The following is a 288358-nucleotide window of genomic DNA, read 5'->3' as shown; positions in this document are numbered from 1 at the left end:
AATTCACCACCACCATGACCTCAGGCTTTGAGTCTTCAGGTTCCACAATTCACCACCACCATGACCTCAGGCTTTGAGTCTTCAGGTTCCACAATTCACCACCACCATGACCTTAGGCTTTGAGTCTTCAGGTTCCACAATTCCCCACCACCATGACCTCAGGCTTTGAGTCTTCAGGTTCCACAATTCACCACCACCATGACCTCAGGCTTTGAGTCTTCAGGTTCCACAATTCACCACCACCATGACCTCAGGCTTTGAGTCTTCAGGTTCCACAATTCACCACCACCATGACCTTAGGCTTTGAGTCTTCAGGTTTCACAATTCACCACCACGATGACCTTAGGCTTTGAGTCTTCAGGTTCCACAATTCACCATGGCCATGACATTAGGCTTTGAGTCTTAAGGTACCACAATTTAACCTCAATTAGGGCATTTCTATGTTTGCCTGTGGTTTCTTATTGATGACATATATGCTTGGTTTGGCAGATGGTATGGAACATTTTGTATGACACTTGTTGACTAGGTGAGCCCAGACATGATGAAATGTAATGACGTGGACATGAAACAAAGGACTTGTCAATTAAGGCCATAAAAGTGAATGTCCTTACATGTAGCACTTATCTATTACTTCATGTAATGAATGGAGTCCCAGGTTCTCACCACAAAATGTGTTATTACCTTAAGAACAGGTCTAACAAAATCAACACCCCAAAGTTTATTTCCTTGGCTCTTGATGTGTTGTACGGCCATTCTGTATCCAAATGATTTGGAAACTTATCCAGAACTAACCTTCAGACATCATATATTATATCCGATAGTGAAAAGGGGCAGGTCTGTTGCCAAGAGTTTAGCTATGGGGGTCACAGTGCTTACAGTTGTGAACAGCCCCCCTCAACCAGAGGGAAACACCGGCACCATTTGCTACATTAATGCTCCCTTCATGCGAGTCCAATATGCAGACACACCCCAGCCATGGCCTCCACATTCATGGTGGAGATGAAAGCAAAAGACCATTGATGATGCACCCAGTCTGAGTGGACACTTTAACATTCAATGCATAATTGGGGGCACTATTGCCCAAAGGTTTACAAATAAGGGCACTTTTAATTTTAGAGGCACAAGGGGGAGTCATTATTACTAAAATGGGAGGCATTTTACCTATAGTGGTGGAAAAAACTGGCTATTTTCCCTATGTTTGTAAAAAATGGCCCACTATTTCTTACAGGGCCACAATATTGGTACAAAATCTCATGATGCCTCAGCACTTCACATGGTAAGCTAGAGACTGTACCACCTCTATCAGCTCAGCTGGATGGATAGTCCGATTATCCGTCTCTTTATCTCCTGCTATAAATATCATACTAAACTTTGCTTTTGTTTTTATAGCTCCCTTAAGGGATATTAGAAGTAATTACCCAAATGTCTTGTGGGAACAGTACAACCCAAGTATCAAACAGAACTTGTCGGACAAGTTTTACTTATAGTGGTGGAAAAAAAGTCTATATTACCTATGTATGTAAAAAAAAATGGCCCGCTATCTTTTGCAGGGCCACAAAGTGGGGCATATGACCTATCTTGGCACAAAATCTCATGATGCCTCAGCACTTCACATGATAAGCTAGAGATTGTACCATCTCTGTCTGCAGGATGGATAGTCCGATCATCCATCTCTTTATTTCCATCTATAAATCTAAGAGACCATACTAAATTTCTCTTTTGTTTTTGTAGCTCCTTCAAGGGTTTGTAGAAGCAATTACCCAAATGTCTTGTGGGAACGGTACAACCCAAGTATCAAACAGAACCTGTCGGACAAGTTGTATCTGATGTGAAACATTTCTCTTGATGAGAAAGTGCGGCTCGCTCTCCTTCTTCAGACTGAACTGGTTTGGTTTGGTTGTGTTGCTTGCAAATTAGTGTTAAACTGTGTTCTAGTTCACTCTGGTGAGCGATTATATCAGTGCTGGAGGGGAGTGACATGTGAGAAATAGTAGCAGCCATAAACAGGGTAAAAATAAGGTGCCTCGTAGCAGTAAACATCCCCTTGTACCGTCACTTCTATGAATTTTCCAGAATACGAGCACCTGACCTTTTACGAGACTGGTGAATGGATGAACAGCGCCTATAAACCACAACTAAAATTCTCTTGCCTGTTTACATCCAGATTCCAGGTCATTGAGGTAGGATGACTACGTAGTATTCCAGGGAATGGCATGCATATCTGATAGGGAGCAAATATATCGGACGAACATGGGTTCGGAGAAACTGCCGTGTCAAGAAGGACGGAACGCCAAAGATACAGTAGATGGTGAAATCTCTTGGGTGGAGTTGTTGATTTGTCAACCCTTTTGGCACAAATGGTCACCCCATTCAACTGTTTTATATCAGTCTCCTGTGATGCCCCAGGTATCTTGAAAACCAAGAATTATCCTTGGAGAATAGGTTATAAGCAACACAAAAGGTGTTTTAGGAAGGATTAAGATGGGCAGACGTGTTATATATTAACATGATCCTTTGTGGAGTTTCCACGTGGACTTTCGAGAAGATCCCTACAGGTGCACATGTCCAATAAGTTTGATGGAAATGCATGGGGTGGGGAAGCTGCTCTGGCTAATGGAGTCACCACCCCCGGGAAGAGAAAAGATGTCCTACCCAACTACAGTAACTACTATCTTAGAGAAAATCCACCATCAAAATCCATCATGATAAACCATACTCATACTCAAAGATCCCGTCACCGTGACTGTGGTATCTTCTGCCATGTTATCCATGGCCTCCTTTTATGCTAAATTATGCTAATTAGCCAGAAGGGCTAGGGGCGTGCTATGTGGGAAAATAGCGTTCACCGGATGCTGCAGATCTCTAGCCATGAATAGTATAGAAAATAGTATAGAATAGTAGAAAATAGAATAGTATCGAAAACATTCGCGTAATGCTGGGTATGGCCATTGAGTGCTGTCAGGCAGTTGCCTCTCACTAGGCTCTGTAACCACCGAGCCAGTTGCCTATAGAAAGTATGTAGTTTTCCACTTTGTTCAGGTGGCCATTATGATGACCATTCAGCAGTGACAACCCTTAGGCCACTATCTTGATGATGGAAGTCGGTATCGACTGTTTTTGGTTCTCCCATAGAACTGAATGGAGAGGCGGATTCAGTGGCTCCTGCATCTATCATGTATTCATGGAATATCCGGTGGATATTGCCCTTTAAGGCTGCACTTTCCTTAGTTTTTAGAATAAAATATGCCTGACGAAAACAAAATGTAATAAAATATATAATAAAGGGCAAAGTAGTAGTAACATGGGTGACAACTTGTGAGAAATGCTGGTAAAAAACTGATGTAACCTCTAAAGATGTGATAACGTCTCTTCATCTACCCCAAGGCATCAACTGAAACTTCTACAAAAACCACCACAAACTTTTTTTTTCTCCTGTTATTCTTCCTATCACTAAGAATTTCTTTTTCAAATCCAAGAGCAATGTGACCACTTGACCTGAATCCCCCCCCCCCCCCCATGACCTCTGCATACCTGAGAGCCGTCGATCCTTAACCTGACACCCATGGATGGTTGACCATGCTCTAAAACATCAACGTGTTCCTACACGGTCTTGCAGCCCAAATAATATTCCACAATTACAATACTCTAGTTCAAGTGAGAACATAGAAGTTCAATCAGAAGACACCAAAAACATTGGGGCAGATTTACTTACCCGGTCCATTCGCGATCCAGCGGCGCGTTCTCTGCGGTGGATTCGGGTCCGGCCGGGATTCATTAAGGCAGTTCCTCCGACGTCCACCAGGTGGCGCTGCTGCGCTAAAGAGCATCGGAATGCACTCAAGTTCTCCGGCCTATTCCTAGTGAAGGTAAGTGCAAGCTCCGCGACACTTTTTTTTAAAAAATGCGGCGGTTTTTCTGAATCCGTCGGGTTTTCGTACGGCCACGCCCCCGATTTCCGTCGCGTGCATGCCGGCGCTGATGCGCCACAATCCGATTGCGTGCTCCAAAATCCCGGGGCAATTCAGGGGAAATCGGCGCAAATCGGAAATATTCGGGTAACACGCCGGGAAAACGCGAATCGGGCCCTTAGTAAATGACCCCCATTGAGTTAACTTCAAGGGTCATAAAGTTTTGCCGTCTCTCTGGCATTGGTGCCTCAGAATTTACATTGGGACACGTAGGTTAGTGAGAAGAAGTGACCAAAAACTATGTTACTACGCACGATCACAGGCTTTCAATCATTTTTTTTAGAAAATGAAAAAATTCCACTCCAGTCGTTGAGTTATGAGTTCCTGACTAAGACATCTGAAACGTTCCCTTACCCCAGGGAACACGAGGTGGGTCTACCATGTGTCATCAACGATGCCTCTGGGTAGGCGGTTAAGCACACAAACGTTTCATAACGATGGCACAAAACGGAACAAGAGAACAAAATAAACATTTTATAGAAATAGATTTTTTATTCCCATCTCAACAATCAAAGTGTCTTTTTTGACCCCTTAGATGCCACGGGTGTTATTGACCGTGGCATCCAAGGAGTTGTATATCTGTGATCCAAGCTGTCGGTGCCGTAATTAGGCTAAAAAAGGTTAAAAAGAAGCACAATTTTTTACAAAACTTTATAAACATTTCAAAAGACAAAAAGCATTCTTTAGAATAGAAAGTAACAAAACAAAAGTTAAACAAATATATAAATTAGTACCGCTGCGTTTGTAATGGCCCATACTATAAAAAGAAGTTATTATATGTGACTACCAAAAATTGTATTTTTTCGGTCACCAAAATGGGATAAAAATGACCAAATATTGGGGCAGATTTACTTACCCGGTCCATTCGTGATCCAGCGGCGCGTTCTCTGCGGTGGATTCGGGTCCGGCCGGGATTCACTAAGGCAGTTCCTCCGACATCCACCAGGTGGCGCTGCTGCGCTGAAGTCCGCTGAAATGCACTCAAGTTCACCGGCCTATTCCTTGTGAAGGTAAGTGCAAGCTCTGCGACACTTTTTGTTTTTTAAATGCAGCAGTTTTTCCGAATCCGTGGGGTTTTTGTTTGGCCACGCCCCCCCGATTTCCGTCGCATGCATGCCAGCGCCGATGCACCAAAATCCCGGGGCAATACAGGGAAAATCGGCGCAAATCGGAAATATTCGGGTAACACGCCGGGAAAACGCGAATCGGGCCCTTAGTAAATGACCCCCAATGACTTCAATTCCAAGAGCGTCTCATCCTACAAAAAACAAGTCAGAGCCCAAGTACTTCCAGTTATGACTCACAAACCTTTGAGGGATAAATGAGGGGATTCATAATTTTTTGTTGTTGTTTATACATTTTATGTCATTCTAAAAATACAATAAATATTCAAACCAAATTTTTTTTTTAAAAAAAAAGGTCATTAGGGTCAAAGCCTTAAGTCAAGAAATCTAAAGATAAATGGAGAGAGGTGACAGGAAGACAAACCGAGTCTTGTCCCAATATTGACTCATCCATCACAGGTGGACAGGTCGCTGGCCAGGTAATCCCACCTCTAATGAAGGAAAAAAAAACAAGGAAAATGCTTTCTGGAATCTTCCTAAAATAATATCAGGAAAACTTTTATGCGTTAATTTTTAGAGTTTTTGGTTTTTGTTATTTTTGTTTTCTTTATTTACTTCTGGTTATTTATTTTTTTTAAATAACATAATAATAACACAAATACCTTATATACTCGAGTATAAGCCTAGTTTTTCAGCACAAAAGATGTGCTGAAAAACCCAAACTCGGCTTATACTCGAGTCAAAAAAATAAATATATCTAAACTCACCTTTCCGGTGACCCCTGTATATCTTCTGTGCAATCTGTCCGGCAGCGGCGGCAGGCTATATACACTGGGGCAGGGTCTGGCAGGCTATATACACTGGGGCAGGGTCTGGCAGGCTATATACACTGGGGCAGGGTCTGGCAGGCTACATACACTGGGGCAGGGTCTGGCAGGCTATATACACTGGGGCAGGGGCTGGCAGGCTATATACACTGGGGCAGGGTCTGGCAGGCTATATACACTGGGGCAGGGGCTGGCAGGTTACATACACTGGGGCAGGGTCTGGCAGGCTATATACACTGGGGCAGGGTCTGGCAGGCTATATACACTGGGGCAGGGGCTGGCTGGCTATATACACTGGGGCAGGGGCTGGCAGGCTATATACACTGGGGCAGGGTCTGGCAGGCTATATACACTGGGGCAGGGTCTGGCAGGCTATATACACTGGGGCAGGGGCTGGCTGGCTATATACACTGGGGCAGGGGCTGGCAGGCAATATACACTGGGGCAGGGCCTGGCAGGCTATATACACTGGGGCAGGGGCTGGCAGGCTATATACACTGGGGCAGGGTCCGGCAGGCTATATACACTGGGGTAGGGTCTGGCAGGCTATATACACTGGGGTAGGGTCTGGCAGGCTATATACACTGGGGCAGGGGCTGGCAGGCTATATACACTGGGGCAGGGTCTGGCAGGCAATATACACTGGGGCAGGGTCTGGCAGGCTATATACACTGGGGCAGGGGCTGGCAGGCTATATACACTGGGGCAGGGGCTGGCAGGCAATATACACTGGGGCAGGGTCTGGCAGGCTATATACACTGGGGCAGGGTCCGGCAGGCTATATACACTGGGGCAGGGTCTGGCAGGCAATATACACTGGGGCAGGGTCTGGCAGGCTATATACACTGGGGCAGTGTCTGGCAGGCTATATACACTGGGTCAGGGTCTGGCAGGCTATATACACTGGGTCAGAGCCTGGCTGGCTATATACTGGGGAGGCTGTGACCAGTGCATTTCCCACCCTCGGCTTATACTCGAGTCAATAGGTTTTCCCAGTATTTTGTGGTAAAATTAGTGGCCTCGGCTTATACTCGGGTCGGCTTATACTCGAGTATATACGGTAAGTAAAAAAATAAAAAAATAAAAAAATTCTAACAATTTTAAACAACAAAATCAATATAAACGTCAAATTCTTTAAGAGTCTTTGGAAAGTTACTTAACTAGAATAGAAAAAAAAAAACCACGTCACGACGTAAGTGAAATTTACGAGGGAATTTTTCCATCTAGTTACAATTATCCTACAGTCGATAAAAATAGTAAAACCTCAATGAACAAATAATATATAAAACATAAGAAGACTAGACGGAGCGCGTATTCTTTTCCTTTAGTCAATTTTTTTTCAACTTCTATATAAAATTAAAAAATGTACCAAAAAATGACATATTTGCTGGGGTTTATGGGTTACCTTGGCATTGGGGTAAATTTTATGCATAAGGTCAATCATCATCCCATCCATCTTCCTCCTTAAAGAAGAAGAAGACTATGAAGGAAAACTACATTATGGGGGTCATTTACTAAGTGCCCGAATCGCGTTTTTACCCCGTTTTTCCCTGAATTGCCCTGGGATTTTGGCGCACGCGATCAGATTGTGGCGCATCGGCGCCGGCATGCATACGGCGGAAATCGGGGGGCGTGGCCGTCGGAAAACCCGTCGGATTCGGAGAAACCGCCGTATTTTTTAAAAAAATTGTGTCACTTGACACGCACTTACCTGCACCCGGCACGGCTTGGTGAACTCCAGTGCACTCCGACGGAATTCAGTGCAGCAGCGACACCTAGTGGACATCGGGGGAACTACCTTAGTGAATCGCCGGAAGCCCCGAATCCTCCACACAGAACGCGCCGCTGGATCGCGAATGGACCAGGTAAGTAAATCTGCCCCTATATGTCCGAACAATCAGGAAGTCTGACTGTGGGAACCTCCAGCGATCACTTATAATCTGATCATGGCAGCAGGTGTTTCATTATCCTACACTGCCTCTAGTGGGGACATGGAGCATTACATGCTGCTCACTGAAAGACACACCATCCTCTAAGACACTCACAGTTCTTCACTCTTGTTAATTTCTGCACATAGAAGAAACCTCCCACAATGTCGCAAAAAGACCTTACCCGATATACCAAAATGAATTTACAAAACCAAAGATCCCTCTTAATTTGTACAACTAGGATGAATCTGAAATCTACAGGACCAATGGGGTACATTTATCAAACGCTGGCACTTTGTGTGTTTCAGTATGATTAGCGCCACCATGCTGTAGCTTCACCAGCTGTTACACTGCCTCCCCCCTGCTCTCTCAGAAACTCGATCCTCCCTCTGCCTGCTCTAATCTCACACAGGGGGGAAGTGCTCGTGCACAGTGTAACAGCCAGTGAACCTGCAGCACAGAGGGGCTTTGGAAATGCCCCACAGAGCCCTTCTAGAAGGGAGGAGGACATGGATAATAAATATAAGGTAGATACCACAGTCCCGGTGCCTGGATCTATGAGCAATGTCCCTGGTTTATCAGGATGGATTTTCATGGTAGATTTCCTTTAAGTTGATGTCTGAAAGTCTGGTTGCTTCATATGTGATTACTGTGATTATGTTTGAATCTGTGATTTTTTTATGGATATCTACTATGCATTATGATTCATTGCGCTGCACATGTGCGGTTTATATATATTTACTTATTTATATATATTTTTTGTTTAATAATAATAATTCTTTATTTATATAGTGCACACAGATTACGCAGCGCGGCACAGAACTTGCCAAATCAGTCCTTGTCCCTAATGGGGCTCACAATCTAATCATCCTACCGGTATGTTTTGGAGTGTGGGAGGAAACCGGAGGACCCAGAGGAAACTCACACAAACATTTAGAGAACATACAAACTTTTTGCAGACGTTGACCTGGGTGGGACTTGAACCCATGGCCCCAGCGTAGTTTATTGCACACCCTTCACTCTCTCACTTAGCACATCCTTCCCTTAATTTGCATACGTGCATAATAATGATGATTTTTTTTTTGTGGTGTATTACTATCATTTATATATATATATATACCTGTGTTTGGTGAAATATATTTTTAGCATTTTATTTCTGGTACCTGTTTGCATTGCACATAATTCTATGTTATGTTATATATTTCAGCAGATTCATGACATATTCAGTTTACTATGATACTTTATAGCGTTTGATATCAGGTTATGATTGTAGGGACAGACTATTATATATGGGATTATTATACTAGGATTATATTATATTGTACGGTATAACATATGGTTCCCCGACCATCTCTATCTTGTACGTCTAATTGGTTTACACAGCGATCCTCCGCCGCCATCTGGGAGAAACTTATGTTTCATTGTCTTTAGTTTGTATCTTTTTAACTGGTTTTTATAATAATAAAGACTATTTTTAAGTAAAGAATATCTGTTGATGTTATTATTTAGTTTGGCACTCCATGTTTATGGAATATAGGCTATATATCCTGGGTGACATCACATGACCAGGGATATAATGAGCTGTGCACCTGTGTGATATCACATGACCAGGGATATAATGAGCTGTGCACCTGTGTGATATCACATGACCTGGGACACAACGACCTGTGCCCCTGTGTGACATCACATGACCAGGGATATATAACGAGCCGTGCACCTGTGTGATACCACACGACCGGAGATATATCGAGCTGTGCACCTGTGTGATATCACATGACCAGGGATATAATGAGCAGTGCACCTATGTGATATCACATGACCAGGGATATAATGAGCCGTGCAACTGTGTGACATCATATGTGCAGGGATATAACAAGCTGTGCACCTGTGTGACATCACATGACTAGGGACCAGTGTTTATCCACAGGATGTAAACAAAGGAGCAGAGATCTAGAAAACCGTAAGGAATTCATACAAATAGAATGTTGGAGAACTGTATAACTTCACAGACAATATCAATTATTTTCTTAAAGTGGACTGCCCCTTTAAATTACCTGTTGCTAACGATTTACTCTTTCACTTGCGTTTCCAAGCTATACTTTCTGTATTAGTTTTCTAGATCTCTGCTTGCTGTCCTGCCGTAGAAAGCTTCTATGTTTACTTCAAGTGGATAGAAGTGGATGACCATGGTCACACAGGTGCACGGCTCGTTAGTATCACACAGGTGCACGGCTCGTTAGTATCACCTATGTGTCCATCACAGGACCATGGACAGATTTCTGTCCAGTTAACATAGAAGTTTTCTATGGCAGGACAGCAAGCAGAGATCTAGAAAACTGTGAGGAATTGATACAGAAAGTATATTGGAAAATTGTATAACATTTCCTTAAACAAACCATGTAAAATATTGGCTTAAAGTGGACCACCCCTTTAAGAATCGCTTCTTTGCTACTCATTGCAGGTCCTTATTAGTTATAACTCCTATATCTTACAGACACCATGTCAGAGGTTCTCACCTGGGCAATGTCCTTGTCGTCGCCTCATTGTTATTGTAGTGAGTGTTACTTCTACGCTGTTTATGTGCACTTTCCGTTGGCTTGCGTTCAGGACCTGTGTGTAGGACAGAAGCTGCTGTTGACTTTGCGCACCCTCGCCCTTCTCCGGGAATTACACATTGTCAATAAAGCTGGATCAGAAGGAAACCTTAGACATTGTTAAGACGTGAGCTCGACACTTTGTCTGGAGAACAGACAGATCCCCTGTAACCTTGTCTGGATGCAGCCAATTACACAAACAAGTAGGACGGGGACCGGTCACCTTCTGGCCATCAATGTTCTCAGGCGCCTCCTAAGGGTGGTGGCACACATGGCGTTTTTGGTCCGTTTTTAAACATCCGTTTTCAGTCCGCTTTTGGCCATTTACCATGCATTTGGCTGCTTACAACCTGTTTATCTATTAAGATAATTGGGAAAAAAGGACTAAAAACTGACCCAAAATGGACCAAAAACGCCATGTGTGGCATCACCCTAAGGGTGGTGGTCAGGTGGTGTTTTGAACGTGTTTTTGGCCCGTTTTTAAGCAGTCCGTTAAAAAACGTTTGTGCTTTCTGAAAACGCATCCGTTTTTGATCAGTTTTAATTAAGATAATTGGGAAAACCTGTCAAAAACGCATGCTTTTTTTAATGGACTGCTTAAAAACAGGCCAAAAACGGGTTCGAAACGCCAAGTGTGGCATCACCCTAAGGGTGGTGGCCCACGTGGCGTTTTGAACCTGTTTTTAGTCCGTTTTTTAGTCATGCGTTGTCAGTCCGTTTAAAAACGCATGCGTTTTTGTCAAGGTTTTCCGATTACCTTAATTAAAAACGGACAAAAAAAGGATGCGTTTTTTAACGGACTGAAAACGCATGACTAAAAATGGACTAAAAACGGAACGCGTTTTTGGGACGTTTTTAAGCAGTCCGTCAAAAAACGCATGCGTTTTTGACAGGTTTGACCAATTATCTTAACTCAAACCTGTCAAAAACACATGCGTTTCTTGACCGACTGCTTATAAACGGCCCAAAAAACGTGTTCAAAACGCCACGTGTGCCCTCACCCTTATGTGGGCTTTGAGATGATTTCTTGATCTCATGTGACAGAACTTCCAAATTTGTTAAGATAGGACCAGGACAACCTGGGGTTGGGGGTAGAGCGACCCAATATTTACACCTAGAGGAGAGTACTAGGAGAGTTGGGGTATGGGATAGAAGTCAAAATTCCAAAATTTTGTACTATTGTACATTTTTAGGGAAGCCCAGAGCTCCGTCTCACAATCTCGTAAGAAGTTTTATTCCTTTGGAGGAATTATCCCACCCAAACACTTATCCCTTAATCACAGGACGTGGGGGGTCTTCCTGCTTGGACCTCCAAAATCCGGGGAGAATGAAGTGCTAGCGCTGGTATGTCTGGCCTCCTATACACTTCTGAGGGGCTACCGGACCGGTAATCTTGTGTAGCCCCATAAAACCGAATGATTCTCCCTGCGCCCCTGATCAATTTGGTGTTTGTTTTTTTAAAAATCCGTCCATCCGTTCAAAACATATAGACGCCAAAAGATTGTATGTGAATTAGAGCAAAATAGTCAAGGGGGCGGTAACATCACAGAGACACACCCCTTACAAAATAAAAGGTTACGGCCTCATATATAAACCTCCGGTAGCCATATCTTTGGATCTGGTGGACAGATTTTTAAAAAACAAACACCAGATTGTTTAGGGGTGCAGGGAGAATCACATGGGGGTGCAGTCAGGATTCTTCCATGATATATTTGGATGGAAGTGATATACCAGTAGATGTGTCCAGTTTTCTGTGGCATTGAAGTCGGCGGTCACTGTGAAGGTCAGTAATCGGGCCGCCGGTGCTGGTTTATTAGCGGCCGGTATCAGGCACTACATGATTTATATGTGTACTCGCATGCCCTGATTAGATTAGTTCTGTGATATCCAGCAGCACTTTCCAGGAAAACAGAGGGTAGAGCATTAATTCTGGAAAATCACATCACGCGATGACATTGTGCCACATTTTATTTATATACCTGATCTAAAGTCTAAACTAAACTTCTTAAAGGGGCATTCTGGTCATTTCAGGTCATCTCCTATACACTGCTCTGTACCCACCTGATACAAGTATTGGAGTCCTTTGTATCCAGTATGAATGGAGTGGCTGAGCATGCATGTGCTTCTGCGTCATTCACTTCAGAGGGGCCGCCACAGATAGCCCTCGACTCCGCCATGTCCACCAGCCCCATAAGACACATCCGACCAGCTGCTACTTTCCTTTTCAGAGGTGCGAGGGACCCCCATCTTCATAATGAGGGTGACTGCGGTCTAACCTTTGCTGATCCGCTCATTACTGAAGTTTTCCCCTAACTTGCAGTAATTGGAATAACCCTTTAAATGGAGCTTTTAAAAAAAAAAAAACATTACAATCTATACATTTTAAAATTTTAGAGCTTTAAATTTTTTTTAGCGACCCAACTGTATGGGGTCTTGTTTTTTGTTGGATGTGTAGTATTTTGGGAGCACATATAATCTATTGTTTTTGTGTTGGGTGCAAAACAAACCTGAAATTCCACAATTTTTTTGTGTTTTGTTTCACTTTGCTGTGCACATGATGATCACTTTTTTTGTCAGCCTTTTAACAGTTACTGCAATATCAAATTTATATAAATTCTGTTTTCTTTATTCCTTTTACAAAATAACATTTCTATAACAAGACAAATTGTACCAAATTCTGAAGTATTGAGACAATTTTTTACTCTTTGTTTCATTGCAGCCAATCGGCAAGACCAAAAAAGTTATTTTTTTGCTTATTAATGTGCACTCCGCCCCCATCTTGTCAGAGAAATACAGAAATGTCGATATTTTTTCTAATTTAGTAAATGAGAAAAACTGAAATATCACTCATATTTAACTGCTGTCCATTTCCTTCCGATTCTCCTTGATCCTCTTTGAGATGTTTTTACCCCTTCATTGGAGTTCTGCTGTGTTTATTAAACTTATTGGACTTGATAAGGAAAGGTGCACACCTGTCTAAATAAGACCTCACAGCTCAGTGCATGTCATAGCACATGAGAATCATGAGGTCTAAGGAACTGCCCAAGGAGCTCAGAGACAGAATTGTGGCAAGGCACAAATCTGGCAAAGGATACAAAAAAATTTCTGCAGCACAGTGGCCTCCATAATCCTTAAATGGAAGAAGTTTGGACAACCACATTTCTTCCTCGACCTGGCTGCCCAGCCAAACTAAGCAATGGTGCTAGAAGAGCCTTGGTGCTAGCGGTAAAGAAGACACCAAGATCAGTGTGGCTGAGCTCCAGAGATGCAGAAGGGAAATGGGAGAAAGTTCCATAAAGTCAGTCACCTTGTGGCTTTTTGGCATCTGCCGACAGAAGTCTCTCCTCAGTGCAAGACCTATGAAATAACAGAATAACAGACGTGGAGACAATAAAGAGCTTAAGAATAATAGGAAGATCTATACCTGTTCTGTGTGAACTGACCCAAACATATCATATATGCAGGCGTCATCCTGATAGAATGTTCTGAGTAGTGCATCCGGAATGTTCTAAAATAAACTGCTATAAACAAAGGTGCCACTAGGGGGCGGCTCCGCACCAGTAATATCATACACACATTGCATGGTGGCTTCTGTCTCTGAGCTGAGGTCTGGCTTATCAAGCTGTTGTATGTAATGTTGATATGACAGATGAGTGGGCAGCAGCGCTTACAGTAAATGGGAAGATAACTACAGTAAGCAGCGAGGAGATGAAGGGGAGTTATATGCTAATGAGCGGGAAAGTGCCGGAATGTTCTTGCCTTATCAGAGGGGTCCATACAGCTATTTTTACACTCCGCAGAACACTATGGGGGGATTCATTAATTGTGTGGTATATTTGGTGCACAAATTCATGTAACCCCCTGTAAGGGCACACAAATATCAGTAAACTTTAACCGTATAAGGTAACTTCCAAAATAGGACAGACACTTCTACCTGTGTGGGAAATAAGGTCACAGCTTTTATATACATATATATATATATATATATATATATATATATATATATATATATATATATATATACACATATTAACCTGTAATATTCAAAGGTTCAGGGATAGAATTACACATTTGAGTCCTGGAAGCTGTATGCCCAGCAAGACTCCCAGCTGGCAAGTCGGCCAACCGAGTAACCACCGTCTCACATCTTCCACCATCCCGCCTGCTGTGACTTGAAATTAACTATAAGATACAAAGAAAAAAACATTACTAAAAAACATAACATCTCAATAACATAGGGATGGAGGGACAGCTTGAGTGTCCCCTCAAAGAGGGAGATAACATTGAGTCATCAGCCATATAAAACCCCACGTCGTGTAGGAGGGGAGGACGTCAAGAGGTAACAGGGGAGGGGGGAGAAATTGGGTATAAACTAGTGGTATAAAGTGGTGGAGACGGAGAATTTAGCATTGAAGTCTTGTTCTTCTGGCCTAAGAATGCCCACCTTGTTAAACTGAAGTTCCTGTGTCAAGGGAAATCACTAACTGACTCTCCAGAAGACTAGTGAATAATATAGATAATGGCACCACACTGGATCATGAAAAAAAAACATGATCTAAAAGGTGTTAATCCACTTCCCGAAATACTGGTCATGGTTTATTGAGTTAGTTTCTGCTGACAGGTTCCCTTTAAAATAGCACCCTCGGTGGTTTAGGGTACTGGACGGGGTTACAGATATCATCTTTGGTGGGCTAAGGCAGTGAAAGTGTTCATGATAACCTCTATCTGTTTGAGGACAATGATCTGGTGTAGATGGGGCAACAGCCACTACCTCAATTCCAAGTAAAATTAATAAAGGGGGAAGTACAGGGATTTGGGATTGAAAAAAGAGGCTGCACTCTCCAATTTGATCCTTTACTGATCCCATATTTATGTAGGCGAGCACTGTCGCAGTCTCATCAGTGACTAAGGCAAGTCACTACCAAGTCAGCGACTGGCTGAGAGGTCAGCTCCTCCCACTTCCTGCGTGGACAGATAGAACAGGAAGTAGAGCCCAGCTGGAACACAGTATTGACAACAGGAGTATTGGGGGATCTGTGGGGCACAGTAAGTATTGTTTTTATGGGTTTTTTTTGTTGGCTTTACTATCCTGAAGCTTTAACCAAAAATATCGGCTACAAAAAAGAATCCTTTAAAAAAGACCTTCCACGCTCTCCAACCACTCAAACTCTTTAATGTGTGTCTCTCCAAATATACTGGCATAGGTTAAATTTTCTCTGTGCCCCCAACATTCTAATTTCAATGTCTATACTGTCATATATGTCATATATGGGAGGAGCCCGGATGTCCAGTGCAGCCAAAGACCGCCCATCTGACATTAGAGATAGTATATAATACATTATGGTCTGAAACTAACTGGAAACTATGTGGATTAGACTCTCTACTGTCAGATGGGTGGTATTAGGATGGATGAGACAGCCTGGCTCCACCCATCTGACAATGAAGATCCAAAAACATTGATTACTCTGGAATGGTGGGTCTCGTAAGGTTTGGAAGTGGTGAAGGTAGTGAAATGTCCTCTGTAATCTGGTAAAATATTATTGGCAACGGTAGAAAAACCTTTTTTTGTGTGGCCAACCCAAGACAGAAGAGAGGAACTGCCTTATGAAGAACACAACGTCTATTCTTAGGTCATCCAGTCCCTGACAAATATCTGGAGGAATTGTCACCGACAACCACCACACAACCTCTTCCAGGAACCAGGAAGCCTCCACCGGGGGCGGCTAATGTCATTAGTGGTTACACGTTCCTCTAGGTTTTTTAAAACCTCATTTGTTTGGCTTTTGTTGACTCTATAATAACACAAATTTACTAGATTAGGAAGAAAATGTAGTTCCTGGAGGACAGTAATATGGAATAACCGGTGGCCAGGACTATTCCGGAGGGATGGGCCGCCGCTTCTGTGTCAGGGAAATATTCATCCTGAGGAATTGTGTTTTCTGTGACTGACGGGTTTTCATCACGATTACTGTCATTACAAGGGCCGTGGGAGTGAGAGCAGCGAGCAGGTGATATTATATGTGGTATTATACGGTATTATATGTCATGGTATATGCGTCTTATATGTGATGTTATGGGGGAATTTATCAGTTATAGCGCAGCGTGCACCGGCGCTGGATGTCCCGTCAGCCCTCAGGTTGCGCCGGATATACTAAGCTCTGGACAGATCACGTTTGTGTAATGCACTATTGTCTATACTGACTTTTCGTGGAACTCCCTTTTAACAACTGCATCAACTCGTGAAGAATTCGCTTGAAAAAGGGGTAGAGTCCCGAAACGTAGGCATAAGAACTACCCAATGCACCTCTGCGGGGCTCTCCCACCCCATGCCGACCCTCTATACAGCCTGGCAAAGCCCACATTCAACCCGCCCACTTGTCGTAGAGGTGATGTAAGGCGGGAAAAGTAACAATTCGATGAATCTCCCCTAAATGTTTTATATGACATTGCCCACACTCCATCCTGGGGACAACCACCCGCAGCAAAGCCAACATCAAGAGGAGCCGCAATGAGGTTATTTTTCAATAACAAAATAGAAAAAAAACAATAACTACTTTTCCGAGGGTGGTCTCTTCCTGTCCCCACAATGTACAACATGATCACATCCAGGAAACAGACGTCAAAACTTAGGTTTAGTTCCCCTGCAGCACCTCCACAGGGGGAAGGAAGGATTACACTTTTTGGTCCTCCAGAATTGGAAAATGTCTTTGTAACCCATCTACACTTTGCGGAATTGACTGTAAGCTCTTGTGTCGCCCCCTCATCCTCATAGACTGTAAGCTCTTGTGTCACCCCCTCTTCCTCATAGACTGTAAGCTCTTGTGTCACCCTCATCCTCATAGACTGTAAGCTCTTGTGTCACCCCCTCATCCTCATAGACTGTAAGCTCTTGTGTCACCCCCTCATCCTCATAGACTGTAAGCTCTTGTGCCACCCCCCTCATCCTCATAGACTGTAAGCTCTTGTGTCACCCCTCATTCTTATAGACTGTAAGCTCTTGTGCCACCCCTTCATCCTCATAGACTGTAAGCTCTTGTGTCCTCCCTCATCCTCATAGACTGTAAGCTCTTGTGTCCCCCCTCATCCTCATAGACTGTAAGCTCTTGTGTCACCCCATCATCTTCATAGACTGTAAGCTCTTGTGCCACCCCCTCATCTTCATAGACTGTAAGCTCTTGTGCCACCCCCTCATCCTCATAGACTGTAAGCTCTTGTGTCACCCCCTCATCCTCATAGACTGTAAGCTCTTGTGTCACCCCCTCATCCTCATAGACTGTAAGCTCTTGTGTCACCCCCTCATCCTCATAGACTGTAAGCTCTTGTGTCACCCCCTCATCCTCATAGACTGTAAGCTCTTGTGTCTCCCCTCATCCTCATAGACTGTAAGCTCTTGTGTCACCCCTCATCCTCATCGACTGTAAGCTCTTGTGTCACCCCCTCATCCTCATAGACTGTAAGCTCTTGTGTAACCCCCCTCATCCTCATAGACTGTAATCTCTTGTGTCACCCCCTCATCCTCATAGACTGTAAGCTCTTGTGTCACCTCCTCATAGACTGTAAGCTCTTGTGTCACCTCCTCATAGACTGTAATCTCTTTTGTCACCCCCTCATCCTCATAGACTGTAATCTCTTGTGTCACCCCCTCATCCTCATAGACTGTAATCTCTTGTGTCACCCCCTCATCCTCATAGACTATAAGCTCTTGTGTCACCCCCTCATCCTCATAGACTGTAAGCTCTTGTGTCACCCCCTCATCCTCATAGACTGTAAGCTCTTGTGTCACCTCCTCATCCTCATAGACTGTAATCTCTTGTGTCACCCCTCATAGACTGTAAGCTCTTGTGTCTCCCCTCATCCTCATAGACTGTAAGCTCTTGTGTCACCCCCTCATCCTCATAGACTGTAAGCTCTTGTGTCTCCCCTCATCCTCATAGACTGTAAGCTCTTGTGTCACCCCCTCATCCCCATAGACTGTAAGCTCTTGTGTCACCCCCTCATCCTCATAGACTGTAAGCTCTTGTGTCACCCCCTCACCCCCATAGACTGTAATTTCTTGTGTCACCCCCTCATCCTCATAGACTGTAAGCTCTTGTGTTCCATATGACTGTTTGTGTTCTGTAATGTGATATTATATTTGTATCTGTCCCCTATGATTTGTAAAGTTACGGAATATGATGCTGCTATATAAATAAATATGATTATTATTATTTACACAGAATTTCCCAGCCCTGTAATCACTTGTAATTCCATGGGAAAAAATAATGCAGAATCTTTTACTTACTGAATACAATTGTGTATTCTGTAAATGGGTGTCAGGTCCTTATAATATCGGAGTGTAATATAATCTCTGATAATCTCTCTTTATGGCAGCGGCAGATACAATGTCATGGCGGTATTTGTAAGCAGTTTCTGTATGTCTGTGTAGCCCCGGGCGCTTTATACACCCCACATTCCCCTCCATGTCTCTGTGGGGTCACTGCCAGCGCTGATAACAGCAGACAATGGGGCAGATACAGATTTATCTGAGTTGGATGCCTGTTTTTTGGTTGTATTTTAGTGACTTTTTGGGTATTTGCACAATTTTTTGGATATCACCATGAAGCTGTAAACCTGGTTTACCCCTAATTTGTCTTTGTATTTCTCTCTCTTACCAATGTTTACCCCTCATTTAACATGGATTTGCTCAATAATAATTGCACAAAAATTCTCCAGTCCCAACAAGAGATAGGAAAGACAATGCTATGAGTTACGCAAAAAATCGTGCCTAAAAATGTCACTAAAACCTGCATTTCACAAAGAACTGCAAAGACAAATGAGGTGCAAGAAAAAGAACATCAAACACAGAAGCTTCCATTGTGTCACCCCCGATCCCCCGATCCAGGCCGCAATCGTTTAGACGGAGAATATGAGTTATTGTGATATGTAGGCTGGACCCTGTTAACCATAGATTGATATGCAACATCCCCCACCGGGGCCTAGCCTTTCTTCGGTGGGTGTGGACAGCCGGGGCCCAGAATACCGGAGTGGCTGGCGGTTACGCTTATGTCACGGTGCTTGGTATGGGGACCGGAGGGCTGTCCTACAGCCTGGCAGGTCTCCAGCGGGTGGTGTGTGCAAGAAATATGGAGGGAGAGGCTGATGTACTGGTTCTCCCTGGGGCAACCCCTGAGGTGTGTATATAGAGATCATTGGGTAATGGAGGATGGGGAGCCCATGATGGAGAAGCAGCCTGGATCAGACAGAGGCAACGTTGTGCAAATCAACTTACAATTCTTTATTCAACTTCAAAGGCAGGCAACAGCCTAACATCAACAGCAGGTTCAGCAGGCTGGAAAGCTGGTAGGAGATAGCTGGTCTGGAGGAAGAGTGGCTCGCAGCCTGGTAGTAACTTCAGCCGTGTCCAGATGGTGGATCTCTGCTCTGGGCCTTAGTCTCCTGACTTGCCCAAGGTGTCAGGCAGCTGGCCTTAGGCACCTCTGCTTCCTGGTATTATGACACAGCCAGGTGCTGCACACTCCACTGCTGACTTTGCTGACATGTGCTCCAAGATGGAATCTCTCTGACTGATCTGGAGTCTCTTACTCTGACCATGTGCTCCCGCCCACCAGCTTCAAGCTGCAGTTACTAAGTTTCCCATGTTACAGACGACCTAGTGAGGTGACCAGTCTCACCAGGTAACTACTGGCATTTTCGCAAAACACTGTCCTATCCTATACATTGGCATAACAAAAAGTAGTGCACTCTGTCAGAGCAGTGTAGGGGAAGCCATATTCATGCATAAAGTGCGCCACAAATCCTGAATCTGGCGCCCCCTGCACACTACACAGGACACTGCACATAGTACGGACTGCACTACTCTTAGTTAATGTGACCCAATGGGGGTCATTTACTAAGGGGCCGATTTGCGTTTTCCCGACGTGTTACCCGAATATTTCCGATTTGCGCTGATTTTCCCTGTATTGCCCCGGGATTTTGGCGCACGCAATCGAAAACCCGACGGATTCGGAAAAACCGCCGCGTTAAAAAAAAAAAAGGGTCGCGGGACTCGCGCTTACCTTCACCAGGAATAGGCCGGTGAATTTCAGTGCATTCCGGCGGGCCTTGGGGAACTTCAGCGCAGCAGCGCCACCTGGTGGACATCGGGGGAACTACCTTAGTGAATCCCGGCCGGACCCGAATCCACCACAGAGAACGCGCCGCTGGATCGCGAATGGCCCGGGTAAGTAAATCTGCCCCAATGTGTGTTGGGAAATCTGTGAAACCTGGGAACATTGTGGGGTGAGCGCGCTCAGTAATGTGCAGGTCCCATGATATAAAGGCTGGAATGCCGGGGCGTAGGACAGTGGCAGGAGATTTGTTACGGGGCTTAGAATGTGTCACTCGCGTTTCGATACTGTTGCCGAGAGACGTCACTAGGTGAAAAATGTTAATGGACCAAATGTGCTCAGAACCTCTTGTGTCTGAGCCGCAGCCTTATAAATAATTGACTTTTTGCTTGGATTGTGCTCGGCAGTGAAGGACATCACCACTTAAAGGGAACTTGTCACCAGATTTTACCCCATTAAACTACAAAGAATGAAATGTCCTTTGTACATTTCCCTCTTTTATGTGAAATCTCGTTTAGCTTTACAAAAAATTCACCGACGTCACATGCAAATAAGCAGAGAAGAGTCATATTTACCTGAGATGAGTCAACTTTAGAGGCTGCATAGGGAGGGTCACTCCCTTATCTTCAGTACTATAGCTGCTGCTGGCGTCATATTAAATATAAAACTCTCATCTTTGAGATCAAATCAGGCTTGTGTTTCTGTGAGCTGCAGAACTGGACATACAGGCTGTTAAATACATTGTTGGAAAAGTGAGCTGCAGATAATGATCCAATTCCCACCTATTTATTTAATTGTATCTCCAGTTTAGTAAGTCACAGAACCACACGACACTGGGGTAGATTTACTTACCCGGCCCATTCGCAATCCAGCGGCGCGTTCTCTGTGGAGGATTCGGGTACTGCCGGGATTCACTAAGGCAGTTCCCCCGATGTCCACCAGGTGGCGCTGCTGCGCTGAAGTTCATCAGAGTGCACTGAAGTTCACCATCCTACACTGGGTGCAGGTAAGTGCATGTCAAGCGACACTATTTTTTTTAAAAATACAGCGGTTTTTCCGAATCCGTCGGGTTTTCTTACGGCCACGCCCCCCGATTTCCGTCACGTGCATGCCAGTGCCGATGCGACACAATCTGATCGCGTGCACCAAAATCCCGGGGCAATTCCGGGAAAATCGGCGCAAATCGGAAATTTTCGAGTAACCCGTCGGAAAAACGCGATTCGAGCCCTTAGTAAATGACCCCCATTATGTTAACGATGAGATTCCTCTCTTTAATATGACACCAGCAACATGTTTCTGGGTGCTACAACTGCAGCATAAGACTTCAGCAGACTGGCAGGCTGCAGCATAAATTCTGTATTGCATCACATTTATGAAGCAGGAGGATCAGGATGAGCATTGTTTTACACTAACTATTATCATAAGTACAACTACAATGAATAATAATTATGGACAAGGTATAGTTGGAAAAAATATTATTTCTGTACAAAACCTTTCAGCGATTTAAAGGCTTTGTCCATCTCTGCTACTATTTCTACTGTTTTAATAAATTGCCTAGAAATTTATTACCATTTTCTGTATGAAACTTCTTAGCAGAACAATGGTTCATGGTGACAGACTCCAACCCTTGTGTAGCCTGAATCTGCAGAGATAAGCCCCTCCCATCTTCTCAAGATGAAAAAGTAAATCGTTGTGGGATGGTCAGACTACGAACAAGTAATTTGTAGTCTGTAACCATGACAGTACAGAGCATATACATTAAATGGCAAACAGAATTTTCATCAAAACTAATTCCAAAGCTGCTTGATTTATCATTTAAAAAAAAAGCAATATTGTTTAAAGTAGACATCCCCTTTAAGGCTTTAATAATATAAGGTGTTATCAGCTTCATAGATCCTGCTGGATCAATTTGTATTACATTTTTCGTTATGAATATGTTATCCTCTGTGTAAGTCCCACAGAACCCCCATGATGCCGCCGCACTCCTAATACCGCCATACTGCTGTCAGGATTATTAGTTTGGCTCCAAGGAGACAGGGAGCGCAGGGAATTAGCTGTCATATGTACGAATACTCACCTGATGTATAATAATCTTCCTCCGGTACATAAGCCTGGAGCATTTACAGGCTGCACTGACATGCAATGGGGTATGTGTACAGCCAGCACTCGTATTCTGTATAATAATAATTCCTGTATTTATATAGTGCACACAGATTCCGCAGCGCTGCACAGGGTTTTCCAAATCAGTCCCTGTCCCCAATGGGGCTCACAATCTAATCAACCTACCAGTATGTTTTGGAGTGTGGGAGAAAACCGGAGGACCCAGAGGAAACCCACACAAACACCGAGAGAACATACAAACTTTTTACAGATGTTGTCCTGGATAGGACTTGAACCCAGGACCCAGCGCTGCAAGGCTGTAGTGCTAACTGCTGAGACATGGAATAACAAGCATATAGAATATAACTATAGTATTTCTCCATCTGGGTTTTGCTGAGACTAGATACTGTGAGAGGGGAGAGGGCGCAGAAAGTCAGAGATTTGGTCACTCACTACTGTTTTTTTTAGTGTTCATTTATTTTAATGGATATGTTCTTCTAGGTCTGACATCAGAACATGTGCTTAACATGTCTCCACTTTCTGAAGCTCTTTCTCCCCTCTCACAGCAGGCAATGTCATTACGCACAGAGGGAGATTTACAGCAACTTTCCCTCCTCTTTGTCTCCTGAGTCGTGTTTTATGCTAGATAAATACAATGACTGATGAGTTTTCATGCCTCTTGGTGACCTATGACCTATGCAAAAACCAGTCCACTTGAAGCCTTAAAGAAGGGAATGGAAATAAAACATCATTTTCAGGATGTGAAATGCTCTGCACAGGGCATTTTGAGTCGAGTTGCTGTTCAATGTATATGGTTCAAACCCGACCCCCCTGGTACCTACCCATTCTATCAGGAGGCTCCCGAGCAGCAAAGAGCACAGAATACTTGTAATTCCCAGGTCTTGTATATCATATGCCGGTATTCAAGCAATTATTGGAAACTTGTAATGTAAAAAACTTTTTATTCTCCGGTGCTTCACTCCCCCCCCCCTTCCTCCAACACTGACTATAAGATCTCTACTTATGCTGTCGTCCTAGAGGAAGACCGACTAGACTCACATAGGGCATGGCAAACCGGCAGGTGTAGCAATTATTTTCCCCTTTAAGCAACCACAAGACAAGGGGGCGTGAAGGGGGAAGCAGGCATTGGTGGAGTGGGGCGGTGTCAGTCAGGAATGCCCTGCGCAGAACCACTCCGTCCGGCAGAGACCTTCAAGCCCTAAAGAAAACCTGTCATCAGAAATTGACCTAATGAACCATTACCAGTATGTTGTGAAGCAGATTAACACCTTCAAGATGATGTTTTCTTTCATGACCCAGGCTGGTGGCATCATCCAGAAAATCAACTTTGAAGTGAGATGTAAATTGATTGTATAAAGTCATGGAGGCGGAGAGCTCAGCATTGAAGTCAAGCTCTCCTCACCTCAGGATGAAGGAGATCTGGTTGATGATGTGTCTGGATTAGAGATGAGCGAGCACTAAAATGCTCGGGTACTCGTTATTCGAGACGAACTTTTCCCGATGCTCGAGTGCTCGTCTCGAATAACGAGCCCCATTGAAGTCAATGGGAGACTCGAGCATTTTTCAAGGGGACCAAGGCTCTGCACAGGGAAGCTTGGCCAAACACCTGGGAACCTCAGAAAAGGATGGAAACACCACGGAAATGGACAGGAAACAGCAGGGGCAGCATGCATGGATGCCTCTGAGGCTGCCTAATCGCACCATTATGCCAAAATTATGGGCAACAGCATGGCCATGACAGAGTGACAGAATGAAGCTAGATAGCATCTAAAACATCCAATAATTGACCCTGACACTATAGGGGACGGCATGCAGAGGCAGCGGCAGCAGGCTAGAGAGTGGCATGGCAACATACCCTAAATGGACTCAGGCTTCAAACCAATGGGTGGCAGAGAGGAACCAAAGGAGGTGAGCAAGAAGCGCTCAAATAATATCGGTACATGATAAAAGTTTGCCAGTATATTTTGTGGATTACACAGCAGGGTGGCGACAAAGTTAACATGGAAGCCATGAAAACAACCCAAAATTCTGCCTGACACAGCTCGTTTGATAAGGGGACCATGTATGGAGGCAGTGAACTAGTAGTAGATTAAAGGTGCTGCAGTTAAAACTATGTTAGTTGGATCTTGGCATGGAGCTGGCGCTCCGCTGCCAGGCGAGCTTTCGCCAATCCAAGCCCCTGTCTATAGGCTACTCCCCAAACAGCACTTCTAAGAACCTTTTGTTTAAGATCAAGTGTAGTAGCGTTCTTATAAGTTTAGGATATGGCGGGTGAGGGGAATGTAAACAGATGCGCAAGAAGCGCTGAAATAATATCTGTAAATGATAAAAGTTTTCCAGTATATTTTGTGGCTTACACAGCACGGTGGCGACAAAGTTAACAAGTTTGATGTGGAATGCCCTGCAATAGCTCTTGGGCGGTGTGCCTTTTATCGCCTAGGCTCAGCAGTTTGAGCACCGCCTGCTGTCGCTTAGCGACGGCACTGCTGCTGTGCCTAGAGCTACCGACTGATGGCGCCATGGCCACGGATGGTAATTCGGAGGAGGAGGAGATGGAGGAGGGGTGGGAGGAGGAGGAGGTATACTAGACCTTTGAGACCTGGACCGAGGTAGGCCCCGCAATTCTCTGCGTCGGCAGTATATGACCAGCCCCAGGGTCAGACTCGGTCCCAGCCTGCACCAAGTTAAGTGTAGTAGCGTTCTTATAAGTTTGGGATATGGCGGGTGAGGGGAATGTAAACAGATGCGCAAGAAGCGCATGATGCGCATGGAGCTGGCGCTCCGCTGCCAGGCGAGCTTTCGCCAATCCAAGCCCCTGTCTCTAGGCTACTCCCCAAACAGCACTTCTAAGAACCTTTTGTATGAGATCAAGTGTAGTAGCGTTCTTATAAGTTTGGGATATGGCGGGTGAGGGGAATGTAAACAGATGCGCAAGAAGCGCTGAAATAATATTGGTAAATGATAAAAGTTTGCAAGTATATTTTGTGGATAACACAGCAGGGTGGCGACAAAGTTAACAACTTTGATGTGGAATCCATGAAAACAACCCAAAATTCTGCCTGACACACCTCGTTTGATAAGGGGACGATGTATGGAGGCAGCTATATGGACGACTTTTGGAGGTAGCAATGGAGACAACGTGTGGAGGCTGCTATGGAGACAATTTAATTTGGATAGTGCCTGTATGTGGCAGTCCAAAAAAGTTTTCAAACCAGAGGAGCAGGTAGGTGGCCCTCCAGAAAAATGAAATAGATTGAGTGCCTGTATGTGGCAGTCCAAAAAAGTTTTCAAACCAGAGGAGCAGGTAGGTGGCCCTCCAGAAAAATGAAATAGATTGAGTGCCTGTATGTGGCAGACGGCAGTCCAAAAAAGTTTTCAAACCAGAGGAGCAGGTAGGTGGCCCTCCAGAAAAATTGAATAGATTGAGTGCCTGTATGTGGCAGACGGCAGTCCAAAAAAGTTTTCAAACCAGAGGAGCAGGTAGGTGGCCCTCCAGAAAAATGGAATAGATTGAGTGCCTGTATGTGGCAGTCCAAAAAACTTTTCAAACCAGAGGAGCAGGTAGGTGGCCCTCCAGTAAAATGGAATAGATTGAGTGCCTGTATGTGGCAGTCCAAAAAAGTTTTCAAACCAGAGGAGCAGGTAGGTGGCCCTCCAGAAAAATTGAATAGATTGAGTGCCTGTATGTGGCACTCCCAAAAATTGTTTAAAACAGAGGACCGGGTAGGTGGCCCTCCAGAAAAATTAAATGCATAAAGTACTATAGCTAGAGCCAGTGGGCCCTGTCAAAAAATAGCCAGTTTCCTCTGCTTTACTGTACAAAGAGGAGGAGAAGGAGGAAAATGAGGAGGAGGAGGAGTGGATCAATTATTCAGGTTGAGCTTCCTTCACCTGGTGGAGATTGGAAATTATGAGAAATCCAGACTTTATTCATCTTAATAAGCGTCAGCCTGTCAGCGCTGTCAGTCAACAGGCGTGTACGCTTATCGGTGATGATGCCACCAGCTGCACTGAAAACCCGCTCGGACAAGACGCTAGCGGCAGGGCAGGCAAGAACCTCCAAGGCGTACAGCGCCAGTTCGTGCCACATGTCCAGCTTTGAAACCCAGTAGTTGTAGGGAGCTATGTGATCATTTAGGACGATGGTATGGTCAGCTACGTACTCCCTCACCATCTTTCTGTAAAGATCAGCCCTACTCTGCCGAGACTGGGGACAGGTGACAGTGTCTTGCTGGGGTGACATAAAGCTGGCAAAAGCCTTGTAAAGCGTACCCTTGCCAGTGCTGGACAAGCTGCCTGCTCGCCTACTCTCCCTCGCTACTTGTCCCGCAGAACTACGCACTCTGCCGCTAGCGCTGTCAGAAGGGAAATACTGTTTCAGCTTGTGCACCAGGGCCTGCTGGTATTCATGCATTCTCACACTCCTTTCCTCTCCAGGGATGAGAGTGGAAAGATTTTGCTTGTACTGTGGGTCCAGGAGAGTGAACACCCAGTAATCGGTGCTGGAATAAATTCTTTGAACGCGAGGGTCACGGGATAGGCAGCCTAGCATGAAATCTGCCATATGCGCCAGAGTCCCAACGCGTAAGAATTCACTCCCCTCACTGGCCTGACTGTCCATTTCCTCCTCCTCCAACTCCTCCAACTCCTCTTCTTCTGCCCATACACGCTGAACAGTGAAGGACTCAACAATGGTCCCCTCTTGTGTCTCGCCAACATTCTCCTCCTCTTCCTCCTCATCCTCCTCCACCTCCACCTCCTCCGATATGCGCTGAGAAACAGACCTAAGGGTGCTTTGGCTATCAACAAGGGAATCTTCTTCCCCCGTCTCTTGTGACGAGCGCAAAGCTTCCGACTTCATGCTGATCAGAGAGTTTTTCAACAGGCCAAGCAGCGGGATGGTGAGGCTGATGATGGCGGCATCGCCACTGACCATCTGTGTTGACTCCTCAAAGTTACTCAGCACCTGACAGATATCAGACATCCACGTCCACTCCTCATTGTAGACTTGAGGAAGCTGACTGACCTGACTACCAGTTCTGGTGGAAGTTGACATCTGACAGTCTACAATCGCTCTGCGCTGCTGGTAAACTCTGGATAACATGGTTAATGTTGAATTCCACCTCGTTGGCACGTCGCACAACAGTCGGTGAGCGGGCAGTTGGAGGCGGCGCTGCGCTGCCCTGAGAGTGGCAGCATCTGTGCTGGACTTCCTGAAATGCGCACAGATGCGGCGCACCTTCGTGAGCAAATCAGACAGATTGGGGTATGTCTTGAGGAAACGCTGAACTATCAGATTTAACACATGGGCCAGGCATGGCACATGTGTCAGTCTGCCGAGTTGCAGAGCCGCCACCAGGTTACGGCCGTTGTCACACACAACCATGCCTGGCTTCAGGTTCAGCGGTGCCAGCCACAGATCAGTCTGCGCCGTGATGCCCTGTAATAGTTCTTGGGCGGTGTGCCTTTTATCGCCTAGGCTCAGCAGTTTGAGCACTGCCTGCTGTCGCTTAGCGACGGCACTGCTGCTGTGCCTAGAGCTACCGACTGATGGCGCCATGCCCACGGATGGTAGTTCGGAGGAGGAGGTGGAGGAGGGGTGGGAGGAGGAGGAGGCATAGTAGGCCTGAAACACCTGGACCGAGGTAGGCCCCACAATCCTCGGCGTCGGCAGTATATGACCAGCCGCAGGGTCAGACTCGGTCCCAGCCTCCACCAAGTTAACCCAATGTGCCGTCAGCGATATATAGTGGCCCTGCCCGGCAGCACTCGTCCACGTGTCCGTGGTCAGGTGGACCTTGTCAGAAACGGCGTTGGTCAGGGCACGGATGATGTTGTCTGACACGTGCTGGTGCAGGGCTGGGACGGCACATCGGGAAAAGTAGTGGCGGCTGGGGACCGAATACCGAGGGGCGGCCGCCGCCATGAGGTTGCGAAAGGCCTCGGTCTCTACTAGCCTATAGGGCAGCATCTCCAGGCTAAGCAATCTGGAGATGTGAACATTAAGGGCTTGGGCGTGCGGGTGGGTTGCACTATATTTGCGTTTCCGCTCCAGCGTCTGGGGTATGGAGAGCTGAACGCTGGTGGATGCTGTGGAGGATCGTGGAGGTGACGATGGGGTTTTTGTGGCAGGGTCCTGGGCAGGGGGCTGACTATCAGCTGACACAGGGGAAGGAGCAGTGGTGTGCACGGCCGGAGGTGAACGCGCTTGTTGCCACTGAGTGGGGTGTTTAGCATTCATATGCCTGCGCATACTGGTGGTAGTTAAGCTAGTAGTGGTGGAACCCCTGCTGATCCTGGTTTGGCAAATGTTGCACACCACAGTCCGTCGGTCATCCGGTGTTTCCTTAAAGAACCTCCAGACTTCGGAAAATCTAGCCCTCGCCGCAGGAGCCCTCGCCACGGGAGCTTCACTAGTTGACACATTTGGCACTGATGCACCAGCTCTGGCCCTGCCTCTCCGTCTGGCCCCACCACTGCCTCTTCCAAGCTGTTCTGGTCGAGGACTCTCCTCTGTCTCAGAAGCACTGTGTTCACCCGACCTCTCAACCCAGCTTGGGTCTGTCACCTCATCATCCTCCGATCCCTCAGTCTGCTCCCCCCTCGGACTTCCTGCCCTGACAACAACTTCCCCACTGTCTGACAACCGTGTCTCCTCATCGTCGGACACCTCTTTAGACACTTCTTCCACTACGTCAAGAAGGTCATCATCACCCACAGACTGCGACTGGTGGAAAACCTGGGCATCGGAAAATTGCTCAGCAGCAACCGGACAAGTGGTTTGTGACTTTGGGAAGGGTCCAGAAAACAGTTCCTCAGAGTATGCCGGTTCAAATGGCAAATTTTCCTGGGAGGGGGCAGACTGGGGGGGAGGAGGCTGAGGTGCAGGAGCTGGAGGAGTGCCGATTTCGGTGACATGGGTGGACTGCGTGGAAGACTGACTGGTGGACAAATTGCTCGAAGCATTGTCGGCAATCCACGACATCACCTGTTCGCACTGTTCTGGCCTCAACAGTGCTCTACCACGAGTCCCAGTAACTTCAGACATGAACCTAGGGAGTGTAGCTCTGCGGCGTTCCCCTGCTCCCTCAAAAGCAGGTGGTGTCTCACCCCGGCCAGGACCACGGCCTCTGACCCCTGCAGTAGTTGGACGCCCACGTCCCCGCCCTCGTCCTCTACCCCTAGCCCTCGGGTTAAACATTTTTAAAATGAGAGTTATAACTTTAATTTTTTTTTAACTTTTTTTTGTGTTTTTTTGTTTTTTTTTGTGTTTTTTAGTTTTTAAAACCAAACGATGCTATCCTATTGCTATGGCTATTTTCTAGCCAAGTATGAAAGCACACTACTATGCCAGATGAGATGACGCTGAGTTATTAAACAAAATAAACGTAAAATAAAAAAGGAAATGGCAGACTGTGCCTAATTGAAATCCAACCCCTACTAAATTTTCCCACTTCGGTCTTTGCAATGGATATGTGCGTCACTAAGCGCAAAACACAGCGGTCGCAAGTCTCACTACAAATTGCTCACAATTTGCTAGTAGATGCACTGCAGCAAGTACAGCCACCAGCAGATCAACCAGAAATCAAATATATACAGGCAGTCCCCGGGTTACATACAAGATAGGGTCTGGAGGTTTGTTCTTAAGTTGAATTTGTATGTAAGTCGAAACTGTATATTTTATAATGGAAGTTCTAGACAATTTTTTTTCTTTTGCTCCAGTGACAATTGGAGTTTCAAAATTTTTGGTGTAATTGGACCAAGAATTATCAATAAAGCTTCATTACAGACATCTTACAGCTGATCATTGCTGTCTGGGACTATAGTAAAGCATCCAGAGAGCTTTACCAGAGGTCGCATGGGGCAGAGGGGTCCGTCTGTAACTATGGGTTGTCTGTAAGTCGGGTGTCCTTAAGTAGGGGACCGCCTGTATAACGCTACTGTATGCGTAAGTAAGCTCTTTGTATTCTCCTATGGCTATTTTCTAGCCAAGTATCAAAGCACACTACTATGCAAGATGAGATGACGCTGAGTTATTAAAAAAATAAACGTAAAATAAAAAGTAAATGGCAGACTGTGCCTAATTGAAATCAAACCCCTAATAAATTTTCCCACTTTGGTGTTTGAGGTGGATATGTGTGTCACTAAGAGCTAAACACAACGGTAGCAAGTGCCCCTGCAAATTACTCACAATATGGTACTAGCTGCAAATAAAAAAAAAAAAGTATAACGTTATTGTAGCCCTAAGAAGGGCTGTTGGGTTCTTTGAGAATCACTCCTGCCTAACAGTAAGCTAATAGAACAGCCTAACGCTTTCCCTGACCAGCAGCAGCTCTCTCCCTAGCGGCATCCAGACACAGAATGATCCGAGCAGCACGGGCAGCGGCTAGTCTATCCCAGGGTCACCTGATCTGGCCAGCCAACCACTGCTATCGACGTGTAAGGGTACCACGTCATGCTGGGTGGAGTGCAGAGTCTCCTGGCTTGTGATTGGCTCTGTTTCTGGCCGCCAAAAAGCAAAACGGCGGGAGCTGCCATTTTCTCGAGCGGGCGAAGTATTCGTCCGAGCAACGAGCAGTTTCGAGTACGCTAATGCTCGAACGAGCATCAAGCTCGGACGAGTATGTTCGCTCATCTCTAATAGCATCTAAAACATCCAATAATTGACCCTGACACTATAGGGGACGGCATGCAGAGGCAGAGGCAGCGGCAGCAGGCTAGAGAGTGTCATGGCGACATACCCTAAATGGACTCAGGTTTTACCAAAGGAGGTGAAATGATTTCCTATGTGAACAAAAGGTTGACGGTATATTTAGTCGATAACACAGCATGGTGGCGACATAGTGACCAAGTTCCATAACGTATCTGGTGAAACACCCGAAAAATGAGCCTGACACAGCTCTTTTGACAAGGGGACGACATGTGGAGGCAGCCATGGAGACGACTTCCATGATTAAGAGCGACAGTATGGGGCATTCATATTGCGCTGCTATGATTGCAACTTCAGGTCTCCAGCATGGCGGCGACAGATGGGCCGAGTTCCACTATGTATCTGGTGAAACACCTGAAAATTCTGCCTGACACAGCTCGTTTGATAAGGGGATGATGTGCTGCATATCCTCTCGTGCTCCAGCGTCTGGGGTATAGAGAGTTGAAATGAGACATTGGTGGACGCTGTGGAGGATCGTGGAGGCAAAATGGACAGGAAACAGCAGGGGCAGCATGCATGGATGCCTCTGAGGCTGCCTAATCTTGGGATGGAGCTGGCGGTCCACTGCCAGGCGAGCTTTCGCCTGTCCAAGCCCCTGTCTCTCGGCTCCTCCCCACCCAAAATGTGCTTGGGGGCCAGAAGCGTTTACTTTGAAAAAATTATAATTTTCAAATCAGGCCGGGTCGTTTGAATATTTCACCTAGGAATAATGGAATAGCATAGTGATTCTATTTTTAATTGTTTTTACGGAAATGGTTCCATGATTAAGAGCGACAGTATGGGGCATCCATATTGCGCTGCTATGATTGCAACTTCAGGTCTCCAGCATGGCGGCGACAGATGGGCCGAGTTCCACTATGTATCCGGTGAAACACCTGAAAATTCTGCCCGACACAGCTCGTTTGATAAGGGGACCATGTATGGAGGCAGTGAACTAGTAGTAGATTAAAGGTGCTGCAGTTAAAACTATGTTAGTTGGATCTTGGGATGGAGCTGGCGCTCCGCTGCCAGGCGAGCTTTCGCCAATCCAAGCCCCTGTCTCTAGGCTACTCCCCAAACAGCACTTCTAAGAACCTTTTGTATAAGATCAAGTGTAGTAGCGTTCTTATAAGTTTAGGATATGGCGGGTGAGGGGAATGTAAACAGATGCGCAAGAAGCGCTGAAATAATATTGGTAAATGATAAAAGTTTGCCAGTATATTTTGTGGATTACACAGCTGGGTGGCGACAAAGTTAACAAGTTTGATGTGGAATCCATGAAAACAACCCAAAATTCTGCCTGACACAGTTCGTTTGATAAGGAGACAATGTATGGAGGCAGCTATATGGACGACTTTTGGAGGCAGCTATGGCGATGACGTGTGGAGGTAGCAATGGAGACAACGTGTGGAGCCAGCTAAAAAGACGACATGTGGAGGCTGCTATGGAGACAATTTAATTTGGATAGTGCCTGTATGTGGCAGTCCAAAAAAGTTTTCAAACCAGAGGAGCAGGTAGGTGGTCCTCCAGAAAAATTAAATACATAGAGTACTATAGCTAGAGCCAGTTGGCCCTGGCCAAAAATAGCCAGTTTCCTCTGCTTTAGTGTACAAAGAGGAGGAGAAGGAGGACAATGAGGAGTAGGAGTGCATACATTATTCAGGTTGAGCTTCTTTCACCTGGTGGAGAATGAAAATCCGGAGAAATCCAGGCTTTATTCATCTTGATACGCGTCAGCCTGTCAGCGCTGTCAGTCGACAGGCGTGTACGCTTATCGATGATGATGCCACCAGCTGCACTGAAAACCCGCTCTCAAACAACACGCTAGCGGCAGGGCAGGCAAGAACCTCCAAGGCGTACAGCGCCAGTTCGTGCCACATGTCCAGCTTTGAAACCCAGTAGTTGTAGGGAGCTGTGTGATCATTTAGGACGATAGTATGGTCAGCTACGTACTCCCTCACCATCTTTCTGTAAAGATCAGCCCTACTCTGCCGAGACTGGGGACAGGTGACAGTGTCTTGCTGGGGTGACATAAAGCTGGCAAAAGCCTTGTAAAGCGTACCCTTGCCAGTGCTGGACAAGCTGCCTGCTCGCCTACTCTCCCTCGCTACTTGTCCCGCAGAACTACGCCCTCTGCCGCTAGCGCTGTCAGAAGGGAAATACTGTTTCAGCTTGTGCACCAGGGCCTGCTGGTATTCATGCATTCTCACACTCCTTTCCTCTGCAGGGATGAGAGTGGAAAGATTTTGCTTGTACCGTGGGTCCAGGAGAGTGAACACCCAGTAATCGGTGCTGGAATAAATTCTTTGAACGCGAGGGTCACGGGATAGGCAGCCTAGCATGAAATCTGCCATATGCGCCAGAGTACCAACGCGTAAGAATTCACTCCCCTCACTGGCCTGACTGTCCATTTCCTCCTCCTCCAACTCCTCCAACTCCTCTTCTTCTGCCCATACACGCTGAACAGTGAAGGTCTGAGCAATGCTCCCCTCTTGTGTCTCGCCAACATTCTCCTCCTCTTCCTCCTCATCCTCCTCCACCTCCTCCGATATGCGCTGAGAAACAGACCTCAGGGTGCTTTGGCTATCAACAAGGGAATCTTCTTCCCCCGTCTCTTGTGACGAGTGCAAAGCTTCCGACTTCATGCTGACCAGAGAGTTTTTCAACAGGCCAAGCAGCGGGATGGTGAGGCTGATGATGGCGGCATCGCCACTGACCATCTGTGTTGACTCCTCAAAGTTACTCAGCACCTGACAGATATCAGACATCCACGTCCACTCCTCATTGTAGACTTGAGGAAGCTTTCTGACCTGACTACCAGTTCTGGTGGAAGTTGACATCTGGCAGTCTACAATCGCTCTGCGCTGCTGGTAAACTCTGGATAACATGGTTAATGTTGAATTCCACCTCGTGGGCACGTCGCACAACAGTCGGTGAGCGGGCAGTTGGAGGCGGCGCTGCGCTGCCCTGAGAGTGGCAGCATCTGTGCTGGACTTCCTGAAATGCACACAGATGCGGCGCACCTTCGTGAGCAAATCAGACAGATTGGGGTATGTCTTGAGGAAAGGCTGAAATATGAAATTTAACACATGGGCCAGGCATGGCACATGTATCAGTCTGCCAAGTTGCAGAGCCGCCACCAGGTTACGGCCGTTGTCACACACAACCATGCCTGGCTTCAGGTTCAGCGGTGCCAGCCACAGATCAGTCTGCGCCGTGATGCCCTGTAATAGCTCTTGGGCGGTGTGCCTTTTATCGCCTAGGCTTAGCAGTTTGAGCACCGCCTGCTGTTGCTTAGCGACGGCACTGCTGCTGTGCCTAGAGCTACCGACTGATGGCGCCATGCCCACGGATGGTAATTCGGAGGAGGAGGAGGTGGAGGAGGGGTGGGAGGAGGAGGAGGCATAGTAGGCCTTTGAGACCTGAACCGAGGTAGGCCCCGCAATCCTCGGCGTCGGCAGTATATGACCAGCCCCAGGGTCAGACTCGGTCCCAGCCTGCACCAAGTTAACCCAATGTGCCGTCAGCGATATATAGTGGCCCTGCCCGGCAGCACTCGTCCACGTGTCCGTGGTCAGGTGGACCTTGTCAGAAACGGCGTTGGTCAGGGCACGGAGGATGTTCTCTGACACGTGCTTGTGCAGGGCTGGGACAGCACATCGGGAAAAGTAGTGGCGGCTGGGGACCTAATACCGAGGGGCGACCGCCGCCATGAGGTTTCGAAAGGCCTCGGTCTCTACTAGCCTATAGGGCAGCATCTCCAGGCTAAGCAACTTGGAGATGTAGACGTTGAGGGCTTGGGCGTGTGGGTGGGTTGCGCTATACTTCCTTTTGCGCTCCAGCGTCTGGGGTATGGAGAGTTGAACGCTGGTGGATACTGTGGAGGATCGTGGAGGCGAAGATGGGGTTTTCACACGGGAGGTGTTTGGGCCGTGGTCCTGGGCAGGGGGCTGACTAGCAGATGACACAGGGGAAGGAGCAGTGGTGTGCCCGGCCGGAGGTGAACGGGCTTGGTGCCATTGAGTGGGGTGTTTAGCATTCAGATGCCTGCGCATACTGGTGGTAGTTAAGCTAGTAGTGGTGGAACCCCTGCTGGTCCTGGTTTGGCACCGGTTGCACACCACAGTCCGTCGGTCATCCGGTGTTTCTTTAAAGAACCTCCAGACTTCTGAAAATCTAGCCCTCGCCACGGGAGCTTGACTACGGGCAACATTTGGCGCTGATGCACCAGCTCTGGCCCTGCCTCTCCATCTGGCCCCACCACTGCCTCTTCCAACCTGTTCTGCTATAGGACTCGCCTCCGTCTCAGAAGCACTGTGTTCACCCGGCCTATGAACCCATCTTGGGTCTGTCACCTCATCATCCTCCGATCCCTCAGTCTGCTCCCCCATCGGACTTCCTGCCCTGACAACAACTTCCCCACTGTCTGACAACCGTGTCTCCTCATCGTCTCCACCTCTTTACACACTTCTTCCACTACGTCAATAATGTCATTATCACCCACAGACTGTGACTGGTGGAAAACCTGGGCATCGGAAAATTGGAAGGGCTGTTGGGTTCTTGTAGAATCACTCCTGCCTAACACTATTCTAATAGAACAGCCTAACGCTTTCCCTGACCAGCAGCAGCTCTCTCCCTAGCGGCATCCAGACACAGAATGATCCGAGCAGCGCGGCCAGCGGCTAGTCTATCCCAGGGTCACCTGATCTGGCCAGCCAACCACTGCTATCGACGTGTAAGGGTACCACGTCATGCTGGGTGGAGTGCAGAGTCTCCTGGCTTGTGATTAGCTCTGTTTCTGGCCGCCAAAAAGCAAAACGGCGGGAGATGCCATTTTCTCGAGCGGGCGAAGTATTCGTGCGAGCAACAAGCAGTTTCGAGTACGATAATGCTCGAACGAGCATCAAGCTCGGGCGAGTATGTTCGCTCATCTCTAGTCTGGATGCAGAACCCATCATTTACAGTGAAGAGAGCATTTTGAAGTGATGAAAGCTTGCCTTCAATGCTGAGCTCTCCGCCTCCATGACTTTATACAACCCTTTTAAATCTCATCTCATTTACATCTCATCCACATTTTCTAGCCAATGCCACCATGCGTGACCATGAAATAGACATGATCTAGAAGGTGTTTATCTGCTTGATGACATATTGGCATATTAGGTCAATTTCTGCTGACAGGTTCCCTTTAAAGGTCATTGGTAATATTGCAATTGCGCAGCCACCCTACATCAGGAGGCTGATATATCCAGCAATGCCAGAGAGCGGTGCGGTTTCATCAAACACTGACAAACATAGCCCTGATGTGTGATAAATCTCCCTCACAGAGTCTATGGAAGGAAGCAGGGGAATGAGCTGGAGCTATAGGTAAGTTTCTATCTCACCCTATGTGCTTTACTCCCATCAATACAGGTCACTACCTCTTTATAATGCCCCATATGACTCTGATGAGGCTAATACAGAGTTTCCTGGAGAAGATTTCCCCCTATTTCTTTTGAGCAGTGTATCGAAGACAATGGGGCACATTTACTTACTCGGGTCCGGCACGATTCACTAAGATCGTGTGCTTGAGTTCCTGCATCCGTCGCTTCTGCCCCGAGGTCCGCCGGAATTCACCTGCTTCTTCCCGATGCATGTAAGTGCGTGTCTTGCGACACAATTTTAAATGTTAAATCCCGCGTGTTGTCCTGACCGTCGGGTTGTCCGAAGGCCCACCCTTGATTTCTGCCGCGTGCAAGCCAGCACCGATGCGCCAAAATCCGATCGCGTGCAGCAAAATACCGAGGGCAATTCGGCACAAAATCGTCGGGAAACCCAACGAAAGTGCAGCGTTCCGACCTTTAGTAAATGAGCCCCGATATCTCTGTAGTCAGATGGCGTTTCATACACGTAGCAGCCCTTGTACACTGCTAATGACTCTGGGGCGGTGCACTGGACACATACATTAACCAGGCAGCCGCAGCATATTTACTTACCCGGCCCATTTGCGAACCAGCGGCGCGTTCTCTGCAGTGGATTCGGGTCTTCCGGCGATTCACACTCCGCCGTCCACCAGATGTCGCTGCTGTGCTGAAGTTCCCCGAGGCCCGCTGGAATGCCCTGAAATTCACCGGCCTATACCTGGTGAAGGTAAGTGCAAGTTTCGCAACACATTTTTTTTTTAAATGCGGCGGTTTTTCTGAATCCGTCGGGTTTTCGTTCGGACACGCCCCCTGATTTTCGTTGCGTGCATGCCGGCGCCGATGCACCAAAATCCGATCCCGTGCGCCAAAATCCCGGGGCAATACAGGGAAAATCGGCGCAAATCGGAAATATTCGGGTAACACGTCGGGAAACCGCGAATCGGGCCCTTAGTAAATGACCCCCATAATATCCCCCAATACACAGAGCGGCTTCTGCTCTCTGCATTGTAGGTACACAAGCAATTCTATCCTATAACAAGTAGTAACTTTCCTATTCATCATTGGCAGCAATGAAATTAGCAAACATTGTGCAACCACAACATGGCGAGGTTATTGATTGGTGAAAAGAACGTCTCAATATGTATCACATTATCTGCTGGACGTCGGTGGGAGCACAGGGTTACACATATTACAGACCAGAATCTGTAATACAATGTTGCATTATAATGAAAGAGACACAAAATTAATAATTGCTTCTAAATGTCAAAGTGGCTCACAGTGGACAGTAGAGTACATGTAGTGCAGGTAGAGGGCAGTACAGTACATGTAGTACAGGTAGAGGGCAGTACAGGACATGTAGTACAGGTAGAGGGCAGTACAGGACATGTAGTGCAGGTAGAGGGCAGTACAGGACATGTAGTACATGTAGAGAGCAGTACCGGACATGTAGTACAGGTAGAGGGCAGTACAGGACATGTAGTACAGGTAGGGGGCAGTACAGGACATGTAGTACAGGTAGGGGGCAGTACAGGACATGTAGTACATGTAGAGAGCAGTACCGGACATGTAGTACAGGTAGAGGGCAGTACAGGACATGTAGTACATGTAGAGAGCAGTACCGGACATGTAGTAAAGGTAGAGGGCAGTACAGGACATGTAGTACAGGTAGAGGGCAGTACAGGACATGTAGTACAGGTAGGGGGCAGTACAGGACATGTAGTACATGTAGAGAGCAGTACCGGACATGTAGTACAGGTAGAGGGCAGTACAGGACATGTAGTACAGGTAGGGGGCAGCACAGGACATGTAGTACATGTAGAGAGCAGTACCGGACATGTAGTACAGGTAGGGGGCAGTACCGGACATGTAGTACAGTTAGAGGGCAGTACAGGACATGTAGTACAGGTAGGGGGCCGTACAGGACATGTAGTACAGGTAGGGGGCAGTACAGTACATGTAATACAGGTAGAGGGCAGTACAGGACATGTAGTACAGGTAGAGGGCAGTACAATACATGTAGTACAGGTAGAGGGCAGTACAGGACATGTAGTACAGGTAGGGGGCAGTACAGTACATGTAGTACAGGTAGGGGGCAGTACAGGACATGTAGTACAGGTAGGGGGCAGTACAGGACATGTAGTACAGGTAGAGGGCAGTACAGTACATGTAGTACAGGTAGAGGGCAGTACAATACATGTAATACAGGTAGAGGGCAGTACAGGACATGTAGTACAGGTAGAGGGTAGTACAGGACATGTAGTACAGGTAGAGGGCAGTACAGGACATGTAGTACAGGTAGAGGGTAGTACAGGACATGTAGTACAGGTAGAGGGCAGTACAGAACATGTAGTACAGGTAGAGGGTAGTACAGGACATGAAGTACAGGTAGAGGGCAGTACAGGACATGTAGTACAGGTAAAGAGCAGTACAGGACATGTAGTACAGGTAGTGGGCAGTACAGGACATGTAGTACAGGTAGGGGGCAGTACAGTACATGCAGTACAGGACATGTAGCACAGGTAGGGGGCAGTACAGAACATGTAGTAGAGGTAGGGGGCAGTACAGGACATGTAGTACAGGTAGAGGGCAGTATAGGACATGTAGTACAGGTAGGGGGCAGTACAGGACATGTAGTACAGGTAGGGGGCAGTACAGAACATGTAGTAGAGGTAGGGGGCAGTACAGTACATGTAGTACAGGTAGAGAGCAGTACAGGACATGTAGTACAGGTAGGAGGCAGTACAGTACATGTAGTATAGGTAGAGAGCAGTACAGTACATGTAGTACAGGTAGAGGGCAGTACAGGACATGTAGTACAGGTAGAGGGCAGTACAGTACATGTAGTACAGGTAGAGGGCAGTACAGTACATGTAGTACAGGTAGAGGGCAGTACAGGACATGTAATACAGGTAGAGGGCAGTACAGGACATGTAGTACAGGTAGAGGGCAGTACAGGACATGTAGTACAGGTAGGGGGCAGTACAGTACATGTAGTACAGGTAGAGGGCAGTACAGGACATGTAATACAGGTAGAGAGCAGTACAGGACATGTAGTACAGGTAGAGGGCAGTACAGTACATGTATTACAGGTAGGGGGCAGTACAGGACATGTAGAACAGGTAGAGGGCAGTACAGGACATGTATTACAGGTAGAGAGCAGTACAGGACATGTATTACAGGTAGGGGCAGTGCAGGACATGTGGTACAGGTAGAGGGCAGTACAGTACATGTAATATAGGTAGAGGGCAGTAAGTACATGTAGTACAGGTAGAGGGCAGTACAGGATATGTAGTACAGGTAGAGAGCTGTACAGTACATGTGGTACAGGTAGAGGGCAGTACAGTACATGTAGCACAGGTAGAGGGCAGTACAGTACATGTAGTACAGGTAGAGGGCAGTACAGGACATGTAGGTCAGGTAGAGGGCAGTACAGTACATGTAGTACAGGTAGAGGGCAGTACAGTACATGTAGGACAGATGGAGGGCAGTACAGTACATGTAGTACAGGTAGGGGGCAGTACAGGACATGTAGTACAGGTAGAGGACAGTACAGTACATGTAGTACAGGTAGAGGGCAGTACAGTACATGTAGCACAGGTAGAGGGCAGTACAGGACATGTAGTACAGGTAGAGGGCAGTACAGTACATGTATTACAGGTAGAGGGCAGTACAGTACATGTAGTTCAGGTAGGGGGCAGTACAGGACATGTAGTACAGGTAGAAAGCAGTACAGTACATGTAGTACAGGTAGAGGGCAGTACAGTACATGTAGTACAGGTAGGGGGCAGTACAGGACATGTAGTACAGGTAGAGAGCAGTGCAGTACATGTACTACAGGTAGAGGGCAGTACAGGACAAGTAGTACAGGTAGGAGGCAGTATAGTACATGTACTACAGGTAGAGGGCAGTACAGGACATGTAGTACAGGTAGGAGGCAGTATAGTACATATAGTACAGGTAGAGGGGAGTACATTACATGTGGTTACAGGTAGAGGGCAGTACATAGAGTAGAGAGCAGTACATGTAGTACAGAGCAGTATTCCAGTCTGATTATATTAGTAACTAGCTGTAGTTCCCGGGATAGTAAATAACTGTCTCTGACAGTCTGTTTGTCGCAAGCCGTCTGTTGCCGGCAGTCTCTTTTAGTGTCTCTCTGTCTGTCGCTGGCAGTCTCTTTAAGTGTCTGTCTGTCGACTGACTGTCTCAAAACTCAAGTTTCATTTTTGCACAGCGGTTTCTAAAATTACACCTCATCTCTGATTGGTTTCCATGGGCAACTGGAAGAGTTGTACTTCAGACATTTTTGATAATCTCCCCCTATCTCTGTCTCTTTCCATCTTATCTCACACATAAGTTGTCTTCTACTCATTGCCTGTAGTGGCCAATCAAAGCTCAGAGCTCATATTAATGACCTGTGGCAGAACAGCAACCAATCACTGTGGTTAATAAGTGGGTTTTGGAAAGTGTGGGGTAAAAATTTTGGCTCAAAATCTGGTCTAAGACGTTCCCTGAGTCACTGGCGCTGCGCTGCGTTTCGGTAGATGGCTTTATTAGGTATGAGAATGCTAGTAATGAAGACGTCTTAGGATGATGTATATACATGTCATTGTCTGTAATTAGGAAAACGCTTTAATTTGTCTGAATAGAGTTACTTATAGGTAACAGCTTGTGCGGATAAATCTCCGTTATTACTGTCTGCCGGCTGTAATTGTGGTTTGTGCTTCTGTATATATAATCAGCCTCAGACGCTATAATAACAGCTGCAGGAGGATATACAATGAAGCAGAGGGCATCGCTCCTGTGTAATATTTAACTTCCAATGATCCTTTTAGGGTAAAGAGGCCTGACCCTTGACCTCTGTACGCCTTTAAAAGCCGAGATGGATAATCATACAGTCCTTTATCAGCAGGACTGAAAAATGAATTTATGTTCCAGGATTGTAGCTACTCTTAGCGCACAGCTTGTCTATCCTCACACTGCTGTGCACTGTCCTCACACCGCTGTGCACTGTCCTCACACTGCTTTGCTATTTTCTGCTACACAGTTTCTTCTTTCTGCTTTGAGTGGAAGTTGCAGCAGGTTTATGGTAAAATATAGAAAATAACTCGAAGCAGAGGGGTGGGGCTGTAGAGCAGTTTAATGTAGAGAGCAAAGAGCGCAGCAGTGTGAGGACGCACCGCAGTGAACTTGACCCAAAATCCTGGAATAATGAAAAAAAAAACAATAAAGTAGCATTTTCTACTAGCTGGTATGATTACACATCTCTCCAGGGACAATAACTAACACTGGCTGCAGAGAGCACAGAGCACAGCAGTGGGAGGTCTGATTACACATCTCTCCAGGGACAATAACTAACACTGGCTGCAGAGAGCACAGAGCACAGCAGTGTGAGGTCTGATTACACATCTCTCCAGGGATCATACATAACACTGGCTGCAGAGAGCACAGAGCACAGCAGTGTGAGGTCTGATTACACATCTCTCCAGGGACCATACATAACACTGGCTGCAGAGAGCACAGAGCACAGCAGTGTGAGGACAACCCCAACATAGATAAATAAATAAAGAGTGAGACAGAAAAAATAGATAGGAAATACATAGATAGATAGATAGATAGATAGATAGATAGATAGATAGATAGATAGATAGACACTCAAAATTAACCCTCTAACTGAAATAAAAAGTTGAAATAGAAGTTGGATCTTCCCTGAAACCTTAAAGGGGTTTTCCCATCTGCGCATTGACATTTCATTTAATGCATTTGCCATATGTAAACATTTCTTCAATTGGATGTTAAAAATGTCCCTGTATGAAGATAATTTCTCATAAATGTAGCCATGTTGTCCCTTAGAAACAAGATGGCTTCCTTGGATACAACCACCTCACATTTTGGCAGCGCTGGCTAGACATGTCCTGTCTGACCTCCTGGATTCAGCAATCATTACCACAGGACGACTGCGGGACTTGTAGTAACTCCTGGACATTTAATATTCAAAAAGCAGAGGTGGTCGTATCCAAGGACACAGTCTTGTTTCTAAGGGACCAAATTACTACATTTATGAGAAATTATCTTAACCCAGATAAATTTTTTTTTAGTAACATCTAATTGAAGAAATGTTTATATACGGAAGATTAATTAAGTATAATGTAAATGCCCAGACGAGAATAACCCCTTTAATGGAAAACATAAAAACAACATTTCATATCTAATACTTTTTAGCCACAACTTATTTTCTGCTTTGTAAAACGTGAAGTGTTTTAGGGTAAAATCGCTGACTTCAGGGAAATTCTTCCTCTGCTCAGGATTCAGCAGATTTCTAGAGAGGAGAGTTAATAACCTGTGTTATTACTAGAGGGACGGCTGCACATGCAATGGCCTGGATCCTTGCTTACATCTTCCAGGATTGTACATATCGGAGGGCCGTGTCCTGGAGGTTACCTCCAAATACTTAGCCTCTACACCACGGACAAAGACATTTCTACAACTGCTACATTATTCTCAAAGGGGTGGAATATTTGGGGTAAGAGAGGTGAGTTGACCAGGGGCACAATACATTCCCTTAATTATAATAAAACTGTCAATCTGCAGCCACCACTAGGGGGAGCTCTTTACATAAGTTATTTTGTAGCTTCCGTTTGGTTGTTATTTGGAGATATCTGCTCCTAGGGGACAGGACTTGTTCTAAGTGGAGCAACTACCACCGTAGCAGCCGTAGCGGTTGCTACGGGGCCCGCGAGGCTCAGGGGCCCGGGGATGCATGGTCCCACTCCCTGCAGTGCTTTGCCAAGGCAGGGGGTAAGTGGTCCGGCATACCTCCCAACATTTGGGAAAAGGAAAGAGGGACAAAATGGCGGCACGCGTAGCGTGCCGCGGCGATCCCCCTAAGCCACACCCCCAATCACTCCCTGGCCACGCCCCAAATTTTAACCATATTAAAAATAATAAAAATCATAATTTAAAAAAAAAAAAAAAATTATCCTCATTGGGATTTGAACCCAGAACCTGCAGTGTCCAAGTACAATAATAACACAGCGCCTCAACCCACTGAGCTATAACCTCAGTGATTAACAAGTGGAGAATTTTGGTAACTAAGAACTATATACTGCCTTGGTATATAGGGAGGGATCTTCTCAGATTATTGTAATTATTGAGACTATTATTATTATTATTATTATTATTGAGATGATTATTATTATTTTTACCATTATTAATAATCATCTCCATAATAATAAAATTTATAATAATAATAATAATAATAATAATAATAATAGTCTGAATAATTACAATAATAACCTCTGAGAAGATCCCTCTCTATATATCAGTGCATTAGTCTGTGTCACAGTGTAAATGGCTGATAACATGTCTTACTTACCAGAAATCCTCAGCTCTGTATCACTGGGCTTATAGCTCAGTTAATTAAGCTCCTGTCTATGGTGCAGAGGGTCCCAGGTTCGAATCTCAGCCTGGCCAAAACTTTATTTAATTTAATTATATAAAGAGCTTGTGTCTGGGGAAGACCTGGAGACCAAATATGGACAGATACTGATCTGACCTGATGACGTGGTCCCTGCTCTCCGGCTGAGCCGACACTTCTCTGAAAAGGATTCCCTGCCCGATGTCTGCTCTGGGGAACCCTAGGAGATGCAGTGACCATATATGGATAGAGATCTGAAGCTGATGACGTGGTCCCTGCTCTGCGCTAAGCCCGACACTTCTCTGAAAAGGATTCCCTGCCCGATGTCTGTAGAAGCCATTCTGTACTGTGAGTTCAGACTTTCAAAGTATTTACTATGCGGACACAGCGCCGGGACAAAGCGGGACCTGGGGGGAAAATTCGTGACAATATCATAGCTGCCCGGGACGCGGGGCAGGGGTACGAAAAGCGGGAAAGTCCCGGCAAAATCGGGACGGTTGGGAGCTATGGGTCCGGGGATGCACTGCCGTATAGTGCCCCCGGGCCCCTCCCTCTGTGTCCCAGCCACCGCCCACATCTCTCCTGGTCCGCCCAACTGTTTCCTGGATCACCCACCCGCTCATCTTACTAACCCGCCCGCTACCTCTCTGACCCGCCCGCTCATCTCCCTGCAGGGAAGCACAGTTTACACTCCGCCTACCCCGCCCTCCCCCTGCTTGCGCCCCCAACCCTCACCCCCCTGGTTTGTCCCTCCACACCCCCTGCTGTCTGAATGGCACCAGAACACCCGCCTGACGCCAATACAGCCCCAAAACTTCTTGAAAGGTAAGTATATACAGATGTATTTATCTGTGTGTATATATGTATGTACTATATATATACTGTTTATATATACATATTCTGTGTGTATTTATGTATATACTGTATATATATATATATATATTTATATATATATATATATATGTATATACAGTTTATATATGCATATTCTGTGTGTAATATATATATACTGTGTATAAATACATAGAAGCAAATACTGTATTTATATAAGCATATATATGTGCACATTTAAATATAATATATATATGATGTATGTGTGTTTTTGTATATGCGGTGTATATGGTAAGTATATACTGAATGTGTGTGTATTTGCTGTATGTGTGTATATTCTGTATGTATATGCAGCATGTGTGTATATGGTGTTTTTATCCTGCATGTATGTGTATATATGGTCAGTGTATACTGTATGTGTGTGTATTGTATATGTATATAATGTGTATACTGTATGTGGGTATATACTGAATGAGTTTGTATATACTCTGTGTATTAGTGTATAGATGTATTTGAGTGCATAAATGTGTATAAGTGTATACTTGTATGTATATGGGTGTGAGTATACGAGTGTAGAACTTTATGTGTATATAAGTATATGAAGGTGTGTATATATCATTGTATAAATGTGTGTAATTGTATAAACATGTCTGTATAAGGGTACATTCACAAGAACGTATGGGGGGGTGTATATCTGACTGCAAATTTGCTGCCGGATATACTTCCCCCGTAGGCTTCTATACGCATGGGCTCGGGGCGGTGAGCACAAAGAGTACTCACTGTTTCGAGCAAAAGAGATAGAGCGTGCTCCATCTATGGCCGTAAGAAGGCCATGCTGCTCTATGGAGAGGGGAGGGGTGAGCCGCGCTCACCTCTCCTCCTCTCCAGCACACCAGATGTGTGCCTGCCATATATATGTATATTTTTAGGGGAAGGGGGGCCCCATGCAGAAATCTGCTATGGGGCCCAGCCTCTCCTAGTTACGCCCCTGCTTGTGCCCATATTTTCTAACAATAAGAAGTTGGTATGCATACGATTACCCGTGATTACCCCTGATCTCTATGCCCTCACAGTATTCCTATCTTGCCTCACTTTACCCCGTCTCCTTATGTTCCTGTTTTGCACCTGGAGCAGTTATCAGTGATAATCACACCTCCCTCTCGTGTATCTGCCATGTAATTGTATCATGACTCAGTACTGATGACTCATGGGAGGTGACCTGATTTTTGAGTCAGCAAAATAGTCTTTATTGTCATTTGAAATGTGCGATTCTTCACTGGAGCCAAGAAAATACTTCATCACATCAACCTCAAAAGAGAGGAACTGCCTAGAAAACTTCAGAGCAATGACCTATTTATTGGTAAGTAGACTGGTGTAAGACTCTTTCTGAAGTCCTGAGGAGGACACACCGTGAGACCACCATCTGAGGGCACCAGGTTACAACACTAGCAGATGCTACTGACTTTAGAGAGGTCCTTTCTCCAATTCCATCCTTTTATAGGTGTTTCTCCGCTGATTCTGACATAATTTCTCTTTTCTCCACTCTTTCAGTAATCAATGTTATTATTTTCGGATCTCTACTGTCAGATGATTGTAGCCAACCAGTCTGATCCAGCCCAGGACCACCTACCTGGTGAAGAGAGGTTAAGTAACTGGTCCTCAGCTCCATCCTCTGCCCATAAAGTATGGCAGAAGAGAGAATAGCATGAACTATGCCTTATTTTACTCCTGGCTTAATCTATTTCCACCACACCTTTCTGTCTCCTGTTAACTTTGGTCTGGGCTGCAGATGGTTAAACTAGCTTTGATGTTTCCTTCAATAATATCTCATAAGAGGATTATCTGCCCACTTCCCAGTGCTTGCTATTAGATTCCTTTGGAGCTTGCTACCATTTTCTTGACTTCTGAATGCTTTGATCTTTTGACCATTGCTGGTGCTCTATCCGTTGGTCTCTTGATCTTGTTCTGCATTTTCCTCTTGGGTTTGACCCTTATGTATACGACTGTTCTTCTGTGTTTCTTTGTCCTGCTTTTATCTCTGTGTCTTCACTGTGGTGCAGGAAGGGAACATCGACCAGTTGTCTAGGGTAGGATAGACGAGTCGGTAGGGACAGCTGCGTGTTTCTAGCTTTAGGGCTCATTGTCCGTGTCTGTTCTTTACTTTCACATCATGTTGTCTGTTCCCAAATAGCAGCATGATATTAATATATTGGGTACCTACCCTGAAAATATGCTTATTAGACTCTCTACTGTGTGGTCAGATGTTATATGGTCATAGCACCAGGTCCAGGGATGTTATATGGTCATAGCGGCAGGTCCAGGGATGTTATATGGTCATAGCGGCAGGTCCAGGGATGTTATATGGTCATAGCACCAGGTCCAAGGATGTTATATGGTCATAGCACCAGGTCCAGGGATGTTATATGGTCATAGCACCAGGTCCAGGTATGTAATATGGTCATAGCACCAGGTCCAGGGATGTAATATGTTCATAGCACCGAGTCCAAGGATGTTATATGGTCATAGCACCAGGTCCAGGGATGTAATATGGTCATAGCACCAGGTCCAGGGATGTAATATGGTCATAGCACCAGGTCCAGGGATGTAATATGGTCATAGCACTATGCCCAGGGATGGTATATGGTCGTAGCATCATGTGAATGGATGCACTATGGTTGGAGAGCCATGTACACAGATTGTCTTTGGTTTGAGCACCATCCCCTTGGATGTTCTATGGTCAGACCACCATCTCTAGGGATGTTATTTGGTCAGAGCACCATTTCAATTATGATCTAGGCTTGATACACCTTGTCCAGGGTTCAATAGCTGGGACACAATCTCTAAGGATGTTCGATTGTTAGAACACAATGGGGCACATTTACTTACCCGTCTCGTTGACACCACCGATCCGGAATGTCGGACAAGGATTCGGAGCTGCCGCAATTTACTAAGATTGTGCGTCCAATCTACTGTATGTGTCGCTTCCCCGCTCAGGTCCGCCGGAGTTCAAATTCCGCGGTTTGTCCAATTTGTGTTGCATGCAAGTCAGCTCCGATGCGCCACAATCCGATCGTGTGCGTCATAGACCCAGTGCAAAGTGGAAAAATTAGCGAAACCCAATGGAAATGCGGCCGCGGGACCCTTAGTAAATGTGCCCCAATTTCCAGAGATGTGTCCAGGGATGTCCAGGGATGGTGGCCAGAGCGTAATGTTCTGTTCTATGTTCAGAGCGTAATATCCAGGGATGTTATATGGTCATAGCACAATGTCAATGGATGTCCCATGGCATCTCTAGGCATGTTCTTTGGTCAGTGCATCATGTTCAATGATGTTGTAGGCTTGGAACTTGTCCATGAATCTTCTCTGGTTGAAGCACAACCTCCAGGGATGTTGTAAGGTCAGAGGATGATGTCTAAGAATATTCTATGCTTGGATTACCATGTCTGGGAATGTTTGATGGTCAAGGCACCGAGTCCAGTGGTAGGAGCTCCAGATCCATACATCCTTTATTACTAAATAAGAAGGTGAATTTTCTCCCGCAATGATAAAGTCATAAGTATAGAATATTTCCATCCATTACATACTTTGGGTTACATTGGTTTCCATGGTTTCTGATCATTATGTATATCTTCAGGGCTTATTTTAAATCCAATATATCTGTATATCCTCATTTCTGCGGATTTACATGCACAGATACCCGGTGGGGAGCGATACTTGGCCAGTGATGACTTGTCAGGAGAGGAGTCTAATATTCTGAGTAATGCTATAATGAGGCGCTATACCTCCGTGTATGGGTGTCAGTCAGCTGCGGGGCTCATGTACAGGCGTTTATGGGGGGAGAGATGCCAGAATAATGGGTGCTGCTCCGGAACGATCCGTTGGTTTGCTTGGTGTTCTTAGAACTTTCTTTTCTTCCTGTTTTCATACGTTGCAACTTTGGGGAACAGATATCATATATCACCCTATAAAAACTTATCTGCAGTCTACGCAGGAAGGTTTTTCGCCATTATATTATGAGGTTGATTTAGTTGCGCTTTACTTCAATTACTCATCTCCAAAAGAGCTTGAGAGCAAAGTGCTGAGCCTCATAACTGAGCTCCGGAGAGGCTGTGGAGAAGGTTAATAATGTCGGACCCCGATGTTATGGGGACTAATAAGGACAAGTGGTTAATGTGCAAATAATGACATGGAACGCAACACTTTTAGGGCTCCCCCTATACTAATGCTCCCCGCACACCCACATAAATCACCCTAACACAGCGCCCGCCAGGATGAGATACTAATATACATAAAACAGAGGAGATCATTAGGCTCATGGGAGGTTGTAAGTAACAACCAGAGGCTGTGTATTTAGCAAAGTGGTGGGGTGGGGGGTGTCAAGTGCAGGTTTATTCAAGATATATTTTGAGGGGCACCTGCTAAAGGTTTTGGAAAGCTATTGATTGTCCTGACCACAGGATGCTGCACCTGTGGGGTGATACCTCTTAAAGGAAATCTACCATCAAAATCCATCATAATAAACCAGGGACATCACTCATAGATCCAGGCACCGGGACTGTGGTATCTTCTTATATGTGTTATACATGGTCTCCTGCCTTCTGAAATCAACTTTTGAAACTATTCTAATGAACCTGAGGGGCTACCCTAGCCCCTCTGTGATGTGGCTTTTCAGGTTGTTGCAATGTCGCACCCTCCCCCCTGCTCCCTCAGCACTGGCGCAGTGAGCGCTTCCTGCTGTATTCTCAGTGCTGGAAGGAAAGAGGCCATGGATGACCAATATAACCACAGTCACAGTGCCTGGATCAATGAGTAAGGCTACAGTCACACGGCTGTTGGGGGACGTATATATACGACAATAGGCGCACAGAGCAGTGCGAGCGGAAGCCTAGTACATAGCTCCCAACCATCCCGGGTGGTATGGAGAATCTCCCGTGCTGTCCCGCAATGTCCCGCCTCCTGGTCTCTGCCCCGACACACTAGAGGTGCAGAGCCGAAACCAGGAGGCGGGCCAGCTCCTCCTGCCTCCTCTCCTCTCTTGGCATCGTTCCTCCGCTGTCCCGCCCCTCCTCCTCGGCATCTTGGAGCCCCGGGGAGAGAAGGAAGCAGCACTGAGGGGAACAATAGAAAGGTAAATAAGTTTTCTTTTTGTTTAATAACCAGGAGGATAGAGAGGCCACAATAAGTGAGGATGTAGGACAGGGGTCACAATATTCAGAGGATGGAGGACAGGGGCCTCAATATTGAAAGGAGGGAGGCCACAATATGAGGTGGATGAAGGACAGGAGGCTACAGGAGGAGGCTGGAGGACAGGAGGGCACAGGAGGAGGCTGGAGGACTGGAGGCTACAGGAGGAGGCTGGAGGACTAGAGGTGGCTGGAGGACAGGAGGCTACAGGAGGAGGCTGGAGGACAGGGGCCACAGGAGGAGGCTGGAGGACTGGAGGCTACAGGAGGAGGCTGGAGGACTAGAGGTGGCTGGAGGACTGGAGGCTACAGGAGGAGGCTGGAGGACTAGAGGTGGCTGGAGGACAGGAGGCTACAGGAGGAGGCTGGAGGACAGGGGCCACAGGAGGAGGCTGGAGGACAAGAGGCCACAGGAGTAGGCTGGAGGACAGGGGCCACAGGAGGAGGCTGGAGGACAGGAGGCTACAGGAAGAGGCTGGAGGACAGGAGGCTACAGGAGTAGGCTGGAGAACAGGGGGCCACAGGAGGAGGCTGGAGGACAGGGGCCACAGGAAGAGGCTGGAGGACAGGAGGCTACAGGAGGAGGCTGGAGGACAGGGGCCACAGGAAGAGGCTGGAGGACAGGAGGCTACAGGAGGAGGCTGGAGGACTAGAGGTGGCTGGAGGACAGGAGGCTACAGGAGAAGGCTGGAGGACAGGGGCCACATGAGGAGGCTGGAGGATGGGTGGCGACAGGAGGAGAATGGAGGCCACAATATGAGGTTACCTGTAGACATACCACTCTCTGGCAAAATGCTGGCGCATTACACACCTGTATAGATATATAGATAGATTTACAGAAAGAGAGAACAAGTCAGCACAGTGTGAACCAACTGCTGAGTAGGAAGGGTGTACTACCCTCCAGGGCCAGGCAAGGCAAGAAGAAAATCAGGCAGCACTCCGGTTTGAAATTTCATTTAAAGGAGAGGTTCACTTGTGTGTGGTAACGTTTTGATGGGTTCCTGGCGGTTGACCAAAAATTGTGCCTATTTTCCCTCTTATGCCACCTCCATGCTAAATGCCAGCGATGGAGTGGACCAGCAAAGGGCATAAATGTTCCGTGCATACGCATTGCTCATAGCCTGTACCCGTTCCTGGCGGACCTTATGTAGAGGGACCTTATGCCTGCATCGCTACCCCTCCCGGATTCATCATAGATGCAGCAATTGCCTGGGGATTGCATCATTCTCTGGTGTATGAAGCTGCAGTGTATAAATCCCTGCCATATGATATATAGATAAATGTATAGATAGAACTGAACATAGATCTGGTCTTCACCAAAATAACTGATGATGTTCTTTATGTAACTTTATACATATAATAACCAGGGCGCAGGAATCATTCATACACTACGTACACTTTCCTGCTGGAATATATGAGGTATCACAGAACGAGCTACAGCCCGGTGTCTGCCAGGTATGGGCCATGGTGTGGTGTGTTATGGCGCCATCAGAAGACAGTGGACATGGTGTATAACCCTATGGAAAAAAACTATGAAAATGTAAAAATATATATCGAATGGAACAGATCCTGAGAGGCCCAAATCTGCTTGTAATTTGGGAAGGACACAGCACAGTCACTTCCAGTAAATTCGGAGCGATCGTCCGCCGGACAGTGCATGGTGGTGGCATCTCCCATCTAACACGAGGAGACATCTTCACCAGGAAGACATGGCCGCACTGAGACACTGAAACGGATGTTCTCCTGAGTCAGCACAGCTCCTGTCTCCCTAATTCTCATCCCATTGCAATAATTTATGTCACATTTAGTGACAGGGCTGAGAGGAGCTCTTACATCTCCCCATGGCAGGCGCTGTTAGTTTACTGCTCAATATATTTCTAGTTGCATTGTGGGACATGGATGTGTCTATACCTGAGGCCTGAAGTGAACAATATTTGACATTTGGGAGGATTCGGCTCCTTCTATCACATTGGTCTCATTTGGCACTGAGGAAGGACTCTTAGATCTCAAAAAAACAATACATAAGATCCAGGTTTTATTCTGAGACGAAATTTCTGTTAAAGGTGCAGTTTTAGAGATGTGATGGTCAGGGCTTTCTTTTCTTATACACAACTCCAAATCTGCTTCAAAAAGTCCAGAAAGTGACCATCAGACCAGTAAAATGAAGACACCACTAGAGGGAGCTCAGGAGCTGACTGCAGACTGTTTACACACTGAGCTCAATCGTCATCCAGTATGCAATACGCTCCTGAGCTCCCTCTAGAGGGGGCGACGGAGAACTAGAATTGTGTTTTTCAAAATGGGGAGTTTGGTACAAAAAAATTAATCAAACCCTTCCTGTAAATAAAAGATATGTGGCATGGGGATGGATTGGGCAAAACAGCTGTTCCCATATCTCCCAACTATTTCATTTTCTTTTCATGTGAAATATTTAACTGTGACCTGTCTGAGCATGCCCACAATACAAAACCAGAATGCCCATTTTTATGGAAATTTCTCTAAGCTCTGCCCATCTTGCTTGGCAGTAGGTTATTTGTAATCCTGTATGATTAACCCTTTAGCCACAGTAATTGATTATGGTATTGAATGTCTATCTCCGCTAAGAATCTACAAGATCTTGGGATCTTCAATGTACTTTTCCTTGTATTTCCACATATACGTGGAAGCCTCATTCTTCTTGTTGCTGCTTTTTTTTCCTGCAGTGCCCGATACCCAGCCTGAGGTCTGATTGCCAGTCGCCGGTGGTGCACACAGGGGTTAATCACATTAATGCTACATCAGTCGCCTCCACTAATGCTGTGGAGTCAGCGCTTTCTTCTTCCACAAGAGTTAAACCTCATTGGGATATGCATCCATCCAGAACTGACGCGGAGACGGAGGCCTGAGCTCCTCTGTGCGGCGTCATCACTTACATGGAGAGACATTCACAGGGAAATCCACTGCTTTACCAATTTCTTCTCCAGATTGTTGTGTGGTCATTATGTTACCACCACTGCAGATTAATTTCCATGAATCTGAGAGTTCCTAAGTTCCATACATATTCCATAGAATTTTGGGATTTTTCAAATGGACTGATTTTTTTGCAATCTGCAGAGATAAAATTTGTGTGACTCTCCATACTGGGTGGGTGTCCGCTGCTTACACCCTCAATAAGAGAAGGAAACCAAATGTGAGTGTAAACTTTTTAAGTGCCACAGTCGAATTTGATTTCCCTGCTGCCAAAGTATAGACACTACCATCTCACCATCTTGCCCCTGATCATGATGTCATAAGGGAGAGACATTGGGGCTCATTTACTTACCCGGTCCTGTCGCGATCCAGCGGCACGTTCTCCAACGAGGATTCGGGTCTTCCGGCGATTCAGCAAGCTCATGCGTCCAACTTCCTTCCTGTGTCGCTGCTGCGCCGAGGTCCGGGCGGAGTTCACCTGCTTCCTAAATTCCACATTTTTTCAGAATCCGTCAGGTTGTCCGACGGCCACGCCTTCGATTTCTGTCGCGATGAAATCCGATCGTGTGCGCCAAAATCCCAGGGCAGTTTGGCGCAAAATGGAAAAAGTTGTGAAACCCCACGAAGTGTGTGGCCGCGGATCCCTTAGTAAATGAGCCCCAGTATGCACATGAACATGCACGAAGGCGGTGAAGTAGCCGCACGGACTGTGGCGAACACTTGCTCTCTTAATCTTCTATTGGGAATGTTCCCGATAGGGTGATCCCCATGCATGCACTAAGGGTTACCGTACCAGGAATGCGCTGACTGCTAGCACCGCAAAACGTACGGCAGGTCCTGTTCTTGCCCATTTTTTTCAGCCAAAATAATCACTGCCTATGAACATCACTGCCAATATCAGATGGATCGCCAACAAAACATGGTAAGTAGTATTTAGTCCTAGGTAGTCCTAGAATGGTATCAACAAAAACATCAGCTTGTGGCACAGCTACGACTGATATTCCTCAATACCAAGTTCAATAGCAAGTCCTAGATTACAATTCTATTCACTTATTGACTATTAAACGATAATAAATCGTGTTTCCGGGATGTTCTGAACACGGGACTTTGATACATGTAATGTTTGAAGCGGATCAGATGGAAGCGGCTGGTGGTCCGTGTGTGAAATCCTTCCTCCAAAAATTTCTCAAAGACAACACGAGGCGTTCTTAGATCCTGAAAGGTCAGGCCGAGTTTTGTCAGATGTTAACAAGGCTCTGTCATGTCTAGTTACACTTTCAACTTCCTAGGAAATGAGGTCCACGAGCCGGATCCGGCAACACATCTGCCGACACTTCAGATACTGGAAAAATAGAGTAATGTGATCATTAGAAGATCAATCTTTAAAGTGCGATAACTTGTGACGAGCGACACTGGCGGCATCTGAGGAGAAGGCCATGTAATATGGACAAATTGCCAAGATCCTGCTACAAATGGGATGATTGACAAAGGCTCTGGAAAATAATGATTCCCGAGCAGTCCTATGGATTTAACCAATTATTTCTGATCTTATTAAAGCCTCCTAACAGGTTATACATAGCTTTTATGGAAAAGTAAAACATTTGTGAGATAGAATATCTGCTGTGTCGGACTGTCCCACCGGAGAATCAAATGATCCTCCGGTGGGCCCAGACTCTAACTTGAAACTGTATCCCAGAGATATGGCATAAGAAAACATAATTTTTAACCCAATAAATTTTATGGATGCGCCATGTGTATCAAACTGGTAAGTTCAATTTTGCGCTCATTAAGGTTCCTCTAGACGCCAACAACATATTTGGGGCACATTCACTAAGAGCCGTGCACCACTTTTCTGTCGGACTTTCCACGTTGTTTTAGGTGCAAACTGCTTGCACAGGTATTTAAGAAGTGTATCAGACACATTTGTGTCGCACGCAACCCTTTTGTGGCGCTGCACTATTTTTCACGCAGCACAAATTTCTGCAGGGGACGTTGCGGTGCTCAGTCGCACCGTGCAACATATTTATCTTGCTAAGTCCAACAGAAGTGTGTTTCGCGCCCCATGTTAAAGGTGCACCAAAAAAGAGTGTGCACTCTGTTGGGGCAGAGCAGGGGGCGCCAGATTCATGAAGAACATGCACCTGAAATCCTGAATCTGGCGCCCCCTGCACACTACACAGGGCACTGCACATAGTACACACTGCACTGTTCTTATTAAATGTGCACCATAGAATTTTTGCATTTTTATAATTGCCCTTCTGTAAAGTTAGATTTGATATTGATTTGGTATTAGGCCCAGTTCAGACCTGTGTCTGGGTTTTCCATTACAGTCTCGGAAGAGCGTAACAGAAACTAAAAAAACAGAAGTTTAGGGGAAGTTCATCCGTCCACCTTCTGTTCTCCATAGGCTTTAATGGACCTTCCTTCTGCCCAAAGTACCACTTAGTAACCGTAGGATTATAACCCCATATACTATATACACAGTTTAGGCTCCATATGCTGTAAGGGACTGTTCTCTATCCCTGCCTGGAGACCTTATCAGTCTGGTGACACTGACGTCCAGGTGTGACTGGGGATTTCAGCTCTGCAGTAATGATATATTAGGAAAAGATTCACTCTTTAGCCATCACAGGTCATGGTGACTCTTAAGAGGAAGAAGGAGGTTGCATTGAGTCCATATGGTCCCCGTTAAAATGTGACTGAATCAATGAGGTCTTGTCCAGTGCAGAAAACCCATGTTCACATACCTTATCAGCAAATACGGAGTTAATAGATGTGGCCGGGGTCCAGTGTTCAGAATCCTTATACCTTGGCCAAAAGTATCAGGAAGACTCCGGCTCTGTCCTGCATTACACAGACATCCATTCATACTAAAGAGCTCAGTGTAATACCACAATTCTCCTGCGGGGGCACTGCAGGGACATTGAGCACTTTCTGCTACACTTCTTTACATATTATAGATAATCAATGGTCTGATACTTTTCGCTTAGTTTTTTTTGTCAAGGGACTTTTCTAAAAATTCTGGAAAAAAAATGTGAAAAAAGTAGAACCTGATATCTACAAAATATCTGCGAATTAGGTTTTCATACAAAAGACATAACCATCACAAAATGTATGTTTTGTGTGTCCATGTCTGGTCCTTATGATCTGGATATAGTTTGTGAACCCTTCTAATATAAAGGGATTATCCAGAGTTTACCGGCTCCTTAATCCACAATAATTGATTAACCCACAAGAAAAAAATCTGCATTGTGTGAAGCACTTTGTATCGTTTCCAGATACACTTTTATTTTTTCCCAGTCATCTGTCATTAGAGAAATGTTTGTACCTTTTTCGGGTGGCTGGAGGAAGCTGACTACCTGACTACCGGAGTGGCTGGCAATGCGGCCTTGTGGCTTGGCATCAGGAGCGGAGGCCTCATCCGCAGCCTAGCAGGTCTCCAGCAGGTTTAGTGTGCAAGAAAATGGAGGGAGAAGCTGACAACCCCAATGTGTAGATAGGGATCCATGGTAATGGAGGATGGGGAGCCATGATGGTGAACAGCCTACCCTTGTGACGTAGCAAGCACTTACTCCTTCCATTCAGCATGGACAGAGCATATCATTGGACAGTATAATTAACTCTTAGCCTCCCAGGCAGAGACTTACAGCTACATTTACTGAGTTTACCATACTAGAGACCTCCTAGTGAGGTGATCAGTCTCACCAGCCAGCTCCTGACATAGAGAGGGACAAGTTCGCAACACCTTTGCATCGGCAGGGGTGTTGCTTATGTTTACTGTATATTTGTATAAATAGGGTGTAAATGTGGGATCATGAGAGCAATACTATCATTGTGTGTATGTAAAGGAATCACTGCTTTAAGGGTGCATAACCATGTGATGTAAGGCCTCATGCACACTCATGTGGGTGAATGTGCTTTATGGCCAGTTTAAGGCCACCATGGACGTCTATGGCACCCGATCATGGTGTGGAGAGCACATGTTGTCTCACTGCACTGTGACTGTGCACAGAACAGGCGCTGGCCCCTCGTCTTTCAATGGAGAGGGGAGGGGTGCGGAGTGTTCACCCCGACTCCTTCGTAGATTCTAGACTTAGGGGGAAATTTATTATAAAGCAGAAATGTTCCATTTTCCCATGGCAACCAATCAGAGCTCGGCTTTCATTTTCCCAAAGCTGTTTATAAAATGAAAGCTGAGCTCTGATTGGTTGCCTCGGGCAAGTAGAACACTTCTACCTGAGACACTTCTGATAAATCTCCCAATATCTTTATCTTCTTTCTCCCGACACCATCTATAACAATGGTGACTTCCCTAAATACTGCTCATCATGTGTATCATATGCGACAATTGTAAGTAACATGAAGCCAAGTAAGCAGACACGTCCCCGGCTGGGCACATGGCGCACAGACATCACACGTCACATGTTCTTTGCAGGTAATCTCCTCAGATGTTTAAACCTTATGTTCAAGTTGCCAGGAACATCTTGAAAGAATTAATTAAATGGTAAAATCAGACAAATATGCGCCACTAGGGAGTACACAGCCCTGCGGGGAGAGAAGAGGACGCAGCGGTACTCAGGCGTCCGGGGCTCATTTACATTACAATCCACAAGGATACGAGGAATGGGTGGCAGCATATGGTGCTGGGCTGGGAATGCTGGGATTTATAGTGCATTCCTACAAAGCAGGTAATTGGACTGATTGGGCTCCCGTAGTGGAAGGAGGCCAAACATAGGACACTCTGTCAGAGCCCTCAGAGGAGCTCATCACTTACAGGTCTGTGGTCCAAATGGTAGTGCAATAAGTATTTCCTTAATTGTTCTTCCATAGGTTTAAATTGTATTGGCAACCTGAGGATGTCAATACGAGACCCCAGATTCCTGAATCCCAAGCAATCCCTTTATGGCCATATGAATTCATAAAGTCGTGACTAGAGATGAGCGAGCATTAAAATGCTCGGGTACTCGTTACTCGAGCCGAACATTTCCTGATGCGCGAGTGCTCGTTTCGAGTAACGAGCCCCATTGAAATCAATGGGAGACCGAGCATTTTTTCGTAAAATTAAAAACTGAACGAGCACAGTGAAAGAACACAGTACAGAACAGATTGCAGATGTTCGGGAACATCTGCGATCTGTTCCGGAGACACGCGTGCAGAACGATGTTCTCTGCAATAGTATTTGAAGAACAATATGTGTGAAGAACAACTTGCAGATGTTTGGAAACATCTGCAAGTTGTTCTTCACACATATTGTTCTTCAAATACTATTGCGGAGAACACCGTTCTGCAAGCGTGTCTCCGGGACATCTGCGATCTGCTCCGGAGACACGGTGTTCTCCGCAATAGTATTCGAAGAACAATATGTGTAGAGAACAACTTGCAGATGTTGTCAAACATCTGCAAGTTGTTCTTCACACATATTGTTCTTCAAATACTATTGCACCGTGCAAGCGTGTCTCCGGAACATCTGCGTTCTGTTCCGGAGACACGCATGCAGAACGGTGTTCTCCGCAATAGTATTTGAAGAACAATATGTGTGAAGAACAACTTGCAGATGTTTGACAACATCTGCAAGTTGTTCTCTACACATATTGTTCTTCGAATACTATTGCGGAGAACACCGTTCTGCATGCGTGTCTCCGGAACAGAACGCAGATGTTCGCGAACATCTGCAATCTATTCTGCACAGTGTTCTTTCACTGTGTTCTTCAATTAAATGATTAAATTAAATGTTTTAATTGTATTTTTTTACTGTTCTTTACTTTTTTTTTTTTAAATTAAATGCTCGTTATCGAGCAGGGCAAATACTCGTCCGAGCAACGAGCCGGTCCGAGTATGCTAATACTCGACCGAGCATTAAGCTCGGATGAGTATACTCGCTCATCACTAGTCGTGAATATATTATTAAATCATTTATAAAGTCAAAAGTAAGGACTTTTAGTCCAATGTACTCAATATCAAGCAGCAGCTGCAAAAGCTTTAGAATTTACAGGTAAATGTAATATTTTTGTGGGGCCATATCTAGAACACAGGTTCCAGATTCATAAATGGTATTATGAAAGGGGTGCTTCGGTCACAGATCACTTGCTGATTAGTAGGGAAGTCCAACTGATTGGATCCCCATGGAACTGAAAAAACAGGGGGTCCAGTGTACTCGGAACTGGATGGAGCGGCTGGTTGTGCTTGCTCATGTTCTGTGTTCATTCAGTAAGGGACCGCCAGAGATAGTTGGGTGCAATGCTGGGTGCAATGCTCAATGTCTTCCAGCAGTTCCATAGACGTCCCATTGGTGGGTGCCGAAAAAGTTGTTCGTAGCTAATGCCCCCAGCACTAAATGGCACCACAGGGCTCATGCTTCACCACCAGCAGTAGAACCCTCACCGATCAGAATATGATCCACCTATCTTGGTGAGACCCCTTTAGTGAGCATATGATATGGTACCAAAAACATCATGGTCAGGGTCGTAACATGAGGAGGTGCAGAGGGTGCCGGCACAACCAGACCCAAGGGGCCATAATGTGTCACTTTCCCATATGAGAAGACTAGTACTATAAACCATACATTATAGTCGGGGTACTTTGCACTGGGGGCCATCAGCTTCAAGTTACGCCACTGGTCATGGTATCTATATTTTATTCTCCAGGTAGCATCAGGACCTATGAACCTTCTAGAACAGTGATAACGAACCTTTTGGAGACAGAGTGCCCAAGCTACAACCAAAACCCACTTATATGTAGCATAGTGCCAACATGACAATTTAAGCAGTAACCTATTGATCTCTGCTGTATCACAGGTTTTAATCGTATTGGTGTCCTGAGTCCACTAATACACTAGAAAGATGATGGAGAAATTTGGATTGTAGCTTCCCTCCAGGATCCACTGAAGTGGAAGAATCAGGGGACCCAGAGCAGGAGCTCCAATGACAATCCATCTCTATATGCACCTTCTCGCTCCTCCTGTAGTCCTGGTAGCTAAATAGCGCTGAGCGCGGCACGTCCTGGGATGTATTGTATCACAGGAGAAAGCCTTGAGTTCTATCTGGCAGACTCTGTGTTGGGGTGAAGGCCTGGGTGCCCACAGAAAGGGCTCTGAGTGCCACCTCTGGCACCCGTGCCATAGGTTCGCCACCACTGTTCTAGAAGAAAGACCAGGGAGTCTACTGAGGGGATGTATCATATGCTGGTGCATTCTGCACATCCCCCCTGGCACCTTCTGTCAGGAGGCTCCTATAAAACTTACAAGTGCAGGCTATGGGTGTGGGGCAGGAACACACCATGGACCAGCACCATCCCCCTGTATAGGGGGTCGAATACACCAGGAATTGCAACTACATCATAGCTTATCGATATTCAGACATACAATCCGTGATAAACCCCCCACTATGGGCCCAACGCTCTGGGCCCGGCCGATATTTGTCTAATGTACAGTATATGGTCGTCTTTACTCTGCACCTCTACACATGTCCTAGGGTCCAAATGCAGATAGAAACCCTTAATGTATCATTTAAGGGCTAAACTTTTAATTACTGATTAAGAGCAATCAATGCCGTTAATACGGCAGGAGTGAGCAGGAAGACACTGAAAGGTTCTGACAAGCGGCGGTATAGCGCCCGTGGCAATAAATCTCCTCATTTATGCTAAATCCGACTGCGCATAAATATTTATTTAGTCTTTATTGTGTTTTCCATTATTTATATTGAATTAGCATAGAATAATCAATGCCGTCCCACGAAGGGGGAACTAATTACCGCCTTACGTGGAGGACTACTGGATTAAGGGACGGGATGACAATATTCATATCACATTGTCATTGAAATGTGCGGATCGAGTAGATACTAATTTATGGATCGCACTTTGACGAACTGCGGCGATAATAGTGTTCTTTAGGTCTGGCGGAGATAAAAAAAAAATCCCTTTAATTGGGAATATTCCCCTTGTAGTAATCAGCGCATGCAGTAAAGTTTTGCGCGTCAGCGTCTCGCTTATTCATTTACTGTTCCAGTGTAAATATTTATATGAATGTTAATAAGTTAGAGATAAGCGGTAAACATCATCCAATCTGCAACCAACCAACCAACATCAACCGTCTATGTCACACACAGCGCTGATCACTGGACACAGGCAGCAATGTTACCACTACATGCGCACTTTGTTCGACCTAGGTGCAGCCACTGTCATTGCGTAGGTGATGGCACCTGGGAGGAGTGGATCCCAGCATCCACCTGCGCCCTGAAGTGTGGGAGCGAGAAGGTGCTGGTGGAAGAGAGAGCAGGTAGGTGAGTATAAATATTTTTTTTTGCTGTGCTGTATATACACTGGGCCGCATGTGCTGTTACTATCTATCTACTGAGGGGTCATGTGCATGGGCTACCTATCTACTGAGGGTCATGTGCATGGGCTATCTATCTACTGAGGGGTCATGTGCATGGGCTACCTATCTACTGGGGGTCATGTGCATGGGCTATCTATCTACTGAGGGGAATGTGCATGGGCTACCTATCTACTGAGGGGAATGTGCATGGGCTACCTATCTACTGAGGGTCATGTGCATGGGCTATCTATCTACTGAGGGTCATGTGCATGGGCTATCTATCTACTGAGGGGAATGTGCATGGGCTACCTATCTACTGGGGGTCATGTGCGGATGCTACCTATCTACTGGGGGGAATGTGCAGGGGCTACCTATCTACTGGGGGACATGTGCGGAAGCTACCTATCTACTGGGGGTCATGTGCAGGGGCTACCTATCTACAGGGGGTCATGTGCAGGAGCTACCTTTCTACTGGGGCTACCTATCTACTGGGGGACATGTGCGGGGGCTACCTATCTACTGAAATCTGTATCAGAAACCAGGACAAAAGTGTGGGAGGGTATGAACCATAGTTTGCCAGTATTACATGGTAGACCAGTCCCCCTTAAAACAGGGTGTGACTTCATGCAACCTGTCATGGTGGAGAGGAAAGTTGAAGCTGAAGATTAAATCAAAGGAAGAAGCAGAAGATCTTCAGCTGAAGAAGATCCATCCTGCCAGGGCTTGTTGTCGTAGTCAGATGAGGGCCGTGACATGAGACCCTTTTTGCCTGAAGTTGTCAGGAACTACGGAGGTAACAATTTTATGGATGAAGAACTCCAAGATTATGAATATTTGGATTCCCGGGAAGTGACGTAGGGTCAGGGATAGGTCCACAAAGTAGCACATGTCTTAAATGACCCCCCTATAGCGTAACCCTAATCACGGGAGAGAAACCACCCACCACGGGAGATGAAATGAACAGCTGAAGACATCACTTAGAAGAGTGAAATCACAATTAATCCCGTATTCAGAATTTATATTTACCAATGAAAAAAACTCACAAACACTTTCCCTGTGACCGTCTGTCGTTCAGTCTGTCCAATCCCTGCGCCGTAAACTACTCATCCAAGACGAATTACCGTCCTAATTACCTCAAACAGAAGCGTCGCCTCACAGGGAGTCACGACATCAGAAATAGGAGAGATTTATCACGGGGGCCTCAACCTACAACGACCTATGAACCCCCTTTACTGGATTACTATCTGGCAAAACCGGATGTGGCACATTTACTAAGGGCCCGCGGACCGCATCTCCGTCGGGTTTCCCGCCGATTTACGTTTTGCGCCGCATTTAACAGGGGGTTTTTTTTGCACGTGATGGGATTGTGTCGCAATCGCGCCGCTTTCACACGGCACAAATCGGGGGATCGGGGGACAATCTGACGGATTCAGACAAAACGCAGGATTTAATTTTTTTTTTTAAAACGAAAACGTTATTTGTATAATTTGTTGATTTCTGATGATTTATTCCCTTTAATTGAATTTAGAACGACATGGCGACATTGCGAGCGCTCAGCGGGAACGATCACGACTCCTTTCTCTCGCTCAACAAGCTTCCACGGAGATAATTCACCGAATGACAAAACTGAGGGCTCACAACGCAACGGAGAACAGCGCAGCGGAAGGCGTCTGCTAATCTGAGCACGATGGGGCGGCTTCATCAACTTACGTTTTTTTATAGGAGCTTATTTGCTGTATACTTTTATAGCTTTATGTATTGTTGACAGCAAAATGACATGGGAAATGTTGTAAGTGGCGCAATTATACACATCATAGGAAGAACTATCCCCCGCCTGGGAAACTTTATAGCGCAAAGATGTAGCGGGAACTGGGAGTAGAGCGTAAAACCCTAGGCCGGGGGGAGGAGGCGCTATCATGATGATGTAATCCAGAGATGCTAATAGTGAAGGCTTATCCCTAGTGGTGTAACTTACCCCTTTCCGTTTTGCTTTTTGCGTTTCCATTGTTATACAAGGCCATTGTCAGGGCTGTGAGTCTGTGGACCCTCTGGACCACCGCGGGAGATGGTATTAGCCGACACCTAGGACCGGAGTCTTAGGGGCACCTGGTCTTCACCAGAGCCCACAGCAAAGCGGGATGGACTTGCTGCGGCAGGAAGCCACCAGGTCATTCTACAGGTGCGACTAGCCCGCGGTGACAGCCAAGGTAGTACCCGGGGAGACAGCGGGAGAACAGCACAGGAAGGCACACTAGGACTCACGTCAGGAAACACAGGAACTGGCACACGGATCAGGAACACAGGAACGGGGAAATGGCTTGAAGATCCAGCGGGGAATAATGGGATCCGCCGGATCAAATACCAACCCGGAAGTGGCCAGCGCCAATCACCTGTGTGCTAGTCCTTTAAAGGGGACCTACCACCATGATTCTACCTATAAAGGTAGAACGGGTGGTAGGTGGATGAATGGGACGTAACTTACGTAAGGATAGCCCTTTTTGGAATCCCTTTGTAAACTTTTATCAGTTGATATGTTAATTTAATTAAGCGGCTACTGGGGCGTGGAGTAGCCGGACATGAGGCTACTAGTCGCGGCTACTCCACGCCCCAGTAGCCTTGTTCCTCCGCCTACCGGGTAATCTTCGGCGCGCAGCTCCTCGTAGCTGCGCGCCCTCGTGCGAATATCCTGCGTTCTGCGCATGCGCAGGACGCAGGCCTACGGGTGCGCGGCCGTAGCTCCGAGACCGGCGCTACTGCGCAGACGCCGGGTGCTCGGACGAAGATTACATGGTAGGCGGAGGAACAAGGCTACTGGGGCGTGGAGTAGCCGCGACTAGTAGCCTCATGTCCGGCTACTCCACGCCCCAGTAGCCGCTTAATTAAATTAACATATCAACTGATTAAAGTTTACAAAAGGATAGCCGGGACGTAAGGATTAGCCCAAAAAGTGCTATCCTTACGTCCCATTCATCCACCTACCACCCGTTCTACCTTTAGAGGTAGAATCGTGGTGGTAGGTCCCCTTTAAGTCTCTGATCTCGCCCTAAGGTGAGAGATCTGGAGAAAAAAAAACCATTTAACACAAGGAAAGAGTGAGATTGCTAAATTACCAGAGAAGCAGATGGAAAAAAAAAGACTAGAACTAGCGAAACAAATTATTTATTGAATCAGTACGATCCCAGAGATACCAAATTCATTATTATTAGGTTTCATTATGTTCTAATTCTAAAAAAAATGTAAGTCTTTTGTCCAAAGGAAAAAAATTCTAAGTTTTGGCATGTTCGTTATTGGGTTCTTTGCCAGGAATAATTTTTATAGTTTGATGGATGGTAAACTTTTTGGGACGTGGTGATACCAAACATGTTTATGATGTAACCTGTTTATTTATTTTATGGGGGTGGGGGGTGATTTGAATTTTGCTGGCACTGTTGGAAGAATGCAGCCATGTTTCCCTAATCCTGTACAACCCCTCAAAGAGGACCTGTCACCTCAATTTTCGGCACCAGGAGCTGCTTACTAAAGTAAGCAGCTCCTAGTGCTTGAACAAACGCCCCAGTGTTACAGTGATAGCGTTACCGGAAACCTCCGGTAACGCTATCAAACACTGCGACGGAGTACAATGTAATCATCAGACAGCTCGCAAAGCTGTCCGATGTATTCATGAGTGGGCGGTCCGAGGCGCTGCCTCTTCCCCGGATGCCCCGCTCGCTCCATAGGCCGGCAGTCACCGCCCCTAGCCACGCCCCAACCCCGCCCCCTCATGAATACGTCGGACAGCTTTGCGAGCTGTCCGACAATTACACTGTACCGGTAACGCTATCACTCTAACACTGCGACGTTTGATCAAGCACTAGGAGCTGCTTACTTTAGTAAGCAGCTGCTAGTGCCGATAAATTGGGTGACAGGTCCTCTTTAAAACCTCACCAGTGGGTGGTATATGAAGGACGGACATCGGATGAGCCGTGTAATGATTGTAGGTTTTATGTCCCTTTACGCAAGTGTTTAGGTCTTCATTAACCCCTCTGAGACCTGATCCGCCCTCTCCGTCCGCCCACGCTGTCTATTGCAGAGAAATTACTTGAAAAATGTCTTTCCTTATCCCCCGTGTGACCAGCCCGTCACTGCAAAGAGGGGTCGACAGCAAGGGCCACCGATCATGAATATATTTCTGTACCGCGTCGACTGAAATTTTCTGTTTGAAAGAAAATCCATGTCGATCTGGAGGCGATACAGGACTTCATTATGTGGAGGAGTTACAGGGTTATATGGTAATGACACACAGTATGGCACAATTACATGTAGAGGTCTCTGTCGCTGAGACCCCCACTATATGGTGCATTCCCTGTCCATATCATTAGATTCTTTCATTGCATAGTGGAAGGGGGGAAATCTCCTGGACAAATAGTTACATTTTCACAAATTCATAAAACTTTTTACTCTTCTTCCCCTTTCACATAATACAGATAACATTCACTAAAGAACCTCAGGCCAATGCATATAACATACAAGCTAGCTGGTGAATGCTGGGATATATCAGCAATCAAGCCCACCCCTCTAAAAAATGGAGTCTGCCTTGAGGAGAAACCATTGTAATCCCTCAAAGGATGTGATGACTTGTGCATCAGAACCCCCTGCAGTGTTGATAATGGTACAACCCCTTTAATGGTAATGGTCCTGGGGTCCTAACAGACAACTATCCTTATCCAAGCCTTCTTCATGGATTTTTCTATATTTATACAGCGCTTAATGCAATTTCCTTAGAATTCTTACACGTTTCGCTTTATGGTATGGGGGTTATATATCTGTTGAAACTACAGATCGATCCAGAGAGTCTAAATGAGCCAAATCTACAGAAAATCAGATTTTTAGAGATTTATTGATCGCACACAGGAAGCAGCTCGCTCTTGTTTCATCGAGCTCACAGACCAGATAAAGGCCAGAGAGCGGCCTATGTACAGTGCGGGTGTATGAAGGCTGGCACGCTATCAAGTATACTAGGAGTAGAAATAATCATGGGTGGTATATGGATGCTCCGCCCCCTTATCATACTGTGTACATATTTTTTTGGATTACTTGGTACATCATGCAGGTCTCAAAACGCAGAGATTCTCCATAGATTCTCCTGCAGGATCATAACATTTGGGTCCAGCACTTTCTGCTCTGCGTTCAGCACCAGAGACAACACATCACATAGCTGTGCATCACAGGGAACGTTCCGTGTTGTAGACGGAAGCTTCTGTGTTGATTACTTGTAGCCAGATCTGATTGCTGCAATCCATATTTTGAGTCAATTCTGTTCTTCTTTGATGTTATGTGACCACATTCCCAGTGGAAAAACGTACTCTTTATCCAATATGGCGACTTTCAAGATGGTGGCCATGTTCCAGACAAGGCCTTAAATATAGACACACACACACCCCCCTTGCCCATTACTTGCTGGGGGATTCGGATAATTTTTTATATAATTTATGACATAAAAGGGCGTCCTAGTACTTTTCACTCACCCTGTGCATACACACAATGGCCCATATTTACCAAAGTGTTTGCGCCAGTTTTTGTCTGATATTGCAAACTGCTTGTATATGTATTTAAGAAGTGTCCGCGACATTTGTGTTGCGGCTGCACTATACCCAACAAAACACAAATTTCTGCACATGAAGGTTCTTTCCGGAAACTGCACCTTTTTGATAAACATGGGCCATTCTATGTAATGGAATACATTACATTTTGGGTTCTGATTATGGTAGTCACTTCCCTACCCCCTCACATAGCATTAAATTAACGGATGCATTTTATTAGTTGTTTAGTAGCTTAGTTTGTACAGTCCTTGGATCCAAAGCCTACTCTATATTTCTCCTAGTTTTCATACTTCTCATATAAAAAATCTTATATTCAGACCACCACTAGGGGGAGCTACCAGTCGCAGATTTACATGGCTCCCTCAGATCTTAGAAGCCCTCTGTTCCAGTGTACAAACCTTGAGTAGACCCACCTAAATTTAGAGGAGATTCTCCGGACACTAATACAGGCGGTTCCCTACTTAAGAACACTCGACTTACATACGACCCCTAGTTACAAACGGACCTCTGGATATTGGTAATTTACTGTACTTTAGTCCAAGGCTACAATAATCATCTATAACAGTTATCACAGGTGTCTGTAATGAAGCTTTAGTGTTAATATTGATTCTTATGACAATCCAACATTTTTAAAATCCAATTGTCACAGAGACCAAAAAAAGTTCTGGCTGGGATTACAATGATAAAATATACGGTTCCGACTTACATACAAATTCAACTTAAGAACAAACCTATAGACCCTATCTTGTATTGTATTATGCTTGTATTAAGATAAGATTCATCACCTAGATTGGCTTTATGGGCTCTGACCACGGCAATGACCTGGTGGTAATATTGGTAATCACTTACTCGGGATGAGAATCTGCTGCCAAAGCACTGACAACAAATTGACAACCTGGACTCTCACTATTTAGGGAAGCATGGTCTGGGGGTTTTCCTGCTGAAAAGTGGTGTGGTGGTCCGTATTGTCGGGATTGGTGGGGGTGCCCGTGGTCAGACCGGTCACCATGTTATCCACTAATACTAACCCCTGTATCTCCGACTGATTTGATTAGTACATTGTCCCTCATTCTGTGAATTAGAGATTGCATTAAAGGGCTTTTACAAGAAATCTGGAAAACCTCCTAGACAGCTGGGGCAGGGAGGCAAAAAGAGAAAGCATACCCTTCCGGCTTCCAGTTCTCCGGTCACTCCAGGACGTTTCCACAGCACTACATCCAGCCATGCATTTCATGGGGTCATAGGACCTACTTTAGCTAATGACTGACCTCCTCAACCCTGCGGACAAAAAAAAATCAGAAAGAAAGTCTCATGGTTATAGGAAATCAAGTCCCATGGTCCGTAGAGGCTACTCATTGGCCAAAGTGGGTTCTGCGACCCCGTGAAACTTCTGCTCAAGCAAAGTGACCAAAACTGGAAGTACCAGATGTGGGAACTTAGTGCTGGACACGAAGAATGTTTTTCCGATTCCAAGATAAAGGTTAAGGAATTAGAGATGTTGAACGTTCTCTCTAAAGATAGTTCTATTTTTATAGATTTCTATTTCTATAGATTTTTGTACCCCAAACAATGAATGACCTGCACCAGGAGAGGCCATCAGCAGGTGAGAGATGAGGTCGAGGTCAGGAGAACGCAGCTTCTACAGCGTGGGCCTGGGCATCTTATGAAGTGTTCTCCTGACCTTGTCCATAGGATTGGCGGGTCAGCCACACCCTCACCTATCAGTTGTCGTCTTTTCTATTGATAGGTCCTTAATTGTTTTGAGACAAAAAAAAGCCTTTAATACAAATGTGTTAACTATAATTTGCTGTGATCACCAAGATGTGATAAGACTACAACTCCCAGCATGCTCTCACTGCCGCAGGTTGTATATCTACAACAGATGGAGATCCGTAAGTTGGCGATCATTGCACGTTGTAACTTTGGAGAAATCGAAGTTCCGCATGAAAGTGTTAATCTCGTTGGGGGTTACCTAACTAGGTCAGTGATGTGTAATATCCACAACTCCCACCAATAACGAGCGTCTGCGACAAAGGTGGAGGCAGAGAAGACGTCGCCTTCATTGTGTCATTACCGAGAGATTAATGGGATGGGAAAAAAATTAATGAACTTCATTTGTGAGAGAACTAGTCACACAACATAATCATCATCAGAACGATAAAAGAAGAGCATAAAACACCATAATAAGTCCATAAATATGATAATAGGGACAATGTAGCTACCTGTGTCATCTCTAGGACTTGTATAGAGAGGAACAGCTGTGGGCGATGTAGGGGCAGTGGTCACACGTGGGCCAGGGCTGTAGGAAGCTCAAAGCCCCCAAGACCAGGACCATAACAGACTATAAAGACACATGATGAAAGCAGAGAGTAGCTTATCATCAATCTTCCCTGGTCTCCTCCTAACAATGTCTGGAGTAACCTCAGGAGTCTGGTCTAGGGTTTTGTATTTGTTTAGGGCAGTGATGGCAAACCTTTTAGGGACTGAGTGCCGAAACTACAAGTAAAAGCCATATATTTTTACCAAAGTGCCAAATGCCAATTTAAAGTGACTCACAGGTTTCAAACGTATTGGCGTCCTCAGTACATCAATACAGGAGAAAAGCGAGAAATTTGGATTATTTTTGTAGTTTTCCTCTTAAGTCACCTTAACAGGATGAATCATAGGTCTGGAGAGGGGGCTACAATGATAATCCACCTCGGTCCACACCTCCTTGATTCAGGTCTTGATTCCTGAATTGTGACCTTTGTTCTGGGTGATGGCTTGAGTGCCCCAAGAGAGGGCTCCGAGTGCCACCTCTGGCACCCGTGCCATAGGTTCGCCACCACTGGTTTAGGGAGTCTGAATTTGGGTTGTAGTTGATTAGGGGCTTAGGGGTCGAATATGGGGTCTTTAATTGGGTATGTTTGATCTAGAGTTTAAATTAGTTTAGATCAGGAGTCCATTTTTGGTCGTACCACTCAACTTCAAGGGACTGCACCCGCAACCAGCACCCTAGATGCACCAACAAATACTCCATCCAGACATTAATTAATACAGACCCCAGACCAGAAAATTAAAAAAAAACAATATAGAGCAAATAGAAGACAATAAATAATCATGGATTCCCCAGACCTGACACTAACAAAAATAGAAACCCCAAAGTAGTCACTAATAATAAGAAAGAGACCCCATAGCAAACACTAATAATAATGAGAGACCCCAGAGACTGATAATGGAGACCCCAGAGCAGATGACTGATAAAGCTGGAAACACCAGATCAAATGTCAAATAATGGAGATGGTGGAGCTGATGACTCATAATGATGGAGACCCCAGAGCAGATGAATAATAATGCTGGAGATCCCAGAAGTGACAAGTTATAATAATGGAGAACCCAGAGCAGACAACTGATAATGCTGGAGACCCCAGAGAAGACTAATAGAACTGGGGACCACAGGGCAGATGAGTTATAATTCTTGGGACCCTACAACAGAAGACTGATAAAGCTGGAGACTCCAGGGCAGATGACTGATAATACTGGACACCCCAGAGCAGATCACTGATAATGCTGGAGACCCCAGAGCAGATTACTAATAATGCTCACCTCTCCTGGCTCTTCTTCAGCACCTATCTCCACTCTGCTCTCCCAACGTTGGTTGTATGTACCGGCATCAGGAGCCAGAGTAGAGCGAGTGGTGAGTACAGTTCAGGTGAGAGGACCCAGAAACATTGAGTACTTACAGTCAGCTGTTTACCCCAGGGACAATTGGAGTTTCAAATTTTTTGCCGTAATTGTACCACGGATTATGAATAAAGCTTCATTATAGACACCGTACAGCTGATCATTGCACCCGGGGACTATAGTAACATCCAGAGAGCATCACCAGAGGTCACAGTGGGTAGAGGGGTCCGTCTTTAACTAGGGGTTGTCTGTAAGTCGGGTGTCCACAATTTTTGCCCTAAATCATCACGTAGAGTTTGAGCTGCCAGACATGGAGTAAGGTATTCCTAACAATACATGGCACTCCACAGGTTGTTCCCATGGCTACAAATGTCACTAAGGATTACCAGATCTTCTCAATATATCCGCTAAGTGATAGCAACAGACATGTCTGAGAGTCGCCAAGTGCCGGTCTGGGTCAAAAGTTCCTATTTAGCACATCTCACGTTATAGTAGTAAATTGTGTGACTGATCTCAATGTCATCCGTAGAGAGCGAGATAGCCGGAGTATGTGGCGGCATTACTCACACATTTATGGGGCTATTTATGGAGCAAATTATTTCTTATATTGACACAAAACTGTATGTGATCGGACAGAGCGAGGATCATCACCGGCACCGATCCTTCTAACGCCACAAACAGCTATTAAACTCTTAAAGGGAACCTCACAGGGATATTTGGAACTTATGGGCTGGTGGCTCAGTGTCCCAAAAAAGCCACCAGGTTTGCAGGTAGGAGCTCGATCACCAGGATCGCAAACATTGTTTATTGTTCCGCCCTTTACCCCATGGAATTTACCATAAACCCAATAACTATCTTAGCTAAATTGCCCTGCCACTGTTCTGCTACAGCCAGTTTAGGAGGAGAAGTAGAATGAGTCAGGAGCACAGTCAGGATGTGACAGGCTAAGGAAACAGTCAGGAGCGCAGTCAGGATATTACAGGCTAAGGAAACAGTCTGGAGTGCAGTCAGGATCATAGCATCAGAAATCAGTCAGGAGCGCAGTCAGGATATTACAGGATAAGGAAACAGTCAGGAGTGCAGTCAGGATATTACAGGATAAGGAAACAGTCAGGAGTGCAGTCAGGATCATAGCATCAGAATTCAGTCAGGAGCACAGGCAGGGTGTTACAGGATAAGAAAACAGTCAGGAGCGCAATCAGGATGTGACAGGCTAAGGAAACAGTCAGGATCATAGCACCAGAAATGAGTCAGGAGCACAGTCAAGATGTGAAAGGCTGAGGAATAAGTCAAGAGTGCAGTCAGGATTATAGCAGGAGGAATGAGTCAGGAGCACAGTCAGGATGTGACAGGCTAAGGAAAAAGTCAGGAGCGCAGTCAGGATCATAGCGCTAGGAATGAGTCAGGAGCGCAGTCAGGATCATAGCGCTAGGAATGAGTCAGGAGCGCAGTTGTAATGTGATAGGCTAAGAAATCAGTCAGGATGATAGCACCAGGAATGAATCAGAAACGCAGTCACGATTTGACAGGCTAAGGAAAAAGTCAGGAGCACAGTCAGGATGATAGCACCAGGAATGAGTCGGCAACGCAGTCACGATTTGACAGGCTAAGGAATAAGGCAGGAATGCAGTCAGGATCATAGCACTAAGAATACATTAGGAGCGCAGTCAGGATGTGACAGGCTAAGGAATCAGTCAGCAGCATAATCAGGATCATAGCACCAACAATAAGTCAGGAGCACAGTCGCCTGACCCCTGAGGAAGCTGTGTGAGGAGGGGAGCTCACAATGTGGGGAGGATCTGGGGCCACAATTTGGGGGGGGGGGGCACAACGTAAGGGGGAGCTAGGAGCACAATGTGACAGGAAGCTGCGGGGGTCACTAGGGGGTGAATGATTGGAGTGAGTTTGTCCATTTTCTTGTCCATTCTGGACATCTTAGTGGCTCAGTGGGAAACACTATTAACTTGCATCAGCAGATCTATTACCCATCTCTATTTTAATTCCTACCTTTGAACATCCTCTTGTTCCTCTTGTTCCAAATTTCTATCCATTCTTGCTATAATTCCCACCATTGCACCTCCTGCAGCTGCTACAGTCTGTATGGTGGCTCAGTGGTTAAGATCTCTATACAGCCCTGCGGATTACGTTGGTGTTGTAGTTGTCAATAAAAATAATAACAATCCCTACAAGTTATTACTGTAAAATCAAGCTCCAGAGACAAATAATAGAATTGCTGTAAAATATTCCTGTATCCCTCCCCCTCTCGGGTTTCTGATCACTGCTATCTCCTCATTAGTCTGGAGCATAGTCATCATTTTGTTGGGTGATCAAAGCTCCCAGATCTGATGGATGTGACATGTGTAGAGGGAGATGGGGAGCTGCCTTCTCCTCCTCGGCCGCTAGGTGTCGCTGTGGCAGTGGCTGTCTGCAGAGTGCACAGAGCACAGCAGCAGCAGCATCCCCCTCCTCCAGCAGGAGCCCAAGTCAGTGGAGCTGCAGATTACAGACGTGTTCTCCAGCACTTTACCTCTGTGCCTGCTCCTGGCTTCCTCACTAGAGCTTTGGATCTGTTCCCTGTGCACCTACCTTTACCTACCCAGCAGCTGATGAGGACTTGCAGGAGGCTCATCTAGTGGTTTTCTATTTTGGAAGAGGGATGGAAGCAATGAGCATCCAGCAGGATGGAGGACCACTGAGGACTCATCCCATCTTCTGCATCTGAAGAAGCCACAGCCAGAAGCAACATGAGGCTCTGAGACCCCCACATCATACAAGGTACCCCCATAGCCCCTGCATGTACAGGGTAACCCTAAACCGAGCAATGAGATCACCCCCATCCCTGGGATGTGACTATTATCACCTCCCTAAATAATAGGAATGTAATGAATAGAGGATTGTAAGCAGAGCAATTAGCGGCGTCTAATTAATACTGCAGATTGTGCTGCTGAGAGATGGCAGAGCAGGAGCAGAAGTTTGTGGCTTCACTTGTCTGTGGGGATTAATGAATAAGTGACGAGATGTATGTGTGAGTATTACATGATGTGTGTATACAGTATTATGTGTGAGTATTACATGATGTATGTATACAGTATGATGTGTGAGTATTACATGATGTGTGTATACAGTATTATGTGTGAGTATTACATGATGTGTGTATACAGTATTATGTGTGAGTATTACATGATGTATGTATACAGTATGATGTGTGAGTATTACATGATGTGTGTATACAGTATGATGTGTGAGTATTACATGATGTGTGTATACAGTATGATGTGTGAGTATTACCTGACGTGTGTATATAGTATGATGTGTGAGTATTACCTGACGTGTGTATATAGTATGATGTGTGAGTATTACCTGACGTGTGTATATAGTATGATGTGTGAGTATTACCTGATGTGTGTATATAGTATGATGTGTGAGTATTACCTGATGTGTGTATATAGTATGATGTGTGAGTATTACATGATGTGTGTATATAGTATGATGTGTGAGTATTACATGATGTGTGTATACAGTATGATGTGTGAGTATTACATGATGTGTGTGTACAGTATGATGTGTGAGTATTACCTGATGTGTGTATATAGTATGATGTGTGAGTATTACATGATGTGTGTATACAGTATTATGTGTGAGTATTACATGATGTGTGTATACAGTATTATGTGTGAGTATTACATGATATGTGTATACAGTATTATGTGTGAGTATTACATGATGTGTGTATACAGTATTATGTGTGAGTATTACCTGACGTGTGTATATAGTATGATGTGTGAGTATTACATGATGTGTGTATACAGTATTATGTGTGAGTATTACATGATGTGTGTATATAGTATTATGTGTGAGTATTACATGATGTGTGTATACAGTATGATGTGTGAGTATTACATGATGTGTGTATAAGGGATTATCTGTGTATTTGTGTGTGTGTGTGTATGTTTGTTGGTATGTGTTATATGTATGTTGATGTGTGTGTTACAAGATGTGTATATATAGTATTATGTGTATGTACCTGATGTGTGTATACAGTATTATGTGTATATTTGTGTGTGTATGTATCTTGGTATGTGTGTGTGTGTGTTTTACAAGATGTGTGCATATAGCATAGTGTGTGTGTATGTACCTGATGTGTGTATACAGTATTATGTGTATATTTGTGTGTGTATGTATTTTGGTATGTGTGTGTGTGTGTGTTTTACAAGATGTGTGTATATAGCATAGTGTGTGTGTATGTACCTGATGTGTGTATACTGTATTATGTGTGTATTTGTGTGTGTATATAGCATAGAGTGTACGCGTATGGACCTGATGTGTGTATACTGTATTATGTGTGTATTTGTGTGTTTATGTATTTTGGTATGTGTGTGTGTGTGTGTTTTACAAGATGTGTGTATATAGCATAGTGTGTGTGTATGTACCTGATGTGTGTATACTGTATTATGTGTGTATTTGTATATAGTATAGTGTGTGTGTGTGTGTTAGTCTATACCATACTGTGTGTGTCTGTACCTGATGTGTGAATATAGTATTGTGTGTATGCATGTATATGTTTAGGTGTATTACATTAGTACATCTGTACTCAGTATCATACATTTACTAGTGTGTTACATTATGTATACAGTATTGTGTGTGTACTTGTGAGTGTGTATTACAACATGTGTGTATTAGTGTATACAATATTGTGTGTGTACGTACCTGATGTATGCACTGTAATACATTGTATCATCATTCAGTATTATGTATTTATTGCTGTATTATATTATGTGTATGAATGCCTGAATTTGTGTATGTTGCATTTATGTGTGTGTGTGTGTGTGTGTGTTTTATTTGTATGTTTATAAATGTGTGTATATGTGTACAGTATACAGTATGTCTTGTGTGTGTTTATGTATGCACATGTGTATATACAGTATTGTGTGTGTATGTACAGTATGTATGCATATGTGTGTAAGTACATTATGTGTATACAGTATTGTGTGTATTTGCAAATGTGTATGTGTGTATACTGTAGTTTATGTATATGTGCATGTGAATACTTAGGATGTATGTGTAACTGTATGCATGTGTATATGTGTACGCTTGTCAGTATTTGTATGTGTTCTGATGTTTGAATGTGCATGTATATGTCTATGGATGTGGGTTCTCGTATATGTGTATGTATATACATACATTTGTATATGTACATCTGTCTGCTCTTGTGTGTGTATGTGTACGTGTATGTATTTGTATATGTAAGTATGTACATGTTTCTTTCTACAATATGCTGATGTGTGAATGTATGTGCATCTATGAGTGTGTGTATTATCCCTCTATGTGTCTGTAGAAACGTGCGTCCGCTTATGTGAACGAGTCTGCAGGTGCGTATCTAGAAATATTAGTATTCTTATGTGTATGTGGATATAAATAATGAACCATAGATAGATAGATACATACATACATGGAAAGGACACGGATAGATAACTAGATGAGACAGATAATTAGATAGATGGAAGATAGATATGAGATAGATAGATTAGGAGATAGATAGATAGATAGATAGATATGAGATAGATAGATAGATAGATAGATAGAAGAGAGATAGATAGGAGATAGATAGATGATTGATAGATAGATAGATAGATGATTGATAGATAGATAGATAGATAGATAGATAGATAGATATGAGATAGATAGATAGATAGATAGATAGATAGAGAGATAGAGAGATAGATAGGAGATAGATAGATAGATAGATAGATAGATAGATAGACATGAGATAGATAGATGATAGATAGTAAATAGATAGTATCCGCTGCTAATAGCTCTCATTCCCTGATATATTTAGATGGGGGATGGGCTCCTCTATTTGGAGTCATTTATGATAATCTTAATGTCACTAAGTAAACATAGAACAAGTCTCCTTCCCATGTTGCATCCTGTGAGATGCATCTGTGTGCATTGTCTATAAATCAGTAGGGGGCGCTCTTTCTATTTGGTGTTGCATATGGCAAGGTGATACCATGCACACTTATTTATCTGTTCACAAACTTTATAGCCAATGAGATGACTTTATCCTGACTGCTATAATAATGTATGCCCCCCCCCCCCCTCCACATCTGTAGACACCCCAGGACTCCTGCTATAGGGGTGCACCAGCCCTACAGGGTGTATCTAGCTTCAGCACCACGGACAGTGCTGAGATCGGACCGGACTTGTACATTCAGAGCCTCCCTGCTGATACAGATGTGGCAGAGCTGAGTTTGTCATCTGGTTGATCTCCTGTAGATATCATGTTCTGTAGTTTTTTAAATTTATGCAGATTTATTATTCGCAGTTATAGTGCGGAAAAGTTTTTTTAAAATGTGTTTTGTGTTTTGGCTTCAAATTGCAACTGAGAAAACTTGACCTCTTCCCATGTGTGACTATCCACAGGACGTCCATAGTGATGGGTGAGGGGCACAGGGTACAACCAGGGGGGTCCACAGCACGTGTGACAGATCACTATGGAAACTGTTGATATTAAGTATGTTTTGGTGGGAAGAATCTGTGAACACGTGTGTAGGTGGAATCCAGGATAGATACAAAGGTAAAAATGTATCAGATAGAACAGGCAGATTTTATATGGATATTGGGCCACATTTATAACTTTTGTGCGCCTAAGTGTAGTAGTTGCGGCCTAAATTCTGGCGCACTGTTTTGCCAGAATTATCACCAACTGTGATAAGGTAATTTCCTGCCTCTTATTAATCACTTTACTTTAACACAGTTTAGGCGCAGTTTAGGCGCAATGTTAGATTCGGGCACTTACATGTGATCCTGCTACAAGCTCCTCTCTGCTTCTCCCACAGCCCAGAATGGAGATAACACTCACAGCAGCACCCAGGTGTGTGACACCCAGCACCCAGTGACCTCCTCAGCAGTGGCTTCTCCTGGAGGGGATCCCCCAGTGCTGGCCTCCTGCTGCACCCCTGTAATTCTGCACAGTATCCCCCTCAGACACTGTGCAGAATTACATGGGGGACACTTGTTTGTAGTATCTGCAACATTCTACAACATTCTGAAACTTCTCTTGCTCTTGCTCTGAGCTCAGGATTCTGCAGAATGTTTTGTAAATAGAAGGTGATGAACTGTAAATAGAGTCTGCAGCTCCTGTCTGCAATGTATCTAATGTATCTATTATCTGTACTAGTGTCTGCAGTGTCTGTATTATCTGTACTAGTGTCTGGCTGAGCTCTGCTGCTGGGGATGAGCTGCTCTGCACAGGGGCTCAGTGTTACTTCTCAGATAATTTCACCTTCGGACTGGAGTATTTTTGCGCCTGAATGAAAAGTCGCAAGAGATGAATATCATTATCATAATGTCACGTATGTACACAGTGTTGATTCTTTGCTGTAGAGATAGAATAAATGCGGAGAAATGTATTATATTTCTTGATGGTTTCCTCATTGGTTGAGTTTTCTGGATTTGAACAGCTTTAAAAAGAAACAAATAAAGAACTCCTTTGATGTAATAATAATTCCCATGAATTTCATGTTTTCCTAATAATCTCCCCTCCATTGTCTATGATGTCTCTTTCCATTATCGGACATTACTGATAATTCTTCCTTGTACACAGGGACATATGTTTTAATTAATGTCTCTTTATTACGGCGGCGATGTGTAATCACCCGTATCTCGCTTTATTTACCCTGGCAGCCCGGACGGGCAGGAAAGTCATTTATTCTGTCCTGCGTGCGGAATTATTTCCCATTATATCCCATCAGCCGCTCATTCTTACAGTAGATATGAGAAGGGACACATTGTACGGGATATCTGGGTGTCGCTGATAGGACTGCAGTGATAAGAAGGCTGTAACTGCCATTGCCACTAGTAGGCGCTATGCTGTTCTTTCTTGTTCGTCAGGTCAGTGAGGTTTCTGTTACATTGCATGTATCAATAATGAACAACTTACCTGCTTTATTTATTTGTTTTTGTACATTTATGATAATTGTAACAATGTAATTAATATTTGGAAAAATCCGGAATTTTTCCACATTCTAATGGTGATTATTGAGCTCTTACAATAGGCTGATACATAACTTTTCAGCACGGGCTGTGTACACTGCGGGCATTGTATCAAGATCTATTACAAATCTTAAGGCTCATTGACAATAGGTAACGGTGATGCAACACGTTTACATCCTTCCCCTATAACTGAGCATGCTCATTACACTCATCTATGTCATCCAATGAGTGCTATTATTCTGGAGCTTACTTATATCCAGGTGTAAATCAAAGCAAGTTGGTGTTTCAGAATATGCGGACATGGTTTATTTCATAATCACATAAAGAAAAGAGTAATATTTGCAGTTTTGATTTTAGGCCCCGCCATGGGTACGGATTTGGAGCTTTCACTCTTCCTCCTGCAGAGATCTTGCTCACTACATTGTTCTTAACTTATAGGTTACTTGTATTCAGGGTCATGACCTTAGCAAAGGTTTCAGAAGTTGTGGAAAAAGGGAAAATTTCTCTTGTTTTCACTTATAAAAATGTACAAGGTTCAGTTTGACTTCTCACTACATTCTTTTATAGAAACCAATGAGAGGTCTTCTTCTGAAGGCTACTGGTGTCCAGTTATAAAGCAAATGTCCTTACTTGATGTTACAGCATAGGAGACAAGGTTTATTCTATAATCAGGTAAAGAAAAGAGTAGCATCTGCAGTTTTTACTTTAGGTCCTGCCATGGGTACGGTCACTGGGCAAGAAATCTCCTTCCCTTCTTCCTCTTGCACAGTAATGTCTGCACAGAGCGTGCTCACTACATTGCCCCTAACTTATAGATTACTTATATTCAGGTCTAATTGACCTCAGTAAAGGTCACAGAACTTGGGGAAGAAGGGAAGTTGTTTTTTTCACTTAAAGGGCAGCGACCACCACGATTCTACCTATAAAGAGCTACGGCGGCGCACCCGTGGGCCCGCGTTCTGCGCATGTGCAGAACGCCGAAGATTACATGGTAGGAGGAGGAACGAGGCTACTGGGGCGTGGAGTAGCCGCGACTAGTAGCCTCATGTCCGGCTACTCCACCCCCCAGTAGCCGCTTAAAAAAATTAGCATATACAGGCATTAAAGTTTAAAAAAGGATAGCCGGGACGTGAGGATTAGCCCAAAAAAGGGCTATCCTCACGTCCCACTCATCCACCTACCACCCGATCTACCTCTATAGGTAGAATCGTGGTGGTAGGTGCCCTTTAAAGAACAATGTACAAGTTTTAGTTTGACTTTTGGACCCACCGTTGGTTTGAACCCACTTGTGTTGTATGTACTGGGATCATTGCATCATAATTTATTATAAAATAGGTGATAATGTTGGGCCACTTTGTACATCCTTTGCCCGTATCCCTTACAGAGTATCACTGAGCATGCTCACTATCTTATAGAAACCAATGAGAAACATCTCATCTGCCAAACATTCAGCTGATATTACAGAATAGGGGACAGCATGGTTTCCTCCATTATTTCCTGTTCTGACTTTAGGTACCGCTATGGGTACGGACAAGACACCTAGAATTTTTTTCTGTAAATGGGATCTTACATTCATTTTCTTGACACTCACAGATGAATGTGTTAAGTGAATAGTTTTCAAGTCACTTACATTATAAATCTCATAGATTCCATTGGTATGAATATCCATATCCATTGATTAGGTCCCTATAATCATATTGATGGGGGTCCAGGATCCAGGACCCTTACAGAACAGCTGCTCTCAGAAGTGCATACAGAGAGAGAATGATAGAGGAAGCAAACAGCGCTGTTTGCAGTGTAGTGGCTGAAATGAGTCAATGCAAGTTTTGTCCCAGTCAAATAAATGAGAGCTGATATGCAGTAAATGGGTCTGATCACAATACAGAGAACAGATCTGTCTTCTTCCTGCTCCATTCTCTGGTTATCAGTGACTCTTTGTGGGTGCTGGGCCCCCAGTTATCTTATACTGATGACCTATCCTTAGGATAGGCTTTTAACATATACAGCCTCCTTATTTCCATCCCATTCATACTTTATGCAATTCCTATGCGATTAGCTCCACCTAGTGGTGGCTGCATGCTGACAGAATTTGGTTTATCTTTGTCGCATACATTAATTGGGGGTCATCATGTGTTATGTAACCACTAGACATTGCCTATCTTTCCTTCTTCTTCCCCATCCCTTCCCCCAACAAAAACATTCCCTTAATTATAGTTGCTTTTGCATATGGATATCTTGGAAGCTTGAGGTGTGAATTGAGTATCCACAGAAAAGTGTAATATGACATTTACAGGATAAAACATTTCACGAAAAAGACTCATTTTTTTCCACCTGAACATTTCGATGTATTTACACGTTTTTTTTAATGACGTCTATTTATAACATCCAGATTGTGACTCATAAGGTTAATCCACGCACGGGGGAGATTGTAATTAGAAGATGAGATCTACCTACCTGATGTACCTACCTACATGCATAGAACATGTGACAGAACTCTGCTCGCTAATTAAGAAATGTTACAATTTCGGAACAGAACATAACGGTACTGCAAACCTGAGAGATGGGGGCGCTGTTTTATATCAGTCTATGGGAAATGACTGTATCCAGCGGTGGTGAGAAGTGGTACTGCAAGACGCGATCTCCCAGGAAATGAATACCACACAATTGGTTATAAACATTTCCATAGCTGTCAAAGTAAAAATGGGTAAACCATTGTATTTGTATCTATGGAAAAACAGTAAATCCACTAGTGGTGATAATTTTTATGGTGAGAGACAAAATAGCAAACATCTCTTAAAGGAAATCTCCTAGCAGAATCCATCAGGATAAACCAAGGGCACTAACTCATAGATCCAGGCACCGTGACTGTGGTAATCTACTTATATTTGTTATCTATGGCCTCCTGCCTTCTAAAATCAACTTTTAAAATTATGAGCCTGAAGGGCTATCCTAGCCCCTGTGTGATCTGGCAGTGCTTTTCACTGCACAAGTACTGAGAAAGCAGGGGAGGATGAGACAGTGTAACAGCCTCTAAAGCCAGATCACAGAAGCTTATTAGCATAATTTTTACAGTTGATATTAGAAGGATGTAGACCATGGATAACAAATATAAGAAGATCCCGGTGCCTGGATCTATGTGTAATGTCCCTGGTTTATCATGATGGATTTTGATGTTAAATTTCCATCAGTGTGAGTTTATTACAATGATTACTGCTGAGATTATCAGCGATCACCTGTAATCTATGTCAGGATACAGCAGTAGTAGCTCAAATTCCCTACAGTGCCCCTACAGGTGATATCAAGTATTACACAGTTTCCATTGAAATCAATGGCTGTCCATGAGATACATGAACACTCAGTTATTAATTATGAGGTTGGTAAATAGATTATGTAAGTCCCAAATCTGTAAAATTGGGAAAGAACGCCCACTTTAGGGAGGGCTAATGGGCGGAGTTTACGCAGGACAAGTAAAATTTGTGAGAAATTTCCAAAAAATCGGTAAGATCCCACAAAATTCTTGACTGTTGGCCAATATCTTGTACAACCTGTTGGACTCTAGATGACACTACTAGTGGCCGATGAGGGGGCTCAGCCATAAGGGGTCATCACTGGAGCCCACAGAATCCCCATATTGAGCGCCAGCCTTACGTTCCAGGGGAACCGCATCTGTATTTAAGAAACTCTCTGCATATAGTAATCATAGGATTCAATTATTCCGGCTGATTTTCAATGCAGGGAGTAGTGATAAATATGTTTGTATTAATATATTCTCTCCGGAATCAACATTGTATCCGGTACAATCAGATAGAGGTTGTAAGGAAGAGATTTGCAACGTGCCGGTTATTTGCTGTGACACAGGAGATGTAAAAAGCGCTCAGCCGGAGCCGAGGAGAGGAGCTGGAACCCGGGCGGCCCTGCTGCTCCGTAATAAAATCATCTCATTAAAATAACACTCTGTTGTTTTAATTCAATGAGGTCGTTAGCTGCCACGACAAAATGGGGTAAAGTCTACAGGACATGCCCCTCCCTCCTCGCCCCCAGCAATTTTTTTGGGGTAATTAAAGTGAGAATTATTTAATTTCTTCAATATAAGCATGAAGCTCCTGTTTAGACCACTTTATGTATACAGCTCCTATGCAGGCCAATGTGTCTCCATGGCTACAGACTACAAAGAATCAACGGGAGGGGGGGGGTGGCAGCTTGTGTCATAACTCTCATTGTACAGAGTAAGGGTAAAGGATTTACACTGCAGAAATTTTTAGAGGAAGGGATTAGAATTATCACTATTTTAAGACTTTATGCCCTTACCATTTTCTATAAAGGTGCGTCATAGGTTTTGGAAATAAAGGTCCCATAACATGTGATAGAAAATAAGTGGTTAGTATTGTGTTAGTGCCAGGCAGCTGCTGCAAAGGAGCCGTATTTTTATCGTGTTTGAGTTCTTTATTGAATTCAGTGAAACTTCTTGAACTTTGCTCTTCTTTCACCATCTCTTTATTGCCAGAGAATAAACTCTCGGTCGTGATGGGTGCCACCTTTTATTCCCCTCATTAACACCCTCCAAAAAATGAAGACAAGTGCGTCAGGGTTATTACATGGCAGTCGTATTCCATTGTCTCCTTGCTATCCCACCTTCACAGAGGAACTCAAAAGTGTTTCCCGAGGGCTGAACATCCATTATAATTCCGACAAAAAGATGCGATTCCCCTGGAGGCCGACTTAAACTTTCTCAGTCTGCGGGAACGGTTCCTGCTGGAGAATAATGCAGTGTAATGGGAACACAAAGACGGGAATGTGTTCTGTGACTGTGTGATGGGCCGCGTTCAGCCGGGTAATTCTGCTCATCGCTCCGTGGACATTGACATCTACCCATAGACTTAAATGTTCTAAATTGCCCTTTAACAGTTAAAGGGATATCATAAGGGTAGACATATAAGAGAGACATTGCATGAGGCTGCATCAAGTTCCCTGGAGAGAAGAGACTTATTGCAGGTCGGCCTTATTCCAAGTGTAAAAAGGTTTTCGGGAGCTGTTTTTGACACTGGCGTATCACAGTGGTGGGCCCCCAACTTTCAGAAAACACATCGACTTCATAAAATGTTGAGCTTCAATAACCTAGCATGGCCGCTATTCAGGACATTTTACTGTTCAATGCTTATATTTCTGCAAAAATGCAAAAAAATGTGGATTCAGGGCTCCTCAGGGGCGGGGCCATATTTTGATTTCAACATTACAGCGGAAGATACTGATAATGTCTGTTTATCCTGTACATATATATCGAGCTATGCAAATACCACCCCTTCTTTGTTTGAGGGGAAGCAAAGGGTGCAGGGACCTCCCAGACCCCTGAGGTTTAGAGGGTCCGCACCGGGCCTATCCCCCATGAGGAGCCAGGTGATAAATGTACAGGTTTTGCATTGCCGCCTATCAGGTATAAGTTGCGCCTCTTGTTGTGGTATGGATTGCGGATCTAGTTTATATATTTTAAACAAGTTTTAATGAAGTAGAACTGGACCGCGGCTCATCCCGAGGCTCGGAGGACGGACATGGAAAAATCAGTACCAGAAAAACACATCGGCTAGAAGGCGAAATCAATTTAGAGACAGAAATTCCTGCGAGACCCTTAGGGAGTTCTCCACGAGCCGAGGAATGGCTCGAGAAACTCTGGCGCTCGTAGCCGGGGGTCTTCTCCTATGTACACAGGGAGGGGCTGACACGCGAGGTGGGGGGTGTACATGTACATAGCCGGAGAGGGTCATCATACATTGTACTGGTGGGTTATCTGCGGGGGGCGCTGCAATGTAGACCACAGTGTTTACCTCTGTGCCAAACAATCTTTACAGCAGGTTTCATAAAGCAATAGCGCAACGCGGAGCGCGGAGCGCATACAAATGAGGACAATGCGTCTCCGCTCTGCCGTCATCCTGACTGTACTGATGTAGCAGAGCTCAGTCGGTCAAATGCGACCGGATTTTCAGTGTGGTTGAAGGACAAATTCGGCTCTGCTACAACTCCAAGTATCTTAATAGGCGTCACGACCATTCATGAGCCCACAGAGCCAGGATGGCTTAGGCACAGTCCTCCCTAGTCCAAAATTCTACTTGTATTGGCGTTGGGGGGTGCCGGTTGTGAAACACCTCCTGCAATTCTGATATCAATGACAAATCCTAAGGTTATGGAATTCCCCTTTAAGGGTTATTTTTTATTTTAAAGAAATTTCCCCTGAGAATTATTGAATCATAGGTTGAATGTGGTTGTAATCACAGACGATCATTTCTAGGAAGACCTTGACATCAAGTGTTAGATTTCCCCACAGTGACACCAGTGGTGGGAATGAGGAATTACACCATACCCATTGAAATCAATGAGATGTCCAAATAGTGCATGGTCCTCCAAGTAGAGAAATGGTCCAGAACTTTGACCACCCTGTAAAGTCAGAGGATATGTATAGATAGAGAAGGTCCTTGGAGGACAGGGAGGTCTTACAGTAGGTTTTCATGTTATGGTAGTGTCGTAGGACCAGTGTATCGGCTCCAAAGACATTTGGAAACCTTAGGAGAAATTTTACATATGAGTTTTTAGAAATCCATTATTCGGGGAGATGACTATCCTTTGGTTAATAAACTGGAGCCAGCAGCAGGAGGGAGCAGTGTTGATCTGGTAGGTGGTAGTGACTTACCTATTCATTCAGTGATGTCACTGAAGAGAGGGATTCATGTGATAGTAGCAATAGCATGTTCTAAAAATTGGGACGATATTGAAAGGAGGCAAAAGCCTCAGCTGCACAGAGTATTTCAGGAGAAGGGAATGGTAGGAAGTGATATTAGCAAGTACAGGGCTGGGTATGATGAACCTGTGTCATAGCTGTCATTTATAGTCTGTGAATAAGGACAGCAGCAGAAGAGGAGTGTGCAGATTTTGTGGGAGGCAGTGACCTGTCCCCTTGTCTTCTACTAAGTCTACCCTTCTATTTGATGATGTTTTGTTCTGGAAATGTCATAGAGAAAATATACTTATATATGCTGCTTATAACTTGAAAATACTGAAAGCCAGAGAAGAAGAGTGTGTTGACCCTTTGGGAGAAAGTGACCTTTCTGCTGGTTTTAGGAATACAGGTTTAGGGGCATCCTAAATGATATTACATATACAGCATATATCACATATACAGCACCCTTCTGCTACATATATCTAAGGACTAATGATAACAGCATAAGCGGAGTGAGCTGATCCTGTGGGAGAAAGTGACCTATCCACTGATGTTGTGGTTATGTCTAGGGAATCATGTTTTGATGCATTATCCTAATAATACAGCACAGATACAACACCATTCTATGACAGATATGGTAATGGTAGCACATTTACAACACATTTTTGCCACCATAGATCTGAGGAATAATGATCGCAGCAGAGGTGGAGTGTGCTTATCTGGGGGGAGGCAGTGACCTGTCCACTAATGTTGTGTTATAAGTAAGTGTATGGACTCATGTTTGGAGGCATTATCCTAAAAATAGCAGATATTGAACACTCTTCTGCTACAGATATCTGAGGAATGAGACAGCAGCAGAGGTGGAGTGTCATGATCCTGTGGAAGGCACTGACCTGTCCACTGATGTGGTGTATTTTGAGTAAATCTAGACATTTGTGTTTTGAGGTATTACCCTTATGAAAGCACAGATAGAACACACTTCTGCGACTGGTGTCTGAGGAACATTGATGGCAGCAGAGGTGGAGTGTCCTGATCTGGCGGGAGGCAGTGACCTGTTCACTAATAAGGTTGAGTGAATGGAACCAGAGTCCTTAGGTCCACATATTTATGATGAAAATACTGACAGCAGCAGAAGAGGAGTGCACTGATTTTGTAGGAGGCAGTGACCTGTTCGCTTACAGGTGAAAGATTAAAAGAGTCAGACAAAAATCGACCCTGCAGAGAGTGGGAACGATAAGAGCAGCAGGATCTGAATCTGATCATCAAGTGGGAGGAAGTCGACAGACTGAGAGAATTTTTTGAAGGACATGGTTGCCCAAAAGCACATCCTTAAATACTGAGTGCTCCCCCAGTGCCACAGATTGTGGTGATGATGCTGTCAAAATGATGCAGGGATATTGTTGTGTCAAACGCAGCTCGATTTACGGCTCGCTTCCCCAGCTTATTAGGGTTATATAATGCGATTATATCTCTGCAAAACAATCTCCAGCAGATTTAATGGAGCACAAAATGTAAAAAATCTCCACTCCTCTGCCTCAGCCCCAATTTACCTTCTCTGCTCTAATGTGTTATCTGTAAGATACGGCTAAAACTGCAGCACTTGTCAGCTTAGACACACACATACATACATACATGCATACATACACACACATTCACACACATACATACACACACACATACATACACACACATTCACACACATACATACACACACATTCACACACATACATACACACATACATACACACACACACATTCACACACATACATACATACACATACATACATACACACATACATACATATATACACACACATACATACAAACACATACATACATACACACACATTCACACACATACATACACACACACACATTCACACACATGCATACACACATTCACACACATACATGCACACCCACACACATACATGTACACATACATGCGCACATACATACATGTGCACACAAACATAAACTTTTCTTGCATGTCATAATATAATATTACCTTGGGAACCTGGAGAATATAGGGGCGGTAGTGCCGTGCCCTCAGCACTGTAGTCCTGTATCCCTTATCAATCATAGGATTGGACGGCATATTAAAGGGAATGCCCCAACATTCGATGAGTGGTCTATGACTATGATCAATTAACAGGGGGTGACTAGGATTTACTTTTGAGACCTGTAGGTCCTATAGATGTACAATCAGTACTAAATCGTTGCATCTTTAATGTAGTAAGATGATCATCCTTCCCCCTCCCGATTCTGCACTGGAGTCATTGGGTGTCATTAGTGGTTGCAGAGAGGGAGCTGATTCTAGGGTTGGGGGAAGGGGTAACAATGATGGAGTTGGAGTAATGTGGGGGCTGCCGCCTTTTCATTATTTCTCCTTGATACTGTTTGCGCCTCTGCGTTATATGTAAATGCTCATTAGGCGCGATCTCTGCATCGGCTGCAGATCATTAGGCAGAGAGATCTACATCCCTTATAGATACAGACTCCGGGGGGAACTCTGACACCCCCTGCTGTGTAATAGAGATAAATACCCCCTGGATGCTGTATGGACAGACATGATGAGGGGGGTGAGCACACGTGTCACGGGGTCAGAGGTTATGATCATCAAGTGATGAAAGGTTTAGATAGATAGATATGAGATAGATATGAGAGATAGATAGATAGATAGATAGATAGATAGATAGATAGATAGATAGATAGATAGATAGATAGAAGATAGATAGGAGATAGATAGAAGATAGATAGGAGATAGATAGATAGGAGATAGATATGATATAGATAGATATGAGATAGATAGATAGGAGATAGATAGATAGATAGATAGATAGATAGATAGATAGATGTGAGATAGATAGATAGATAGATAGATAGATAGATAGATATGAGATAGATAGATAGATAGATAAATAGATAGATAGATAGATAGATAGATAGATAGATAGATAGATGATAGATAGGAGATAGATATGAGATAGATAGATAGATAGATAGATAGATAGATAGATAGATAGATATGAGATAGATAGATAGATATGAGATAGATAGATAGATAGATATGAGATAGATAGATAGATAGATAGATAGATAGATAGATAGATAGATAGATAGATAGATAGATAGATAGGAGATAGATAGATGATAGATAGGAGATAGATAGATATGAGATAGATAGATATAAGATAGTTAGATATGAGATAGATAGATAGATAGATAGATAGATAGATAGATAGATAGATAGGAGATAGATAGAAATTAGATTAATAGATAGATAAATATTATATAGATGAATAACAGACCGCACCTAAATAGTCTGTAAGAAGAAATCTGGCGAGTCGTCCCCCGTCACATACAGTAATGTGGTGCAGCTCATCACTCATCGGATACAAAACAAATAAAGATGATTGGCGTGTATCGGCATTAGCCAGAGCCTCCTGATAGATCCAGCGGGTGCCCGGGGGGCGGGGTTTGGATCATACGCAGGTGCATGATACATCCCCCACTAATCTCATATAGATAGATAATCCAAGAAACAAGCAGCACTACAAATTATAGCATAAAGCAGGGTTGTCTTTATTCCATGGGGTGATGTTTCGGTATCCTGGAAATCCACTGGAACAATTTGGAGTGATGCCTATTTCTTGGATTATCTATACAGGACCCAGGCCGAAGGTCCAAGGACGTGCACCCGTTTATCACTGTGCTGCTCTGGACTTTCCTATACTCTATGGTCCTTTCGCGAGGGATCTTGGGTTCCCATTGTTCTGCTGAAATCAACATTTAAAGGGGGGGGAGTCAGGTATATAATTCCTTCCCGAAAAATAAAAGTGTCACGTTGTGGCCTTTAACAGGAGCAGATAAATATCTTTTTCGGTCACAATACGATGAAGTATTGCAGAAATCATCATCTTTTCATGGATTTGCAATTCAGTGCACTGGGGGCGGAGCCAGTTCTGCCATATTTGCCTTCAGGAAATCATGACATAGGCCGAGGATGAAAATCTCAGTCACTGCTAAGGAGCAGGTATTGGGCAGTGATCTCAGAAATTACTCCGACATGTTCAGCAGTATTTAGGCAAACTGGGCCCGCCCCCATTGCATTTACAGGCTAATTTGCATATCCATAAAAAGATGATTATCTGTGCATTGTTACACAGGAATTTTTCTATTCCTTTTAAAGGGCCCTACGTGGCATTTTCATTGGTTAAGAAGTCATTTTAGACTTTATAGACCCCCTTTAAGATATTTGGGAGCCATTTTGTCAAGGAATTTAGCGTCGCCCAGTGCAGGGGAAGGTCAGGGCTCCTGTAAAGTATCATCCTGTACCCATCTCCCTGGATTTAGTGGGTGACATTGTGAGTCTCCCCAGGGGTATGGAGATGAGAGTAGTCACTCACTCTCAGGTTATGGTGGCTGTTGCTAGGCAACGTCTTCGCTATCCTGTACAGCGCATGGTATAGGATTATCGTGTTCAATATAATCATTAATCTAATATTTATGGCCGCCATTAGTCAGACATCACCGCCGCCGCACAGCGGGATGGTTTTTCTGGAAAAAATTACCTCAGAGGAGTGTCAGGATATAGATAATCCTGTCACACTGGGAGCGCACCACTATATACCTAGCCGTATAGGTGAGAGGAGTTAGTCATTGGTTGCAGGATATAGATAATACTGTCACACTGGGAGCGCACCACTATATACCTAGCCGTGTAGCTGAGAGGAGTTAGTCATTGGTTGCAGGATATAGATAATACTGTCACACTGGGAGCGCACCACTATATACCTAGCCGTGTAGCTGAGAGGAGTAAGTCATTGGTTGCAGGACATAGATAATACTGTCACATTGGAAGCGCACCACTATATACCTAGCCGTGTAGCTGAGAGGAGTTAGTCATTGGTTGCAGGGTATAGATAATCCTGTCATACTAGGAGCGCACCACTATATACCTAGCCGTATAGCTGAGAGGAGTTAGTCATTGGTTGCAGGATATAGATAATACTGTCATACTGGGAGCGCACCACTTTATACCTAGCCGTGTAGCTGAGAGGAGTTAGTCATTGGTTGCAGGGTATAGATAATCCTGTCACACTGGGAGCGCACCACTATATACCTAGCCGTGTAGCTGAGAGGAGTTTGTCATTGGTTGCAGGATATAGATAATCCTGTCACACTGGGAGCGCACCACTATATACCTAGCCGTGTAGCTGAGAGGAGTTAGTCATTGGTTGCAGGGTATAGATAATCTTGTCACATTGGGAGCGCACCACTATATACCTAGCCGTGTAGCTGAGAGGACTTAGTCATTGGTTGCAGGGTATAGATAATCCTGTCACACTGGGAGCGCACCGCTATATACCTAGCCGTGTAGCTGAGAGGAGTTAGTCATTGGTTGCAGGATATAGATAATACTGGGAGCGCACCACTATATACCTAGCCGTGTAGCTGAGAGGAGTTAGTCATTGGTTGCAGGATATAGATAATACTGGGAGCGCACCACTATATACCTAGCCGTGTAGCTGAGAGGAGTTAGTCATTGGTTGCAGGATATAGATAATACTGGGAGCCCACCACTATATACCTAGCCGTGTAGCTGAGAGGAGTTAGTCATTGGTTGCTGGATATAGATAATACTGTCACATTGGGAGCGCACCACTATATACCTAGCCGTGTAGCTGAGACGGGTTTGTCATTGATTGCAGGATATCGATAATACTGTCACATTTGGAGCGCACCACTATATTCCTAGCCGTGTAGCTGGGATGAGTTTGTCATTGGTTGCAGGATATAGATAATCGTGTCACACTGGGAGCGCACCACTATAAGCCTAGCCGTGTAGCTGAGAGGAGTTAGTCATTGGTTGCAGGATATAGATAATACTGTCACACTGGGAGCGCACCACTATATACCTAGCCATGTAGCTGAGACGGGTTTGTCATTGATTGCAGGGTATAGATAATCCTGTCACACTGGGAGCGCACCACTATAAACCTAGCCGTATAGCTGAGAGGAGTTAGTCATTCGTGGCAGCTTCCTGTAACAGGATTGATGACAAGTCACCTCCCATGTAGTGACAGTGACAAATTCCCCTCTGCTACATCAGCGCGACCGCTCTCACATTATACACCAGAGCCGCGCGCCGTGAGTCACGTTATAAATAATAGAAAACAGCGACACCAAAGTACATTTAATGGAGATAAATAATGCAGCGTGCCGTATATGGAAGGATGTATAGAGGGGCATTGCGTGACAGTGTGCAAGCGCAGAAATAAAATACATTAGGACCTGCGTGTAAACATATCAGGGGACGCTAGGTGATAACTCAGGGCTCACACCCCAGGGGAGACAAAGATGCACATTAGAGCTGCCTATTGTCACCACTAGGGGGAGCTAAAACACTCAGTTTAAGTAAAAAGTGTAAAAATCTGGGCATCTGTATGGTCACCATTATGGACACTTAAGCCGACTCCGTTCCAGTCCTGGTTAGTGGCACCTGTATATCCGCGGCTCCCTGCAGCAGTGATGGCAGGATCCGTGCCCTGCGTTTCAACTCTCCACTTCTTGAGACTCTTAACATTTTGATCACAGAGATTCAATAGACTCATTGACGCCAATTGTCTTTGATTCAGCGCTGCAGACATGGAATGGAAAACCGGAATATAGAGATTTCTAGCTTAACCCCTTGTGTGTCCTACTGCTTAGTTGTTTACATATCAAGATCAATACAGGGTGAAAAGTATGTGAACACATACAGATATGAGATAGATAGATGATAGATAGATAGATAGATAGATAGATAGATAGATAGACAAATAGATGATAGATAGATAGGAGATAGATAGATAGATAGATAGATAGATAGATAGATAGATAGATATGAGATAGATAATAGATAGATAGATAGATAGATAGATAGATAGATAGATAGATAGATAGATAGATAATAGATAGATAGATAGATAGATAGATAGATAGATAGACAAATAGATGATAGATAAAGATGTATTGATGGATAAATGAAGATAGATAAATAGAGATGCTGTTGTGCTTTTAGACAGCAAGAGATGAACAGGCTCATATATTCTTTGTAAATCTTTTTGGTTCCCTATCACTCCTTAACCAGATTATATTAGATATATGTAACGAACCTCAGGGGTGGGGTTTTATAATATCACAAACCCCTCCCCCATGGAGTCTTTTAAGTGAAACTAACTGATAGGAGGCTCAGTGCACATGGATTTTTAATATAGTGACCTCCCCCTAGTGGTTGTAGACTTCTATCTGAATCTATGCCTGTAGGGAGGGAAGAAAGGATCTAGAGCCCTGTATATCCAGATAAAAAATATCCGTAACTTCATTAATAAAGTAATAATTAGTCATCCCCAGGACTGTGGCGGTCCTTCTGTATATGACAGGGATGTATAAAAAAGACTCTGTTTAGTTCACCTTTATCTTGCGGGAGGAGCTCTGGAGCATTTAGCACATTTGTAGAGAGGGGCTTATACTTTGTATTGTATTCGATCCTTCTTTGAAGTGTATGGTAATAGCGCAGTACAGCGCACAGCCCCATGAAATATTCAGACATTTTGGGCTTGACAGGCGCATTCCTATGAATAATGGAGATTTGGGATCTGAACCTCGAAGAACTTTCTATTCTCTGTGTACAATGCAGAAAGATATGAGACAGATGTAGAAGATTCCAAGCAGCGCAATGGGCGCACACCGACCTGAGACCGGGGAACAAATAGGCTCCTCCAAAATATCCAAATAACCAAAGAAAAGTGGAGCAGGACTCCAAAAATAACAGAAAAGAAGAAGAACCCTGGAAGATCAGGACCCTGGACAGCGCAGTACAACGGGAAGCCTTCAATGGGGGTCATTGGGGCACATTCACTTACCCGGTCCATTCGTGATCCCGCGGCGCGTTGTCCGACGAGGATTCGGGTCTGTCGGCATTCACTAAGATCGTGCGCCCGATATCCAGCAGGTGTCGCTGCTGTGCCGAGGTCCGCCAGAGTTCACCTTCTTCTTCCCGGTGCATGTAAGTGCTAATCTTGCAACACAAATCGATTTTTAAATTCCGCTTTTTTTCCGAATCCATTGGGTAGTCCGAAGGCCACGCCCCCCGATTTCTGTCGTGTGAAAGCCGGCACCTATGCGCCAAAATCCGATCGCGTGCGAGAAAATCCTGGGGCAATTTGGCGCAAATTGGAAATATTTGGGAGACCTGACGAAAGTGGGGCGTTCGCACCCTTAGTAAATGAGCCCCATTATCTTAGGCTTTTCTGGTCATAATGTTTGTATCATACATACATTCCAGCATCATAACTGCCCCTGTAACTCCCTCACTCTCCAAGTGTGAATAACTGCAGAAGAATAAGAAGGCAGAAAGGAGGTGTCCGTGGTGCTGCTGCTGGTGGTGGGCCGGGTTCCAGGAAGACAATGGGGCACATTTACTAAGAGTTCGTCGGACGCATTTCCTTTGGGTTTCACGATTTTTTTTCAGATTTGCCCTGAATAATTCCGGGTTTTTGGCGCACGCGATCGGATTGTGGCACATTGTGTCGCAAGACATGCACTCACATGCATCGGGAAGAAGAAGGTGAACTCCGATGAACGATCTTAGTGAATTGCGGCCGCTCCGAATCCTCGTCAGACATTCCGGATCGTCGACTTCAAAGGGGCAGGTTAGTAAATGTGCCCCAAGGTGTTCTGTCTGCTACAATGACTGCTCTGGGGCAATCATGTGCCAGCGTGTACTGGTGAGCCCCAATAGGCCACATGAAGTTGGTTAATTATATGGCAGAGAGTGAATCAACGTCTGTGGGATTATCTTCGCCTCGCTTATCCTCAGTTGGGACTGAAGATCCCTCCACTTCACCCCCATTTCATGCTGTACCATAACTCTCCTAACTGCCAATATGTGTCCCATCTACCTGCCGCTGCCCCAGACATAGAGCTGGAAGGCAGTGGCCCATCACAAGAAACCTACAATGATGATTAGACCCAACTTCCAATGGCTGTAAGTTTCCGTGAAGGAGGGCAGCTGTAAGGGCTCGTGATGGAAGAAGAGTGGGGGGGATGGTGAGATCGTAGACCCGACATGGGCAGAGGTTGTGGTCAGTAAGACGAACTCGAGAAACCCAAATTTCGACCAAACCGCTCATCACTAGTCCAGACTAAAGATAAATGACCCCCAATCTTTAACCGACTGAGCAGGACTTGTCATGTGACTCCCCGCATTGCTAGGCTTTTTAATAAGATAATGCAGGAGGGTTACCTGCAGTCCCATGCAAATCTGCAAATGTTCAAGCGTGAGATACGCCAAGCAAGTGATAAAACTCAGCCCTGCTACATGTCACGACGTCAGCACTGCTATGCTGGACATGCTGAGCACTGCTACATCAGACAATCAATAGGTGTCAATAGCGGAGTGCAGAGGACGGCACAGGCGCATCGCCTCACAGTCATCTTCTATGCACTTCATTGACTACAAGTCATCTCCACACATTGTGGCGCCGATTAACAGTGAATAATCAGCAGACAGGAGCGTTACCTACTGCACACCGTACATTACAGTGTGAACACAACCCATTCATTATCATATTATCTCATACCTATCCATCTATATCATATCTATCTACCTTCTATCTATCTATCTATCTATCTCATATCTATCTATCTCCTATCTATCTATCTATCTATCTATCTCCTATCTATCTATCTATCTAATATCTATCTCCTATCTATCTATCTATCTATCTATCTCATATCTATCTATCTATCTATCTCATATCTATCTATCTATCTATCTATCTATCTATCTATCTATCTATCTATCTATCTATCTATCTCATATCTATCGATCTCATATCTATCTATCTATCTATCTATCTCCTATCTATCTATCTATCTCCTATCTATCTACCTCATATCTATCTAATATCTATCTATCTATCTATCTATCTATCTCCTATCTATCTACCTCATATCTATCTCATATCTATCTATCTCATATCTATCTATCCATCTATCTATCTATCTCTCATCTATCTATCTATCTATCTATCTATCTATCTATCTATCTGTCTGTCTGTCTGTCTGTCTGTCTATCTATCTATCTATCTATCTATCTCATATCTATCTATCTCCTATCTATCTATCTATCTATCTATCTATCTATCTATCTATCTATCTATCTATCTATCTCATATCAAGACATAACAAAGCTGTTGTACACCAAGGGGGACATTAATCATAGTCTGTTAGACTGTTTTGAGCGTCTTTTAGCGCAAAAATCTGGCGCATCTCGTTAAGTAGGCGCATTTATGTTCGGCACTTAGTGGTTCTGAGTCCCTGCGCCTTATCTGACATAGTGAGCGGCTGCTATACAGATGTTTGCACGGGATCTATCACTAATTTGCGCCTAAAAAGGCACGAAATAGGCGCAGAAAATGCACCTACTCTGAGCAGCTGCACTCCCAAAAAAAATCACTTTTCATTACTAAAAACATACATTTTAGGTTCCCAAATGAAGAATTCCCTCTATGCAACATGGAAAATACTTCGGAGCAGTTTTAAAATGTAAAATTTCTCCAGTAACGACTTCATCACTGATCTATAGGATCATCTCTGGGAGTGATTATTGTCTTATTGTACAGATCTGAGAATATTATCAGTCTCCATTTACTGTAAATTATAATAAAAAAGGAAAAGACTCATTTCTGCAAGAATTTTTTTTTTTTTACATCTCTGTCACTTTTAGTCCCTGCAGTTACATCACAATGATAGTTTTTGGTGCAGAGATGAAGCCCTGAACGTTCTGTCACATTTTCTCAGTCTCCTTTCATTGTGGGTCACAAATGAGATCTAACAATTTGAGACAAATTTGGCGCAAATTTAGGTGCAAATGAATCGGACCTGAGACAAATCCAAAGTGCATTTACTAAGGCAGAACCAGATCCATCATAGATCAGGAGCCAAAAAGAAGAGCAAACCAGGCGCAAAAATAGGCGAACCTGAGACCCCCCTATGATTAATGTCCCCCCAAATGTTGATGCACATGAGACAAATTGAACCTCAACTTTTTATTGGCTTTTCTTCATTCTCCTACAAGAGGCCTTCCAGGACGCTGCCCCTACTTATCAGTAATTGGGCGCAATGTTATCTATCATATGTATCTAAGTTAATCAAAAGTCCAGCAGCACAATAACATCAGCATAGTTGTAGTCATAGTCGGGTCCTTGCCGAAATTGTATTCGGAAAATTGAGGCCGCACTCCGAAAACTTGGTAAAAAAACGGATGGGCACTTTATTTAACCCAACTGCACTTTTCAGACCCTATTTGAGAAAGGATGCTGAATCGGGTCTGAAACGTCTCAATTGGCTTAATTAAAGTGCCCATCCGTTTTTTTACCAAGTTTTTGGAGCGCAGCCTCATATGTATCTTCCTCTATTTATTTCATGTATATTCTCTTATATCCGTTACTAATAACTTTTTTGAGTTTCCACCTCTGTCTCTATGGGGTGAGTTTATCACATGATTTTGTTGTGATTGGTGCCTGGGGTAGGGTTTGGATCATGTGTTGACTGTGGCTGTGTCAGGCCATCTAAATGATTCATCCTAAGAATAAGCTATTAATATCTACATCCAGGATGTATATGGCTGTATGCAATTAGCTCCCCCTAGTGGTAAGTAAATGCAATTCCATTATATGTTCTCAGTACTGATGGAGAAGGGGGAGAGTGTGACAGTGTAACAGCCTGTAAAGCCAGATCACAGAGTAGCCCTCAGACTCATTAGCATAATTTTCAAAGTTGAGTCCATGGATAACAGATATAAGAAGATTAGCACAGTCACGGTGCCCGGATCTGTGAGTAAGTGTCCCTGGTTTATCATGATGGATTCTGATGGTAGATTTCCTTTAAGTCACATGATCAAAGAGACAGATAACAAAGGTTGATAGATATAAAGAAGGTTTCATCTATAGATACAATGGATAGATATTAGAGATGAGCGAACACTAAAATGCTCGGGTACTCGTTATTCGAGACGAACTTTTCCCGATGCTCGAGTGCTCGTCTCGAATAACGAGCCCCATTGCAGTCAATGGGAGACTCGAGCATTTTTCAAGGGGACCAAGGCTCTGCACAGGGAAGCTTGGCCAAACACCTGGGAACCTCAGAAAAGGATGGAAACACCACGGAAATGGACAGGAAACAGCAGGGGCAGCATGCATGGATGCCTCTGAGGCTGCCTAATCGCACCATTATGCCAAAATTATGGGCAACAGCATGGCCATGACAGAGTGACAGAATGAAGCTAGATAGCATCTAAAACATCCAATAATTGACCCTGACACTATAGGGGACGGCATGCAGAGGCAGCGGCAGCAGGCTAGAGAGTGTCATGGCGACATACCCTAAATGGACTCAGGCTTCAAACCAATGGGTGTCAGAGAGGAACCAAAGGAGGTGAGCAAGAAGCGCTCAAATAATATCGGTACATGATAAAAGTTTGCCAGTATATTTTGTGGATTACACAGCAGGGTGGCGACAAAGTTAACATGGAAGCCATGAAAACAACCCAAAATTCTGCCTGACACAGCTCGTTTGATAAGGGGACCATGTATGGAGGCAGTGAACTAGTAGTAGATTAAAGGTGCTGCAGTTAAAACTATGTTAGTTGGATCTTGGCATGGAGCTGGCGCTCCGCTGCCAGGCGAGCTTTCGCCAATCCAAGCCCCTGTCTCTAGGCTACTCCCCAAACAGCACTTCTAAGAACCTTTTGTATAAGATCAAGTGTAGTAGCGTTCTTATAAGTTTAGGATATGGCGGGTGAGGGGAATGTAAACAGCTGCGCAAGAAGCGCTGAAATAATATCGGTAAATGATAAAAGTTTGCCAGTATTTTTTGTGGATTACACAGCAGGGTGGCGACAAAGTTAACAAGTTTGTTGTGGAAGCCATGAAAACAACCCAAAATTCTGCCTGACACAGCTCGTTTGATAAGGGGACCATGTATGCTTACAGTTCATGCCAGTCGCTGCACTGGCTGCCAGTCTCCTTTCGAATACAGTTTAAAATAATAATAACCCTCATCCATAAAGCTCTGTATAATGCTGCACCCCCCTACCTCTCCTCTCTTATCTCAGTCTATCGCCCAACCCGTGCTCTTAGATCCGCCAGTGATCTTAGATTAACCTCTACCCTAGTGCGGACCTCCCACTCGCGTCTCCAAGACTTCTCTAGAGCTGCACCAATTCTATGGAATGCTCTGCCCTGGACTATCAGACTAATACCTAACCTCCAAAGTTTCAAACGTGCTCTTAAAACCCATTTCTTTAGGCAAGCCTATAACACTCATTAACTGCATGAAGTTTTAACTCTTCTACTAACCCGTCCTGTGTCGTCCTCCCATCTGTTATCCAGCAACCAACAGGCACCAGACTTCTCTGCAGTCCCATTCACCCTGGACCTGGTATATAAGATGACGGCTGAGTGGTTCAAGCGACAGCAATTCCATTTATTATATTTTGTTCTATTCCCTAAGAAGAATGGCTTGACCATTAAATATTCTTTTACCTCGTGTTACCCCATCATCTTCATAAACCGTAAGCTCTGGCGAGCAGGGACCTCACTCCTGTTGTTCCATACAAATGTTGTGCTCTGTTACATTACATTTGTATTTGTTTCCTATGATTTGTAAAGCGCTACAGAATATGATGGCGCTATATAAATAAAGATTATTATTATTATTATTATGGAGGCAGTGAACTAGTAGTAGATTAAAGGTGCTGCAGTTAAAACTATGTTAGTTGGATCTTGGGATGGAGCTGGCGCTCTGCAGCCAGGCGAGCTTTCGCCAATCCAAGCCCCTGTCTCTAGGCTACTCCCCAAACAGCACTTCTAAGAACCTTTTGTATAAGATCAAGTGTAGTAGCGTTCTTATAAGTTTGGGATATGGCGGGTGAGGGGAATGTAAACAGATGCGCAAGAAGCGCTGAAATAATATCGGTTAATCATAAAAGTTTGCCAGTATATTTTGTGGATAACACAGCAGGGTGGCGACAAAGTTAACAACTTTGATGTGGAATCCATGAAAACAACCCAAATTTCTGCCTGACACACCTCGTTTGATAAAGGGACGATGTATGGAGGCAGCTATATGGACGACTTTTGGAGGTAGCAATGGAGACAACGTGTGGAGGCTGCTATGGAGACAATTTAATTTGGGTAGTGCCTGTATGTGGCAGTCCCAAAAAGTTTTCAAACCAGAGGAGCAGGTAGGTGTCCCTCCAGAAAAATGGAATAGATTGAGTGCCTGTATGTGGCAGTCCCAAAAATGTTTCAAACCAGAGGAGCAGGTAGGTGGCCCTCCAGTAAAATGGAATAGATTGAGTGCCTGTATGTGGCAGTCCCAAAAAGTTTTCAAACCAGAGGAGCAGGTAGGTGTCCCTCCAGAAAAATGGAATAGATTGAGTGCCTGTATGTGGCAGTCCCAAAAATTTTTCAAACCAGAGGAGCAGGTAGGTGGCCCTCCAGTAAAATGGAATAGATTGAGTGCCTGTATGTGGCAGTCCCAAAAATTTTTTAAAACAGAGGACCGGGTAGGTGGCCCTCCAGAAAAATGGAATAGATTGAGTGCCTGTATGTGGCACTCACAAAAATTGTTTCAAACAGAGGACCGGGTAGGTGGCCCTCCAGAAAAATTAAATGCATAAAGTACTATAGCAAGAGTCAGTGGGCCCTGTCAAAAAATAGCCATTTTCCTCTGCTTTACTGTACAAAGAGGAGGAGAAGGAGGAAAATGAGGAGGAGGAGGAGTGGATCAATTATTCAGGTTGAGCTTCCTTCACCTGGTGGAGATTGGAAATTATGAGAAATCCAGGCTTTATTCATCTTAATAAGCGTCAGCCTGTCAGCGCTGTCAGTCGACAGGCGTGTACGATTATCGGTGATGATGCCACCAGCTGCACTGAAAACCCGCTCGGACAAGACGCTAGCGGCAGGGCAGGCAAGAACCTCCAAGGCGTACAGCGCCAGTTCGTGCCACATGTCCAGCTTTGAAACCCAGTAGTTGTAGGGAGCTGTGTGATCATTTAGGACGATGGTATGGTCAGCTACGTACTCCCTCACCATCTTTCTGTAAAGATCAGCCCTACTCTGCCGAGACTGGGGACAGGTGACAGTGTCTTGCTGGGGTGACATAAAGCTGGCAAAAGCCTTGTAAAGCGTACCCTTGCCAGTGCTGGACAAGCTGCCTGCTCGCCTACTCTCCCTCGCTACTTGTCCCGCAGAACTACGCACTCTGCCGCTAGCGCTGTCAGAAGGGAAATACTGTTTCAGCTTGTGCACCAGGGCCTGCTGGTATTCATGCATTCTCACACTCCTTTCCTCTGCAGGGATGAGAGTGGAAAGATTTTGCTTGTACCGTGGGTCCAGGAGAGTGAACACCCAGTAATCGGTGCTGGAATAAATTCTTTGAACGCGAGGGTCACGGGATAGGCAGCCTAGCATGAAATCTGCCATATGCGCCAGAGTACCAACGCGTAAGAATTCACTCCCCTCACTGGCCTGACTGTCCATTTCCTCCTCCTCCAACTCCTCCAACTCCTCTTCTTCTGCCCATACACGCTGAACAGTGAAGGACTCAACAATGGTCCCCTCTTGTGTCTCGCCAACATTCTCCTCCTCTTCCTCCTCATCCTCCTCCACCTCCACCTCCTCCGATATGCGCTGAGAAACAGACCTGAGGGTGCTTTGGCTATCAACAAGGGAATCTTCTTCCCCCGTCTCTTGTGACGAGCGCAAAGCTTCCGACTTCATGCTGATCAGAGAGTTTTTCAACAGGCCAAGCAGCGGGATGGTGAGGCTGATGATGGCGGCATCGCCACTGACCATCTGTGTTGACTCCTCAAAGTTACTCAGCACCTGACAGATATCAGACATCCACGTCCACTCCTCATTGTAGACTTGAGGAAGCTGACTGACCTGACTACCACTTCTGGTGGAAGTTGACATCTGGCAGTCTACAATGGCTCGGCGCTGCTGGTAAACTCTGGATAACATGGTCAGTGTTGAATTCCACCTCGTGGGCACGTCGCACAACAGTCGGTGAGCGGGCAGTTGGAGGCGGCGCTGCGCTGCCCTGAGAGTGGCAGCATCTGGGCTGGACATCCTGAAATGCGCACAGATGCGGCGCACCTTCGTGAGCAAATCAGACAGATTGGGGTATGTCTTGAGGAAACGCTGAACTATCAGATTTAACACATGGGCCAGGCATGGCACATGTGTCAGTCTGCCGAGTTGCAGAGCCGCCACCAGGTTACGGCCGTTGTCACACACAACCATTCCCGGCTTCAGGTTCAGCGGTGCCAGCCACAGATCAGTCTGCGCCGTGATGCCCTGTAATAGCTCTTGGGCGGTGTGCCTTTTGTCGCCTAGGCTCAGCAGTTTGAGCACCGCCTGCTGTCGCTTAGCGACGGCACTGCTGCTGTGCCTAGAGCTACCGACTGATGGCGCCGTGCCCACGGATGGTAGTTCGGAGGAGGAGGTGGAGGAGGGGTGGGAGGAGGAGGAGGCATAGTAGGCCTGAAACACCTGGACCGAGGTAGGCCCCGCAATCCTCGGCGTCGGCAGTATATGACCAGCCCCAGGGTCAGACTCGGTCCCAGCCTCCACCAAGTTAACCCAATGTGCCGTCAGCGATATATAGTGGCCCTGCCCGGCAGCACTCGTCCACGTGTCCGTGGTCAGGTGGACCTTGTCAGAAACGGCGTTGGTCAGGGCACGGGTGATGTTGTCTGACACATGCTGGTGCAGGGCTGGGACGGCACATCGGGAAAAGTAGTGGCGGCTGGGGACCGAATACCGAGGGGCGGCCGCCGCCATGAGGTTGCGAAAGGCCTCGGTCTCTACTAGCCTATAGGGCAGCATCTCCAGGCTAAGCAATCTGGAGATGTGCACATTAAGGGCTTGGGCGTGCGGGTGGGTTGCACTATATTTGCGTTTCCGCTCCAGCGTCTGGGGTATGGAGAGCTGAACGCTGGTGGATGCTGTGGAGGATCGTGGAGGCGACGATGGGGTTTTTGTAGCAGGGTCCTGGGCAGGGGGCTGACTATCAGCTGACACAGGGGAAGGAGCAGTGGTGTGCACGGCCGGAGGTGAACGGGCTTGTTGCCACTGAGTGGGGTGTTTAGCATTCATATGCCTGCGCATACTGGTGGTAGTTAAGCTAGTAGTGGTGGAACCCCTGCTGAGCCTGGTTTGGCAAATGTTGCACACCACAGTCCGTCGGTCATCCGGTGTTTCCTTAAAGAACCTCCAGACTTCTGAAGATCTAGCCCTCGCCGCAAGAGCCCTCACCACGGGAGCTTCACTAGTTGACACATTTGGCGCTGATGCACCAGCTCTGGCCCTGCCTCTCCGTCTGGCCCCACCACTGCCTCTTCCAACCTGTTCTGGTCGAGGACTCTCCTCCGTCTCAGAAGCACTGTGTTCACCCGGCCTCTCAACCCAGCTTGGGTCTGTCACCTCATCATCCTCCGATCCCTCAGTCTGCTCCCCCCTCGGACTTCCTGCCCTGACAACAACTTCCCCACTGTCTGACAACCGTGTCTCCTCATCGTCGGACACCTCTTTACACACTTCCACTACGTCAAGAAGGTCATCATCACCCACAGACTGTGACTGGTGGAAAACCTGGGCATCGGAAAATTGCTCAGCAGCAACCGGACAAGTGGTTTGTGACTGTGGGAAGGGTCCAGAAAACAGTTCCTCAGAGTATGCCGGTTCAAATGCCAAATTTTCCTGGGAGGGGGCAGACTGGGGGGGAGGAGGCTGAGGTGCAGGAGCTGGAGGAGTGGCGATTTCGGTGACATGGGTGGACTGCGTGGAAGACTGACTGGTGGACAAATTGCTCGAAGCATTGTCAGCAATCCACGACATCACCTGTTCGCACTGTTCTGGCCTCAACAGTGCTCTACCACGAGTCCCAGTAACTTCAGACATGAACCTAGGGAGTGTAGCTCTGCGGCGTTCCCCTGCTCCCTCATAAGCAGGTGGTGTCTCACCCCGCCCAGGACCACGGCCTCTGACCCCTGCAGTAGTTGGACGCCCACGTCCCCGCCCTCGTCCTCTACCCCTAGCCCTCGGGTTAAACATTTTTAAAATGAGAGTTATAACTTTAATTTTTTTTTAACTTTTTTTTGTGTTTTTTGTTTTTTTTTGTGTTTTTTGTTTTTTTTTGTTTTTTTTGTTTTTTTTTGTGTTTTTGAGTTTTTAAAACCAAACGATGCTATCCTATTGCTATGGCTATTTTCTAGCCAAGTATGAAAGCACACTACTATGCCAGATGAGATGACACTGAGTTATTAAACAAAATAAACGTAAAATAAAAAAGGACAAATGGCAGACTGTGCCTAATTGAAATCCAACCCCTACTAAATTTTCCCACTTCGGTCTTTGCTATGGATATGTGCGTCACTAAGCGCAGAACACAGCGGTCGCAAGTCTCACTACAAATTGCTCAGAATTGCCTAGTACATGCACTGCAGAAAGTACAGCCACCAGCAGATCAACCAGAAATCAAATATATAGAACGCTACTGTAGGCGTAAGTAAGCTGTTTGGATTCTCCTATGGCTATTTTCTAGCCAAGTATGAAAGCACACTACTATGCCAGATGAGATGACACTGAGTTATTAAACAAAATAAACGTAAAAAAAAAAGTTAATGGCAGACTGTGCCTAATTGAAATCAAACCCCTACTAAATTTTCCCACTTTGGTGTTTGAGGTGGATATGTGTGCCACTAAGAGCTAAACACAACGGTAGCAAGTCCCCCTGCTAATTCCTCACAAAATGGTACTAGATGCAAATAAAAAAAAAAAAAGTAGAACGTTATTGTAGCCCTAAGAAGGGCTGTTGGGTTCTTGGAGAATCACTCCTGCCTAACAGTAAGCTAATAGAACACCCTAACGCTTTCCCTGACCAGCAGCAGCTCTCTCCCTAGCGGCATCCAGACACAGAATGATCCGAGCAGCGCGGGCAGCGGCTAGTCTATCCCAGGGTCACCTGATCTGGCCAGCCAACCACTGCTATCGACGTGTAAGGGTACCACGTCATGCTGGGTGGAGTGCAGAGTCTCCTGGCTTGTGATTGGCTCTGTTTCTGGCCGCCAAAAAGCAAAACGGCGGGAGCTGCCATTTTCTCGAGCGGGCGAAGTATTCGTCCGAGCAACGAGCAGTTTCGAGTACGCTAATGCTCGACCGAGCATCAAGCTCGGACGAGCATGTTCGCTCATCTCTAATAGATATACATATAGATAATTCTCCCTTCTCCTTGTTCAGCGATGTTTTCTCCACTATGCCGGGTGTTGTACCTGGTAAATGACCCGCAGCCTCTTACACTTGATAATCCGCAGACACAGGCGCTTAGACATAATAAAATGAATTATCTGTGTCAAAAACATTGAGCCGCTGATTTCCCCTCATCAGTCTCTGAAGATCCCGCTCCTCATTACTGGGAGATAAACGGAGAGAAGTCAGAGATGGATTACTAGCTGTGTGTGCGCCGACTCAGCTTCTTAAAGGGCACCTCCTCCGTTATGTAGTTGTCACATCCCCTCCCCCATATCCATTGCTCTTTGACCACTTTGTAATCTAACAGGAGATTTTATCAAAATTTTGCAGACTAGCCTGGATATGATAAAGTTTTATAGTTAATGATTGAGATAGTTAGTAAAACTCTGATTGCCTGTATCCACCACTAGATGGAGCTCATTATATGAACTCCTCAAATGGTTTCCAGGATTCAATCATTGATTTTCTTCAGCCATTTATATCAGATTGGTTTGGAATTTGACACCTGACATCCCCAACAATCAGTTGTCACAACCAATAGTGGTACACAGTCCATGGAGCCGGAACTATAATGCACCATACGAAGTATAGTGGCTGTGTCAGGTTACTGCAGCTCTGCTGATCAACACAATACCAAATGTCAGTCCCCCCATCAACATGATTTATCCTATTAATATCTATGTACTGGACAGATTCTTTATCATCTGTATAAGTCTATATGCAATAATCTAACTGAATGTAAACAGAATTTTATCATTATGGGGGCAAAGTTTAATGCCATGGGATGCTGAGATGGGCTAGAATTTTTAGAAATAGTCTTGGAGATTGGGTAAACTCTATCCTCGGGGGTGGGGTCTATGTAAACTGAGTCTAGTTCAGGGGTGGTTCTTGAAGGCAAAACATAAATTGAATTTTATTATGGGGGAAAGGTTTAGTACCTTGCCCCCTCTTAGGGTGTTTGCATACTTATACTACTTGATATCTTTGTTGCATTTCCTGAGTTGGGCTTGAATCTTCAGAAATATTTTTGGAGATTGGGTAAACTCTATCCTCAGGGGCGGCTCTATGAAAACTGAGTCTAGTTCAGGGGTGGTTCTTGAAGGCAAAACATAAGTTGAATTTTATTATGGGGGCAATGTTTAGTACCCTGCCCCCTTTTAGGGTGTTTGAATACATATATTACTTGATAACTGTCCTGGATTTGCTGAGATGGGCTAGAATTTTTAGAAATAGTCTTGGAGATTGGGTAAACTCTATCCTCAGGGGTGGAGTCTATGTAAACTGAGTCTAGTTCAGGGGTGGTTCTTGAAAGCAAAACATAAATTGAATTTTATTATGGGGGAAAAGTTTAGTACCTTGCCCCCTCTTAGGGTGTTTGCATACTTATACTACTTGATATCTTTGTTGCATTTCCTGAGTTGGGCTTGAATCTTCAGAAATATTTTTGGAGATTGGGTAAACTCTATCCTCAGGGGCGGCTCTATGAAAACTGAGTCTAGTTCAGGGGTGGTTCTTGAAGGCAAAACATAAGTTGAATTTTATTATGGGGGCAATGTTTAGTACCCTGCCCCCTTTTAGGGTGTTTGAATACATATATTACTTGATAACTGTCCTGGATTTGCTGAGATGGGCTAGAATTTTTAGAAATAGTCTTGGAGATTGGGTAAACTCTATCCTCAGGGGTGGAGTCTATGTAAACTGAGTCTAGTTCAGGGGTGGTTCTTGAAAGCAAAACATAAATTGAATTTTATTATGGGGGAAAAGTTTAGTACCTTGCCCCCTCTTAGGGTGTTTGCATACTTTTACTACTTGAAATCTTTGTTGCATTTCCCGAGTTGGGCTTGAATCTTCAGAAATATTTTTGGCGATTGGGTAAACTCTATCCTCAGGGGCGGCTCTATGCAAACTGAGTCTAGTTCAGGGGTGGTTCTTGAAGGCAAAACATAAGTTGAATTTTATTATGGGGGCAATGTTTAGTACCCTGCCCCCTTTTAGGGTGTTTGAATACATATATTACTTGATAACTGTCCTGGATTTGCTGAGATGGGCTACAATTTTTAGAAAAAGACTTGGAGATTGGGTAAACTCTATCCTCAGGGGCGGGATCTATGTAAACTGAGTCTAGTTCAGGGGTGGTTCTTGAAGGCAAAACATAAATTGAATTTTATTATGGGGGAAAAGTTTAGTACCTTGCCCCACTTAGGGTGTTTGTATACATATACTACTTGATATCTGTCTTGCATTTCCTGAGATGGGCTTGAATCTTCAGAAATATTCTTGGAGATTGGGTAAACTTTATCCTCAGGGGCGGGGTCTATGTAAAGTGAGTCTAGCTCGTGGGTGGTTCTTGAAGGCAAAACATAAATCGACTAATTTTAACACATCAAATTAGTCAAATGTTGTAGCATCACAGTTGTAGGTTTTTTTAACTACAGAATGTCCAGGATCCTATTTCCTGCTATTTATTAAGAAAAACATTTAAGCAGGGGCAGGGAAATTAGTTTCACAAATTTCAAAATGTAGTTTTTTTTTAGTAAACCATCATAGAAACTTAACTTTAGTGACTTGCACTCAATGGGAAAAGTTGAAATTGTTTTTCTGAATCTGCCGGAACATCGGGCTTTATGACTTGTGTCATGATATGATTCGTTTCCCATAAATAAAGTTGTACGCGCTGGGTACAGTCTGCTCCCGCGGTGGTTTACAGCGCGCCGTCAGAATAACATAGCGACTCTCCCTTCCAAAGTGCCATAAATAAAAGATGATTATGCAGCTGCTGTGGAGGTTATTCATCTGATTTGTAGTCACACAATGGAGGACGCGATAGTCATACAATACGTTCGCCGGCGGCCTGGGAGCGCCCTGACTGATAGCCGTGTATACTGAGCACCAGGACTGATTGTACTGTCCTGCAGGGATGAGGAATACGGAAAACAATCATTCCTTATACGCAGACATAAACAGTGTTCACACTGCAAAATCCTACTACTGCTGCGCTGTGTTTTAAATAAGCAGCAAAACTTAATTTAAGCTGCTTTTCTTTAATTTAACTTTATAAAGAAGTATTAATAGAGCAATATGACATCTGATATCCTGGATATTCTAATAATCTGACATCTGATATTACGAATATTTTAATAATCTGTCATGTGATATTCTGGATATTCTAATAATCTGGCATTTTATATTCTGGATATTCTATTAATCTGGCATCTGATATCCTGGATATTCTAATAATCTGTCATGTGATATTCCGAATAGTCTTATAATCTGTCATGTGATATTCCAGATATTCTAATAATCTGTCATCTAATATTCCGGATTTTCTAATAATCTGACATCTGATATACAGGCGGCCCCCTACTTAAGGACACCCGACTTACAGACAACCCATAGTTACAGACGGACCCCTATGCCCACTGTGACCTCTGGTGAAGCTCTCTGGATGCTTTACTATAGTCCCAGACTGCAATGATCAGCTGTAAGATGTCTGTAATGAAGCTTTATTGATAATTCTTGGTCCAATTACACCAAAAATTTTGAAACTCCAATTGTCACTGGGGCAAAAGAAAAAAAATTGTCTAGAACTTCCATTATAAAATATACAGTTTCGACTTACATACAAATTCAACTTAAGAACAAACCTCCAGACCCTATCTTGTATGTAACCCGGGGACTGCCTGTACTGGATATTCTAATAATCTGGCATCTGATATCATGGATATTCTAATAATCTGGCATTTGATATTCCGGATATTCTATTAATCTGGCATCTGATATTCTGGATATTTTAATAATCAGGCATCTGATATCCCGGATATTCTAATAATCTGGCATGTGATATTCCGGATATTAAAATAATCTGGCATGTGATATTCCAGATATTCTAATAATCTGTCATCTGATATCCTGGATATTCTAATAATGTGGCATCTGATATCATGGATATTCTAATAATCTGTCATGTCATATACTGGATATTCTAATAATCTGGCATTTGATATTGCGGATATTCTATTAATCTGGCATGTGATATTCTGGATATTCTAATAATCTGGCATTTGATATTCCGGATATTCTATTAATCTGGCATCTGATATTCTGGATATTCTAATAATCTGTCATCTGATATCCTGGATATTCTAATAACCTGGCATCTAATATCATGGATATTTCATTAACCTGTCATGTCATATTCTGGATATTCTAATAATCTGGCATTTGATATTCCGGATATTTTATTAATCAGGCATCTGATATCCCGGATATTCTAATAATCTGGCATGTGATATTCCGGATATTAAAATAATCTGGCATGTGTTATTCCAGATTTCCTAATAATCTGGCATCTAATATCCCGGATTTTCTAACAATCTGGCATCTGATATTCCGAATATTCTAATAATCTGGCATCTGATATCCTGGATATTTTAATAATCAGGCATCTGATGTTTCAGTTAATGTAATACCGTATTTTTCGGCCTATAAGGCGCACCGAACTATAAGGCGCAGCTCTAATAAATGCCTGCTAAGACATCTAGGTTCATATATAAGGCGCACTGGAGTATAAGGCGCAGGATCAAATGCAGTACCTAAAAATGACCAGCAGGTGGTAGACCTGTGCACAGTTCAAGCAGCTACACTTCCCGGGAAACTTGTCTTCAGCGTGTCAGAGAGCTCTGATCTCAGAGGTATGGGCTGCTGGGGGTTAATGCAGGGTGATGCAGCAGGGATAAGCGGTCTCCCTCTGCCCCTTCTCCTTCCCTCCTCAGCCAGGGTGTTATCATACCTCCCAACTTTTGTGGAGGCGAAAGAGGGAGAAAATGGCAGGCTGCTGCTGCTTTTTTGTATCTGGCTGATTTGAAAAATAGGGGGAGCCCCATGCCGTTTTTTCTTCAAATTTTTGACAAAAATATGCGTGGGGTTCCCCCTTTAAAGGGGGCTCCCAGGCTGTTTCCATATTTACAAAAAAATGGGGGGAAAAACGACATGGGGTGCCCCCTATTGTTCAAATCAGCCTGATACAAAAAAGCAGCAGCCGCCTGCCATTACTGAGCTGGGGTAGCCCACTGTTAGGGGGCTATCCCAGCGCAACAATAACAGCCTGCAGCCGCCCCACTACCTGACCATCTATAGACGGTCAGGTACTGGTTTGTACCCGGCTCTTCCCGGCACCCCTGGTGGCGGTGGGTACCGGGGTAATGGTATGGGCGTTAGTGTGAATTTGCCAAAAAAATTAAGGCAAACACTAATGCCAGCCCTTAGTAATGAGCACCGTCACCTAGCCGGCGCCACTACTATGGCAAACTATGAAGAGTGTCGCAAAAAAATAAATAATCACACCGTTTTCAGAAAATTTTATTGAACAAAAAACGCAGACACACCCTCGTTGACCATTTTATTTGTTAGAAATGTCGGTCATCGACGTAATCCTTCGAATCCGAAGCAGTCCACAGCAGGCACGGTCCTGGAAGACAAAAATAACACAAACACACAAAAAAGGGCACGCAGCCACAGGGGAGGACATGCTCGTTGTCTAGGGGTCGGGGGTAGACATGCTCGTTGTCTAGGGGGGGGACATGCTCGTTGTCTAGGAGTCGGGGGGAGACATGCTCGTTGTCTAGGGGGGGGGAAATGCTCGTTGTCTGGGGGGGGCATGCTCGTTGTCTAGGGGGGGGGCATGCTCGTTGTCTTGGGGGGGGACATGCTCGTTGTCCAGGGGGGGAGAAATGCTCGTTGTCTAGGGGGGGAAATGCTTGTTGTCTAGGGGGGGGACATTCTTGTTGTCTAGGGGGGGGGAGACATGCTCGTTGTCGCAGTAAAGGGGAGGGGTCCTATGGAGCGCAGTAAAGGGGAGGTGTCCTATGGAGCGCAGTAAAGGGGAGGTGTCCTATGGAGCGCAGTAAAGGGGAGGTGTCCTATGGAGCGCAGTAAAGGGGAGGGGTCCTATGGAGCGCAGTAAAGGGGAGGGGTCCTATGGAGCGCGCAGTGAAAGCCATAAAAACCACATTTGATATTTTCCTTCCCGCTTCCCAGTACAGGGCCTGGAATATTTAATACTGTCACTAGGAAGTATAATTTGTTACGCAGAAACAGGCCGCACACAGCTCTGTACATGGAAAAATAAAAAAGTTATTGATTTTTGAAAGTGGGGAGTGAAATATGGAAACGCAAAAATCGTTCCGTCAGAGTAATGGAGCAGACGGCCGTGTATGACCATTCTGCTCCATTACTGTCACAGAGCGATGACCTTATGTGGACCCCAACAGACCCCTCGTTTTCATGATCTATGGGGGTCACATCACTGAAACCCCCACACATCAGCAGGTTAAGCCCTGTCCTATGGATAGGGCCTAACTTGTATTTGTGGGAAAACCCCTTTAACCCCTTAACGCTCTGCGCTGTAGCTCTACGGCGCAGAGAGTATAAGGAGTGTATGAAGAGGGCTCACGGGCTGAGTCCTCTTCATACAAGGTGGGGGGTTTTGCATGTTGCAGAAAACCCCCACCGCTAATAACCGCAGTCGGTCATTGTCGCCGGCAAAGTCTTTTTTAGAATCGCTGTGCCCCCGAACGTCATCGGGGGGCGGCGATCGTTTGCCGTGGTAGCCTCGGGTCTTCTTTTGACATGAGGCTACATGGCTTCTGCAGATTCGTTACAATGAGCCAGAAGTATTGCTGTATATGGTAGGAGCGATCTGACCATCTAGGGTTAATGTACCCTAGAGGGTCTAAGAAATAGTGGAAATAAAAAAGAAAAAAAAAGTTTTAAAAATAAAAAAAATTTATAAAATATTAAAAATTCTAATCACCCCCCTTTCCCTAGAACTGATATAAAACATAATAAACAGTAAAAATCACAGACATATTAGGTATTGCCGCGTCCCAAAATGCCCGATCTATCAAAATATAAAAACGGTTACGGCTGGCGGTGACCTCCGAGGCGGGAAATGGCGCCCAAATGTCCGAAATGCGACTTTTACACCTTTTTACATCACATAAAAAATGAAATTAAAAATGATCAAAATGTCGCACAGACCTCAAAATGGTAGCAATGAAAACGTCGCCTCATTTCGCCAAAAATGACCCCTCACACATCTCCGTGCGCCAAAGTATGAAAAAGTTATTGGCGTCAGAAGATGGCAAAATTTTTTTTTTTTTTTGCACACATTCGTTTAATTTTTGAAAATGTATTAAAACACAATAAAACCTATAAATCCGGTATCACCACAATCGCACCGAACCAAAGAATAAAGCTGAGGTGTTATTTTGAGTGCACAGTCAAAGTCGAAAAAACTGAGCCCACAAGAACGTGACACGTGCAGTTTTTTTTAAAAAATTTTCCACATTTGGAATTTTTTGCAGCTTCGCAGTACACGGCATGTTAAAATAAATAACATTACGGGAAAGTAAAATTTGTTACGCACAAAATAAGCCCTCACACAGGTCTGTACACGGAAACATGAAAAAGTTATGGATTTTTGAAGTTGGAGAGCGAGAAATGAGAGGAAAAACCCTTAAGGGGTTAAGGGATTAAGTATATGGTACAATAAAAGCAGAATAGAAGGGCACTGGGGAGATTAGGGATGGGGGCAGGGGGTCTATGGAGGAAAGTGAAGTGTTTAACCCTTTAGCTGCTGCCTGCAGTCACTGTAGAGTACCTGTTATCACACTGTAGCAGCTGCACACACTCGGCTCTGCTTCATCAGACGAACTTCAGTGAGGAGCAGGAGGAGGTGGGGGCAGGGAGCCATTGATGTAGCAGTGCTGGAGAGTTCCTGCCTGCACGGAGGATGATCCCCTGGGGCTGCTGTGCAGGGGCAGTGCAGAGAATAGGACACTCTGCACTGCTCCATCCATCCATCCATCCATCCATGTGCCTGCAAGTGGCAGCCTGAGGACAGGGAGGGCTCTGCCTCCCAGGGGAGGGGATGGGGGAGGTGCCGGCTCTGCAGCAGACAGCCCGGGAGCTGGAGAGGAGGAGGACGCTGCACCCCGCCCCCTGGCTTCTCTGTATCCTGAGCAGGACGGGGGCGGGACTCGGGGGGCGGGACTCGGGGGGCGGGACAAGACGGAAAAATCCGTGAAAACGCAAAAAAAAACGGGACTTTCACTTAACGATCCGTGCAGGCGGGACAAGGGTTAAAAAACGGGACTGTCCCGCCCAAAACGGGACGGTTTGGAGGTATGGTGTTATTCCTGTGGGGTTCCCTGTGGCTCCTTCTCTTTCCCCTGTTACAGCACTGTCAGGTACGGGGGATTGGTTACTGATGATGATGATTGCCTCGTGGTCGGCGCTATGGCAGCTCCGGTCTCTCCGTGCTAGGGGAGGGCAGGATGGGCACAATGTTAGTTGTGGTGCCAGGGCACTTCAGGAGCTAGGGACCCTGTATACTGTGTGGGAAGGTGCAGGAAATTTCTGGGGATGGAGCTATTAAACACTGGTAAATGTACAGTACATCTTGTCTGTAGTACATTTCTGTATAAGTTCATATATAAGGCGCACTGGCCTATAAGGCGCACCTTTGATTTCTGAGAAAATTAAAGGATTTTTGGTGCGCCTTATAGGCCGAAAAATACGGTAATCTGATATTTGATATTCTGGTTCATCATATACATTATCCTTATGGGAGCTTCTATCCACAAAATCTTCTATTATGTGATTCCGGTATCAGACTACACAAGGTTTGTTTGTAGTCTGTTACTCTAGAGATCGCAAAACAAGACTCTAGAGATCGCAAAACAAGTGGGATTGTTTTAATCAAGACCTACTATAAATTTGCCTTAAAGGAAATCTACCAACAAAATCCATCATGATAAAACCAGGGACATTACTCATAGATCCATGTTAATTTATTCATATTAATGTATCCTTATTATCAATTTTAATGAGCCGGAAGGGCTTCACAGGCTGTTACACTGTGCAGGAGCACAGTCTAAAAATCATATAACATCTTGTTGTTTGACCACCTGACATGTGATATTTCTGAATACACAATGCATACCTCCCAACCGTCCCGCTTTCGGCGGGACTGTCACGCTTTTTAACCCCAGTCCCGCCGCCCCGGGAGGATAAGGGAATGTCACGCTATTCCCCGCATTGTCCCGGGCCAGGAGACTGAGTCCCTGTCTCCTGGTCCCGGGACCAGGGTCCGACTTGCCTGGCTGAGAGTAACCGCGGACGCGGTAACCGCGAGGGGGGGGGCGGGGGTTCGGGTGGGCAGGGCACACCTGCTGGCTGCAGCACACACTACCTCTGGGGATCATCACAGCAGTGAATGTGGTCAAGGACCTTCGATGAGGTCATGACCATGTGACGCCTATGTGGGAGGAGCTACTGAAGACCCCGGTAGAGGTTGCTGCCATGCATGCCGAGGTATGTATGAGAAGTTATACAGAAGCAGTGCAAGGAGGTGAGACAGGTATATAATGTGGGGGTGGGGGGCAGTGTGACAGGTATATAATGTGTGGGGGGGCAGTGTGACAGGTATATAATGTGTGGGGGGGCAGTGTGACAGGTATATAATGTGTGGGGGGGGCAGTGTGACAGGTATATAATGTGTGGGGGGGCAGTGTGACAGGTATATAATGTGTGGGGGGCAGTGTGACAGGTATATAATGTGTGGGGGCAGTGTGACAGGTATATAATGTGTGGGGGGGGCAGTGTGACAGGTATATAATGTGTGGGGGGGCAGTGTGACAGGTATATAATGTGTGGGGGGCAGTGTGACAGGTATATAATGTGTGGGGGGCAGTGTGACAGGTATATAATGTGTGGGGGGGCAGTGTGACAGGTATATAATGTGTGGGGGGGGCAGTGTGACAGGTATATAATGTGTGGGGGGGGCAGTGTGACAGGTATATAATGTGTGGGGGGGGGCAGTGTGACAGGTATATAATGTGTGGGGGCAGTGTGACAGGTATATAATGTGTGGGGGGCAGTGTGACAGGTATATAATGTGTGGGGGGCAGTGTGACAGGTATATAATGTGTGGGGGGGCAGTGTGACAGGTATATAATGTGTGGGGGGGGCAGTGTGACAGGTATATAATGTGGGGGGTGGGGGCGCAGTGTGACAGGTATATAATGTGTGGGGGGGCAGTGTGACAGGTATATAATGTGTGGGGGGGCAGTGTGACAGGTATATAATGTGTGGGGGGGGGCAGTGTGACAGGTATATAATGTGTGGGGGGGGCAGTGTGACAGGTATAATTGTGTGGGGGGGCAGTGTGACAGGTATATAATGTGTGGGGGGGGCAGTGTGACAGGTATATAATGTGTGGGGGGGCAGTGTGACAGGTATATAATGTGTGGGGGGGGCAGTGTGACAGGTATATAATGTGTGGGGGGCAGTGTGACAGGTATATAATGTGTGGGGGGGGCAGTGTGACAGGTATATAAATGTGTGGGGGGGCAGTGTGACAGGTATATAATGTGTGGGGGGGCAGTGTGACAGGTATATAATGTGTGGGGGGCAGTGGTGACAGGTATATAATGTGTGGGGGGGCAGTGTGACAGGTATATAATGTGTGGGGGGCAGTGTGACAGGTATATAATGTGTGGGGGGGCAGTGTGACAGGTATATAATGTGTGGGGGGGGGGCAGTGTGACAGGTATATAATGTGTGGGGGGGCAGTGTGACAGGATATATTGGGGGGCAGTGTGACAGGTATATAATGTGTGGGGGGGGCAGTGTGACAGGTATATAATGTGTGGGGGGGGCAGTGTGACAGGTATATATGTGTGGGGGGGCAGTGTGACAGGTATATAATGTGTGGGGGGGCAGTGTGACAGGTATATAATGTGTGGGGGGCAGTGTGACAGGTATATAATGTGTGGGGGGGGCAGTGTGACAGGTATATAATGTGTGGGGGGGGCAGTGTGACAGGTATATAATGTGTGGGGGGCAGTGTGACAGGTATATAATGTGTGGGGGGCAGTGTGACAGGTATATAATGTGTGGGGGGCAGTGTGACAGGTATATAATGTGGGGGGGCAGTGTGACAGGTATATAATGTGTGGGGGGCAGTGTGACAGGTATATAATGTGTTGGGGGGCAGTGTGACAGGTATATAATGTGTGGGGGGGCAGTGTGACAGGTATATAATGTGTGGGGGGGCAGTGTGACAGGTATATAATGTGTGGGGGGGCAGTGTGACAGGTATATAATGTGTGGGGGGCAGTGTGACAGGTATATAATGTGTGGGGGGCAGTGTGACAGGTATATAATGTGTGGGGGGCAGTGTGACAGGTATATAATGTGTGGGGGGCAGTGTGACAGGTATATAATGTGTGGGGGGCAGTGTGACAGGTATATAATGTGTGGGGGGGCAGTGTGACAGGTATATAATGTGTGGGGGGGGCAGTGTGACAGGTATATAATGTGTGGGGGGCAGTGTGACAGGTATATAATGTGTGGGGGGGCAGTGTGACAGGTATAAATGTGTGGGGGGCAGTGACAGGTATATAATGTGTGGGGGGCAGTGTGACAGGTATCAATGTGTGGGGGGCTGTGTGACAGGTATTATAATGTGTGGGGGGGGCAGTGTGACAGGTATATATTGGTGTGGCCAGTGTGACAGGTATATAATGTGTGGGGGGCAGTGTGACAGGTATATAATGTGTGGGGGGGGCAGTGTGACAGGTATATAATGTGTGGGGGGCAGTGTGACAGTATATAATGTGTGGGGGCAGTGTGACAGGTATATAATGTGTGGGGGGGGCAGTGTGACAGGTATATAATGTGTGGGGGGGGCAGTGTGACAGGTATATAATGTTGTGGGGGGGCAGTGTGACAGGTATATAATGTGTGGGGGGGCAGTGTGACAGGTATATAATGTGTGGGGGGGCAGTGGTGACAGGTATATAATGTGTGGGGGGGCAGTGTGACAGGTATATAATGTGTGGGGGGCAGTGTGACAGGTATATAATGTGTGGGGGGGGGCAGTGTGACAGGTATATAATGTGTGGGGGGCAGTGTGACAGGTATATAATGTGTGGGGGGCAGTGTGACAGGTATATAATGTGTGGGGGGCAGTGTGACAGGTATATAATGTGTGGTGGGCAGTGTGACAGGTATATAATGTGTGGGGGCAGTGTGACAGGTATATAATGTGTGGGGGGGCAGTGTGACAGGTATATAATGTGTATATATGTGATCTAGTGAAAGGGGTTGCTTTAAAATTTTTCTTTTTTTCAATTTTTTAAAAAAATGTTCCCATTATTTTAGACTCTGTAATATAATATACTGGAATACTAGTGTATAGCAATATTACTGCTGATCTCTAATAGCCTCTCATCTGCTATTAGAGATCATTACACATGGCAGGCCTACTAGTCTCAATGGGACTTTAGGCTACCATGACAGCCGATCACCAAGAGGAGGAGTTTGGGAAATCAGGAGGCTGCTGGAGGAGGAGGCTGGGGACAGGAGGAGGAGGAGGCTGGGGACAGGAGGAGGAGGAGGCTGGGGGACAGGAGGAGGCTGGAGCAGGCTGGGGAGCAGAAGGAGGAGCTGGAGGACAGCAGGAAGATAGAGGATGGAGGGGCTGGGGACAGGAGGAGGCTGGAGGACAGGAGGAGGTATGCTGGAGGAGGAGGCTGGAGGACAGGAGGAGTATGCTGGAGGAGGAGGCTGGGGACAGGAGTATGCTGGAGGAGGAGGCTGGGGGACAGGAGGAGGAGGCTGGGGGACAGGAGGAGGAGGCTGGGAAATCAGGAGCAGGCTGGAGCAGAAGGAGGAGGCTGGAGCAGAAGGAGGGAGGCTGGAGGACAGCAGGAAGATAGAGGATGGAGGGGCTGGGGGACAGGAGGAGGATGCTGGAGCAGGCTGGGGAACAGGAGGAGACTGGGGGACACGTGGAGGAGGCTGGAGGACAGGGGGGGCTACAGGAGGAGGCTGGAGGACAGGGGGGCTACAGGAGGAGGCTGGAGGACAGGGGGGCTACAGGAGGAGGCTGGAGGGCAGGGGGGCTACAGGAGGAGGCTGGAGGACAGGGGGGCTACAGGAGGAGGCAGGGGGGCTACAGGAGAGGCTGGAGGACAGGAGGAGGCTGGAGGACAGGAGGAGGCGACAGGAGGAGGCTAGAGGACAGGAGGAGGCGACAGGAGGAGGCTGGAGGACAGGAGGAGGCTACAAGAGGAGGCTGGAGGACAGGAGAAGGCTGGAGGACAAGGGGATACAGGAGGAGGCTGGAGGACAAGGGGATACAGGAGGAGGCTGGAGGACAAGGGGATACAGGAGGAGGCTGGAGGACAAGGGGATACAGGAGGAGGCTGGAGGACAAGGGGATACAGGAGGAGGCTGGAGGACAAGGGATACAGGAGGAGGCTGGAGGACAAGGGGATACAGGAGGAGGCTGGAGGACAAGGGGATACAGGAGGAGGCTGGAGGACAGGGGGATACAGGAGGAGGCTAGAGGACAGGGGGATACAGGAGGAGGCTGGAGGACAGGGGGATACAGGAGGAGGCTGGAGGACAGGGGGATACAGGAGGAGGCTGGAGGACAGGAGGCTACAGGAGGAGGACAGGGGGCTGGAGGCTACAGGAGGAGACTGGAGGACAGTCTATATGTTTTACATGTTACAGAGTTGCATTAGGGGATATTATATTGGTCCACGGGAAGGGGGGCAAATTAAGGGGCGTTGTAGCATTTGGGGACCATCAAGTTCGATATTATACTATGCTTGAGGGTTGGACAATGGGCGTGGCTTAGAAAAAGGGGGAGGAGCTTTGTGTCCTTCTTTCTCTTCTCCAAAAGTTGGGAGGTATGCACAATGGGCGAAGGGGAGATCACGTGATCACTGGAAGTTCTTGTACATTTTATACTAAGTGTCCCCTACAGCTACAAAAAGACCATTAAACGTGTAAAAAAGAGGATAAACGGTTTCAAAAAGAAATTCCTATCCCTCTCTTGTGAGAAAGAGATTATTAGGACATGACTTCAAGGAGCCTAGTACAAGGCCTAAGAGCCGTGGGGTTGTCCGAGGCGAGTCACATGACCCGGGAGAAGCTCCTCATGGAAGGTTCTGATTGATCTTGGACTCCTCGGCCTCGGTGGTCACAGATGACTGTGATAAGTTGGTTACAGCAGAATAAGACATCGCTTCAGATTTAGATTGAGGCAGAAAATGAGATGAGATGATGAACTCCAGGACTGCGGGGATCGATGCTCTGACCTTTCACGGTGGAGACAAGTCTTATACATCTATCGAAATCATTTATCAAGTGATGCTAGGGATGTGTGAGAGAGGAGGAAATAAACATAAAAGAGCCTCCATCATTACTACATCCACTACTCATCCCTCCCGAGTCACATGTGGAGGAGATGTAGCAGAGCCAGAGATGTGTACCCTGCTGTATGGAATTACACTCCCCTCTACTATATATGACATATCCATCCATCTATCTATATATTTATCTATCTTATATCTATCTATCTGTCTGTCTGTCTCTGACACTGTCTCTAACTATCTGTAATTGTCTCGGACTGTCTCCAGCTTTCTCTTTCTCAACTGTCTTTGTCTGTCTCTGACTGTCTCTGATTGTCTCTGACTTTCTCGGACTGTCCCTGTCTCCGACTATCTCTGTTTTTGACACAGTCTCTAACTATCTCTAATTGTCTTGGACTGTCTCAGACTTTCTCTTTCTCAACTGTCTTTGACTCTGATTGTCTTTGACTTTCTCGGACTGTCCCTGTCTCTGACTGTCTCTGTTTTTGACACTGTCTCTAACTATCTTTAATTGTCTCGGACTGTCTCCAACTTTCTCTTTCTCAACTGTCTTTGTCTGTCTCTGATTGTCTCTGACTTTCTCAGACTGTCCCTGTCTCTGACTGTCTCTGTTTCTGACACTGTCTCTAACTATCTCTAATTGTCTCGGACTGTCTCCAACTTTCTCTTTCTCAACTGTCTCTGTCTCTGTCTGTCCCTGACTGTCTCTGATTGTCTCTGACTGTCTCTGTATTTGTCTCTGACTGTCACTTTGTCTTTAGGGGAATTTATCAGAAGTGTCTGAGAGCAGAACTGTTCTAGTTGTCCATGGCAACCAATCAGAATTCAAGTTTCATTTCCCCACAACGGTTTATAAAATTACAGCTGATCTCTGATTGGTTTCTGGATGGGCAACCGGAACAGTTTTAAATCTGGTTTTTCTAATAAATCTCCCCCTACCCCCATCCATATTATCTCACACATAAGCGTCTTATACTCATTGCATACAGTAACCAATCACAGCTCAGAGTTCATATTAATGACCTGTGGAAGAACAGCAACCAATCACGGCTCAGCTTCCAACTGCCACAGCAGCAGCAGCACACAATGGCTCCTGTCTATGGTGGGTAATAAGTGGATTTTGGAAAGCGCGTAGCGTAAATTCTGGCTCAAACCCGAGTCTATGACGTTCTCTGAGTCACAGAGAGCGGCTGTGCAAAATGTGGTGATTGTAAACGCAACGGTGCAGATACCTTTAACAAACATACATGCATATATATATATCTAGATATAGGCAGGGCCGGCTCCAGGTTTAGGTAGGCCCCTGGGCGACAGAGCCTTGGTGGGCCCTTTTTCAGAAATCTCTTGTCCCGGCGCCACACTGCAACCCCAACCCCCCCCCCCCCCCCACATGAGCCACACTGTCCCTTCCCTGTAGCCAGGGCCGGCTCCAGGTTTAGGTAGGCCCCTGGGCGACAGAGCCTTGGTGGGCCCTTTTTCAGAAATCTCTTGTCCCGGCGCCACACTGCAACCCCAACCCCCCCCCCCCCCCCACACACATGAGCCACACTGTCCCTTCCCTGTAGCCACACTGATGCCCCCATAAGCCACACTGATGCCCCCATAAGCCACACTGTGCCCCCATAAGCCACACTGATGCCCCCATAAGCCACACTGATGCCCCCATAAGCCATACTGTGACTCCCCTGTACCCACACTGTCTCCCTGTAGCAAAACTGTCCCCCTGTAACCATACTGTCCCATATAAACCACACTGTCCCCACCACCGTACCCACACTGTCCTCCATAGCAAAACTGTCCCCCCGTAAGCCACATCGTTGGCCCCTGTAGCCACACTGTCCCCCCATAAGCCACATTTTCCCCTATAAGCCCCCCTCCCATAATATGCAGAGGCTTCTCTGCAGCCTCTATGAATATAAATACAGAACAAAGGCAGCAGCCACCATCATTAAATATGTAGATTAAAAGAAACATAAATCATCTTGTGGCCAGTAAAAAAATAATAAACGCTAACTTACCTCAAGAATTCAGGTGGAAGGCTCCGTCCCGCTCTCATCTTCAGCGCAATGTCCAGCACAGACGCATGCGCCGTAAAGTCATCTTGTGGGTCCGGCAAGCGTCCTGCACAGTGATAGATGCCGGCAATGGAAATATTGTGTCCTACGATCTGCCCGCGGTGCCGCCCCCTGTCACCAGACAACGCCGTACGATCTTTCAATTACATTGGCGACGGCATCCTTGTGCAATAATTCCATTGCCAGCGTCTATCACTGTGCAGGTGAGGAGACGCTACTTGTGCTGCAGGAATCTCCCCCGGCTACACATTCAGGAGCTGCCGCTGCCGGAGAGAGGGGTGCAAGGCATGTGACAGATTTTTCTGATCCTGGTGGGCCCTGTGGGAGCTCTGGGGCCCCGGCGCTTGCCCGGGTAAGCCGGGTGCTGGCGCCGGCCCTGGATATAGGTACTGTAATATTGTCATAGACCCATTGAAAAGTCATGGTACCTCATATATTTCTTTACTGCCAGTTATAATGCTATCAAACATGTTATAGATAATAGATAAGTAGATAGATAGATAGATAGATAGATATGAGATAGATATATAGATATGAGATAGATATATAGATAGGAGATAAATAGATAGATAGATAGATATGAGATAGATAGATAGATAGATAGATATGAGATAGATAGATAGATATGAGATAGATAGATAGATAGATATGAGATAGATATGAGATAAATAGATAGATAGATATATAGATAGGAGATAGATAGATATGAGATAGATAGATAGATAGATATGAGATAGATAGATAGATAGATAGATATGAGATAGATAGATAGATAGATAGATAGATATGAGATAGATAGATAGATAGATAGATGATAGATAGATAGATAGATAGATATGAGATAGATAGATAGATAGATATGAGATAAATAGATAGATAGATATATAGATAGGAGATAGATAGATATGAGATAGATAGATAGATAGATAAATCCAAAAAATTGAGGCAGCACTCCAGATAGTGAATGGAAAAACGGAAGGGTTTATTCCAAAACCGGCGACGTTTTGGGGCTTATCACCTTTTTCTTGAAAAGGAGTGCTGCCTCAATTTTTTGGATTTATATACATGTTAGTCTTCTACCAGGACTGCTGAGTCTTTGCACCCCCCCTTGTTAGGGGTTCTTTCTTGACGCTGTGCTGCTGTGAATTTTTTCTTTTCTAGATAGATAGATAGATAGATAGATAGATAGGAGATAGATAGATAGATAGATAGGAGATAGATAGATAGATAGGAGATAGATAGATAGATAGATAGATAGGAGATAGATAGATAGATAGATAGATGTGAGATAGATAGATAGATAGGAGATAGATAGATAGATAGGTAGATATGAGATGAGATGAGGAATAGTTATCCAAAGAAAAGGCAGCACCACTACCTTAGGTCCTTCCATTCATGCTTCATTCTCATTAAATGGGGCGTAGGCAGAGGTATAGGACATGTAAGCCTTTAGGCCCGAACACTCTCACACAACTGGGAACCATAGAACAAAAAATTATTTTATTTGTGGAAAATTTCCAAGCCTTAGGCCTTAATACAATAGATATAAGGCTAAGTATTATCAGACTAGAGGGATCTTTGTTCTTCTCAGTTAATCGTAGAATCACCAAAAGAAGTCTCTAAGACGTGTATGTGGTTTCCCCAAAAAACTAGAGCGTGTCCAAAATGAGCTGCTATTGAGCAGGGGCGTATCTATAGGATGTGATGGGAATAGTTACACCCATAGCCTTGTGCGTGGGAGATTCCTCTGCTACATATGACACCATATTAAGTTCATCATTGTGGTGCAGGAGGTTTGGGTTATGTCTCTACCTTAGTGGACCTCTGGGTACTGATGGTGGTTGGTAAGACCCAAGTAGCAACTCTCCCACCAGGGGAACACATTGGGGCTCATTTACTAAGGGTCCGAATCGCACACTTTCGTAGGGTTTCCAGACGATTTCCGATTTGCCCTGAATTGCCCCGGGATTTTGGCGCATGCGATCGGATTTTGGTGCATCGGCGCCGGCTTTCACGCGACAGGAAATCGGGGCAACCCAACGGATTCGGAATTTAAAAAAGAATTTGTGTCGCAAGATCAGCACCTACATGCACCAGGAATAAGCAGGTGAACTCCGGCGGACCTCGGCGCAGCAGCGACACCTGGTGGATATCGGGCACACGGACCTTAGTGAATCCTGGCAGACCTGAATCCTCGTTGGAGAACGCACCGCTGGATCGCGACTGGACCGGGTAAGTAAATGAGCCCCATTCTCTCGGCTCGCTTTGCTCTCGGCTCTGAACCGTCTGCTTTTGTAAGTGAATAATGTTTTGTAAACTTTTGAAATTGATTCATAAGCCTCATGGGTCTTCGACTGCTCCAACATAAGGGCCGCACGTAGCGTGGATCCGGAGAGAGAAACGACCAACCATGCCGGTAATTATTTATGTATTCTCCTATTAATATGCACGCTGCTTTGTCTTTTTGCCTCGGAGAAGCTCCACCAGGTTTTGTTTGTGTCTACAAATTTCTGAGTCACTTGTGTCTGCAAACCAGCAAATCCGTAATTGAATCCAAGGTTACCAGCTGTCAGGTTCTGGGCCAAACTCTGCGCTTTTATCCGGTGTTCTGCCGAAAACCCATCAGGAAAGACGAATCTGACGGGAGATGAAAATCAGGAGAACGAGATGTGTGATTGCGGATACGCGCGTCTAGGAAAACAAAGCGACTATTGGAGGATGCAGATCGCCAACTCCATGGCAGAGCTCCATGAAAATGATAAACAGCCTGTACCTGGCGAGGAGAATACAATAATGTAACGCCATCGTCGTCTTCTTAATGTGCCTAAATCTATGAGGTAATGAAGCAACGCAACCTCATACCTGACCCCTCCGCTCCTCATTTATATTTCATGCTGGAGTTTAATAAAGTATACTATAGCGCAGGAAGGAAAGCTCCTAATACCACACCAAGTAAAATATTAGTAGTTGTGCAGAAGGTGTCTATAAAAATCCCCCTGACAACTTAAATGTGGATCTGTTGTCAGGGAGGAGGGGGGAGTAAGCTTTTTTCAGCCATCTCTGGTGGTAGCTTAAAGAGGACCTGTCACCTAAATTTTCGACACTAGGAGCTGCTTACTAAAGTAAGCAGCTCCTAGTGCTTGATCAAACACCGCAGTGTTAGAGTGATAGCGTTACTGGAAACCTCCGGTAACGCTATCTAACACTGCGGCGGAGTACATTGTAATCATCGGACTGCTTGCAAAGCTGTCCGACGTATTCATGAGGGGGGCGGTCTGAGGCGCTGCCTCTTCCCCGGACCGCCCCGCTCGCTCCATAGGCCGGCAGTGACTGCCGCGCGATAGGCGACAGTCACTGCCCCTAGCCACGCCCCAACCCCGCTCCCTCATGAATACGTCGGACAGCTTTCCGGTAACGCTATCACTCTAACACTGCGGCGTTTGATCAAGCACTGGGAGCTGCTTACTTTAGTAACATCTCCTAGTGCCGATAAATTGGGTGACAGGTCCTCTTTAAAAATACAAAGGTTGGGCACTAAAATGATTCTTCCTTCTCAACATCATCTCTTGTGAGACAGAAGGCCCTGGTATATATAATATACACTCACCGGCCACTTTATTAGGTACACCATGCTAGTAACGGGTTGGACCCCCTTTTGCCTTCAGGACTGCCTCAATTCTTCGTGGCATAGATTCAACAAGGTGCTGGAAGCTCCTCAGAGATTTTGCTCCATATTGACATGATGGCATCACACAGTTGCCGCAGATTTGTCGGCTGCACATCCATGATGCGAATCTCCCGTTCCACCACATCCCAAAGATGCTCTATTGGATTGAGATCTGGTGACTGTGGAGGCCATTTGTGTCCAGTGACCTCATTGTCATGTTCAAGAAACCAGCTTTATGACATGGCGCATTATCCTGCTGAAAGTAGCCATCAGATGTTACAGGGTACATTGTGCTCATAAAGGGATGGACATGGTCAGCAACAATACTCAGGTAGGCTGTGGCGTTGTACCAAGGGGCCCAAAGAGTGCCAAGAAAATATCCCCCACACCATGACACCACCACCAGCCTGACCCGCTGATACAAGGCAGGATGGATCCATGCTTTCATGTTGTTGACGCCAAATTCTGACCCTACCATCCGAATGTCGCAGCAGAAATCGAGACTCATCAGACCAGGCAACGTTTTTCCAATCTTCTACTGTCCAATTTCGATGAGCTTGTGCAAATTGTAGCCTCAGTTTCCTGTTCTTAGCTGAAAGGAGTGGCACCCGGTGTGGTCTTATGCTGCTGTAGCCCATCTGCCTCAAAGTCCGACGTACTGTGCGTTCAGAGATGCTTTTCTGCCTACCTTGGTTGTAACGGGTGGCGATTTGAGTCACTGTTGCCTTTCTATCAGCTCGAACCAGTCTGCCCATTCTCCTCTGACCTCTGGCATCAACAAGGCATTTCCGCCCACAGAACTGCCGCTCACTGGATGTTTTTTCTTTTTCGGACCATTCTCTGTAAACCCTAGAGATGGTTGTGCGTGAAAATCCCAGTAGATCAGCAGTTTCTGAAATACTCAGACCAGCCCTTCTGGCACCAACAACCATGCCACGTTCAAAGGCCTCAAATCACCTTTCTTCCCCATACTGATGCTCGGGAGAACTGCAGGAGATTGTCCTGACCATGTCTACATGCCTAAATGCACTGAGTTGCCGCCATGTGATTGGCTGATTAGAAATTAAGTGTTAACGGGCAGTTGGACAGGTGTACCTAATAAAGTGGCCAGTGAGTGTATAACATAGTCATCCAATATTGGCAAAATCAGCAGCATTAAGTAAACCCAAGATCAGTTACCAGAAACATGTTGTCTCTCTTGACAAATCTGTGCATTATACATCATCATGTAACGCTCCATTCGTCCTGCTGCAATGAAATTTAGTGTATAATCCCAGACAAATACAAGTCCTTCAATACTGAGCTCATCTGCTGTGTTCTTTACCTACCAAAATTTTACTTTTTGCCTTTCTAAGACTAATTCATACGACAAGCATAGGACACATACGTCAATATATCACATAAAGGATGCACACCTTAATATCAGACAATAGCACACACAAAGGATGCACACAGTAGTAATACAGAAGACAATAATCCTGCACACAGAGGATGCTTACAATAATACCGTACATACAGGTCACACAAAATAATACCATACACACACAAAAATACAACACACAGAGGGTGCACAAAGTAATACCACATACAGAAGACAATAATACCAGACATACAGGACACACACACAATAATACCAGACATACAGGACACACACACAATAATACCACACATACAGAATGCACACAGTAATACAGAAGACAATAATACCGAACACGCAGAAGATGCTTACAATAATACCGTACGTATAGTACACACAAAATAATACCACACACACACAATATTATAACACACAGAGGATACACAAAGTAACACCACATACAGAAGACAATAATACCACACACAGGGTACATGTGAAATAATACTGTACATACAGGAAACACACAATAATACCGTACACACATAGAATGCACACAGTAATACAGAAGACAATTATACCGCACACAGAGGATGCTTACAATAATAACGTACATACAGAACACACATAATAATACAGCACACACAGAATGCACACAGTAATACAGAAGACAATAATACCGCACACATAGAATGTACACAGTAATACAGAAGACAATAATACCGCACACACAGAATGCACACAGTAATACAGAAGACAATAATACCGCACACACAGAATGCACACAGTAATACAGAAGACAATAATACCGCACACATAGAATGTACACAGTAATACAGAAGACAATAATACCGCACACACAGAATGCACACAGTAATACAGAAGACAATAATACCGCACACAGAGGACTCTTACAATAATACCGTACATACAGGACACACACAATAATACCGCACACAGAGGACACTTACAATAATACCGTACATACAGGACACACACAATAATACCACGCACAGAGGACATGGGAGGACACGGCAGCCTTTTATTCTTACAAAGACATCAATAGAGCAGTAAATCGCACCATATGTCAGTATCCTGGAGTGTTTGTAATACACTACAAAAAGAAACTAACAAGAGATAAATCTTTGCAGCTGTCTCTCCTCCTCGGAGGTTTCCTTTGCCCTCCCTGACTTCATCCTTCACACTTAGAGACGAGCGCCAGGTTGTGATGGACACTTCAGGACACATTAGGGAAATTCTTTAAAAAAGCCCCTGTTACCGCTCTTATTCACTAATTATTTATATCTCTCAAAGAGAACATCTCCACCAGACCCAAAGAGATACACAGGACCCCCTGTTATTAGTGGGGGTACCAGAGGCAGTATGTCTGGCAATAAGACATTTAACAAAGGGATAAGTAATAGGTTGTTATTGAGAGACAGTCCATTTAAATGATCCCAATTCATTTGTACATGGACATTATTAAGGGGAGGCCATGCTCAGGTTTCCCTCTTTGAGAAAGCCTGGAGCATCTCTGTCTCCACTAGAAGCAATAATGTCATGTATTACAGTATGTGATTTATCATTTATCCTTCAGCAGCTGAAAATTCAGTTAAGCGGGGGCGGGATCATTCTAAGCAGGGGTTGGCTTGTCTGTATAAAGAAGCAGTGTAAAGCATCCCAACAAAGCTGCAGCCACTATGGAGAATTTATTCCGCTCTCTATGGCCAGGGACACAACGGTCAGGACATTTTGGTGCCAACTGGTTGGTAATAAGCCACAATTTTGTTGTGGCAGGGACTGGGCGGAGCACAACCTGCTGCAATTTAAATCCACAATAATAAGCAACAAGTCCAGCGCAGGGGAGATGAAGACTGGCGCATTACCCACCAATCTACATAAATCAACCATAGCTGAGTCCGAATAGAGCTGAGCTGCAATCTCATGGACATCCCCTTTAAGTAATGTTAAACAATCACCAATCTGCTTCCCGCGACCTGCAGGGAGTGATGAGTCCTCTTCTATGGTGCAGCCATTAAAATGCCATCTATCTCAGCGAGTCAATTACATCTCCAGCAGGAGCCATTAGGCTCGGTTACACCGCTGATGGCCCTATTCTAATGGATTTTGGCCATATTGACCTATTAGATTTCATATAAAAAAAAGAGCGGACGAGACCGAAGTTAACACAGCAGAAGTAATCGTATCCTTCCCGCGTCTCCATTTCCAGCCTGTAAATTTTTATAGGGTAGATGGTGTAGAAGCCGCGTATCCAGGTCTAGATATTTGCCGCATAAATTCAGGAGTCAATGTGCAAATCCCCGGGTGTGAGAGGCTGCGGTGACACTTACTGGATGATCTAAGGTCTCGGGAAGGCGTCTTGTCAGACTTGTCAGGACGTATTAGAATTCTTTGTTCCTCTGTCTCTCCAGCGTCTTCTGCAAGACAATAATCCCTCTCTAAAGAGCCGGGGCAAGTAAAAAAACCTCCGCCGCCTGCACCCTGCGCACACAATGCACTGTTTTTTTCTGTATTTCCTGTTAAAATATGGATAGAATTGGCAGAACAAAGTTCAATGTCCCAAAGGGCTCCCGCTGCGTACAGCGAGTACTTTCTGATCCTCGATTAACATTCGGAAGGAGGCACAGAGGAGTCTTTTGATGTATCGGGATCAGAAATATTAGAAGCCTTGGATACCACCTGGTCTTGGTTCTGTAGAGTGGAGGCAAAAAATGTTCTCTAATTCTACGGTTTTATGTGTTTATGGTCAATGTCATCAATGGAGACCATGATGTAAAATCATACCTCGTCCAAGTGAAATCCCACACCTCATCCAAGTAGAAGGTCCTTATTCTGAAATCCCATATCTCGTCCATGTAGAAGGTCCTAATGGTGAAATCCCATACCTCATCCATGTAGAAGGTCCTAATGGTGAAATCTCACATATGTTGTCCCAGTAGCAGGTACTAACTGTGAAATCCCACACCTCATCCATGTAGAAGGTCCTAATGGTGAAATCCCCACAACTCATCCAAGTAGAAGGTCCTTATTGTAAAATCCCATATCTCCTCCATGTAGAAGGTTCTAATTGTGAAATCCCACACCTAGTCCAAATAGAAGGTCTTAATTGTGAAATACCATTTCTCGCCAAGTAGAAGGCCCTAATTGGGAAATCCCACACCTCGTCTCAGTAGAAGGTCCTAACTGTGAAATCCCATATCTCATCCAAGTATAAGGTCCTTATTATGAAATCCCACATCTTGTCTGTAGTGTAGTGATTCTGCCTCCAACTGCAGACGATAAACCTAGTGTCAGACTGCTTGTACTATGATAGGGCAGTAGTGGAGAACTTATGGGACCGGTGCCCGAGGTGGCACTCAGAGCCCTCTCTGTGGGCACTCAGGCCATCACCAGAGATGACTCCAGGTATATTCCTGCAGTCCCAGACAGCCCAGGACTTGCTGTGCACAGAGCTATTTTAAAGTGACAGCTCTACCTGGGACTACTGGAGGAGTGGGAAGGTGTGGACAAATCTGGATTATCATTGTAGCTCCTTCTCCAGCACGGACAATTTTTCCTGTTTATGGGACCCTGGAGGGAAGCTACAATGATCATCCAAATTTCTTCTATTTTCTGCTTTATTGGTGTCCTCAGGGGCTGGTATGAATGAAAACTGTGACAGAGAAGGAAGTATAAATCACAAATTACATTTCTGTGTTGCCACTCATCGATAAACAAGTGGGCCTTGGTTGTAGTTTGGGCACTCGGTCTCTAAAAGGTTCACCATCACTGTGATAGGGTTTATGGTACAAACCACTTTATACTGTAATACTGTACTGCAAAATCCGATTGTAGTAGATGGTCACCTCCCAGAAAATGACATAGTTCCAGACTGCGATCCAATGTGATTGTAACCAGTACTTCCGGGCCGTATCCAACAAGAGGTCATGTATCGGCACAATCGTCCCTCTGCCTGCCTCTCTGATATCTATGCAGGGGCAGGTTTGTTCCATCAGTCAATAGCTAGGCCAACCCCCTTGTCTGTTATACTGATGCAGAGATAGACAAAGGGTCTGGCTTAGCTTTTGAATGACAACATCCAGACCCTTGGAACGACACTTCACAGGCAGGTGGGATGGAGGGTGAGGATGTCAGACTCATAATCATCTGGAGGAACTGATCCAGGAACTGTGTTTATTGCCAGGAACCAGGTCATTTCAGGTCCCAGGATTACTAATATTAAATAATTAAAAATGTAATTAAATAAAATAACCTAAGATTTGATTTGAGCATTAGGTAACTTTCTGGATGTACGCTTCATTTCCAGTGACTTGACGCATCTGTACAGTCTCGGGCGCTGGTTATTCATCAATGTCTCTTCCAGATCCTCCTTAACCATAAGACAAGACACGGCGAGACGTAAGGAGATAAATATTTACAGGTAGAATATAAGAGACTGACAGCGCAGAACGCAAACACGCCCGGCCAGCAGTCCGCAAAGCACGGAGAACCCGCCGTAAGAGACATGTTTACTGACTATAATTAGGCCGCCTGTCTTCTCCTCCTCAGTGCAGGTCTCTAGGTTGCACAGTGATATTGTGAGAATGCTTATAGCAGCGGCAAAGACAGATATACTATATTATACAGTGTTACCTATACTAGAGATAGGGAATACAGTGGCCCTGCTCCTAGCAGGCGATTCCAAATCATACAAACTTTTCCAGGATGGGATAAGGAAAACCAGGCCTAGTGAAGCGTCAATGGCTACAAGTCTCCACACGCCTGCAAGGCGGCCTTCAATGGTAAAGTCTCCATAAAGAGAACTCGTACTTCCCAACCCTAGTCAAAAGCATCTCACTCAGCCAAACCAGTTCCCTACACTGTACTGAAGAGATGCAACAACATCAAAACAGCTCTGTCTGCAGTTATGAATCTGTTCCTTCTGGAATACATGTGCAACATCCCCCACCGGGGCCTAGCCCTTGAGGTGAGGCCTGGTGACAGCCGGGGCCCGCGGTACCGGAGTGGCTGGCGGTTGCGGCCTAAGCACGCTATTGTCACGGTGCTTGGTACGGGTGAACCGGAGGGCTGTCCTACAGCCTGGCAGGTCTCCAGCAGGGTGGTGTTGGCAAGAAATGATGAGGGAGAGGCTGTTATAGCGGATCTCCCTGGGGCAACCCGCTAATGTCCCGAGTGGGAGTCTCTGTGTGGTGGACAGGGTGCCGGTGATGATGGTAGTTGTAGTAGCAGGGACCAGACGGAGGCAGAGGTTGAACAAAAACACTTACAGTTCTTTATTGGAACCGCAGGAACTTCAGCAACATGCCGTGAACAAAGTGGTGGAGTGCTGGAGAGGTACTTGGAGGGAGCCGCAGGAGTAGAGCACCAGCCTGGATGCAGATGGCAGGCTGGGCGGTAGCTGTGTCCTAGTAGGATGCTTCAGCTTGTTCTCAGGGGCTTCAGGTATCACCCTCAAAGGTAGAATGATACCCCTTTTCCTCACTACACTAACTCCTAGTTCCACTCTTCAGAGGCAGGGGCTAGGCTCTTCCTGCTCTGGTCTGGTGTGCTAAGGGTACAGACTCCTAAGAGCCTGTACTGGAGAGACTCCAGTCTCCCCCTGAGCTACAGCTCAGCTAACTACTAACTCCTCACATTCCTAAGTCCTAAGACTCAAGTCCTAAGTCTCCAGAACATTCTGGGCCAGGGGTTTTATCATCTCCCCTTGGTCAGGTGGTGGCTGCTCCTCCAATTACCTCTCAGCTTACAGAGACAGGATGCAATACATGTGATTGGTTACTAGACTCTTACATCACACAGAACAATTAACTTCTGCCTTGCCAGGCAGGATTAACCACTGCAATGTCCCCTGTGTTATGTGATGACATGTGGTGGGGCTTATTCGCAAGCACTCCTTCGCCATTGCATCGGCGAGGGTGTTGCATACCCCGGGGGCAATTGAAAGAGCCGCCCTCGGCTCGACTACAGATGGTTGGGGTGCATAGGTGGATACGGGCACTTCGGGGAAGTGCAGGCTATGTGAAGGTGTAGGGACAAACCGCCCATGGTCCTGGAGACAGGCACCTGGGTTGGTGTCGGACTAAGACACATATATGTAGATGCGAAGTAAGACAGTTGGTCGCTAACGCCATTAAACCGAACTGTACAGTAGGAAAGGTGTGGTGTCATGTCCTGTAATCCACTCCTTGCACCAAGGCCTGTATATTTGTTATGTAAACACTTCTTCCCTGGCGACAATTATATAATGTGTATATCTGCATTGCATTAGCATATGCGACACGAGTACCTCCTGACGTCCTTACCCATAGTATGAGTGGCATCCAGGTGCTATCTCTGTAACACCCCCGGTCCCCTAAAGACCCGCAGTTTACGGACTACCCCCATGTGCAAACCTCGGTTTGGGGATAAGGTAACAGTCAGTGTTTCACACAAAAAGACGGTCCGACACAGCCACACTACAACCTGGAAAGCCTAAGACAGGGTTAATGCAAACTACTGGCATATAGACAGGGTGCAAGCATATTGTAAGCTCACATTGGCTTAGGAGCTCAATGGGTACACATCTTAAACGTTGCAAACGTTACATAGGAAGTTAGGCTACTCAGGGTAGCAGGATCAAATGTCTCTTTTCCTGCAAAGGAAAGGCATAAAAAAAGGTGCAAGCACAATGTCCTTACCTAAGAGGGAAGGCATTAAGTGCAAAATAGTAATAAATTACATGGCAACTTTTCCTCAAAATTGGCAAAAGTCTCTTAGAAGGTCTCTAGTGACAAAGTCCATCTTCTGGGTACAGCCCTTGATGTGGGGAAAAGTGCACTGAGATGCAAAGGGTCTCCTCTATTTGGAGAGGGACAGAGTCCTTTGAAGAAATCTCTGCTGTGGCAGAGGAAGGGGTGCTATCATAGCACATGACAGTGTATAATCTCTTGACTGAGATAAATAAGGGTAAGAGTCTCAGGACAGTTTCTGGCTCTTTAGGGAAAATAGGAATAGATACACATATATACACGTGGTACAGTACCTGAAGTGGGCTACAGCCCTTCAGGGGTTAGTCAGATGCATCGCTGGGTTTAGCAAAGACAGGATCCGGCTCCAGCAGGGAATCCTGTACATCCTCAGCAGGAGTGGGTTCTGGCTGGGGACACCCGGTGGCAGTAGCGGGTACTGCAGGTGCAACAACATCCTCCTGACCTTCAGGGGGAGGAGCGCTGTCTCCCGGGGTGTCGGCTGTTCCAGCCGGGGGCTCAACTGAGCCAGGGACCACGGAGGGGTCCAGAAAGAAATAAACTGGGACCTGCGGCAGCGCCGCAGCTCCTTCCAGCTCCGGTTCTTCCGGGGCCGGGTCATCACCCCATTGGTAACCGGCAAGGGGAGATGTGGGCCTAGACGGAACCTCCGGACAAGGTTCGCTAGCCGGGATGTCTTCTCCCTAAGAAGAGCCGCGGGACCTGGCAATACTCCCGGCAGGGGAGACGGTGGGGGTGGCGCCCTGGATCATGCCCGGCCCATGGATGGCAATGGGACCCGTACTCACGATTACCGTGGATGGGGCATTCACGTGGGTCACCGCCCGGGGACTCGCAGCCGAGGAAGAAGAGGTGTTCAGGGATTCCGGCCACTCGTCGTCCTCATACCAGTCGTCGTGCGGGAAGTAGCGGTCCTCATCGAAGTCGGGGATCCGGATCACACCAGCCGCCCAGGGTCCTCGGGGCCCCTCTTGCAGGGAGAATTCAATGCACTCGCCTGGCTTCAGGTTGTGCTGGCTCTCCGGCAGATCAGGCCTCTTGACAGACCGGCGGGGTATAAATACTTCCCGTCCAGTGTAGTCCTGGGTGGCGAAGCCATAGCCACGCTGCTTATCGAAGAACCGGACCATGCCGGTGGTGCGGTTCTTTTCCACCCAGGCTCCAGCTGTAGACCGGCCGGCCATGTAGCGTTGGGCCTCCTTCTCGCGGCGCCGCTGCTCCGAGACAGCGTCCCGGAGTCGCTGGCGGGCGGCCTCACCTCGGCCTCGAGGCTGCGGAGGTGCCGGTGCTGGGGCTCGTGGCTCCGGTGCAGGCTCGGCTCTCCGTGTTGGTCGGGTAGGTGCCGGAACAGGAGCAGGAGCAGCCGGAGGATCAGGGACCGTCTCAGCAGAGCTAGCAGGCGTCTCAGCAGGGTCAGCAGGCCTCGTAGCAGGTGGCACAGCAGCAGTAGGCCCAGGCGCTGGCTCGACAGGAGTCGGGGCCTCCCCACGTGGCGCCTCCACGTGGGCCCGCGGTACCGGCATGGTAACCGGGAGAGGCACGAGGAACCGCCCGGGATGTAGTTGGTACTCCGTCACCGTCTGGACAGACCTCCTGGTGACGAAGGCTCGGGTCAGTCCTCGATGCAGCCGGTGCCCAGCAAAGGGCCTCCGGACCGGCTGCGCAGAGACCACAACCATGGTCTCTAACACTTCGTAAAACTCTGGACGCTCCACAGGAGGGAATGGCGGAGGACTCCACATGGTGTTGACCTCACAGTCCAAGATCCGCATGAGTTCTGGCGTTCTGTTGAGGCGGGGCAGGAAGTCCGCGTCGCGCCAGGGGGAGGAGTCCAAGTCCTTCCCGCCAAGAGCTGTGGCGGGCTCTAATTTTTCCTGCGCCACAGGAGGCGGGGTTCGCGCCCTTCGCGCGTGGGTGGAGCTTGGTGTGTCGTCTGGGTTTCCCGCCAGTGAAGATTTTGGCGGGCTGGAATTACTTGCTGCGCCACAGTTTCTGAGGTAAAATCTTTAGGCGCGGCAGCGCCGGATGTAGCAGAGCTGGTACAGTTCTTGCAGGAATTAACCTCTTGAGTGCTGGAGCGGCGCTCGACAGCACGTGGCAGCAGTATAACAGTTCAATGTGAAACACACAATCACTTGGGCCTAAACCCGGATGGCAGCAGGGTTAGGCAGCACAGTCTTTTTAATAAAGGAAAGTCTTTAATGCCGTGATAAGGCACAGAAGTATCAATCCTGTTCGTGACGCCACTTGCAACATCCCCCACCGGGGCCTAGCCCTTGAGGTGAGGCCTGGTGACAGCCGGGGCCCGCGGTACCGGAGTGGCTGGCGGTTGCGGCCTAAGCACGCTATTGTCACGGTGCTTGGTACGGGTGAACCGGAGGGCTGTCCTACAGCCTGGCAGGTCTCCAGCAGGGTGGTGTTGGCAAGAAATGATGAGGGAGAGGCTGCTATAACGGATCTCCCTGGGGCAACCCGCTAATGTCCCGAGTGGGAGTCTCTGTGTGGTGGACAGGGTGCCGGTGATGATGGTAGTTGTAGTAGCAGGGACCAGACGGAGGCAGAGGTTGAACAAAAACACTTACAGTTCTTTATTGGAACCGCAGGAACTTCAGCAACATGCCGTGAACAAAGTGGTGGAGTGCTGGAGAGGTACTTGGAGGGAGCCGCAGGAGTAGAGCACCAGCCTGGATGCAGATGGCAGGCTGGGCGGTAGCTGTGTCCTAGTAGGATGCTTCAGCTTGTTCTCAGGGGCTTCAGGTATCACCCTCAAAGGTAGAATGATACCCCTTTTCCTCACTACACTAACTCCTAGTTCCACTCTTCAGAGGCAGGGGCTAGGCTCTTCCTGCTCTGGTCTGGTGTGCTAAGGGTACAGACTCCTAAGAGCCTGTACTGGAGAGACTCCAGTCTCCCCCTGAGCTACAGCTCAGCTAACAACTAACTCCTCACATTCCTAAGTCCTAAGACTCAAGTCCTAAGTCTCCAGAACATTCTGGGCCAGGGGTTTTATCATCTCCCCTTGGTCAGGTGGTGGCTGCTCCTCCAATTACCTCTCAGCTTACAGAGACAGGATGCAATACATGTGATTGGTTACTAGACTCTTACATCACACAGAACAATTAACTTCTGCCTTGCCAGGCAGGATTAACCACTGCAATGTCCCCTGTGTTATGTGATGACATGCGGTGGGGCTTATTCGCAAGCACTCCTTCGCCATTGCATCGGCGAGGGTGTTGCACATGTAATGGTTTGGTGTTAATTCCACATCATGTCATTAGGCTTCCATGAAAGTTATGCTTGATATCAAGGGAACTAGGTCATCCCATCATGGAAAACTTATTGGCATTTTTTCCCAGAGTCCATTTGTAGAGCGCCAAGACTCCACAAGCCTACAAGGCGACCATAACTGGCAAAGTCTCCGTAAGGAGAACTCTTACTACACCCAGTTCGAGGAAGAATCTTGATGTCTTGTGAAAGGTAGCGAGGCTAGTAGAATGCTTCCTGAGAAAAGTCTTGTTATAACGGTCTTTGAAGGGCTTGTAAAACGATTTTCTCGTTTTACTAATGGAGAGATCTCCGGTGTTCATCCATACCTATGACTGTGAATGGGTAAATCTGGGCGAAGAAGACTCCACCACTGTGGACACCATTCCAACACCTTTCGGTGGGAGTCCCAGGAGTCAGACCATCATAATCACAGGTCATTGACATTGGTGTGGACCAACGCTGCCAAACTGAGTTAGCTTGGAACTTTTTCTGATGACCCTTCTATGGGAAGCCTTGTTTTTAAAGGTAACCACTAGGTTGCTACCTCCCGAGTAGTTTCAGTTTACAAGTGGGTCAAGAGACACTGGTGTATGGTGCTAAAGGAATAAACAGGGACACGGTCATTTAACAGGTCAAGGTCTGGGTAGGCAGAGTTCTTTTGTTAATCATATGCAAGCAGAGGTCAGGGGAGGTGAAAGAGGTCTAGATTGTACAGGTATGGGTCACAAATAGACAACGCTACTATCCTGGAACCTTAAGGGACCGTCGATCAAGCACCTTCCTTTGGAGTAAGATTATTTAACCATTTAGACAGTGGGGATTAGCCAGGGAGACTATAATGCTGAGCTTTTAGGAGCCAAGATAAGTTTGAGAGGAGATGCCCACAGTCTGCCGGTGCTACAGCCTTCTCTAAGGACCACAAGCCATGAATTACTCCAACCACAACATGAGAAACCCATTCAGCCAAGTGTCAGAAATACAGAGAGAATGCAAAATCCCTTTATGAATTTAGCGACGAGTAATAGGATGGCACGAGGCCAGACTCCCAGTAATATATTCTCTATCCCTTTCCACATCTCAGACAACACTTAATAGGCGGCCGTGAAGCCGGGAGACGCCTGAACAAGATCTAATGTTAATCTAATAGCCAGTCATATAAAGTGCAGATAAAAGCTGTAGCCACTAACATGTAATCCAGCACAATAGCTTCCCCCTCACCATTCCTGAAGGATCTAAAGACACTAGGGTTTCTCTGGTTTGCATTCCCAAATTCCAGGTTTTGAGATTGGAAAGGGTGGCTTCCATGCACCCACCACAAGGCACGTGTCTGAGGGCCACCAACCATCAATGTGACACTTGTAATTATTTTGCAATCTTAGCTGCAATCAATGTACACAAACAAGCACTAAAAGATCTTTAAAAAGTTTGGGGGTAGCCTTTGCTGGACATTTGGGACCCTTTATTGTGTTACTGAACCCATGTCTGGTATTTGATTGGCCGGTCTAGCCCTGGACATCACATTTCTGCTGTTCTTTATCAATGGTTCTGCTTATTTACTAAGGGTCCGCAGATCGCAATTCCATCGGACTTCCCGATTTTTTTTCGGGATTTGCGCTGATAGGACAGGTATTTAGCAGGGGATTGTGTCGCACGCGATCGGATTGTGGCGCAGCGGCGCCGTCTTTCATGGGACAGAAATCGGGGGCAGGATGTTGGACAATCCGACTGATTTGGACTCAGCGCGGGATTTAGGATTAAAACTGTGTCGTAAGACAATGCACTTACATGCACCAGGAAGAAGATGGTGAACTCCAGTGGACCTGAGCGGGGAAGCGACACATGCAGGATATCGGGCGCACGATCTTAGGGAATCGTGTCATAGTTCATTCTGGTTGGACACTGCACTTTCGGGAACTCCTCTGGATGGGTAAGTAAATGTGCCTCATAGTGTATAAGATTGTGGGCCAAATTGTAGAGCAGTCTGTACTGTGTGCAGTCACTAATGTGCAGGGTGTGGCAGATTATTATTCATGAATCTGGCGCCCCGCCACAACTCGGGAAGTCTGCACAAGGGGGTCAAAATCACAGGAGTAAACCTGTACTAGCCCTAAAAAACAGCTACCACATGTGCAAAAACAGCGTGCGCAGGGAGCCTTAGGTTATACCTCCTCTTAATCATCACATCATAACACACAACGCTGCTGCAAACTATCATAATACTCTCATATGCACACATACAGACAGGTACACAATACATACACACACATATATGCAGCCTTATGTGTGCACAAGCACCTGCAGAGAGACATACACACACATGCATGCACAAACACCTGCAGAGAGACATACACACACATGCATGCACAAACACTTGCAGACATATGCACTCACGGACGCTTACAGACACATGCACACACTTATACAAATATGCATGTACACATATCAATACACACATATATGCAGCTATATACATACTCCTTGCAACCATGATACTTACACCTTTGGTCTTTGTTGAAGCTGCAGACACTAAACGGTAGGGACCATACGTTATGATTACACCTTAGGAACAATTGGGAATGTTTCCAACAAGATTTTTCTTTTGGGCTAATTTTAGGGCTGTGGCCTGACCCTGTCAGTCATGACAGAAGGGTATTTTTGTATTTCCGTTACCTTGGAGATACATAGGTGTTCATAGAAGCTGAAGAAACAAAACCATATAGACGATACCTTCTCATTACACGCTGAGAATGTTCCTGCTAAAACCTTCCTTTAGCCGAAATGTAGAGTTGGTGCTGATCCTATAACACAAGATTTCAGAATCAGACTACATGACAGATTTGTTTGTAGTCTGTTACCTTGGAAACACAAAGGTCTTCATAGAAGCCATAGACACAAAATGATAGAAAATGATAACAAATATTTTTAAAATTGCTTTAAATTTTATTTCAGATGCCATAATAGCTGGTTACAAATTATTTGTACCCTTTAACTAATTTTGTACAGGATTCAGGGCACTGCTATTTGTCGCCACTAGCGCCCCCCAGGATATATAAGATATTTATCAAAACCTTCATTTCCTTTGAAATTTTGGACTTCAGGATGTAGGAGCCTCCAGTGGCTCAATCCTGCGAGAGGAGATAGGACTCTGGACTCTGCGTTTGTTCTCTGTAGTCATTGCTCCTCACATTTCCATGAGTTTCACTGCTTTTTATCATCATTAGAAAACATTTCAAGGTAAATCTTCATTATAATAACTGATCCTTTCATGATCTCCATAAATGTGTAAGACTAAAATAATAGCTCCACATTCCTCTAACAGCAGCGCCCCCCCTGGGCATAGGTTGTACGTGGTATTGCAGCTTAGCTCTCTTCAGTGCAATACCAGACACAACCCGTGGACACAAGTACTAGAAAAAGTAACTATTGTATCTTCAGGTAGAAGCTGATACTTCTTGCAGCTGAGGATTTGTTACATTTGTATCCAGTGTAATAAATTCCGTGTACACCAAATAGATTGAGCTATTGAACTGTTTACCAGGGGTAGATATGATGAGCATCTGATGCCCGGAGGGTAATAACCTTATAGGTCATATTTATTGGGTTTTTGGAGAAATGCGGGATTTTTTAAAATCTAAATTGTAAAAACTTTACTTCTACCTGAGGAAGGTTTATCCTTCCTCTGGATCGACCCTGGAGGATTGAATTAGATAAGGATAATAATTAGGATAGGCTTGTGTCTGTATTCAACCCTACAAAACAGATCCATTTTACCTGCACTGATACACTGTAGCAAATCCTCTCCACACATCTCTACTCTTAATGTCATCATGGCCTGTATTTTCCAGGATCGGTGACAGATATGACATCTCTATCGTCCTCCATGACTTGTGATGCCGCAGTTATCTGTGTAGAGCAAATTGCTGCGTTCTTCTAACTCCATCCTCGAATACTGGATCGGAGACAATATGATATTTTTTTTGCAATTTTCTGTCATTTAGTAGAAGAGTCATCTCTATAGAAAGCTGCAATCACATTATATGGGGGAAAATCTGAGAAGCAGAGGTTTTGTGGATTATTATGTGCTTCACCTCCTGACCTGTGGAGATCAGGTTACAGGTTACACGTCTGCTAATTGTGTTCATTGATCAGGAGCTGTAACAATGGAGATAGGACAAAGTGTTTCTCAATCCAGACTAAGTGATGCTGCAGCAAACAGGATGCTGCTCTTATTCAGCTGCAGACTATCCTGTATACAGTAGATTTTATTGTTGGGCTAGTGTTTTTCTTTACCAGCCTCATTGGAATCTCAGGTTACTTATAATAATTGTATACATCTAATACATACAGGCACAGTTCACTTTACACTACAATCTTGTACCTTTTAAGGAAACCTGTCATTTAAGCTAACCCACACTACCTAAACATATCTTTAAAACCACTATACAACTATCCTTATATTGTTCCTGCCCATGCCTGTAAACCTCCACTCACCATCTATGTAAATTACCCCATGTGAGTTTGGTCATAGTCTTCCTTTGAGCTGAGTCCTGCATATTCATGTCCTTCCTGCTCTGCCTCACCTCCAGCTCATTCCCCAGCTCTCTCAGGAATGAGAGTGATGCTGGCTGTGTGACTCGCTGAAGAGAATTCCTGGGGTAGGAAGAACGAGGAGCTGATTTCTCTCGAATTAGACACATCCAGTATCTCTCTCATTCCGGAGGGAGGAGTGAATAATGAAGGAGAGTCACCCCAAAGCGCACCCCTTGTTAATCAGGAGGCATCACTGAGCTAATAGAATGAATATGCAAAGATGTCAACATTGTGAACAAACTGTGGAACAGGCATGGAGAAGAACAATATAAGGATAGTTGTACTGCTGTATAATAGCAGTTTTCAAAGATATATTTAGCTAGTATGGGGTAGTTTAAGGGAACAGGCCACTACACACTTTCACCTGGCTGTTCCTGGGTCTGGTGATTGTCCCCCAACCCAATGTCAGTAGTAATTATTTCTCTTTCTTTTTCTCTCTCTCTTCTTTATCTGTGAGTTGGTCTCGGTGGTGGGAAGGGTTCTCCCGCTTCTGCTGTTGGCAACGGAAATGCCAAGATTAAGTGGAGATGGTCTTTAGATAACTACCTACTTTCCTCACAACTATATTTGGTAGATCTATTGGTCACCGCTGAAGGTAACACCTCTGGCTGGGCCGGTAGTATCTGCAGTCACATGACCATTGCGACCAATCAGTGGAGAGTGCTGATGTTACTTTTGGACTCCCATTGGCTTCACACTTCTGGCACCACTAGAGATGTCAAGAAGGAGCAGAGAACCAAACCACAGGAAAAGGGAACCAACGAAAACCAATAATTTCCAGTACCCGGGGTTCTTCAATATAAGAAGAGGACTTTTTAAAAGAAAATTTTTAATTTATCAAAATCCATGATGATAAACCAGGGACATTACTCATAGATCCAGGTACCGGGACTGTCGGAATCTTCTTATATTTTTCTAAAAATCAACTTTTATAATTATGCTAATGAGCTGGTACACTGTGCATGAGCATCTCAGTGTGTGAGATTACAGCAGGGGAAGTTCTGAGTTAACAGGGGAGAGAGGGAGACAGTGTAACAGCCTGTGAAGCTACAGCACATAGGTGCTCAGGTAACACCCCTTGAGCCCAGCTGTTGATTTTAGAAGGAAGGAGGCCACAAATATAAGAACATTACCACAGGTCCGGATTTATCAGGATGGATCTTTTATGGCAGATTTCCTTTTAGCTTTATGAACCGAAACTTGGCCCAATGATATAATATTTAACAAATATCAAATAAAAAACGATGATATATTTTATAACAGCGGATTCACCCAATTTCCAGGAATATTCTATAAAACGACTCCAACGTAATCATCACGTTTAAAGGAGTAACAAAAAAAAAAAAATTACCCTACAATTAATGTCATATTCACGTAGAGGCCGGGGCCGGCTGTCTAATTTTCTCCCGTATTTTAGAAACATTACAAGTGAAAATTAAATTGGTTCCCATAGAAACGGAATGTGGTGGGATATTACAGATGGAACGTGTGTGCGCACGACTCGCGCAAATTCTACAATTCTACAGATTTTCGGAAGTAGATTGTGTAAATGTACTCAAAAGAATCCCCCCCACCCCCCACCCAAAAAAAAAGGACTCGTTTAGCTCGTAGGGAGGGTGACATGACATTTGTCATGATACTTTCTGCCTGGCAGATTAGCCGCGCTCGCGATTCGGGGAGAACGCGTCGAGAATTCCGTTACCATGGTGATCCGTTCTTCTTTTCTGGTATTCCCTGTAGAAAGTGTAGGAATCCCCCCAGCCAATCCCCCACCTTCAGCGCTCAGGCTGCAGAGCTATACATAGAACACCATGTTACATAGATACAACAACAAAAACCCTTCAGGGGAGGATGGAGGGAGCCGGAGCGCAAAGGGGGTTTCTGACATTTTAATTTTGCAAAGCCTTTTAGTATCACAACGCTTCGGAAAATGTGTCGTTTCTGAAAAAAAAAAATAAAAAAAAATAAACCTAATAAGAAATAATATTCAAAAAAAAAAAGCCACAATAAAATAAAAAAAAACAAACAATAAAGTTCCAAAAAAATGAAACACGGTAAAAAATAGAAAATGAGATGCAAAAAAAAAAAATCAACTTCTATAACAATAGAAAACATAAAATAATACATTTAAAAACATTATAAAATAGAGAATAGAAACTAAATACAGTAAGAATACCCCCAAAAAATACAAGAGAAATAAAGCACAGATAAAATAGAAATTAAAACAAGAAAAAAAATAGAAAACATAATAGAATAGAGAATCCAAAAAAAACTAAAACCTAACAAGAAATAATATGCAAAAAAATTTTTTAAAAAAAAAGCCACACTAAAAATAGCCAATTAAGTTCAAAGAAATGAAACACAGTAAAAATGGAAAATAAGATGCAAAAAAATATAAACTTCTATAACAATAGAAAACATAAAATAATAAATGTAAAACATTATAAAATAGAGAATAGAAACAAAATACAGTAAGAATACCCATAAAAACACAAGAGAAATGAAGCACAGATAAAATAGAAATAAAAATGTGAAAAAAAAACAAGAAAAAATAGAAAACATCAGAAAATAGAGAATCCAAAATAGTGAAGAGGAAGTGAAAATAGAAAAGAAAATCTAGAAAGAAAATAAAGCGCAAATAGGAATAAAGGAAAATAAGATACAATATAGTAGAGCAGGCTAAAAATAACGGAAGGAAATAAAGCACAAGAAGAATAGAAAATTAGCAAAAAACACAATAAACACAATAAAAATAAAGAATTAAAAAGCATAAAAAGAAATAGACAACAAAACAAATATATTACAAAATAAAACCCCACAGAAGTTCTCCCTCCTGTATCAGTGTATGGGGTGTGATGTGTACTATAGGGGGCTCCTTCTTCATGAGGTTCTCAGTGTTATTACCCACAGATGGCGCCATTCTGGATGGACATATGGATAATAACTGTACACAGATGCAATGCTATACTGCGGGATATACATTTATTCTGTATTAAGGAGGCCTCTATATAAGGAGTATGGAAGCTCAAGTGGAATTCTGTATGCAGTTACATCTCTTTGGGGGAATTATACTGTATACAATATAATATGGGATTATGTAAAGAATATATATACTAATAAAAGAATACTTGGTCTTTTAGGGAAGGGTCTTCTGGAGAGGTTTTGTTGCATATGTATGTGAGAACCCTCATTTTGCTGCACTATCTCTCTACAGAGCCTGGTTCTGGTGCCATTTATTTGTACCATGCTTGGTTCTGGTACTGTATGTACTTTCCTTGGTTCTGGTACTGTATATATGAAATGATCTTAGTTCTGGTACTCTTTATATTAAATGAGCTTAGTTCTGGTACTGTATATATGAAATGAGCTTAGTTCTGGTACTGTATGTACTTGCCTTGGTTCTGGTACTGTATATATGAAATTAGCTTAGTTTTGCTACTGTATATATGATATGAGCTTAGTTCTGGTACCCTATATAGGAAATGAGCTTAGTTCTAGTACTGTATATATGAAATGAGTTTAGTTCTGGTACTATATGTACTTGCCTTAGTTCTGGTACTATATTTACGAAATTAGTTTAGTTCTGCTACTGTATATATGAAATGAGCTTAGTTCTGGTACTCTATATATGATATGAGCTTGGTTATGTACATGTGTACTTACCTTGGTTCTGGTATTGTGTATATATGAAATGAGCTTAGTTCTGGTGTTATTTCTGTGTACTTACCCTGGTTCTAGTGCTGTATTTGTGTGCTTATTTTTGTTCTAGTGCTGTATATATGTATTGAGTTTGGTTTTTGTGCTGTTTTATTTACATACCTTGGTTCTGGTTTGAGTAGTCACTTAGTGGGAGGACTTTTTTATTATTTGAGGGGCACTGTACATATTTTAATTGAAGGATGGTAAATGTATATGCTAATATATCTGTATATAAGCTCAGGGGTTGGTCTTGCATGCACTATTAATATGTTTATAATTTGCGGGAGTAACTTTTTAATGTATAATTGATACATAGATGTGACAGGTAGATAGATATGAGATAGACAGGTGAATGATGAATGGATAGATATGAGATAGATAGATACATAGATAGATAGATAGATATGAGATAGATAGGAGATAGATAGATAGATAGATAGATAGATAGATATGAGATAGATAGATAGATAGATAGATAGGAGATATATAGATAGATAGATAGATAGATAGATAGATAGATAGATGATAGATAGATATGAGATAGATAGATAGGAGATAGATAGATAGATAGATAGATAGATAGATAGATAGATAGATAGGAGATAGATGTGAGGTAGATATGAGATAGATAGATAGATAGATAGATAGATATGAGATAGATAGATAGATAGATAGATAGGAGATAGATAGATAGATATGAGATAGATAGATAGATAGATAGGAGATAGATGTGAGGTAGATATGAGATAGATAGATAGATAGATAGATAGATGATGGATAGATAGATAGATAGATAGATAGATAGATGATAGATAGATAGATAGATAGATAGATAGATAGGAGATAGATAGATAGATAGGAGATAGATAGATAGATAGATAGATAGATAGATAGATAGATAGATAGATATGAGATAGATAGATAGGAGATAGATAGATAGATAGATAGATAGGAGATAGATAGATAGATAGGAGATAGATAGATAGATAGATAGATATGAGATAGATAGATAGATAGATAAATAGATAGATAAATAGATAGATAGGAGATAGATAGATAGATAGATAGATAGATAGATAGATAGATATGAGATAGATAGATAGGAGATAGATATGAGATAGATATGAGATAGATAGATAGATAGATATGAGATAGATAGATAGATAGATAGATAGATAGATAGATAGATATGAGATAGATAGATAGATAGATAGATAGATAGATAGATATGAGATAGATAGATATGAGATAGATAGATAGATAGATAGATAGATAGATGATATATATATAGATAGAATAGACTTTCTCATGGATGACTTTCCATGTCCTCAGTAGATGTGTGCAGTGTGTGAGGCGCTCTTCTTCTCCCCCGGTATACACCCCATTACATAACGGCCTCTTATTGATATGATCTTCGCTGTGTCTTCTATAAGATGCTTCTTCTCTGCTGGGACTGAGCCTTGAGAAGTTCATCCCTGATGACTCTCCTCCCGCAGCAGACAACGTGGTGGGTGTTAAGAACACAGATTAATGAGCGCCGCAAAGACAAACAGAGAGGGGGAATATTCTGCGGGAACCTGTAATAATGTGATAAGGGATGATGAGGGTTGTAGTGGGGGGTTACCGTACTGTGGAGCAGGAGTATGACGCTTCTGTATCAAGAAGATGTAACGCTGCCTCCTAACATGGGATTTTGAGGAAGGGTTGCACTTAAAGGGGGTCTTTGAGAAGCCAAGTACTTACCTCCTAGACTCCCCATATGATGTTCAATTTTTGGAATAATAGGGGATAGCATCAAAAACTAAACTCCTTTCTGCCACCACTTGGGGTTCTTCTAGTTTTATTCATGTGAATTGGAACTATTTAATTCATTTTACAATGAGCTCCCCCTAGTGGTGGCTGCAGGGAACAAAATATTGTGTTGCCCAGTAACTCCAAGCATATGACTGTGTGTAATAAATGTTGCACAAGTGAAATAGTGTGCAATATATGAATAATCCGTGGCTTAGTAGTTAGCTGTTTACTTCTAGCATTTTACAGTCAAGATAAAAGTCACTTCTATACTGTGAACTGGACCCCCCTTCCTTTTTGCTTTAAATCCCATGATGCTTCAGCACAACATCACCTGTGGATGTGGTCTCAATATCTTCTCCATCTATATTCTCCATAGCAGCTATCAATCTCACGATGCTTCAGCACAACATCACATGATCAGCTACAGAGACGGAACCATCTGTGCTAGCTGTGGATGTGGTCTGAATATTTTCTCCATCTATATTCTCCATAGCAGCTATCAATCTCATGATGCTTCAGCACAACATCACATGGTCGGCTACAGAGACCGAATCATATGTGCTAGCTGTGGATGTGGCCTGAATATCTTCTACATCTATATTCTCCATAGCAGCTATCAATCTCATGATGCTTCAGCACAGCATCACATGATCAGCTACAGAGACTGTACCATCTGTGCTCGCTCTGGATGTGGTTTAAATATCTTCTCCATCTATATTCTCATATCAGCTATTAATCTCATGATGCTTCAGCACAACATCACATAATCAACTACAGACTGAACCATCTGTGCAAGCTGTGGATGTGGTCTGAATATCTTCTCCATATATATTCTCCACAGCAGCTATCAATCTCATGATGCTTCAGCACAGCATCACATGATCAGCTACAGAGATGGACCATCTGTGCTAGCTGTGGATGTGGTCTGAATATCTTCTCCATCTATATTCTCCATAGCAGCTATCAATCTCATGATGCTTCAGCACAACATCACATGATCAGCTACAGAAACTGAACCATCTGTGCTAGCTTCAGATGTGGTCTGAATATCTTCTCCATCTATAGTCTCCAGAGCAGCTATCAATCTCATGATGCTTCAGCACAACATCACATGGTCGGCTACAGAGACCGAATCATATGTGCAAGCTGTGGATGTGGTCTGAATATCTTCTCCATCTATATTCTCCATAGCAGCTATCAATCTCATGATGCTTCAGCACAACATCACATGATCAGCTACAGAGACGGACCATCTGTGCTAGCTGTGGATGTGGTCTGAATATCTTCTCCATCTATATTCTCCATAGCAGCTATCAATCTCATGATGCTTCAGCACAACATCACATGGTCGGCTACAGAGACTGAACCATCTGTGCTAGCTGTGGATGTGGTGTAAATAACGTATCCTCCTATATTCTCCATATCGTGCAGGAAGATCTGATGTCATGGGTTCCTCCGACTACAGAATACAAAGGCAGATTTACGCTGCTTCCATATAGAATACCTGAACAGTAACATGTTCCTTTGGTTGGGGTGTTCCTTTAAGAACGATGAGTGGCATCCATCTGTGGGTCACTGACTATAAATAAAAGGGATGAGGGAGGCGGATGTCTCCTGGATACACACAGGACGCGTCGCTCCGCACACAACATTTACAAGATCTCGTTTTTCGGCCTCTTCTAGTTTAATGAGCGACATAAAAGTGAGAAGAGTCCATGATGGGAGAAGCCGCTCTGTCACTGCCGGCTCCACCGGGGAGAGAGAAGATGATGCCACAACATTACCGGGATTTACAGCCGAGTGCGGAGATTTATGTCCGTCCTACAGATTGTACTGAGAGGCCATTAACATCTCAAGTGACTGGAAATGGAGACAACGCTCAACCAGCCCAGAGTTGACCCTTCAAGATCGTAGCGGAGAATCTCACTGAGCATCAGTGCAGAGAACCACCAGCATGTCTGAAGAAAGAGAGATAGATAGGAGATAGATAGATAGATAGATAGATAGATAGATAGGAGATAGATAGATAGATAGATAGATAGATAGATAGATAGGAGATAGATAGATAGATAGGAGATAGATAGGAGATAGATAGATAGATATGAGATAGATAGATAGATAGATAGATAGAAGATAGATAGATAAAAGATAGATAGATAGATAAATAGATAGATAGATAGATAGATAGATAGATAGGAGATAGATAGATAGATAGATAGATAGGAGATAGATAGATAGATATGAGATAGATAGATAGATAGATAGATAGATAGGAGATAGATAGATATGAGATAGATAGATAGATAGATAGGAGATAGATAGATAGATAGATAGATAGATAGAAGATAGATAGATAGATATGAGATAGATAGATAGATAGATAGATATGAGATAGATAGATAGATAGATAGATAGATAGATATGAGATAGATAGATAGATAGATAGATATGAGATAGATAGATAGATAGATAGATAGGATATAGATAGATAGATAGATAGATAGATATAAGATAGATATGAGATAGATATGAGATAGATAGATAGATAGATAGATAGATAGATAGATAGATAGATATGAGATAGATAGATAGATAGATAGATATGAGATAGATAGATAGATATGAGATAGATAGATAGATAGATATAAGATAGATATAAGATAGATATGAGATAGATAGATAGATAGATATGAGATAGATAGATAGATAGATAGATATGAGATAGATAGATAGATAGATAGATATGAGATAGATAGATAGATAGATAGATATGAGATAGATAGATAGATAGATATGAGATAGATAGATAGATAGATATGAGATAGTTATGAGATGTGTGAGTTACAGTGGAAGCAGGTAGAGTTGGAAGCCACTGAGCGGGCCACCCCCCCCCCCCCCCCACACACACACACACACACACTGAGCGGGCCACCAGACTAACCCCCCACACGATGAGCGGCCCACCAGACTAACCCCCCACACACTGAGCGGCCCACCAGGCCCCCCCCACACACACACACACACTGAGCAGGCCCACCCCCCACACACTGAGCAGGCCCACCCCCCACACACTGAGCAGGCCCACCCCCCACACACTGAGCAGGCCCACCCCCCACACACTGAGCAGGCCCACCCCCCGCACACTGAGCGGGCCCACCAGGCCCACCCCCCACACACTGAGCCGGCCCGTAAGAGGCATAGCAGGAGTTCTGCCAGTGCACATTCCATGTGACTCCCCTATATGATTATCACTATCTTGAACCCCCCCCCCCCCATACCTTAGGATCAGTGGGTGCCCCTATGATAGTGGATCCATAATAAGGCTATGTATAAAATTGGGATACTTAGAAAAGGTTGAGGAGTCTCATCTCAGATCTCCCTCTCATTAGATATTTCTATACCTTCAGCGATGTTATCACAGTCTTCACATCCCGCACACCCACTGCAGCTTCATAATTGCTAGAATAATGTGATATCGGCAATGCTGTAATTAATTGAGCAGTCATATTCTCATTAGTCTGTAATGTATGGGAGGCAGATAAATTAGATCTCTCTGAATACATCAATCATTAACATCTGGGAACGCGCTGTCACCCGTAATGGGGAAACATTTACATCCTGACTGATGCTCGGCAAATATGGAGGAGAACCTCCACCCAGTGCCGGGTCCAGCCTTCAATCTTCACCTTCTTCGAGATGCTCGTCTAGAGGTACTACTCATTGTCAGGTCAGGCTGTACTAGAAGACATGACCACACCAACTCCATCAACTTTTTTGTCCGTTTTAGGTCAGTACAATCCATGTTGAGAACTTGGCTGGTTCCGACCTGCCACTAGCCACCAACCACAGTTCATGGTTGGACAACAATCTTCAGCCACCTTGTGGTACCTCACGATCTCTAGCTACCATCTTGTGTTTGTCCGTTTCTGATGCTTACTCCCTATATACGGCACCAAAGCCTGGATTACTTCATAGATAAAACCGAGAATGGAGGGTCCAGGTCAGTACTACATGTTCCAGAACATTTACAGGAACCTTTATAGGTCCTGGAATGGCTACGGTATAAATATTGTATACACATGTATGGATACTGCAGGACTGAGGCCCTTCTTATTACATCTATGGGGCAGTATCAAACTTGTTTAGGTGACCATTGTCCCCCGAAACCTTGGGCCTTTGGTGGGCGGCCAAATTACCCATATTGTAATCTGCTAATGGCCAAGCCCAACCTATTTTTGGGGGGTTTGCCAGTTTTCTAAGGTTGTAGCCCAACTCAATTTATGGGAATTATGACATTTTGGATATCATTACGACCAATTCTTTGGTTCTCAGGGGAGGGATCAGAGGTATTGGGCAACAAATTATTCTACCTTCTAAAATATGGAGGTAGGGGTGATTGCCTATGACTAGTGTTGAAAAGATCACATATAGCTGATAGAGTTCTATGGCGGGGTTCGTCCTTGTTGGTCTGATAAGAACCTGTGAACAGGGTCGGCACTAGCAGTAGGCAAACCTGGTCAAGTGGCGGGGCCCAGAGCTTTTTCTCTTGGGGGGGGGGGAATCCACATAAGACTATATATACGGAATCCTTGGAGGTGAGGGGGGCGTTCCCTGCAAAGGGGCCCACTGAGGCTCTGCTGCCCAGGAGACTACTGAAACCTGCAGCCGACCCTGCCCATCAAGGACACCCCTCTGTCTGGTTCAAGGGTCATGATTTGGACGGGCGTTGCTTCTCGTTAAGGAGACACAGCTGTGTATGGAGTCTTACTGCTACATGGGGGGAAAAAAATATACAAATATGCAAATTAGTTTATTTTTCCGAGAAGCAAGAAAACTGTAAAGACACACGCAGCGAAGTTCCCGATCTACCCGATAATTAGTTTTTATTCATCCTGAGAAATAAAAAGGACTGAAAATTAAAGCGTATTATCACAGTCAAAAAGGCAAGGAGATGTCAAAATACACAAACTTTTCATACAATGCAACTATTCAAGAAGTGGTTACACAAGGGATCAACTGGTGGGTAGATACTGAGCAGTCCATTACAATTCATTACCCACAATCCCCTCTTGCTTAGTCTTATATAGGAGTATAAGACTGTGGTTTGCATTGGCAATGCCGAGTATAGCTGTAAGAGGGTATCTGTAAATTAGAGGCAAACTTGTTTAGAAGGAGGCCGACTTGTTTAGGCTAAAATGGGGGATGTTACCTCAGCTATTTTCTTTGTAGCTCTGAGACTTAATGCTGTGAGAGGGGAGGAGGAGCAGCAGTGGTGAAACTTTGAAGTAGAGCAAGATAGGAATTTCTGTAAGAAAGTTACACTGAATCTGTATACAACTCAATCTGCTCAGCTATTTTTTCACTAAATGGGAGGAGTTATGAAGGCGTTTTTTGCAAATTCAATGGCAAACCGGAATGGGAAAGATTAAAAAAGGAAATATTATAATTCCCCTACTCCAGCTCCATGTTACTGTGGAATGGCTCCCAATTTCTTTGGGTATACTTCCACCGAGCAGGCGATCACATGACCACTGCGACCATTCAGTAGCCCCAGTGGTCATAGGAAAAGGAACGGCCATATTCAACAATGGTACCGTCAATCCTTCTGCTGTGAACCCATTAAATTGGACTGTGTTCTGCACAATCAGGACAAGGACTGGTAAATCTAGGGGGCACTTAATATGGATATATACTGATCGGAGTAATTTCTGAAGGACAGGCCTAACTTCTAATGGGGAGGTTAGGGTGTCCGTATTCTCCACGACAGTAGATTTTGGAAAGAAAGGGTTTGCCATGTTGGTTCTGAAGGGAGAACTGTCACCCCTCACCTTCCCCCCGTCATACTGAGAGGGCAGAGTGTGTAGGTATATGACAAGACTGGCCCACTAGGGTACCAGAGCCTAAAGAAGGAGGTCCAGAGGAAGACCAAATATCTATTTTTCCGGAGACGATGAGCAAAACCCAATTTCTAAGCTACAGGAGTCTATTTTATAGAGTTGGACCCAATGAATCCCCATCAAACACTGCGTATTACCTATCCCTCAGTATTGTGATGGGTCAACTCAACTCCATTCTACAGGGAAAAATCAGTTTCCGAAGAACTGACTCCAAAGTGTTAGTATTCCAGAGTGGAAAGAAGTATGTATATTTATATGTAAGTGTAGACTATATAATAATCTGTAATTTTCTCCCCCATAATAGGTCTTTATACCTCAATTTACTCCCAGGCCCAACAATGCCTATAATTTACCTGCATGGAGTAGTGCAGCCAATGTATAGTCTCATGTGTCTGTCTTGCTGGGAACCCGAGCTCCGAGTGTTTCGACGTGGTCGTATTAAGAAGAGATTATTTGCCTCGTGGCTTCATTAGAAACCTCACTGCTCGTGTTCTCTGTGGGCTTTACATAAATTCATTGTTTCATCTTTAAAGCTCCGTCAGGTTATATGCCTGAATACATTGCAAATTGTGAAAATTAATAGGGAGAAGTCTGCATTAATTGTCTAGATTATATTGTACTTTTTGTGTCGGAACGTTGAGTGAGAAAGAAAAAATATTAAGCTTTTTGTGGAGAAAATTTAATCTTTTAGGACCGTGTTACCGTATAACGAGTTGTGTCACGGCAAAAAATAGAAGTTTTTATTGAAATGTTATCTGTAAAATCTGATCCATAGTCTGCAAAGTGTCTGTAAATGTACCGAAATTTTGGAATTTGTCGGAAGGAAGACAAAAGATAAAAAACGAGAGAAGGCAGGATGGTTGAGGGGGATGTAACTGCAGCTTTTTACTTTCAGGCTCTGAGACTTCATGCTGTGAGAGGGGAGGAGGAGCAGCAGTGGGGAAACTCTGAAGTAGAGCAAAAGCAGGGATGTCTGTAAGAAAGTTTTAAGTTATACTGAATCTTTTCCTGTAGAATCAATGAATCTGCTCAGTTTATTCTTCTCTATATGGGTGGAGTAATACATAATGTAATCCATGTAGTTGCCTGAGTCCCGAAGATCAGGAGGGCCTCGTGCTGATGAGATGCCTACAGTTTAATGCTACAGCAGAGCAAGGAGCAATAGTGATTTGGAGAAGACATATAAATTAGGGAGCCCCCAGATCAAAAATTGCCAAAATAAACCCCTGCTTCTGAAAAATATGCTGGGCTGCATGTTTATTAATGTCAATGCATCTTAATAGTAACCAATGGGCAAAAAATGCAAAACCCTCTTTTGACAGTATAATAGATGCATAACGACTAGGATAATATCATTGAGAACGTTGTAATTCTTAGTTTCTCCTTTGGGGGAGCAGCAGGAAAATTGAACACTGCAAGAGAGACACTCTATCCCCATGATCAGCTAATTTTGGAAAACTGCTATATTTATATATATATCTATATTTATGCTACACTTACTTGAGCGTCTTGTTTCTCTGTCATGTTTTTTATGTCATTCATTTCATTATGGACTTTCAGGTTTGTAAATACTTTTTCACAGATGTCAGGCAGCCAAAAGCCCTGTGACTACATATAATTTATCAGACTACTACAGCACTTACCGTAATGGTGGTCTGTGCCCAATGTTGTGTCAACTGTTCTGTTGCTGTCTCTCCTGCTTATTGCCTGATGGTTCCTATGGACCAGCACGAGACTGGACCCAAAGGGTCAGTGGGCCAGTTCATCCGCACTAAATGTGTCCCCTCCCCTAAGGTTCTTTCTGCCATATTCAATATTACAATTCTGACTCTTGTTCTACTCCGTTGATGACCAGGGTTGGACCTGACTCTGTTACATATGCGTTCGTCTGCTGTCTGCCCTGACCCATTGGGGCACATTTACTTACCCGTCCCGTTGACGCCGCCGATCCGGAATGTCTGACGAGGACTCGGAGCTGCCTCGATTCACTAAGATCGTGCGTCCAATTTCCTGCATGTGTCGCTTTGAGGTCCGCCGGAGTTCACCTTCTTCTTCCCGGTGCATGTAAGTGCTGATCCTGTGTCACAATTTGGTTTTTAAATTCAATGGTTTGTCCGAATCAGTCGGGTTGTCCGACGTCCACACCCCCCGATTTGTGTCGCATGCAAGCTGGCGTCACAATCCGATCTCGTGCGCCAAAAACCCGGGGCAATTCAGGGCAAAAGGGTAAAAAGTTGGGAAACCCGACAAAAATGCGGTGTTCGGACCCTTAGTAAATGTGCCCCATTGTTTGCATTCTGTATTCTGTCCGACCGAACCTGAACAGTCTCGGACTCTGACTACTCTTTGCTGGACTTGTAGTCGTAATGCTTTGGGTCTAGGCAAGCTCACACCTACAAAGGGACTTCCCTGAGCAGCCGTCTTGTGTTCTTGTCACAACAAAGTCCAGGTGATCCTCAAATTTGACTTACAGACGACCCCTAGTTCGAACGGACCTCTCTCTACTGTGAACTCTGGGTAAGCTCTCTGGATTCTGGTAATTTACTTGACTTTTGCCCCAGGCTGCAATGATCAACTATAAGGTGTCTACAATTCCCTTGTCAACCCAAATTCTCTTAAATCCAAATGTCAAATGGCTGGAGTTACCGTCACAAAATATACATGTTCCGACTTACATAAAAATTCAACATAAGAACAAACCTACAGGACCTATCTATGTAACCCGGGGACACTTGGATAACACCCTTAGCCTTAGCCCAAAGCCAAACTAGTGACACAATTGGTCCACAACCCGTTGTTGGTTGTAATTACCATCCCTAACTTCTCAAGACCATCTTCTGACCTTAGCTCATAGCAATTTTTGTAAAATGGTAGACTCGGGTTGCTTGGGTTGACCTGGTAATAGACTGAAGTAGCCTTGAAATTGTGTTTTCCTCACCTGGATAACCTTGATCTAATAATAGATCAGAGCCTGGAGGGTCCCCTAGTGCTCTGGTGGGCCAGTCCAACTCAAGTTTTTGCAAAAGTTTTGTGAAGACTGGATTATTCTAATCCCAGTAATGTCAAGTAATTCTGCAATATTGCAGAATGTTCTGGTAACCGATTTCCTTTAATCTTCTCCGCTCAGAGCCAATCACTATTGAGATGCAGTCGTGTCATCATCAGGGTGACAAATTATTGTGCAGTGGCCTCGATATTCTCCTCTTTCCATCTCCGGCAGAAAGTTACCCTGGAAACTCCTATTATATAACCGGATGGTGCGACTTATCAAAGGTTTTATCAAAAGCAGAGGAACATTTGATTCCTAATAATTGCCTCCGTGGTTGATTAAGCCTATCTCACCCCAAAAAAAAAAAACAATTTTAAAAAATACTTCTCCTTCAATGAAATAGTGATGGATGACACTTACAAATGTCACACCAAATATGTAAAGCAATTTGTCTAGCGCTTAGAATCGGCTGCGAGTACTGACTGCAATGAATAATCTCGCCATACTTTAAGAATTTGAATATTAGGTGGCGTATTCCCCGCCGGCCGTGGATCAGCGTGATGTAGTCAGCGCTAACTGTTATTTTTTATTTTAATATATTAAAATGTATTCTAGAAGCAACACTGAATAAACAGAACAGAGGAAATAAACTTTCTTTCTCTTTCAGATATTGTCTTTTCTTGGTCTACATTGTATCAAGCTCTTCTTTTTGCTTTGTATGCTGAAAGGGGTAGGTTTGGGTTTGGTGCCAGGTGGCTGTTATATCAGGCCTCGTAATAATGTAGTGGTAGGGAACTGTGGATATGGGTTTGTAGAGGAGGAAGTTCTTCATATGTTCTTCGTATTTCCATTCATAGAACATTAGTTCATTTGTTTTCCTACCAGCTGTCAGGGTTCTGGGTCTGTGAACCCCCTGGGCCACTGCGAGAGATGGTACTAGCCGACACCTGGGACCGGAATCTAAGTGGCACCTGGTTTTCACCAGAGCCCACTGCAAAGCAGGATGGTCTTGCTGCGGCAGGGTGCCACCAGGTCGTTTCACAGGTGCGACTAGACCGTGTTGGCAGCCGACGTCGAGGTACAGAAACGAAGTCCAGGCTGGAGGTCAAGAACAGGCACAAAGTCAGGGCAGGCGGCAGAGATGCAGAGGTCAGGTCCGGAAACGGCAACGGGAGATAAAGGCAGGCAGGTACAGGAACGCAGGGAACAAATACAAGGGAGCTTTCTCTATGGCCGGGAATCCTGGGAACAGCCCAGAAGTGCCAGCACCAATCAGGGGTGCGCTGGCCCTTTAAATCCTAGAGTGCCGGCGCACACGCGCCCTAGGGAGCCGGCACCAGGGACCAGGCCGGACGGGACAGGAGCGTGGAGAGGTGAGTTTGCAGCAGAGGGCCGGGGGACAGCACAATGGAGAGCGGCACGGGTGTGCCCGCGATCAGAGACATGGATCACGGGGGCACCTGTGACACCAAACACGAAGCCGAACATCTAGGATCCAACTACTGGGATGGCCAGCAATTACGAGAATGGGTCCTCCAGTAATCTGGAGAATAGGGGTCTCTCTAGTGGGAGTGTCAGAAATTGTCAGGGATACCATTCAGCAATCCCATTCCTGCCTAAGTAAGTGTCGGAGATAGGTGAGCTCTGGGCTGGTTGGTCCACCCATTAGTGAAAACAAGATCTCCGTTCTCTGGAGTGCTGGGGGTTTGTCCTCCTGGTTGGTGGAGATCCCAGCCGTCACTGATCATCTTATCCCCTATTCTGTGGGAATCTTAAGGGGTTCATGGAGGTTCACTGGATGCATCGGTACAATTGTACAATTAGAATAAGTTATCAATACTGGATTGGTGGTGGTCCTACAGCTAGCACTCTACAACTAAGCAGTTTGAAATAATTCCATATTGCTCCTTATTTTGCACAGTGCCACACATTGTATAGTGGCTTCGCTTGGTATTGCAGCTCAACTCCGTTTACATGCGTTGCCGGAGCATCAAGTCCTGTGACCACGTGGCTTGATGTTCCAGACCTTAGAACAGATTATCAGTGCCGGCCCCTGACCAATGTAACGTCATATTCCTTTTTACCTAATAAACACACAGCAGATCTTTACTGTAATTGTAAGAATCCTGCAGAAACCAAAGGACCGTCAGAAACTCGAATTTTATTACCGGAGCTGCTATATTCAGCCGCATCCTCTCTGCAGGTATTTTACCAAGTTTTCGGAGGAAGAAAATCCACAAGTTTGAGTGATCTCGGCAGTCATGGAGCCGGTGCCAGCGGCTGCTTTCTTCTTCGGTATATGTGCCGCTTTTTAATGTGATTGGGGAAAAGGGATTTCTAAGTAAAAGTCTCAGAGAAATGTATGACAGCCCTGAACTAGTTAAAAGAATTTTTGGGTTCCCTCTCGTCTCTTAAAGCCTCTCTGGTTATTTTTTTTTCTTACTTTTGTTCTTGTTTTTCCCTTCTTTTAGAGTTTCTTGGTTCCTTATCGTATAAATGTAAGCATGTGGAATGTGGAGTCATAGGACCCCCCCCCCCCCCCAGCAGGAGGCAGAATGGGGCCCTACACAAAATTTTGAATGAAAGTACATAGTGGCGTGTTCTAGTATTATACACTGGGACACATTTACTTACCTGTCCGACGAAGTTCCCCTAAAGTATTCCTTACCCAGTCCCTGGTAGGACATAGAGACGTCTTGTTTGGATATAACTACAGGCGGTCCCCTACTTAAGAACACTCGACTTACATATGACCCCTAGTTACAAACGGACCTCTGCATATTGGTAATTTATTGTACTTTACCCTTAGGCTACAATAAAGAGCTGTAACAGTTATCACAGGAGTCTGGAATGAAGCTTTAGTGTTATTATTGATTCTTATGACAGCCCAACATTTTTAAAATCCAATTGTCACAGAGACCAAAAAAGTTCTGCCTGGGAATACAATGATAAAGTATACAGTTCCGACTTACATGCAAATTCAACTTAAGAACAAACCTACAGACCCTATCTTGTATGTAACTCGGGGACTACCTGTACTTCACAGAAAGAGTGAAACCGATCCTCACTCCAGGATACAATGTTTTCACTCCAGGATTCTTTAATAAGCCTAATAATTTCTCCGGGATCACAGTCGGGGCAGGACGTCTCACCCTTATCTGCTCATTACTTCCTCCTTTGCCCGGATCTGATCCCGTAGATCTTCAGCCTTGCCGTACACTGTCACCCCTGCTCCCTGACCACAATGTATTACCTCCACTGTCACCATCTAATTAATGAAACGTCAGAGAAAACAGGATTACGGCAGGACAATAGACCAGAGCCGCAACGTGAGGATGGCAGCAACGCAGAGAGAGAGAGATTATCTGCTGTCACATAGGATAATAATGTGACCCGCACAGGCCGGCCCGGGCATGACAGCTGCCAATGTACACAACCATGGAAGAACAATGGGAGATTAGAGAAATGTATAATTATAGATAATAAAACAAATCTACTGAGGCAAATCTCCTGCCACAACATGAGGGAAGCTTCACACCTTGTCTCCAGGGCATCGGAATATCATTATTACTGATAGCGGAGGTGATAAGGAGCAGGAGCTGTTATCACATAGTAATTATACGATGGCCGGACTCAGAGATGGAGACATGGGAAGAGAGGAGATAGATGGATAGTAAGATAGGTATGAGATGGATATATAATACAGCAGAAGGATAGATAGATAGATAGATAGATAGATAGATAGATAGGAGATAGATAGATAGATAGATAGATAGATAGATAGATAGATAGATATGAGATAGATAGATAGATAGATAGATGAATATAACAGACAGATTTAAAGGTGGTCCCCTACTTAAGGACACCTGCCTTACAGACGCACCTCTCTGACCTCTGGTGAAGTCTCTGGATGTTACTTTAGTCCCTGGCCGCAATGATCAACTGTAATGTGTCTGTAATAATAATTCCTTTATTTATATAGCGCACACAGATTACACAGCGCTGCACAGAGTTTGCCAAATCAGTCCCTGTCCCCAATGGGGCTCACAATCTAATCACCCTACCAGTATGTTTTGGAGTGTGGGAGGAAAACGGAGGACCCGGAGGAAACCCACGCAAACACGGAGAGAACATACAAACTCTTTGCAGATGTTAAACCCTGGGACTTGAACCCAGGCCCACAGCACTGCAAGGCTGCAATGCCAATCACTGAGCCACCATGCTGCCCACAAAGTTTTATTGATAAGTTTTGTTCCCATTACAGCAAAAAAATTTGAAAATCCAATTGTCACAGGGACAAAAATTTTTTGTTATGATATGTTTTAATATGAGATAGAGACATATGGATAGGTAGATAGGAAGTAGATAGATAGATGAAAGATATTAGACATGTAGATATAGATATTGGTAGGTAGATATAGATTTTGCAGTAGGTGTACAGTGCTCCCCTTCCTCCCATGTTGCACTTGGACGCTCCGTGTTTTCATGCTGGATGGAAATATTGGGATGTAATTTGTGTCATTCCATACACGTTGCATGTTTCGAATGAAGTATCAGCGGCAGAGGGGCTCGTGGTCTCCATCAGGGGGCGCCACGCTGACTGTATTTAAGGCACGAGGCACAGATTGAGCTAATAAATATGCGTATGTAACCGCAGCAACGCCTCGTATAGCTGCCTGATGGGGCCTCAGCGCTGCAGATGGATTCTTCCCGGGAAAGACGTGTCGTGGGCACCTCCTGCCAAAGATCACCAATGCCAGACGTGCCGAGTGTGAAAACAATGATAATGTGCACATGACTGCAGCTGTACACTCCAAACCCACTTATACTGGATAGGCGCTTAGGAGGAACCACAATGCGCCATTTATTACATACAACATTGTGTGAACACAGATAATGCTGCTTCGCTGTTTTTTCATATAAGTGATATACACTCACCGGCCACTTTATTAGGTACACCTGTCCAACTGCTCATTAAGACTTAATTTCTAATCAGCCAATCACATGGCAGCAACTCAGTGCATTTAGGCATGTAGACATGGTCAAGACAATCTCCTGCAGTTCAAACCGAGCATCAGTATGGGGAAGAAAGGTGATTTGAGGCCTTTGAACGTGGCATGGTTGTTGGTGCCAGAAGGGCTGGTCTGAGTATTTCAGAAACTGCTGATCTACTGGGATTTTCACGCACAACCATCTCTAGGGTTTACAGAGAATGGTCCGAAAAAGAAAAGACATCCAGTGAGCGGCAGTTCTGTGGGCGGAAATGCCTTGTTGATGCCAGAGGTCAGAGGAGAATGGGCAGACTGGTTCGAGCTGATAGAAAGGCAACAGTGACTCAAATCACCACCCGTTACAACCAAGGTAGGCAGAAGAGCATCTCTGAACGCACAGTACGTTGAACTTTGAGGCAGATGGGCTACAGCAGCAGAAGACCACACCGGGTGCCACTCCTTTCAGCTAAGAACAGGAAACTGAGGCTACAATTTGCACAAGCTCATCGAAATTGGACAGTAGAAGATTGGAAAAACGTTGCCTGGTCTGATGAGTCTCGATTTCTGCTGCGACATTCGGATGGTAGGGTCAGAATTTGGCGCCAACAACATGAAAGCATGGATCCATCCTGCCTTGTATCAGCGGGTCAGGCTGGTGGTGGTGGTGTCATGGTGTGGGGGATATTTTCTTGGCACTCTTTGGGCCCCTTGGTACATCGCCACAGCCTACCTGAGTATTGTTGCTGACCATGTCCATCCCTTTATGACCACAATGTACCCTGTAACATCTGATGGCTACTTTCAGCAGGATTATGCGCCATGTCATAAAGCTGGAATCATCTCAGACTGGTTTCTTGAACATGACAATGAGGTCACTGGACACAAATGGCCTCCACAGTCACCAGATCTCAATCCAATAGAGCATCTTTGGGATGTGGTGGAACGGGAGATTCGCATCATGGATGTGCAGCCGACAAATCTGCGGCAACTGTGTGATGCCATCATGTCAATATGGACCAAAATCTCTGAGGAGCTTCCAGCACCTTGTTGAATCTATGCCACGAAGAATTGAGGCAGTTCTGAAGGCAAAAGGGGGTCCAACCCGTTACTAACATGGTGTACCTAATAAAGTGGCCGGTGAGTGTAGGCATAGATAGTACTGCCTCCCTGTCTCTAAATGCACAGATAGCACCACCTTCCTGTCTCACCTTCTAAATGTTACGCTGAAGATGCCCCTAAAACAGCACAATGCTCTGCTGTCATGTCCCACCCTGTAAATGGCTAGGCTCAGGGGATGTCTCCTAGTTTCTCACTGTGAATGACGGAGGCACAGAAAGTACTGTGTCTCTGTTTACCACTGTAAATGATGAAGGTAAAAATGAATTTTCTCCTGATGTAGAAACAGATAATACTGACTGCCTCCCTCTCCTTGTAAATGATGTAGAAGCAGATAGTACTGGCTGCCTTCCTTTCCGTGTAAATAATGTAGAAACAGATAGTACTGGCTACCTTCCTCTCCGTGTAAATGATGTAGAAGCAGATAGTACTGGCTACCTTCCTCTCTCTGTGTAAATAATGTAGAAACAGACAGTACTGGCTACCTTCCTCTCCGTGTAAATGATGTAGAAGCAGATAGTACTGGCTACCTTCCTCTCTCTGTGTAAATGATGTAGAAGCAGATAGTACTGGCTACCTTCCTCTCCATGTAAATAATGTAGAAGCAGATAGTACTGGCTACCTTCCTCTCCGTGTAAATGATGTAGAAACAGATAGTACTGGCTACCTTCCTCTACGTGTAAATGATGTAGAAGCAGATAGTACTGGTTGCCTTCCTCTCTGTGTAAATGATGTAGAAGCAGATAGTACTGGCTACCTTCCTCTCCGTGTAAATGATGTAGAAACAGATAGTACTGGCTACCTTCCTCTCTCTGTGTAAATGATGTAGAAGCAGATAGTACTGGCTACATTCCTCTCTCTGTGTAAATAATGTAGAAACAGATAGTACTGGCTACCTTCCTCTCCGTGTAAATTATGTAGAAACAGATAGTACTGGCTGCCTTCCTCTCTCTGTGTAAATGATGTAGAAACAGATAGTACTGGCTGCCTTCCTCTCCGTGTAAATGATGTAGAAGCAGATAGTACTGGCTAAATTCCTCTCCGTGTAAATAATGTAGAAACAGACAGTACTGGCTACCTTCCTCTCCGTGTAAATGATGTAGAAACAGATAGTACTGGCTACCTTCCTCTCCGTGTAAATAATGTAGAAACAGACAGTACTGGCTACCTTCCTCTCTCTGTGTAAATGATGTAGAAACAGATAGAACTGGCTGCCTCCCTCTCCTTGTAAATGATGTAGAAGCAGATAGTACTGGCTACCTTCCTCTCCGTGTAAATAATGTAGAAACAGACAGTACTGGCTGCCTCCCTCTCCTTGTAAATGATGTAGAAGCAGATAGTACTGGCTACCTTCCTCTCCGTGTAAATAATGTAGAAACAGATAGTACTGGCTACCTTCCTCTCCGTGTAAATGATGTAGAAGCAGATAGTACTGGCTAAATTCCTCTCCGTGTAAATAATGTAGAAACAGATAGTACTGGCTACCTTCCTCTCCGTGTAAATAATGTAGAAACAGATAGTACTGGCTACCTTCCTCTCCGTGTAAATAATGTAGAAACAGATAGTACTGGCTACCTTCCTCTCCGTGTAAATAATGTAGAAACAGATAGTACTGGCTACCTTCCTCTCCGTGTAAATAATGTAGAAACACATAGTACTGGCTGCCTCCCTCTCCGTATAAATGATGTAGAAACAGATAGTACTGGCTACCTTCCTCTCCGTGTAAATAATGTAGAAACCGATAGTACTGGCTACCTTCCTCTCCGTGTAAATGAAGTAGAAACAGATAGTACTGGCTACCTTCCTCTCCGTGTAAATGATGTAGAAGCAGATAGTACTGGTTGCCTTCCTCTCTGTGTAAATGATGTAGAAACAGATAGTACTGGCTACCTTCCTCTCCGTGTAAATGATGTAGAAGCAGAAATTACTGGCTACCTTCCTCTCCGTGTAAATAATGTAGAAACAGATAGTACTGGCTACTTCCTCTCCGTGTAAATAATGTAGAAACAGATAGTACTGGCTACCTTCCTCTCCGTGTAAATAATGTAGAAACACATAGTACTGGCTACCTTCCTCTCCGTGTAAATAATGTAGAAACAGATAGAACTGGCTACCTTCCTCTCCGTGTAAATGATGTAGAAGCAGATAGTACTGGCTGCCTCCCTCTCCGTATAAATGATGTAGAAACAGATAGTACTGGCTACCTTCCTCTCCGTGTAAATAATGTAGAAACCGATAGTACTGGCTACCTTCCTCTCCGTGTAAATGAAGTAGAAACAGATAGTACTGGCTACCTTCCTCTCCGTGTAAATGATGTAGAAGCAGATAGTACTGGTTGCCTTCCTCTCTGTGTAAATGATGTAGAAACAGATAGTACTGGCTACCTTCCTCTCCGTGTAAATGATGTAGAAGCAGATAGTACTGGCTACCTTCCTCTCCGTGTAAATAATGTAGAAACAGATAGTACTGGCTACTTCCTCTCCGTGTAAATAATGTAGAAGCAGATAGTACTGGCTACCTTCCTATCCGTGTAAATAATGTAGAAACAGATAGTACTGGCTACCTTCCTCTCCGTGTAAATGATGTAGAAGCAGATAGTACTGGTTGCCTCCCTCTCCGTATAAATGATGTAGAAACAGATAGTACTGGCTACCTTCCTCTCCGTGTAAATGATGTAGAAGCAGATAGTACTGGCTACCTTCCTCTCCGTGTAAATGAAGTAGAAACAGATAGTACTGGCTACCTTCCTCTCTGTGTAAATGATGTAGAAACAGATAGTACTGGCTGCCTCCCTCTCCTTGTAAATGATGTAGAAGCAGATAGTACTGGCTACCTTCCTCTCCGTGTAAATGATGTAGAAACAGATAGTACTGGCTGCCTCCCTCTCCTTGTAAATGATGTAGAAACAGATAGTACTGGCTGCCTCCCTCTCCTTGTAAATGATGTAGAAGCAGATAGTACTGGCTGCCTCCCTCTCCTTGTAAATGATGTAGAAGCAGATAGTACTGGCTGCCTTCCTCTCCGTGTAAATGATGTAGAAGCAGATAGTACTGGCTAAATTCCTCTCCGTGTAAATAATGTAGAAACAGATACTACTGGCTACCTTCCTCTCCGTGTAAATAATGTAGAAACAGATAGTACTGGCTACCTTCCTCTCCGTGTAAATAATGTAGAAACAGATAGTACTGGCTACCTTCCTCTCTGTGTAAATGATGTAGAAACAGATAGTACTGGCTACCTTCCTCTCCGTGTAAATAATGTAGAAACAGATAGTACTGGCTACCTTCCTCTCCATGTAAATGATATAGAAACAGATAGTACTGGCTGCCTCCCTCTCCTTGTAAATGATGTAGAAGCAGATAGTACTGGCTGCCTTCCTCTCCGTGTAAATGATGTAGAAGCAGATAGTACTGGCTACCTTCCTCTCCGTGTAAATGATGTAGAAGCAGATAGTACTGGCTAAATTCCTCTCCGTGTAAATAATGTAGAAACAGATAGTACTGGCTACCTTCCTCTCCGTGTAAATAAAGTAGAAACAGATAGTACTGGCTACCTTCCTCTCCGTGTAAATAATGTAGAAACCGATAGTACTGGCTACCTTCCTCTCCGTGTAAATGAAGTAGAAACAGATAGTACTGGCTACCTTCCTCTCCGTGTAAATGATGTAGAAGCAGACAGTACTGGCAGCCTTCCTCTCCATGTAAATGATGTAGAAGCAGATAGTACTGGATGCCTTCCTCTCTGTGTAAATGATGTAGAAACAGATAGTACTGGCTACCTTCCTCTCCGTGTAAATGATGTAGAAGCAGATAGTACTGGCTATATTCCTCTCCGTGTAAATAATGTAGAAACAGATAGTACTGGCTACCTTCCTCTCCGTGTAAATAATGTAGAAGCAGATAGTACTGGCTACCTTCCTATCCGTGTAAATAATGTAGAAACAGATAGTACTGGCTACCTTCCTCTCCGTGTAAATGATGTAGAAGCAGATAGTACTGGCTGCCTCCCTCTCGTATAAATGATGTAGAAACAGATAGTACTGGCTACCTTCCTCTCCATGTAAATGATGTAGAAGCAGATAGTACTGGCTACCTTCCTCTCCGTGTAAATGATGTAGAAGCAGATAGTACTGGCTACCTTCCTCTCCGTGTAAATGAAGTAGAAACAGATAGTACTGGCTACCTTCCTCTCTGTGTAAATGATGTAGAAACAGATAGTACTGGCTGCCTCCCTCTCCTTGTAAATGATGTAGAAGCAGATAGTACTGGCTACCTTCCTCTCCGTGTAAATGATGTAGAAACAGATAGTACTGGCTGCCTCCCTCTCCTTGTAAATGATGTAGAAACAGATAGTACTGGCTGCCTCCCTCTCCTTGTAAATGATGTAGAAGCAGATAGTACTGGCTGCCTCCCTCTCCTTGTAAATGATGTAGAAGCAGATAGTACTGGCTGCCTTCCTCTCCGTGTAAATGATGTAGAAGCAGATAGTACTGGCTAAATTCCTCTCCGTGTAAATAATGTAGAAACAGATAGTACTGGCTACCTTCCTCTCCGTGTAAATAATGTAGAAACAGATAGTACTGGCTACCTTCCTCTCCGTGTAAATAATGTAGAAACAGATAGTACTGGCTACCTTCCTCTCTGTGTAAATGATGTAGAAACAGATAGTACTGGCTACCTTCCTCTCCTTGTAAATAATGTAGAAACAGATAGTACTGGCTACCTTCCTCTCCATGTAAATGATATAGAAACAGATAGTACTGGCTGCCTCCCTCTCCTTGTAAATGATGTAGAAGCAGATAGTACTGGCTACCTTCCTCTCCGTGTAAATGATGTAGAAACAGATAGTACTGGCTGCCTCCCTCTCTTTGTAAAGGATGTAGAAACAGATAGAACTGGCTGCCTCCCTCTCCTTGTAAATGATGTAGAAACAGATAGTGCTGGCTGCCTCCCTCTCCTTGTAAACGATGTAGAAGCAGATAGTACTGGCTGCCTCCCTCTACTTGTAAATGATGTAGAAGCAGATAGTACTGGCTACCTCCCTCTCCTTGTAAATGATGTAGAAGCAGATAGTACTGGCTAAATTCCTCTCCGTGTAAATGATGTAGAAACAGATAGTACTGGCTACCTTCCTCTCCGTGTAAATGATGTAGAAGCAGATAGTACTGGCTACTTCCTCTCCGTGTAAATAATGTAGAAACAGATAGTACTGGCTACTTCCTCTCCGTGTAAATAATGTAGAAGCAGATAGTACTGGCTACCTTCCTATCCGTGTAAATAATGTAGAAACAGATAGTACTGGCTACCTTCCTCTCCGTGTAAATGATGTAGAAGCAGATAGTACTGGTTGCCTCCCTCTCCGTATAAATGATGTAGAAACAGATAGTACTGGCTACCTTCCTCTCCGTGTAAATGATGTAGAAGCAGATAGTACTGGCTACCTTCCTCTCCGTGTAAATGAAGTAGAAACAGATAGTACTGGCTACCTTCCTCTCTGTGTAAATGATGTAGAAACAGATAGTACTGGCTGCCTCCCTCTCCTTGTAAATGATGTAGAAGCAGATAGTACTGGCTACCTTCCTCTCCGTGTAAATGATGTAGAAACAGATAGTACTGGCTGCCTCCCTCTCCTTGTAAATGATGTAGAAACAGATAGTACTGGCTGCCTCCCTCTCCTTGTAAATGATGTAGAAGCAGATAGTACTGGCTGCCTCCCTCTCCTTGTAAATGATGTAGAAGCAGATAGTACTGGCTGCCTTCCTCTCCGTGTAAATGATGTAGAAGCAGATAGTACTGGCTAAATTCCTCTCCGTGTAAATAATGTAGAAACAGATACTACTGGCTACCTTCCTCTCCGTGTAAATAATGTAGAAACAGATAGTACTGGCTACCTTCCTCTCCGTGTAAATAATGTAGAAACAGATAGTACTGGCTACCTTCCTCTCTGTGTAAATGATGTAGAAACAGATAGTACTGGCTACCTTCCTCTCCGTGTAAATAATGTAGAAACAGATAGTACTGGCTACCTTCCTCTCCATGTAAATGATATAGAAACAGATAGTACTGGCTGCCTCCCTCTCCTTGTAAATGATGTAGAAGCAGATAGTACTGGCTGCCTTCCTCTCCGTGTAAATGATGTAGAAGCAGATAGTACTGGCTACCTTCCTCTCCGTGTAAATGATGTAGAAGCAGATAGTACTGGCTAAATTCCTCTCCGTGTAAATAATGTAGAAACAGATAGTACTGGCTACCTTCCTCTCCGTGTAAATAAAGTAGAAACAGATAGTACTGGCTACCTTCCTCTCCGTGTAAATAATGTAGAAACCGATAGTACTGGCTACCTTCCTCTCCGTGTAAATGAAGTAGAAACAGATAGTACTGGCTACCTTCCTCTCCGTGTAAATGATGTAGAAGCAGACAGTACTGGCAGCCTTCCTCTCCATGTAAATGATGTAGAAGCAGATAGTACTGGTTGCCTTCCTCTCTGTGTAAATGATGTAGAAACAGATAGTACTGGCTACCTTCCTCTCCGTGTAAATGATGTAGAAGCAGATAGTACTGGCTATATTCCTCTCCGTGTAAATAATGTAGAAACAGATAGTACTGGCTACCTTCCTCTCCGTGTAAATAATGTAGAAGCAGATAGTACTGGCTACCTTCCTATCCGTGTAAATAATGTAGAAACAGATAGTACTGGCTACCTTCCTCTCCGTGTAAATGATGTAGAAGCAGATAGTACTGGCTGCCTCCCTCTCGTATAAATGATGTAGAAACAGATAGTACTGGCTACCTTCCTCTCCGTGTAAATGATGTAGAAGCAGATAGTACTGGCTACCTTCCTCTCCGTGTAAATGAAGTAGAAACAGATAGTACTGGCTACCTTCCTCTCTGTGTAAATGATGTAGAAACAGATAGTACTGGCTGCCTCCCTCTCCTTGTAAATGATGTAGAAGCAGATAGTACTGGCTACCTTCCTCTCCGTGTAAATGATGTAGAAACAGATAGTACTGGCTGCCTCCCTCTCCTTGTAAATGATGTAGAAACAGATAGTACTGGCTGCCTCCCTCTCCTTGTAAATGATGTAGAAGCAGATAGTACTGGCTGCCTCCCTCTCCTTGTAAATGATGTAGAAGCAGATAGTACTGGCTGCCTTCCTCTCCGTGTAAATGATGTAGAAGCAGATAGTACTGGCTAAATTCCTCTCCGTGTAAATAATGTAGAAACAGATAGTACTGGCTACCTTCCTCTCCGTGTAAATAATGTAGAAACAGATAGTACTGGCTACCTTCCTCTCCGTGTAAATAATGTAGAAACAGATAGTACTGGCTACCTTCCTCTCTGTGTAAATGATGTAGAAACAGATAGTACTGGCTACCTTCCTCTCCGTGTAAATAATGTAGAAACAGATAGTACTGGCTACCTTCCTCTCCATGTAAATGATATAGAAACAGATAGTACTGGCTGCCTCCCTCTCCTTGTAAATGATGTAGAAGCAGATAGTACTGGCTACCTTCCTCTCCGTGTAAATGATGTAGAAACAGATAGTACTGGCTGCCTCCCTCTCTTTGTAAAGGATGTAGAAACAGATAGAACTGGCTGCCTCCCTCTCCTTGTAAATGATGTAGAAACAGATAGTGCTGGCTGCCTCCCTCTCCTTGTAAACGATGTAGAAGCAGATAGTACTGGCTGCCTCCCTCTACTTGTAAATGATGTAGAAGCAGATAGTACTGGCTACCTCCCTCTCCTTGTAAATGATGTAGAAGCAGATAGTACTGGCTAAATTCCTCTCCGTGTAAATAATGTAGAAACAGATAGTACTGGCTAAATTCCTCTCCGTGTAAATAATGTAGAAACAGATAGTACTGGCTACCTTCCTCTCCGTGTAAATAATGTAGAAACAGATAGTACTGGCTACCTTCCTCTCCGTGTAAATGATGTAGAAGCAGATAGTACTGGTTGCCTTCCTCTCTGTGTAAATGATGTAGAAACAGATAGTACTGGCTACCTTCCTCTCCGTGTAAATGATGTAGAAGCAGATAGTACTGGCTAAATTCCTCTCCGTGTAAATAATGTAGAAACGGATAGTACTGGCTACCTTCCTCTCCGTGTAAATAATGTAGAAACAGATAGTACTGGCTACCTTCCTCTCCGTGTAAATGATGTAGAAACAGATAGTACTGGCTACCTTCCTCTCCGTGTAAATAATGTAGAAACAGATAGTACTGGCTACCTTCCTCTCTGTGTAAATGATGTAGAAGCAGATAGTAGTGGCTGCCTTCCTCTCCTTGTAAATGATGTAGAAACAGATAGTACTGGCTACCTTCCTCTCCGTGTAAATGATGTAGAAACAGATAGTACTGGCTACCTTCCTCTCCGTGTAAATGATGTAGAAGCAGATAGTACTGGCTACCTTCCTCTCCGTGTAAATGAAGTAGAAACAGATAGTACTGGCTACCTCCCTCTCCTTGTAAATGATGTAGAAGCAGATAGTACTGGCTACCTTCCTCTCCGTGTAAATGATGTAGAAACAGATAGTACTGGCTGCCTCCCTCTCCTTGTAAATGATGTAGAAACAGATAGTACTGGCTGCCTCCCTCTCCTTGTAAATGATGTAGAAGCAGATAGTACTGGCTGCCTCCCTCTCCTTGTAAATGATGTAGAAGCAGATAGTACTGGCTGCCTTCCTCTCCGTGTAAATAATGTAGAAGCAGATAGTACTGGCTAAATTCCTCTCCGTGTAAATAATGTAGAAACAGATAGTACTGGCTACCTTCCTCTCCGTGTAAATAATGTAGAAACAGATAGTACTGGCTACCTTCCTCTCCGTGTAAATAATGTAGAAACAGATAGTACTGGCTACCTTCCTCTCTGTGTAAATGATGTAGAAACAGATAGTACTGGCTACCTTCCTCTCCGTGTAAATAATGTAGAAACAGATAGTACTGGCTACCTTCCTCTCCATGTAAATGATATAGAAACAGATAGTACTGGCTGCCTCCCTCTCCTTGTAAATGATGTCGAAGCAGATAGTACTGGCTACCTTCCTCTCCGTGTAAATGATGTAGAAACAGATAGTACTGGCTGCCTCCCTCTCCTTGTAAAGGATGTAGAAACAGATAGAACTGGCTGCCTCCCTCTCCTTGTAAATGATGTAGAAACAGATAGTGCTGGCTGCCTCCCTCTCCTTGTAAACGATGTAGAAGCAGATAGTACTGGCTGCCTCCCTCTACTTGTAAATGATGTAGAAGCAGATAGTACTGGCTACCTCCCTCTCCTTGTAAATGATGTAGAAGCAGATAGTACTGGCTAAATTCCTCTCCGTGTAAATAATGTAGAAACAGATAGTACTGGCTAAATTCCTCTCCGTGTAAATAATGTAGAAACAGATAGTACTGGCTACCTTCCTCTCCGTGTAAATAATGTAGAAACAGATAGTACTGGCTACCTTCCTCTCCGTGTAAATGATGTAGAAGCAGATAGTACTGGTTGCCTTCCTCTCTGTGTAAATGATGTAGAAACAGATAGTACTGGCTACCTTCCTCTCCGTGTAAATGATGTAGAAGCAGATAGTACTGGCTAAATTCCTCTCCGTGTAAATAATGTAGAAACGGATAGTACTGGCTACCTTCCCCTCCGTGTAAATAATGTAGAAACAGATAGTACTGGCTACCTTCCTCTCCGTGTAAATAATGTAGAAACAGATAGTACTGGCTACCTTCCTCTCCGTGTAAATGATGTAGAAACAGATAGTACTGGCTACCTTCCTCTCCGTGTAAATGATGTAGAAACAGATAGTACTGGCTACCTTCCTCTCCGTGTAAATAATGTAGAAACAGATAGTACTGGCTACCTTCCTCTCTGTGTAAATAATGTAGAAACAGATAGTACTGGCTTCCTCCCTCTCCTTGTAAATGATGTAGAAGCAGATAGTACTGGCTAAATTCCTCTCCGTGTAAATAATGTAGAAACAGATAGTACTGGCTAAATTCCTCTCCGTGTAAATAATGTAGAAACAGATAGTACTGGCTACCTTCCTCTCCGTGTAAATAATGTAGAAACAGATAGTACTGGCTACCTTCCTCTCCGTGTAAATGATGTAGAAGCAGATAGTACTGGTTGCCTTCCTCTCTGTGTAAATGATGTAGAAACAGATAGTACTGGCTACCTTCCTCTCCGTGTAAATGATGTAGAAGCAGATAGTACTGGCTAAATTCCTCTCCGTGTAAATAATGTAGAAACGGATAGTACTGGCTACCTTCCCCTCCGTGTAAATAATGTAGAAACAGATAGTACTGGCTACCTTCCTCTCCGTGTAAATAATGTAGAAACAGATAGTACTGGCTACCTTCCTCTCCGTGTAAATGATGTAGAAACAGATAGTACTGGCTACCTTCCTCTCCGTGTAAATAATGTAGAAACAGATAGTACTGGCTACCTTCCTCTCTGTGTAAATGATGTAGAAGCAGATAGTACTGGCTGCCTTCCTCTCCTTGTAAATTATGTAGAAACAGATAGTACTGGCTACCTTCCTCTCCGTGTAAATGATGTAGAAACAGATAGTACTGGCTACCTTCCTCTCCGTGTAAATGATGTAGAAGCAGATAGTACTGGCTACCTTCCTCTCCGTGTAAATGAAGTAGAAACAGATAGTACTGGCTACCTTCCTCTCTGTGTAAATGATGTAGAAACAGATAGTACTGGCTGCCTCCCTCTCCTTGTAAATGATGTAGAAGCAGATAGTACTGGCTACCTTCCTCTCTGTGTAAATGATGTAAAAGCAGATAGTACTGGCTACCTTTCTCTCCGTGTAAATAATGTAGAAACAGATAGTACTGGCTACCTTCCTCTCTGTGTAAATGATGTAGAAGCAGATAGTACTGGCTACCTTCCTCTCCGTGTAAATAATGTAGAAACAGATAGTACTGGCTGCCTTCCTCTCCGTGTAAATAATGTAGAAACAGATAGTACTGGCTGCCTCCCTCTCCTTGTAAATGATGTAGAAGCAGATAGTACTGGCTACCTTCCTCTCTGTGTAAATGATGTAAAAGCAGATAGTACTGGCTACCTTCCTCTCCGTGTAAATAATGTAGAAACAGATAGTACTGGCTACCTTCCTCTCTGTGTAAATGATGTAGAAGCAGATAGTACTGGCTACCTTCCTCTCCGTGTAAATAATGTAGAAACAGATAGTACTGGCTGCCTTCCTCTCCGTGTAAATAATGTAGAAACAGATAGTACTGGCTGCCTCCCTCTCCTTGTAAATGATGTAGAAGCAGATAGTACTGGCTACCTTCCTCTCCGTGTAAATAATGTAGAAACAGATAGTACTGGCTACCTTCCTCTCTGTGTAAATGATGTAGAAACAGATAGTATTGGCTACCTTCCTCTCCGTCTAAATGAAGTAGAAACAGATAGTACTGGCTACCTTCCTCTCCGTGTAAATGATGTAGAAACAGATAGTACTGGCTGCCTCCCTCTCCTTGTAAATGATGTAGAAACAGATAGTACTGGCTGCCTCCCTCTCCTTGTAAAGGATGTAGAAACAGATAGAACTGGCTGCCTCCCTCTCCTTGTAAATGATGTAGAAACAGATAGTGCTGGCTGCCTCCCTCTCCTTGTAAATGATGTAGAAGCAGATAGTACTGGCTGCCTCCCTCTCCTTGTAAATGATGTAGAAGCAGATAGTACTGGCTACCTTCCTCTCTGTGTAAATGATGTAGAAACAGATAGTACTGGCTACCTTCCTCTCCATGTAAATGATGTAGAAACAGATAGTACTGGCTACCTTCCTCTCCGTGTAAATGATGTAGGCAGCATGGAGAGCATAACCTTCCTGTCTTTCCTTGTAAATTATCCCACATATATCCATGTAACTGACTAGGCTCAGCTACTTGTTTCTCCTCATTTCTCTCTGAAATGATAGGGACACAGATAGTACTGGCTACTGGTTTACCCCCAGTAAATGATATAGATAATACTACCATCCTCCCTCTTCCTTTAACTGATTTAGATACCAGTAGTACTACCTCATTGTCTCCTCCTCTAACGGATGAAGGTACTGTTAGTACTGTCTTCATATCTCCTCCTGTAACTGATATGGGTACTGATAGTATTTCCTTCTTGTCTCCACCTATAACTGGTAATGTCTCCTTGTCCTTGATAACACTGTCTAAATGTCTCCTCCTGTAACTGATAGCACTATCTCCTTGCCTCTTCCTGTAACTGATATAGATACTGGTGGTTATGTTTACATGTCACCCCCTGTAACTGTTGTAGATACTGATAGTACTTTCTACTTGTTTCTTTCTGTAACTGATGTAGATACTGATAGTACTTTCTACTTGTTTCTTTCTGTAACTGATGTAGAGACTGTTAGTACTTTCTACCTGTTTCTTTCTGTAACTGATGTAGAGACTGTTAGTACTTTCTACCTGTTTCTTTCTGTAACTGATGTAGAGACTGATAGTACTTTCTACTTGTTTCTTTCTGTAATTGATGTAGATAATGATAGTACTTTCTACTGTCTCTTCCTGTAACTGATGTAAATACTGATAGTACCTTCTACTTATCTCTTCCTATAACTGATATAGATACTGGTAGTAATATTTACTTGTCTCCTGTAACAGATGTAGATACTGATAGTACTTTCTACTTGTTTCTTTCTGTAACTGATGTAGAGACTGTCAGTACTTTCTACCTGTTTCTTTCTGTAACTGATGTAGATACTGATAGTACTTTCGACTTGTTTCTTTCTGTAATTGATGTAGATAATGATAGTACTTTCTACTGTCTCTTCCTGTAACTGATGTAAATACTGATAGTACCTTCTACTTATCTCTTCCTATAACTGATATAGATACTGGTAGCAATATTTACTTGTCTCCTCCTGTAACAGATGTAGATACTGATAGTACTTTCTACTTGTTTCTTTCTGTAACTGATGTAGAGACTGTTAGTACTTTCTACCTGTTTCTTTCTGTAACTGATGTAGAGACTGTTAGTACTTTCTACTTGTTTCTTCCTATAACTGACTAGTGATAGTGCTGTATTCTTGCCTGGTTGTTGCACTTGTTGCAGATGGTAATTGTCTTAATATATAAAAATTACAAAAAATCAGTAGCACCAAAGTAAAAAATTGTAGAGATGGTGGATACTAGCTCCTAGTGGTGGTTTGACACTACTGTTAATATAAAACAAAAGAGTGGGGCAGTACCATCTTTCTGTTTTCACTAATATCTGGAGTGCTGCCCCTTTTCTCTGTTTTGTCTTAATATATAGACATATAAGGGGGCCTGGCATAGAACTGAGCCGGGCACATGACATCTATCAGGAGGTGCCAGGGGGGTGGGCTAGATGCGCCAGCGCATGATACACTCCCCCATAAAATAATATAGATTCATAGTGTACTGGATCTCTGTCACTCGCTGTGCTCTGTCTTTCCCATTGATGACGTAGGCACAGATAGTGCTGCATCCTAAGCTCTCCTATTCATTTGCACATTACTAAGCGTTGAAGGCAAAGACACTTTGTTACCGTGAAACCCATGAAAAATAACATTGTGAAAGATAATTCTACTGATATTCTACTTTAACCCTTTATGTAGCCCTTATACTTTCTTACCATATAAGAAGAGCATTGCAGCAGTCGCTGTAACATGTACACGCAGCTGATTGATTGTGTCTCAGACGATTTGCAATTTCAATGTATTTAGCGAGTCAGAGCCTAATAAGTTCACGGTAAATTCATATGTCAGCAAGTAGGAGCTGAGCAGTGAAGCTTAGCAAACCAATAGGCAGAATATGGATTTAAGCAAAACCGTGGGGAAAAGTATAATAAAAATTCTAACAAACAGCAAAAGTGTAACATCAAGACATGAGCTTTGTGTTATCACTATGTGCCCAGACCTTCGTGTCCTGCCCAGGGATCAGCAGGTCTTGTATCATGCATTTTAAAGCATTAGAATTAATATTTGGGATGAAAAAAGATAATGGTTCCTACCTAAGAAATTATAAGGGAAGTAGTTGTCACACTCCATCCTACACAGCTACACTGCTGTTATAGGGGAGGTCCAGACTACACAGCTAGACTGCTGTTATAGGGGAGGTCCAGACTACACAGCTAGACTGCTGTTATATGAGGAGGTCCAGACTACACAGCTAGACTGCGGTTATAGGGGGAGGTCCAGACTACACAGCTAGACTGCTGCTATAGGGGGAGGTCCAGACTACACAGCTAGACTGCTGTTATAGGGGGAGGTCCAGACTACACAGCTAGACTGCTGTTATAGGGGAGGTCCAGACTACACAGCTAGACTGCTGTTATAGGGGGAGGTCCAGACTACACAGCTAGACTACTGTTATATGAGGAGGTCCAGACTACACAGCTTGACTGCTGTTATAGGGGAGGTCCAGACTACACAGCTTGACTGCGGTTATAGGGGGAGGTCCAGACTACACAGCTAGACTGCGGTTATAGGGGGAGGTCCAGACTACACAGCTAGACTGCTGCTATAGGGGGAGGTCCAGACTACACAGCTAGACTGCTGCTATAGGGGGAGGTCCAGACTACACAGCTAGACTGCTGTTATAGGGGAGGTCCAGACTACACAGCTAGACTGCTGTTATAGGGGAGGTCCAGACTACACAGCTAGACTGCTGCTATAGGGGGAGGTCCAGACTACACAGCTAGACTGCTGTTATATGAGGAGGTCCAGACTACACAGCTAGACTGCTGTTATAGGGGAGGTCCAGACTACACAGCCAGACTGCTGTTATATGAGGAGGTCCAGACTACACAGCTAGACTACTGTTATAGGGGAGGTCCAGACTATATACCTGGACTGCTGTTATAGAGGAGGTCCAGACTATATACCTGGACTGCTGTTATAGAGGGGGGCCCACTACATTGCCAGTCTACTAATACAAAGCACCATCCAGATTACACAGCTAGACCGTTTTCATAGCTGGAGGTCCAGACTAGGCAGACAGATTATTGTTATAGTGGTGGTGGTGGGGTTCAGACTGATATTATAGGACAGTGATGGCGAACCTTTTAGGCACTGAGTGCCAAAACTACAAGCAAAAGCCAGAAATTTTTCAAAGTGCCAAATGCCAATTTAAAGTATTTCACAGGTTTCAAACGTATTGGCGCCCTGATGACACAAATACAAGAGAAAGAAGGAGAAATTCGGATTGTTATTGTAGATTCCCTCTAAAGTCCTTTTAACGGGATGAATCATAGGTCCGGAGAAGGGGCTACAATGATAATCAAGCTCTGTCCACACTTCCTTGATTCAAGACTTGAGTCTTGAATGTTGACCTTTGTGCTGGGTGATGGCCTGGGTGCCCAAAGAGAGGGCTCCAAGTGCTAGCTCTGCCACCCGTGCCAGAGCTGTGCGCCACCACTGTTATAGGAGGTGCTCCACACCATACAGCCATTCTGCTGTTATTACTGCCCAGACAGACAGATTATTGTTGTAAGGGGGTGAGGGGGGTTCCATTGCGAGATAATAATGGACAGATGCTAGGGACCTCCAGACACCACCATTCTGCCATTGTAGGGATGACCCAGATTACACAACCAGACTGCTTCTAAGGAACAGAGACCTTCAGATAAACCTGGAGATCCCCTTTAAATTGTACACATCGCCTGCACATGCCAACAATACACATCAAAGGGACAAGTTTGTAGGATTGACTTGTCATATTGAAGAGTCCCACGGGGAACCCTGTCTGGTTTCTCATTGGCACAAGCAGCAGGACGCCTCCACAAGACTTTTAATGTCAGGGAAAGAAGAAGTTCTAAGCCTTGAAATCTCTGGGTGACGTCTCGTCCTCTGCCTGTAACTTGTCGTCTGCACACTGTCACTTTATAGGAGAGGCAATAATAGCCAGAATATCAGGGGTGAAATCATAAAAAATCATGTTTTTTGATGTCACCTCTCTAAGTCACCTCTGATCAGAAGCTTCCAGGAACCTTTACAACCTTAGGGCAACATTAAAGGGGATGTCCAGGGGCACAAATGCCCTACAATTACTCTTATTATGGAAACATAAAGCCCTTATTCTGTTCGAGTTGTTATAATTTCCCGAATGGAGGAGCTGGAACACGATTACAGAATTTTTGTGGGTCTCAAGGGGGACGGGTCTACACTTCTTTATTGGCATCTGTCTATCTCTTATACCTTCTACATCTGAGCCGGCATCTGTCCTGTAATAATGTTATAATGTATGGAGCAAAGAGAAAAGTCTTGTATAATGTCTTACATTGTGGAATCCATAAACAGAAGAAACGTGACAACGTTCTTTAATGCTCATCCTTCATCATCCATGGGCGGTCTTCTCAAAAATAACCTCTGTGCCAGGCAGTGACGTAACTAGGAGAGACAGGGCCCCCTAGCAGGCTACTGCATAGGGCCCCTCTTCCCACTTAAAAAATATACATATTAGTATACTCACACAAGCGAGTTACAAACACATATAAATACACTCATATGCATATACACACACATACAGTGCCGTATGCTACATACTCACATGCAATGTATACAGACACCATATACACATCACAGATACTGCATATATACATCACAGTATATGTTATATACATACTGTGCAGTACAATATAGATATAATGGTGCACATCCTCCATTCTTTACTATGTCAGGTCGGATGTCGGGGCCCACTGACACTGCGGGCCCCATATCGGCTGCTATGGCTGCTACTGCTGTAGTAACGCCCCCAGTGCCTGGTAATTTGGGGGCAAGACGATTGGTCACGGGGCTACAGCCCAAATTCAATAAGATCTCCAGACTGAAGTAACAGCTTACAAATATTGATACAACTATTGGCACAAATTGTTGCAATTCCTGACAAACCCATTGATACAAGGGTTTTAAAGAGACAATTACAAGCTAGTTCTATAGGGGACACAGGGGACTCCCTAAAACCACAAACCTCAGATTTCTCTTGCTTTCTCTTCTTCTCGGCTTTACTATCAATAGCAGCAATGATAAAAAGGAAGGTTTCCTCCTCCCCACTCCTTATTGTACAAGGAAATCCCATGATGCCTCAGCATAGTATCAGTTGACCTCCCAGAGTCCTGACCATGTTTGGCAGCTGAAGGTTCATTGTGATTTATCAGATCAGGAATCATTGGTGCCACCTCAGTATTACCTTGGCTAGGATACGGGGAAGTGTATTATTGTCTATTTTCCAATGACCTTAAATTTATCTTAAAGGAAAGTGTTAGATCAGAAGTTACAGTAAATACTGAGGGAAACAGAACTGCACCTCCGGCGGCCGTATTCTGCCATACATTACAGGTAACAGCTGGCAGATGGAAAGCTGAGGGAGTATTTCCAATGTCCTGACAGCAGAACACTGATCATATTCTGTGATTGTTTGGAATGATTTATTATATCTAGACTAGAACAGCACCAGAGACAAAGGGTCTATTGTAGGACTGCACCTGTATAACTGCAGCACCGAGCCACAATCATAAAGCACATCCACATGTATTTTATAATCAAAGGACAGGAATATAACTACTATAACACTGCCCCCTATGTACAAGAATATAACTACTATAATACTGCCCCCTATTTACAAGAATATAATTACTATAATACTTCCCCCTATGTACAAGAATATAACTACTATAATACTGCCCCCTATGTACAAGAATATAACTACTATAATACTGCCCCCTATGTACAGGAATATAACTACTATAATACTGCCCCCTATGTACAAGAATATAACTACTATAATACTGCCCCCTATTTACAAGAATATAATTACTATAATACTTCCCCCTATGTACAAGAATATAACTACTATAATACTGCCCCCTATGTACAAGAATATAACTACTATAATACTGCCCCCTATGTACAGGAATATAACTACTATAATACTGCCCCCTATGTACAAGAATATATCTACTATAATACTGCCCCCTATGTACAGGAATATAACTACTATAATACTGCCCCCTATGTACAGGAATATAACTACTATAACACTGCCCCCTATGTACAAGAATATAACTACTATAATACTGCCCCCTATTTACAAGAATATAACTACTATAATACTGCCCCCTATGTACAGGAATATAACTACTATAATACTGCCCCCTATGTACAGGAATATAACTACTATAATACTGCCCCCTATGTACAAGAATATAACTACTATAATACTGCCCCCCTATGTACAGGAATATAACTACTATAATACTGTCCCTATGTACAAGAATGTAACTACTATAATACTGCCTCCTATGTACAAGAATATAACTACTATAATACTGCCCTCTATGTACAAGAATATAACTACTATAATACTGCCCCCTATGTACAGGAATATAACTACTATAATAGTGCCCCCTATGTACAAGAATATAACTACTATAATACTGCCCCTATGTACAAGAATATAACTACTATAATACTGCCCCCTATGTACAGGAATATAACTACTATAATACTGCCCCCTATGTACAAGAATATAACTACTATAATACTGCCCCCTATGTACAGGAATATAACTACTATAATACTGCCCCCTATGTACAAGAATACAACTACTATAATACTGCCCCCTATGTACAAGAATATAACTACTATAATACTGCACCCTATGTACAAGAATATAACTACTATAATACTGCACCCTATGTACAGGAATATAACTACTATAATACTGCCCCCTATGTACAAGAATACAACTACTATAATACTGCCCCCTATGTACAAGAATATAACTACTATAATACTGCCCCCTATGTACAGGAATATAACTACTATAATACTGCCCCCTATGTACAAGAATATAACTACTATAATACTGCCCCCTATGTACAGGAATATAACTACTATAATACTGCCCCCTATGTACAGGAATATAACTACTATAATACTGCCCCCTATGTACAGGAATATAACTACTATAATACTGCCCCCCTATGTACAGGAATATAACTACTATAATACTGCTACCTATGTACAAGAATATAACTACTATAATACTGCCCCCTATGTACAAGAATATAACTACTATAATACTGCCCCCTATGTACAAGAATATAACTACTATAATACTGCCCCCTATGTACAGGAATATAACTACTATAATACTGCCCCCTATGTACAAGAATATAACTACTATAATACTGCCGCCTATGTACAAGAATATAACTACTATAATACTGCCCCCTATGTACAAGAATATAACTGCTATAATACTGCCCCCTATGTACCAGAATATAACTACTATAATACTGCCCCTATGTACAAGAATATAACTACTATAATACTGCCCCCTATGTACAAGAATATAACTACTATAATACTGCCCTCTATGTACAGGAATATAACTACTATAATACTGCCCCCTATGTACAAGAATATAACTACTATAATACTGCCCCCTATGTACAAGAATATAACTACTATAATACTGCCCCCTATGTACAGGAATATAACTACTATAATACTGCTCCCTATGTACAAGAATATAACTACAATAATACTGCCCCCTATGTACAAGAATATAACTACAATAATACTGCCCCCTATGTACAGGAATATAACTACTATAATACTGCCCCTATGTACAAGAATATAACTACTATAATACTGCCCCCTATGTACAGGAATATAACTACTATAATACTGCCCCCTATGTACAAGAATAGAACTACTACAATACTGCCCCCTATGTACAAGAATATAACTACTATAATACTGCCTCCTATGTACAAGAATATAACTACTATAATACTGCTCCCTATGTACAGGAATTTAACTACTATAATCCTGCCTCCTAGAGGTGAGGTTGTGTGTGGTGTGAGCTCTTGACCCTCCTCATGTCTGGAGCTAGCCCAGGGCGGGGCCACCCTGGGTGGGGAGATTCCCCAAGCAAGGCTCAGGCTTCCAGGCCTACACCGGGAGTGAACTCCCAAAAACTTTCTGTTAGGGATGCAAATCCCAAAGTTATGAAGAGTGAAGATTGTGGACGTGATGTCGCTGTATTGAAGGAAGAGAAAGATTTGGACATGAATACTGCAGTAAAAGAAGGAAGTTCTGTGACCAGCCAGCGTGGAGGAACTCAGGTGAAGCAGCAAAGTGAGAGACAAGCAGCAGGTGCACAGCCCCCCACTCCTGCACCAAGACAGAGGAGAACGTCTCTGGAGAGACAAACCCTGCGAGAAAACCTGCAGCAGAGGGATGTGGTGTCCAGCATGGCCGCTACAGGCCGCACCAGGTCAGCAGTAAAGCCGCAGACTGTTACCATGAGCACTGCTAAGTTTGAACAGGCCCCTGCAAGTGCAAGCCACAAGCCTGGAAAGGAGACAGGTGCACCCAAACCATCTGGAGCTGCACCCCGACCAGCACAGCAGGGGAAGGAGACCGCACGGGCACCGGAGCTGCAGTTGGCGGAGGAGATACCGACTCTGGTAAGGAGGATGGGGGAGCTGACTAACCATAAGAAAATGCTGCAGATGCAAATTGACTGTATGTATTCACTTAGAACTGCGCACCCTGAAAGCAGCACCCTGTATAACTCCAAGCTGCAGGGACTAGGCATAGAGCTGGCACAGGTGGTCAGGGATATGGACTGTGTCCTGGAGAGGATGGGACCCCTGGCCGAGTCTTACAGGAACCAGGAGCGCTTCTCCCAGCAGAGGCAGAGCTGTGACTCTGGGCCCCGGGCCCCTACAGCACAAGCTGGTTCCGTTCCCCCAGATGTCTCCCCACGTGTTACACAGGTTCTCAGGCCTGCGAGCTTCTCATTCCAGAAAGGACAGAGACAAGATCAGCCGCAGACCTCTGCAGCGGTCCCAGAGCAGGTGCATGGACCTGTAGTACCACAAGTCCCAGCAGTGTCTGTGCAGCAGCAGGATGGTGAACTTGAATCTATGGGTCAGGGTGATGCGATGACCCAGGAAAACTCTGTTGTGCTTGGGACTGGGGACACTGTTGCTATACCTGAGGGTTCGGGGGATGGAGGGGACCCTCAGTCTATCTGGGATGTGCAGCCACCGGAGGAAAACATGGATGGGGGGCAGGGGGTTATACAAGATAATGTGTGTGACTTCCCCCCTTTAACATCAAGCCCCCTAGTAGAGTCAGGTCCCTCTAGATCAGACCCTCCCCCCAATTCCCGTAGTAAGCCCCGTCAGGAACCTCCTAAAAACGCCTGGAGCCGCGGTGCTCCCTCCTTCACCTCCGGCGCGCACTACTCCGGGCAGGCGTTTAAGAGGAGGAACGTGGTACGCTTTAAGACCCGAGGCACCAAGGATGATCTACCAGATAGGAGGTTTGTGGTGCGGGATCTCCTGTGCAGCCAGATGGGGTTCACGCCTGATGACATCCTGGCAGTCATCAACCTTCCAGACAGACAGGGCTACGATGTCAGCTTTAAGCTCATGTCTAGTCTGGACAGATTCTGGGATAAATTCCCCCGGCTTAGGGACACTGACGGCTGGAATAAGTTTATTTTTGTCCCCATATCCAGGCCAGATACCGTGGTAGTTAGTATAATATTCTGGAACGAGTCGGTTCCTCCCCAGGACATTCTAGTGTGGCTCAGGCGCCACTGTGATCTGCTGTCTGACCTCACTAAGAATAGAGATAGTGACGGTATCTGGACTGGAGGGTGGAAGGTGCTGGTAAAACTGCGCCAATATAACAATATCACCCTGCACCTCCCCAACTCCTTCTATATAGGTAGAGAAAAGGGCGTCTGCTTCTATCCCGGACAACCACGAAAGGGCTTTAGGTGTGGTAAGATCGGTCACGTGGCCAAAATATGCACAGTGGCAAAATGCAACCTGTGTGGGGAGGTCGGCCATCTCAGTGCCACCTGTGAGACAGTCAGATGTAACCTCTGCGGAGAGATTGGCCACCCACACAAGGACTGCCCGGAGGCCTGGCATAACATCGCCAGGGACTTTTCAGATGATGAAATGGTGCAGGAGGCAGACGCCTTAGAGGAGGAGGCCTTGGTGTCGGGGCAAATTCTGACCAGGCGGGAGGTACAGCAGGGGTCAGGTGAGACAGTACCAGAACCCCAGCAGTCAGACAGCAATCAGGGGAATATGGAGATGGTCACTCGGGGCCAGCCTCAGGCAGCCACCTCTGTAACAACATCTGAATGTGAGGAGTCAAAGAAGAACAAGAGGAAAAAAAAAGATAAATCCTCTCGTAAACCTGAGGAAGATTGTAATTTAGGCCCAAAAACCAGGAGAAAAGCCAGTGGTGATGCCGGGGTCATGGTCCTATCTAACAGATATGATGTTTTGTCTGAGTCGGATGGGGATTATGAGAGAGAGTTACAGAGCATTCAAAATGAGTGTGAAGCGGATACAGGGGATCCTCCAACTAAGAAGAAGCCCCCTCCTGTAGATACCGCGGAGGAGTCAGACATGGAGACTGGTGGAAGACAGGGGGAGGATGACTCTGACTCATGATGATGGGGGTCGCTGCTTTACTTTTTTTGGTTATAATGGCTGGGTTCTCTCTAAAAGTTGCTTCCAGCAACGTCAACAGCATTAAAGTAAGAAGGACCAGACACGCAGTATATGACCACCTAAGATATTTGGACGCTGATGTCATCTTCCTGCAGGAGACCCGTCTGACCACCTTGGGGCATCTCCGTGAGGCTGAGCGTGAGTGGCGGTCTGGTCCTTCTTACTGGTCACTGGCTGTGGAGCCGTACGCCGGGGTCGCCATACTGTTTAACACCACAGACGTGACGGTGCACAGGCTGACGGAGGTCGCTATGGGGAGGTGCCTGGTGCTGGAAGTGACCGTCCATGGTAGGCGGCTCCGGCTGATCAACATCTATGGCCCACAGACAGTGACAGAGAGAATCCAGCTGATCAATGAGGTGAAGCAGCATTTATTTACCTCTATCCCTGTGATAATGGCGGGCGACTTTAATGTTGTCATGACTTCAGGTGACCGGTCCTCGGGCAGGGCAGTGCTTAGAGACTCCAGGGTCCTACAGAGCATAATATCACAGGCCCATCTACGTGATGTATTTACCTTGGACGGGAGGAAGCCTCGGTACACCTATACGTGTGCTGATAGGCACAGCAGGATCGATATGGCATTTGTGAGTCCCTCAGAGAATGTTAGTGGTATAAGCGAGAAGGTCGTCCCATATTCTGACCATCTTGTCCTACTGTTTCACCTAGGAGCCACTAACCGCTCGGATATTGGTCGGGGGTTATGGAGGCTCAATTCTAGCATCCTGGATGATGCCTATGTCCAGAATTGTATCCACTCCCTTTTTCAGGACCAGCTCCAGAGAGTAGACTTCTATGACAACATATCTGACTGGTGGGAGAACGTCAAGGAGGAGATCAGGTCCCTCTTAAAGAGACTGTCAGTGAAGAAGGGTAAGAGTAAGTACAGCCAGTATCTCAAGCTGCGGAAAGAATTGGAGTCACTGTATTCGGCGGGCGGGGATGACAAACAAAATATTGACCGACTGAAATCTGAAATAAATCAGTATCAGTACAGCCGCTACACGTCCCTGGTTATCGAGCGGGACTACGGAAAACTGGGCGTTCCTGATCCGTATGAAAATTGCCGGGAACGTGTGGCCAAGAAATCGATCACAGGTCTCACTGACTCCCAGGGAGTTTTACAGGAATCTCGGGAGGGTATCCTGGGGGTGGTGAGATCCTACTATGCTGAGTTATTTCAGAAGAAGGTTTTGGATAAAGAGAAAATGGCTCAATTCTTGGAGGCAACTCCAGGCCCTGATACTAGAGATTTGGACTTTTCTCCTTTGACAGCAGGAATAACAGAGGAGGAGGTTAAAGAGGCCATTGATAAGTTACATCTGAAGAAGGCACCAGGTCCTGATGGTATAACATGTGAATTCTATAAGAAGTTTAGAGACCTCTTAGCCCCGATCCTTGTGGATGTGTTTACCAATTGTCTAGAGAATCACCTGATGCCTCCATCCATGAGAGTGTCCTCCCTTATTCTGCTGTCCAAAGGTAAGGAGCCTAGCGACATCAAGAACTGGAGGCCGATCGCCCTCTTGAATGTCGACCGGAAGATTCTGGCAAAGATTCTGTTTTCTAGGTTAGTCTGTTTGTCCCCGGCACTGTTGGCAGGCTCTCAGTACGGCACAGTAAGAGGGCGGAACATCTCTGGAGCAGTCCTCTCGATAAGGGAGATGTTTGAGAGATGTAAAGCTCTGAGGTGTGGGAGATATGTTGTAGGTCTGGACCAGGCTAAGGCCTTTGACAGGGTTGATCATGAGTATCTATGGGCCACTTTGTCAAAGTACGGTATTCCGGGACAATTTATAGATTGGCTTAGAACTTTGTACAGAGAGGCGAAGAGCTTTCCTCTGATCAATGGTTGGCAGGGGGACACTTTTGAAGTAGAGGCAGGGGTGCGACAGGGCTGCCCCCTGAGTCCACTGCTGTATGTGTTTGCTATAGACTTGTTTCTGCGATCACTGCAGCGGTGCGATTTTCAGGGGGTGCCGGTCCCCCATTGCTTGCCTTTGAAGGTAGTCGCCTACGCGGATGATGTGACTGTGGTGATATCTCAACCTCGTGAGGTGGAGATGTTGTCTGCAGCCATCAGAAGTTACTCCGAGGCCTCCGGGTCTCTGGTCAACCTTGAGAAGAGTCAGGCTTTCTGGACATTGGATGCTGCTCCTGGCTTTGATCTGCCACAGTTCGCCAAGGCCTCCACCCATATTAAAATCCTTGGGGTGAAATTTGGGAGGGAAGATAATGCCAAACTAAATTGGGAAGAGAAGTTGGAAACCGGAAATGCAAAGGTTCAGCGATGGAAGAACTGGAGGCTGACCTATAGAGAAAGGGTTACTCTGATGAAGACTTACCTGGTCCCTGTCTTCCTCTATGTCTCTGTCGTCTTTCCTTTGCCAGAATCTTTCTCCGCTAGGCTCTTTAGCCTGTTCTTCCAGCTTTTATGGGGAAACAGGTTGAACCCAGTAAAAAGAGGGATCACCTACCTGCAGAGGAGAGAGGGTGGACTGGATATGTTAAATCCAAGGGTATTTTTTGACTCCATGTTTCTGAAAGTTAATTTTGGAAGCCTGGACTCAAATAATGGTCTCCTGTGGGTAAGTAGTGTCAGGGACTGGATATTGCCTTTTGCAGAGTCTTGGGTGCGAGGCGGCAGTCTCAAGAGGGGCCGATGGACTCCTGGCTTCCTCCCCCAGTATCTGGAGTATGGTCTCAGGTGTTTGAAAAAGTGGAGAATAGATAAGACATATCTGGAGAGTAGGACCAGGAAGGAGCTGTACACTAATATTTGTAGGACCTTCTATACTGTTCGGCCAGCTCTGAGGGACTGCACAACGGCCACCCTGCAGGAAAGTCTGAGGTTCCTCAATAGTCCAAGGCTCCCTGCAAAGCTCTTTGATATCGCCTGGTTATCCTTACATGGGAGGCTCTTTGTCAGGGGAAATTTAAAATTCTTGAGTCTCTCTGAGCGTTTGTGCCCCTTGGGATGTCAACAAGAAGAGACCATGCAGCATTTTATCACTGAGTGCCCGGGAGGGAGGCAGATATGGCAGGAGGTGTCCCACAGACTCGGAATATCAAGACTGCAGTCTCTGACCTACCCGGACATAATCTATGGGGTGACACCACAGGTAGCCGGCATCGACAGAGGGACCATGTACCTGATCATCACCACAATCAAATACTATCATTGGCACACCAGGACCAGAGTGTCTGCACACAGCGAGTCCTTCCAGCCCATGAACGCTGTAACCCAAATACTATCAGAGCTGAGGTGGATACGATCCATAGAGGTTAAAAAAACTGGTAATAATGTTAAGTTATGGAGGAACATATGTCTGGGGTAATTCATCAAGTAATTATATTAATTTCCACATTTTTCTTTTTACCAGTGATGGACTTTTTGAGTTAAGATTATTATGAATTTATTATTTTCTGATCTGTATGATATTTGTTAAATAATTGTCTGCTCATTCTGATGAGAATGTATTGTAATATTTTCTGTTTGTTTATACTAATAAAAATTGCCCCCTATGTACAGGAATATAACTACTATAATACTGCCCCCTATGTACAAGAATATAACTACTATAATACTGCCCCCTATGTACAAGAATATAACTACTATAATACTGCCCCCTATGTACAGGAATATAACTACTATAATACTGCCCCCTATGTACAGGAATATAACTACTACAATACTGCCCCCTATGTACAAGAATATAACTACTATAATACTGCCCCCTATGTACAAGAATATAACTACTATAATACTGCCCTCTATGTACAGGAATATAACTACTATAATACTGCCCCCTATGTACAGGAATATAACTACTATAATACTGCCCCCTATGTACAAGAATATAACTACTATAATACTGCCCCCTATGTACAAGAATATAACTACTATAATACTGCCCCCTATGTACAGGAATATAACTACTATAATACTGCCCCCTATGTACAAGAATATAACTACTATAATACTACCCCCTATGTACAAGAATATAACTACTATAATACTGCCCCCTATGTACAAGAATATAACTACTATAATACTGCCCCCTATGTACAAGAATATAACTACTATAATACTGCCCCTATGTACAGGAATATAACTACTATAATACTGCCCCCTATGTACAAGAATATAACTATTATAATACTGCCCCCTATGTACAAGAATATAACTACTATAATACTGCCCCCTATGTACAAGAATATAACTACTATAATACTGCCCCCTATGTACAAGAATATAACTACTATAATACTGCTCCCTATGTACAAGAATATAACTACTATAATACTGCCCCCTATGTACAAGAATATAACTACTATAATACTGCCCCCTTGCTGAGAGGTTGTGTGCAGTGTGAGCTCCTGAGTCTCCTGATGTCTGGAGCGAGCCCAGGGCGGGGCCACCCTGGGTGGGGAGATTCCCCAAGCAAGGCCCAGGCTTCCAGGCCTACACCGGGAGAAAACTCCCATACAATTTCTACAAGGGATGGAAATCCCAGAGTCGTTTGTAAGGAAGAAAGTCAACAGAATATGGTTGTTGAAAAGAAGACACAAGAAAAGAAAGTGAGTGAAGTAATGATGGAAGTGAGTCCCAGGGCCGGCCAGCATGGAGCAGCACAGGTGGTGAGTGCAGGACGAGCAGCAGGTGCACAGCCCCCCACTCCTGCACCCAGACAGAGAAGAACATCCCTGGAGAGACAAACTCTGCAAGAGAACTTACTGCAGAAGGATGTGGTGTCCAGCATGGCCTGCACAGGCCGCACAAGATCTACAGCTAAGCCGCTGAGTGTCCCTGCACAGTGTGAACAGGCCTCAAGCTCTGCCACTGCAGACAGAAAGACTGGAGCTGCAAAGGAGACGGGTGCTCCTAGACCACCTGGAGCAGCACCCCGACCAGCACAGCAGGGGAAGGAGACCGTGCGAGCGCCTGAGCTGAGGCTAGCAGAGGAGATCCCAGGACTGGTAAGGAGGATGGGGGAGCTTAGCCACCATAAGGAAATGCTGCAGATGCAGATAGACTGTATGTATAACCTGAAAACTGCACATCCAGAGAGTAAGAGACTGTATGATACCAAGCTGCACTCACTGAGCATAGAGCTGGCACAGGTGGTGAGGGACATGGACTGTGTTCTGGAGAAGATGGGACCCCTGGCTGAGACATATCAGAATAGGGAGCGCTTCTCACAGCAGAGGCAGAGCTGTGACCCCAGACCCAAGATCCCAGATGCGCCCCGTGTTACAACACCTGTACTGAAACCTGCTAGTTTCTCCTTCCAAAAGGGACAGTCGCAGGATCAGCCGCAGACCTCTGCAGCAGTCACTGAGAAGGAGCACGAGGATGTGGTACAACAAGTCCCAGCAGTGACTGCGCAGCAGCAAGACAAAGCATTTTCCTCTGTGTGTCAGACTGATGCACTGTCCCAGGAGATCTGTGCTGCTGTGACCGAGACTGGGGGACATTCTGATGAACCTGAGGGGTTGGGGGATGGAGGGGACCCTCAGTCTGTCTGGGATATGCAACCATCTAATAATAGCATAGAGGTGGATGGGGCGCAGGGGGTTGTACAGGATGATGTATGTGATTTCCCCCCTCTAACATCAAGCCCCCCAAATAAGTCAGATCCCCCTAGATCAGACCCTCCCCCTAATAGCCAGAGTGAACCCCGTCATGAACCTCCCAGAAATGCCTGGAGCCGCGGCGCTCCCTCCTTTACCTCCAGTGCACAATACTCCGGGCAGGCGTTTAAGAGGAGGAACGTGGTGCGCTTTAAGAACAGAGGCGCAAAGGAAGATCTCCCAGATAGGAGGTTTGTGGTGCGGGATCTCCTGTGCCGCCAGATGGGGTTCACGCCTGATGACATCCTGGCAGTCATCAACCTTCCAGACAGACAGGGCTATGATGTCAGCTTTAAGCTCATGTCTAGTCTGGACAGGTTCTGGGATAAACTCCCCCGGTTCGGGGACACCGATGGCTGGTGTAAGTTCACGTTTGTCCCCATATCCAGGCCAGGTACTGTGGTGGTTAATGTCATCTTCTGGAACGAGTCTGTTCCCCCTCAGGATATTCTGGTGTGGCTCAGGCGCCATTGTGATCTTGTGTCAGACCTCACCAAGAATAGAGACGCCGACGGTATCTGGACTGGAGGGTGGAAGGTTCTGGTGAAGTTACGCCAGTATAATAACATCACCCTGCACCTCCCCAACAGCTTCTTCATAGGCAGAGAGAAAGGCGTCTGCTTCTATCCCGGGCAGCCGAGAAAGTGTTTTAGATGCGGTAAGATCGGTCACGTGGCCAAAGTATGCACAGTAGTAAAGTGCAACCTGTGTGGGGAGGTCGGCCATCTCAGTGCCACCTGTGAGATGGTCAGATGTAACCTCTGCGGAGAGATGGGCCACCCGCACAAGGATTGCCCGGAGGCCTGGCATAACATCGATTTCTCTAATGACGAGATAGTACAGGAGGCAGACGCCTTAGAGGAGGAGGCCTTGGTGTCAGGTCTAATACTAACTAGGCAGGAGGTACAGCAGGGGTCAGGTGATACTGCGCCAGAACCTCAGAGAGCAGTCCGCACTCAGCAGAATATGGAGGTTGTCACTCAGGACCAGCCTCAGGCAGCAGCCTCTATAACATCTACTACCGAATATGAGGAGTCCAAAAAGAACAAAAGAAAGAAAAAAGACAAATCCACCCGTAAGCCTGAGACAGAGTATGGTGCAGGGTCTAAGACCATGAAAAAAGCCAGTGGTGATGCCGGGGTCATGGTCCTTTCCAATAGATATGATGTCTTATCAGAGTCAGATGGAGATTTTGAGCGTGAGTTAGAACGCATCGATAATGAGTGTGACGGGGATACAGAAGACCCTCCGACAAAAAAGAAGCCCCCTTCTTCTGAAGCTGGAGACCCCCTGTCAGACATGGAGACTGGTGGTAGGCAGAGGGAATCTGACTCTGACTCATGATGATGGGGGTCGCTGCTCTGTTTTTCTTTTTCCTTATGATGGCTGGATTCTCTCTAAGAGTTGCTTCTAGCAATGTTAACAGCATTAAAGTAAGAAGGACCAGACACGCTGTATATGACCACCTGAGATATCTGGACGCTGATGTTATCTTCCTGCAGGAGACCCGTCTGACCACCTTAGGGCATCTCCGTGAGGCTGAGCGTGAGTGGCGGTCTGGTCCTTCTTACTGGTCACTGGCTGTGGAGCCGTACGCCGGGGTCGCTATACTGTTTAACACTACAGACGTGACGGTGCACAGGCTGACGGAGGTCGCTATGGGGAGGTGCCTGGTGCTAGAGGTGACCATCCATGGTAGGCGGCTCCGGCTGATCAACATCTATGGCCCACAGACAGTGACAGAGAGAATCCAGCTGTTCAATGAGGTGAAACAATATCTATTTACCTCAATCCCTGTAGTAATGGCGGGTGATTTCAATGTTACCATGACATCAGGTGACAGGTCCTCGGGCAGAGCAGTGGTCAGAGACTCCAAAGTCCTACAGAACATCGTATCACAGGCCCATTTATGTGATGTGTTTACCCTGGGTGGCAGGAAACCCAAGTACACCTACACATGTGCTGACAGGAGCAGTAGGATAGATATGGCGTTTGTGAGTCCCTCAGAGACTGTTAGTGGGATGAGCGAGAGAGTTGTCCCATATTCTGATCACCTGGCGTTATTTTTTTGTATGGGAGCCTCTAACCGCTTGGACATTGGTCGGGGGTTATGGAGGCTCAATTCTAGCATCCTGGATGATGTCTGTGTCCAGAATTGTGTTCACTCCCTTTTTCAGGACCAGCTCCAGAGAGTAGACTTCTATGACAACATATCTGACTGGTGGGAGAACGTCAAGGAGGAGATTCGGTCCCTCTTGAAGAGACTGTCAGTGAAGAAGGGTAAGAGTAAGTACAGCCAGTATCTCAAGCTGCGGAAAGAATTGGAGTCACTGTATTCGGCGGGAGGGGGGGACAAACAAAAGATAGACCGACTGAAATCTGAAATTAAGCAGTATCAGTACAGCCGCTACACGTCTCTTGTTGTAGAACGGGATTACGGGACTCTGGGGGTTCCAGATCCATATGAAAATTGCCGGGAACGTGTGGCAAAAAAATCGATCACAGGTCTCACTGACTCCCAGGGAGTTTTACAGGAATCTCGGGAGGGTATCCTGGGGGTGGTGAGATCCTACTATGCTGAGTTATTTCAGAAGAAGGTTTTGGATGAAGAGAAAATGGCTCAATTCTTGGAGGCAACTCCAGGTCCTGACACTAAAGATTTGGACTTTTCTCCTTTGACAGCAGGAATAACAGAGGAGGAGGTTAAAGAGGCCATTGATAAGTTACATCTGAAGAAGGCACCAGGTCCTGATGGTATAACATGTGAATTTTATAAGAAGTTCAGAGACCTCTTAGCCCCGATCCTTGTGGATGTATTTACAAATTGTCTAGAAAATCACCTGATGCCTCCATCCATGAGAGTGTCCTCCCTTATTCTGCTGTCCAAAGGTAAGGAGCCTAGTGACATCAAGAACTGGAGGCCGATCGCCCTCTTGAATGTTGACCGGAAGATTTTGGCAAAAATTCTGTTTTCTAGGTTAGTCTGTTTGTCCCCGGCACTGTTGGCAGGCTCTCAGTACGGCACAGTAAGAGGGCGGAACATCTCTGGAGCAGTCATCTCGATAAGGGAGATGTTTGAGAGATGTAAAGCTCTGAGGTGTGGGAGATATGTTGTAGGTCTGGACCAGGCTAAAGCCTTTGACAGGGTTGATCACGATTATCTATGGGCAACTTTGTCAAAGTACGGTATTCCGGGACAATTTATAGATTGCCTGAGAACTTTATATAGAGAGGCGAAGAGCTTTCCTCTGATCAATGGTTGGCAGGGGGACACTTTTGAAGTAGAGGCAGGGGTGCGACAGGGCTGCCCCCTGAGTCCACTGCTGTATGTGTTTGCCATAGATTTGTTTCTGCGATCACTGCAGCGGTGTGATTTTCAGGGGGTGCCGGTCCCCCATTGCTTGCCTTTGAAGGTAGTCGCCTACGCGGATGATGTGACTGTGGTGATATCTGAACCTCGTGAGGTGGAGATGTTGTCTGCAGCCATCAGAAGTTACTCAGAGGCCTCCGGGTCTCTGGTCAACCTTGAGAAGAGTCAAGCTTTCTGGACATTGGATACTGCTCCTGGCTTTGATCTGCCACAGTTCGCCAAGGCTTCCACCCAGATTAAGATCCTTGGGGTGAAATTTGGGAGGGAAGATAATGCCAAACTAAATTGGGAAGAGAAGTTGGATACCGGAAATGCAAAGGTTCAGCGATGGAAGAACTGGAGGCTGACCTATAGAGAAAGGGTTACTCTGATGAAGACTTACCTGGTCCCTGTCTTCCTTTACGTCTCTGTCGTCTTTCCTTTGCCAGAATCTTTCTCCGCTAGGCTCTTTAGCCTGTTCTTCCAGCTTTTATGGGGGAACAGGTTGAACCCAGTAAAAAGAGGGATCACCTACCTGCAGAGGAGAGAGGGTGGACTGGATATGTTAAATCCAAGGGTATTTTTTGACTCCATGTTTCTGAAAGTTAATTTTGGAAGCTTGGACTCAAATAATGGTCTCATGTGGGTAAGTAGTGTCAGGGACTGGATATTGCCTTTTGCAGAGTCTTGGGTGCGAGGCGGCAGTCTCAAGAGGGGCCGATGGACTCCTGGCTTCCTCCCCCAGTATCTGGAGTATGGTCTCAGGTGTGTGAAAAAGTGGAGAATAGATAAGACATATCTGGAGAGTAAGACCAGGAAGGACCTTTATATGAGTGTCTGTAGGACCTTTTATACTTTACAGCCAGCTCTGAGGGACTGCACAACGGCCACATTGCAGAAAAGTCTGAAGCTCCTCAATAGTCCTAGGCTTCCTGCAAAACTATTCGACATTGCTTGGCTATCACTGCACGGGAAGCTTTTTGTTAGGGGTAATTTAAAGTTTTTAAGTGTCTCAGACCGTATGTGCCCCTTGGGTTGTCAGCAGGAGGAGACGATGCAGCACTTCATAACCGAGTGCCAGGGAGGGAGGCGGATATGGCAGGAGGTGTCCCGCAGGCTTAGGATACCAAGACTGCAGTCTCTGACCTACCCTGATGTAATCTATGGGGTGACACCACAGGCAGCCGGCATCGACAGGGGGACCATGTACCTCATCATCACGGTAACTAAATACTACCACTGGCACACCAGGACCAGAGTGTCCGTCCATAATGAGTCCTTCCAGCCCATGACTGCAGTCACACAGATACTATCAGAGCTGAGGTGGATCCAATCATTAGAGTTCAGGAAAAAGAGCCAGAATGTTCAGTTATGGAGGAACATAAATCTACAGTGATGGATTATATGTCATGGAATTCGGTTTATTTATTTTTTTTTCCTTATTACCAGTGATGGACTTTTTAATTTGAAGTTACTCTAAATTCATTATTTTGCTGATGTGTTTAATCTCTGTTAAATAATTGTTTTATTTTTCATTCTGACAAGAATGTATTGTAAATTTTTGTTTGTTTTTACTAATAAAAATTGCCCCCTATGTACAAGAATATAACTACTATAATACTGCCCCCTATGTACAGGAATATAACTACTATAATACTGCACCCTATGTACAGGAATATAACTATTATAATACTGCCCCCTATGTACAAGAATATAACTACTATAATACTGCCCCCTATGTACAGGAATATAACTACTATAATACTGCCTCCTATGTACAAGAATATAACTACTATAATACTGCCCCCTATGTACAGGAATATAACTACTATAATACTGCCCCCTATGTACAGGAATATAACTACTATAATACTGCCTCCTATGTACAAGAATATAACTACTATAATACTGCCCCCTATGTACAAGAATATAACTACTATAATACTGCCCCCTATGTACAAGAATATAACTACTATAATACTGCCCCCTATGTACAGGAATATAACTACTATAATACTGCCCCCTATGTACAAGAATATAACTACTATAATACTGCCCCCTATGTACAAGAATATAACTACTATAATACTGCCCCCTATGTACAAGAATATAACTACTATAATACTGCCCCCTATGTACAAGAATATAACTACTATAATACTGCCCCTTATGTACAAGAATATAACTACTATAATACTAGCCCCTATGTACAAGAATATAACTACTATAATACTGCCCCCTATGTACAGGAATATAACTACTATAATACTAGCCCCTATGTACAAGAATATAACTACTATAATACTGCCCCCTATGTACAGGAATATAACTACTATAATACTGCCCCCTATGTATAAGAATATAACTACTATAATACTGCCCCTTATGTACAAGAATATAACTAGTATAATACTGCCCCTATGAACAGGGATATAACTACTATAATACTGCTCCCTATGTACAAGAATATAACTACTATAATACTGCCCCCTATGTACAAGAATATAACTACTATAATACTGCCCCTTATGTACAAGAATATAACTACTATAATACTGCCCCCTATGTATAAGAATATAACTACTATAATACTGCCCCTTATGTACAAGAATATAACTAGTATAATACTGCCCCTATGAACAGGGATATAACTACTATAATACTGCTCCCTATGTACAAGAATATAACTACTATAATACTGCCCCCTATGTACAAGAATATAACTACTATAATACTGCCCCTTATGTACAAGAATATAACTACTATAATACTGCCCCCTATGTATAAGAATATAACTACTATAATACTGCCCCCTATGTATAAGAATATAACTACTATAATACTGCCCCTTATGTACAAGAATATAACTAGTATAATACTGCCCCTATGAACAGGGATATAACTACTATAATACTGCTCCCTATGTACAGGAATATAACTACTATAATACTGCTTCCTATGTACAAGAATATAACTACTATAATACTGCTCCCTATGTACAAGAATATAACTACTATAATACTGCCCCCTATGTACAGGAATATAACTACTATAATACTGCCTCCTATGTACAGGAATATAACTACTATAATACTGTCCCCAGTAAGTTATATTAGATTTTTTTGCTTTCTCTGGTAGATATTTCCATGGACCATGTGCTAAGTAGATAATTTGATTTCCCCTCTCTGTGTCCTCTCCTCCTGTCCATGCCCCCTCCCCCTCTGGTGTTGCTTATCTTTCCATGGATGCCGTGCACAATCACTGGTTGCCGGGTGATGTCACATTGTGCAGGATACAGAGGATTATTTGGAGACTGTTCTCTTCTCTCCTCAGACTCATGTGGTGACAGGTTACTGTAGGGTGCGGTAATTGAGCGCTATCTGCTCACACTGGTCATATATACATCACCCTAATACATATGTACATATGGTCTATTTATCAGGAGCAGCACCCAGCACCCACACCTATCTGCTGATATCAGCCACCAGAACTAGAGCCAACACAGTATACAGCAGCAGAAGCAGACAGCGCCATTCGTTATGTAGTGTTCACATCAGATTACTCCAGCTCAGAATCTACCCCTATATAATATACATTACTATTTGCTCCGCCATCGTATACTGTATCTTCTATACGTCAGGCAGCAGATATCAGCTGGTAAATGGAGGTCCCCACTGATCTGATATTGGTGATTGCCAGCCAGGGTTAGAGACTCGAGTACTATTCTTGAATTGAGCTGTCAATGGAATTTGCGTTTTAAAGATGCAGATGCCATTGACAGAAAATGCAACGTAGCCCGGAGATGTCTCCTGCACACGTCACACTCTGACCCTGCATGTCTCCTCCATCCCGACTATCCTTCTAGTCATGAAGAGGACGGGATAGGTGAGTACTGAATTTTTTATTTTTTACATAGCAGGGGTGAATAAAGGTTTAATACATTGGAGGGGCAGTGACTATTACATATAGAAGGGTCATGTGACTAATAGAATCGGAGGGGCTCTGTGGTCCAGTGATTATTACTCTCAGAGGGGTCTTGTGCTCTATTATCTAAGCCAGGGGTCTCAAACTCGCGGCCCGCGGGACAACATTTTGCGGCCCCCACCTGGATGGAGAGGGCTCACGGGCTGAGCCCTCTCCATAGCCGGTAAGTCTTTGCTGCATATTGCAGCAAAGGCTTACTGGTAACACCCGCGATCGGTGCTAGCACCGATCGCGGGTGTTTTTACAGCGTGGGCTGCCGGCAAAGCTGCCGACAGCCTCAAACAGATAGCGGCGCATGGGCGCCGCCATCTTACCTGGGATCGCCGCTCCCCGTGACGTCATCGGGGGGCGGCGATCCGTCTCCATGGTAGCCTCGGGTCTTCCCGAGGCCATTTCGTTTTAACCCCTTCATTACAATGTGCTGATAGCACATTGTAATGAATGAGGAGGAAAATCCCCTTATACTGCCATACTGTAGTATGGCAGTATATGGTAGGATCGATCAGACAACCTAGGGTTAAAGAACCCTAGGGAGTCTGAAAAATAGTATAAATAAAAATAAAAAAAAGTTTTTAAAAAAAAAATTAGAATAAAAAAAAATTAAATTTCAAATCACCCCCCTTTCCCTAGAACTGACATAAATATAAATAAACAGTAAAAATCATAAACACATTAGGTATCGCCGCGTCCGAAAATGCCCGATCTATCAAAATATAATAACGTTTTTTACAATGCGTTTTACCCCGTTACGGAAAATAGCGCCCAAAGTCGAAAATGGCACTTTTTTGCCATTTTGAAAAATATAAAAAAATCTATAAAAAGTGATCAAAAGGTCGTACAGTCCTAAAAATGATATCATTGAACATATTATCAAATTTCGCACTGAGCCCCTGACTGGGCTCAGTGCGGTAGGAGCTTGGGACCCCTCGGTGCACAGGACGCGTTCATAGAGAAAACACGTCTCCCAGCTCGGGGCTTTCCTTGCGCTGGGAGACGCCATGACATTTGAATCTGAATAATGATATTTTGTAAGCGCATTTTGTGTGGAAAACTTGATGCGGCCCAGCCTTACCCAGAATCTACCTCCAACGGCCCCCAGGTAAATTGAGTTTGAGACCCCTGATCTAAGCAATGACCCGGTGACTATTAACTACAGAAGGATCCTGTGACACTTGGGTACAGAAGGGCTCTGTGACTATTGACTAAAGAAGGGCTATGACTATTGGCTACTGAGGGAGCACCATTGCTATAGTGGCTACTCTGGGAGCACTGTTTCTATAGTGGCTACTGTGGGGGCACCAAAAAGTGGACCACTTTGTCCACTTACAACATTTTTTGGAGTGCTGGTTTTTGTCTATTGTTATTTTTGGCGGTTCCCTTAGCTCGGGCTCATCTAGCGTGCACCCACCTGCACATCATTCAACACTGTGCTGCTTGGACTTTCATATTGTAGTTAGATACATAAAAAAGAGAAAGTTATGAAAGAGATTCCATCCTCAATAATCAAGAAATTATGGAATTTTTCTATATACAAAATAGCTGATAGTCAATGATACATAGAACATTCTGTCTGTTCTATAGAGATTTAGGAGACGGCACAAGGGTAACAGGGGAGAGATGGAGATTATTAGCACTTTCTTCGCACTAATCCCAGAGGGCGCAGGCGGCACAGGACCTGGACATGACAATATCCGCAGCTGAGAGAAACCATTTAGCACTTCCAGACATTACCAAAACAAGAGAGAGCATGCCCCGGCAGAGCGGCACCGGGGGGGTGTGGGTGACGATAGCCCAATGTGTCACCACTTACCCCGCTGATGTCTCTGCATAGCAGGGTCGTCTCATGGAAAGTCACATCCAGAATTAAAGGGCATCAGTACAAGGAAACCAAATAGATAAGTAGATATCTCCCAAATCTGTTTCAATAGATGGATATCTTGTTTAGAAATATTGGGCTGTATAGTTTAAAATTAGGAGTGGAGGGGTGGGGGTGGGGTGAATGTTCAGATAGCTCTACCAGAAGTAAACTGGTCAAACATACCCACTACCCCTCCATTCCTATTAGGTCATCTGGACACTGGGAAGGGGTCACCAGTGGTCAGAATACATCCCATACTCTGTCATTTCACTTCACTACCCTAAACCATCTTATCCTCTCCCTTCCTTAGACCACCAGAGGTGTTGAAATTACCCTCTCCTCTTAGACCTCCAGAGGTGTTGACGTAAGCCTCTCCTCCTAGGCCACCAGAGTTGGTCATATTATCCTATCCTTCCTTAGACCACCAGAGGTGGTGACGTTACCTTCTCCTCTTAGACCACCAGCAGTGGTGACATTATCCCTTACCTTTCTAAGACCACCAGAGCTGGTGACTATACCCTCCCCTTCCTTAGACCACCAGAGATGGTAACATTACCCTCTCCTCCTAGACCACCAGAGGTGGTGACATTATCCTCTCCTCCTGACCCCTAGAGGTGGTGGCATTATCCACACCCTTCCTTAGACCACTCCACACCCTCTCCTCCTTGACCATCAGAGGTGGTGATATTATCCTTTCCCTTCCTTAGACCACCAGAGCTGGTGACATTGCCCTCAAGTCCTAGACCATCAGAGGTGGTGGCATTATCCTCTACCTTCCTTAGACCCTGAGAGGTGGTGACATTACCCTCTCCTCCCAGACCACCAGAGGTGGTGACATTATCCTCTCCTCCTAGACCACCAGAGGTGGTGACATTATCCTCTCCTCCTAGGCCACCAGAGGTGGTGACATTATCCTCTCCTCCTAGGCCACCAGAGGTGGTGACATTATCCTCTCCCTTCCTTAGACCACCAGAGGTGGTGACATTATCCTCTCCTCCTAGACCACCAGAGGTGGTGACATTATCCTCTCCTCCTAGACCACCAGAGGTGGTGACATTATCTTCTCCTCCTAGACTACCAGAGGTGGTGACATTATCCTCTCCTCCTAGACCACCAGAGGTGGTGACATTATCCTCTCCTCCAAGACCACCAGAGATGGTAACATTACCCTCTCCTCCTAGACCACCAGAGATGGTGACATTATCCTCTCCTCCTAGACCACCAGAGGTGGTGACATTATCCTCTCCTCCTGACCCCTAGAGGTGGTGACATTATCCTCTCCTCCTAGACCACTAGAGGTGGTGACATTATCTTCTCCTCCTAGACCACCAGAGGTGGTGACATTATCCTCTCCTCCTAGACCACTAGAGGTGGTGACATTATCCTCTCCTCCTAGACCACCAGAGGTGGTGGCATTATCCTCTCCTCCTAGACCACCAGAGGTGGTGGCATTATCCTCTCCTCCTAGACCACTAGAGGTGGTGACATTATCCTCTCCTCCTAGACCACCAGAGGTGGTGACATTACCCTCTCCTCCCAGACCACCAGAGGTGGTGACATTATCCTCTCCTCCTAGACCACTAGAGGTGGTGGCATTATCCTCTCCTCCTAGACCACTAGAGGTGGTGACATTATCCTCTCCTCCTAGACCACCAGAGGTGGTGACATTACCCTCTCCTCCCAGACCACCAGAGGTGGTGACATTATCCTCTCCTCCTAGACCACCAGAGGTGGTGACATTATCCTCTCCTCCTAGACCACCAGAGGTGGTGGCATTATCCTCTCCTCCTAGACCACTAGAGGTGGTGACATTATCCTCTCCTCCTAGACCACCAGAGGTGGTGACATTACCCTCTCCTCCCAGACCACCAGAGGTGGTGACATTATCCTCTCCTCCTAGACCACTAGAGGTGGTGGCATTATCCTCTCCTCCTAGACCACTAGAGGTGGTGACATTATCCTCTCCTCCTAGACCACCAGAGGTGGTGACATTACCCTCTCCTCCCAGACCACCAGAGGTGGTGACATTATCCATCTCCTCCTAGACCCCTAGAGGTGGTGACATTATCCTCTCCTCCTAGACCACTAGAGGTGGTGACATTATCCTCTCCTCCTAGACCACCAGAGGTGGTGACATTACCCTCTCCTCCCAGACCACCAGAGGTGGTGACATTATCCTCTCCTCCTAGACCACTAGAGGTGGTGACATTATCCTCTCCTCCTAGACCACTAGAGGTGGTGGCATTATCCTCTCCTCCTAGACCACTAGAGGTGGTGACATTATCCTCTCCTCCTAGACCACCAGAGGTGGTGACATTACCCTCTCCTCCCAGACCACCAGAGGTGGTGACATTATCCATCTCCTCCTAGACCCCTAGAGGTGGTGACATTATCCTCTCCTCCTAGACCACTAGAGGTGGTGACATTATCCTCTCCTCCTAGACCACCAGAGGTGGTGACATTACCCTCTCCTCCCAGACCACCAGAGGTGGTGACATTATCCTCTCCTCCTAGACCACTAGAGGTGGTGGCATTATCCTCTCCTCCTAGACCACTAGAGGTGGTGACATTATCCTCTCCTCCTAGACCACCAGAGGTGGTGACATTACCCTCTCCTCCCAGACCACCAGAGGTGGTGACATTATCCATCTCCTCCTAGACCCCTAGAGGTGGTGACATTATCCTCTCCTCCTAGACCACTAGAGGTGGTGACATTATCCTCTCCTCCTGACCCCTAGAGGTGGTGACATTATCCTCTCCTCCTAGACCACTAGAGGTGGTGACATTATCCTCTCCCTTCCTTAGACCACCAGGGTCATCATTAGTCTTCAGTGCCTCTTATAGTCCTCTATGAGATAGTGATTGTTATCTTCCACCTAATCCTGCAGCATCACAATGGATATTTCTTCAGATCCGCCATCATGTTCCTGATATCTCTGGAGTGACTGCGTTCCTGCCTGACATACATCTCGCCGGTCATAGGTCACACTTAATGAATTGACAGCTGAAGGCAGGAGCGTGGTGGTAATATAAATTGGCTGTGAGATGACAGATTAGGCAGGTTATCTGCCCCTTGTTGATGGAGGTTTATAGCCGCTGCTGCTCGTTGTTCTGTGGAGTCAATTACAATGTGGGATTATTACCTGCCCATTAATCACCTGCCAGATGCTGGGAATAAAGCCGAGCCGCAGACTCTGTGTAATGTTATATCGTAGAAGTGGAGAATATGCAGGGCTAGGATGAGGCATTTTGGTTGCCCTAGGCAGACACACAAAATGACCCCCCCCCCATGATATTGTAGAAAAATGCTGAAGAATCAGAAACGATCTGAGAGGGAAAATTAATTGTCATTTATTGTAGTCCCAGTATATAAGTAGCCCAGCACACTACCTAGAGTATATATATATACATATATATATATATATATATATATATATATATATATATATATAAAATAGAGCCCAGCACATGTCCCCTGTATATAGGTAGCCCAGCACATTTCCCCTGTATTTAGGTAGCCCAGAACACTGTCCCCAAAATGTACATAAACCAGCACATGCCCCCCCTATATATAGGTAGCCCAGCACACTGCCCAAAGCATATAGGTAACCGAGCACATACCCCCAGTATATAGGTAACCCAGCACATACCCCCAGTACATAGGTAGCCCGGGACATGCCCCTAGTATATAGGTAGTTGAGCACATGTCCCCAGTATAAAGGTAACCCAGCACATAACCCAAGCATATAGGTAGCCTGGAAGACACCCCTAGTATATAGGTAGTCCAGCACATGTCCCCAGTATATTGGTAGCCCATCACATACCCCTAATACATAGACAGCCCAGCACATGCCCATAGTATTTAAGTACTCCAGCACATGTCCCCCAGTATATAGGTAACCTAGCATATTTTTATCACAATTACTTAGTCATATGTGTTCATTGTTTGGTACTCCACAGTATTATTTTAGGCAGATTTATTTTACACTGTCAGTCACAGTTTTGTTTTCATAGTATGGAAACTATTGTATCGCAGTATAAGTTGTGTTTTGTGTAACAGTTATGAAAATGACATCGGCAATACTCCTGTGTGTAAACGATGGCACTTCTTTGTCACCAAATGGTGGCATCATTGGTCGTAGTATTGAACTGCCAGGGGAGGGGGAGAGCAGCCGTCTGAACTAATAATATAAGAGGGGGCGTGTCTTAGACCACCTCCGTATCCCTGTAGTCACAGGTCATAGCTCTGACCTTAAGAGACCTGAACAATCAGCAAGATCTGAGGAGGACACATGGCAGATAACATCCCCTGTAGGCACTGACTTAGCTGATTTTCTCACTGAACAGATGTTTTCACACTATTTTATGATTTTGAGTGACACTTTTATATTTTACATGCAATTACTACATCCACATTGTGCGGCATTAATGTTTATTTCTAGTTATATGACATTATTATCTGGTTACTACCTAACAATTCCCTACAGTATTTAACCCACTTGGGATAGTTCAGCATTATTTAGTTACTCCTTGTCCTCTGTGCTGTAGCTTTTTTACTCTGCATTACCCAATTCAAAAAAATAAAAAGAGGTCTCACCATATATCTTCTCCTGGGGCGTTGGAAGACCTTAATCCAGCCCGGATGTGCTATGTCATGTTGTATTACAGTGTACTATATTATACATTAATTTCCAAAGACACAAGAGATTCTCTCCTCCAAATGTAATATCATGTATGTACACAGTGACTGCACCAGCAGCAGAATAGTGAGTGCAGCTCTGGAGTATAATACATGATGTAACTCAGGATCATTACAGGATAAGTAATGTCATGTATGTACACAGTGACTGCACCAGCAGCAGAATAGTGAGTGCAGCTTTGGAGTATAATACATGATGTAACTCAGGATCATTACAGGATAAGTAATGTCATGTATGTACACAGTGACTGCACCAGCAGCAGATAGTGAGAGCAGCTCTGGAGGCGGTTACCTCGTTAGAGGAGGGTGTGGCTGTGTGTGAAGCTGCTCTGTGCTTGTGCTCCTGGAGGATCCATCTACCTACCCAGGGCCTGCTCTCTCCTCTCCCAGGGAGGGAGTTAGGTTCCTGGGGATGAGCGAGGGAGCCGACTCCCAGGCTCCTGCTTCCCGGGCCAGGCCGGCGGGGGGCAGGAGAGGACAGCAACCGGCCAGCGCTATGGAGGACTCAGGGGTGAGACGTTCCACCAGGAGTCGTAGTAATACGGCTCCTACTCCCCCTGAGTCCAATGTGAAGCAACACCGTAAGAAGCCGGACGTCCATGATGGTGCGGGTGAGAGCGGTCCTTCCGGGGCTGGAGCCATGAAGCGGAGTGCTCACAGAGGTAAGGCTGACCATGCGGGGGGAGGCTGGGCGGTGCAGGGGCCCCGGGAGTCTTTGTCCACCTATGCCTCCCGGGTCCAGAGCCACCTCTGTGAGTACGAAGAGGCGACCAAGACCATCAGGAGGCTCCGGGAGGAGCTGCGATGTGCCCGCGCCAGGGCGAACACGGCGCCTAAGAAGCGCAAGACGGAGATATGTTGTGAAATTAACAAACTTAAAGCGGATATTGATAAACTGCTGAAAAGAAAAAACTTTATTTGCAACAACAGCGGACCATTTAAAGAAAAACTTTTAAATGATGACCGATTTGCTCAGATGGCTGATAACAGAGAGCAAAGGCTGATGGGGTTGCAGCCTGCGAGCCAGGTGGTGGAGGAGGATGATGATGATAACGAGCAGCAGTTCCCACCTGGCGGCCTGCAGGAAGATCAGCAGGCCTCGTGCAGTGGGCCCCCTGCAGGACAGCCAGCAGTAACACCTCGCTCGGGGGAGGACAGTGACACCGGCAGCCAGGGAGGGGCGCTCATGGCAGAGATCCGGCTGCTCGAGTCCCCAGTGCGCATGCAGAACTTTTCGTTTGGTGATGAACTCCCAGAGGAAGCCGCTGGGGGGAGCAGCCGGAGGAAGGCGAAGAAGACCAGGCCCAAGCAGCAAGAAGAGGTACGTTTCATCTTTACCCCCCTCCCTGTAAACCCCCCCGGGCAAAGCGCAGGGTCAGCTCACTGTGCAGGCCCTGCTACCCAAAGCCCCCCGAGTTCTGCTGTGGACCCGGTGCAAAGGTGCAGGGAGATTACAGGTGTGACATCTGATGTGGCGATGGGCTCCGTCTCTGTTTGTGGTAACAGTGGGGGAGCAGGGGAGGCATCGGCCGCAAGGCCGGACAGTCAGGGCGGCTTGGATGCGGCGATACCATCAAAATCCAGTGCTGTGGTGCGTCCCCCGGTGGGAGGGGGGGATAGCCCGGCACTGGTGGCAGCTTCCGGTGCCTCGGTGCCTCTTCGTGCCTCTTCATGCTGTCGCTGCTGATCACTTGGTTATGGGGCGGCGTCAGTGTGGAGGGGTCGCTGAGGCTGAGAGCTCCGGACCTCCCAGACAGAAGGTACTCTTTTGTGTCGGTGTTGGGGATAATGACAATTCTGTGCAGACCGGAGATCAGCGGCGCCTCACACCGGCTAAAGAGCAGCGGCGATTGTTACCAAGTCCCAGGAAAAGCAAAATAACATCTGCTACCGATGATGCGGAGGGCACAAGTGCGACAAGAGTTGGGCTCCCCTTTGGGCGATGCTCTGCGAGGGGACCCCCGTCCCTTGTGCCCGAAGATGCGGAGGTGGTCATGTCCCCTGATGTTGTTGCTGGTCCAGCCAGTGTGAATGGTGTCAATAATGTTGTGGTGGCTAGTGAGAATGGTGTCAGTAATGTCGTGGTGGATAATGTGAGTGGAGTGAGTGATGCAGAACCGTTACCAGTTATGGGAGTGAGTGATGGAGGGACTGGTGGTGCGGGTGGCATGGAGGTGGGTAGTGTTAATGTGGTGGGTGCAGGGGTTGGTCCGGTTGCTCCCCCAGTGGCGGCCCCTATTAAGAGCTATGCCAGTGTCGCTGCTGGGGAAGTAGGGTTCCATCATCCTCGTCTCTGGGCTCTGGGGACGGCTTTTTGCAACGGCGCCTCCTGCAGGCCTTACAGAAGGGAGAAAGGACGATCAATGTAGCGGGGCAGGAGGTTGATTTGTCGTTTTGGATAGAGAGGCACGGCCTGTCTGCCTTCCGAGAGCAAAGAGGCAGGGAGACACCATGGTCGCTCCCGACAACCGGGCCGGGTGCTAACCGTAGGAATGTGGTCCGTCTTCGGTGGCGTGGCAGTGATGTGTGTCCCCCTCGGGCACGGGTAGTTGAGCTGCTGCTGAAGATGGATTTCAAGGCGGCTGACATCTTTGCCTTGATCCATCCCTATGGTACATCTGAGTTTGATATCAGCTTTGTTCGGCCGGAGGGGCTTGAGCTCTTCTGGTCCAACTATGAGCTGAGATACAACGAGCCCGAGTGGCGGGACTTTGCTGTGCAAGCAGTGTCCCGCCAGAGCGAGGTCAAGAAAGTGACCGTTCTTACCCGTAACGAATCACTATCTTGCTTTGACATCATGAACTGGATGAATCGTTATGGAGAGGTACTGGGAGTACCTGAGAAAAATCGAGACGAGTATGGTATCTGGTCAGGGGCCTGGACCTTCATGGTGAAGTTGAGGCGTTCAGGTAACTCAGTCGCCCACATCCCTTCATCAGCCTTCCTGGGGAGGGATCGGATCCTGATCTTCTACCGGGGGCAGCCTAAGCTGTGTCACAGGTGCGGTGACCCCACACATTTCAGCGCAAACTGCACCGTGCAGAAGTGTGCGTTGTGTGGGGGTGTCGGCCATCTCGCTGCATCCTGTACACGGCAGATTAGGTGTAACCTGTGTGGTGATCTCGGTCACCCATACAGTCGTTGTCCTCTTTCCTTCGCTAATGCGGGCTCAGCCTCAGCGGATGAAAGCCATGAGGCTGAATCTGCTGGGGAGGGGACTAGCAGAGGCGGAGGAATGGAGGGGCCAGGGAAGAAAGACAGGAAAAAGACGCCTGCCCAGCTAAGGCGTCTAGAGAAGCGTCAACAGGAGAGAGAGCGGGGGGAGTCTCGGGCTGCTGGGACAACCTCTGGCGCTATCCTGGAGACCACACCTGTCGCTGAGGCCCCAGGGGATGATGTACTGGATGAGGAGGTCAGGAGGATCGAGAGAGAGGAAGGTGCCACGTCCTCAGACTCCTCCCATTATGAGAGTATGGACGAGGATAATAGGGCGTGGCTAGAGGAAAAGCGTAAGCGTGGCGCAATAAGGAGAAAAAGGGTAAAAAGAAGGGAGGTGTAAGATCTTCTCCCTCCCTGACTAAGGTACCCAAGGAAGGTGCAACCAACCCCCCGCTGGTCGAACTTTCAAATCGATTCCTGTCCCTGGATGGAGCCTCTCCTGCCGATGGAGGGGCTGAGGGTGAAGGGCCAGAGGTGGCGGAGCCTGCAGGGGGTGCCGAGTCTCCCCCTGGGGAGTCAGGGTCCTCAGAAGGGGAGACTGGCCCAGAGTCTGGAGACGAGGATGAGGGGGCAGGTCCTGGATCTGCCCCTGAAGCATCAGAGGTGCGGGAGATGGACACCACAATATGTCTAAAAAGGGGGTGTTCATTTCCCGAGGGTGGTGGTAAGATGGGTAAAAAGAAAGCCGTCTAACTCAATCACTCATGATGGCGGCACCCACTCCGTTGACGCTGGCGTCCATTAATGTCGCCAGCATTAAGTCTGATGCGGCTAGATTTGCGGCCTTTGATTTTCTTGGCCGTGTTGAAGCCGACATTTTATTTTTGCAGGAGACCAGGCTGCCAGATTTGGCGGCCGTGTTTAAAGCTAAGAGGGAATGGAGACACGGGCCTTCCTATTGGTCTCTTGCGGCCGAGCCGTATAGCGGAGTGGCGGTCCTTTTTACCGCACCGGTAGAATGCCGACGAGTTATTGAGTTAGAAATGGGGAGGTGCCTGATCCTGGATGTCCTCATGAAGGGACAAGAACTTCGCCTAATTAACATCTATGGTCCCCAGTCCAAGTGGGACAGGAAGTGTCTCTTTATGAGGATCAAGCCCTACCTTTTTACAAGTCGGCAGGTGGTCTTTGGAGGGGACTTCAATGCTGTCACGAGGTCCCAGGATAGGGGAGGTTCCAGAGACAAGCTGACTTATGATAACGTCGCTCTTAATAGCATAGCCAGTGAGGCTCGCCTGGTGGATGTCCACATCCGGCACACCCCAGGCCACGCGGGGTTCACCTATTATAGGGGTAGCTGCAGGTCTAGAATAGACAGGTTTTATTTAAAGGAGGAAGCCATCTCTTCAGCAGTGTCCGTTGTTGAGGTGGAGTTCTCCGACCACTGTTTAATTTTGTTTTCTCTGAATGTTACAGAGACCCCCCGGATGGGAAGAGGCTACTGGAAGCTCAATTCGTCTCTCCTGGAGGAAGCGGAGATCAGACAATCCTTTGAGGACTTTCTTCAGAGCCAGGTACCATTGCTGGGCCTTTGTAGCAGTAAGTCAGAGTGGTGGGAGATGCTCAAGAAAAGGGTGGCGAGATTCTTCCGCCAGCTCTCGAGCCTCAGGAGCCTGGACAGGTACCGCCTGTATCAGGGCCTGAGGAGGAAACTCGAGCATCTCGTCTCGACTGGAGGTAGTCGTGAGGACATCTCCAGAGTGAAATCCTTGCTGAAGAGGTGTCAGTACGATAGACACGCATCTTTGGTTTTTGAGAGGGATTACGGGAAATACCGCTCGCCCGACCCTTACAGAAACTGCAAGATGTCAGTGAATGGTAAAGTTGTCACGGGACTGGTTGACAGTACGGGATCCCTGAAAAGGTCCAGATCAGGGATCCTGGAGGTCGTCAGATCCTTCTACTCGCACCTCTTGGGCAGGAAGGATCTAGATCGGGATGTGATGTCGGCTTTCCTGGCTGAAACTGTCCCTGAGCCAGGAGTAGACCCCTCTCTTGATGTTTTGACAGAGATGATCAGGGAAGAGGAAGTCAGCCGGGCGATTGAAGGGCTCGCCCTCAAGAAATCGCCAGGTCCGGATGGCTTAACATCGGAGTTTTATAAGACCTTTAAGGACGCCTTGGTTCCCCTCTTGACTGAGGTATATAATGAGTGTCTTTCCTCGGGCGCTCTACCGAAGTCAATGAGGAGGTCTGCCCTGATCATTTTGTCAAAGGGTAAGGACCGATCTCGTGTTGAGAACTGGCGTCCCATAGCGCTTCTCAATACGGACAGAAAGGTTTTGGCAAAGGTGCTGTTTAATCGGCTGGTGCAGTTTGCACCCCGGCTCCTTTCGGGGACCCAGCACTGCTCTGTTCCAGGCCGCAGAACATTCAGTGCTGTGCTTTGTGTTCGGGAGGCAGTGGAGCAGGGCAGGGCTGGTAACTGGAAGGGGTACTTGCTGTCCTTGGATCAGGCAAAAGCGTTTGATCGGGTTAACCACGAGTACCTCTGGTCTGTCCTTCTGAGGTATGGCCTGCCGGGGGAGTTTGTCAATTGGCTAAAGGTTTTGTACGCAGGGGCAGAGAGTTTCCCGCTTGTGAACGGTTGGATTGGCCGCTCTTTTGAGGTTGGGTCTGGTGTTCGCCAGGGTTGTCCTCTGAGCCCACTTTTATACGTGTTCGCGATTGACCCATTCCTTAGGAGGGTTGATCGTGGGCCGTTGGTGGGAGTCGGGATGGATCGGGCAGCACCGGAAGCCACTCTTAGAGTGGTAGCGTATGCTGATGATGTCACCCTTTTCGTGTCCTCGGGAGGGGAGGCGCAATGGGTGATGTCAGAGGTTGACCGCTACTCAGAGGCTTCTGGGTCCAAGATCAACCGGGATAAGTGTGAGAGTCTCTGGCTGGGAGAGGGGGATCCAGGCTTTGATCTCCCGGACACTCTTCCAGGGCCCCAGGACTCTGCCAAAGTTCTCGGCATCGAATTCGGCCAGGGGGATTACCCCATGCAAAACTGGGACGGCAGGCTTAAGATCGCCGCTCAGAAGGTGGACCAGTGGAAGGGTTGGTCTTTGACCCTCAGGGAAAGGGTGAACCTGATTAAAACTTACCTGCTCCCGTTGCTGATTTATCTGGGCAGTGTGTGCATGTTGCCAGAACCCCTCTGGACTCGGGTCTACAGTCTGTTCTTCCAGCTGTTATGGGGGAATAGGCTGAACCTTATCAAGAGGGAGGTTACTTACCGCACGAGGAGACAAGGAGGGTTGTGTATGGTCAACCCTGTGGTGTTCCTAGTGAATACCTTTCTTAAGATCAATGTAGCAAACCTCTGGAAAGAGAGGGCTCCTCCGTGGGTATACTCCTGCAGGGGATGGTTTCGGCCTTTCTTCCAGGAATGGGAGACAGGAGGACAAGTGAAGGATCTTCGCACACCGCATGGGCATCTTCCGGCTTACGCTACCCCGGTTCTGAAGGTGATTCGCCGGTGGGGTCTGGGAATGTGGGAGATCAGGACCTTGTCGAGGAAAATCCTTGACAAAAGGGTTCTGTTGACCCATTTCCAGAAGCCTCTGGCCCTCAGGGATTGCCCAAGTCGGGATCTTGGGGTGGGTTTGAGTTTATTGAATTCCATCAGGATCCCCTTGAAGTTTTGGGACGTGACTTGGCGCTGCTTCCATGGAAAGCTGTGTGTGAGGGACAATCTGAAGTGTAGGAGCTCTGAGGAAAGGGGTTGTCCCCGGGAGGAGTGCGGTGGCCTGCTGGAGAGCATGGACCACTTCCTGCTTCAGTGCCCCTTTAACACAGAGGTGTACAACCGGGTGGGCGCTTCCATCCATTGGCCCGGGTTGGCCGGTCTCTCCTATGCGGAGTGGGCCTATGGAGCATTCAGAGGCCTGGGTGGCCGGGACCGATGCACGTTATTCCTAGTCAGTCTAGTGGTCAGGTACCACACGTGGAACAGAAAACCCAACACTTATATCTCCTGCAGAAAGTTGCCACAAATACAGGAAATGGTATATAATGTGGAACAAACGAACAATTACTGAACCAAAAAACAAAAATTCCACCACATTGTAGTCATGAAAAAGTAAAAAATCAATTTTATTATATTTTACATGTAAAAAACATACAAATATTTAGACATATGCTCAGGGGGTCATAACCCTGGCTAAACACGGCAGGGGTGTGAATAAGAAACATGTACAGTTTGTATTGTTCAAGTGAAATGCTCTATGTTAAGATATAATATGGGAAGGACCAAAGAAATTATCCAAATGCTGAAATTGTCACTGAAAAATGGAAACTGAATGTGTCAGACCTTACCCATGAAAACAGAAGCCCGTTGTGATTGGGTAAGACACATTTTATATACTGCTACCGGGTCAGCCTGCTCATCACCCCCAGATGAAGGCTTGACGGCTGAAACGTACGTCGGGGTCGGCGTGGGGCTTCTGTTTTCATGGGTAAGGTCTGACACATTCAGTTTCCATTTTTCAGTGACAATTTCAGCATTTGGATAATTTCTTTGGTCCTTCCCATATTATATCTTAACATAGAGCATTTCACTTGAACAATACAAACTGTACATGTTTCTTATTCACACCCCTGCCGTGTTTAGCCAGGGTTATGACCCCCTGAGCATATGTCTAAATATTTGTATGTTTTTTACATGTAAAATATAATAAAATTGATTTTTTACTTTTTCATGACTACAATGTGGTGGAATTTTTGTTTTTTGGTTCACCACACGTGGAACGCACGGTGTTTAGTATCGACGCAGCGTAAAATCCTCCCGGTGGATGAGGTGGTTAGGAACATTGTGGGTGACCTGGTGAAGGTGCGCTCTCTGGAGTATGAGAGGCTGGGCACGGGGAGGGCCTCTCTCCTTTGGAGGGGGTTCTCCTTTAGTGTCCCTTAGTCTGTCATCTCCACTCCTGGTGTTGGGCTGATGCTGCACAGTAGATTTTTGTTTTGTATCTGAGCATGTAGTGATGTTGGGCTTGCAGGCGCCGAACCTGGGCTTTATGTGGTTTGTATTTATGTTGTTCAGGTTTTATTTGTATTCTGTTTTCTTTATGTTATGTTGTAATCAGTGTATATATTGTATATAGTGGGGTTTGGGACATAGTGTTAGGTTGGGAGGGGGGTGATGGTGGTGGGATTTTGGGATTTATGAACTGACCTTGGACTCTATGACCCTGGGCACTGGTCTGGACTACTTAACGCAAACTTTGGACGTTAGACCAGTGTCTGGGGGGAAGGGGAGGGTGCGGGCGAGGGATCTAGTTTAGTGTATTATGTGTTTGTTATTATATATTTATATTTAATAAAAAAAAAAAAAAAAATGGGTGTGGGATGTAATCTGAGTGGGGTGGTTTGTTATTAGAGGGTGTGGGGTGGGTTTATGTATATTTATAGTCATTTATGTTTATTTGTGGGTGTGGCTTGTCTTATTGTTTATTGGTTTGGTTGAGGATGTGACAATCGGTTGGGTGGGGGTTGTGATATTTGGTGTTTATTTATTTTTGGTGTATTTTAAATTATTGTTTTTGCTAGGAGTGAATGTGGCTGGACCAGCAGGTAAGACATTGTATATATTTTGTATATATTATATTTTATGTTTGGTTTGTATTGTTATGTTTTTTATTTTTATATAAAATAAAAGATCTACAGGATGTAACTCAGGTCAGTACAGGATAAGTAATGTCATGTATGTGCACAGTGACTGCACCAGCAGCAGAATAGTGAGTGCAGCTCTGGAGTATAATACAGGATGTAACTTAGGATCAGTACAGGATAAGTAATGCCATGTATGTACACAGTGACTGCACCAGCAGCAGAATAGTGAGTGCAGCTCTGGAGTATAATACAGGATGTAACTCAGGTCAGTACAGGATAAGTAATGTCATGTATGTGCACAGTGACTGCACCAGCAGCAGAATAGTGAGTGCAGCTCTGGAGTATAATACAGGATGTAACTCAGGTCAGTACAGGATAAGTAATGTCATGTATGTGCACAGTGACTGCACCAGCAGCAGAATAGTGAGTGCAGCTCTGGAGTATAATACAGGATGTAACTCAGGATCAGTACAGGATAAGTAATGCCATGTATGTACACAGTGACTGCATCAGCAGCAGAATAGTGAGTGCAGCTCTGGAGTATAATACAGGATGTAACTCAGGATCAGTACAGGATAAGTAATGTCATGTATGTACACAGTGACTGCACCAGCAGAATAGTGAGTGCAGCTCTGGGGTATAATACAGGATGTAACTCAGGATCAGTACAGGATAAGTAATGTCATGTATGTACACAGTGACTGCACCAGCAGCAGAATAGTGAGTGCAGCTCTGGAGTATAATACAGGATGTAACTCAGGATCAGTACAGGATAAGTAATGTCATGTATATACACAGTGACTGCACCAGCAGAATAGTGAGTGCAGCTCTGGGGTATAATACAGGATGTAACTCAGGATCAGTACATGATAAGTAATGTCATGTATGTACACAGTGACTGCACCAGCAGCAGAATAGTGAGTGCAGCTCTGGGGTATAATACAGGATGTAACTCAGGATCAGTACAGGATAAGTAATGTCATGTGTGTACACAGTGACTGCACCTGCAGCAGAATAGTGAGTGCAGCTCTGGAGTATAATACAGGATGTAACTCAGGATCAGTACAGGATAAGTAATGTCATGTATGTACACAGTAACTAATTAAATTTAGACATGATGTAGCAGTTATTGAATTGTGTTTGTGGTGTAGCTCTGCAGGATAATACAATGTAAAGGAGGTTGTATAAACTGAACTCTACCACACTGCTCGCTGCTGTGGACGCGTATGGACAATGTATAGTGTTGCTGTGTTACGCCGTTCTATACGTTTCTCCAAAATGACCCAATTTAAAGTGGCAATGTGGTTACATGTCTATTTCCCATCGCTGTTGCCCTCGAGCGTAGAAGAGAAAACATCACAATTTTATCTTTAATCAGAACCATTAACCATGTAAAGCGGAGAAGTACAAATCCAGACTGTCATCCCTTGCCGAGCATAGTCCTGCAGAATCGTACGTAAGACGCATGGACCGCGCCGCGCAGACACCAGTGTACAAGGACTGAGCAGATGTTTTCTTACATAGGATATCTCCATATTATCACTCTGTTTTTACATTAAATTATAGGGAAAACGTCACCAGGAACCGTGTAATAGATCCTATAACAGGAAAATGGCTCTTTCTCCACTTATCAGGCTCCTTTATTCCTCCCACCTCATCAACTCATGTTAATACTAAAATTTCTACAGAATTTATCTCCCAAATTTATTCAAACGTCAAATTTAGCAGAAAAGTATGGAGAAGGGAGGGTGAAAGGGCAGAGTGAGAGAAAAAATAGACACAGGCTCTGATGTCCTGCAGCAGATATTAGTAAGTATTTTACCATCCAAATAGTGAATTGACATCAGTGCTGGATAATAGTTTTCCTGTGGTGCTGATGCTCCTTAGATAAGGAAGCTGAGATTATTATTTCCTTCATGTCCCGTGTATAGGAGACATTGCAGCTGATCACCCCCCAAATTTTGTTGAACCCCATTTTATCCCATTAAGCTACCAGCCTTCTCATGTGAGGTACAAAATTACTTTTCTAGAACTCCCTTCTTTATGTGCAGTCTCACCCATTTATCGATCAAACAAATCTCCTCCAAAGTCATGTGACAATTAGCTGAGAAGATAATTTGCCAGAGATGAGTCAAGTTTAGAGGCTGCAAGGGCACGGGCATCTTGTGTTCTATAGAACCTAAAAACATGTTGCTGGTGCTATGTTAAAGAAAAGAATCTCATCTTTAAAATCCTATGAGAACTGTGTTTCTATGAGCTACAGAACCAGAAATACAGGCTCTTGGATTTTTAACTGAAGCTCACATTTTTTGTTGACTAATTAAAAAAAAAATTCCCCAACTTTTTGATTTTCTAATCCAGTTTTAATATTTTTTTTTTCCTTTCTCCTTTTCGTCTTCTCAGCTTCCGAGCCTCGACTAAGTCCTGATGGAGCAAGACGTGGAGAGTCCCATCTCGATAAGGCAACCAAAGCTTCCGAAACAAGCCAGGGAGGACGTCACCAAGCAGAAATGCACAAAGAGGAAGGTCCAGAGATACGTCCGCAAAGATGGCAAGTGCAATGTCCACCACGGGAATGTTCGGGAGACCTACCGATACCTGAGTGACATCTTTACCACTTTGGTGGATCTAAAATGGAGGTTCAATCTCTTGATATTTGTCATGGTTTACACGGTCACGTGGTTGTTTTTCGGGATGATATGGTGGCTTATAGCATACATTCGAGGAGATCTGGACCATTTACAAGACAAAGAATGGAGTCCATGTGTGGATAATCTCAATGGGTTTGTTTCAGCTTTTTTATTCTCCATAGAGACAGAGACGACCATCGGCTATGGACATAGGGTTATAACGGACAAGTGCCCGGAAGGCATCATACTCTTACTAGTACAGTCCGTTTTAGGGTCAATTGTCAACGCTTTTATGGTTGGCTGCATGTTTGTCAAAATATCCCAACCCAAAAAGAGGGCTGAGACTTTGGTCTTTTCAACCAACGCCGTCATCTCTATGAGAGATGGGAAACTGTGTCTGATGTTCCGGGTGGGGGATCTCAGGAACTCGCACATCGTAGAGGCGTCAATCAGAGCGAAGCTGATCAAATCCAAACAGACGAAGGAGGGGGAGTTCATACCGCTCAACCAGACGGACATCAATGTCGGCTACGACACGGGGGATGATCGTCTGTTTTTGGTTTCTCCTCTTATCATAAGCCATGAAATCAATCAGCACAGCCCATTTTGGGAGATTTCAAAAACTCAGTTACCAAAAGAAGATCTGGAGATCGTGGTCATCTTGGAAGGGATGGTGGAAGCAACAGGTAATTTTTTTGGATATAACTTTTAGGGTTTTAATTGCACTTATCTAAGACTCTGAGGTCTTTGTTTTTAAGGTCACCAGGAGTGCACCATCCATGAGATGAGTTGAGCCTCTTCCCTCAGGCAGCACCCCCTGAAGCAAGATGGGGGGCGGCAGTGTAGATTGCAGTCACCCGCTACAAGGCAGGACTTGACACTTGAAAATAGCTTTCTTCACACCAGATATCATTGACACTGCATGGAGAACATGTGAACCAATTCCTATGTTCTTGGGGAGGGGGGGTAACAGGCCACCACTAGAGGTGCCTGGAATTAGTTTATTCTCTGAGGAATAGCCATTAGCAGAAGAAGCATTCAGCTGATGTCCGCTAGCAGTAGCACCCGCATCATTGCTGTGTAGACATATTCTAGATTTTGTGTTGGACCAAGTCAAGTATTTGTTAAAGGGTCGAAAATTTTTTAACCAAGACATCTGCGGGTTGGAGGCCACATTTAATACCAATAACATATTCTTGGTACTGGTCATCAGAGCAATGGGTGACTGACACTTTACCACGCAGCCTGTAGGCTATCTCCAGAAGCCGAGAGCTCCATCAACAGACCCAACTAATGTTATATTGATGATCTTTAAAGGGGTTAGGTCAACAGAACAAAAAATAGGAACACCTTTAAGGGAAACGTAACCTTCATGAGGTCTTCTCTTGGCTGCCTTGGGCCTAATAACCATCTATAGAAATATCTGTATTTGATGCTTCATATTATCAAATTTGTGAATTTTTTCTACATAGAGATAGTAGTAGGAGGTGGTTGAGTTTGGAGCAGTTACAAAGGTGACCTCTGACTCTGGAGGACCCATCCTGTCCTATGTTCTACAGAAGATCCATTGACTTGAATGGTGAATGTGTAGTACCTAACTTCCCCTTGAGGTGGCGATGCAGGTAAATGAAACACCTACCACCAATCATCCAAACAGTCGATCGCTGGGGATCACAACATAAAAATACTTTGTAATCGGCTCAGTGTCCAAGTCTAATAATTTTGGGATTGTCCAGTGCAGGAAACTCCTACAAATTCTCCATAATTTTAAGGAATACTTACTGTATATCTGAAAGTTATTCTAAGTATCTTTTTATTTAAAACAACTAAGATTTCGGGTTTAATGGCCCTTTCAGGAATCTTTTACGGAACAGGAATATATTACGTTTGAAGTGTACTGATAAGATAAAGGCTTTGATCCCACCTTTAAATTCTTCCCGGAATATGAAAAATACGTGATCCGCCTGCGCCGGAGAATCTGTCAGGAGTCCGGGATACGGAGCGCGGAGTTCATCCCCATCAAACAGTTGGGGAATAAAAGCGTTATTGATAGTAAATGGCGCAGGATGACCGTTATGCGGTTGTCTGGGGGGGTTAAGAGGGAGATTTGTGGTTGCACAAAATGGACCTTCCCAGGATTTACTGCCCCTCACACACGTAGGGTCACATCTATCTACAACAGGTAATAGCTAAGATACTAACACAAGGGGGATACAATACATCTATCTATCATCTATACTGTATATCCCCTATATATTATCTCTCTATCTATCTATCTATCTATCTATCTATCTATCTATCTATCTATCTCCTATCTATCTCCTATCTATCTATCTATCTCATATCTATCTATCTATCTATCTATCTCATATCTATCTATCTATCATCTATACTGTATATCCCCTATATATTATCTCTCTCTCTCTCTATCTATCTATCTATCTATCTATCTATCTATCTCCTATCTATCTCCTATCTATCTATCTATCTCATATCTATCTATCTATATCTCATATCTATCTATCTATCTATCTCATATCTATCTATCTATCTATCTCATATCTATCTATCTATCTATCTCCTATCTATCTCCTATCTATCTATCTATCTCATATCTATCTATCTATCTATCTATCTATCTATCTATCTATCTATCTCCTATCTATCTATCTTTCTATCTATCTCATATCTATCTATCTCATATCTATCTATCTATCTATCTATCTCATATCTATATATCTATATCTCATATCTATCTATCTCCTATCTATCTATCTATCTATCTATCTCATATCTATCTATCTATCTATCTCATATCTATCTATCTATCTATCTCCTATCTATCTCCTATCCATCTATCTATCTCATATCTATCTATCTATCTATCTATCTATCTATCTATCTATCTCCTATCTATCTATCTATCTATCTATCTATCTATCTATCTCCTATCTATCTATCTTTCTATCTCTCTCATATCTATCTATCTATCTATCTCCTATCTATCTATCTATCTCCTATCTATCTCTCTATCTCCTATCTATCTCTCTATCTATCTCATATCTATCTATCTCCTATCTATCTCTCTATCTATCTCATATCTATCTATCTCCTATCTCCTATCATATCAATAAGAGGCCGTTATGTAATGGGGTGTATACCGGGGGAGAAGAAGAGCGCCTCACACACTGCACACATCTACTGAGGACATAGAAAGTCTATTCTATCTATATATATATCATCTATCTATCTATCTATCTATCGATCTATCTATCTCATATCTATCTATCTATCTATCTATCTATCTATCTATCTATCTATCTATCATCTATCTATCTATCTATCTATCTATCTCCTATCTATCTCCTATCTATCTATCTATCTATCTATCTATCTATCTATCTATCTATCTATCTATCTATCTCCTATCTATCTATCTATCTATCTATCTCCTATCTATCTATCTCCTATCTATCTATCTATCTCATATCTATCTATCTCATATCTATCTATCTCATATCTATCTATCTATCTATCTCATATCTATCTATCTATCTATCTATCTATCTATCTATCTATCTATCTATCTCATATCTATCTATCTATCTATCTATCTATCTATCTATCTATCTCATATCTATCTATCTATCTATCTATCTATCTATCTATCTATCTATCTCATATCTATCTATCTATCTATCTATCTATCTATCTATCTATCTATCTTTCCTGTATTGTCCCTTGAATGTACAGACGCCCCGTTATATAACAGTACATTGGGGTCCGGGCCATCGGGGTCTTATACTGCCGGGATATCGGAGACTACGGCTGTAGAGATCAGAGGAAGAATGTTCATAAAGCAGCAGCTAAAAAGCATCAACCTTTATTATTATTTCATTCCCTTAGTAAACACCAGACCCTGCAGCATTACTCTTTCTATTTATGATGCAAAAAAAAAACTTCATCAATCCTTCCCCCCCCCCCCATATAACATGTGCAGTGACAGCAGGGTACATAGAGAGCGCTTATAGCACGGGGCCCCCTGCTGGCGCCGCATTGTACTTCCCTATCATTCATAACCTTACTGCAGCCAGTGTTATGTATTGTCCCTAGAGAGATTTGTAATCAAATCTTTGAGTACGTTGTTAGTAGCAGCAGGACTGTGATATATGGATTTATACTCCAGGATTGTAGTTTCTTAAAGTGCACTTGTAGTCTATTCTCACACTGCTGTGCTCTGTGCTCTCTACAGCCAGTGTTAGGTATTGTCCATAGAGAGATGTGTCATCAGACCTTTGTTAATGTTGTAAGTAGCAGCAGGATTGTGAAATATGGATTTATATTCCAGGCTTGTAGCAATGGGTGTGTCCTCACACTGCTGGAACCTGTCATCAGCAATTGGCCTAATAAACCACTACTAGAATATTGTCAAGTAGCGTAGCACCTTCTAGTTTTTGTTTCTTTCATGGTCCGGGATGGTGGCATCATCCTGAAAATCTACTTCGAAGTGAGATTTAAATTGGTTGTATAAAGTCAAGGAGGAGGAGAGTTCAACACTGAAGTCAAGCTGGGAGCTCTGAACGCCTCCTCCTCTGTGATTGACATCATGTATCAGACCTCAGGAGATCTGGTTAGTAACGTCTCTGGATGTAGGACCATCAATTACAGTGATGGGGACTTCTGAAGAAGAGAGAGCTTGACTTTTATCTCCGCCTCCTTGACTTTATACATCCAATTTACATCTCACCTCAGAGTAGATTTTCTGGATGATGCCACCACACTGGACCATGAAAGAAACACAATCTGGAAGGCGTTCAGCTGCTTCACAACATCTGCTAGTGGTTTATTAGGTCAATTTCTGCTGACAGGTTCCCTTTAAATACCCAACTATTCCCAGACACCTAGAGTCTTAAAGGGGTATTCCTCCCACGAAGACAAGTTTTTTATATGTACTCAGGATAACAAAATAACACAATCTCTCATTCGCTGTAACTTCTGACTTAGAGTCGGGTGGCCGCCATCTTGGATTTCTGTGTAAGATCGTGCGGATGAGATTTCTGTCTGTCTCTGCTCTGAGCCTGTAGCCCCACCCCCTGCATGGAGCTCAGAGACTCTCACTGATTACATCCTGCCAGGAGATTGTAAGGAGAGAGAAAGGCTGCATACTACAAGGAGATAAGTGATCCGGGGGAAGGGGGAGGCAGGCACATAGCTGTGAGATGTAGCAGAGCTCACAGTGTAATAGTGTAATGGTCTATCAGCCTCTGTGTAATCTCATGCATCTCTGATCTGTCTCATCTCCCCTTCTGTGTGTCAGTACGATGTCAGAAGCCAGATGAAAGTGCATATACACCTGTACCCTGATAATGTAACCACATTGTCACCCAACAGAACTAGATGGATCACAATGGGGCAGATTTATCAAGCTGTCTGAAAGTCAGAATATTTCTAGTTGCCCATGGCAACCAATCACAGCTCAGCTTTCATTTTACCGGTGCTCATGAATATTTTAAATGGGAGCTGTGATTGGTTGCCATGGGCAACTAGAAATATTCTGACTTTCAGACAGCTTGATAAATCTGCCCCAATGTGTCTGCTTAGAGAGGCCCCGCCCACACCCTGGGATTTTGCACTGAGCAGCCTAGGGAGTGATAGGAGCTAATTCAGCAATAAAACTGAGTAACATTGTAAAGTAAGGGGTTAAAATGATCTTCATTGTGTTAACATCACTAGGGGAGTGAGAATTTTCTTTCGTGGGAAAACCCACTATTGGGTTGCACCTTTCATAACCAATAAGATACATTTCTCACATTAATAATGTGTAAAGCGGCACAATACAGTCTGTCTCCCCTTTAAACTAAAGAGGAGCTTACAATCTACACAAGTAACCGAATTATAAGAAATACGAGCAGATGTATCAGGGCTGCAGCGCTGCATCACCCGACACTAATCAGGCGCATGCTATAGCCCCCCAGCACACCCCCTGCGCAGGTAACATGCAGGTGATGCTGAGTGTGAATGCTAGACAAGTTTGTCTGTTGACTGCAGGGGAGAGAAGCAGAGAGTAGCGCCATTCACCACTATCCAGGGCGTCCTCACACTGCTGTGCTCCCTGCAGACAGTGCCAGGTATCCCTCGAGACATGTGTATGTTATTAGTAGCTGCAGAACTATGAAATAAGGATTTATATTCCAGGATTGTGACTTCTCCATGTGCACAGGGAGCAAGTCCTCATACTGCTGTGCTCCCTGCAGATAGTGTCAGGTATCCCTGGAGACATGTGTAATCAGACCTATGTGTTTGTTATTAGTAGCAGCAGAACTGTGAAATATGGATTTATATTCCAGGATTGTAACTTATCCAAGTGCACGAGGTGCAAGTCCTCACACTGCTGTGCTCCCTGCAGATAGTGTCAGGTATCCCCGGAGAGATGTGTAATCAGACCTATGTGTTTGTTATTAGTAGCAGCAGAACTGTGAAATATGGATTTATATTCCAGGATTGTAACTTATCCAAGTGCACGAGGGGCGAGTCCTCACACTGCTGTGCTCCCTGCAGATAGTGTCAGGTATCCCTAGAGAGATGTGTACTCAGACCTATGTTATAAGTAGCAGCAGAACTGTGAAATATGCATTCATATTCCAGGATTGTGACTTCTCCATCTCCAGTCCTCACACGGCTGTGACTGTAGCAAGTGTTAGGTATTGTCCTTGGAGAGATGTGTAATCATATCTTTTCTTTGTGCTGTTAGTAGCAGCAGGACTGTTGTTTGCCTGCATGCTGTGCACTGCGCTCTGTGCATTGAGCTCCTGCACATCTGCTCTGCTGTGTTATCCTCCTAGAAGCCTGTACCAAACTCTATATAATCTTCCTGAAATCTTCTGGACGACATTACGGTGATAATATACATTATAAGCAGTGATAATGAGTGATGCCGCCCTGTACTGTGCATATAATGTATAATAATATACTATACAAACGTTCTACTACCCTGGTCACGGTGATCACCACCTCGGAGCACGCGCTGTACCTACCTCTCCTCCAGAGGCTGCAGATTTATGACTCTGAGATTTACTTCTATGTTAATGAATCTGGAAGAATAATATGGACTCGCTCCAAGGCTCCGATGTGTAACCGTCATGTCATGCGCTGGAGAAGCTACATCCAGGAACAGCAGAGACGAGCGCAACACTATTCATGTACCCACCACCTGGTGGTCATGTGTGGTACTGCAGAATACAGCGGGTTGTGTGTCCCATGTTGTACACCATACAGCGGGTTGTGTGTCCCATGTTGTACACCATACAGCGGGTTGTGTGTCCCATGTTGTACACCATACAGCGGGTTGTGTGTCCCATGTTGTACACCATACAGCGGGTTGTGTGTCCCATGTTGTACACCATACAGCGGGTTGTGTGTCCCATGTTGTACACCATACAGCGGGTTGTGTATTACATGTTGTACACCATACAGCGGGTTGTGTGTCCCATGTTGTACACCATACAGCGGGTTGTGTATTACATGTTGTACACCATACAGCGGGTTGTGTATTACATGTTGTACACCATACAGCGGGTTGTGTATTACATGTTGTACACCATACAGCGGGTTGTGTGTCCCATGTTGTACACCATACAGCGGGTTGTGTGTTACATGTTGTACACCATACAGCGGGTTGTGTGTCCCATGTTGTACACCATACAGCGGGTTGTGTATTACATGTTGTACACCATACAGCGGGTTGTGTATTACATGTTGTACACCATACAGCGGGTTGTGTATCACATGTTGTACACCATACAGCGGGTTGTGTGTTACATGTTGTACACAATACAGCGGGTTGTGTATCACATGTTGTACACCATACAGCGGGTTGTGTATCACATGTTGTACACCATACAGCGGGTTGTGTATCACATGTTGTACACCATACAGCGGGTTGTGTATCACATGTGCAACATCCCCCACCGGGGCCTAGCCTTTGAGGTGAGGCCTGGAGACAGCCGGGACCCGCGGTACCGGAGTGGCTGGCGGTTGCGGCCTAAGCACGCTTGTGTCACGGTGCTTGGTACGGGGTAACCGGAGGGCTGTCCTACAGCCTGGCAGGTCTCCAGCAGGGTGGTGTTGGCAAGAAATGATGAGGGAGAGGCTGCTATAGCGGATCTCCCTGGGGCAACCCCTTAATGTCCCGAGTGTGAGTCTCTGGGTGATGGACAGGGTGCCGGTGGTGAAGGCAGCCGTATTAGCAGGGACCAGACGGAGACAGAAGTTGAAGAAAACAACTTACAGTTCTTTATTTGAACCGGCAGGAACCGCAGCAAACGTGCCTTTAACAGGTAGATGGAGTGCTGAGATGTGAGTTGGAGGGAGCCTCAGGAGATAGTTCACCAGCCTGGATGTAGAGGGCAGGCTGGGAAGGCAGCTGTGTCCTGGTAGGAAGCTTCAGCTCGTCCTGTAGGGCTTCAGGTATCACCTTTAAAGGTAAGATGATACCCCTTTTCCTCACTACACTAACTCTAGTCTAATACTCCACTCTTCAGAGGCAGGGGCTAGGCTCTTCCTGCTCTGGTATGGGTTAGACTGAGATTTCTCACTCACTCACTGATCTCTAGGATTCCACACTAGAATAATCACCCAGAACATTCCTGGCCAGAGGTTTTATTACCTCCCTTTGGTCAGGTGGTGGCTGCTCCTCCAATCACATCTCAGCTTACAGAGCACAGGATGTAACACAAATCATTGGACAACAGCATCTTGCATCATATACAGATTTAACTTTTGCCTTGCCAGGCAGGATTAACCACTGCAATGTCCCCTGTATGATGTGGTGACATGTTATGGGGCTTATTCGCAAGCACTACCTCGCCATTGCATCGGCGAGGGTGTTGCATACCCCGGGGGCAATTGAAAGAGCCGCCCTCGGCTCGCCTACAGATGGTTTGGGGCACAGAGGGGGCTAAGGGCACTTCTGGGAAGTGCAGGCTATGGGAAGGTGTAGGGACAAACCGCCCATGGTCCTGGAGACAGGCACCTGGGTTGGTGTCGGACTAAGACACATATATGTAGATGCGAAGTAAGACAGTTGGTCGCTAACGCCATTAGACCGAACTGTACAGTAGGAAAGGTGTGGTGTCATGTCCTGTAATCCACTCCTTGCACCAAGGCCTGTATATTTGTTATGTAAACACTTCTTCCCTGGCGACAATTATATAATGTGTATATCTGCATTGCATTAGCATATGCGACACGAGTACCTCCTGACTGACAACCTTACCCCTGTATGAGTGGCATCCAGGTGCTATCTATGTAACACCCCCGGTCCCCTAAGGACCCGCAGTTTACGGACTACCCCCATGTGCAAACCTCAGTTTGAGGGATCAGGTAGCGGTCAGTGTTTTACATAAAAGACGGTCCGACACAGCCACACTACAACCTGAAAAGCCTATGAAAGGGTTAATGCAGACTACTGGCATATAGACAGGGTGCAAGCATATTGTAAATTCACATTGGCTTAGGAGCCCAATGGGTACACATCTTGAAACGTTACAAACGTTACAGAAGTAGATAGGCTACTCAGGGTAGCAGGATAGTAAATGTCTCTTTTCCTGCAAAGAAAAGGCATAAAGAGGTGCAAACAGAATGTCCATACCTAAAAGGAAGGCATTAAGTGCAAAATGATAATAAATTATATGGCAACTTTTCCTGGTAGTATCTGGCAAAAGTCTCACAGAAGGTCTCTAGTGACAAAGTCCATCTTCTGGGTACAGCCCTTGATGTGGGGAAAAGTGCACTGAAGAAACAAAGGGTCTCCTCTATGTGTAGAGGGACAGGGTCCTTTGAAGAAATCTCTTTACTGAGATAAATAAGGGTAAGAGTCTCAGGAAAGTCTCTGGCTCCTTGGGGAAAGGACAGAAGTATACAATATGTACATGGACAAAGTACCTGAAGTGGGCTACAGCCCTTCAGGGGTTAGTCAGATGCACCTTCGCTGGGTTCAGCAGGGACAGGATCCAGAGTCTGCAGGGAATCCTGTGCATCCTCAGCGGGAGTAGGTGCCGGCTGGGGACACCCGGTGGCAGTAGTGGGTACTGCAGGTGCAGCAACATCCTCCGGACCTTCAGGGGGAGGAGCACTGTCGCCCGGGGTGTCGGCTGATCCAGCCGGGGGCTCAACTGAGCCAGGGACCACGGAGGGGTCCAGCAAGACATAAATAGGGACCTGCGGCAGCGCCGCGGCTCCTTCCAGCTCCGGTTCTTCCGGGGCCGGGTCATCACCCCATTGGTAACCAGCAAGGGGAGATGCGGGCCTAGATGGAACCTCCGGGCAAGGTTCGCTAGCCGGGATGTCTTCTCCCACAGAAGAGCCGCGGGACCTGGCAATGCTCCCGGCAGGGGAGACGGTGGGGGTGGCGCCCTGGATCATGCCCGGCCCATGGATAGCAATGGGACCCGTACTCACGATTACCGTGGATGGGGCATTCACGTGGGTCACCGCCCGGGGACTCGCAGCCGAGGAAGAAGAGGTGTTCGGAGATTCCGGCCACTCGTCGTCCTCATACCAGTCATCATGCGGGAAGTAGCGGTCCTCATCGGAGTCGGGAATCCGGATCACGCCAGCCGCCCAAGGTCCTCGAGGTCCTTCCTGCAGGGAGAACTCGATGCATTCGCCTGGCTTGAGGTTGTGTTGGCTCTCCGGCAGATCAGGCCTCTTGACGGACCGGCGGGGTATAAATACTTCCCGTCCGGTGTAGTCCTGGGTGGCGAAGCCATAGCCCTTCCGCTTGTCAAAGAACCGGACCATGCCGGTGGTGCGGTTCTTCTCGACCCAAGCTCCAGCTGTAGATCGACCGGCCATATACCGCTGGGCCTCCTTTTCTCGGCGTCGCTGGTCCGAGACAGCGTCTCGGAGTCGCCGGCGGGCGGCCTCACCTCGGCCTTGGGGCTGCGGAGGTTTCGGTGCTGGGGCTCGTGGCTCCGGTTCAGGCTCGGATCTCCGTGTTGGTCGGGCAGGTGCCGGAACAGGAGCGGGAGCAGCCGGAGGATCAGGAACCGTCACAGCAGGGCTGGTAGGCCGAACAACCGGGATGGTAGGCCTCGGAGCAGGCGGCACAGTCGCAGTAGGCCCAGGCGTTGGCTCGGCGGGAGTCGGGGCCTCCCCACGTGGCGCCTCCACGTGGGCCTGCGGGACCGGGATGGTAACCGGGATAGGTATCAGGGACCGCCCGGGTGGGACCTGGTACTGCGTCACCGTCTGATAACACGTCCTGGTGACAAAGGCCCGAGTCAGTCCTCGGTGCAGCCGATGTCCAGCGGAGGGTCTCCGGACCGGCTGTGCGGAGACCACCACCATAGTCTCTAGGACCTCGTAAAATTCCGGACGCTCCACAGGAGGGAAAGGCGGAGGACCCCACATGGTGTTGTCCTCACTGTCCAAAGTCCACTCAAGTTCTGGCGTTTCTCTGAGGCGGGGCAGGAAGTCCGCCTCTAGCCAGTAGGAGGAGTCCAAGTCCTTCCCGCCAAGAACTGTGGCGGGCTCCAATTTTTCCTGCGCCACAGGAGGCGGGGTTCGCGCCCTTCGCGCGTGGGTGGAGCTTGATGCGTCATCTGGGTTTCCCGCCAGTGAAGGTTTTGGCGGGCTCGAATTATTTGCTGCGCCACAGTTTCTGAGGTAAAAATCTTCAGGCGCTGCAGCGCCGGATGTAGCAGAGCTGGTACAGTTCTTGCCAGGATTAACCTCTGGAGTGCTGGAGCGGCGCTCTACAGCACGTGGCAGCAGTATAACACAGTTCATTCCAGAAACACACAAGTCCTTGGGCCTAAACCCGGATGGCAGCAGGGTTAGGCAGCACAGTCTTTGTAATAAAGTAAAGTCTTTAATGCCGTAATAAGGCACAGAAGTATCAATCCTGTTCGTGACGCCACTTGCAACATCCCCCACCGGGGCCTAGCCTTTGAGGTGAGGCCTGGAGACAGCCGGGACCCGCGGTACCGGAGTGGCTGGCGGTTGCGGCCTAAGCACGCTTGTGTCACGGTGCTTGGTACGGGGTACCCGGAGGGCTGTCCTACAGCCTGGCAGGTCTCCAGCAGGGTGGTGTTGGCCAAGAAATGATGAGGGAGAGGCTGCTATAGCGGATCTCCCTGGGGCAACCCCTTAATGTCCCGAGTGTGAGTCTCTGGGTGATGGACAGGGTGCCGGTGGTGAAGGCAGCCGTATTAGCAGGGACCAGACGGAGACAGAAGTTGAAGAAAACAACTTACAGTTCTTTATTTGAACCGGCAGGAACCGCAGCAAACGTGCCTTTAACAGGTAGATGGAGTGCTGAGATGTGAGTTGGAGGGAGCCTCAGGAGATAGTTCACCAGCCTGGATGTAGAGGGCAGGCTGGGAGGCAGCTGTGTCCTGGTAGGAAGCTTCAGCTTGTCCTGCAGGGCTTCAGGTATCACCTTTAAAGGTAAGATGATACCCCTTTTCCTCACTACACTAACTCTAGTCTAATACTCCACTCTTCAGAGGCAGGGGCTAGGCTCTTCCTGCTCTGGTATGGGTTAGACTGAGATTTCTCACTCACTCACTGATCTCTAGGATTCCACACTAGAATAATCACCCAGAACATTCCTGGCCAGAGGTTTTATTACCTCCCTTTGGTCAGGTGGTGGCTGCTCCTCCAATCACATCTCAGCTTACAGAGCACAGGATGTAACACAAATCATTGGACAACAGCATCTTGCATCATATACAGATTTAACTTTTGCCTTGCCAGGCAGGATTAACCACTGCAATGTCCCCTGTATGATGTGGTGACATGTTATGGGGCTTATTCGCAAGCACTACCTCGCCATTGCATCGGCGAGGGTGTTGCACATGTTGTACACCATACAGCGGGTTGTGTATCACATGTTGTACACCATACAGCGGGTTGTGTGTTACATGTTGTACACCATACAGCGGGTTGTGTGTTACATGTTGTGCACCATACAGCGGGTTGTGTGTTACATGTTGTGCACCATACAGCGGGTTGTGTGTTACATGTTGTGCACCATACAGCGGGTTGTGTGTTACATGTTGTACACCATACAGCGGGTTGTGTGTTACATGTTGTACACCATACAGCGGGTTGTGTGTTACATGTTGTACACCATACAGCGGGTTGTGTGTTACATGTTGTGCACCATACAGCGGGTTGTGTATTACATGTGCAACATCCCCCACCGGGGCCTAGCCTTTTCTCGGGGCCTGGAGTCAGCCGGGGCCCGCAGTACCTGAGTGGCTGGCGGTTGCGGCCTAAGCACGCTTGTGTCACGGTGCTTGGTATGGGGAACCGGAGGGCTGTCCTACAGCCTGGCAGGTCTCCAGCAGGTGGTGTTGGCAAGAAATGATGAGGGAGAGGCTGCTATAGCGGATCTCCCTGGGGCAACCCTTTGATGTCTGGAGTATGAGTCTCTGTGTGGTGGACAGGGTGCCCGTGATGGTGACAGCCGGAGTAGCAGGGACCAGACGGAGGCAGAGGTTGAACAGAAACACTTACAGTTCTTTATTGGAACCGACAGGAACATCAGCAACGTGCCTTTAACAAGATGGTGGAGTGCTGAGATGCAGTTGGAGGAAGCCACAGGATGTAGATCACCAGCCTGGATGCAATGGCAGGCTGGGAGGTAGCTGTGTCCTAATAGGAAGCTTCAGCTTGTCCTGGAGTGCTTCAGGTATCACCCTTGAAGGTAGGATGATACCCCTTTCCTCACTACCTAGCTATTAGCTCCACTTCAGGCAGGGGCTAGGCTCTTCCTGCTCTGGTCTGGTGTGCTAGCTGTACAGACTCCGAAGAGTCTGTACTGGAGAGACTCCAGTCTCCTTCTGAGCTACTGCTCAGCTAACTGCTCTCTAGAACATTCTTGGCCAGGGGTTTTATTATCTCCCCTCGGTCAGGTGGTGGCTGCTCCTCCAATTACCTCTCAGCTCACAGAGACAGAGTGTATCACAGATCATTGGATAATAGACTCTTACATCATACACAGATTAACTTCTGCCTTGCCAGGCAGGATTAACCACTGCAATGTCCCCTGTGTGATGTGGTGACATGCTGTGGGGCTTATTCGCAAGCACTCCTTCGCCATTGCATCGGCGAGGGCGTTGCACATGTTGTACACCATACAGCGGGTTGTGTATTACATGTTGTACACCATACAGCGGGTTTTGTATTACATGTTGTACACCATACAGCGGGTTGTGTATTACATGTTGTACACCATACAGCGGGTTGTGTATTACATGTTGTACACCATACAGCGGGTTGTGTATTACATGTTGTACACCATACAGCGGGTTGTGTATTACATGTTGTGCACCATACAGCGGGTTGTGTATTACATGTTGTACAGCATACAGCGGGTTGTGTATTACATGTTGTACACCATACAGCGGGTTGTGTATTACATGTTGTACAGCATACAGCGGGTTGTGTATTACATGTTGTACACTATACAGCGGGTTGTGTATTACATGTTGTACACCATACAGCGGGTTGTGTATTACATGTTGTACACCATACAGCGGGTTGTGTATTACATGTTGTACAGCATACAGCGGGTTGTGTATTACATGTTGTACACTATACAGCGGGTTGTGTATTACATGTTGTACAGCATACAGCGGGTTGTGTATTACATGTTGTACACCATACAGCGGGTTGTGTATTACATGTTGTACACTATACAGCGGGTTGTGTATTACATGTTGTACACTATACAGCGGGTTGTGTATTACATGTTGTACAGCATACAGCGGGTTGTGTATTACATGTTGTACAGCATACAGCGGGTTGTGTATTACATGTTATACACTATACAGCGGGTTGTGTATTACATGTTGTACAGCATACAGCGGGTTGTGTATTACATGTTGTACAGCATACAGCGGGTTGTGTATTACATGTTGTACACCATACAGCGGGTTGTGTATTACATGTTGTACACCATACAGCGGGTTGTGTGTTACATGTTGTACACCATACAGCGGGTTGTGTATTACATGTTGTACACCATACAGCGGGTTGTGTGTCCCATGTTGTACACCATACAGCGGGTTGTGTATTACATGTTGTACACCATACAGCGGGTTGTGTATTACATGTTGTACACCATACAGCGGGTTGTGTATTACATGTTATACACTATACAGCGGGTTGTGTATTACATGTTGTACAGCATACAGCGGGTTGTGTATTACATGTTGTACAGCATACAGCGGGTTGTGTATTACATGTTGTACACCATACAGCGGGTTGTGTATTACATGTTGTACACCATACAGCGGGTTGTGTGTTACATGTTGTACACCATACAGCGGGTTGTGTATTACATGTTGTACACCATACAGCGGGTTGTGTGTTACATGTTGTACACCATACAGCGGGTTGTGTATTACATGTTGTGCACCATACAGCGGGTTGTGTATTACATGTTGTACACCATACAGCGGGTTGTGTGTCCCATGTTGTACACCATACAGCGGGTTGTGTATTACATGTTGTACACCATACAGCGGGTTGTGTATTACATGTTGTGCACCATACAGCGGGTTGTGTATTACATGTTGTACACCATACAGCGGGTTGTGTGTCCCATGTTGTACACCATACAGCGGGTTGTGTATTACATGTTGTACAGCATACAGCGGGTTGTGTATTACATGTTGTACAGCATACAGCGGGTTGTGTGTCCCATGTTGTACACCATACAGTGGGTTGTGTATTACATGTTGTACACCATACAGCGGGTTGTGTATCTCATGTTGTACACCATACAGTGGGTTGTGTATCACATGTTGTACACCATACAGCGGGTTGTGTATTACATGTTGTACACCATACAGCGGGTTGTGTATTACATGTAGTACAGCATACAGCGGGTTGTGTATTACATGTTGTACACCATACAGCGGGTTGTGTATTACATGTTGTACACCATACAGCGGGTTGTGTGTCCCATGTTATACACCATACAGCGGGTTGTGTATTACATGTTGTACACCATACAGCGGGTTGTGTGTCCCATGTTGTACACCATACAGCGGGTTGTGTATTACATGTTGTACAGCATACAGCGGGTTGTGTGTCCCATGTTGTACACCATACAGTGGGTTGTGTATTACATGTTGTACACCATACAGCGGGTTGTGTATCTCATGTTGTACACCATACAGTGGGTTGTGTATCACATGTTGTACACCATACAGCGGGTTGTGTATTACATGTTGTACACCATACAGCGGGTTGTGTATTACATGTAGTACAGCATACAGCGGGTTGTGTATTACATGTTGTACACCATACAGCGGGTTGTGTATTACATGTTGTACACCATACAGCGGGTTGTGTGTCCCATGTTATACACCATACAGCGGGTTGTGTATTACATGTTGTACACCATACAGCGGGTTGTGTATTACATGTTGTGCACCATACAGCTGGTTGTGTATTACATGTTGTACACCATACAGCGGGTTGTGTATTACATGTTGTACACCATACAGCGGATTGTGTATTACATGTTGTACACCATACAGTGGGTTGTGTATTACATGTTGTACAGCATACAGCGGGTTGTGTATTACATGTTATACACCATACAGCGGGTTGTGTATTACATGTTGTACAGCATACAGCGGGTTGTGTATTACATGTTGTAGACCATACAGCGGGTTGTGTGTCCCATGTTGTACACCATACAGCGGGTTGTGTGTCCCATGTTGTACACCATACAGCGGGTTGTGTATTACATGTTGCACACCATACAGCGGGTTGTGTGTTACATGTTGTACACCATACAGCGGGTTGTGTGTTACATGTTGTACACCATACAGCGGGTTGTGTATTACATGTTGCACACCATACAGCGGGTTGTGTGTCCCATGTTGTACACCATACAGCGGGTTGTGTATTACATGTTGTACACCATACAGCGGGTTGTGTATTACATGTTGTACACCATACAGCGGGTTGTGTATTACATGTTGTACACCATACAGCGGGTTGTGTGTCCCATGTTGTACACCATACAGCGGGTTGTGTATTACATGTTGTACACCATACAGCGGGTTGTGTGTCCCATGTTGTACACCATACAGCGGGTTGTGTGTCCCATGTTGTACACCATACAGCGGGTTGTGTATTACATGTTGTACAGCATACAGCGGGTTGTGTATTACATGTTGTACACCATACAGCGGGTTGTGTATTACATGTTGTACACCATACAGCGGGTTGTGTATTACATGTTGTACACCATACAGCGGGTTGTGTGTTACATGTTGTACACCATACAGCGGGTTGTGTATTACATGTTGTACAGCATACAGCGGGTTGTGTGTTACATGTTGTACACCATACAGCGGGTTGTGTCTCTTATAATCCGTGTGTTAGGGACCATGGAGCGCTGCGCTGGGGATATATATCACTAGTAAACATCTGCTCGGCCTCTCCTGTGTGAATAGGTAATTTAATCTGGAAGCCGATGTCAGACGCTATGAAGAGGTTATACAGGGGGAGGGGGGAAACTACAATTCACAAGTTGGGGCTTTTATATGGGGCCGGTGGCGCGGGTAACGCTACTGCCATGAAAAAGCCCCCAACCCACGAGCCGAGGGGGATGGGAATTACTTGTTATACAATAGAGAGAATAGAATAAATGGATAGAAATGTTCTGCATTATCCTATAACCCCAGGATCACACGGAGTTACACCGGGGGTCCGACATCTCCACTGCCCATCACCAATACATCAGTCACACATCCCGTATACAGGGATCTACTGCCAACATAAAGGACGGAGACTTACATGGACAAATGTCCAGGAGCTGGCCTGGGGGCTGTATTACATTAGTCTGTATTTATTGGGGGGTATGAGGGGATAACAATCAGGGGGCCTGTATTTAATATAAGGTTCGGGTCTGTAATAATTAGAGGACAGGCTTGGGTCTGTGTTTAGGGGTTCTGATCTTGGGTCTGTGTTTAGGGGGTCTGATCTTGGGTCTGTATTTAGGGGGTCTGATCTTGGGTCTGTGTTTAGGGGTTCTGATCTTGGGTCTGTGTTTAGGGGGTCTGATTTTGGGCTTGTATTTATTATAAGGTTTGGTTCTGTAATAATTAGAGGACAGGCTTGGGGTCGGTATTTAGGGGGTCTGATCTTGGGTCTGTGTTTAGGGGGTCTGATTTTGGGTCTGTATTTAGGGGGTCTGATTTTGGGCTTGTATTTATTTTAAGGTTTGGGTCTGTAATAATTATTGGCCAGGCCTGGGGTCTTTAATTATTATAATTTGGGTTCTGATATTGGTTCTGTATTGTGAGGTTTGGGTCTGTATTCAGGAGATCTGATCTGGGTCTGTATTTATTGAAGAGGTTGGGTCTGTGGACCTTTACTTTACAACATCTGGATCTAGGTTCAAAAAGAAATCTGGCCGGGGGTCTGTATTTTTGATGAATTGTGGGTCTGCTTAAGTGTTTCCTGGGGCCTTCATTTATTTAGGGACTCTGATTTATTGGCAGCTTTGGGTCCATAGTTAATCCGGAGTCTGGCTTGGGGTCTTGTCTCTGTATTCATTAAGTTTACAGTAACATTTGCAAGAAATGTAAGTGAACCCATTGGTTTTACCTGGATTTCTGTATTAATGATAAATAATGTGACAATTAATAATGTGGCTAATTAGCTCCTCCCCTCTGTGACCCCCATGTGACCTAACAGCTTAAGGTAACAAGAATCCATTAAAATTGCGCAGCTCTGGTTGTGACTAGAGTATAAAACACAATTTATAGGAAATGACATGTAGGTTACTATTGTGTCAGTATCTGCACAGGGTACTTCAGTGACCTAGGACAATCAAACAATAAGTCGCCGTTATCCGTCATTTTGCGTCGGCTGCGCTCCCTCCAGATCTCCGGATGGCCGGACGCCACGCGGCTACACAGTCACCATCTGGAGGCCACAAATGGCAGGAGCACGACTAAATATCCCTGCCAAAAAGCCTGAGGAAGAAGGGTTATTGTATGAAGCACAAATACAAATATGACCCTAATATAATAGGAGGAATATGCATGTCACCCCCTCACCTGATATAACATATGGGGTCCTTGTAGGTGACAGCAGGATCACAACATGTTTCCCTCTGCTGCCAGGACAGATTATATCCAAGCTCCTAACACTGCAGAGTGATTGTTATCCGAAGATATAGGGAATCCCTGAGTATATAAGAGCTTACACTCTACAGGGGAGAGGACCCTGCCCATAAGAGCTTACACTCTACAGGAGAGAGGGCACTGCCCATAAGAGCTTACACTCTACAGGGGAGAGGACCCTGCCCACAAGAGCTTACACTCTACAGGAGAGAGGACCCTTCCGATAAGAGCTTACACTCTACAGGAGAGAGGTCCCTGCCCATAAGAGCTTACACTCTACAGGGGAGAGGACCCTGCCCATAAGAGCTTACACTCTACAGGGGAGAGGACCCTGCCCACAAGAGCTTACACTCTACAGGGGAGAGGACCCTGCCCACAAGAGCTTACACTCTACAGGGGAGAGGACCCTGCCCATAAGAGCTTACACTCTACAGGGGAGAGGACCCTGCACACAAGAGCTTACACTCTACAGGGGAGAGGACCCTGCCCATAAGAGCTTACACTCTACAGGGGAGAGGACCCTGCCCATAAGAGCTTACACTCTACAGGGGAGAGGACCCTGCCCATAAGAGCTTACACTCTACAGGAGAGAGGACCCTGCCCACAAGAGCTTACTCTCTACAGTAGAGAGGACCCTGCCCATAAGAGCTTACACTCTACAGGAGAGAGGACCCTGCCCATAAGAGCTTACACTCTACAGTAGAGAGGACCCTGCCCATAACAGCTTACACTCTACCAAGGAGAGGACACTGCCCATAAAAGCTTAAACTTTACAGTAGAGAGGCCCCTGACCATAAGAGCTTACACTCTACAGTAGAGAGGACCCTGCCCATAAGAGCTTACACTCTACAGGAGAGAGGACCCTGCCCATAAGAGCTTACACTCTACAGGAGAGAGAACCCTGCCCATAAGAGCTTACACTCTACAGGGGAGAGGACCCTGCCCACAAGAGCTTACACTCTACAGGAGAGAGGACCCTGCCCATAAGAGCTTACACTCTACAGGAGAGAGAACCCTGCCCATAAGAGCTTACACTCTACAGGAGACAGGACCCTGCCCATAAGAGCTTACACTCTACAGGAGAGAGGACCCTGCACATAAGAGCTTACACTCTACAGGGGAGAGGACCCTGCCCACAAGAGCTTACACTCTACAGGAGAGAGGACCCTGTCCATAAGAGCTTACACTCTACAGGAGAGAGGACCCTACCCATAAGAGCTTACACTCTACAGGAGAGAGAACCCTGCCCATAAGAGCTTACACTCTACAGGGGAGAGGACCCTGCCCACAAGAGCTTACACTCTACAGGAGAGAGGACCCTGTCCATAAGAGCTTACACTCTACAGGAGAGGGGACCCTGCCCATAAGAGCTTACACTCTACAGGGGATAGGACCCTGCCCACAAGAGCTTACACTTTACAATAGAGAGGACCCTGCCCATAAGAGCTTACACTCTACAGGGGAGAGGACCCTGCCCACAAGAGCTTACACTCTACTGGAGGGAGGACCCTGTCCATAAGAGCTTACACTCTACAGAAGTGAGGACCCTGCCCATAAGAGCTTACATTCTGCAGGAGAGCGGACCCTGCCCACAAGAGCTTACACTCTACAGGAGAGAGGACCCTGCCCAAAAGAGCTTACACTCTACAGGAGACAGGACACTGCCCATAAGAGCTTACACTCTACAGGAGAGAGGACACTGCCCATAAGAGCTTACACTCTACAGGAGAGAAGACCCTGCCCATAAGAGCTTACTCTCTACAGGAGAGAGGTCCCTGCCCATAAGAGCTTACACTCTACAGGAGAGAGGATCCTACCCATAAGAGCTTACACTCTACAGGAGAGGGGACCCTGCCCATAAGAGCTTACACTCTACAGGAGAGAGGACCCTGCCCATAAAAGCTTAAACTCTACAGGGGAGAGGACACTGCCCATAAGAGCTTACACTCTACAGGAGAGAGGACCCTGCACATAAGAGCTTACACTCTAAAAGAGAGAGGACCCTGCCCATAAGAGCTTACACTTTACCAGGGAGAGGACACTGCCCATAAGAGCTTACACTTTACAGTAGAGAGGCCCCTGACCATAAGAGCTAACACTCTACAGGGGAGAGGACCCTGCCCACAAGAGCTTACACTCTACAGGAGAGAGGACCCTGTCCATAAGAGCTTACACTCTACAGGAGAGGGGACCCTGCCCATAAGACCTTACACTCTACAGGGGAGAGGACCCTGCCCACAAGAGCTTACACTCTACAGTAGAGAGGACCCTGCCCATAAGAGCTTACACTCTACAGGGGAGAGGACCCTGCCCACAAGAGCTCACACTCTACAGGAGACAGGACCCTGCCCATAAGAGCTTACACTTTACCAGGGAGAGGACACTGCCCATAAAAGCTTAAACTTTACAGTAGAGAGGACCCTGCCCATAAGAGCTCACAGTCTACAGGAGAGAGGACCCTACCCATAAGAGCTTACACTCTACAGGACAGAGGACCCTGCCCATAAGAGCTTACACTCTACAGGACAGAGGACCCTGCCCATAACAGCTTACACTCTACAGGGGAGAGGACCCTGCCCATAAGAGCTTACACTCTACAGGAGAGCGGACCCTGCCCATAAGAGCTTACACTCTACAGAAGTGAGGACCCTGCCCATAAGAGCTTACATTCTGCAGGAGAGCGGACCCTGCCCACAAGAGCTTACACTCTACAGGAGAGAGGACCCTGCCCAAAAGAGCTTACACTCTACAGGAGACAGGACACTGCCCATAAGAGCTTACACTCTACAGGAGAGAGGACACTGCCCATAAGAGCTTACACTCTACAGGAGAGAAGACCCTGCCCATAAGAGCTTACTCTCTACAGGAGAGAGGTCCCTGCCCATAAGAGCTTACACTCTACAGGAGAGAGGATCCTACCCATAAGAGCTTACACTCTACAGGAGAGGGGACCCTGCCCATAAGAGCTTACACTCTACAGGAGACAGGACCCTGCCCATAAAAGCTTAAACTCTACAGGAGAGAGGACACTGCCCATAAGAGCTTACACTCTACAGGAGAGAGGACCCTGCACATAAGAGCTTACACTCTACAAGAGAGAGGACCCTGCCCATAAGAGCTTACACTTTACCAGGGAGAGGACACTGCCCATAAGAGCTTACACTTTACAGTAGAGAGGCCCCTGACCATAAGAGCTAACACTCTACCAGGGAGAGCACACTGCCCATAAAAGCTTAAACTTTACAGTAGAGAGGACCCTGCCCATAAGAGCTTACACTCTACAGGACAGAGGACCGTGCCCATAAGAGCTCACAGTCTACAGGAGAGAGGTCCCTGCCCATAAGAGCTTACACTCTACAGGACAGAGGACCCTGCCCATAAGAGCTTATACTCTACAGGACAGAGGACCCTGCCCATAAGAGCTCACAGTCTACATGAGAGAGGATCCTACCCATAAAAGCTTACACTCTACAGGACAGAGGACCCTGCCCATAACAGCTTACACTCTACAGGGGAGAGGACCCTGCCCATAAGAGCTTACACCCTACAGGAGAGATGACCTGGCCCATAAGAGCTTACACTCTACAGGAGAGAGGACCCTACCCATAGGAGCTTACACTCTACAGGAGACAGGTCCCTGCCCATAAGAGCTTACACTCTACATGAGAGTGGGCCCTGCTCAAAAGAGCTTACACTCTACAGGAGAGAGGACCCTGCCCATAAGAGCTTACACTCTACACTAGAGTGGGCCCTGCTCATAAGAGCTTACACTCTACAGGAGAGAGGACCCTGCCCATAAGAGCTTACACTCTACAGGAGAGAGGACCCTGCCCATAAGAGCTTACAATCTATAGAAGAGGACCCTGACCATATGAGCTTACACTCTACAGGAGAGAGGATCCTGCCCATAAGAGTTTACACTTTACAGAAGAGAGGACCCTACCCATAAGAGCTTACACTCTACAGGAGAGGGGACCCTGCCCATAAGAGCTTACACTCTAGAGAAGAGAGGTCCCTCCCATAAGAGCTTACACTCTACAGGAAAGGGGACTCTGACCATAAGAGCTTACACTCTACAGGAGAGAGGACACTGCCCATAAGAGCTTACACTCTACAGGAGAGAGGTCCCTGCCCATAAGAGCTTACACTCTACAGGGGAGAGGACCCTGCCCATAAGAGCTTACACTCTACAGGGGAGAGGACCCTGCCCACAAGAGCTTACACTCTACAGGGGAGAGGACCCTGCCCACAAGAGCTTACACTCTACAGGGGAGAGGACCCTGCCCATAAGAGCTTACACTCTACAGGGGAGAGGACCCTGCCCACAAGAGCTTACACTCTACAGGGGAGAGGACCCTGCCCATAAGAGCTTACACTCTACAGGGGAGAGGACCCTGCCCATAAGAGCTTACACTCTACAGGAGAGAGGACCCTGCCCACAAGAGCTTACACTCTACAGTAGAGAGGACCCTGCCCATAAGAGCTTACACTCTACAGGAGAGAGGACACTGCCCATAAGAGCTTACACTCTACAGTAGAGAGGACCCTGCCCATAACAGCTTACACTCTACCAAGGAGAGGACACTGCCCATAAAAGCTTAAACTTTACAGTAGAGAGGCCCCTGACCATAAGAGCTTACACTCTACAGTAGAGAGGACCCTGCCCATAAGAGCTTACACTCTACAGGGGAGAGGACCCTGCCCATAAGAGCTTACACTCTACAGGAGAGAGGACCCTGCCCATAAGAGCTTACACTCTACAGGAGAGAGAACCCTGCCCATAAGAGCTTACACTCTACAGGAGACAGGACCCTGCCCATAAGAGCTTACACTCTACAGGAGAGAGGACCCTGCCCATAACAGCTTACACTCTACAGGGGAGAGGACCCTGCCCACAAGAGCTTACACTCTACAGGAGAGAGGACCCTGTCCATAAGAGCTTACACTCTACAGGAGAGAGGACCCTACCCATAAGAGCTTACACTCTACAGGAGAGAGAACCCTGCCCATAAGAGCTTACACTCTACAGGGGAGAGGACCCTGCCCATAAGAGCTTACACTCTACAGGGGAGAGGACCCTGCCCACAAGAGCTTACACTCTACAGTAGAGAGGACCCTGCCCATAAGAGCTTACACTCTACAGGGAAGAGGACCCTGCCCACAAGAGCTCACACTCTACAGGAGACAGGACCCTGCCCATAAGAGCTTACACTTTACCAGGGAGAGGACACTGCCCATAAAAGCTTAAACTTTACAGTAGAGAGGACCCTGCCCATAAGAGCTCACAGTCTACAGGAGAGAGGACCCTACCCATAAGAGCTTACACTCTACAGGACAGAGGACCCTACCCATAAGAGCTTACACTCTACAGGACAGAGGACCCTGCCCACAAGAGCTTACACTCTACTGGAGAGAGGACCCTGTCCATAAGAGCTTACACTCTACAGAAATGAGGACCCTGCCCACAAGAGCTTACACTCTACAGGAGAGAGGACCCTGCCCAAAAGAGCTTACACTCTACAGGAGACAGGACACTGCCCATAAGAGCTTACACTCTACAGGAGAGAGGACACTGCCCATAAGAGCTTACACTCTACAGGAGAGAAGACCCTGCCCATAAGAGCTTACACTCTACAGGAGACAGGACACTGCCCATAAGAGCTTACACTCTACAGGAGAGAGGACACTGCCCATAAGAGCTTACACTCTACAGGAGAGAGGATCCTACCCATAAGAGCTTACACTCTACAGGAGAGGGGACCCTGCCCATAAGAGCTTACACTCTACAGGAGAGAGGACCCTGCCCATAAGAGCTTACACTCTACAGGAGAGAGGACCCTGCACATAAGAGCTTACACTCTACAAGAGAGAGGACCCTGCCCATAAGAGCTTACACTTTACCAGGGAGAGGACACTGCCCATAAGAGCTTACACTTTACAGTAGAGAGGCCCCTGCCCATAAGAGCTAACACTCTACCAGGGAGAGGACACTGCCCATAAAAGCTTAAACTTTACAGTAGAGAGGACCCTGACCATAAGAGCTTACACTCTACTGGAGAGAGGACCCTGCCCATAAGAGCTTACACTCTACAGGAGAGAGGACCCTGCCCATAAGAGCTTACACTCTACAGGAGAGAAGACCCTGTCCCTAAGAGCTTACACTCTACTGGAGAGAGGACCCTGCCCATAAGAGCTCACAGTCTACAGGAGAGAGGACCCTACCCATAAGAGCTTACACTCTACAGGACAGAGGACCCTGCCCATAAGAGCTCACAGTCTACAGGAGAGAGGACCCTACCCTAAAGAGCTTACACTCTACAGGACAGAGGACCCTGCCCATAAGAGCTTATACTCTACAGGACAGAGGACCCTGCCCATAAGAGCTCACAGTCTACATAAGAGAGGATCCTACCCATAAAAGCTTACACTCTACAGGACAGAGGACCCTGCCCATAACAGCTTACACTCTACAGGACAGAGGACCCTGCCCATAAGAGCTTACACTCTACAGGAGAGATGACCCGGCCCATAAGAGCTTACACTCTACAGGAGAGAGGACCCTACCCATAGGAGCTTACACTCTACAGGAGACAGGTCCCTGCCCATAAGAGCTTACACTATACATGAGAGTGGGCCCTGCTCAAAAGAGCTTACACTCTACAGGAGAGAGGACCCTGCCCATAAGAGCTTACACTCTACACTAGAGTGGGCCCTGCTCATAAGAGCTTACACTCTACAGGAGAGAGGACCCTGCCCATAAGAGCTTACACTCTACAGGAGAGAGGACCCTGCCCATAAGAGCTTACAATCTATAGAAGAGGACCCTGACCATATGAGCTTACACTCTACAGGAGAGAGGATCCTGCCCATAAGAGTTTACACTTTACAGAAGAAAGGACCCTACCCATAAGAGCTTACACTCTACAGGAGAGGGGACCCTGCCCATAAGAGCTTACACTCTAGAGAAGAGAGGTCCCTCCCATAAGAGCTTACACTCTACAGGAAAGGGGACTCTGACCATAAGAGCTTACACTCTACAGGAGAGAGGACACTGCCCATAAGAGCTTACAATCTACAGGAGAGAGGACCCTGTCCATAAGAGCTTACACTCTACAGGAGAGGGGACCCTGCCCATAAGAGCTTACACTCTACAGGGGAGAGGACCCTGCCCACAAGAGCTTACACTTTACAGTAGAGAGGACCCTGCCCATAAGAGCTTACACTCTACAGGGGAGAGGACCCTGCCCACAAGAGCTTACACTCTACTGGAGGGAGGACCCTGTCCATAAGAGCTTACATTCTGCAGGAGAGCGGACCCTGCCCACAAGAGCTTACACTCTACAGGAGAGAGGACACTGCCCATAAGAGCTTACACTCTACAGGAGAGAAGACCCTGCCCATAAGAGCTTACTCTCTACAGGAGAGAGGTCCCTGCCCATAAGAGCTTACACTCTACAGGAGAGAGGATCCTACCCATAAGAGCTTACACTCTACAGGAGAGGGGACCCTGCCCATAAGAGCTTACACTCTACAGGAGAGAGGTCCCTGCCCATAAGAGCTTACACTCTACAGGAGAGAGGACCCTGCCCATAAAAGCTTAAACTCTACAGGAGAGAGGACACTGCCCATAAGAGCTTACACTCTACAGGAGAGAGGACCCTGCACATAAGAGCTTACACTCTACAAGAGAGAGGACCCTGCCCATAAGAGCTTACACTTTACAGTAGAGAGGCCCCTGACCATAAGAGCTAACACTCTACAGGGGAGAGGACCCTGCCCACAAGAGCTTACACTCTACAGGAGAGAGGACCCTGTCCATAAGAGCTTACACTCTACAGGAGAGGGGACCCTGCCCATAAGAGCTTACACTCTACAGGGGAGAGGACCCTGCCCACAAGAGCTTACACTCTACAGTAGAGAGGACCCTGCCCATAAGAGCTTACACTCTACAGGGGAGAGGACCCTGCCCACAAGAGCTCACACTCTACAGGAGACAGGACCCTGCCCATAAGAGCTTACACTTTACCAGGGAGAGGACACTGCCCATTAAAGCTTAAACTTTACAGTAGAGAGGACACTGCCCATTAAAGCTTAAACTTTACAGTAGAGAGGACCCTACCCATAAGAGCTTACACTCTACAGGACAGAGGACCCTGCCCATAAGAGCTTACACTCTACAGGACAGAGGACCCTGCCCATAAGAGCTTACACTCTACAGGACAGAGGACCCTGCCCATAACAGCTTACACTCTACAGGAGAGAGGTCCCTGCCCATAAGAGCTTACACTCTACAGGAGAGCGGACCCTGCCCATAAGAGCTTACACTCTACAGAAGTGAGGACCCTGCCCATAAGAGCTTACATTCTGCAGGAGAGCGGACCCTGCCCACAAGAGCTTACACTCTACAGGAGAGAGGACCCTGCCCAAAAGAGCTTACACTCTACAGGAGACAGGACACTGCCCATAAGAGCTTACACTCTACAGGAGAGAGGACAGTGCCCATAAGAGCTTACACTCTACAGGAGAGAAGACCCTGCCCATAAGAGCTTACTCTCTACAGGAGAGAGGTCCCTGCCCATAAGAGCTTACACTCTACAGGAGAGAGGATCCTACCCATAAGAGCTTACACTCTACAGGAGAGGGGACCCTGCCCATAAGAGCTTACACTCTACAGGAGAGAGGACCCTGCCCATAAAAGCTTAAACTCTACAGGAGAGAGGACACTGCCCATAAGAGCTTACACTCTACAGGAGAGAGGACCCTGCACATAAGAGCTTACACTCTACAAGAGAGAGGACCCTGCCCATAAGAGCTTACACTTTACCAGGGAGAGGACACTGCCCATAAGAGCTTACACTTTACAGTAGAGAGGCCCCTGACCATAAGAGCTAACACTCTACCAGGGAGAGGACACTGCCCATAAAAGCTTAAACTTTACAGTAGAGAGGACCCTGCCCATAAGAGCTCACAGTCTACAGGAGAGAGGACCCTACCCATAAGAGCTTACACTCTACAGGACAGAGGACCCTGCCCATAAGAGCTCACAGTCTACAGGAGAGAGGACCCTACCCATAAGAGCTTACACTCTACAGGACAGAGGACCCTGCCCATAAGAGCTTATACTCTACAGGACAGAGGACCCTGCCCATAAGAGCTCACAGTCTACATGAGAGAGGATCCTACCCATAAAAGCTTACACTCTACAGGACAGAGGACCCTGCCCATAACAGCTTACACTCTACAGGGGAGAGGACCCTGCCCATAAGAGCTTACACTCTACAGGAGAGAGGACCCTACCCATAGGAGCTTACACTCTACAGGAGACAGGTCCCTGCCCATAAGAGCTTACACTCTACATGAGAGTGGGCCCTGCTCAAAAGAGCTTACACTCTACAGGAGAGAGGACCCTGCCCATAAGAGCTTACACTCTACACTAGAGTGGGCCCTGCTCAGAAGAGCTTACACTCTACAGGAGAGAGGACCCTGCCCATAAGAGCTTACACTCTACAGGAGAGAGGACCCTGCCCATAAGAGCTTACAATCTATAGAAGAGGACCCTGACCATATGAGCTTACACTCTACAGGAGAGAGGATCCTGCCCATAAGAGTTTACACTTTACAGAAGAGAGGACCCTACCCATAAGAGCTTACACTCTACAGGAGAGGGGACCCTGCCCATAAGAGCTTACACTCTAGAGAAGAGAGGTCCCTCCCATAAGAGCTTACACTCTACAGGAAAGGGGACTCTGACCATAAGAGCTTACACTCTACAGGAGAGAGGACACTGCCCATAAGAGCTTACACTCTACAGGAGATTGGTCCCTGCCCATAAGAGCTTACACTCTACAGGGGAGAGGACCCTGCCCATAAGAGCTTACACTCTACAGGGGAGAGGACCCTGCCCACAAGAGCTTACACTCTACAGGGGAGAGGACCCTGCCCACAAGAGCTTACACTCTAAAGGGGAGAGGACCCTGCCCATAAGAGCTTACACTCTACAGGGGAGAGGACCCTGCCCACAAGAGCTTACACTCTACAGGGGAGAGGACCCTGCCCATAAGAGCTTACACTCTACAGGGGAGAGGACCCTGCCCATAAGAGCTTACACTCTACAGGAGAGAGGACCCTGCCCACAAGAGCTTACACTCTACAGTAGAGAGGACCCTGCCCATAAGAGCTTACACTCTAAAGGAGAGAGGACCCTGCCCATAAGAGCTTACACTACAGGAGAGAGAACCCTGCCCATAAGAGCTTACACTCTAAAGGAGACAGGACCCTGCCCATAAGAGCTTACACTCTACAGGAGAGAGGACCCTGCCCATAACAGCTTACACTCTACAGGGGAGAGGACCCTGCCCACAAGAGCTTACACTCTACAGGAGAGAGGACCCTGTCCATAAGAGCTTACACTCTACAGGAGAGAGGACCCTACCCATAAGAGCTTACACTCTACAGGAGAGAGAACCCTGCCCATAAGAGCTTACACTCTACAGGGGAGAGGACCCTGCCCACAAGAGCTTACACTCTACAGGAGAGAGGACCCTGTCTATAAGAGCTTACACTCTACAGAAGAGGGGACCCTGCCCATAAGAGCTTACACTCTACAGGGGAGAGGACCCTGCCCACAAGAGCTTACACTCTACAGTAGAGAGGACCCTGCCCATAAGAGCTTACACTCTACAGGGAAGAGGACCCTGCCCACAAGAGCTCACACTCTACAGGAGACAGGACCCTGCCCATAAGAGCTTACACTTTACCAGGGAGAGGACACTGCCCATAAAAGCTTAAACTTTACAGTAGAGAGGACCCTGCCCATAAGAGCTCACAGTCTACAGGAGAGAGGACCCTACCCATAAGAGCTTACACTCTACAGGACAGAGGACCCTACCCATAAGAGCTTACACTCTACAGGACAGAGGACCCTGCCCACAAGAGCTTACACTCTACTGGAGAGAGGACCCTGTCCATAAGAGCTTGCACTCTACAGAAGTGAGGACCCTGCCCACAAGAGCTTACACTCTACAGGAGAGAGGACCCTGCCCAAAAGAGCTTACACTCTACAGGAGACAGGACACTGCCCATAAGAGCTTACACTCTACAGGAGAGAGGACACTGCCCATAAGAGCTTACACTCTACAGGAGAGAAGACCCTGCCCATAAGAGCTTACACTCTACAGGAGAGAGGACCCTGCCCATAAGAGCTTACACTCTACAGGAGAGAGGATCCTACCCATAACAGCTTACACTCTACAGGAGAGGGGACCCTGCCCATAAGAGCTTACACTCTACAGGAGAGAGGACCCTGCCCATAAAAGCTTAAACTCTACAGGAGAGAGGACACTGCCCATAAGAGCTTACACTCTACAGGAGAGAGGACCCTGCACATAAGAGCTTACACTCTACAAGAGAGAGGACCCTGCCCATAAGAGCTTACACTTTACCAGGGAGAGGACACTGCCCATAAGAGCTTACACTTTACAGTAGAGAGGCCCCTGACCATAAGAGCTAACACTCTACAGGGGAGAGGACCCTGCCCATAAAAGCTTAAACTTTACAGTAGAGAGGACCCTGCCCATAAGAGCTCACAGTCTACAGGAGAGAGGACCCTACCCATAAGAGCTTACACTCTACAGGACAGAGGACCCTGCCCATAAGAGCTTATACTCTACAGGACAGAGGACCCTGCCCATAAGAGCTCACAGTCTACATAAGAGAGGATCCTACCCATAAAAGCTTACACTCTACAGGACAGAGGACCCTGCCCATAACAGCTTACACTCTACAGGACAGAGGACCCTGCCCATAAGAGCTTACACCCTACAGCAGAGATGACCCGGCCCATAAGAGCTTACACTCTACAGGAGAGAGGACCCTACCCATAGGAGCTTACACTCTACAGGAGACAGGTCCCTGCCCATAAGAGCTTACACTATACATGAGAGTGGGCCCTGCTCAAAAGAGCTTACACTCTACAGGAGAGAGGACCCTGCCCATAAGAGCTTACACTCTACACTAGAGTGGGCCCTGCTCATAAGAGCTTATACTCTACAGGAGAGAGGACCCTGCCCATAAGAGCTTACACTCTACAGGAGAGAGGACCCTGCCCATAAGAGCTTACAATCTATAGAAGAGGACCCTGACCATATGAGCTTACACTCTACAGGAGAGAGGATCCTGCCCATAAGAGCTTACACTCTACAGGAGAGGGGACCCTGCCCATAAGAGCTTACACTCTACAGGAGAGAGGACCCTGCCCATAAGAGCTTACACTCTAGAGAAGAGAGGTCCCTCCCATAAGAGCTTACACTCTACAGGAAAGGGGACTCTGACCATAAGAGCTTACACTCTACAGGAGAGAGGACACTGCCCATAAGAGCTTACACTCTACAGGAGATTGGTCCCTGCCCATAAGAGCTTACACTCTACAGGGGAGAGGACCCTGCCCATAAGAGCTTACACTCTACAGGGGAGAGGACCCTGCCCACAAGAGCTTACACTCTACAGGGGAGAGGACCCTGCCCACAAGAGCTTACACTCTAAAGGGGAGAGGACCCTGCCCATAAGAGCTTACACTCTACAGAGGAGAGGACCCTGCCCACAAGAGCTTACACTCTACAGGGGAGAGGACCCTGCCCATAAGAGCTTACACTCTACAGGGGAGAGGACCCGCCCATAAGAGCTTACACTCTACAGGAGAGAGGACCCTGCCCACAAGAGCTTACACTCTACAGTAGAGAGGACCCTGCCCATAAGAGCTTACACTCTAAAGGAGAGAGGACCCTGCCCATAAGAGCTTACACTCTACAGGAGAGAGAACCCTGCCCATAAGAGCTTACACTCTAAAGGAGACAGGACCCTGCCCATAAGAGCTTACACTCTACAGGAGAGAGGACCCTGCCCATAACAGCTTACACTCTACAGGGGAGAGGACCCTGCCCACAAGAGCTTACACTCTACAGGAGAGAGGACCCTGTCCATAAGAGCTTACACTCTACAGGAGAGAGGACCCTACCCATAAGAGCTTACACTCTACAGGAGAGAGAACCCTGCCCATAAGAGCTTACACTCTACAGGGGAGAGGACCCTGCCCACAAGAGCTTACACTCTACAGGAGAGAGGACCCTGTCTATAAGAGCTTACACTCTACAGAAGAGGGGACCCTGCCCATAAGAGCTTACACTCTACAGGGGAGAGGACCCTGCCCACAAGAGCTTACACTCTACAGTAGAGAGGACCCTGCCCATAAGAGCTTACACTCTACAGGGAAGAGGACCCTGCCCACAAGAGCTCACACTCTACAGGAGACAGGACCCTGCCCATAAGAGCTTACACTTTACCAGGGAGAGGACACTGCCCATAAAAGCTTAAACTTTACAGTAGAGAGGACCCTGCCCATAAGAGCTCACAGTCTACAGGAGAGAGGACCCTACCCATAAGAGCTTACACTCTACAGGACAGAGGACCCTACCCATAAGAGCTTACACTCTACAGGACAGAGGACCCTGCCCACAAGAGCTTACACTCTACTGGAGAGAGGACCCTGTCCATAAGAGCTTACACTCTACAGAAGTGAGGACCCTGCCCACAAGAGCTTACACTCTACAGGAGAGAGGACCCTGCCCAAAAGAGCTTACACTCTACAGGAGACAGGACACTGCCCATAAGAGCTTACACTCTACAGGAGAGAGGACACTGCCCATAAGAGCTTACACTCTACAGGAGAGAAGACCCTGCCCATAAGAGCTTACACTCTACAGGAGAGAGGACCCTGCCCATAAGAGCTTACACTCTACAGGAGAGAGGATCCTACCCATAACAGCTTACACTCTACAGGAGAGGGGACCCTGCCCATAAGAGCTTACACTCTACAGGAGAGAGGACCCTGCCCATAAAAGCTTAAACTCTACAGGAGAGAGGACACTGCCCATAAGAGCTTACACTCTACAGGAGAGAGGACCCTGCACATAAGAGCTTACACTCTACAAGAGAGAGGACCCTGCCCATAAGAGCTTACACTTTACCAGGGAGAGGACACTGCCCATAAGAGCTTACACTTTACAGTAGAGAGGCCCCTGACCATAAGAGCTAACACTCTACAGGGGAGAGGACCCTGCCCATAAAAGCTTAAACTTTACAGTAGAGAGGACCCTGCCCATAAGAGCTCACAGTCTACAGGAGAGAGGACCCTACCCATAAGAGCTTACACTCTACAGGACAGAGGACCCTGCCCATAAGAGCTCACAGTCTACAGGAGAGAGGACCCTACCCATAAGAGCTTACACTCTACAGGACAGAGGACCCTGCCCATAAGAGCTTATACTCTACAGGACAGAGGACCCTGCCCATAAGAGCTCACAGTCTACATAAGAGAGGATCCTACCCATAAAAGCTTACACTCTACAGGACAGAGGACCCTGCCCATAACAGCTTACACTCTACAGGACAGAGGACCCTGCCCATAAGAGCTTACACCCTACAGCAGAGATGACCCGGCCCATAAGAGCTTACACTCTACAGGAGAGAGGACCCTACCCATAGGAGCTTACACTCTACAGGAGACAGGTCCCTGCCCATAAGAGCTTACACTATACATGAGAGTGGGCCCTGCTCAAAAGAGCTTACACTCTACAGGAGAGAGGACCCTGCCCATAAGAGCTTACACTCTACACTAGAGTGGGCCCTGCTCATAAGAGCTTACACTCTACAGGAGAGAGGACCCTGCCCATAAGAGCTTACACTCTACAGGAGAGAGGACCCTGCCCATAAGAGCTTACAATCTATAGAAGAGGACCCTGACCATATGAGCTTACACTCTACAGGAGAGAGGATCCTGCCCATAAGAGTTTACACTTTACAGAAGAAAGGACCCTACCCATAAGAGCTTACACTCTACAGGAGAGGGGACCCTGCCCATAAGAGCTTACACTCTAGAGAAGAGAGGTCCCTCCCATAAGAGCTTACACTCTACAGGAAAGGGGACTCTGACCATAAGAGCTTACACTCTACAGGAGAGAGGACACTGCCCATAAGAGCTTACACTCTACAGGAGAGAGGACCCTGCCCATAAGAGCTTAAACTCTACAGAAGAGAGGATCCTGCCCATAAGATCTTACACTCTACAGGAGAGAGGACCCTACCCATAAGAGCTTACACTCTACAGGAGAGAGGACCCGGCCCATAAGAGCTTATACTCTACAGGAGAGAGAACCCTGCCCATAAGAGCTTACAATCTACAGAAGAGGACCCTGGCCATATGAGCTTACACTCTACAGGAGAGAGGATCCTCCCCATAAGAGCTTACACTCTACAGGAAAGAGAACCCTGCCCATAAGAGCTTACAATCCACAGAAGAGGACCCTGACCATATGAGCTTACACTCTACAGGAGAGAGGACCCTGCCCATAAAAGCTTGAACTCTACAGGAGAGAGGATACTGCCCATAAGAGCTTACACTCTACAGGAGAGAGGTCCCTCCCATAAGAGCTTACACTCTACAGGATAGGGGACTCTGCCCATAAGAGCTTACACTCTACAGGGGAGAGGACCCTGACCATAAGAGCTTACACTCTACAGGAGAGAGGTCCCTGCCCATAACTCTACAGGAGAGAGGTCCCTACTATAAGATCTTACACTCTACAGGAGAGGGGACACTGCCCATAAGAGCTTATACTCTACAGGGGAGAGGACCCTGCCCATAAGAGCTTACACTCTACAGTAGAGAGGTCCCTGCCCATAAGAGCTTACAATCTACCACGGAGTGGACACTGCCCATAGAAGCTTAAACTTTACAGTAGAGAGGACCCTGCACATAAGAGCTTACACTCTACAGGGGAGAGGACCCTGCCCACAAGAGCTTACACTCTACAGGAGACAGGACCCTGCCCATAAGAGCTTACACTCTACAGGAGAGAGGACACTGCCCATAAGAGCTTACACTCTACAGGAGAGAGGACCCTGCCCATAAGAGCTTACACTCTACAGTAGACAGGCCCCTGACCATAAGAGTTTACACTCTACAGTAGAGAGGACCCTGCCCATAAGAGCTTACACTCTACAGGGGAGAGGACCCTGCCCACAAGAGCTTACACTCTACAGGAGACAGGACCCTGCCCATAAGAGCTTACACTCTACAGGAGAGAGGACCCTGCCCATAAGAGCTTACACTTTACCAGGGAGAGGACACTGCCCATAAAAGCTTAAACTTTACAGTAGAGAGGCCCCTGACCATAAGAGCTTACACTCTACAGTAGAGAGGCCCCTGACCATAAGAGTTTACACTCTACAGTAGAGAGGACCCTGCCCATAAGAGCTTACACTCTACAGGGGAGAGGACACTGCCCATAACAGCTTACACTCTACAGGAGAGAGGACACTGCCCATAACAGCTTACACTCTACAGGAGAGAGGACCCTACCCATAAGAGCTTACACTCTACAGAGGAGAGGACCCTGCCCATAAGAGCTTACACTCTACAGTAGAGAGGACCCTGCCCACAAGAGCTCACACTCTACAGGAGACAGGACCCTGCCCATAAGAGCTTACACTCTACAGTAGAGAGGACCCTGCCCATAAGAGCTTACACTCTACAGGGGAGAGGACCCTGCCCCCAAGAGCTTACACTCTACAGGAGACAGGACCCTGCCCATAAGAGCTTACACTCTACAGGAGAGAGGACACTGCCCATAAGAGCTTACACTCTACAGGAGAGAGGACCCTGCCCATAAGAGCTTACACTCTACAGGAGAGAGGACCCTGCCCATAAGACAGTGATGGCTAACCTATGGCACTGGTGCCAGAGGTGGCACTCAGAGCCCTTTCTGTGGGCACTCAGGCCATCACCAGAGAGGACTCCAGGTATCTTCCTGCAGTCCCAGACAGCCAAGGACTTGCTGTGCACAGAGCTATATTAAAGTGACAGAGCTACCTGGGACTATTTTCTGCTTTATTGGTGCCTCAGGGTGCTGGTATCAATGAAAACTGTGACAGAGAAGGGAGTATAAATCACAAATTAAATTTCTGTGTTGGCACTTTGCGATAAATAAGCGGGTTTTTGTTGTAGTTTGGGCACTCGGCCTCTAAAAGGTTCGCCATCACTGCCATAAGAGCTTACACTTTACCAGGGAGAGGACACTGCCCATAAAAGCTTAAACTTTACAGTAGAGAGGCCCCTGACCATAAGAGCTTACACTCTACAGTAGAGAGGCCCCTGACCATAAGAGTTTACACTCTACAGTAGAGAGGACCCTGCCCATAAGAGCTTACACTCTACAGGGGAGAGGACACTGCCCATAACAGCTTACACTCTACAGGAGAGAGGACACTGCCCATAACAGCTTACACTCTACAGGAGAGAGGACCCTACCCATAAGAGCTTACACTCTACAGGAGAGAGGACCCTGCCCATAAGAGCTTACACTCTACAGGAGAGAGGACACTGCCCATAAGAGCTTACACTCTACAGGAGAGAGGACACTGCCCATAAGAGCTTACACTCTACAGTAGAGAGGACCCTGCCCACAAGAGCTCACACTCTACAGGAGACAGGACCCTGCCCATAAGAGCTTACACTCTACAGGAGAGAGGACCCTGACCATAAGAGCTCACACTCTACAGTAGAGAGGCCCCTGACCATAAGAGCTTACACTCTACAGGGGAGAGGACCCTGCCCACAAGAGCTTACACTCTACAGGAGAGAGGACCCTGACCATAAGAGCTTACACTCTACAGGAGAGAGGACCCTGCCCATAAGAGCTTACACTCTACAGGAGAGAGGACCCTGCCCATAACAGCTTACACTCTACCAGGGAGAGGACCCTGCCCATAAAAGCTTAAACTTTACAGTAGAGAGGCCCCTGACCATAAGAGCTAACACTCTACCAGGGAGAGGACACTGCCCATAAAAGCTTACACTCTACAGTAGAGAGGACCCTGCCCACAAGAGCTCACACTCTACAGGAGACAGGACCCTGCCCATAAGAGCTTACACTCTACAGTAGAGAGGACCCTGCCCATAAGAGCTTACACTCTACAGGGGAGAGGACCCTGCCCCCAAGAGCTTACACTCTACAGGAGACAGGACCCTGCCCATAAGAGCTTACACTCTACAGGAGAGAGGACACTGCCCATAAGAGCTTACACTCTACAGGAGAGAGGACCCTGCCCATAAGAGCTTACACTCTACAGGAGAGAGGACCCTGCCCATAAGAGCTTACACTTTACCAGGGAGAGGACACTGCCCATAAAAGCTTAAACTTTACAGTAGAGAGGCCCCTGACCATAAGAGCTTACACTCTACAGTAGAGAGGCCCCTGACCATAAGAGTTTACACTCTACAGTAGAGAGGACCCTGCCCATAAGAGCTTACACTCTACAGGGGAGAGGACACTGCCCATAACAGCTTACACTCTACAGGAGAGAGGACACTGCCCATAACAGCTTACACTCTACAGGAGAGAGGACCCTACCCATAAGAGCTTACACTCTACAGGAGAGAGGACCCTGCCCATAAGAGCTTACACTCTACAGGAGAGAGGACACTGCCCATAAGAGCTTACACTCTACAGGAGAGAGGACACTGCCCATAAGAGCTTACACTCTACAGTAGAGAGGACCCTGCCCACAAGAGCTCACACTCTACAGGAGACAGGACCCTGCCCATAAGAGCTTACACTCTACAGGAGAGAGGACCCTGACCATAAGAGCTCACACTCTACAGTAGAGAGGCCCCTGACCATAAGAGCTTACACTCTACAGGGGAGAGGACCCTGCCCACAAGAGCTTACACTCTACAGGAGAGAGGACCCTGACCATAAGAGCTTACACTCTACAGGAGAGAGGACCCTGCCCATAAGAGCTTACACTCTACAGGAGAGAGGACCCTGCCCATAACAGCTTACACTCTACCAGGGAGAGGACCCTGCCCATAAAAGCTTAAACTTTACAGTAGAGAGGCCCCTGACCATAAGAGCTAACACTCTACCAGGGAGAGGACACTGCCCATAAAAGCTTAAACTTTACAGTTGAGAGGACCCTGCCCATAAGGGCTTATACTCTACAGGAGAGAGGACCCTGCCCATAAGAGCTCACAGTCTACAGGAGAGAGGACCCTGCCCATAAGAGCTTACACTCTACAGGACAGAGGACCCTGCCCATAAGAGCTTATACTCTACAGGACAGAGGACCCTGCCCATAAGAGCTCACAGTCTACATGAGAGAGGACCCTACCCATAAGAGCTTACACTCTACAGGACAGAGGACCCTGCCCATAAGAGCTTATACTCTACAGGACAGAGGACCCTGCCCATAAGAGCTCACAGTCTACATGAGAGAGGACCCTACCCATAAGAGCTTACACTCTACAGGACAGAGGACCCGGCCCATAAGAGCTTACTCTCTACAGGAGAGAGGACCCTACCCATAAGAGCTTACACTCTACAGGACAGAGGACCCTGCCCATAAGAGCTTATACTCTACAGGACAGAGGACCCTGCCCATAAGAGCTCACAGTCTACATGAGAGAGGACCCTACCCATAAGAGCTTACACTCTACAGGACAGAGGACCCAGCCCATAAGAGCTTACACTCTACAGGACAGAGGACACTGCCCATAATAGCTTATACTCTACAGGAGAAAGGACCCTGCCCATAAGAGCTTATACTCTACAGGAGAAAGGACCCTGCCCATAACAGCTTACACTCTACAGGGGAGAGGACCCTGTCCATAAGAGCTTACACCCTGCAGGAGAGAGGACCCGGCCCATAAGAGCTTACACTCTACAGGAGAGAGGACCCTGCCCATAAGAGCTTATACTCTACATGAGAGAGGAGCCTGCCCATAAGAGCTTATACTCTACAGGAGAGAGGACCCTGCCCATAAGAGCTTATACTCTACAGGAGAGAGGACCCTGCCCATAAGAGCTTATACTCTACAGGAGAGAGGACCCTGCCCATAAGAGCTTATACTCTACAGGAGAGAGGACCCTGCCCATAAGAGCTTATACTCTACACGAGAGTGGGCCCTGCTCATAAGAGCTTACACTCTACAGGAGAGAGGACCCTGCCCATAACAGCTTACACTCTACAGGAGAGAGGACCCTGCCCATAACAGCTTACACTCTACAGGAGAGAGGACCCTGCCCATAAGAGCTTATACTCTACAGGAGAAAGGACCCTGCCCATAAGAGCTTACACTCTACAGGAGAGAGGACCCTGCCCATAAGAGCTTATACTCTACAGGAGAAAGGACCCTGCTTTAGTATTCCTTCTTCTCAGCAGGCTTTGTGTGCCTTTCTATAATTGCTGCCAGCAGGAAGTCTGTGTGTGTGTGTGAGCTCGTCCTGAAATGCAGGATTGGGGGCTAGAGGCAGAGAGCAGCTCAGTGCAGCCTCAGACTGGAGAGCAATGTGTCCTCCCAGACCCTCAAGTCAGAAGATTTACGGTTGGGTCCCAGAGCAACTGAAATTGTGTACAGCAGGACTGATAGAGACAGGTTGGAATTATATCTGTGAAATGCTGTATTTTTGTTAATAACAGTGAATTAGAGAATATGTTGTTTTGTTATCCTGAGTACATATAAGAAACTTGTCTTCGTGGGAGGAATACCCCTTTAATGCAGGCAGCTTAGAGCACAGCAGTGTAAGACACGCCCCAGTGCACTTGGAGAAGCTACAATCCTACAGTATAAATCTATTTTTCTCAGTTTATTATAAGCCTTTATAGAAGTCCATGCTGGAATGTACTTTATAGAGATGGGGTGTTATTATGTGCGGTAACAGGCGCCGCAGACCCCAGGCCGGATCCCTCCACCAGTCACTTATAATCACATCCCCTGCTCGCTGCTCCCTGGAGCTCCGGGATATTGATTTTCCCTGTGGCTTGTGGAGAACTTGTTCAGATCGGCACAGATTAAGTGATAACATTTTGCGGACACTAAATTATTCGGCAGCATCTGCCTTCTGCCTGTTTGTTCAAGGTTTGTTATTTATGAAGGCGAAGGCTTGTGCCTGCACTGTGCACCTTTACTATACATCATATATATCTGTGTGCAGCTTAAGCATTTCTTATATTGCTATAGGTTGGCCAGTCTTTTGCATAAGTTGCCCATATGCCTTTACTTTGAATAATCTCTGAATGTTCATCAAGTGATTCAGCAGTACTGATACTTACATTCGTGCTGTGTGCGGACTCTCTGCGCTTCCTTATTTACATTTCTGAGCTCAGCTGAATAGGAGGAGCTGCAGCAGAAGATTATTACTCATCCTGCTGGAGCTATAAAGGAGGCAAAAGTCATCTACATGCAGAGACGTGTCTAATGGAAGAGATTTATTGAAAAGAGTTTAAAGAAACCGTTTCCAGAGCTCTTTCCTAGTGGAGTGCAGGACCTTTGCTGATGTCATTAACTGCCTGCAGGTCCTGAAGTTACAGTGAGGAAATACATATTTCTATAGATTTGTGTGTATTTAAGTGGTCTGATGAGAGATCTGTACTCAGGGGGTCTAGTTCGATTTTGCAACAAATTTTACTGATTTGTGAAGTTATTTTACAGTCTGGAGTCTATATTTATTCATTACTCCATATAATCCTAATATTAGCACAACTTTACTCCCTCTCTAGTGCCCTCCCAGTACGGTACAGGCAGTAAAATAACCCAGTATTGTATTATAATAATTATTATGTGGTGAGGATTCCTCCCCTCCCCCACATTACTGCTTTTATGGAAGACTCTTCTTCTTTGTAATGTTCTGATATCAGCACAACCTTACCCCCTCTCTAGTGCCCTCCCAGTACAGTGCAGGCAGGAAAATAATTCCTATGTGATGAAGGTTAAAATTTCTTGGCAGATTCTGCCGCAAATTATTGCTAATCTACTATTCCCTTTCTAGTGCCCTCCCAGTACAGTACTGGTCTGAGAGGAAAACATTGGGGCACATTTACTAAAGGTCCGAACACCGCATTTTCGTCGGGTTTCGCAATTTTTTTCAGATTTACCCTGAATTGCCCCGGGTTTTCGGCAACCCGACTGATTCGCACAAACTACAGAATTTAAAAACCAAATTGTGTCGCAAGATCAGCACTTACATGCACCAGGAAGAAGAAGGTGAACTCCGGGGGACCTCAGCGGGGAAGCGACACATGCAGACCCGAATCCTCGTCGGACATTCCGGATTGGCGGCGTCAATGGGACGGGTAAGTAAATGTGCCCCAGTGTATGATGGCAGCTATGTGGTGGTGGTTGGAGGGGCCTTTATATTTGTTCGAATTCCCCTACATATTACTGATAATCAGCTATGAACTATGCAGGACTTTCCTCCATATAGTCCTGATATCAGCACAGCTATACTCACTCTCTCTTGCCCTTCCAGTACAGTACAGGCAGGGACATAATATTACATGATAACTATTTGGAGGAGGCAATTCCAACCACAAATTACTGCTATTCAACCATAGACTATGCTGGACTTTCCCCCATATACCATCGTACTAATATCGGCACATAAGTACTTGCTCTAGTGCCCTCCCAGTACAGTACAAACAGGAATATAGACCGATATTGTCATCTTAAATCATATTTGTGTAAAATTTTAAGTTATTTTTCATGGATCTGAGCTGGTAAATGACACTTTCCTCTGCGCTCTACCAAGCTATAAAATCTATGTCACCAGATGGTTGTTGCCATTCATATCAAAGGAGGAAGGAGCTGGTAGATGCAGTTACATAGCTAATGTGGTAATGATGACATATGTCCATCACACTTAACTAGGAAATGGAGGAGGGTGTCTGGAAAAAGTCCTGTCGTTCTAAATAAAGGAGACAAACTCTACAAAGCAATAGGAGTACAGGCTGTGTGAGGAGCAGGAGGACATGGGGTGCTGGCTGTGTGAGGAGCAGGAGGACATGGGGTGCTGGCTGTGTGAGGAGCAAGAGGACATGGGGTGCTGGCTGTGTGAGGAGCAAGAGGACATGGGGTGCTGGCTGTGTGAGGAAGAGGAGGACATGGAGGTGCTGGCTGTGTGAGGAGCAGGAGAACATGGAGGTGCTGGCTGTGTGAGGAGCAGGAGGACATGGGGTGCTGGCTGTGTGGGGAGAAGGACGACATGGAGGTGCTGGCTGTGTGAGGAGCAGGGGGACATGGAGGTGCTGGCTGTGTGAGGAGCAGGGGGACATGGAGGTGCTGGTTGTGTGAGGAGCAGAAGGACATGGGGTGCTGGCTGTGTGAGGAGCAGCTGGCTGTGTGAGGGTCAGGAGGAAAAGTGGTGCTGGCTGTGTGAGGAGGACGTGGGGTGCTGGCTGTTTGAAGAGCGGGGAGACATAAGGTTCTAGCTGTGTGAGGACCAGAGGGACATAGAGGTCTGGCTGTGTAAAGAGCAGAAGGACATGGGTGCTGGCTGTGTGAGGAGCAGGAGGACATGGGGGTCTAGCTGTGTGAGAAGCTGGGGGTCATGGGATGCTGGCTGTGTGAGGAGCAGGAGGACATGGAGATCTGGCTGTGTGAGGAGCAGGAGGACATGGGAGCTGGCTGTGTGAGGAGCAGGAGGACATAGGGTGCTGGCTGTGTGAGGAACAGGAGAACATGGGGTGCTGGCTATGTGAGGAGTAGGAGGACATGGAGGGATGGCTGTGTGAGGAGCAGGAGGACATTGGGGTTAACTGTGTGAGGAGCAGGAGGACATGGGGTGCTGGCTGTGTGAGGAGCAGGAGGACAAGTAGGTCTGGCTGTGTGAGCAGTAGGAGGACATGGGATGCTGGCTGTGTGAGGAGCAGGAGAACATGAGGTGCTGGCTGTGTGAGGAGCAGGAGGACATGGGATGCTGTCTGTGTGAGGAGCAGGAGGACATGGGTGCTGTCCGTGTGAGGAGCAGGAGCACATGGAGTCCTCGCTGTGTGAGGAGCAGGAGGACATGGGGGCTATCTGTGTGAGGAGCAGGAGGACATGAGGTGCTGGCTGTGTGAGGAGCAGGAGGACATGGGGTGCTGGCTATGTGAGGAGAAGGAGGACATGGGGTGCTGGCTGTGTGAAAAGCAGGAGGACATAGGGGGCTGGCTGAGTGATGACCAGAGGGACATAGGGTGCTGGCTGTGTGAGGACCAGGAGAACATGGGGTGCTGGCTATGTGAGGAGTAGGAGGACATGGAGGGATGGCTGTGTGAGGAGCAAGAGAACATGGGGTTTGGCTGTGTGAGGAGCAGGAGGACACGGGGTGCTGGCTGTTTGAGGAGCAGGAGGACATGGGGTGCTGGCTGTTTGAGGAGCAGGAGGACATAGGGTGCTGGCTGTGTAAGGAGCAGGAGGACAAGCAGGTCCAGCAGTGTGAGCTGCAGGAGGACATGGGATGCTGGCTGTGTGAGGAGCAGGAGAACATGAGGTGCTGCCTGTGTGAGGAGCAGAAGGACATGGCATGCTGCCTGTGTGAGGAGCAGGAGGACATGGGGGCTGGCTGTGTGAGGAGCAGGAGGACATGGAGATCTGGCTGTGTGAGGAGCAGGAGGACATGGGGGGTCTAGCTGTGTGAGAAGCTGGGGGTCATGGGATGCTGGCTGTGTGAGGAGCAGGAGGACGTGGGGGTAAAGGCTCTGTAAGAAGGAGGACATATGGGTTCTGACCATGTTAGGAGCAGGAGGACATGGGGTGCTGGCTGTGTGAGGAGAAGGAGTTTGCTCCATGTGCAACAGGTATTAGACCCCTTAGGCAGGTTTGTCACTGTGCTTGACAAGGACTTGCATATTTTGGCCGTCAGCCATGTGTAAGATGATATAAAAACTTCCCAGATAAAATTTGCTGATATGTGATGGAGTCTCGGATTTCTAGGTATCAGATATGACATAGTGGGTGACATGAAGCCGCTGCTCACCACAACACTTGACATTCACTTCATAGTAACGCCGAGGGCTAATTCTGAATATTCCCGAATCTGTACCGCAACTCTAAGCGTCTCCGTCAGTGATGTCATAAAGATCTAGAATGTTCTATGAAGATGGGTAAATTCTCTCCCCGCCGAGTCAGCATTTTCCCCGCCGTGTCAGTACAGCAGAGTGAGAGTTAATTAGCCGTATGCAGGGTAGTTGCTTACAGCGGGACTGGTGCCATTTTTTTCTACAGTAAATGGACATTTCATGTTATTTTTACATTTCTCTTCATTATTCTTGTGTTTTATCGCCGAGGAGCTGAGATCTGGAAGATTTCCTAAATTTACTTCACTCCTGCCGTAAATGAAAGTTATTTCAGACTAGAAAACTTTTTCTATACATAAAAAATTCACAGTGTAGCTCCCACCTACGATGCAGAATAAAACGAGTGTTGTCCTCATATGTATGAATGATTACATTCCCAGGATTGGGACATATAAAGAGAACCTGTCATCAGCAGCTACACCACTAAACTGACAGCACCACCAAGTAATCTAAATTCTAGTATTCCTCTTATCCTAAAAATTATCCATTTATCAATCAAAAAATACCTTTAAACTTATATTCAAATGAACTGAGGAGTGTAAATTTTCTGCCAGTGGAGCATCGCTTGAGATCTCAGATCTCTGTAGGACCATGAACCATGGTTCTGGTGTCATTTTTAAAAACTGCTTTATAGACCTGGAAATACAGGTAATTATTGGATCTCTATTTGGAGATCTTTATATAGATCATGATATAGGGGTGTCTTAAGTGACTCTAAAAGGGTCTCATCTCTGGCACATTTGCATATGAATTTGTTGGTGATTTTTTTATATAAGTATATAGGTAAGTTTCATACCCTGCCTAAGGCAGATTGTATTTTAGTTGTGACAGGTTCCTTTTAAGCTCTGTTCCTTAAATGCCAGAAAGCTCCTCCAAACTTCCCGCATTCACATATAAATTCATACACATATACATACATACACACACATATACATACATACACATATACATACATATACATACATACACATATACATACATATGCATACATATATACTGATATACATACATACACATATACATACATATATACACATATTCACATATACATACATATACATACATTCACATATACATACATATATACACATATACATACATATACATGCATACACATATGCATACATTCACATATACATACATATATACACATATACATACATATATACACATATACATACACATATACATACATATATACACATATTCACATATACATACATTCACATATACATACATATATACACATATACATACATATACATGCATACACATATGCATACATTCACATATACATACATATATACACATATACATACATATACATACATACATACATACACATATACATACAGTTGGGACCTCCTAGAGAACCAGGGCAAGATGTGGTTTTGATCTCTGCACTATACATAGCAGCAGAAAAAATCGTCAGGGGAGGTTATTATGTTTCCCCAAAGCTCCACCCCTGAGATCTCGACCAATCCTCTGCACCTGTTGACCGGTAATCTACATCTTTGATGGGGAAATTGTACACATAAATTGTATACATCACTGTATAAGATTTCTACTCATACCGAGCTAGTGTTCTATCGTTTTATAGAAAAGTATGTTTTTATCCTTATGTAAATGAGCTTCATAGTGCACTAGGGGCGGAGCTATGACTGCTGTTGCCATGCTTAGTGTCAGTCATTGTGTATAGGGGCAGTGCTGGCTGGAGCTTGGCCTTATATAGACAATAAAACAGGTGCAGTAGCCAATAAAGCTCTGCACCAAGAAAAATTTGCATAAAATGTCCAAAAACCAAAAAAGATTTTTCTCTAAGGCTATAAATAACTGAGAAACAAGAAATTCATTACTGAGAAGCTTATAAAATGCCCCATCCAATCATAAGTTTATATGATTGGTTGGTAGTTTTTGTAAAGGGTTACACTGGGGTTTTATAAAAACATGATTGTTTTCTTCCAGAAATAGCGCCCCCCTTCTCTAGAGGTTATGTCTAGAACTGCTGTTGAGCTCTATGGAGATGCAATACCAAGCATATCCTGTTGCCAGTGGTGGCGCTGTTTCTGCACCATCCCCTTAATGGTGATTGTTACATTGTATCTTTCTGCATTCCGTCAGTGATCTCGCACTAATGGGGGCATAAATAATTGTCCACATGATGTTATCGTCCTATAAACTCCAGAACATGTCTCGTTCCGCAAGCGTCTGCATTTAAGATCGATTTGTTATCAGGACGGTAAATTCTTCTAATAAGACATCACGGGAGCTGACGGATCCGCAGTGTAATAACATATGTGCTTATTATATTAAACAGGGATGATGAATGCTACGTGTTAACCTGCCTCAGGCGGCGTCTGAATAAAAAACCTTTCCCGAGATGGAACGGGAGGAACGTTATCGATCTCCATAGCAAATTATCAGGATGAAAAGACGTCAAAACCTGCTAATGGGCCGATACGGTGATAAGTACCGGGGGGCGCCATCAATCTGATGTGACTGGGAGGGGAGCGCTAGGAGACGATTCCTACATAATAACCCGCAATTTCTGGGAATATATGAAACGTTCCTAGAACTGATGGTTAATGGGATATTTTCTGCCTTCAGAAACTCCATCCCGGGTCTCATGCAGAAATACTTCCGTCATCACCTTGGTGGGGCTGGAGGTTACTTTGACATATGTCTGACACACTTTGGGACACATTTACTTACCCGTCCCGTTGACGCCGCCGATCCATAATGTCTGACAAGGATTCGGAGCGGCCGCGATTCACTAAGATCGTGCGTCCAATTTCCTGCATGTGTCGCTTCCCCGCTCAGGTCCCCGGAGTTCACCTTCTTCTTCCCGGTGCATGTAAGTGCAATGTCTTGCAACACACAATTTCATTTTAAAATTCCGTGGTTTGTCCAAATCTGTCGGGTTGTTTGACGGTCACAATCCCCCCACCCACCCGATTTGTGCCACATGAAAGCCGATGCGCCACAATCCGATCGTGCGCGCCAAAAAACCCGGGGCAATTCAGGGTAAAACGAAAAAATTCGGGAAACCCGATGGAAATGCGTCCGATGGACCCTTAGTAAATGTACCCCATTTTGTGTTACTAGCGGCAATGTAATTCCGCCCCTTTAATTGGGGGTTCACTAAAAAAAAAAGGGCAACAAGTTATGGACAAGGGCAACGCTGCAGCAAAATAGAGAACTCTGGCTCGCTCACCACCAGGTGCACATGTCCAAAGAGAAGGTCCTATGGGCGACAGTGCCAAAGAGGTGAAAGGGTTAAAGGCAAGGTCCTTGGTGGTCCAGGCCGATGTGGGTTGATGACGCCTGGCTTAATATACAGTAAGAAGAGAAACTTCTCCAACACACGGCACAGAAGGAATTTTAGGAATTTAACATAAAGATCTCATCCAATAGCAATGGAAAAGTCCATGGTGCTCTATAGATGGTTCAGTACTGATCCGGCTGCAGGCTGGTATTATATGGCTAGGAAAACCTAAAAACCATCAGCTCTCCCCTCTAGTAATGTCGGGCCACTGCTGCTTTTAGGGTGTGGAGTCCTCATGTTGCTGGGGGGTCCCAGCCATTTGCTATAAGCTGCCAGATACATTACAGAGGACGGAGAGCCGGAAGTTTTTGGGCTTTCCCGGACCATTAATACCAGCCTGGAGCCAGCCCATTGCCTGACCAAGTGTAGATAGTTGGGTACTGGATTGTAGCCAGGAAGAGGCGCTCCTGCTGGGTACTGGGGTATTGTTAACCTTTTACATGCCCCATGACATCCTTGTGCTCTGCCTTCTTCTCCGGCTTCTTGGCCGTCATCATCCCATGATGCCACAGAGACGCTGCACAGGAGCTCAGAGCATTCAGTGCTGTGCTCTGCTCTTATAATTAGTAGTACCGTAACGATGTAGGTTCTATTGATCGGCGAAGATGGGAGTGTATGTGTCCAGCACCGGTTCCTTCAACAGGTCCAGCATCAGCTCCATCAACAGGTCCAGCTCCATCAACAGGTCCAGCATCAGCTCCATCAACAGGTCCGGCTCCATCAACAGGTCCAGCATCAGCTCCATCAACAGGTTCAGCTCCATCAACAGGTCCAGCATCAGCTCCATTAACAGGTCCGGCTCCATCAACAGGTCCAGCATCAGCTCCATCAACAGGTCCGGCTCCATCAACAGGTCCAGCATCAGCTCCATCAACAGACGATGGAGTGGGCTCAGTTTCCTGAAGGGATTTGTGGTAAAACCCCTGGTGGTTTAGGATAGGAAAGGGAATTATGGAAAATGTGTGAAGAATTCAATGCACAGAGAGCAGAGCACAGCAGTGTGAGGACATATGGATAAACTACAATCCTGGCATATAAATCCATATACAGAATCCAACATCATACACAGAGGTCTGATTACACTTCTCTCTCTGCAAATACCTAACACCTGTGGGATTACAAGGTAAGATTATTACCATAGAGGAACGACCCAGTGGCCCGAGAGATGGTCCTCAGCCCCTCTGCTTTTAGGGAGTGGTTATCCGTGCACGCTCTGCTCTGCATTACTACCAACAAGGGGATGGGGAATAGGCCCAAAGGTCACAAAATAAGAAACAGCCCCATCAGTGCACTACTGACCGCTTTACTCTCCCTCCATAGACACAAGACCTGAAGTGTCTGATAGGAAAGTGACTGCAGAATGATGGCTGGAGCCACCAACATCTACTGTGTGGGCCAGAGACTGAACCGTGATAATGCAGAACCGAGATCGGAAGAATAATATATTCACTGGAGCAAAGCCAAATGACTAAGCTCCAGGGCACCCAAAAAATGGAATCCAAATGTCACCAACTGGATCTGCATAAATCACTGGTTGAGTGTGCACTAGTACAACCAGGGGTGCACCAGCCACGAGGAGTGTTGAGCCACTTGCCTCAGGCGGCTGCACTTGCAGTAGGATGGGGGCAGCATCAGGGGTGCAGTTATCTGCTACAAAACTGGACCTGCCACTTAAAATAAAAACTCAGCATCGGTGGCACTGCATGGAGAACCCACTTCTACTGGATATATTTATACTGGATGGGGTGTATGGGGCGCCGTTCTATAGCTCACCTCAGGCAGCAGAGAATTTGGGTTCACACCTGAGATATTTTAGCAGTTTTCCCCACTGGGGGTTCTATCTCTAATTCTCATATATATCTCAGATTTGGTGACTGGAGACTGGCTGCAATGATGTCTCCCATACACTGCACACAGTAAGGAGAAGCACTCACAGATTCCGATGTGAATAAAGCACTTGGGGTGAGATAGCAACTTCTTACTAGCACTTGCAGCCTCCGGGGCTTTGCCTCTCTGACTCAGCTCCTGCTCAATCCCTCCCCTCTCTATAGACCTCTATGTAATATGATACCAGTGTGAGTCTGGTCTGTCTTGTTCTAGCAAGACGGATTCAGCAGAAAATTATAAGTGGGATAATTGACTATTGCTGAATGTGATTTTGTACACATTGATTTTCATTCTTTGACGTGGGTGAGAATAATTCTAATAGACATGATGTATATATTTTAATTATACCGAACTCAAATGAATAAGTGATCAGGTTTTCAGGAGAGAACATCCATTTTTTTTCATTATGTTTTATGTTTCTTGATTTATTGCATTTAATTGCAGGATTTTATTATAAATGATCTGCATCAGTATCAACATGTCCTGGAGAGAGACACAGATTTATGAAGTTTAATATTGATGCGCCTTAGGGGCTCCTACTGAACAGCTGCATGAAGGATCTACCCAGGTGCAGCGCCAATCATACAGCGGTGGCTGTGCCTGGTACTGCACTCGCGGTGGCCCGTGTCAAATTCAGTAGCGGGGACAATCACTCCTCTTGGCAGCTGAAATAAATCTCATAGAATTTTCTACTGGATAGTGAAAACGGATTTATATTTATATATACCGTATATTCCGGCGTATAAGACGACTTTTGAAGACAGAAAAATCTTCTGTCTTCTCTGGGGTCGTCTTATACGCCGGTAATCCCGAGCGCCCGCCGTGTATTCACGGCGGCGGTCGGCTAGCGCTGCATGGAGAGGGCTCACGGGCTGAGCCCTCTCCATAGCCGGTAAGTCTGCGTGGGCGCCGCCATCTTACCTGGGATCGCCGCTCCCCGTTACGTCATCGGGAGCGATCCGTCTCCATGGTAGCCTCGGGTCTTCCGTTTTAACCCCTAATGAATGAGGAAAATCCCCATATACTGCCATACTGTATATATGGTAGGATCGATCAGACAACCTAGGGTTAAAGTACCCTAGGGAGTCTGAAAAATAGTATAAATAAAAATTAAAAAAAAGTTTAAAAAAAAAATTATAATAAAAAACCCTAAAATTTCAAATCACCCCCCTTTCCCTAGAACTGACATAAATATAAATAAACAGTAAAAATCATAAATACATTAGGTATCGACGCGTCCGAAAATGTCCGATCTATCAAAATATAATAACGGTTTTTCAATGCGTTTAACCCCGTAATGGCACTTTTTTGCCATTTTGAAAAACATAAAAAAATCTATAAAAAGTGATCAAAAGGTCGTACAGTCCTAAAAATGATATCATTGAAAATATTATCAAATTTCGCAAAAAATGACACCACCCACAGCTCCGTACACCAAAGTATAAAAAAGTTATTAGCGCCAGAAGTTGGCAAAATCAAAAAAAATTATTTTTGTACAGGAGGTTTTCATTTTTGTAAATGTATGAAAACATTATAAAACCTATACAACCCCTTAATCGTACCGACCCAAAGAATAAAGTAGACATGTCATTTGGGGCGCTCAGTGAAAGACGTAATATCCAAGCCCACAAGAAAATGGCGAAAATGCATTTTTTCACCATTTTCATTGCATTTGGAATTTTTTTCCCGCTTCTGAGTACATGGCATGGAATATTTCATAAAATAAAAATTTAAGGTACAGTATGGTAACATTTACAGTAAAATGGACGATGGTAATGTTGTTGTTGTATGCCTTATGTTTATGAGTGACAGTTTTCCTGCTATATACCTGCATGTCATAAGAATTTAAATTAAAAAAGGACCATGTTAAATTCAAATCTGTTTTTTTTTTATTTTTACCGGTGTTTTGTATGCGTTGGAAAAGGGGTAGTCTTATACGGCGAATATATCTTAAACTCTATATTTTAAACAGGAAAGTAGGGGGGTCGTCTTATACACCAGGTCGTCTTATACGCCGGAATATACGGTAGTTTTGTACTTATTCCAAGTGCACTAGGGGCGTGTCCTTACACTGCGGTGCTCTTAGCCCTTTGTATTGACCTCCCCTGTACTTGGATTAAAAGCTATTGCAGACATCTGGTTGGATACAGTCATCAGCCAAAGTAAAGTTGCGGGTCTATTGAATAGCTCAATTCCCAAAGCACAACAGTATCAGGACATAGCCCAGTGCAGGAGAAGCTACAATCCTGGAATATAAATCCACATTTCAAAGTCCTGCTGCTACTAAGACCACACCTAAAAGTTTGATGTCACAGATCTCCCTGACCAATACCTAAAACTGTTTACAGAGAGCTAAGAGCACAGCAGTGTGGGGGACACTACCTCCAGTGCACTTGGAGAAGCTACAATCCTGGAATATATAAATCCATTTCACAGTCCTGCTGCTACTTAGATAATAAAGAGAGGTTTGATTAAACAGATCTCTGGGCCAACACCTAATACTGTCTACAGAGAGCTAAGTGGGATGACACCCGCCTGGGGCACTTGCAGAATCCATATTTCACAGTCCTGCTGCTACTAACTACATACACATTAACACTTTCTGCAGTTTTAAATGAACAGACTAACTGTTATAGATATATTTGCAAAAGTTTTTTTTTAAATTAACAACCCATTCATTCATGTTAAGCCAAATTATTTTACTTTATTCATATTTATCTCCATAGGCATGACTTGTCAAGCCCGAAGCTCTTACGTCACTTCGGAAATCATGTGGGGCCATCGATTCACGCCCGTCCTGACCCTAGAAGACGGCTTCTATGAAGTGGACTACAACAGCTTTCACGACACCTACGAGACCAACACGCCGTCCTGCAGCGCCAAAGAACTGGCCGAGATCATCAGCAGGGCAGAAATGCCACTCAGCTGGTCGGTGTCCAGCAAACTCAACCAACATCCGGAACTGGTCAACGAAAACGAAGAGAAGAACCAAGAAGATCAGACAGAGAGGAACGGAGATGTGGCCAACATAGAGAACGAGTCAAAGGTCTAAAGCCATTACATGGGTGGTCTCTAATATTTAAGGTCTACACACCGCGGTTGTGGTCTACACCCTCTCAGTTGTGGTCTTGTCCTGTCCTAGACAAGAGGAGAGATGGTCACCACAACCACCGGTCAGGACAACCTTGTCCAATTACAGAGAATTGCTAAATCTAATGCACATGCTCTTATGTTTGGGGTTCACAGACGAGTCATTTTAAGCAGCAACGACAGGTGTTAGCGGTTCTCGATTTTCTCGAGATTTCGAAAGGGATCTTGGATCCTCCCAGTAAGACAAAAACATCAGCTCACGGCCAGGAAATCCCTCCGTTCATCGGTACATTGTACATATGCCTTATATATGATAGGTAGAACTTGTTAATAAACCCAGCATGTACAAAGGAATGACTTCATGTACATAGATGTGTCATTAATGTAGGCTCCGAAATTCTAGGAATAAGATGATGCAAAAAAAAAAAAAAAAAATTACTTCTTCCTTCTAATTTTTTGAAATTATAGAAAATATTTTTCTTTCCTCATCTACATCTGATGGAATATAGAGAATTTCCATGTACGTTATTCTTCATTTTACCAGACCGGCAGCTATATCAAGTATCTCAATACTTCTTCACCGAGGAAACTAAATAAAGCCATAGACCAGATGACATAAAAGCAACAATAAGGGCCCCTGAGGGCCAAACTGTGAGGCCGGTGATACTAAACTTCCTCTATGGGGTTCTGTGATCTGGGATAATTTCCCGGAATAAAGTCTCCAAAGAAGTGGTTTGGTCCATGTAGATCACTTTTATTTTATTCAAAGATAGTTTTTTTTTATTTTTTGGATATTTTTTTTTTTTAATATGAGCAGATTTTTTCGTTTTCCATTAAAATTCAAGATGGCCGCTTTCAAACGAGATGTTATAGGTTCATCCATTGGTCCATAAAAATTGCTCAAAGCTTTCGGGACCCAATGGACAATCTGTGACGAGGCCATTTATAATACTGCTGACTTCCTATGTGGCAGAGAGACCTTTAAAGGGAACCTGTCACCAGGAAACCCATTTTTAGCACTCCCCCAGTCCCCACAGAGCATAGTACATATGCTGCCAAAGTGTTTTTGTATAAAAAATAGGTTTTACAGAAAAAAGATATGTTATATTGTACCTTTCATTAGCATCTGCTGTGTGACTAGGCAGTTGCCTATTGGGAGGGGCTGGAAAGGAGCAGTTCCCCCCCACCCTTGGGAAACAGCTACTCCATGTGACCTTTTCAAATATATGAAAACACCCATCACTGGGCTTAGCGACGCCCCCTGCTCCTCTACAGCCAATCCCGAGTGAGGGGAGTTATTCATATATTTGAAAAGGTCACATGTTTCCCAAGGGTGGGGGGGAACTGCTCCTTTCCAGCCCCTCCCATTTGGCAACTGCCTAGTCACACAGCAGATGCTAATGAAAGGTACAATATAACATATCTTTTTTTCTGTAAAACCTATTTTTTAAACAAAAACACTTTGGCAGTGTATGTACTATGCTCTGTGGGGACTGGGGGAGTGCTAAAAATGGGTCTCCTGGTGACAGGTTCCCTTTAAGCCCCTTAGGTCCATATGTAATTACTACCTCCGCAGACCCTATGGCTACACTCCTGGCCAATGTAAATGATGAGACCAGTCCAATATGAAAGACATTCAGGTCCTCCATAAAAAGGACCCGAGAGCCTCAGAGTCACGTGACTCTAATAAAGTTTGAATAATATATTGAATAATTTATTTTTTCAATTCTAGATAATATATAAAATATTTTATTAAATAAAGTTATTACATAATTGGAATAACCTATGAGGTGCAGTGAACTGTGAGAACCTGTTAGAGAAGAAGTGTTGAGTTTTGCTCAGGTTCCTTATGGGCTTTATGGGTTGGGAATGGCTGTTGAGTAGGGAACAGGGAACAAAAAGTTTAAAAATAACATATAAGGCATGAGATAATAGTCAAAATCCTATATGAATGTATGAGGAGTCTTCATTGATGGCTTATCCTTGTAGGTATGGGGGTGGCCAACCCTACCAAACCCTGGGACCTTACCTGCAGAACATAGGGACATTGGTGAACTGTACTGTGTCCAACAACAGCCCTATACTTATTCATAGATTCTTTGTGGTACCCTCTTAGATACAGTATAGGTGGAGAACATTGGTAGGACCATCTATGTTTTCAGTGGTTGATCATTAGAAATGATGGAAGGGTTAAGAAAATGATAGTGATCATGGTAGGGGATGAGATTGGGTTCCAATGGATTCACCTTTGACTGTAGACCAGTAGGCCATTGGCAAAACAAAATTAAGGTTGTTCTGACCTGAGATAGAAGGAGAAGGTAAAGCAGGTTCATATATTATGAAATAAGCTGAGGAATAGAAAGCCATAAGAGCAGATGTCTACTCATTCCACAACCGGCCTCATGTGCCACTTTTAGGTCATATAGGAACATCTCCTACATTGTCAAAGCTAATACAACACTGGCATGCCTAAACCACTTACCACTTACCATACGAAGACCTCAATTAACAGAATTAGTGGGTTTCATAATAGAAAAGACTCTCCAACATTCTGAGATGACATCAAAACTACAGTACCATCCTGGGATCCAAAAAACTCAGGGTAATTTGAGGTCCACTGAGCCGGAGACACTTTAGGAGATGGCATCATTGTTGCCCTCCATAATGGTCCAACATTGTCATGGAAGATTTCCATTGATTCCATGGGTTGAGTCTAATTTTGAGGGAAAGGCAAGGCATGAGGTCTCCAGCAGAGAACCCTTGTCCATGTCGTCCATGGAGGATACAAGTCTAGTATGAGCGTTTCCCGCTCTTCAGCCATGACCCCTCTAAGTATTACATGGTCGACCTTCATATAAATAGCCATTATGTAATATGATAATGTTTGAGGCACAATATATGGTGCCTGATGGGGGTTCCGGGGCCTTGACCCTCTCGAAAAGCTGGTCTTTGGGTTGTTATGTATTATCTACATTAGTTTTATGTGTTACTTTCCAGTAACTACTTCTTGGAAACAATTTACTTCCCAATTCTTCTGGGATTATTCCTCCACAATAGATCTGACTGCTTCATTATACACGCCACTGGTATTCATTAGGAAGTAATTACTCTATCCCCAGGGGTGGAGCTGACCATACCAGTGGTTGCAGAACTGTCTCTCAAAATTACCCTCCATCCAATACTGATGTCATCATGTGTACCTACCACTGACAGTTCTGCTGCGGGAAGCGGATTTGCAGCTAGTCCATCAGAAACCCAGTAACTTTGTGTGCACTACTAAAAAATGCTTATTTCCCAATAAATATCTAACTGTTAATGGGATTTTCCAGTACTACAAAATTGAAGGTCAATATCTCAGCACCTTCTCTGATCATCTCGTTTTTTTGTTGACTCAGTACATTAGTGGTTCTTACTTGGGACTACAGCTCGATCCCTTACATTAAAATGGGACGGAGCTGCTCTATGTTGTAATACCGGGCGCAGCCACTAGTGTAAGTATAGAGCTCTGTCTGGTGAGAAGAGAAGGGATTGTGGCCCCTTCAATTGATGATTAGAGATGTTGCAAAGAGTCCCAACCAACCTGATATTGAGGGACTATACTACCGATAAGCCATCAATTTTGTGTTCATGGAGTACCCCATAAATTGTATTCCTAAACCATGGTCACTAAGGATCAGACAGTTGACTCGGTGACCAAACAATGTTCTCTAAGGCTCCAGAAAACATGATAGTTACTGTAGGAACATCAGCTGTTGAGTACTTAGTTCTGCTCTATCAAGTGAAGTTCTGTGAACATTTCGCCTTGGAAAGATAAAGTAAATACTGATAAACTAGTGCGTCCTTATAAGAGCCATTAGGTTACCGAGTGGACAGTTTCACAATTTTTACAGATTTATATAGCTGTAGCGTGACCATAAGTAACATAGGTCTAAGGTGGTGCACGCCAATATAAGGGCTAATGTTAACGTGTACAAAACACTACAAGTCCAATAGAATCTGTAAGAACAGGAAATGAATGAGTTCGCTTGAAATAAAAATATTTCAACCCCTGGGTCCCCAAAAATTTTAAATAAATATACATTTTTAGACCCCCCTATTCCCTTTGACCTCCAGTTTGAGGGACCTGTCGAATGTGTCTCAATAAATCCTAAAGAACTTCCTATAAACTCGTCCCCATCGAGAACGTCCTTAATCCTCTGCGACTCGTATTACATTGTTGTTATTAGAGTGGAGCTCACATCCCATAATTACCTGAATTTGCATATTAGATTTATATCCCGAAATATGAAATACTAGAGCCTTAAAATAATGACTCTGCCTTGTCTGGTCTTGAAGAATATTTTTATTTGTATATTTTTAGTGGAAGATATATCTCAGGAAAGATCCTGTGTGCATTCGGATATATTGCACTGTGATCCCCCCCCCCCCCCCCCCCCCCCACTAATTTCACATCTAGACTCGTTTTCCTCACGTGTTTACACTCAGCTATTTCCAAGCTGGACTTAAGGGTGTTACGGTTTACAGAAACGGAGTGAATGTTGGGTGTAAAGTTACGCCATATCTGCCGACTATCGGAACGTTTTGGCAAATGTCTCTTTGAGACGAGAGGTCTATATAATATTTCCATATAGGTCACACTCATGTTTGATGGCAGGACTGTTGACAATTATGTTGACATTTTTTGACATTTTTTAAAGAATTTTTCGAGTCTCATGGTTCTGGTAAAGTTACCTTGTTTAAAATGTGACCACATGGATCACTGAGGTGGATGTAACCTGGGACAATTGGGTTTGACCCACTTTTCTTGTGTTATCCCATTTCTTGTATTATCCCAGTTGGGTCGATAACCTTACCAGACTTGGGGGTACAAAGACATATGCAGGACATTTTGGTAGTAGACACTCCGTAGGGTTTTCACTCATCCGGTGGTATTAGTTTGAAGTTGCTCAACCTTATGGCATAATTATACCCGGGAAACTATGTAAGTTTTCTGTAGTGGACATTTTTTTAGGTCTACGCTCACCAATATCATAACTTGAAGATTCTCGACCTTGTGGCACGATTATACCTGAGCAACTATGAAACTTCTTGGAGATATAGACAATTTAAGGTCTATACTCTCCAAAACCATGGCTTGAAGTATCTCAGCCTTTTGACAAAATTAAACCAATGCCACCATCTTACCACCTATGGTTGCCCATGGACAATAAAAGTTGAACACCCCTTACATATTTTATAATTATCAGGTCATTCTATTGCATATTATTACAATTTTGTGGAATAAGCCCTCACCACTCTGACATGTCCAAAATGTTGAGGTGCCAAGATGGTCTAGAATGTGGCCTAGAGGCTCTAAAGACATTCTGCCCAGCTTCATTTTAACCACTTACATGTGACTCCTTTTTCGAATATTGCACTCATTACAATTTAGTACAGCTCCCAATATTTTGGTGCTGGTTCTTGCTTTGCAAAAGTTTTGGATATTTGGACAGAAAATGGAAACGTGTATAGGTACAGTACCGCAAGCTACACAATAATTTCTATACTTGACTTCCAGCTAAATTAGAGGGAGCCTGTCAGCAGAAATTATCCTAATAAACCACTAACAGTATGTCGTAAAGCAGATTAACACCTTGGTCAACTGTGGTGGCATCATCCAGAAAATCAACTTTGAAGTGAGATGTGACTTGTTTGTATATTCATGAAGGTCAGAGTTTAGCACTGAAGTCAAGATCTTAGAATGTCCCCTCTGCGTTGATTGACATGATCCAGACTTTAGGTTGTCTCTGGACAAAGCTCCACCAATTACATGGTTTTCTGAGGAGGAACAAGGCTTGACTTCTGTGTTAAACTCTCTATCTCCTTTCTACAACTATTTAAACATCTCACTCCGAAGTAGATTTTCCGGGTGATGCCACCACGCTGGTGTTAATCTGGTTGTTAATCTGCTTGACAACATACTGGTTATGGTAGGTCAATTTCTGCTGACTTGTTCCCTTTAAAGACAAATCCAGTCATATGATGACTGGGGCCCAGTGAGGTATCTTAAAGGTCCTGTGTCTCAATGTCAAATCCAGTCATGTGATGACTAGGGCCAGTGAGGTATCTTAAAGGTCCTGTGTCTCAATGTCAAATCCAGTCATGTGATGACTAGGGCCAGTGAGGTATCTTAAAGGTCCTGTGTCTCAATGTCAAATCCAGTCATGTGATGACTAGGGCCAGTGAGGTATCTTAAAGGTCCTGTGTCTCAATGTCTGTATGGCCCTAAATAGGGCTTCTTCATGTAACTATATTTAGGCCTTATATAAAAGATCAGTGCTTCCCTACAAGACCAGCTACTTTGAGGTGGTAGCACTGGGTGCATGTGGTGCTACTAAGAAAATTATCTCCTTGGTCACTAGTATCAGATTCAACGACTTGTGTCCGACAAGAAGGCGGTCTTTCCTATTTGAAATGAAATCTTCCACCAGGCTTGGAGATGATAGTATTGTGAATTTTTTGAGATTTCACATAGTTTCTCACTCAACCGGCCTGGACATCAGGCCTGGGCATCAGAACCAGTGACTACTACTAACATACTCCTCCAATATTGAAGGGTATAAGGTTCCTATGGGGAACAAGGTCGCTGAGACCATATCATACAGTTCAACACGTCTGTAGCAGTCACCTAGACTAAGTTGGCCAGAAATGTGGGTGTATTTTATAGCTTGAGATATATAAATATATATTTATCCAGCCTCTATTTTTATTCAGAACCGATACCATTTTTCCAGAATCAATAGATTTGATAACCATGATATGAGGTAAACAATGCCGCCATTTTGTATTCCTTGTGTTTACACGTTTACTGAGAAGACGACGGCCTCTCTGTGTTTTCCCTTCTAAGCCAAGGATATGTACAGTCACACAGATTATAATGTACAGATATTCACACAAGAAAGTCCTGTCTCCTCTTTGAAAACAAAAATTAATACATTTTGCAAAAAAAAAAAAAGGACAAATTTACCACAGGGAATGATGGGAATCATCGATCATTATTAATGTACATCGGAAATGGCTGCTTGAAAACTGAATTAAAACCTATATTTACGATTTTCCTGCATGTGGATCAGACATGATATCTTACTCTTGTATGCGTCTGTATAACTAATCATCACTGATCCAGCTAACATACGGTTGTAATTGTGTGACTTGTGGTGGGGAAGGTGGTGGCAGCCATTTTGTGGCCTGAAGCAATACTAAGGAGAATGAGGTACGCCAGGGCCATCATTCACTTGAAGCAGAGGCAGCCATTTTGTGACCTTACGAGATTATACTAACCACAAAAGACTGATTTTTGAGGTAAAATGTGATGGCATGGCTCACGTAAAAGTGAACCTCCGCCATTTTGTGTATCTGTTTTCCTTATAAGATAATATAGAATATGATAGAATCACTATCAGCTGGTATTATAAAGTTTTCTAGAATTAGAGGAAACAGCGCCACTTTTCATCACTGGCAGCACCTGATATTGCTGTATTTAAGTGAATGTGATCAATTTTCAATGAAGTAGATAACCTGTCAATAAAATGGCCGCCTCTCTTTGGTAATGCAGACCCTGGCTTGTTTAATTTATAGGGGAAAGAAAAGTTTTTTTATATTGTTCTATGAAGTAATATGACATCAGAACTCAGATGGGGTCCTTAATGCCTGCAATAAAATATAAAGCTGTTGCATGCGTCGCCATAGCTTGCCCAAACCCCAGAAGTCTGTGCCGACTCATTCTACTCTCTTGCCAAAAGATATTGGACACAATATTCAAGAGCAATAGTCTGTAAAGGTGGCGACATTAAGGAGTTACTCCGATGCGACAGATTCCACGGCTCCTCCTGATCCTTCTTTTTTTATTCATGTAGAAATGCAGCTTCCAAGGTTTGTAAAATCACTGAAATATTAAAGGAGACACAAACATTTTACATGGCTTTATATCAATAAAATCTAAAAGTTTTTTTTTGTGATGATCTATGGATCTTTGTGTGTTATTCCGGACGTCTGTCTATGGGGGTTTATGGGTCTTTGTGTTGTGGTTGTCAGAAATGACATAATCACTGCTAAAATACAGACTGAGACGTACAATAGTACAAGGGAGATAGACAGATATGAGATGGAGGGATAGATATATTAGTATGAGATAGATCAAAACATAGATGGGTAGATAGATAGATAGATAGATAGATAGATAGATAGATACATAGATAGATATGCAACACCCCTGCCAATACATAGGCTGGCTGGAAGTTGCGAATAGCACCCTCTCCAGGTTAGGAGCTGACGAATGAAGTCATGGTATTTGTACAGAGCAGAGAGTCAGCTCTTGAGAACACATACTCTTTACCACAAAGTCTCTTAGCACATGGTCTGAGTAAAGAGAGAGACAGTGGGGGTCATTTACTAAGGGCCCGATTGGCGTTTTCCCGACGTGTTACCCAAATATTTCCGATTTGCGCCGATTTTCCCTGTATTGCCCCAGGATTTTGGCACACGCGATCAGATTTTGGCGCATCGGCACTGGCATGCACGCCTACTTCCAGGCTGGTGCACTAATCCTGAGGACCACTCTCCATGACCACTCCAGTACCAGAATCCAGTTCTGCTATTAGACCATTTAGGCCCGTTGCCTGCTACCTGTTGTTCAATAAAAGACTGGCCGTACTAACGTCACGGTACCCAGCTTTCCCACCCGGCTAGCAAACAAAACACAGACTCTTACGTTGGCATAAAATGTGGGGGGTCGGCCACAGCTTTAATCTTTAAACAAAATAACCGTCGGTCCAAATGGGGAACCCGAGACCCTCCTACTACCAACCAGCATGCCAGGCCCCGCCTCCGCGGGGGCATGTCCTCGTTGATTCGTCAGGCGATTTTGTGCTAACTACCAAGGGTCAAGGATCAAGGATTCCACCATATGCCCAAGCTGTGGCTTCCAACGTGTAATTAAACAATGAAAAGATATAAACATATTTTGGCAAATAGTTATAAACCCAAAACACTAACAAAATACAAACCAAATAAGGGAGGGCGGGCGGGATCTTTCCTGGCGCGGAGCCGTCCTGAAAGAGGACAGGATGATCCGCGCCCAGGCATAAATATCCCGGACCTGCACCCCCGTATGGCCAGCGGAAGCGCTGGCCCCAGGAAAGCTGCCGGGTGGGAGGGATTGCGGGGCGAGCCGTGCTCCAAGCAATAGAACACGGCCAGTCCTGCAACCCCCTGGCTTAAGCAGCCCACGGGTTTTACAAAATGTGAATTGATTTGCACAACGTTGCCTCCGTCTGATCCCTGGATACAGCTGTTACCACCACGGGCTTCCCCATCCATTACCCAGGGACTTATCTTACAGATACTCAAGCGTTGCCCCAGGGGGAAACCGGTACATCAGCCTCTCCCTCCATATTTCTTGCACACACCACCTGCGGGAGACCTGCCAGGCTGTGGGACAGCCCTCTGGTCCCCATACCAAGCACCGTGACACTAGCGTGCCTAGGCCGCAACCGCCAACCACTCCGGTATTCTGGGCCCCGGCTGCCTCCAGGCCCCAAGAAAAGAATAGGCCCCGGTGGGGGATGTTGCAGATAGAAAGGTAGGTTGGTATATGGATAGATAAGATATAGATATAGATACAAGATAGATTATAGAAAATAGATAATATAGAAATATATGAGCTATAAAGGTATTTGAGGGCTTCTACACTAGTTTTCTTATATGGGGGGCTATTGCTGAGTATCCAGAGCACTTGAGGCCATCAGTAGGAAAAGTTGGCAAACTGAGTCCATGCTCATCTCTTCATTTCTTCTTCAGTTAGTGGCCATGCAGGTAAGTCTCTGTTCCTTTAGAGTGGTTGCTATGCGCTTGGGGGGCATTTCCTGATGTATAGTTATATGGTGAGGAGGCTATGGACATACCATCATAACCCGGCACCAGCTGGAAAATACGAACTCTGATCCTGGCTGCTTACTCCATTCAGTGACATGTAACAATGGAAAAAACTGGAAAAAACCTGAGTCGTGGAGAAACCTGCCCCACCTAAGAGCCGCCAATCTGTTCTTAGGCTATGAGATTGATCTTAGAAAGGATTGAAGGATTGTAAACCCAGCACACTGACATACTGGTGTGTGTCCCCTCTGGCAGGATCTGCTCTTCTTTTAGCTTCTTTTTCCCATGTTTTCACGAGAAATGGTTTAACAAATTATGCAAATGAGCCTGAGGGGCTCCAGGCCCCTCATTTGCATATTTAAAAAAAATCTTATTCTTGTAAAAATAGCGTCCTAAGAAGCTATGACAAGAGCAGATCCTGGCAGTATGTCAGTGTGCCCGGTGTGCAATCCTTCATCCTGGTGGTAGATGTCCTATAAGATCTGCGGCCAGGGGTGCGTAGGCCTCGCTGTGGTCGTATTTTGGAGGGCTCAGTCTGATCCTGAGCAACTTCGCAGTTTTTTGCCTGTCGTCTCCTAAATTGTCCTCACAGAGTTAATACGTTTCTTGTCACTAAGCAACAAAAGTTATAGTCTCCTCCAAGACGCGCTGAGGATAACGCGGGCAGCAGAGCTCCGCACGTCTTATGTAACACATAGAAAAAATCTGCAACGAGAAGCAGAGGAGAATGTGTGGGGACAATATCAGGGGGTGCGGAATCAGTCAGGACTTACAGGACCCGAAAACATCTACATAGTAAGAAGAAAACAACCCGCTCTATATATAGTGGGTACATATATAATGGCAGCTTAGATACGGCAGCTCCGCTCTATATAAGGTGGATACATATATAGAGCTTAGCTGCTGTATCTAAGCTGCCATTATATATGTATCCACCTTATATAGAGCTGAGCTGCTGTATCTAAGCTGCCATTATATATGTATCCACCTTATATAGAGCTTAGCTGCTGTATCTAAGGTGCCATTATATATGTATCCACCTTATATAGAGCTTAGCTGCTGTTTCTAAGCTGCCATTATATATGTATCCACCTTATATAGAGCTGAGCTGCTGTATCTAAGCTGCCATTATATATGTATACACCTTATATAGAGCTGAGCTGCTGTATCTAAGCTGCCATTATATATGTATCCACCTTATATAGAGCTGAGCTGCTGTATCTAAGCTGCCATTGTATATGTATCCACCTTATATAGAGCTGAGCTGCTGTATCTAAGCTGCCATTGTATATGTATCCACCTTATATAGAGCTGAGCTGCTGTATCTAAGATGCCATTATATATGTATCCACCTTATATAGAGCTGAGCTGCTGTATCTAAGCTTCAATTATACATACATCCACCTTATATAGAGCTTAGCTGCTGTATCTAAGCTGCCATTATATAAGGTGAATGCATATACAATGGCAGCTTATATACAACAGCTCAGCTCTTTATAAGGTGGATGCATATACAATGGCAGCTTAGATACAACAGCTCAGCTCTATATAAGGTGGATACTTATATAATGGCTGCTTAGATACAACAGCTCAGCTCTTTATAAGGTGGATATATATACAATGGCAGCTTAGATACAGCAGCTCAGCTCTATATAAGGTGGATACATATATAATGGCTGCTTAGATACAACAGCTCAGCTCTTTATAAGGTGGATATATATACAATGGCAGCTTAGATAGTGTAAGTTAAGACAGCCTGTGGCTCTACAGCACAAAGGGGCTCTGGTAAAACCCCTATGGTGCCCTTCTGGCTCAAAAATAAACCTTTAAATTATGCTAATCAGTCTAAAGTATTCTAGGTGCGTCACCAAAGCTCCTCCGAGCTGTAGCTTCACAGGCTGCAGTACTTTCCAATCTCAATGCGTGATATTACATCAGGGAGAGGGGAAGTGCTGAAGGAGCAGAGGGGGAAGGAGAGACAGTGTTACAGCATGTAAAGCTACAGCTTGGAGGAGCTTTGGTGACACCTCCAGAGTCCTTCTAGCTCATTAGCATAATTATAAAAGTTGATTATAGAAAGGCGGAGTCCATGGATAACAAATATAAGGATATGACCACAGTCGCGGTGCCTGGATCTATGAGTAATGTCCCTGGTTTATCGGGATGGAATTTTAATGGTTTTTAATAGATTTTTAAAAGATTTCCTTTAATTCAAAAAACAAAAAAACTTTTCAGAGGACACCACAACTTACACAGACAATTACAACCGTAACAAATTATTATGCATTATTAATAATAGTTTTATTCCTCCCCTGGAGCCCCAGACGGGTCATAAATCCAAAAACTCATTTACGTTTTTTTTTTATTTTTCAAAAACATTGTGTCAGCATGTAACACATAACACATCTCAGCGATGTTAAACCTCCGGCGCTCGGCCCGTCTCAGTGCGTAGGAATCGCTCAGCAGCGTCTCTGACAACAACGACAGGAAAAGCCGCACATGAAACCGGTTAGAATAAGCCCTGAAGAGGGCAAACCGGGCCTAATAATAGGCACGCAAAAGGTCACGCAGCGGAGGGTGCTGTGCCGAGCCGCGTGGGGCACTTATATATAGATCCATCATTAAGCCGCTCATTCACCTCTTCCTGATTGACGATTCAGTAAAAACCAGCGAGGAGGTACTGAAAAAAAAAACTATTGAAAAAAATTTCTAATTTTGTTCCCGCGGGAAGGGGGGCGGCAATTAGACAAGAAAAGGTAGAAAATAAAAGCTGCTATTGTGAGAGGTGAAGCGGGAGAAGTTTAGACAGGAATGTAGGTTGTAACCAGCGAAGGCTCAGGCGGCGCCGTTACTTCTCAAATCTGTGGTGGTTTTTTTTTCAACTTTTTAAAAAATGTTTTACCAAAGAAGACAGCACCCCCTTAACTATAGCTGGATTCATTTTTTAATAAGCTGCAGTACCACACATTGCCAGTAGGAAAGGATGGCGCTGTTTGAGATGCAATCAATGCAATAAAGCCAATATGTGGGAGATTTACCAATCAGAGTTCAGATTTCACTTTCCCACAGCAGTTTGTAAAATAAGAGCTGAGCTCTGATTGGTTTCCATGGGTAACTAGAAAATTTTTACCTCAGACACCGCGGGAGTGAACTCAGCATGTCAGTTCACTCCCGTTGTGCAGCGTTCGGGCCGTGCGTTCCCGGCAGCATGCGTTGCGAGTATGATGCGAGTTCATCGCATCACACTCGCAAGTGTGGAACGGGCCTTATCAGAAGGGCCTGAGAGCAGAACTGTTCTAGTTACCCATGGCAACCAATCTGTGCTAAGCTTTTGTTTTCCCACAGCTGTTTATAAAATAAAAGCTGAGCTCTGATTGGTTTCCACGGGCAACTAGAAGAGTTTTACCTCAGAAACTTCTGATAAATCTCACCCATGTAATTTCGACGATTTAAGAAATTACACGCTATTCAGTCACTACTGCCCCACATGGGGCATCTCTAGTTTGGGGCAAAAGCTTTGATATGTTTTGATTTATATGTGTGCGAGTGCTAAGCCCTCCATGATTGTTTCTGCTTGGTTCACCCTCAAAGATTCAGCAGATTCGTATATATTTTGTAGGAGCCAATGTGGCCCTGCGTTGAATAACCCTCTTAGAGGGAACTGGTCACCAGATTAAATGTGTAGGGGATTAAATGTTCTTTCTAGAATTCGTTCCTTTATGTGACATCTAACCCGTTTACAATCCTCCAAAATCCTCCAAAGTCATGTGACGATGATCAGAGAAGAGTCAGATTTTGCCTGAGATGAGTCACATTTAGAGCTGCAGACAACCCTACTCATTGGTTCTGAAGTACCTAGAATTATGCTACTGGTGTCATATCAAAGATCCGAATCTCATCTTTCAGATGCACCCAATAGATTAAAAAGAATGGGAAGGACCGGATTTTTATCTGCAGCTCTGATTGTCCACTATGTATTTAACTGCTTGCATCTCTAGTAGGTAGAGATGTAGGTCCCAGAACCACAAGCCTGATGTGATCTGAAACATGAGATACTTATTGTTAGTATGATATTAGCATCATGTTTCTAGGTGCCAGAGAACCAAAGATAAGGGTGTGCAAAGTGACACTCCCCCTGTAGCCTCTCAGCATGACTCATCTCAGGTAAAATATGACTCTTCTCTGCTCATTGTCACATAATTTATTTATAGGTAAAGAGGTTGGATTTCATGTAAAAGGATTTGAGGAATTCCAGAAAGGACACATTTCATCCACTACCCTGCCTAAGGCTACATTCACACGGACGTATAAAAACGGCTGTATACGTACCGTTTTTTTACAGGTTACATACGGCCACATTCATTTCAATGGACAATACGTCTGACCATTTATATTGCCGTTTTTGACACTGGAGTGTACGTACCGTATACTGGCCGTATAAAAATATAGGGCCACATTTACCACTTGTTTTTTCTGTTGTTTTTGCGCCTTTTCGTTTAGGCGCACCATTTTTGCACCATTTTTGCGATTAAACGTCAAATTAGCCGCGCTGCAAAAATAACCACCTTTCCCTCATCTATCGTTCAATTCCAGATGTTTTGCTGCGCCTAATGATATTCATCACGTGCGACTTTTGCATTTAGGCGCAAAAACGGGCGCAAAAACACTCCAGCCCGAAGGTGGCGTTATCTGAGAAGAAAGCACTGAGCCCCTGTGCAGAACAGCTCATTTCTAGCAGCAGAGCTCAGCCAGACACTGGAACATATAATAGATACATTAGATACATTACAGACACTAGAACATATAATAGATACATTAGATACACTGCAGACACTGGAACATATAATAGATACATTACATACACTACAGACAGGAGCTGCAGACTCTATTTACAGTTCATCACCTTCTATTTACAAAATATTCTGCAAAACCTGAGCTCACAGCAAGAGAGAAGAGAAGTTTGCACAAGTTTGCAGAAGTTTGCAGAATTTTGCAGATACTACATACAAGTGTCCCCCATGTAATTCTGCACAGTGTCACCAGTGTGTCTGAGGGGGATACTGTGCAGAATTACAGGGGTGCAGCAGGAGACCAGCACTGGGGGATCCCCTCCAGGAGAAGCCCCTGCTGAGGAGGTCACTGGGTGCTGGGTGTCACACACCTGGGTGCTGCTGTGAGTGTTATCTTCATTCTGGGATGTGGGAGAAGCAGAGAGGAGCTTGTAGCAGGATCACATGTAAGTGCCCGAATCTAACATTGCGCCTAAACTGCGCCTAAACGGTGTTAAAGTAAAGTGATTAATAAGAGGCAGAAAATATACTTATCACAGATGGTTGTAGCTTGTGATAATTCTGGCAAAACAGTGCGCCCGAATTTAGGCGCAACTACTACACTTAGGCGCACAGAAGTGATAAATGTGGCCCATAGAGCATGTCCTATTTTCTCCCGTATTTCAGTTCTGTATGCCCTAAAAGTCTATGGGCATGTATAAAATACGGGTTAAATACGTGCTGCATACGGATGAAAAACGTCACGTATTTATACAGAAATACAGCCTGTAGATACAGGACTGGAGAAATACATGTCCGTGTGAATGCAGCCTAAGCCCTGCCACTGACACGTCGGGGAATGGCCACAGAATAGGTCCTTAAGCCCACTTTTATGCAAATTTTTGGGAGCACCACCCATTTTCAGGCAGTGTATCCCTATGCTGCCCACTAGACAAGGCAGAAACTCCTTTACCATCTCAAGCAGCATTAAAATGCAGCCAATCAGGATGCCCCGTCACATCCCCCACGTGTTCCTGGATCGGGGACTCGTAACATAATTCATTATGCAGATTACAGTTTTACACCTGGGAAAATTACCGGCACTTATTGTAAATTGCTGTTCTTGTTGCGCTCATGTCTGAGCTGGAAAACTAACACCCAAATTATAACCACCGAGCGAAAATAGAAAGTGTGACAGACGGGTCCAGCCGTGCTTATGGGGTCTCTGCTCCCTACAGGAGACCCCCTGGAGGGCGGAGACACATAATCCTACAGAGGGGGGATCTATACTGACATTTACTCCGCTCCGGAAAATCAACACCGGGAAGTATAATGTGCAGACCGGATCAGGAACATCTCTATAAACAGAAATAGACCCTCCCACATATATGAGATGTCCGAAATATAGACCCTCCCACATGTATGAGATGTCCGAAATATAGACCCTCCCACATGTATGAGATGTCCGAAATATAGACCCTCCCACATGTATGAGATGTCCGAAATATAGACCCTCCCACATGTATGAGATGTCCGAAATATAGACCCTCCCACATGTATGAGATGTCCGAAATATAGACCCTCCCACATGTATGAGATGTCTGCAATATAGACCCTCCCACATGTATGAGATGTCCGAAATATAGACCCTCCCACATGTATGAGATGTCCGAAATATAGACCCTCCCACATGTATGAGATGTCCGAGATATAGACCCTCCCACATGTATGAGATGTCCGAAATATAGACCCTCCCACATGTATGAGTTGTCCGAAATATAGACCCTCCCACATGTATGAGTTGTTTGAAATATAGACCCTCCCACATGTATGAGATGTCCGAAATATAGACCCTCCCACATGTATGAGATGTCCGAAATATAGACCCTCCCACATGTATGAGATGTCCGAAATATAGACCCTCCCACATGTATGAGATGTCCGAAATATAGACCCTCCCACATGTATGAGATGTCCAAAATATAGACCCTCCCACATGTATGAGATGTCCGAAATATAGACCCTCCCACATGTATGAGATGATCGAAATATAGACCCTCCCACATGTATGAGATGTCCGAAATGTAGACCCTCCCACATGTATGAGTTGTCCGAAATATAGACCCTCCCACATGTATGAGATGATCGAAATATAGACCCTCCCACATGTATGAGATGATCGAAATATAGACCCTCCCACATGTATGAGATGTCCGAAATATAGACCCTCCCACATGTATGAGATGTCCGAAATATAGACCCTCCCACATGTATGAGACGTCTGCAATATTGACCCTCCCACAAGTATGAGATGTCCGAAATATAGACCCTCCCACATATGTGAGATGTCCGAAATATAGACCCTCCCACATGTATGAGATGTCCGAAAAATAGACCCTCCCACATGTATGAGATGTCCGAAATATAGACCCTCCCACCTGTATGAGATGTCCGAAATATAGACCTAGGTTCTAGGTGCTATAGAACAGAAGATAGGGGCGTTTGAAGTCACATTACCCCTCTACACTTAACTTATTTCAGGAAAAATATGACTCATCTCTGTTCAATGTTACATGAATTTGCAGGAGATTATTTTATAGGAGAAGGATGAGATTTCAGATGGGAATTCAAGAAAGGTTTCTGAACTTAGTGTTTAGGACCTGGATAGACCTCCCCCGGGTCCTGCAGATATCACATAGTAGTAGACTCTGGAGCTCCCCCTATGGGAGGCAGAGTCTACTCAGGTTTCTGATCTGTGTGGCGATAACCTCGGCTTCATATTACACATTCTGATGTGAAAGCTTCTTCATACTGTACATTGCAGTGGTTGAGGCTTATTAACACCAGGGGGCGCTAACACATGAACTTACCTTTGGGGAGGACTTGATGCCATTGGGGCACATATTAGTAAAGTGTAAAATTCTTAAGCAAGTGAAAAAGAATTTAAGAAAAATTAACTATTATATTGCTGCCACCTAGTGGTGAATTAACAGACACCCGGGACATAAAACAACAAAAAGACACTAAAATAAATAAATCGAACTTTTAATAAATCAATTTCAGAAAGATATAGAATCAAAAAGAAACACCACGATAAGCAGAAAAATGAAAGTAAATATAAAAAAAGAAAAAAAAAAACAAATAAAAAATTGTATTACATGATGGGGGTTGAGTATAATAGATTGTATTATGGTCATGTCCAGTGTCAGGCCATGTTGGGGGTTGTAGTGCTCTATGTATAGAGTATAATAGATTGTATTCTGGTCATGTCCAGTGTCAGGTCATGTTGGGGGTTGTAGTGCTCTATGTATAGAGTATAATAGATTGTATTCTGGTCATGTCCAGTGTCAGGTCATGTTGGGGGTTGTAGTGCTCTATGTATAGAGTATAATAGATTGTATTCTGGTCATGTCCAGTGTCAGGTCATGTTGGGGGTTGTAGTGCTCTATGTATAGAGTATAATGGATTGTATCCTGGTCATGTCCAGTGTCAGCTCATGTTGGGGGTTGTAGTGCTCTATGTATACAGTATAATAGATTGTATTCTGGTCATGTCCAGTGTCAGGTCATGTTGGGGGTTGTAGTGCTCTATGTATAGAGTATAATAGATTGTATTCTGGTCATGTCCAGTGTCAGGTCATGTTGGGGGTTGTAGTGCTCTATGTATAGAGTATAATAGATTGTATTCTGGTCATATCCAGTGTCAGGTCATGCTGGGGGTTGTAGTTCTCTATGTATAGAGTATAATAGATTGTATTCTGGTCATGTCCAGTGTCAGGTCATGTTGGGGGTTGTAGTGCTCTATGTATAGAGTATAATAGATTGTATTCTGGTCATGTCCAGTGTCAGGTCATGTTGGGGGTTGTAGTGCTCTATGTATAGAGTATAATGGATTGTATCCTGGTCATGTCCAGTGTCAGGTCATGTTGGGGGTTGTAGTGCTCTATGTATAGAGTATAATAGATTATATTCTGGTCATGTGCAGTGTCAGGTCATGCTGGGGGTTGTAGTGCTCTATGTATAGAGTATAATAGATTGTATTCTGGTCATGTCCAGTGTCAGGTCATGTTGGGGGTTGTAGTGCTCTATGTATAGAGTATAATGGATTGTATCCTGGTCATGTCCAGTGTCAGGTCATGTTGGGGGTTGTAGTGCTCTATGTATAGAGTATAATAGATTGTATTCTGGTCATGTCCAGTGTCAGGTCATGTTGGGGGTTGTAGTGCTCTATGTATAGAGTATAATAGATTGTATTCTGGTCATGTCCAGTGTCAGGTCATGTTGGGGGTTGTAGTGCTCTATGTATAGAGTATAATAGATTATATTCTGGTCATGTGCAGTGTCAGGTCATGTTGGGGGTTGTAGTGCTCTATGTATAGAGTATAATAGATTGTATTCTGGTCATGTCCAGTGTCAGGTCATGTTGGGGGTTGTAGTGCTCTATGTATAGAGTATAATAGATTGTATTCCGTCCATGTCCAGTGTCAGGGCATGTTGGGAGTTGTAGTGCTCTATGTATAGAGTATAATAGATTGTATTCTGGTCATGTCCAGTGTCAGGGCATGTTGGGGGTTGTAGTGCTCTATGTATAGAGTATAATAGATTGTATTCTGGTCATGCCCAGTGTCAGGTCATGTTGGGGGTTGTAGTGCTCTATGTATAGAGTATAATGGATTGTATCCTGGTCATGTCCAGTGTCAGCTCATGTTGGGGGTTGTAGTGCTCTATGTATACAGTATAATAGATTGTATTCTGGTCATGTCCAGTGTCAGGTCATGTTGGGGGTTGTAGTGCTCTATGTATAGAGTATAATAGATTGTATTCTGGTCATATCCAGTGTCAGGTCATGCTGGGGGTTGTAGTTCTCTATGTATAGAGTATAATAGATTGTATTCTGGTCATGTCCAGTGTCAGGTCATGTTGGGGGTTGTAGTGCTCTATGTATAGAGTATAATAGATTGTATTCTGGTCATGTCCAGTGTCAGGTCATGTTGGGGGTTGTAGTGCTCTATGTATAGAGTATAATGGATTGTATCCTGGTCATGTCCAGTGTCAGGTCATGTTGGGGGTTGTAGTGCTCTATGTATAGAGTATAATAGATTATATTCTGGTCATGTGCAGTGTCAGGTCATGTTGGGGGTTGTAGTGCTCTATGTATAGAGTATAATAGATTATATTCTGGTCATGTGCAGTGTCAGGTCATGTTGGGGGTTGTAGTGCTCTATGTATAGAGTATAATAGATTGTATTCTGGTGATGTCCAGTGTCAGGTCATGTTGGGAGTTGTAGTGCTCTATGTATAGAGTATAATAGGTTGTATCCTGGTCCAGTGTCAGGTCATGTTGGGGGTTGTAGTGCTCTATGTATAGAGTATAATAGATTGTATTCTGGTCATGTCCAGTGTCAGGTCATGTTGGGGGTTGTAGTGCTCTATGTATAGAGTATAATAGATTGTATTCCGTCCATGTCCAGTGTCAGGGCATGTTGGGAGTTGTAGTGCTCTATGTATAGAGTATAATAGATTGTATTCTGGTCATGTCCAGTGTCAGGGCATGTTGGGGGTTGTAGTGCTCTATGTATAGAGTATAATAGATTGTATTCTGGTCATATCCAGTGTCAGGTCATGTTGGGGGTTGTAGTTCTCTATGTATAGAGTATAATAGATTGTATTCTGGTCATGCCCAGTGTCAGGTCATGTTGGGGGTTGTAGTGCTCTATGTATACAGTATAATAGATTGTATTCTGGTCATGTCCAGTGTCAGGGCATGTTGGGGGTTGTAGTGCTCTATGTATAGAGTATAATAGATTGTATTCTGGTCATGTCCAGTGTCAGGCCATGTTGGGGGTTGTAGTGCTCTATGTATAGAGTATAATAGATTGTATTCTGGTCATGTCCAGTGTCAGGGCATGTTGGGGGTTGTAGTACTCTATGTATACAGTATAATAGATTGTATCCTGGTCCAGTGTCAGGTCATGTTGGGGGTTGTAGTGCTCTATGTATACAGTATAATAGATTGTATTCTGGTCATGTCCAGTGTCAGGTCATGTTGGGGGTTGTAGTGCTCTATGTATAGAGTATAATAGATTATATTCTGGTCATGTGCAGTGTCAGGTCATGTTGGGGGTTGTAGTGCTCTATGTATAGAGTATAATAGATTGTATTCTGGTCATGTCCAGTGTCAGGTCATGTTGGGGGTTGTAGTGCTCTATGTATAGAGTATAATAGATTGTATTCCGTCCATGTCCAGTGTCAGGGCATGTTGGGAGTTGTAGTGCTCTATGTATAGAGTATAATAGATTGTATTCTGGTCATGTCCAGTGTCAGGGCATGTTGGGGGTTGTAGTGCTCTATGTATAGAGTATAATAGATTGTATTCTGGTCATGCCCAGTGTCAGGTCATGTTGGGGGTTGTAGTGCTCTATGTATACAGTATAATAGATTGTATTCTGGTCATGTCCAGTGTCAGGGCATGTTGGGGGTTGTAGTGCTCTATGTATAGAGTATAATAGATTGTATTCTGGTCATGTCCAGTGTCAGGCCATGTTGGGGGTTGTAGTGCTCTATGTATAGAGTATAATAGATTGTATTCTGGTCATGTCCAGTGTCAGGTCATGT

General features: G+C 45.4%; 1 protein-coding gene across 2 annotated transcripts; it reads left to right on the top strand.

The window, feature by feature from the left end:
* Positions 1–73082: 73082 nt before the first annotated feature.
* On the top strand, positions 73083–268088 carry KCNJ6 (potassium inwardly rectifying channel subfamily J member 6). Of its 2 annotated transcripts, none has more exons than XM_072138756.1 (3): positions 73083–73401; positions 214424–215336; positions 266700–268087. In XM_072138756.1, exons 2-3 carry the CDS (start codon positions 214448–214450, stop codon positions 267023–267025), a joined length of 1215 nt encoding a protein of 404 aa, XP_071994857.1. In that variant the 5' UTR covers positions 73083–73401; positions 214424–214447; the 3' UTR covers positions 267026–268087. The 2 variants fall into 2 exon arrangements, with proteins under 2 accessions (XP_071994857.1, XP_071994858.1); XM_072138757.1 differs by lacking the exon at positions 73083–73401 and adding an exon at positions 195994–196544 and having other exon boundaries at positions 266700–268088.
* Positions 268089–288358: the final 20270 nt, after the last annotated feature.

This window comes from Engystomops pustulosus, chromosome 2, assembly GCF_040894005.1.
Source record: "Engystomops pustulosus chromosome 2, aEngPut4.maternal, whole genome shotgun sequence".
NCBI classification, from domain to species: Eukaryota; Metazoa; Chordata; class Amphibia; order Anura; family Leptodactylidae; genus Engystomops; species Engystomops pustulosus.
The sequence above is the reverse complement of the archived record's forward strand: the minus strand, read 5'-3'. Positions and strand labels throughout refer to the sequence as shown.

Bases quoted from the DNA above. Each gene is read 5' to 3' on its own strand.
- KCNJ6 (XM_072138757.1), top strand. From the start codon at position 214,448: ATGGAGCAAGACGTGGAGAGTCCCATCTCGATAAGGCAACCAAAGCTT. The intron at 215,337-266,699 runs GTAATTTTTTTG...TTATCTCCATAG, and splicing joins AGGGATGGTGGAAGCAACAG to GCATGACTTGTCAAGCCCGA.